A 288,358-nucleotide genomic window follows, 5' to 3' on the forward strand; every position below is an offset into this window, starting at 1 on the left:
GTTGAGGGCAATATGCTGACTAAACCACCTAGAGAGGGGTATAAAGTACTGTGAAGCAGTATATAAGTCTAAGTGCTATTGCTATTGCTAATGAGCTTTACATAGCATGGCGAATTATTATGGAAAAACAGCAAACTAGCATAGCACTGTGCTCTTTATTTTTCAGAAGAATAACTTAAGATAGGTTTGTTATTTCCATTGTTTCAGGCAAATACTGATTTTTTCATTAGACAGTTGACTCTTTCCACAAGCTATTTAAGATCAACATTCCTTAGCTCAGGTGCTTTTTAAGGAGCTGCTATGTTAAGAGGATTTTTGCTGCTTCTTTTCTGCTGTGCCTCAACCAAGGACTCTGGGTGAGGAACAAAAGAGAACCACCTGGATGAAAATGAAAACATCTGTTGGAGGAGCCTTTATTTCCAGGAGATAAACATTTCTACTGAGCCCAACACAGACCCAGCATAACAACTGAGACAGCTGGGGCTATGAAGAAGTCACTACACTCGTTTAAAATATACTGGAATCATGTCCTAAATGCTATTACACCAAAATTAGTGAAAGGAGATGATAGCACTTGTTCCCTGCAAGAGAGCCCATTTCCAATTTCTGAAAAAAAAATTGGATGAAGTTTTGGGTTCATGAATGGAATACTCCTGCAGCTCCTGCTACAGCAGGCCACCAATAATAATTATTGATGTAAGTTTGAGTACTCTGTATAATATGGGGGGGGGGAATGAGACCTTTCTGTGGATACAATAGAAGGATCAATTTATGTACAGTAAAATATATCAACCTCTTCTAAAGGCTTTAGTGATGCTATTAAGAGTCTGAAATAGAAATTAACAAGCACATTCCTAATCATATTTATAATTAAGTCTTAATGCAATTAAGGTTTGAAAGACATAAAATGGTTAAGGTTCAATGAACAGAGCAGAACATATTGTCACATGGAGACAGAGTTTCCATTTTCAACCAAGAAACCACAGAAAAATACACAGGCATATCAAATCAGTCTATCAGATCTCCAGTACATAGATGGCTTATATCAGATGAAATCCTTTATGTTAGAAATTCTCTGTCTCTGCCTGATCATAGTCATGCAAGCTCCTAATTAGGCTATCAGAGAAACAAACAAATCCATCACTGAACACATTTCAGCATGTAACCTAGCATTTTTCTTCCTTTTTCTCCTTTGGTTTTTAACACGGCCACTACAATGTAATGTTGATGTGCTGGATTAGGAGCTGGGACTTTAAAACCTAAGACTGCCATAGGGAAGAAGGCGGGGCTTAGCAGTGAGAAGATGGAGTTTCAGGCTACTCCTGAAATTCCTCTATACCGAAGGATTTTTGGACAGGTTCTTTGAACTCTAGCTGTCCCGTAGATGACAGTGAAGGTGAGGAGAGACCCAGGACCTCAGAGACACCCGCAAGTCTCTGGGGGGGGGTATTAACTCCTCGTGCCAATTCCTTTTTGGATTAGCTGCGTGCTAACTGAAACTGCAGGTTGCCCCTAAGAATGGTAGAAGTGATGTCATCTGGTAAGCTGATTTTATTATCCAAGAGAGACTGTTCGCGTTAAAAACTTAAGATAACTGAAACCAAAGAACAGGAAAACTTAGCGGCGAATTGGCTTTTTTAATGGACTTATGGCTGGTGGTTACTTTACTTCTTAAATGCTTCAAGAAACTCCTCGACATCCACCCCCCTCTGAATCTCCCTAAGTGGATCGTAAAATTTATTTTCTACTAACTAGCCCGTCACGATTCGACACTTTTATTACTTTATTACTCGGCTTTGTTTATGACCTGATAAGATTGCACAGCCTGTAAGAGACTAAGAAGTCTGTGGAAAAAAAAAAAAAGAGCTTGCAATTTTTAACTGCGACACATCATGGCGTCCCAAAATACCTCTAAGATTTCATTTCAGATTCTTTTTTCCACATGCAGAGGACTCTTTGATTCTTATCAAAGGCTGGAAAGAAAATTGGATCATCTGATTTTAAAATATGAAGTAAAAACTGAGATCGTTGAATGTTTAAATGCTCCTGAAATACAAACGGAAAATGTGAGAAATGGTGTCTGGTCTATCTCAGAGGAAGAAAGGAGGGGGGGAGCTATAAAGAAGACTCATTTAAAAAGACAGAGTGCAGGAGGAATGGAAAATCCACCCTTGAGAATTAAAGTTAATTTGGAAAATTTTACAAGCCTAGGACAACATTATTATTTCATCACTGACATTCAGGGCCCAAAGGTGCCAAAATATCTTTGTCTGGATTTGCTTATGAAAACATTTGGTAAATTTATCCAACGCGTGGCAATTGGCTGGAGAAGATCTTGCTATTGGAGAGACACTGGCTGATAGATGGAAGAACGTAATTTAAAATCTAGCTAAATCTGATTACCTTAATGTGTAATAGATATAGCTGAATAATGACTGATATGGATAGTAATATATATAATTTGGAACTGGCTGATAGATTGAAGAATACAATTGAAATCTAGTTAAACCTAATTGCTTTTTCTTGTAACAGATATAGTTGAATAATAATTGATATTGATAGTAATGTATATAATGTGGAGTTGATATGACAACTAACAATTGGAAGATTATACATAAAGAGTATTAACTACAATAATTATCATTATCACTATTAAAAAACTAAATAAAATACATACAATCAAATGTTAATCAACACTGGGAAAATGTTATGATATATGATATAATTAAATATTATGGATGTCCAGCTAAAATAGGATATGAGGACTTGATGATAATAGAGGATTTTACAAATAAGTAAATGAATTGTCAGCATGTGTTATGGATTAATTATGTAATGCATAGCTAAGGATGAAGGATGTTTAAATAACCATAGGTAATTAAAACTGGAGGTATAATGATGTTGATATGGTAAATATTCGAGTTAAGATATTTGAATTAATATGAGTTAATGGAAGAGAAGCACCAAAGCATGTTGTAACCAGTTGATATACTTCTTTTTTTTCTCATGATAGACACCTGTGTTTTGTTTTGTTTTCCTGCCTTGTCTCTTGTCGTTTTTGTCTTTTTTTGTATTATTTTTATTTTTTATTTTAATTTTTATTTTTTATCTGTCCTTCCTTTTTTTTTTTTTTTTTTGATTTTTTCCTCTCCCACCGGTGTGGGCAGGGATTGTTCAAGATTATTACTTTCATCAATATTTCTAAATAATAATTACAGTTAAATGAAAATGGATATATAATAATGCTTTAGTTAATATGAGTTATATTGGTTGACTGTGGAGGAGATGTACCAAAACTTATCTGTAATTGATTGATACATTTTCTACAGATGTAAAGAAAGATGTGTACCTGTTTTAAACTAAAATTAAAAAACATTTATTAAAAAAAAAAACAACCTAAGACTGCCATAGCAATTTCACTGAGGAGCTCTGAGACACACTGATCACTCAATCTAACTAGGGAAAGTAGAAAAGGACATGGCTTTGTGGTCTTGATGGTAAAGTGAGTTAAAAGAACACAGACAATCCCAGCCTGAACCAAACAAGAAAAAACATTGAAGTTATTGTTCTACGTTGGCTCTGAAACTAGGGCTTAGTTCCTAAAAATTAAGTTTGTCTAGGATCTCAATTTCCTGTTACCCTTTGTCCTTCAGTGAGTGCCTATACACTGGTGCGATGAAAGGAGGTATGGTATGCTTGACTCTTTGGTCTATATTCAAGTCTGTCCCTCCAAATTTAGTCTCTCAGATTTTCCAAATCTTGATTTGCTTCATACAGTTCCCCACAGCCTAGTTCTAAGTAGCTCTATGAAAAGAACAGTCTGGGTCTCCCCAGTCTAACACCCTATCATTACAATATACTGTCTCTTCTAACAAAAGTTGGCATCTTAATACAGTTCAAATATTTTGAAAAATTATCCTTTATCATTAGTCAGACCATTGTTGGGGCTCATGGGACTTGCAGTCTTGAATATCTGAAGGGCTTCAGACCAAACAGCTGCCATCTTTATTATAAATAAATATCTAAAAACAATAAATGTTAAGGGAAAGGAAAGTGGGCAATGAAACTCAGACATGGGCAAGTTAGGGTCTAAACATGGGGAAAATATAAGATATGAATTCAGCAGTAACTGCTATAAACCCCCTTTTCATCTCTCAGTTTACATTTATCAAGTCCACATTCTGGCCAAGAAGACCACTGGTTTGAAAGAGGACTCAAAGAGGCCATCTACATAAGATTGAACAGCCCTCTCTCAACAGAGGTGGAGGAAAATGACACTACCTATCTCCTGTCTACAACTTCTGTCCCTTCAGCAGTTCCAAGAAGGTTCCATACCCATTTGCACTATTCAGGTGACCTGAGGGCACAGATACAAATGGCCTCAACAACTCTCAAGAGTGTTAATGACCAGATAACTTCAAGGAATATAAATCCTTCATCCTCCACCATTCAGTCAAAACGGAAGAAGTTTCTTGGATAAAAAGTGAAACATCTTCAACAAAAAACAAAGTCCAGTGGCCTTTTGAAAAAGCACCTTTGGGTCATCAATATCTGATTATTTTTCCCAATGTACTATTCATTTAACTGTAGTTTCATATATATCTTTTTCCTTACATTAAAAAATGCTTATCCTTTCAAACTACACCCCTGCCATTTTTTTTTCTGGGTGTTCACTGCATACTTGCAGATTGATGTGGAGCGCTTTCATGTTTTTCCTTCTGTATCACACCATTCCCTTTCTTCAAGCTGACTGAAATATCAAATCACCTAAGCTGAAAAGATGAAATGCCTCATTGCATGAATATTTAATGAAACAACATAAATTAATGTATCAGTTCTAAATAACTAAATGCTACACAAATACATTCTATCTACTGATTTGTTGGTTAACCCAAAAATCCAGTTTGGCAGTTTTACTGCCTGTTAATAGAAAATATAATAGAACCAAAATGCAGGGATTGCTATCATCTGCTCTTAACAGATGTTTCAGCATATTTTAACAATTTGAGTTTATATTTCTTCTTGGGTTTCTTTGGGTAATAAAAAAACACAGGGAAATTATCACTACCAAGAATCTTTATACTATAGTGTTTCCTGCTGCTCCACCTGCAAGAACTCTGTGAAATCTACCAGTGGTTTGGCTCTTACAAAAAACTCTGAATGGTTTTAAGTGTAAGTCCATTTCAGTTATAATGTTAAAGGACTTAGGGAATTTGTATCAGTTAATCAGTTCTAAGCCATGGTTTCTTCTATGTTCTCTTAAAATGAGAACAATATTGGAAAGGTATGACAATAACTAAAAAATGTTCCTGCTTCAATTGCTAGAGAAATGCAGATGTTTCAAAGCAGGATATGATGAATAGCTGATATTTTGTTCTCCCTCTATTTATTATTGCATTTATTCATCAAAATTGCCCAGTGACAGGAGGAAAGCTTCTATATTAGACAGCAATAATACAATATAGGACAGTGTTGGTGAACCTTTTCGCACTGTGCTGAAATGGGAGCATGCATGCATGTGTGGGGGAGCATTGGAAACCAGAAGAGCAGTTCCCGGTCATCCATGTGCGCTGAGGAACTACTCTTCCCTTTTCCAGTGCTCCTGCACATGCACACAAGGAAGCTGCTCTTCTGATTTTCGGTGCTCCCCCGCACCTGCACGGTGCCAAAAAGTTTTGCCAACACTGTCCTATACTGTATTATTGCTGTCCAATATAAAAGCCTTCCTCCTGTCACTGGTCATGCACACCGGTCACCTTTGTGCTCTTCTTGTTTCTGGCACGCATGTCTGCATGAAGACCAGGTGGCCAGCATGCATGCATGCACCAGAAACTGGCAGCTCAGCTTCCTGGTGCACACATGCGCACCAGTGAGCTGCTTTTCTGGTTTGCAGCACTCCTGGAAAAACCAGCTGGCTAGTGTGCATGTGCGTTTCAGAACCCAGAAGAGCAACGAGTGACGGTTGGTGTGCCCAGAGAGATGGCTCGGTGTGCCACTTCCACCACGCATGCCATAGGTTCACCATCATAGGTATAGGAAGATTCCTGAGACAGATGATGGCTTTACTGAAAATGATACAGCATGTGGTGGTGGTGGGGAGCAGTGGTAAACTTCTCCTATATTTTACCAAGAAAGCTACATGAGTGTCGCTTTGGGGATCATTATGGTTAGTAAAATTTGCCAGTGACTTTAACGCACATAATTATCACCACAGGATCACTGAAAACAATAGCATCTAATGAACTAGTTCATGATATCCAGCCATGCATGGTTAAGATCTGTTTCAGACAGTTTAGATTATGCTGTTGAATGGAAAGCAGGATTATTTGGTATGTTTCAAGTCAGAGGAGAGGAGCAGTAATGAGCAGCCAACTCTAGAGCCATCTCCAGCCAACAGATGATGAGCAGCCTGCTCTAGCACTAACAGACTGCTATCTGAAGGAGGCGGGTCAGGCCGTCAATCAACAGACATAGCTGCCATTGCTTTTGAAAGATGAGGGCACAAAATTACCTCCCCCTCCCAATTCAATGGGTTCAACAGACTGCAAAGACGGTAAAGCAAAGGAGTTCCTCAAGGCTGCTTGTGCAGCAGGAATCTCGCCCTACTTAGGTACACTAAATGAGCGAAACCAGGGCTGCATCTATTAAAATGGAGCAAAAAACACAAGGTCTCTGGTGATGACAGCTTCCCATTAACTCCCATTTTGTGTGCCTTGAATTTGTGAACACTATAAGACTGACTTTGAACCTGGATCAGCTGATGGATCTGCTACAAGTTTTGACCCTCAGACTCTACCTGATTGCTCACCTGTGTGTCACTTTAATTTTGAATTCTTGTAGGTCAGGAGTGTCAAACTGGCAGTTCATGGGCCAGATGCACCCCGGGTCCATCCATTCTTGCAAAGGTAGAAAATGTCACAATATGTCACAATACATCACGCGACTCAACCAAGTTTGACATCCATGTTGTAGGTCAAATTGGTGAACTTTAAGGAGAATTCATGTGTCAACTGCAACCACATGTGTTTACAAGCCAAACAAGAGTAAATTCTGTTTACTCTAGTAAAAAGAACTAGAGTAAATGAACTATGTATTAAACTGCATATCTTTCTAATGTCAGGTTCCTCTGAGGAAAGTTTCTAACTCTTCATTGCTATTTAAGTGGCTTGTTTTCATAGCACATGTTATGCCTTCATTAGCAAACCCTGCTTCCTTTCAGATCAGAGGTTGTATTCTGCTGGTTTGCACCAGTTTGGGTGAACCGGTAGTGGCGGCGGCACAAGGCTCCACCCACCCACCCAGATAGCATTCTGTGCATGCCCAGATGTGCTGCCTGGCAAACCGGTAGTGAAGATAAGAGGATACCATTACTGTTTCAGATATTAATATCCTAGCTAACCACCATCACTTTATAAGACAAGAAGCTAACCTGTTTGTGCTATCATTTTTAGTGTGACTGCCATGAAAGATATTGGTGAATGAAAGTCTTGTCAATGGAATTCTCTGAAAGAATGCTTTGTGGGTGGATTTTTCAAGTTATAAAAGAACATGAAAATTAGGATAAATGCCATACTAATTAAACTCTCCTTTAAATAAGCACCTTGAATAACAAAGAGTGAGTTGAATCAGATTTCCTGAAGTTTATATTAACCTTGATAGCACTAAAATAATAACAGGAACAATGATAGCATTTCGTCTCTAAAATTATAGTTCCAACTATGCACAAATACTAATTTAGATTCATCTGTTCTTGTCATTTGCCATTTTCCATAAGCCCAGAGGACCTTTTCTTAAAGAAAAAAATACAATATAACCTATTGTATAAATACAATATAGCTTACTGTATAAGTTAGACTGAAGGCTGTTCCTTGAGTATTTAAGATCTTCTGCAAACTAAATATATTTCACCTTCATTATTACAGATTATTTCAAAATAATCTATAATCACATAAATGGAAATAAACTTTATTTAACTTGAAAATTTGTTTGGTAATTGGCAAGTTATAATGCACTGTAAATCAAGAGAGGGTTAAATAGATTTATTAGTAAATAAATTATATGCTGTACATCTCAAAAGATAAGGGATTTTATGCCTAATTCATTGGGGTTTGGGATTTTTAAAAAAGAATAAAAGTTTAGTATAAACCTCTGCAGTGTTTAAGGCACGGCTGTCAAACTCAATCAGGTCATATGACATATTGTCACATATTGCAACATGTTTTGCCTTTGCAGAGCCAGGATGGGCGTGGCCTGTGCATGTTGCACCCAGCCCTCAGGCCACCAGTTGGGCAACCCTGGTTTAAAGCATTCATTTGTCTTTTGAAATCCTTCAAGAAGGCTCCAAACCAGACCAAAACTGGTGGCCTCATCCACTCCAGGATATTCTAGAGATTGCCCTCAAGTTGTTCATCCCTCCTTGAAAACTATATTATCACTGGAGTTACACCTAGAGGTAGCCTTCAACTTATGATCATAATGGAGCCTGCCCATTACTACTGTAAGTTGTGATGGTTGTAAAGCAAGTCACTGACATGACTGATCTGTTTTTACAACCTTTTCTGTAGCAGTCATTAACCAACATCTGTGATTGTTAAGTAAACCCATTGTACACTATGGGCCATTTTTGTAAGCACTGGGTTTTGGTAGAACAGAGTCATGTAACCATAGGACACTGCAAACACCTGTAGATGCAGGATGATTACTGACTGCCCAAAATGCAGTCACAAAATTGTAGGAAGGGGGATGGCCATCAGAACTTTGGAACTGGGTCATAAGTACCTTTTGGGTAATCCATCATAATTTCAAATGGTCTCTAAGCAACCAGTCATAAATCAAGGATTACTTGTACATCGCATACAGTCTACAGCACACATGTACATCACATTTATCAGTATGAAAAAATGATGTCTCATACTGTTATAACTTGTGTTTTGTTTGTTTTAAACTAGAAAGGGATATATCAGAACTGCTTTAATCAATGTCTACTGATTATACAATGTTTTATTTCATAGATTTTCTCTCTGACATCCTTTTAATACTGCACTCTAGAACATCATCAGAAAACAGAAGGTTTCAAATAATAGATTCAGTAAATAAAAGACGCACAATCCAGTCTGTCTATCATGCTACAAAGCTGCAAGTTGTTTTATTTGTCATTCTCTCCTCTCTACTACATTGTTCTGACTGAAAGAAGATACCTTTCCATCAAGCTAGAATAGAAATAGAAATAGAATACTTTGTTGGCTAAGTGTGATTAGACAGACAGCGAATTTGTATCCAGTGCATAAGGTATTTGCTGTTGTCTTCTAAAAATCAGAAATCAAATTATCTTACTAGTTTAATATTTTGCCAAGTATAACTGAAAAAAAATCTTCCCATTGTATTTAGGTAAAACATGATAACAACAGAGCATTTTTAAATATAAAAATATTTTCTTATTTTTCTTCCTTTTCCAGAAAATAACTCCTCCTGTAATAAGCTATATTGGGAAGAATTAATACAATTAATATTCCAAGCATGAAGAAGGAACAAGGCCAACTCACTGGCCATCATCTACAGTACAACATTTTCGATAGAAACACTGTCCATATAATTACAAAATGTAACCTCAAAGAGATGTGTGCCATTTTAAAAATGAATATATGTATAATTGGATAGGCTTTTACGGACAGTAGAACATCTCCATTAACAGAAATTGTGTAAATGTGTGCAGGTTTAAGTGTTACAACGATAATGTTCTAGTTGCGGGGTATTAGAGAATTGGTTGGATGTCTCAAATGTGATTTATTTATTTAATAAAATTTATATGCTACCCTTCTCACTCTGAAAAGTGAATCTGGACAGTTTACAATGGTGATTAAAGGTCTTCCAGATTATATTTCATGCCTTCCAAAGTTTGGTTCTGTAGTCCTGGTCATACTGTAGTTTTTTCCCATTATATGGGAATATGCAATATGATGGAAGGAACAAAATGTGCACTAAAATAACTATAACAAAATTAAGGAAAAATGCTATCCCTTGTCCTAGCCTTAGACAACTGGTATGGTTTATGAAATAGCTCTTCATGTATACAGGTAATTCTCAATTTACAACAATTCATTCAGTGACTATTTGAAATTACAATGGCAATAAAAAGTTATTTCATTTCTTTCATTCTTACAACCGTTGCAGCATCCTCATAGTCACATGATTAAAATCCATACGGTTGACAACTGACTCATATTTATTAAGATTGCAGTGTCCCAGGGTCATGTGATCACCTTTTGTGACCTTCTGTCAAGCAAAGCCAATGGGGACAACCATGTTTAGTTAATAACAACCATGTTATTAACTGAAAGCTACAGTGATTCACTTGGCTGTGGCAAGAAAGTTTGTAAAATGGGGCAAAATTCAGTTAAATGTCTCACTTAACAACAGAAATGTTGACATATATATTTGTTGTCATATATAAATGTTGATATATTTGTGGACATAAGTCCAGAACTATCTGTACACGGTATAAAATGCAGGTATTATACGTATCATCTATTGTAATCTATTCAGGTTGTTCCAGTTCAGAACCACTTAAGAGACATTTGCCTACAGATTTGAAATGGCCTTTCTTTCTTTTATACAATCGGTAAATTTTTGCACAACTGTGTACAATTTAGTGGTTTTGTTTTTACAAAAACAAATGCTACTGGATGCACTAGACAACTCCTCTGTCAAGCAACATAGCTTCCAAAATATCCATCAGTGTTTTTTATAACTAAGCATATCACTAAAATGTAGGAAGGCATAGTATTTTTAGAAGAATGCACTATAAAAGGCCGTATTAACTTCAGAAAAATAATATCAACCTTGTTCCTTTTAACTCTTTCCAGAGAGCTTGAATTGTCTTCTTGGGCACACTTCTTATTGTCTCTGCAGATCTTTCTACTGTACATCACTTACTTTCCACTAAATCAAAAACTTGTTCCTAATAGGTAAGCCTTATAGACCATGAGCTATTTCCATTGAATCACTTTAAGTGCTTGTTCATTTATCACAGCAAAGATAGCAGCTGAGCAATTCATGTTGAGCTCTTCCTATTTTGTAGCTTTTTGTGGATCTAGTTCACTTTGATAGAAAACTAATGCTCTGGTCAGAAAGGAAAAAGAGGGGGACTTTAGTAAGTCAATTTCATCAGGGAAGAAGAAAAGATAGCTATGGGAACTATGTTATTGATTCTACCAATCATTTCTGCCTTTTTACCACTCGTGTTGAATTTCATAAGCTCTTATTTTTTACCCTTTTAAAAGGAGAAATGTGCTGTGGATAATATAGTTTATAGTGCATAAACCTGCACAACTTATCTAAGCTGCCTGAAGGGTGTTTGAGTATTTTACTTTTTATTGTGAAATATTCTAACCAATGTTTGCTAGTTTTACTGGTTTCCTATTCCGTAGACCAGGGGTGTCAAACTTGCATTATCATGGCACCATGACATGACGTATCACAACTTTTCCTCCCTTCACAAGCTGGTGTGGGTGTGGCCAGCATGTGAAGCATCCAGCCCACAGACCAGGAGTTTGACAGCCCTGCCAAAGCCCTTTGTCAGATCAACGATACTGGGAGATCACAGCCAAAAATAAAGTTTGTGAACAAATGAACTGAAGAAGAATTCAAAGCTATTTTATAAAATAAACATAACAGAAGCAAAAATTACAAAATTCTAAGAAAACATTGAAAACACTATCCCAAAGGTGCTTTTGCAAGAAGCAACTGGACTTTCTGGTTTTTCTTTGAAGTTGTTTCACTTTTCATCCAAGAAGCTTCTTCAGCTCTGACTGAATGGTAAGAATGGAAGGATTCATACTCCTTGCAGACAGCTGGTCATTTGCATTCTTTTAGCAGGTCATTAAGGTCACCTGGAAGTTTATCTGTGTCATCAGGGTCACTTGAGTGTTGCAAATTGGTGTGGAGCCTTCTTGGAACTGTGGAAAGGATTGGAGATAGATGATGTTGTATCCTTCTGCGCCCCGCCCCCCCATTGAGAGAGGGCTGTTTAATTTTGACACAGATGGCCTCTTTAACCCCTCTTTTAAGACCAAGTATATATTTACTTAAAAACAGAAACGCAGCTAATGAAGCTGCTGAAGTTGGGACAGCTCTGAATGGGAAGAAAGCGGAAAGAGAAAGTGTGATGAATTGGTGAGGAAATTTTATTATTAGAGGAAGAGACTACCCAAGAAAAAAATTTAAGTTAAGTTAAGATTGAAGACAGAAAACTGTAGGCGGCGAGATTGATCTGCATTGAACTTAGTGTGTTATCCAGTTTCTTATTTTTTTTCCACAGATGGAACTTTTGCAGGGGCTCCCTATTTTTTAAACTGAATGGATTAATTCTTTCTTCTTTTTTTCCACTTTTGCTTATACCTATGGATTAAAATTCTCCTTTTTTATAATGCTTGATTGGATTGATTTGATTGTTTTTTTATCTCCATTTAAGGGGTTTTTTCTTTAAGTTTGGAATATAAAGAAGATAATAAGAAAGATTATAAAAAGGGTTGTAACAATAGGAGGAAAAGCAATTACACCGCCACTTAGAGGCTGGAGGCTGGATACATTGTTTTTTTCTTCTTTCTCTTTGATCACTTGAGATTCAAGGTTCTTTCAACTGACAGTGATAGTAGGAAGAGCACAAGTTGTTTATACAGGTGCCTTTTGGAAGTTCTGATTAATCATCTTCATTGTCTAAATTGAGATCATCATGTGCAGACTAAGGTGGGTTAACTTATCTCTCCAAGCTCTCTTTTCTCCCTCTTCCATGTTGTTACAGCAGAGATTCTACTTTCTCTTTTCAATTCCATGATGATTATTTCTTATTCAAGCAGTGTGTGGCTGAACTACAGTTTCTGAAATGAGACTGGAAAAAGTTATAGTTATTTTTGTGTATAAAAAGCTTATTTTTTATAATCTGTTTTTCTACTTACATAAGCACTCAAGTTTGTTAAGACAATCAAAATGAAAATATAGAAGATAAGTTTATTGGTGACTGTTAGTTATAATGGCCATTGATTTCTTCCAATATGATGTACCAGAATAAAAATGGGCACAGCTTATTAGGAAACACAACCCAGAAGCTGTTATACCTTCATATGCTGCTTCGGACATTCCCAGTAATATCTAGTCCCCTGTGATAGTAGGAAAAAATGGTTCCCTTTCTTGTTCAATTTGCTTAACATGTTCTCCAAATATTGATAAAATTATAGTCACTGAATACCTCCCTACTGATTATTCTGCCTAGGATTCTTGAGATAGCAACAGAAGACAAGAGGGCGAGAAGACACAGGAAGGAATGATATGTGAATTAAAGAAGTTTTGTAGCATTACATTGAATAACTTTATTTTTCTTCTCTCACTGAAGTAAAAATTCACACTACTGAGATAATATAGGATTGGCCATACTATTGCTGCATGTACCTTTCTTTTATAGAGGGATAAGTTAAATGATTAACCACTTGCCACTTTTCATAATACTCTTTATTTGAGGGCTTGGAAAATTATTAGTGTTGGATCTGCTAGTACTTGGATGAGAAATCATTAGGTATATCAGAAATGAAGAATAAAATAGTAAGGTGAAAAGCAGAAAGAGGCAAGGAATAATCACTTCCATATTGTTGTCAAGAACACTGTTATGTCCACGAAGTCATCAATGAATGGGTGACTTTAGCCCTTCTAACTGACCATTGATACAGATATTGGCTGCTCTGTAATATTAAGCAGTATTGGTTAATATTACACAGTGTACTTGTTAATATTACAAAGGATACTTATAGTATATAGGATCTACAAGAAATCCGATAATATAGATTATAATTGGATATTAAACAACAAACACACAACACATATATGAAAGGGGGAGGGAGGAGAGAGAGAAGATATATATGAAAATGGTAGATTTACAGTTTCTTGTCTTTTGCCTTTTGCTTTAAAACTCTTAAGATATACTGTGGAGTATCGTGACCCAACAAATGCACGCAAAACAAAAGCGCGCCGACAAAACCACAGTGCAAAAACCACGATGTCATCAATGCGCCGACAACAGCACGCCAACAACAGCGCGCCGACAGAAGTGTGATTTAAGTTAAGGTAAGGGTTAGGGTCAGGGTTAGGGTTAGCAATAGCAATAGCAGTAGACTTATATACCGCTTCATAGGCCTTTCAGGCCTCTCTAAGCGGTTTACAGAGAGTCAGCATATTGCCCCCAACAATCTGGGTCCTCATTTTACCCACCTCGGAAGGATGGAAGGCTGAGTCAACCCTGAGCCGGTGAGATTTGAACCGCTGACCTGCTGATCTAGCAGTAGCCTGCAGTGCTGCATTTAACCACTGCGCCACCTTGGCTCTGGTTAGGTTTAGGGTTAGGGTTAGGGTTAGGGTTAGGGTTAGAGCACGCTTCTGTCTGCGCGCTGTTGTCAGCGCACTTCACCGCTCATTCGTCAGCGCGGTTTAGAACTCACGGTTTTGTCATCGCGTTTCGTCGGGCACGCTTTTGTCAGGCGCCCTTTTGTCAGTGAACCGTGGAGTATAAGAGTTTATTTTTATGATGTGATGTAATTCAGACAGGATCACTTATTTCTCAACTCCTGACTGATTTGTGCATTTACAGAGCAACAACAAATTAAAGCTAGTTTGTTTTAAACTCTCTAATCCTTTATCTCTGTCTCATGAGGAAAGTATTTGAGCAATCTTCTTAGTTTATCTAGACAAGATAAATCTAAATTTTATCTTATGAGATAAAATCATACAAACACACACAAACACCCACATGTTCCCTTTTCAACTTGATGGATGGCATGTGTCTTCATCAATTCTCTACTGGAGACCTGTGAGTTTGAGGATTCAGCACAGGATCTTAGCTATTCCAGCACTGCACTCTTTTGAATAGAGAGCTCTGATGTTGTTCCTAGGATCTGTTGGAGTCACTCGTCCAGTTTAGGAGTCACAGTCCCAAGTGCTCCTACCTAGCAGGAGAGGTGAACCAGCAAGTCCAACGTAGACTTGCTAAAGACCACTGCTGTTAGTTTCTATAGCAAGAACGTGTTGAACATTAGACATGTTCACGGCCAGGTGTTGTTAAGCTGTTTGTGTTCTTGAGCCATTGCTGGGTTTCTGCAACTAGGATGGGAGCTGTTTGCTGTTCTGAGAGATTGCTGTGGTCCTGCAGAGCTTTGCACTGGTGTTATGTGCCTTTCTCTAATACATTCTTTGGTACTGTTCAGTTTTTGCTGGTCGTGTTCATGTGTTATTGCACTGCAGTTGAGAATACACCTTGGATGGTTCTTTGGAGAACAAGTCATCTTCTTGGCTTCTGCTTCTCTAGTGTATCTCCTTAGCATGGTACTGTAGTTAGTGATATGAGCCTTTGTTTAGTAATCTGGAGAGCTTCAGATGGAATCAGGACCTTGCTTTTTTTTTTCATTAGCCTAGTATTATCCCTAATTGTTACAGTTTCTGCAATTCCACCAGTTGACTAACCAAGAACCATAATTTTACAGTGCCAAAATTCTGCTGAGTCATCACAAATATGTAGTGTTCTTACCATTTTAATAGTCACATAGACTTCATACTGCTTGTTTGGTTCCTGAGATATTATGACAGCTTAGACATGTTGCCTGATGAAAAAATAATGAGACAACATTAAAACATTTAACTGGGTAGGCGTCCCCTGTGGATGCTACATCTTTTAGAGGGAAATGTGTATTTGTATGTTTCTTCAAAGAGAATACACTAATAATGCATCTTTCTTAGATACCTATCATTGACATAATAACATGTTTTTTTTTAATGAAAGAGCAGCTGCACTTCATGTAGCTGTGTAAATGTGGTAACTAAATACTTTTCATTTACATGGTCTTGTCACATTGAATTAAACCTGCAAATTAATGAATACCAATCAAATACAATATTCAGAATTATTAGGTACCAGTATCACTTTCAAGCAAGCACAAATCCAGGCGCACGTCGGCACACTTCACAGTATGATGTGCACAAAGAAAGTAACCATTGCCTTTGAATAAAATGAATTCAGGACTGAAAGTCATTTAGTTTAGGGCAGTAGCATCCATCAGCCCCACACTTCTGTGATTTCAATGTAACATTTTCACGGCAGCCTCCTTGCAATTTATGTTTCAATATAAGAGTTGGAGAAATACAGCTCTGCTTTTCCAATGTTTTGGGGTTTTTTGTAAATAGTAAATAGGAATCTTTTGCTTTAGGGAACAAAATGTTTTTGGACAGACTTATCTGGACTGATAGCTGAGGGCTAAAGTCTAACTCTTATGGGGGGAGAACAAATCTTCTTAAAATGTAGAGATTTGGACCAGAATGTGGTTCAATGCAGTCCATGAATCCTCATCTTGTGAAAGTAGCTATCTTTCTTCAACAGTTGCTGAAATTCAGCAACATATTTTTCCTCTTTCCCTACTGAAAACCAAAAGAAAAAAGTTTTTTAGTTTAGTTTTTTTAGTTTTATTTGTCATTTATAAGCACATAAACAAATATAGTTCTGCATGGCATGGCCTCATCTACATTGAATGTTGATCTTATACACTATCTCTTTAAAAAAAGTTATTTGGGGGCTTTGCTATTAAATGTTCCTTTAAGATAAAACATGGACTGTGTTTCTAAAATCTACATCCTTCAATGGAGAAATCTAAGTGTAATAATTATGTATTTATTAAACAAATTTATATGGCTGCCCAACTCAAACACTGTACTCTGGGTGTCTTACAATAATAAAGGCCATACTACATATTACTGAATTTTCAACTATTTTTTTTAAAGACCACTAAAAAGTAAATTGAAAAAGTGTGTCATTTAAGTCTAATTCACTTTCTTGAAAAAAATTAAATAAAACAGGAAGTCTGTGCTATAACTGAATCAGTGAAATAAGCAATAAGTAGTCTGTTGGATTACAATAGGACAGTTGGAGATTAATACTAACAGCATTGTATCTGAAGAGTCTAAGTGTCTGGATTAAGAGAAAGATTATTCAAAAATGAAAAAATAATCTTACGTTTACTGCTGATGTAATCTTGCAAATATTACTCCACTGCCACTGACTTCCCAGAATACAAAATGGAATACTGCCTGGTTCATTGAAACAGATCCAAATTATGTGCAAAAGACTTTTATTTTTTCTTTTATGTTTACCTAAAAAGAAGGTATTTGCAGCCAATTATGCTTGAAAATTTTGGATTAACTTAATTAAATCATTGGCTTTTTAAATATTCTTTGTGAAGCTTTCTAAATGAATGTCAGATAATCTTAAGAATGCTAGACTTAATCCTTCTTCTTGATTGCATTATAGTAGCCTAATTAGATACAGCTGTTGATGCCTTTCCTACAGCTGGCAAAGCTCTTTTTTTTGAGTCACCTGTATCTCTGGGATTTAAGATGAGTTCCTATGTAAAGAAAGGGTTAGTTTGTTTTTTAATCTCTCAATGCAAAAATTGTGGGTTTAAAATCTTTAAATGAAGCTTTGTAGAAAAATTAATCAAATGATTGTCACTTTAAAAAATCATTTTTACAAAAAAGACAAATACATTGAAAATCAAATGAATATTTACACTGAAATATCTACCTTTTGGAATAACTTTTAAAAAATTAATTGTGAAAAACCTACACAGTTATTAATTAAAAACTGGAGCAACCTTCATACAAATTGCATTTCTTAAAAGAAAATGCAGAGAGTTCTCCAATATCAATGAAGGATTATATGTTTAAGTCTCTGTAACATATTTTATTAACTCTGTAGCTATAGATTGCAATTTGAGAAATGCAAAAATCCTCCGCTATTCCATTTATAAAGCTAACAGTATGTAAGCAGGCAACAGAAGAAATGTCTAGAAAGAATTTCTACCAGTGACATTCAGCAAGTCTGCCAGAAAGGGGAGGGGGGGGGACCTCATGTTTTTAAAGTACTCTGTAGCAGCCAATACTACAGAATAAATTAGGAAGAATTGCACATTTTGGAATTAGGGCAGATAAATGGGGCAGATAACTGTGAACTCCTAGGAAGCATCCCAGATGAGACAATTAGAGATGGAGGGCATTAAATCTGGTCTCTTCTGCATGCAAAGCATGAACTCTACCAAAAAGAGGCAGGTAGTTTCTACTTTTATTAGACTGACTCCAAATCAGCGCATGCAACAAACTACTGAATGCAGATTTCTATATTTTCTCTTACCGGGTTCCCTTTTTCTTTTCTTCTGAAAAGCTTCCCCTGAAGATTAAAACGCCTGATGAATGTTACAATGTATAACATTAAGAAGAGAAAGAGGAGAGAGAAACATTTCAAACTATAAGAACTATGAGGGGGAGGTTTTGCTTACAAAAGGATCTTTTTTCAAAGTCATTCATAGTGTTAAGAAGAATAACCCAACTCCAGAAAAGTGGATGGGGAAACCAACAATTTCAAGCCATATTAGGAATATGTTGACCAGGATCCAAGTTGTTAGCTTTCACACACATAAACCAAATCTACACCATTACAGTAAAAACGTTTATAAGCTCTTCAAACAGAAGCTTGACTGATTTCCTTCCAAGACATATAATTTCAGAATATGATTCCTATGTGTATAAATTTGAAATCCACCATTTATGTTTTACTAGCTGATAACCCAGTGTAGCCCAGGTATGTATTTATCCCAATCCTGTATTAGAGCCCTCTTGTGGAGTACTGCAAAGCTGTTACCATGGCAACTGCACTCTGCTGTACAGTAGAAGCCATTTTAAGGCACAAAGGCTGTATCTTAACAAAACTTGAATCCAAAATGCACACTATCACTGTCAAAACTACTGTGATCTGACACCATAGATATAATTCAGTCCTTTTCATTTCAGCGGCGCACTTGTTCTGGAGTTATGCTGGAACAAACACACATATGGACGCATGCACGGACACATACACCAGAGTGTCTTAGGGGTGTCTTACCTCCAGTATTTGTTTCCAGAGAGTAAGTCATTGATGTACCAAGTTTGGATGAAATTGCTTGAGGCATTCCAGAGTTATGCTGGAACATACACACACGCACAGCCATTTTTATAGAGAGAGAGATTCCACTTTATCTGTAGTACAAATTAAAACAATATGATGTATTCACTATATTAACAAATGTGTGTATTGCTGTTTAACTATCTGTATATTTAAATTAAATTCTCAATTTCCAAGAAACTGTATTAAACTGTTGAGAAAGTTGCCTCTTAGGTCCAGTGGGGCAAGAGTTATGTGACTAGTTTTAATGCAGAGTCCCTCCTTAACAACTGTGCTACTGAGAGAAGAATGAGCTCTTTCCTCCTTTTCCTGTATAATCCAGAGCATTTCACAAGTGCAGGCATGAACAGGAGAAGGGTTGATAGGTAGAGGTTCCTTTGCAATATTTGTTAAAAAGAGCTCTATTAGTGTGTTGCTAGAAACAAAAAAAGTTGAAGAATGTGCTGATCTATATCAAATATAGCCTGAAAAACGAGCCCTTGGAGGACACAAATAGCCTTCTTTTCTGACCTGTGCCAAGGAATCTGTCAGAATGACTTGGGACTTAATGATAATCCTTTCTTAGTTCACCATTCACATGCCAAGAGCTTGTGTCTTTCTGCCAACAATAATATGGAAGTTTGTATTTGAAAGGCTCTGGAGAATATCTGTACGATTTTCTCCATGTCAAAAAAAAAAGTGTACAAAGACTATTCAAGTTATGAGCAGCTGATTTCGATTGTTCCTTGTCTCTTTAAGGACATCTCCATCCACTGGTTTACTAGAAACACAACTGCTGTCAAAAGGTCATTGTGAGGGTTTCTGTTTTATTCTTTTAAAGGAACTTTCTGTTCTCCTGGTAAAGTTGTTTGCCACACCTCCTTGATTTCATATATTCACATGTCATTCCTATCTCTGACATTATTTACAATGACTAAAATCAGGAAGCCTAACTTCAAAGTTTAGCCATGCCAAATTATTTCATATGATTATAACCAATTCATCTACTGCAAATAAATCTTTTTATTTAGGCAATCAGGCCAGGAATTTATGCTAACATCAACTGAAATGAATAAACTTGACAACTGACCTATAAATTAAAGATTATACTTTCTAGGTGAAATAGATCCTACTCCAGGTTAGGCAGTCTTTTGTGTTTGGCAAACACAATTGGAAATATGAAAGTATATAGTACAGTACACTCAAAATATAGTATGGGAACACACCCAAGATGGGCATAGCAAATCACAAAATATTTTCAGAAAGAGATGTAGTTGTGCCACTGCTTCTAATCTTCTAAATTTTCTATCTATGTAATGTTATAGGACAGTTTGAACATGAATCAAATAAAGCAATGGTGGTGCAAACTTTTACAATTTTCATTGTTGAAGACCCTCTTCTGGTAAAAAAAAATTTATTAAAGACTGGCACTTGCTTTTTAGCATGATTATTCAAGCTATGATGAAATTAATTTAAACATTATTCCTGGACAGTAGTTTATTCATTTTTTTATTCTGGGTATCAAACACCTACTATACATTTTAGAGAGCACTTGAGAGAATGTTTCACAAAACTAGTTGTTTAGAGAAAACAGTCCCTTATTTTAACTGAAGTCCCTCAATAGTGAAGCATCCCAAATTTGAAAAATGCAAGTATGAAAGATAAATCATAATGGATATAGCATGTGAACATAGTTTATAACTTGCAATTATTTTTATTCTACTCTTGTACAGTTAGTTGATTCAAAAATTGTAAATCAGGTTCTTTCTTGTCATCTGTGGTAAATCAGCTTGAAAAGATACTTGTCTGATCCTTTTAAGAAATGGTATTGGTTAAAACAGACAATCTGGGGCCAATGATCAGTTTAAGACTGTGACAAACAGTCAGATTCATAGGAGTTGATACAAGCCAGGATATCTCTAGCACTGGACGTATAACCAACAGGAACTGCTGAATTATTTTATATGTATTTGTTTTGCTTGGCCTATCTGTATTATGGGGGGGGGGAATCAAAGAATTTTCTACTACTTGGTAAATAGTAAAGGAGTTAGAAACATGGTGCATGTATGAGTGCACAGACAGCGAAAACATGGAAATATGAATAGTGATCCCTATACAGTAAGTTTATGGTGGCTCAGTGGCTAAGATGCTGAGCTTGTCGATCAAAAAGGTCAGCAGTTTGAATCCCTAGCGCCATAAAACGGAGTGAGCTCCAGTTAGTTGTCCCAGCTTCTGCCAACCTAGCAATTTGAAAGCATGTATAAAATGCAAGTAGAAAAATGGGGACCACTTTGGTGGGAAGGTAACAGCATTCCATGCACCTTCGACATTTAGTCATGCTGGCCACATGACTACGGAGACATCTTTCGATAGCGTTGGCTCTTCATCTTTGAAATGGAAATGAGCACTGCCCTCTAGAGTTGGGAATGACTAGCACATACGTGCGAGGGGAACCTTTACTTTACCTTTATATAGTAAGTTTTAAAAGAAACAAATGCCTGGTCTTTAGAAATGAACTCTTTATTGTATATTTCTCTGTAGCAGACTTCCTATTACTCATTTCACTGATTTTTTATGGCTGTATTTGAGGGAAGGGAAAGGTTTTACATGAATAATAATTACTCTGAATTTCATTTAATCCCCCTACTTATATAGGCTTTCATTCTTGTTTTGAATTGTCTACCATTACAAATGCAGCCACTTACTTCTATCTGAGAGGAACAGTTGGACTTTATTACAATTATCACACATCCATTTATTGTAGTGAAATTTGAATTGCAGCTACTATAGAGGCAATTATATTTAGAACCAGCTAAGAAGGAAATTTGAATGCAAGATAGGCTGCTGTTTTCAAGGAAGGACAGCGGTGCAATTGGTATATGGTTTATGATATTTGAGGTATTGCATAACAGCAAAAGCCAGACAGTTCTCAAACATAATTGACAATGATTCTTTCCTGAAGCATCTGGAAGGAGAGATAGAATAGGGATCTTTTATTTGCGTGGCTTTAAAGCATTCTCACATGACATTCACTGTCCTTGATATATCCCATCCCTTCTATTAGTGATGAATTGCACAACGCATAGCTGCCTCTTCTTGACTGGTTTCAGTAAATATTTTATTCAAAAGACATTTTCTCATTACCCATACCCTCCCCCTCCTATCAATATCCTTTCATTAAACCTAGGATGGTGAGCCTATATTCAGATAGGTCATTTTTCCTTTTTGAATATTGAAATTGAAAGTAAGTGTCCTGATGGACTTTTGATGAATTGTCAGAAAAGGAATTTATTGTTGAGACTTAGTTCTTTTTTTAAAATTTTGAACAAGGAGACTTGGACCAGAAAAAAAGGGCAAGTGTGTATGTGTATGTGTGTGTCCGTCCTCCTATTCGTGTAAGTTGGAATTGGTCTCTTTATCATTCTTTGAAATTCCGGATCCTACACTTTTCTATTTTTCCATTTGATCTTTGACTTGGCTTGGAAAGAGAGATAAGATTTAGGAAAGCCTGATTAATTATCTCATGCAACCATCCATCATGAAGTAGATCTGGCACAGCTGACCTATGAAGAGATGATGATTACATCATTGGCGAGGTAATTGTGCTCAGAAAGGGACCTCTTTTGTGAGTGCACTTCTTTGTAAGGATAGAAACCACCATTTCATTAAACAACCAGTACTTCAAGATTTTTTTAATCACTATACCTAAATTATTTAAATAAATAAATGTAGCCAGAAAAGAGAAGCCCTCTAGATTCTTGTTTCTCTTTCACAATTGCCATGACTTATTTACAGTTAAGGGTTTTGAAAATTTCAGCATTTTAGTGAACTCTAATAGAATAAATGCTGGAAATTGAATTTAACTGTACCTGTTCTGCTTCAGCGATGTCAGTTTGCCCGAGGCAGGCAGCTAAACTCCATGCTTAGGACGTTCCTTTGGTCAAGTTTATTATCAGGCATTCTTAATAGCAAAACTTACAGTTCAATGTTAAGATACTTCTGACTTTCCATGATCTGTCCCATCACGTAGTGTAAAAAGTCTGTGGTCTTTCTATTCCTTTGATGAGTGGAGATGAGCGGAGATGAAGAAGGGAGACATGTTTTTTTCCCCATCCCAGGGCAATTCAAAGAGTGACCGGTAATAAATCACTTTTCCCAGGCAGAATACCCACTGCCCAATCAGGGAACACAGATGTGGTCACATGTTATGGAACTACATTTCCCACAAATGTAGGCAGTTCTGCCTACATTTCCCATGAGGTGGCTATATTTCCCATGAGGTAGTTACTTAAAGGAGACAGTTCTTAATTCCTACATTAGCTATATACTGTTGGGACAGCACACTCCCCGCCTGGAATTATAAATTCCACTACTTACTAATTTTTAACTAAAGGCAAACAAAAACATGGCATAAAACAATGCAAACTTGACTATCTAATTAACTGAATTAGACAAAGGCATAGCATGGCTATCTAATTAACCAAGATAAAGGCATAACATCAAACATGTAACTAACTGACTAATTAACTGACCATGCAAACCTAACTAACTGATTCAAATTCAAATTCAAATTTAATGAATTTATATGCCGCCCAATCCCGAAGGACTCTGGGCGTCTTGCAGAATACAATTCTAAAAAGGATAAAAATTAAAAATAGGGAAGAGAAACAGATTAAAAAAGAAACACGTCATGCACTCAATCTAAGTGGGGCTGGACCTTATTCATGAGGTCAACAGCCCCAGGCCTGCAGGAATAGCCAGGTTTTTGTAGCCTTTTGGAAGGCCGAGAGAGTGGGAAGGGTCCGGATCTCTGGGGGTAGGTCATTCCACAGGGTTGGAGCGGCTACAGAGAAGGCCCTCCCCTGAGTAGTCGCCAGCCGGCATTGTCCGGTCGATGGCACCCGGAGAAGGCCCATCCTGTGAGATCTTATCGGACGTTGGGAGGTATGTGGCAGAAGATGGTCTCGCAGATATCCGGGTCCTAGGCCATGTATGGCTTTAAAGGTGATAACCAGCACCTTGAAGGGCGTTCGGAGACTGATAGGGAGCCAGTGCAGCTTCCGGAGGATAGGTGTAACATGGGTGTACCTCGGTACACCCAATATCGCTTTTGCGGCTGCATTCTGGACCAGTTGTAGTCTCCGAACACTTTTCAGGGGCAGCCTCATGTAGAGCGCATTACAGTAGTCAAGTCTTGAGGTGATGAGGGTGTGAGTGACCATTTGAAGTGCCTCCCGGTCCAAGTAGGGCTGCCACTGGTGCACCAGGCGAATCTGGGCAAAAGCCCCCTGGTCACAGCTGACAGATGATATTCTAGTGTCAGCTGCAGGTCCAGGAGGACACCCAAGTTGCGGACCCTCTCTGAGGGTTGTAAAATTTCACCCTCCAGGCTTAGAGATGGAATATCTGGACTGTCCTTGGGGGGCAACATCCATAGCCACTCGGTCTTGTCAGGATTGAGTGCAAGCTTGTTCACTCCTATCCAGGCCCTGACAGCTTCCAGGCACTGGCACATCACTTCCACCACTACACTGAGTTGGCATGGGGCGGAGAGATACAGCTGGGTATTGTCCGCATATTGATGGTATTTAATCCCGTGCCGGCGAATGATATCACCCAGTGGCTTCATGTAGATATTAAATAGGAGGGGGAACAAGACCAAGCCCTGTGGCACCCCATATTTAAGGGGCCTAGGGGTCAACCTCTGTCCTCCAACCAACACCGACTGCGACCTGCCCGAGAGGTAGGAGGAGAACCACCATAAAACGGTGTCTCCCACTCCCACCTCCTCCAGCCATCGCAGAAGGATACCATGGTCGATGGTATTGAAGGCCGTTGAGAGGTCAAGGAGCACCAGGACAGAGGAATGTCCTCTATCCCTGGCCCACCAGAGATCATCGGTCAGCACGACCAAAGCGGTTTTGGTGCAATAACTAGGCCTAAAACCCGACTGAAAGGGATCTAGATAATCTGCTTCATCCAAGGTCCGTCGGAGTTGAAAGGCCACCACCTTTTCAACAACCTTCCCTAAGAATGGGAGGTTGGAGACTGGACAATAGTTTTTAAGGATAGCTGGGTCCAGAGAAGGCTTCTTAAGGAGGGGTCTTACCACCGCTTCCCTCAAAGGTTGCGGGAAAGATTAACTGGGTTACACAAGGCATAACATCAAACACTGCAAACAATCATGTAAACACAAAGCATACAAAGCTTGAGGTTGAATCTTATCATTCAGTCTTCCGTAACAGCAGCTCTGGGTCGCTGATTGGTCTGGTGTAGAGCTTCTTGGTGGAAGTCTGCTTTGCAACCTGAACTTCCATCTGGTGAACTAGTTCATCATTACTGGTTAGGGCTTGGGGCACAAGTCCCATAGGCCATGAGTTCCAGTGGACACAAGTCCCTTAGGCCATAAGTTCCAATACATGTCTTTGGGAATGAAGTTCCTTGCTGGTGCTGGCCAGTCACCTGCCTTCTGGGTCAGTAAGATGGCTGGGGTGAGGACAGTTGGTTTTTCAGGATCCAAAAACTCTGGAACCAAGGCTTGTAGATTGTAGATTGTAGATTGTAGAAGTTTATTTATATGCCGCCCTTTTCCCTGGGGGGACTCAGGGCGGCTCACAACCCAAGGGGGAGGGGGAGACAAACTTTTAACATATAAGACAATACATAATTAAAAACACAACATTCATACCATTCGGGCGGGTTACAGTCTTAGCCCCAGGCCTGACGGGATAGCCAGATTCTGAGGGCTGTGCGGAAGGTCTGGAGGGTGGTGAGGGTACGAATCTCCATGGGGAGATCGTTCCATAGGGTCGGAGCTGCCACCGAGAAGGCTCTCCTCCGCGTAGTTGCCAGTCGGCATTGACCGGCAGATGGAACTCGGAGGAGGCCTAATCGATGAGAGCTAATAGGTCGTGTGGAGGTAATTGGCAGTAGGCGGTCTCTCAAGTACCCAGATCCACTACCATGTAGGGCTTTATGGGTGACAAGTAGCACCTTGAAGCGCACCCGGAGATCGACAGGTAGCCAGTGCAGCTCGCGGAGGATAGGTGTTATGTGGGTGAAGCGAGGTGCACCCACAATCGCTCGCGCGGCCGCATTCTGGACTAGCTGAAGTCGCTGAATACTCTTCAAGGGCAGCCCCATGTAGAGCACATTGCAGTACTCCAGCCTAGAGGTCACAAGGGCACGAGTGACTGTTGTGAGAGCCTCCCGGTTCAGGTAGGGGCGCAACTGGTGCACCAGGTGAACCTGGGCAAATGCCCCCTGGTCACAGCTGACAAATGGTGTTTGAAAGTCAGCTGTGGGTTCAGGAGGACTCCCAAGTTGCGGACCCTGTCTGAGGGGTATAATGTTTGACCCCCCAGCCTGAGAGCGGCTTGGGAGTTGCAGACGGCTGCCCCCTCTACCACGAGGGTAGTGAAAACGATCACTGCTAAGCCCAACACATCTGGAGAGGTGTTTGAATTGAGTTGGTTCTTGGGACTGGTTGACAGGTAGTTGTGGTGCTAGTTTCACCATTCCCATGATGAGACCAATGTGAATGTTGTTCTCTCCACTGTAGACAATGTGAACGTTGTTCTCCCTGCCATAGACCCTGATGTATCCTACAGCTGCTATTGCCTTTGTTGTGGTGTTAGGCAAGATGGGAACATACTTGTGCTGGACGGGATCCCTTTGGTGACAACTCAGGGAGGCATGCCACATTTGCCATTCTTGCTTCCATTGGTTGTGTTGTTTGTCACTGGACCACATGAAACTGTTGTATATTGTGTGTGTTGTGAGGGAAAGAGACGCAGGAGCCATGGAATCAGAGAGTAAGATGTTTATTAGTAGGTGACAAGCGATTCAGAATGTGTTACAACTGTCACAGTATCTATACTCTCAGGTACCAACTGTCATCCAACTGTCACCACAACCACCAACCACAGGCCGTGCCTCGCCCGACCAACCAGAACGCAGCACAGGCTGTTGCTGGGCCATAACACTCTTTCCCCCCAGTTATTTGCATACGTGTATTTTATTTGCATTTTCCGTATTGTCAATTTGCGTGTTATTTATTTGCATTTTTGTGTTCATGTTCAACATTTACAAGTATTTGCATTTTTTGTTTTTGTTTCATGTTCAACATTTACAAACTCTTTTACAAACTCTCCTTCCCCCCAGTTATTTGGCACATTTTCATATTCACATTTGCATATTCACATTTGCATATTTACATTTGCATATTCATATTTGCATATTTAAATTTGCATATTCAAGCTCTGCGCATGCTCACAAATCATGGAGGCTGGAGAGCTTACATGGAGGGAAACTCAAAGAAGTCCTGTTGGTAACTTTTCTGTTGGGCTTTGTTCGATCGGCATGCAGGCAGGGTTCCGCTGTTGCTGGAAGGTTTAGCTGACAGGATTTCTGCTGACTTTTGCTGCAGAGAATGGTAGGCTTCTGAAACGGCTGTGGAGGCTTCTGCTAGAGAGTGGAGACCGGCCCTGGAGGCGGCTGAGTTGTTCCTGGCTCGTTAGGAAGGCAGCAGGCAGGCTTTTTGAGTGGCCAGAGTTGCTCCTTGGGAGGCAGGCAGCTTTGTAATGCATGTAGCAGGCTTCTGACAGGCTGGTAGTAGGCTGCTGGCTTTGGAGGAAGAGCAGGCTTGTCGGAAGCTGCTTCTTTGGAAAGCTGTATGAAGAGTCAGAGGCTTCTTAGGCAACAGTATCCGTGTATTGCAACACTAATGTTTGTAACAGTAGCAAACAGTAGACCAGATAGACTCTAGAGTTGTGTCTGGTAGATCTTCGCAGCAGAGAGGCAGGCAGACAGGCAGCTTCAGCCACAGTTGAGCCAACGCGATTCGTAGCTCGTCCCTGAGCAGAGGCGACGGCTCCAGCCAAGGTTAAGCATAGGTTGCCCGTCCCTTTGACTGAAGGAGTCCGTGCCTGTGGATCTACTCAGGTTGGCTTGATCGGAGGCGAAACCTGAGGCAGTGGCAACTGCTGCTGCAGCTCTGGCAGGTCTTCAAAGTATTTTCTGTTTGCGTTTGCTTGGTTGCGTTGCGACTGGCTTATTGTTTAGTTTATTCTTATTCCAGGCTCTGCGGAATCGCGATCCCATCCTCGTCGCCAGTGTTGTATATTGTGTGTGTTGTGAGGGAAAGAGACGCAGGAGCCATGGAATCAGAGAGTAAGATGTTTATTAGTAGGTGACAAGCGATTCAGAATGTGTTACAACTGTCACAGTATCTATACTCTCAGGTACCAACTGTCATCCAACTGTCACCACAACCACGCCCGACCAACCAGAACGCAGCACAGGCTGTTGCTGGGCCATAACAGAAACATAGGTAGCTTTGATGGTTTTATCTGACGAGGAATAAGTAGAACATCTGCTGGATGTTTTTCAGGATGGCTATGGCTTCCTTTCTGAAGTGATTGAGCATGCTGAACAAACTGTTGGTGAGATCAGGCCCTGTGAGAAGCACTTTGTTCAGAGAGAGGCCTTGGGATTGCACGCTGGTATCGAAAACTGCTCGAATCTGGCCTGGCTCTTGTGGCTGGCACTTTCTAAAGGATGGCAGGTGTCAGCATTCCTCGTCAATTCTTGGAGGTGGAGCAAGTTCTGCATGTCCGTTCTGGACCATCTTGTCTGGGAACTCCACTAAATGAGCTTTCATGTTTATGATTTGTCTCAGATTGAAGAGACGAGAGAGAGTTTGCTCATAGTTATTTGGAAACCATTGTCTTGGTATGTGAAAGGGTATTGGAGCCATCCAATTCTTTTTTTAAAAAATAGAATTTATTTTTAATTTTCAAAACAAACACAACACATAAAATCTTCCTTCTTTACATACTGTAGAAAGTGTATCAGTTGGTTACAAAAGGTTTTCATGCATCTCTTCCACAGCCATCAAGCAGAATTCATATTCTCAAGTATTTTAACTCAAATATTTATACATGCTACCCTTATACCTCATTATCAATTATTTATTTAATTATATCTATTATCACTAAATTTCAGTAAGTTTAACTAGTTTCAACCTGTATCTTTCCAATAACAAAACAATCTTATATCTTCTGCCATAGTATTTTAACTCAGATATTTATACATGTTACCCTTATACTTCCATTTTTATTTGACTATAATTGTTTAAACATCCTTCATCATATTATTATAGGAATATTTAAGGCATATAACAAAATCAAATACTAGCAGCATTCAGGCCATTAACACTTGTTAATAGAATGTTATTAACAAGCATTATCAACAATGCTTTAAAACTCAAACCCCCAAATTTAATCCTTGACATGTTTTTACAAAACAAAACAAAATCAAAACAGATATTAAGCAGCAAGATTTAAAAATAAAATGCATCTCCAGCAAATTCCACCAGAGAAAAAAAAACATGTGAGCCATGATTATTCTTAGCTGTGTTTGCAGGATGTATTTGCCAAAAATTACACAAGATACTAAAAATACTTCAGAAAGATAGGTAAAAATTCAGACATTGCTTAATGAATATTTATGGTTCACATAAAAACACATATTTGCATTGTTTAGCAAAAAGTTATATATTGCAATGGTAATTGAAGAAAATATTCAAGAAATACTATGTAAAAGTATATTCAAAACTCAAAGATAAGAAATATATATATATATATATATATATATATATATATATATATATATATATATATACACACACACACACACACACACACACACACATACACACACACACCTGAATATTTGTTTTTCTTAATGTTTTGCTGGAAAATTAGAAGACAACAATATTGAATGCAGACAGCACTGATATAGGTCAATATTAAACTAATCTGAACATTCCTATGAAAGCTTGGACTGAATTCAGACACTTTTGAAAACAAGGTAAGGCATAATGAAGAGTAACAACCAGAAGAATTTCACAGCATCTCTACAGACTTGTATACTCATCTTATGGTAAAGATATTAATCAAATTTGACTGCTGATATCTCCCTGCAAGTTTTCTTGGCCCCAATGATTAAGTGTTTTTGTTTTTGGTTTGAATTTTTTTTAACTCTAGCTCATCCTATCAACCTGGAATTCCCGAATCATCTTCCCTTCAAATACTAATCAGCACTGATTATGCTTATCTTCTGAGCCCAGACCAGTTTGACCAGATGTTGCCCTTAGCAATGGAATACCCATACAATGCCAAATAAATGATTGCGCTGTCACTTTTAGTTTGCACACCCAGCATTGCTGACCCATACTTGGATTGCCAGATGCAAACTGCCAGACTGATTGATGTCTCATCTTTGTGCTCCAGTGTAAAAGCAGACTTGCTTAATTCCTAAACAACCATGTTGTAAATTCTTTATTTCCAGTTCAGCTGACTACAACATTGTTAATGTTGTGTGTAGTGCATTGGGAAAGATACCTCCTTTTTTACTTTATGGAAAGTGATTTTCACAAAATCCAAACAAGCCAAAGCTTGGCTCAGGTTATAGTATAAAAAAGCTTGGATGACAATTATGATGATGAGCTATGAAGGCAATGGTAAAGAATGGAATATGTGGTGACATCTTTATACTGAATATATAATAATAAATAAATATTCCCTTCTCATCCCATATAGGTGTATGTGTCTTGTTCAATCTCATGTGCTTTACCAGAGGCTTAGGAGATTGAAGGTTCTGTACAATATGTTCCTAACACAGCCTTCTTCTGGACAGAGAGCTCTGGTATTGCTCCTAGGATCTTCACAGCCACGTTCCCAGCTTAGGAGTCCCAGACCCAAATGTTCCCACCACTTTGGCCTTTACCTTCCTTATCATCTTCTTTAGACTCTGGTGCTTCTCCAGTTTCTCATGTTCCTTCCTGATGCAATTTCATTTGGCACTGCTCCATCTATCACAACTGTCTTCTGTTCCTTGTCTTCTACCACAGTGTCTTGTTGATAGCCCAGTATTTGCCTGTCTATTTGGATCCCAATGTCCTAATTGTAGATCCATGTCAGGTGGATCAGTGAGTCAATGTCTTGGTCACTCTTAACCAGTGGTGGTATTCAAAAAATTTACTACTGGTTCTGTGGGCTTGGCTTGGTGGGCATGGCAGGGAAAGGATACTGTAAAATCTCCATTCCCTCCCCACTCCAGGGGAAGGTTACTGCAAAATCCCAATTCCCTCCCAATCAGCTGGGAGTTGGGGGCAGAGAATAGATGGGGGCGGGGCCAGTCAAGGGTGGTATTTACTGGTTCTCTGAACTACTCAAAATGTCTGCTACCAGTCCTCCAGAACTGGTCAGAACCTGCTGAATACCACCTCTGCTCTTAACATACATGTTGATATCATCCATGTAGAGGAGATGGCTGGTGGTAGTTCCACTCTTGACCTTGTATCTGTATGCAGTCCTTGTGTTATCTGGCTGAGGGGTACAAGCCCATGCAAAACAGCAGTAGGGAATGTGCATTATCTTGCATTTGACACTTGGTAGCCTCTTGTCCCAAAAGTGCTTTCTCAAGAGACAATTGGATTTTCTTGTTTTTCTTTGAAGATGTTTTGCTTCTCATCCAAGAAGCTTCTTTAGCTTTGCTGCTTCTTCAGCATTGCCAGAGCTGATGAAGCTTCTTGGATGAGAAGTAAAACATTGTCAAAGAAAACACAGAAAGTCCAGTTGCCTCTTGAAAAAGCACCTTTGGGACAACCATTTGGTAGCCTCTTGTGTGACTAGCTGAGTTGACTTCCAGTGTTATCTTCCAAAATTCCATTGAGTTCTTTAAGAGGGTCCTTAATGTCCTTTTTTAATTAAAAGTTTTCTTTTATTTTTAATTTTCAAAACAAACACAATACATAAAATCTTCCTTTTTTACATACTGTAGAAAGTGTATCAGTTGGTTACAAAAGACTTTCGTGCATCTCTTCCACAGTCATTAAGCATAATTCATATTAACTCAAATATTTTAACTCAGATATTTATACATGTTACTATCATCATACCTCCATTTTCATTTGACTAGTTGTTTAAACGTCCTTCATCATAAAATATAGCAAGATTTAATATATAACCACATATTGGCATTTCATTTACTATTTTTAAAACCCTCTAATGACATTAAATCCTTATGTCCTATTCTAGCTAAACATCCATAATACTTAATAACAAAGTTTTCTATCCTTCTTTCCAAATCACTGTTTACAATTTACATCTCATTTGCTTATGTTGTACCCATATATATATCAGCACAAATAAAAAAACACATATATATTTGTGTGTGTGTTTTATTTGTGCTGATAAATAAATAAAGGGAGACTAGTATAGATCTATTTCAAGCTATTTAGCTCTCATCAGCTAGCCATACCCTTACTGGGATTCGAACCTGTGCTGTATGGCATCTTAGGCAAACGTCTTAGCCATTAAGCCACAGGTCTCCTCCTTATCAGCTATATATATAATCCCTCCTTTATTTGAATATATCCTGCATCATATCATTTTCCTCCTAATAATCAAGACTTGACTGAATCTAACTTAATTCTTTTTTTATTATTATTATTAACCTTTATATATAATCCAAAAGAGTTTCTAATCTTCCTTTCATGGGTACCATTCAGTATTCATATCCAGTTATTACTTATCATAATACTACACATTGTATACATTATTATCATTATCAATTATTTATTTAACTATATCTATTATTACTAAATTTTGCTAAGTTTAGCTAGTTTTAAATTATACTCTTCCATCTATCAACCTGTATCTTTCTAGTAACAAAACAGTGTCGTATCTTCTGCCATTTGTGGCGTCAGTCCTCTAATCATCTCCTTAATCAACTTTGTATGGACTCCTCTTAGCAACTCTTTGCTTATAAAATCTCTCATGTAATTTCGATGCCATTCTTCTGTTTCCTTAATCAGCTTATCTTTGATTGTCGGTGGTGTTATCAAAACTATTGCTAATAAGATTTCTCTCTTTAAATCCATAAATTCTTTTATTTTTTTCTCTTCTGTATCTTCCCATCTGGGGTGGATTTCCCCTCCATTTAATTCATCTTTCAGTATTCCACTCTTTCCGTTTTCAGAAACAAACCAATCACCATAAATATCAGCAATTTTAATTTCTTTATATTCATTTTCCTCTTTGATTTTTTGGATTTTAACCACCACTTTTTCCATTTGATGAACATCTTCAACTTCTCCGTCATATTTTACTGTTAGATGCACTAAGTAATCCAACTTCTTCTCTTGTATTTGATAATTTCTGAGAATATATTCTTCAGATTTAAAACTTATTTCTGGTGTTGAAATTGCATCATGATTTCCAGCTGACAAACACTGCTGCTCTCTTAGAAGGTTTTAACAGAATTAAGCATCACAATAACATTTCACCTTTCTCTGGTTAAAAATCTACTTCAAAGGAACATCTGTATGCTTTTCTTCTTCTTCTTATCACTCTCTATAAACAAGCTGTGAGTCCTTGAAGTGCCAAGCCAGGATAATCAGTGAAAAAAGTATTTCATTTCCAATACACAAACATCTAGCCTCCAAGTAACAGTGTTACAATGTTACAATGTTACCATTTCTTTGCTTCTTTTTGTATTTCAAGTTTAAAAAAAAAGGTCTGATTCTTAAATGAGTTAGAAAAACACCCACAGTAATGAAAGAGGAGACTTTTAGTCCATAGATTACAGAGAATAGTCAAAGAAAAAAAATAGAAGAAGGAAAGTTAATGTTTGTTTTAAAAGGCTTACATAAATACCATCCGTAAAAATAGCATTTAAGAAATAAGATAATCCACTGTTCAAAACCAGTCCAAATTTAAATCCACCGCTTACTGTATATACTCGAGTATAAGCCTAGTTTTTCAGCCCACTTTTTGGGCTGAAAAAAGCCGCCTCGGCTTATACTCGAGTCAGTGAAAAATTTGCCCGAAATGGAGGAGAAAAAGGGGCGGGGCCATGCCGCTGGGTGACACTCGTGAATGGCCCAGCGCCCCTGTGAGTTTCCCCTCCCTCTGTGTCAGTTTGCCACGCAGCGCGCACCGCACCATCCCCCCTCCTCACGTTCTAATGTAATGCAGGGCTGTCTTATGATTCCCCTTCCTCCCCCTCCTGCCGCTCTGCAACGATGTCCCACCTCCTCCTTGTTATGGCAAGCAGCCACATAGCGATGTCCCACCTCCTCTGGTACAGTGATCCAATGATAGGAATCACTGTGCCGTGTGTCATAGGAGGCGGGACATCGCTCCCGCGGCTGCACGGGACATCATCATCACAGCGGGACATCAGCATCATGAGGTGAGTGAAGTATTTCATTGAATACACCGCTAGTTTACTGTTTTTCTTTGAAATAAATATTCAAAAACTTATTGGTATCTATTTTTATTTTTGAAATTTACCGGTAGCTGCTGCATTTCCCACCCTAGGCTTATACTCGAGTCAATAACTTTTCCAGTTTTTTGTGGTAAAATTAGGTGCCTCGGCTTATATTCGGGTCGGCCTATACTCGAGTATATACGGTATTTCTTCTGTTCTCCAATTTAAATTAATTTTAAGGCTTTTTTTATAGGCAGTCACTTTTAAAACAGTAAAAATTCCTCACCAGCTGAAAACACTTTCTCTTTCTATATCCTTCCGTTTTGGAGCCGCCCTGACTTCATCAGCCATTTGGTTGGATTTTTTGTCACTGGCCTGAAGAGCTTCGCTTGGATCAATCAGAGGCTTTACTTTTCTTGAATAGTTCTTTAGAGAACAGGACATTTTTCTTCTTGGTCTCTATTTAGCTAGTGTATGTCCTTATCTAATAGCTAGGCTTGTACCCTTTTGTTTAGCAGTTTCTAAAGCTTCAGATGGAATCAGGCCCTTGCTTTTTTTTTTCCAGTAATCAAATCTTATACTTAATTTCCACTCTCTTCTTTAGTTCCATCATCTGACTATGCTAAATTCCCTTGATCTAGTGTCCAACCTCATTTTCCATGGAGGGAGGTGGTATATACTGCTGTTCTTCTTCATTGTGTAGCCAAGCATCTCCAAGATTACAGTAGTTATAATGTAGACTAATCCTTTGACTTGAGTTATGATAGGGGTTAATATAAGGGATTTACTGGCATCTTCTAGCATATTATCAAATGGTACTTCTTAGTGGTAACCGGTCTCAGGGATTGACGGTAGCTAGTTTCTCCATAAAATGCCTCATATCAGCTGCCATGCTCCATAATCCAGGGATAGGCAGTGACATCCCAACTTCAGGTATTAGCTTGTTCTTTCATTCTTTGAGTCCAGCTATAATGTATAGTTAGTCTATCTCCAGTTGTGAGACCAGCTTTCACTATATTGAAGTGTTGAGAATAAGTATCCATCATTTTTATCCTAAAACTGTAAACCTTAGCTGTTTCTATATTGTAGCCGTCAGCAGCTTGTCTCCTGTGCAAAAACCAACTGGAAATGAAAGTGGCTTTAAAAGGTTCCTTTTTTATTTCAGCCTTTCCTTCTTTTTGGCCATGGACTCTGATAAGTGGATTTATCTGCTTCTTTATTCCTTCTAGGTCTAAAGCAAAAAAAAAAGTATCCTTTTTTCAGTTAATGTGGATTTAGATCTTCTGTTGATCCATAGTTCCCTTGCATATTTCATATATTTCTCTCATTAGGTCTACTGTTGTAGCAGCCTTCTATTAATTACAGAGTCTCTTGTCTTGTCCATGAATGGCTTGTTCCCATTGCTCACTTATCATCAGATTCTCCTGGTTCCCCAACACCTGGTGCAGAACTTGTTAATCCAGCAACATCCAAGATGACATAACTCTCTTAATTCATGTGATTCATATCTGAGATAGGCAAGTGAGGCATTATGAATTATTTGCCCAAGGACCTCTACTGGTAAGCTAGGTACCAGCCTGGCAATGGTATATACACATGTACACACACACACACACACACACACACACACAGAGAGAGAGAGAGAGAGAGAGAGAGAGAGAGAGACCTAACAGTTCTTAAAAAACATTGAATTTACCTTTAAGATATAGGAAATGAATCTTTTAAAGCCACCGTCATTTCTAGCTGGTTTTTGCACAGGGGACAAACTGCTAATGCTACAACAAAGAAAAAAGCTAAAGTTTTCAGTTTTAGAATAAAAATAACATGTGCTTTCTTATGGGTCAGGAATAGCAATTTAATTACTCTTACCTAGCATGGGAGAATGTGAGGAATATAATACAGATTTCCCCCTCCCTATTTTTCCAGCTCTTTATTAAATACTGTCATCTAGTCTTCAGAGAAAAGGTTAATTTAAGATAGAAAACAGGACTGTTTTCTCCCCTAAAATCTAATAATTTACTATCAAGAAATCTCAGATAAGATGCTATTCAGAGGCAACAAACTTCATAGAAAATTATTGTGAGAAAGAATGAGGTGAAAAATCATAAAGCCATTTCACTTGAATGTTTTTAAAGGTAATACATGATGCCGAAGTTTTCAACTCTGCATTTAATACAAGTTCTCTTTGTGGCACAAAGGTAGGATATAAAGGTTACATTCTGTTTGGATGAAAGGATATTAGAGATGCATGGTGTTTTAGAAATATTTGTTCACATACAGTACATATTCAAAATGGATTCATTGCAAGGAAAGTAGATTTTGACAACAGACTGCAAGGCGCTCATCCTGTACTAGATTGCTAGCGAAGCATCAGTGTGCCCCTTAAGGCTAAAATACTTCACTTCCTGCTAGCCTCTCTGAATCAATTGTACAATTTTATCCTACAGGTAGGTAGCTAGTAAGTTTCTCTCTTACGATCCCTGTTGAACAAATTCTTCCAAAGTTCAAAAACAAAGTAAAATAATAATGAACCATAAACATTCATTTGCTTAAATGTTCAATATTCTGTGATGGAAAAAAACGAAACGTAGACTTCGGTTTTGCCAATTAGATACATTTGTTGTTATAGAAATGGCTGGTATATGTTAATGTTTAAAAGTAAAATGTGGAGGCTGTAATGTTGTTATCTTCTACTGTGCTAAAAAGAGTCAGAAGTTGCTTTTTTGCTTTTTTCCCATTGTACCCATATTTTCTTTCTCCCTCTCTTTTTCCTTCCTTAATTTTCTATTTCTATTTTGCTTTATATTTTATTCTTGGACAAATCAATAAAAGTTAAATGTCTCTCTCTCTGTGTGTGTGTGTGTATGTGTGTGTGTATTCTGCTTTATTAGGCTTCTAAACGGCTGTGAAGAGTTGGCTATTAGGATTGTATCTTGTGATCTGAAGGTGTAGCATGTACCTAAGGAAGTTGCTTGTTCAACTTTTAAAATTTTTTGATCCTGGTTAATGGTGTTCTGTTAAAGTTTATGGAAAGTTAACACTAAATAATTGTTAATAAATAGGTAAAACTAATATTTTTTTCCTTTCCTAGTGTTTTTCCCACAAGTGCAGGTTCCACTTTGTTCAGCTTGAGTGTTGATCTATTAGTTGCAAGAGGAATTGACCAATCAGCTTGTTGCTTGAGCCTGACATTGTGGGCTGAGAGAGCATGACTGCCCCCAAATTGCTCAAATGATTTTGATGCATAAAGTAGGAGTAAAATTCAGAGTTTTCTGTTTTCTGTCCGCTGCCTTAACTAGTAGACCAAACTTGCTCTCATTCATAGTAATCATGTCTCCACAGTATAACAAAACATTTCAAAGAACTATTTCAAGCTGCACCAATTGTTCAAAACACTTTAGTTTTTTTGCTGAATCTCATATATTTAAATAACCAAAACATTTCAAAAAGTAAGCTTACACGCTAAAAGATCCCAAAATATAGATGTTTCATGGCACTTAGCTACTTGGGGTCAGGAGGACCTTGCTACCTAGAAAAAGTATCAGTCATTGCTTTTATGCTGAACAGATGTTTATGCTGATCAGAAAGGATCATTTCACATAAAGCAGAAGACTGGGGTTTATTCAAAGCCATCAAATTTCAGCCTTCATGCAAGAAAAGAATATTGAGTAGTTCTCATTGAAACATTCTCTTTTGTATATTCTTGCAGTGAATAAGTCTAGTAAATAAAAATAAATTAGATCTCAGATTTCTTTCATAAAGCTGAGGTTCACATGCAGGACAGAAAAAATATTGCTTGAATAAATCCCTCTACATTCTCTTCAAATTTAGATGTGTTTGGAAATAGGAGTTATTTCTTCATTTTCATTGTAGAATGGCACACAAACAATGACTTAGAAGTCCTTATCCAATTTTGAGAAAGGCTGATATTAAAGATTACTTTATTAAGTTTTTTAGAGGCAAGGAAAAATACTTCAAGTATACTTCAAAAATACTTCAAGTTTCTTAAGAAGGGTGATAATTTCTTAATAGATGCCATCAATTTCCTTTTCATATATTTTTAATATTGCTAAAACATGCAGCAGTAGCAGCAACAATTTTTGAAACATCTCAGTCATCATTTTGCATCCAAAAAGTGCCCTGGATCAATCAAGATGATGCTACAACCATGTATTTGAAGCTGAGCCTTTTTACTCATTAAAGTGCTTGTAAAAAGGAGGGAGGTTCAGGACTTCAATTGCATGGTTGTCTTAAACCAGGAATGTCCAATCTTGGCAACTTTAAGACTTGTGGACTCCCAGAATTCCTCAGCCAGCCATGCTGCCCCTAAGACATCCCTGTCTTGAACTTTTATAACCTTTGACTCCATGGCTGGATCTAATCATGTTTTGGGACAGGGACAATTCATATCCCTAAGAAGAAGCTGGAGCTCCAAACTGATGCATTTGTCAAATACAAATTTTTCACTCAAGTTTATTCAAATATCACTTGCATCTTTATTCTCTCTCTTTTCATTTAACAAATGACACAAATATCTAAAAGTCAAAGAGGACATCTTTTAAACAAAAAAAATATTTGTTTTTTGTTTTAGAAAAACAAAGCAAAAGAGAAAAGATGCTGGTGGAAACCAGGAATCTAAAATACTTTAATAAGCTTTACAACTAGTAGGAGGTGATGGGGTGATAATGGACAGGTGAGAGATGTGCTCTTCTGTAGGAGTAGCAACACTGTGGAAATGAGGCTAGCTTCATCTTTGTTGGTCTTGTTTAAACACCAAGCTATTTCATAGATCCTTTCCCAGATCTGATGCCATCTATATAGTTTATGGTTTGTATTATTGTATGGTTATTTATTGCTCCCCATATTTTTCTTTTTTACTATTTTTCAATGTAATATGCCAAGAGTCTTTTTGATGACAGTGGCATGGAAATGAATCAAATAAATGAATAAATATTTAAAATACTGACCCATGGTATCTTTCTTCAAAATAAATAATGCTTAAAAAGCCAGAAGCACCAAAACATTTCATATTTATTACAGCATACAGCTAAACATAATTCAATATTCACTGTCAACATATTGTCTTATAATTGGACTGATAACTTGACAAGTCTCACAATTGTGATTTATGTCCCTGAAGGCTTTATTTGTTTTTTTGTTTTTTTTGTATTTATTGCACATTTATAGGCCGCCCTTTTCCCTGAGGGGACTCAGGGCGGCTTACAATAAGGGGGAAAGGGAGTGTAGGACAAATACAAAAAGAGATGTGAACAAAAGTAAATTAAACAGTAAAAACATAACATTCACTCGACATTTGGGAGGGGCGAAAGTGAACTTATCCCCAGGCCTGACGGGCTAGCCAGAACTTGAGGGCTGTGCGGAAGGCCTGAACGGTGGTGAGGGTACGAATCTCCACGGGGAGTTTGTTCCATAGCGTCGGAGCTGCAACAGAGAAGGCTCTCCTCCGAGTAGTCGCCAGTCGGCACTGACTGGCGGATGGAATACGGAGGAGGCCAACTCTATGCGATCTGATGGGACGCAGGGAGGTAATTGGCAAAAGGCGGTCTCTCAAATAGCCAGATCCACTACCATGGAGCGCTTTATAGGTGGTAAGTAGAACCTTGAAGTGCACCCGGAGATCGACAGGTAGCCAGTGCAGCTCACGGAGGATCGGTGTTATGTGGGCGAACCGTGGTGCGCCCACGATCACTCGCGCGGCCGCATTCTGGACTAGCTGAAGTCTCCGGATGCTCTTCAAGGGCAGCCCCATGTAGAGCACATTGCAGTATTCCAGCCTGGAGATCACAAGGGCTCGAGTGACTGTTGTGAGGGCCTCCCGATTCAGGTAGGGCCGCAACTGGCGCACCAGGCGAACCTGAGCAAATGCCCCCCTGGTCACAGCTGAAAGATGGTGGTCAAAAGTCAGCTGTGGGTCCAGGAGGACTCCCAAGTTGCGGGCCCTTTCTGAGGGGTGTAGATTTTGTCCCCCCAGCCTGAGTGATGGTACGTTGGTCAAATTTTTGGGAGGAAAACACAACAGCCACTCGGTCTTGTCTGGGTTGAGTATCAGCTTGTTTGCTCTCATCCAGTCTTTAACGGCCTCAAGACCCCGGTTCATCATGTCCACCGCTTCATTGAGTTGGCACGGGGCAGACAGATACAGCTGTGTATTGTCCGCATATTGGTGGTATTTTATCCCGTGCCTCCGAATGATCTCGCCCAGCGGTTTCATGTAAATGTTAAATAGTAGGGGGGATAGGACCGACCCCTGCGGCACCCCATAAGTTAGGGGCCTCAGGGACGATCTCTGCCCCCCCACCAACACCGACTGCGACCTATCCGAGAGATAGGAGGAGAACCACTGCAAAACAGTGCCGCCCACCCCTATCTCCCGCAGTCGTCGCAGAAGGATACCATGGTCGATGGTATCGAAAGCCTCTGAGAGGTCAAGGAGAACTAGGATGGAAGCATGGCCTCCATCTCTAGCTCTCCAGAGATCATCGGTCAATGCAACCAAAGGAGCATTTATAGGAGAAGCGTGACTACTTTCACTTGTAAGAGGTTGAAATTATATTTTATTCCCAGCTACAATTTCTCTTCTTTATAATTTTATTTTAAATTTTAATAACAATAGTAAGATGCTGCAATCTAACCTCAGAAAGAAAAAGAATAAAGAGAATAAAAAGGTGTAAAGGAAGAAAAGAAGAAAAAGGAAGAAATCAAAGAGAAAAAAAAATACTTAAAGAAGTGGCTTCTGATCTTCATCATGACAAATAGAAATTTGGTAAATTTTCACCCACTAATGTTGCATGCAAGTATCATTCCCTCTTCCTCTTCCTCCCATATCCATCCCCTTATTCATGTATAAATCCATAAATCAACAAAAAATATCATAAACATCCACAGAACTTGTTTTGGCTTTGGTCAAAAAACCAACTTTGTATTCCTCTGTTATTGTAAAAGAAGGAAAGAGGAAAGGTACTATAACATGTATCCTCCTCAGAAGCTGAAATACGTATACATATATACATACATACACACACACACACAAACACACAAATATGCACACATTTGCCAGTAAGCAAAGCAAACAACAGAATACAATTGGATTGAGAAAGCCTTCTTCCCTTCCCTAACAATAATGAAAGGATTAATATGAGGCAGTAATCATTTATTTATGTTTTTGAAAGCTTAGAAGTGAATAGCATAGAGTTTATGTTCAATATATTTTGGGTCATGAACTGATTCCCAATCTATATTTACAATACATCATTTTGATGGATGGCAACCAACAAGCCCCTCCTTTTCCCCATTTATCCCCCAAAGTTTGCAATTTAATGTACACATACAATAAAGTTTTACAAATTATATTTGATTTTAGAAGCCCTTTTTCTGGATTGTGGGATAGTTTTGGGAACAGATGTTTTTCTGATTGCTGATCTTTGTCCAATTTTAATAATTATGGTTTTTAATCAGTTTTTTAAATCATTATTTATTAGACTGTCAAAATTAGTTTGAGTAAGAGCTTATGCTGAAAATGACTCAACAACATGCTTTTTGCAGATGTATTTGCTGAAATAAATGTAATATCCTTGTCAGATTGAATACCTTCTTATTGGAATTTAGAATATTTTCAGAGAATAATACTAAAATAATTATGATTGTTATTCAAGAAACAAATTAATGATTACTGGACATTTTAATATAACTTTTCCTTCACTTTCAGAAGAGAAATATCTCCCATTAAATGGGATCTCCATCTCAATCATACATGGGAAAATATTTTTAGGTTATATAATGTTACATTGTAAAAATGATACATTAGACATAAATCAATGTGAAACGCTAAACTGACTTAGACACAGATGCATTGAAATCATATTTTATCTTGATTCTTTTCTTGAGTGCATTTAGCAAAATCTGGAAGCCTCCCCAAGAGTTTTTCCATGTGTGCTTTACCACATCACAAAATGCCTAACTTGCTCAAAATGTATTGGTTTGGCAATTGCTGCCATTAACATTAGATCTCAGTAGTTGGTGGAATAGAATGTTTAATAAACACTTAATAAAAGAAAGAATATTTTTTTTAATTTTGATCTATTTCTACTCCCCAATCCCTCTTTTTCCAGTTTTTTTTCCAGAAAAGTATCCTATTTAAGTTTTATTTAATCTACTGAATAGCAGTACAATCTTTGGGGAAAGTTCTTTCCTGATTCTCAAACTTTTTTCATTGGCCTACAAATTGTCAGCATTGTTTGCTATCCTCCATGGATTTAATTCTCCCTCTTCCCTGGGTATTTTTTTATATTGCTTATTTGGATTCTAAATACAGGCTTTCTCAGAAGGAGGACAAGGAAATGAAGTAAGCAAATGTATGTCATGACATTATAACACAAGCTATGCCCTTTGATACTTGCTATATATGTATGGTTGTCAGTTTCAGATGTCTATATTGCTGTGTGGAAAACAGAAGGAGATCGTATACACTTGGACAAATAAAAATGGGGTATTAATCTAAATTAATTTAATTTCTAATCAATATCTTTTTTCCTTTTTTTAAAACCACCCAACTTGTTCTGATGGGTGCTAGTCACAGGGCTTTTGGTTGTTGTTGTTGTTGTTGTTGTTGTTGTTGTTTTGCATTTATAGCAGGTAAATATATCCTAAGGTGAGTGTCCAGGACCTAAACCTAATAAGAGGAAATGGAGGAAGTAATTACATATAGACAGCAGAGAAAATCATTAATTAGTCAGGTCAGAGAGCAGCAAGGGCAGGAATTTATAGGATAGTATAATCAATAAACATCTCAGCATTTTCTGCTGACAGAATCTAAATAAGTTTAGTACTATGGTACAAATTCATCTAAATTTAGTTCCAGCATAAGCATCGCAGCCTGAATTCAGATATGCTTTGTATTATGATATCTAGTTGTGCATGATGGCAGGTGCTGTCTCTTTGGAAAGATGCAACATGCAACTGAGTTAGAATACCTGTAGGTGTTGAAGGTGGAAAATACTATTTTATGTTGGCTCTTCTCTCAAAGATCTGGTAAGGACTAAAGCAAACACGCTCAGTAAACCAAGAAACTCAGCATACCAAATTGTAATTGTCAAAAGAAGGCTGGAGACTCGGTATACGATGTGTGGGGAACAAAGTCCCTTGCATAGTCAGTGCTGGGAGTTCTCGCCTCCCAGTGCACTTTATAGACCAGGGAACACGTCCTCCAGACACACCTGCTGGTCAACCAACATTCGACATCCAGTGGTTTTGGCCTCCTTGCACATCCAGCAGCAGTTCACTCGCTCCTGAGTGGAGGCCCATTCAGAAGAGCAATCAGCTGGTGAGCAGCTGTTCGTCGCAGCAACCAGAAGCCCCCGCACCATAGCTGCAGTGTCGCTCTGGTTGCTCTCCCTTGTTTGCACTGCTCTGTTGTCTGCCCACCTCCCCCCGCAGGTATGGCAAACCCCAGATCGTGACTTGACATCTTCACTTTCTTGTATAACTTGAAGTTGCCAGAAGAGAAATCTGTCAAACTGAGAATAGTATCATAAACTGCTGATGGTACCCAGCTACATATCCATAACTCAGGCCATTATGTAGGCACTGTGGATGTAAAGATGAGATGAGATAAAAAATAAAATATAAAAGAATCACAGACTGGATCATATCTACAAGAAATTGTTGTCATTCAGAAATTGTTTTCCTTCTTGTCTGCTCAGTTTTCATTCTGTATGTGCCAATTGCTCCCTCCAAAATGCATTGGGTTCCTGTTTCACAGAAAGTTAGAAGAGTTGCTGGGAAGAACTGTGGGGATTTTAGCCCCTCTTTTAGGGAATAGTTGCTATACAGAGTTTATACAGGATCCGTAGTTCTTGCTTTTAGAAAGGCAGTAAAGATAATACTAGTTCAACAACTACTTCTTGGCACCCTAACTATGGAAATTGATGTAATTTTTATTCTTTTCACCTGTTTTAATGTATTTGCTCATTTAGTGATATTGTAAACTGCCTTGAGTCATTTTTTTCAAGGGTCCAAAAATAAATAAATGTTTTGTTGTATTATTGTATTGATATATAGTTTCATATAATATACTGCCTAGTCAATGACCATAACAAAACAAGTATGTCTTTAACTTTTTATCAGGTAAGATACAGGTGAAACTCAAAACATTAGAATATTGTGCAAAAGTTCATTTATTTCAGTAATGCAACTTAAAAGGTGAAACTAATATATGAGATAGACTCATTAGATGCAAAGCAAGATAGTTCAAACCGTGATTTGTCATAATTGTGATGATTATGGCTTACAGCTCATGAAAACCCCAAATCCACAATCTCAGAAAATTAGAATATTGTGAAAAGGTGCAATATTCTAGGCTCAAAGTATCCCATTCTAATCAGCTAATTAAGCCATAACACCTGCAAAGGGTTCCCGAGCCTTTAAATGGTCTCTCAGTCTGGTTCAGTAGGAATCACAATCATGGGAAAGGCTGCTGACCTGACAATTGTGCAGAAAACCATCATTGACACCCTCCATAAGGAGGGAAAGCCTCAAAAGATAATTGCAAAAGAAATTGGATGTTCCCAAAGTGCTGTATCAAAACACATTAATAAAAAGTTATGTGGAAGGGGAAAGTGTGGAAGAAAAAGGTGCACAAGCAGCAGGGATGACCGCAGCCTGGAGAGGCTTGTCAGGAAAAGGCCATTCAAAAATGTTGGGGACTTTCACAAGGAGTGGACTGAGGCTGGAGTCAGTGCATCAACAGCCACCACACAGAGACGGATCCTGGACATGAGCTTCAAATGTCATATTCCTCTTGTCAAGCCGCTCCTGAACAACAATGTCAGAAGCGTCGTACCTGGGCTAAAGAAAAACAGACCTGGTGTGTTGCTCAGTGGTCCAAAGTCCTCTTTTTTGATGAGAGCAACTTTTGCATCTAATTTGGAAATCAAGGACCCAGAGTATGGAGGAAGAATGGAGAGGCACATACTGCAAGATGCTTGAAGTCCAGTGTGAAGTTTCCACAGTCTGTGTTGATTTGGGGAGCCATATCATCTGTTGGTGTTGGTCCACTGTGCTTCATTAAGTCCAGGGTCAACGCAGCCATCTACCAGGAGATTTTGGAGCACTTCATGCTTCCTTCCGCAGACAAGCTTTATGGGGATGCTGACTTCATTTTCCAGCCCAAACTGCCAAAAGCATCAAAACCTGGTTCAATGACCGTGGGATTACTGTGCTTGATTGGCTAGCAAACTCGCCTGACCTGAACCCCATAGAGAATCTATGGGGCATTGCCAAGAGAAAGATGAGAGACATGAGACCGAACAATGCAGAAGAGCTGAAGGCCGCTATTCAAGCATCCTGGTCTTCCATAGAACCTCAGCAGTGCCACAGGCTGATAGCTTCCATGCCACACTGCATTGAGGCAGTAATTGCTGCAAAAGGGGCCCAAACCAAGTACTGAGTATTTATGCATGCTTATACTTTTCAGAGGTCCGATATTGTTCTATGTTTTATTGATTGCATGTAACATTCTAATTTTCTGAGATTGTGGTTTGGGGTTTTCATGTGCTGTAAGCCATAATCATCACAATTATGACAAATCACGGCATGAACTATCTTGCTTTGCATTGAATGAGTCTATTTCATATATTAGTTTCACCTTTTAAGTTGCATTACAGAAATAAATTAACTTTTGCACAATATTCTAATTTTTCTAGTTTCACTTGTAAATGGCAAAGTAATAAACTGCAGAAACATGCATCCAAAATCTGCATAACAATCCCAATGTATTTTCATTGATAAACTGGAGGATGGCACCAACTCAGAGGAAATCTCTACCCATTTGCATTCCCTCGATGAAATGGAAACAGGATTAAAAGGGGAAACCTCAACTGGCAGATGATTGCAGGGGGATCCAACCAAGCCCTGTGATGACGAACCTATGGTACGCGTGCCAGAGGTGGCATGCAGAGCCCTCTCTGTGGGCACATGCACCATCGCCAGTTGTTCTGGTTTTCGGTGCATGCATGCGCACTGGCCAGCTTATCTTCATGTGTGCCAGAACGCCAGAAACCCAAAGACCAGCTGGCCGGTGTGCATGTGCATGTCGGCCACCTGATCTTTGGGTTTCCAGTGCTCCAGCATATGTGCACAAGCATTCTAGTTTGGGTTCACCATCACTGCCCTAGCCCATATCCATCCTGAAAATAAAGCACATTCTAATCTATATAGTATTTCATTTAATATTGGGCACCAGCTTTTTCATATGTTTTTTTAAAAGGAAATCATCATGGTAGGCCATTTTTCTGATTTACAAAAACTGCAAAATTAGAATTGTGTTGTGTACAGCACAATGCCATGATCTAGCTGATGGACAGAGCATATGCTGCTACTGAACATGTGCATAGTTCAGCAGTTGGTTGAACAACTTTAACGAAAGTGGTTGAAATATAAATCAAATATTAAGATCTTTAATCTATAGTCTACTGTTTAATAGGACAGTTTTGGAATATTGTACAGATGAAGTTGATTTTTCTGTAATCAGTTGTTTATTTTAAATCTGTCTAATGAGTATAACACAATATGTTGCATCTTCCACTTGTTACAGTTTAATTAATCTTTTTATGATGAAGTAATTTTGTTCTGTTTCTGCTTGTATTTCTAGTAGAAATGTATTTGTATTTTTCTCATTATAAATAAATAATTTTTTTTGGATAAAATATTTGCTTCAAATGAAGTTCATCTCTTGGTGGACATCACTGATAGATCCACAGAGCTTTCTGGTTTACCCTATAGAAGAAGTTTGCCAAGTCCTTCTTCTGAAATAATTTGCAATTTCACTATCTAACCTATAAACCTGAAATTTCCTGGTCATCTCCCATATACTGACTACAACCAACCCCACTTAGCTTCTTGACTCTAATTATTTCTTGTTTCATTGAGAAACACCAAGCAAATCAAGTATCAAGGCCATTTTAAAATATATCAAAAAGGAGTAATGATTTCAGGCAAGTCAATCAACAGAATAATTTGATGACAGCACCAAAAAATGTGAGCTTCCAAATAGATGAAAAATATTTGAGACAGCCAACTTTGCCCCCTTGACCCATTAGAAGCATCAAGTTTGAATTAAAGAGACATTGGCAATAATTAAGTGTTCATAGTCATCAAACTTGAAATAAAACACTCTTATGAAGCTCTAAATTATTGGCAATTGTAGATTACTAAAATTGCATCTGGAATCTGTATGATGTTAATGAATTTTCAGGGTTAAAGAGGCAATCGTCTTTCAAAACTAATGATTACTATTCATGCTAACATTAAATGATGTGATGTTAGAAATAAGACTAAAGGTTAAAATAGGTTAATTGTAGAGGAATCCACTGACTTCAGTAGTATAGCATAATAATGAAAGTAACATTGATGTCTGACTAAAGTCATATTGATTGAATATGCTAAGCATAATCTGAATGTGATAATGTGATACTGCTTGATCATTTTTATATTAATTATATATTTCTTGTATACAAGATGTTTTAGTTGAATTTTAGTCACTTCCACTAATAACTAATTTTTATTTTTTATTTTTCATAGATTCATAGTAGAACTTGATCCTAAAACAATCTGAGCCTAGAAATTCTGCAGTTGCTACATGTAGAATAGCAAATAGTTTACCATTTATTATTATGTCAAGGGCGATAGTATGCAAGTTGGCAACATTAATTCTTGCTACCTTTGGTGACACCTATAATCAGTGGCTTGAGGCAACTGTATTAGTGGTACAGCTGTTAATTTAGTAAAACATGAATTTCATTTTTTCTTTGTACCTGCAATGCAAACTATTGCATAGCCCTTCAGTAGTCCAGCAGGATAGTCTAAATATTAAAATCTTTGTTTTATTGTCTTTTCTAAGTGACTCATTTTCAACCCTGGAACCTTCCCCCCCTTCAAGTTCAGACTTAGCTATTGTTATCTTATTTATGTATATCACCCTAGAACAAATCCAAAATGGTCATTTCTTGGCACCAGTCCAATTCACAAGGAATTATCTCATCTCCAATTCAGAATGAGGCAGAATTGTTCTTCCATTTAGCTAATTCATCGGACTTCTGAGTGCTTACTATTTATTTATTTATTTATTTATTTATTTATTTATTTATTTATTGAATTATAAGAATGCCCAGCTCAGACACTCTGATTCTGAGAGGCCTACAGCATTAATATACAATAAATCTAAAAGGAAAAAAATAAGAAAATTAATAACAAATATGCAATATAACGAAATATTGTCCAAGCACATAACAAAATAGTCAAAGAGGGAACACCCACTCAACCGATCCCCACTGCCTGTGGGAAATACCAGATCTTAAGGGCTTTCTTAAAGGCAAGGAAAGTTGGGAGCTATTTTATATCACAGAGGAGGGTCAGATTGTTCCAGAAAGCAAGGGCAACTACAGAAAAAACACACTTCCTAGATCCCATAAAATGCCATGTAAAAGAAGGAACCTTCACCATCCTTATGGAAGCATGTGCTCTATATAACATTATCTATCTATCCAACTTTTTGTCCATCTATCTGATGATCTATATAACATCATTACTAGTCTATTTCTATGCTAAAAGAATAAGCATTGAATTATGGGCAGAGATAAATTAAATAATGAATTAAATAACAGGAAAATTGAAATGTTGAACTTATTTCCTTCTCGCTCCAGATATTTGCAAGCTTTGTTGCGAATCCCTAGATTGTAGTCTTTTTGGCATCATAAGTTCCCTCTCACTTAATACAGAACATACAGTAACAGCACTAAAAGGAAACTTGAATTCCTTCATCTGTAAACGTTGAAAAAAAATGCATTGCTATTTGCTTGAGTGATGTCTTCACAAAGAGGACAAAAACCAGAAGAATGAAATAATGGTTTTCCATTAAAGAAAGAGACAATAGGTTGCCTTGCATTAATTTTCTTGTATACTTCTGGAAATTTCATACTTCAACTAGAACCAAACCAAAGTAATAAAATGCACTATATTTTAAAATTGTCATCAACATCAAAGTTTGGAAAAATAACTTATTTAGCCCCAAGACTATTATACACAATGCTACAATTCCACATTAATTGAGTTGCCCTTGAAACAAAATGTTTCTCTCCTGGGAAACTATGCAAAATAATTTTGAATACATTTGAATGTCTGCATATGAAAGCAATAGCTATTCCCATAAAATATATAGTGACAAGAATAACCCACTGAGTTTAGGAGAGGTAGAACCATATTACAAATGGGTAGGACAATCTGTGGAGTTGGAACACAAACTAAATCTTGCTAGGCTGATTAGATAGGAGGAGCACATGTCTGCATTTTTTTCCTTTTCTACTTATTTTTCATTAGATTTCTTCCCTCTGAATAGTTGCAAGTTGTAATTTTCCAAGAAACTGAAGCTTTGACTCAATAGTTCCAAAACAATTTGTTTTGTCCTCGCTTTTCCTATTTTTGATATTAATGTGGTTGGAGCAGAAAAAAATGAAGCTTCATTGTAAGTATACTAACAGTCAGGATGCTCTCCTCTTTCATCTTCTGAGATTGTCCATGAGCAGAAAAAAAAATTGGCTCTATGTATCTTATAATTTCCAAATTGTCTTTTAAAATAGAACAAGACTCTATTCTAAATTCTTAAAGAGGAAGATTCAACAAAGACAAAATACATAAAATATTTGTATTAACTGATGATCAGAAAGAGACAGAGAGATAGGATAGATCCGTGATGGCGAACCTATGGCACGTGTGCCATAGGTGGCATGCAGAGCCCTTTCTACGGGCACACCAGCCATTGCCCCAGCCTAGCTCCACTGCGCATGCACGCATGCCTCCCACCAGCCAGCTGGTCTCTGATATGCATGCATGGGGGAGGGGCATGCACGGGTGCTCACATTGCATTTTGGGGGTTTGCACTCATGCACGCAAACCCCATGCCCCATTTTGGGCCTGGAAATCCTCCTGCAGCAATCTGGAAGCCAAAAATGGGCAAGGGGGGTGCAGGGGCAGCTCGCACTGCATTTTGGGTTTAGGGTTAGTGCACTTTGGGAACTCAGCACCAAAAATGTGTGTGTGTGTGTGTGTGTGTGTGTGTGTGTGTGAGAGAGAGAGAGAGAGAGAGAGAGAGAGAGAGAAAGAGAAAGAGAGAGAAAGAATCATAACTATTAGGGAATAGATCAAGAATACCTGGACCATTATTATCCTAAGGCAAGAATCACTTCTGATAGAAAGGAGTAGTAATCACTCAGCCAGTGGATTTGGTATGACATACTACAGTATATACTGTATCCTTAAATATTTTTGTTCTGTTGCAACAAACATGGAAAGATTTTTATTTACATACAAATGACCCTTAATGATTTTCGGATGTATAGGTATACATTTAAGCATGGTTCACATGTTGTGACTTTTTTGTGGAGCTTATAAACTGAACTGGAAATTTATTATCTGCATAAAATTTATTCTGAATTTGGTTTATCTTTATTAAAAAAATTATTTGCATTCTCTGTGGACTGTCTTGGACGTTCCTATTATGGCAAAATATAGTATTATATTTCTGAAATGTCCTGATAGAATATTTGACCTAGTACTGTATTGCTTCCTGCAAAGTTGAATATAGTTTCTTTTTAGACAACCATGACAATATCCTGGCTGGCTGGCTAATGATGAGATGCTTGATCGATTATGACAGTTGCCTGGGAAAAGAAAAGATTCCCATTTACAACATCACCCAAAAAAATCTGATTGCTATGCCTGCCATGTAGTACCCAGTCATGAGATGAATATTTTGAAGGGCAGACTTGATTGATTATCATCTCAAGAATGCTGATGAGTGTTTTTCATTTTTTTCCCTTCAAAATAATTGGCTTTATTGGTCTGGCATGAATGATTCCGATTCATTAATGGCTCAGTTTTACTAGCAATTTAATATGATCAAATGTTATTAGGGTCAGGCATGATCTTCCCAAAGAAACAAGCTAGAATTAGCACTTCTATCAAGAATAGCCTTCCTTTGCGTAATGGAGCTTTACCAAGACTTATTGCTGCAAAATATTTATGATTTTAGCTTTGTATTAGAATAAAATACAGTCCCAAAGATAGTACAATGGAGGGAGATAATCAATTCATTTTGTACATGATACTAAAATGAGAAACCTTGTCTATGCTATCAGATGGGTGACTAACAGTGGATAATATGCTGTAACAGCAAAACTGACAGCATATATCCACAACAGACATTTAACAATTCAAGAAGAAATGGCTCCCTTGTATACAATATGTCACAGAGTAAGGCAGGTTTAGACATCTGAAATTTGATTTTTAAGACTCATAAGGAAGCGAACAATTACTGATGCTTGATGCAATGTAGTGTTGGAAATATAAACGGAAGGAAAGTGGGGGCATATTACTAAAAACATGTTTTTCTTTTTTCTGTTTAATTCAAATGTAAAAGCCTCACTTTTTTCTATCATCCTACTTTTTTCCCTTCTTTCTTTATATTTTGATATTTTAACAATAAACATAAAAATTAAGAATAAGGGATAGTATGAAGCAAATAAAAAAAGAAATTCTATTTCACACTACAAAAAACAAAACTATTTTTGTTATCAGATTTAGCTATCCTGGCATGTAATTATACTAAGCGACTCATTCTCTCACCACTTTGAATTGGTATCTATTTAGTAAAACTATTTAATTTTATTTTTGTTTGTGTTGTATATTTATTTCAGATATGTTGTCATAATGACATTCTAACAGGTACGTTGCAAATCCCTTTAAATACTATTGCACTTATTTTTAATCAATTATATTCCGAAAGATCAAAAACAAAAAACACATTAATCCAGAGACAAGTTTGTCATTTCACATCCACATGGAAAAACAAAACAAAACAAATACAAAACTTTGGAAATCTCATAGACCAAAAGTTAACACTGAATCTGACCATCATATGCTTTAGGTCCAGTCATTACGTTAACATATATTGGTAGCCTTCATTTTTCTTTCTTTTAACATTCTAAATGAAAGATAGGGGCTAAATCGGGGGTGGGGTGGGGGTTCCCATTGCACCCCAAACTACAGTAAATAAGGATCTCTGTGTCAGAATTAGAGCTATATCAAGATGACTGCACCTCATCAGTGATGCTATCCAGGATCTTCTTCTCGATTAAAAAATAAATTAAATCCACTGGATTTCCTTATCATAATTAATGGAAAACATATTTCTTTTACAATTTTGACATTGAATTAAATCATAATTAAAGCTATTTTCTGAAAATAATTAAGAAGCATGTCCAGAATCTTGTGAACAAGTACAACCCAATTATTCACAGGTTTTTTTTCCCCATGAAGTGTAAAAAGGGACAAATCTTCAATCTTTTTCAGGGAACAGCGAGGAACAAATAAGAGACAGCACTAGAGAGTATTGTCTAGAATATGCAGAGAAATATTGTCTAGCACAATTGCTAGTGTGTAACAGAGTTTATAAATCATGTTTTGTTTGAACCATGATTTATCATATGCCTTAGTTCACCCATATTTTCAAATTACAGAAAATAGTTTATGAGGGTTCAGACATCATTATAAACTAAAATCAAAGAAACTATATTATGGTTTAATAGAGTACATTCAATTCAGCCATTTTCAATAAAAATAAACATGCTATTACTTTTTTATTATGATAGTTAATATACAGTATATTCAATAAAATTAATATTCAATAAAAGATGACATTGAATTCGGTGTATTTGTTATCAATCATTTATTACTGAAAACAAAGTGGATTTTCTTATCTGGCACATAAACAATTATTTCTACAAAAAGGAAACCCTACAAATCTTGATAATTTATACAAATATGCTTTCTCAAAAAATAAAAATTTAATTTAGTAAATTTGTGCTTTTATTTTTAAGCACTGTCTGCAATATCCACCACAAATCCCTGAGCAGAGACAACAATTTTAAACTTATTTGAAAATTGAGAGATATAAAGCCTAACCCTATACTGAAAATGCATGGAAAAACATGATTTTATTTTAACAGTTTGTCATTGTTCAATTTGAGACAAGCAAAACTCCTGTACAACTTCATGGAAATCTAGTGTATAAGAAATGTCATTAAGAATAAAGAACATAAAAAGGGAGATGGTATAATGAAAAGTGAAATGTTACAACTAGGAAGTTGACCTTGCATCTGATGCTGAAGTTTAACATTTCAGAATGTCATGCTAATACAGTTAAATTGCTATCCTATACACAATTCCATGGGGTTCAACCCTCTGAATTTAATTGGATTTATTCTTGAGTATACATGCATAGGATGATGCTAAAAATTCAATCTTCATCATTAATACAGCATTTGGTTTTACAGTTTTGAGAAAATGATGCAACAGTACATTGTTCAGTTAAATAGACAGTAGCTAACATTGCATTTTATCCATATCTGAATGCATAACAGTAAAAATATTGAATTTCACTGGTTAATATTTTAGTTTTTCTATCCCATAAAACAGTTTCTGGAACTGCAACTGGAAAGAAAAAATTGAAAGGTCACTCATCTGCACAAAGCTCTAAAATAAAATAGGCCAATGTAAGAAAACAGAAATTAGAAGGTGGTGCCTAATAATGAAATGTTTCTAACAATGGTACTCCTAATGGAAAATCAAGAAAGCTCAGAGTATCATAAATTATGCTGAGAAAATAGCCCATTGTTCCCTAATAAGTTGACATAGAAAACTGGGGTGACTAAAATGCACAGAATAAATGTGTTCCTGTTTCTTTCTAAACACCAATACATTCTTTACACATTTAAAAGCACACCATGAAAAGCAACCAGAAGACTAGCAACAGTTGTGGAATCCTAGCTAATAACTATTTGCTACAGTTGGCAAATAAAAACCTTCAATAATGCATCAATTCCAAAGTAGCAACACTGGAATGATATTCAATACAAACACTTTTTTTTTAACATAGGGAGGATTCTTAAGAGACATCTAACCTTCAATCTATGGATGTTGCAGGATATAGTGCCAGGATGCAAAGGATCACATAACTAGCTCTCTTATTTCTGAAACCACCACCCATGATTCCCATTTTAATTCAAAGTGGCTTTAAGTATGAATTTAGAATTGGCTATGTGTTTCCTAGATGAAAAATTAAGCCAGCCATAGCAAGCCCTTGGATATGTCTACAGTAGCTCTTTGGTGCCAGTCAAACTGATATAAAAATGACTGATGGGTATATATGCCATTTTGAAATTATAGTGTAATTTGCCTAGTTAATAATAAAGGGAATTGGTAAATGGTCTAATTTTTAAATGATGCTTTTATGCAAATCATAACATTAGGCTAAATACGTTGAAATGTTAAACCAAAGAAAATAATGCAGAATTGGGTTAGAATCTGACCACATTTTTCTCTTCATCTATAAATAGTTAAATAAATGCAAAAATAATTGGCAGCTATTGTCAGTCACATAATTCCTTTTAGTCTAACACCTTGTGGATTCACTAAATATTTATTTAAAATATTAAACTCTTTTAGTTTCTTGCAGATAGCACAATATTTTTCAAAACAGCTGGTAAATCCTGCTGCTAACATTTCAAAAATGCATTCACCAAATGCATGCCTACAAATTTGTTGTTAATCCAATGACAACATACTTTGAAAGTATATTTACACAAACTGGCAACCTGGGTATCAGTTTAATGGAGATAGTAGTTTGCTTTGTGTGTGCTTGATGCACAATGCATCATGTAGTCAAGCCACAGGTGCAATCTACAGCATGTACAGATGCAATCATGCTACAAGTGTTTGCATATTTTCAAAAACAATGTTAGTAACATGTTCACCTACACTGTTCTATCCTTTGCTTTCAACATACTAAAAGGCAGGAAAAATTCATGTTTCTTCTTCATATGTCTATCCAGTTCATATTTAAAATGCCTGCGAACCAATGGATTTTTTTAAAAATAAAATACATATTGTTGATAAGAATAAACCTAAATCCATACTTTACATTTCATTATTATGGACATGGCTCTCCAGTTTAACACTGATCTGATATTGGAAGTAAGGCAAGCTGGTTAAAGTAACAAAGCATAATAAAGTTGAAATCGTGAGCAAGATTCAGTTTTCCTACCCAGTGCATAGCTTCTGTTTTAAAGTACAGATCACTCCCGTTTTCAACCAGGGCAAAGCATTTACTGTACAGTGTAGGTTCAGCAACCTGCTGTACTTTTAAAAGGAATTGACTATTCAGGCTCTGGAGCCTAGTACATTACAAGATGACAGAGAGCTTGCCTTAATTTACTTCATTCAGTACTATTGTATATGGTTAATTCTACATTCCAAGTCACCTTCATTTTTCCTTGTTTCTATACTTTCAGAGAATCAGCCAGCCAGCCAACCAAACAAGTTACCAATATGCTTTTGCCAGTGAAGATTAGACATGAAACCACATCTTTCATTCCCCCCCCAAATGGTTGAGCTAGTATGTAAATTAGCTCAATAGGCAGGTCTGTGGAGTTATACAATATCAAGACAAATAGCAAACACATTTAGTTTTAGTATACATTTAATGAATTACAGCCTAAGAAAATAAATGTAAGCCAGTCTTTATCCTCTTCTAAATTCTTAGTTTGAGTGGAAGGATGCTCAGTAGGCCAACATGATTTTTCTATCAGAAACCACATAAAAATGACCAAAGTGAGAATGACTAATATGCCCTAGTGAATATGCTAAAGTGGATCCCTTTCCGGTGCTCCAGTTTCAGTTTTTTTTTTAATTTTCTGGATTTTGGCAATAATTATTAAGTCCTTCATGAAACTTATCAAAAAGATTTTACCCCCTTACTAATTTTCAATTTGAAACATCAAAATGCAGCCCTGTAGGTTATCCTAGCAGCAATTACAACCTTTGACAATTACAGCTTAGTTAGCAAGAGTACTCAACAGAAGAGTGCTCCAAAAATTATTTTGGATTTTTATTTTTTTTCTAAACTCTTTGCAAACAAACAAAAAAAAACATCACTAACACTTTTTAAAAACCCTGCATTATGTTTTGGTTGTTCTTAAGCCTTGTTTTTCCATAATATTCCAGAGTTTGCGAAGATTTGATTGTGTGATGACATCATCCGGTTTAATCTGAAGGGCATGAAGATAGTTTGATTCAGCCTCCAAAAGTTTGCCATTGAGATGAAGAATAGCTCCCAAATTCATTAAGGCAGCTGGGTACTGGATAAAAAGAAAAAGAATGTAGAAAACATGAGTTTATCTTTCTTTGTCCATGAGTTTTCATCTAAGTAGCAAAATTATTTCCGTATGTTTTTGTAGGCTACTTTTATGGAAACAATTAAGAAACTGGAAGAAGCATGAGTGTTAAATAAGGAATGGGTTGATCAGATGCACAGCACACTTTGCAGTGAAGTGTTCAGATGGAGAACATTAACTTCTTTAATGTGCAAACCACAGGTAACAGGACTTCTTATCACTAAAAGCTGTGCTCCCCACCCACAGTGTCTTTTTTATTTTCTTCTTAGTAGATAAGGAAAATTGGAAGATAAGACTAAATAAGGAAAATTGGAAGATGAAGAAAATCAATTTTATTAGACATTCATTAAAACTTCCTATTTTAGATTTTGGTTCTATAGCAAGCCCAATCATGAGAAGGAATTAGAATACAGTTTGATGAAATAAACAACTGTGTAACTGTTCATGTAACATTCTGATGCCATATACAATATTTTGATTATCATTACTCCAAATATTAATGTTATTAAGAAATCATACTATGTACAATTCAAGAAAACAGGTTAAATATAAATTTGAATGTAAATAATATGTTGCCTGATTGCACCACTGCAGATACTTTGGCAATGTGTCAAATGATTATGTTGAAGTTAGAATGCTTTCAAAATGGTCACATGTTTTATGCCCAGCAGTCTGTAATAGCTTTGAGAGTTTGTAAAAATAATTCTTCAGTTTCAATTATGGTACTCATTAGTAATGCTGAATATTGCTGCTACTGCTGCATCATCAAAACTTTCAGAAATACTTATTAGAGGATCCTACAAAGTCTCCAGTACCTTCCTCTCAATATGGAAATAAGCTTTCTGCTTCTCATCATTTCAGCATTTGGTAACTTTATATTGCTTCAGTCTCTTAGGTGAATGATGCTAGAGCATACTATGTGCTGGAGAAGTTTTGGAGAACATTATCTATTATATGAAGACAGATTTAATTGAGACAATGAAAGAGGGACAATTTCAAATGAATATGAGCTGAAGTAATGTTCTAGGAAAATGATAGAAATTAGTCAGGAAGTTATACAATACAAGGAGAGAAACAGTCAATGACAAATTCATTTTTGGGGATATAACCATGATGGTGAACCTATGGCACGCGTGCCAGAGGAGGTACGCAGCACCCTCTCTGTAGGCACGTGAGCTATCACCTGCCTCCCGCTGGCTGGTCTTCGGGACCCTGCCGTGCATGCACGGTGGTGGGGCAGGTAAGGGGGCCACATGCACATGCGTGAAGGACACATGGGGAGGAACATGTGCATGCACGGGATGGGACACATGTGTAGGGAGTCACATGTGCATTGCATTTGGGGGGTTCGGGCACATGCACATGTATTTGTGCAGGCGCAGGCACATTTTGGGCATTCAGTCTGGAAAGGTTAGCCATCGCTGGAATATAACATTTCAATACTTCCTAACAAAAGGACATGGAGTTGTTAAATATGGAAATGATAACTACTATGTCATTTAGCCTAGATCATTATTACTGTAAATTAAAAATAACTAATATTTCCTGATAATTTTAAATATTTTTCCCATCTTTCTTGTGGGCTTCAGCCACAATGATATCATAGGCACCACTGCTGGCTATTAAATACATCAAGAGGGCACCAAGAGGCTGCCTGCTTCTGCTGTAAAGTAATTACTGCCTATCATCTTTCAAATTTTCTTTTTTGTGTTTTACAGAGTGTTGTAAGACTTACACTTGTTTGGTTTTATAAAATCAATCCAAGTGCCTCCTGAAGAGATTTATTCTGCAGGGCACAAAATGCTTTTTGCTGTTCCATACTTCAGCAATTCTTGATATTCAGCATCACCAAAGAAAGCCTTTATTGAACGAGAAGAATCCTCAACCTACTAAGAAACGCTGGACATGGGGTATCAGATGAAAGGGAATATTATGATATCCTTCATAAAGTACACAGTTTTGAAATCACTGATACTCATTGCTTATCTTTCTGTTCAATGCTTAAATGCTTCCATCAGTAATGCAATTGTCCAGATCTACCTTTATTACAAACAAAGGAGTGTTAGAAAAAGAGATCTCTTTCAACTTGTCCAACTCAACAGAATGAACACTATCTGCCTATTTATTCCAAATATTATTTATAAAAATTTATAAAAATTTAACATCACACCTGCAATGAAAATGCTGCCCTTCCCACATGCCATACCCAGATGAAGCATGAAACTGGCACCTTGTCTAGAGGGTGCTCCTCAGCCAATTGTGCTAGACGCTATTCATGGCAAGCCAATCATTGTTTGAGGTCTGCAAAGAATAAAGGACTGCTAAAAAAAACCCTGCCTCTTATCCTAGTAGCAATTACATGCTGCCACCTGAAAATGAATTCAGCTATTTTCTTTATACATATTTTTTTTATAAAAGACAGATGAAGATGATTTTTAGTATATTAGCTATTGGCCCGGTAATGTGGGATTTCTCCAGCCACAGAACAAATGACACCCTGGCCACATGAAACAAAAAAAACATCTTCTTCATTCATTTCCTTTTGGAGGCAGTGTCTTTACATCAAAAGGAGCCAGCTGGCAGTTCTATTAAGCTTTTAATAAAACTCTTTTATGGTTTTTGGAGAAATTATACAGTTATTAGGTAGGTACCTGAGCACTCATTTGCCCAGCCTGTAGAGATTTATGATCTTTCTCCAAATGATAGCAAAGAAGAGTGTAGTGATAGCAGGTTCATCATGATGACCCAGTGACTGATATTTTTGCTACACTTTCAATTAAATTAGACTTGGGTCAAAATTAGTTCTGTATGTCACTATGGAAACCTACTTACATGATTGGGTGCCTAATTCATATAACACTATTATCAAGTAAGAATAGTACAGAGAGAATTTACACACACACACACAGACAGACAGACAGACAGACAGAGACAGAGGGAGAGACAGAGAGACAGAAACAGAGAGACAGAGACAAAGACAGAGACAGAGAAAAGAAAGGTAATTAGAAGACTAGAAACAGCAAAAGTACCTTTTCTCTGAATTCAGCTTTGCAAGTAATAGTAGAAGGGACTATTTTAGGAATGTTTGAAGTCAGAATTATTTAGTTCTCTTCCTGTTATTTTCTGTTATGCCTCACATTTTTTGTCATTTCCCCTTTTCCTTTCTTATTGATATTTTTATATAGTTCTATATAGTTGCATTAAAAACATATAACTAACAGAATGCATTTTCTATCTAACCTTTATTTCATGGTGGGCAACCTATGGACTGGCTAGATATACTTTTTAATTTCCCTCCAAGTTTCTTGCTCAATCTGATTTAGTTTCAGATGAGAATGATTTTAAATGAGAACTGGGCATGCTGGTGGCAACTTACACTTTCTTTTGTTTTCCCAAGTTCCTCAACGCTCTATTGGCATCCTTAACAATAAAATTTCATGACCACAAGACCCATTTTGTTTAAATGAATGTCCATCTACCCTTGAACTGTGCCCTGGGGTACTGGCACAGTTCAAAGATTAATGTCATCTGTTAAACCAACTCTCCTTTTGTGAAGACATAGTCCTACTTATGGGAATCATTTTATGTAAACTCTTACTAGAAAAGTACCCTATCCTCCTCTGGAACTCCCTATTTCTTATTTCTGCCTTGATTATGCTTTCCCTCTCTTTCATTGCTTAAAAATACTCCTCAACCTCTACTAATTTTCATATGGTATTGTTTTTTCTTTAAACAAAATTTACCAATAAGCAAAATAATAATGCTAAAGAAATCCTAACAAAATAAAAAAAATACCTACCTCCTCTATGTGCCATTATTAAAACAGAGTTTGGAAGTGTATAGAATATACTTCTAGTCTGAAGGGTCAACTTGAAATTTTAAATAGCTATATTTCATGTATTTCCTGTTGTCAAATTTTGTGTGTATCCATTTGCATGGATACTGATATGTACACTTTGACAAATAGATTATAAATGAAGGGCTGTATATCTTATTGAAAGTTTGGCCTTGCTTATGTCAATAAATTTAGTAAATGAATACACCTATTGTCAGGGTTACAAATAGCATCCAAAAGTAAATCAGAGTCCAAGGCAAATATTGCTCAAAGTTCCAATTTACTAAGAGAGCTATCTTGGCACATCTGGAAAAACCCGAATCTGAAAGCTTCCCGGTTTTCCTCACCCAGTTGAAAGTTCAAGGTCTTGCCCCCATATCCATAGGTCCATCACATAGTCCAATCTCCCACTGCCATGCTGGCAGTTTCACCCACCCAATTCTGGTCAGGTGCAGAGGTACAAAGACAAAGGATGACCTTGGCTTTCTAGAAAGAATGTTGTTGTGACTACATAGTATGTGATTCCTTATAATAACCCCCCCCCCCATTTTCCCATAATAGAAAATGCATAGAAGAATAATAGAAAGTATGGCAGGCCAAAGACCCAAAAGAAAAGATGGCTGCAGGCCTGACACCTATTTTGTTAAAAATAGAATAAATGGAGAATCACTTTATTGATATACTTCAGAAACTGGGACTATATTTGAATATAATAATAACATACTGGATGATTTTTCAACTCTTCAAGTTTTATTGTTGTTTCCTTAATTTTTCAGACTATCCCGTGTCTCACAGTTTTAATAATATTGATTCAAAAATAGTATCCACTGTTCTGCTATATTAAATCTATGCACCTCATAAGGATGTAACATTGTTGAGCAATTTTTCCAATTTCTTCAAAAACATTTTGTCCAAAATGATTAATTTACATTGCCAATAGCGATGTAATATGTAACAATCTCTCTAATTTCAATTAATATAATACAATTTAAGTTCAATGTAGCACTCTATGTGACTTATTTTTATCTTGAATTGCTGGCAACATCCAAAGACAAATATAAAGGCATTTTATGTTATAAATGTTATACTTCATTTGCCTGCCATTTTTATCTGCCAGTTCATACTATCTTTGGGGTTTTTAGAAATTCTGCTGGCAAGAAATCATAACAACCATTCCACAAAAGAAAAAGAAAAAACGTTAGCATATTATTGTTCTATGGTTCTTTGGTGAACAAATTTAAAACTGTTCTTTAGTAACTTCTTTGCATTGGGATAGCAGCTAACAAGGAATCATGAAGCCTAAGGACAATTGTCCCATTGTTGTTTTATCACAGGGAAACCAGAGTAAAAGACTAAGGACTGAAATAGAGTTGGCTGATATTGCTATGTCAAGTTAAACTTTGGTGATTACAATGTGAGTAAAAAGAGTATCTTCATAACTTCTACAAATGGTCTATCTAGTACAATGGCCAGAAAGATGTCTTTCAGGGTATTCAGTATTCATTGCTGCTGAAGATAGACAGAAGAACTGGAATTGAGCCCAAAATATAGTATATTTGATGCAAATACAGTATATCATGGAAACAATCTAAATATAGGAACTATGGATACAACGTATTATTTTACTTGATAATCATTTTTGAATCTTCTTAAAAGAAATTTAAGAATTAATTTGGAGTAATTTTTTCTACCACAAAAAATGTTAAGCCACAGCAGCCATTCTATATTTGAAAAGGAATAATGACTTCATGAAAATGTGTAGATTTTGAATACCAATCAAAATTTCAAATTATGTGCATCTGTATATTCATAGTGACTTTGGATAGATTGGAGGGACCATGAATGCTTAACCTTATAGTCCTTTGTTAGCGATAATAATTAAAACATATGACTTTCTGAATGACTTTCCAGGCCCTATCTCTTTTATTTACCATGGAAGCAGATTTTTCTCCAATACACAAAAACCTATCCAACTACTGATTTTTAAATAGCTTCATTATTTTGTTGGCCGATACAATATGGCAATGTTAATTTAAATACATATTTACAGAGGTAATTTCAATTAGTTTAAATTTTTGATTCTGCTGTTTGTTGTTTTCTGCATTCAGTGTGCCTATTTTTTTTAAAGAACAGCCATGAGGCTTTTGTTGCTGAAAAAGATTTAATGCTCTGAAAAACATGGCATCCAGATATTTCAGCTTAATATTAGGGTAGCTCTCCCTCCTTAAGGCAACTGTACTCTGAAGGCTTGAGTTTGCTAATTGAAAACACATACAGTAGCTTAATAAAGAGGAATGAAATAATAAAAGAGAAAATGAAAAAGATTTATCTCTTGGGTGCATCACCAGTCTCAGGGTGGTTCTGCTTCATCTTGCCAATGACCATGCTGTTATGTGCTGTCAGGCCTTTTCATCCTCATGTGGTGATAGTAAGCATTTTACTTGAACTTTTATTTCTGCTGTTACTGCCAGGCTGCAGTGTTTGATTTTCGAAAGCAATCAAAATGTCAACACAGTATTTTTTTTATTGTTAAAAAGAACCATGTACTGCCGAATCACTTTGGAATTGGCATTTTCTTTTTGACAGACCTCAATGTGCTACTTTCACAACAGATATGGAGATGTAGCTGTCCTTCAGGTTCTTGGTGATGCTGCTTAAGCAACTGGAATATATTAATTTTACATTCTGGTTGGGAGAATTTCCCTGAGGATGGGCTCCAGCACGAGTCTGAAGCTCAGAAGATTAAACTTCTGGTTCCGGTGACCAACTCAGATTGGATCCTGCAAAATTATTCTGGGACACTTATATTCATATGAATTTCATATGAAGGTTGGAGAAAGCTCCAACTTTAAATAATAGAAAGTCATGCGAAAGAAATGACCTCTTTCTTTTCTTTCAAGTGATTATTATAAAAATGTACTTGCATGATTAAAAATGTGTAATGTTTTGAACACTACTATACCTTGTATATCTTATTCAGTTACAATAAAGTTAGAAATTATTACAAGGGGCTTCTGGACAAGGTATGGGGACTTGAAGATGGCTCTACAAAAGCAGAGCCAATGATTGCAGCAAAGACCTAGGAACAAGTAAATAGACCAATTCTTTAAAACCTCTCTGCATAAGGAGAGAATGGGGTAGCCCACATGTGCTCTGGATGCCTCTCCTGGCAAGAAGATGACAGGATGATAACTACAATATCAGTACTTTCAGTAATCATATGTGCTTATTTATGATGAAATGACAGAGGTGGAACACATTTTATCTGACAAGACAGAGTACGTACAGAGTGCGGACCTATAAATGACAGACCAAGAGAATGATTTTGAAAAGGACACTTTACTTGATACATTGAAAGAAACTGACTGAAGTTTTAAAAATCAAAAGGGAAATACATATGATAAACCAACAAACTGCCTTGGAAAATAATTTCCAATTAAATCTACAAAAGTGGTTTGTTTAAGTCTTGAAAAAATCTGTCGGATGGGATACAGAACAATTGAAGAAAAATCAAAGCCTATGACAATATTTGATTGAATTAAAAGTAGCACTCTAAGAAGTAAAAGGAATATAAAGGTGGTCCCTTTGTTCTAGGTTAGACGTTTTTATTTTTGTTATTTTTTGAAATGCACTGGCAAATATTTATGGAGTTTTTGCTGGATTTAAATATTGATGTTTTATGTATTTATTTTTAGATAATATCTGGAATATGGGATGAAGACATATCAATTTAATCTTAAAGGGGCTGAAGAGTTATTAAATTTGTTTACATTTAAATTTGTTGTGATGAAGGTTCGAAGTAACTTCTTTATATAGTTCTTTTTATTATATTCTCCCCCCCCCGCATTTTTTCTTTCCATTCTTTTTCTCTAAGTTTATTGTAGTAGTTTTTAGTATTATAATTAACATTCTTAATGAAATTATATGAAAAAAGAAATTGTTTATGCCAACCACAATTATCAAACAAGTTTTACCTGAATCAAAAGGGACAATCAATGGCTTTTTGAAAACAACATTCTACATACTCCATGCAGTCTACAAAGAATAGGGCCACAAAATTTACATTGGTAGAAAATATGCTGTCTAGGCTGCTCCTATGTGCAGATAATTGCAACCATATCATTCTAACACTGAAAGATCTACAGTGATTGTCAGTTTGGCTCAATTTAAACTGTTAGTTTTACCCTCTAATGATTTAAACAGCTAAGACTATACAGGTAGTTAGCTGAAGGATTATCTGCCTTGTTATGTACCTGTCTATTAAGTATCTAATTAACAATTGCAGGATAAGCTGCTGTAGAACACCACAGCTTGCAGATAAGGAAGATGGTTAGAAAAGCCAGTTCTTCTTTATTCATATTTATTCATATTAAGTCATTTTTTCTTCTTTTGTAAAATACTGCAAAGGAAAAAAATTCACACATAAACACATAAGACCTTGTCTTATCACCACTTGTTTAATGTCTGTTTAAAGTTATGATGGTGCTGAAAAAAGTGATTTATCATTGGTCCTCACAGTTATGACTATTGCAGTGCCCCTGCAGTTATGTGATCCAAATGTGGCACTTGGCAACTAGCATATATGTATGATGGTTCCAAAGTATAGGGTCATATGATCACTACTTGGGACCTTGCAGCTGGTTTCCAAAAAGCAAAGTCAGTGGGAAGCTGGATTTGCTTAACAAAACAGCAAAAACTAGCACAACCCACTTAATGATTGTATTACTTAGCAATCGAATTCCAATCCCAATTGAAGTCATATATTGAAGACAATCTGTATACCAGATTTGATTCAAGAATTATCCATCCAACAATATTAAGTACAGGAAAGAGAGCAGCTAGCTCAACCTGAAAACAAATTGGGATCTGCCTTTACAGTATAAACTTCTTTTCAAATATCACTTTCTGAACTTGCTTTATCTGATGTTTACATTTCAATATAATTTTATTTGTTGTTTAAAATACAGCTGAAATATAAATTCCCAACTTTGGGCAATTAAATATTGATATGTGGTAACATGCAGTCTCCCAAAGAACTAAGGATGAGTTTAGATTTTTTTTTCAACAGCTATATATCAAGAGCTTGATACACAGTGGGGAAAACCCCTAAATAATTATTACTTCATTCTGTAAGGAAACATTTAAAATATTATTTAATTAGCTTTATCTCACTTCCTAAAGATTTATAATCCTTTAAATGATATAGTTATGTAGTTTTGGAAAAAACAAAGCACATATGTGTTCCAGACATCACAAATTGCTTACAATTAAACTTCCCTTTGGGTTCTTTAGCCCAAATATTTTCAGAATTATTCTGCATATAATTATATGCCATATGGAAAATATAAGCACGCTTAAATCATTTAATTTTTATTTATGGGAGTCAAGCTGTATCTTTTTATGCCCAAGACACAGTTTAATCATTGGAACATATAAGACCTTTGTCTATATGTTGGGGAGATAGTAAATCTCTCTTTACATATGGTTATACTTTGTATTGTATCAGAATTATAATCAACATCAAAGGCAGTTTTGTATTTTTTGTACATTTTATATTTGATGCTAGGAGCCACTGATAAAGTATATATATGTGATAGATTACATATAATTATGGTCAATATGGACTGATCTTTCTAAGAGTCGTGATGGCACAGTGGTTAGAATGCAGTACTACAGACTACTTCTGCTGACTGCTGGCTGCCAGCAGTTCGGCAGTTCGATTCTGAGAAGCTCAAGGTTGACTCAGCCTTCCATCCTTCCAAGGTTGGTAAAATGAGGACCCAGATTGCTGGGGGTAATATGCTGACTCTGTAAAAACCACTTAGAAAGGGCTGTAAAGCACTGTGGAGCAGTATATAAGTCTAAGTACTTTACTTTCACTATTGCTACTACGCAATCATTTTTGCAGGATCTGCATTATGACCTATTTTTAAAAAAAGGTTAATATGTTTCTGATATGTTTCAATATTAACATTGTATCAGAAGTTTGATACATACAATAAAATATAACCTCCTAGTAATAGGCTCAGTTACACTACATAAGTGAGTCCAAGTTAGTCTTGTCAATAATACCTGTTCCTTATCAGTTGCTGTGTGAGCTAGTTCCATCATTAGCTTCTCCTGTTCATTTATTGTTAAATTCATGAGGAAACTGCACTGCCTATAATGAAAACTGTCTGAGAAATGGGCTAGACAGGGGACTGCCAGGACATACCTCTGTCTAAATTCCACTGATAGGTATCTGGAGTAATTCTCTTCTCATTCATTTTTTTCCAATCTGCAGCATTTTCTAAATCTGACACTGACTCTATCGCTTTGACAAAGACTGGGTTTGCCCAAAGACTTTTTTATCCTACCCAGGCAATATAGCATGATAACAAATCTGCTTATACAAAAGCTTACTAGAATAAGCTTTCTTCATTACTAATTACTATACAATAGAGCCAAGGTGGTGCAGTGGTTAGAGTGCAGTACTGCAGGCCACTTCAGCTGACTGCTAACTGCAGTTCGGCGGTTCAAATCTCACCGGCTCAAGGTTGACTCAGCCTTCCATCCTTCCGAGGTGGGTGAAATGAGGACCCTGACTGTGGGGGCAATATGCTAACTCTGTAAACCGTTTAGAGAGGGCTGAAAGCCCTATGAAGTGGTATATAAGTCTAACTGCTATTGCTATTGCTAATATCTTATACCTAAAAGAAACTGATGGGTTTAGACAACAGCTGACCAAGGAAAATGGCTAGGGAGAGATGTTTATAAATTCCTGGCCTCAGAGACCTAACGATCAACTTTAATGAATATATCTACATATATCTGTCTGAATTTGGGGCTCTATTTATAGATAATATGTTCTCCAGATAATTTTGATATGGTATCTTTTTATTTGATTTGATATGCTTTTCGTATGATATACCATACCGTATGTCAGGCGCCAACGAAATCAGGCGATCCAGGCAGTTCAAGTGGATATAAAGATTTATTGCATAATTACGTTTTCTTCAAGAATCTGAATTACTAAGGGTTAAGGGAACTTGGCGATAGATAAGGAATTCAAGATGGATTGGACTTAGATCACTTGTGGGTGTGTAGGGTCTCATGTGTGATTATGCATTTGACCATTCCCTCGGGCTCAGCCTGGTCATCTCCTACACCATACAAGCATATACAAAAAAGAAGAAGAATGTCAAAGAATGGAAGGGAGAGAGCGGGGAGGGGGAGGGGGAGAGAGGGAGAGAGATGGGGGAAAGAGACTGAAACTTTCATTTTTCCTGGGGTAACTTAGTTCCTTCTTTATGCAAGATCATCTCTTTTTCCCTCTTAAAGATGATGAAGGTAATTGCTGGAGTAGCAGTTAAGTTGTTTGCTAAGCATGGTTGATATTTTTTTCTTTATTTACTTTATATTATGTTATTTTTTCAAATAACTCAAGGCAGCAAGCATATCCAATACACCTTTTTCTTACTATTTTTCCCCCACAACAACCCTGAGATGTGAATTGGGCTGAGACACAGTGACTGGTCCAAGATCACCCAGCTAGTTTTCCTGCTAAGGTGGGACTAGAACTCATGGCCTCTTGCTTTCTAGCCTGGTGTTCTTAGACTACCACTAGACCAAACTGGCTCGATTGAATCCTTTGAGGCCAGTCATTCTCTCTCTCACTTCAACCTGTCTGAAAAGGCTGTTTTATGAATAAATATTGGAAAAGGGCATGGCATGATTGTCATCTTGAACTCCTATAGGAAAGGCGAGATATAAATCTAAAAAATTGAACTATCAAGTAATAATCTCTGTGGTTTGGCTGTTGTCAACTTCTGTTCCTTGTGGACTATTTTAATTTAGATTTATAAATATATGAAAACTTGTTTTACCCCTTCTGGTTGTCAGTCCACATAGCAGAAAATTAAAGTACATAGGTCTGTTGATCAATGTCCACATGTTCTTGTAGTGAAGGCTCACTTCCAAAGCATGTTCTGCTTGTGCTTGGAAATCAACCTTGACATACATTTACTTCAAATGTCATTCCAATCTTTAACTAGTAGTTAATCTTGGCCATTTAGCTCTATTTGGATTTTATCAAATAAACCTGCTAGATTATATTCTATTTTACCACGGGTAATTTTTATTCCAGTGACTCAGAGTCAGCATATTGTGTTCATCAGAAACAGAAATCCATACCCTGTGTATTTTCAAGATTAATCATATTCATGATTATTTTTAAATTGATCATGAGCATTGTCATATCATATTCAGAATGATAAGGACTACAAATCAGATATGTCTGATCAGCATATGTTCCGTGGCACTGCTGAGGAAAGTATTTTGGAAAGGTTATTGTTTAACAGTCAGTCACGATATATCCCTTAATCAGTTAGCGAGTGAGACTTCATTAGGATTAATCATGCTGAGTTTGACAATCCTAATTCGAAGAATCATCCCAATACACAATATTGTATGCCTTTTATCTGCAACTATCTGTCATAAGAGAATATAAGCATTGTTGGGTATAGAACAAAAGATCTTAGCATTATTTTCATGTACATACTGTTAGTGTGAACTGTACTATTTACATGTGTGTATGATGCTAATATCTGTCTGTCTGTCATCTACCTACCTACCTACATGCTGCCTGCCTGCCTGTCTACCCATCTATTATCAATATTCAGCAAGCATCTATCTCCTAGAGTTTTTGGCCTGGACTAAAGTTGATGGGCAACTAGTAGACTAAAGCGCTTCAATTAATTCTTGCAGAGAATTTAAGAGGAATGTTGTGTGACAGCTGCTGATCCTGCTGCCTAAGGCAACAACTTCATTCTACCCAATGGTAGGGTCACTCCTTGACAAAACTTGTTAATGAAAGTTGACAGAATGTCAGATATACCAGTTATCTAGTGGGAAAATATATGCAAAAAAATGCAGCATGGTGGTAAAGGAAGAAGTCCAGAAGGAGTCAATAAATACCATGTTTTGTCTTGTACTTTGTTGCATTCAATCCAATACTGTCTGTTTCCTTAGCTGTACCAAATATCTTATATGGATGATATCGATTATCCATATAAATATTCGGTGCAGTTAAAAAAATATTAGATTTAATGCAACAAAGGAAAACACACAACATGTCACATGTAAAGAATATTTAACATTCATGTGAGTCCTACATTTATAACAGCCAAAAGTTCCTCAAAGTTCTTTTAATTCATTTTCTCACTTTCTCTGACATGTATGGTCTTAAGAGGTTGCAGCCTCATGCTGACCTGATCTAGCTCTGAAATAAACCTTGGCTGGGCTTAGGTGGGAGGCTTTAGGGAACACCATGTGTGTGTGTGTGTGTGTGTGTGTGTGTCTGTGTGTGTGTGGGGGGGTTTGTGTGTGTGTGTAGACTTGATTGGGAATCAAAATGCTTCCTGGAAGAATGTTTTTCTAAGCGTCTGTAGGTTTGCATTCTGCAAGAAAGATGTACAAATCTAAATCATGAAATAGAAAAGGAAAGGGCATATGGATTTTAAAATATAAATAAACACAAGTCAGAAAGTGACATGCCAATTATAAAGAACATGAAATTTATGTACTGTGTAAAAAAGGAGTTTTTACTTTGTGATGAAAACAAAATGGTTTAAAGCAACAGCTGCTTTTCTTTCCTTGCCTAAAAAGAGGAAATGTTCAATTGTGCTGCCAAAACCCATTCTTTGAACCAAAGTGAATGAATCTCTGTTTTTCTTCCCCTTCACTAATTTCTAATCCATAGTTTTACATGAGATGCAGTAATTTCCCATGTTTCGTTACTAAATTAGAAATGGCAGAACCAATCCTAAGGACTTAGGGGAGAAGGATGAAGGTGTGCTCATTATTTCTCAGTGCCAAGACATGCTTGTTATTGTGAAAGAACTTTCCCAATGAGAGAGAGAGAACACTCAGCTGTGCCCCAAGATCTGAGATCTTAGAATACCGATATAATATTTCTGCACATATACTTTAAATTCTCTGGTTTGCATTCCTTTGTCAAGGTTGCACTAGACATTGTGACATCAAATTATATACATATGTCGAAAGTTAAGCAATATTGCTTTGAAAATTTAAATAGAGCAGTGAAAAATTATATTATCAGCTAGCAAAGACACAATACACATACACACACAAACTTAAAGCTAGATTTGGTTTCTTGGCACAGGCACCATTTAATTAACTATCGTAAGGAGAATACTGTGCCAATTTTAAATAGCCCTTAAGAGATATACTACATGTGCTTGCCAAGAACCAGGCTTGCGAACAGAAAGGCGAGAAAGACTGGAAAGCTACTGAATAGGACACTTTCCAAACATAACATTGGAACATTTCAATGCTATTTAAGCAATGTATATTTTGTATGCAGTTACAGTACACATAGGTGCAGTTGAGCTCCTGGTCATCACTTTTTGAACTACCAAGTAATTTCTTTTCCATATATATATATATATGGAGAGAGAGACTTGTAATATACCTGCACGTGGCTTTCCAATTATATTTTCGATAATGGCCAGTTTTTCATGTGCTCTTGTTCTGTTTAATATGGATTTCATTTCAAATTTGGCCTGTTGCCTAATGCCAAAGTACAGGGACCCATTTTGAAAAATTGCAACATGCAGCCAAACATACAAACAAATAAAAACTTAACTGTTTCAGGAGTAAAGTCGAATCGGGGGGGAACAAGCTTTTTTATTATTGTAAAGTAATAATATTGTAAAGAAAAAATAATATTGGGGAGAATCCAACATGGACAATAAATCACATGATAGGAAAGCACTTACATTTCTCGCGATCAAATTGTGATGAAAAGGCATAAGAAAAATAAGGATGAGTAAAAATAAGAACTCCTCAAAATATGCAATGAAAAGTGACTTTAAAAAAATCAAGTGTAGGAAAATAACAAAATATACATAGCTGATCCTCCCTAATTTGTGGAACTAGATTGTAAGTGGGTAACAACCCAAGACTAGGGTGGGGGGCAGTATATATGACTGAATGCTTATCCATTTCTGTTCTGAAACGGCAGCCTAGAAAACACTTACTTCTAGAACTTGCAAAACAGGATTTAAAAAGAAGTAGATTAAATTAGAACATTAGTTGCTTTTACTCTGCATCAGCCAGCAACAATAGCTTAACATTAATGTATATGCTTTCAAATGATTAATGCACTCAATTAATCCAAAACAAATTAATTAATCCAAAACAAATTGCATCAATAATTTTATTAAGACAGAGATGCAGGCATATTGCTGAACTCTGATAACAGGATTCTATGCTAGCTAGGGCTGTCAGTAATTGTATAACCACAAGTTCTTTATTCTGCTGTTAGCTACAGAAAGTAGTATTTCTTCCCATATTCTAGATAAAGTGAGAAAACAGTGATTTATATAAAGTATGGGAACAACACCTGAGACTCTGTGTGTGTGTGTGTGTGTGTGTGTGTGTGCGCGCGCGTGCGTGTGTGTATCTTAATTAGATGCCTTCTGAAAAATTATGTTTTTATATAAGAGAAGATTAATAAATACAAAACAAGTGATAAACCCCTTTTCTTTTTCTTCCTATTTTAATTCAAATTTTATTTTGAAGTTCAGTTGAAAACCAAGGCAATCAACTCCCCAGTTTCTACACTCATACTGTGGTGCAGCTAATATATATGTAAGGATATTTCTGCTTTTCCTTTTTTTTTCTACTTTTATTTTATTAAAAAATATATTAAAGTGAAAAATACAAATTCTTTAAAAAAAACCAAAAAGCCACAAAACATGTTTAAAAAGTGCATCGAAAAACCCCAACCCATACAAACATATTAGCCCCCTAGTTGAATACCGATTACTATATTACAACAATATTATTTTCCAATCCCTTGTGAAACAAGCCCACAAAATTTTTAAACTATTAAAACTAATTGTAATTTAGATCTATATAATATATTAATAAGCAAACAGTTAACAGGAAGAACAATAATAAGAAAGGCAAGATTAAAGTTTCAAAACCTCTGTTCAGACTGAGACATCTCACCCAGCCAACTTGCCATGGCCAACTCACCACAGGACAACTTGCTGCGGGACAATTCAACAAATACAAAATTTAAATTAATTTCAACAGAACTCTAGCCAATAATAATAAAGTCAGTCCAGAAATATAAGTGTTTCAATAATTTCAATGAAAATGTGGTCACCAATAATAAAAGTGCCTGGTTCCGGGTGGTGACGTCACTGTGTCTAGAGCGGGGTAAGGGAGCTCCTCTAACCCCTAACTCTAATTTCTTCGTATGGGCTCACTTTTGAGCACTGTTGATCCCGAAGAGACCAGCAGATCAAAGGGGATATTCTGCAGACGCCGGGGTGGTAAGGCAAATCCCCCGGCAGATAGGAGAACCCCCCCCCTAAATGGACGAAGAAATATCCTACCATCTGGTTAAGACTGAGCAATGGCGGCCGCATAGAAGGAAGAAACAGAAATAGAAGCAGACGAATTCGGGTGCTTGTTATTATTGCCGACAATCCAGAGAGGAAAGCAACGCGAAACTGGCAAAATGGGTGAGCTGAGAGAAGAAGGAGCCAGGAGAGATGCTTTTTTTTACAGTTTAATTTTGCCGAAAAGAAGCAGTGCAAAGAGGCTGAGTTGGAATGGACAGGAAGGGGCAGCCGCAGGAACCTTAAGATCAGCCATAGTAAGAACAAAATCTCGACATGGACTTCAGGGGATAAAATTTGCTGGAAGGATTTGGAAGGTTTAAAGAAGTGACTGAATAATAGTCAGGTTGGCAAACGGAGTTCCCCTTTTTTTTTTCCTGCTTACCAGTCCTTCTGCCGCTGGGTTGAATTTTTTAAGTAGTTGATATTGAGCTGACTAGGAGCTTGGAGCAGTGCCAGAGACAAGAAATAGAGGTCTGTCTTTTGCTTCGTGGACATCAACACTGACACCAAGGAGAGAATGACTTAGAGAGACTAATTATTAGAACTGAATATTGAACAACTGACAAAACTAAGAGACATTTATTGATATAAGAATAGGGTGTGATATATAAATTTATGATATTTATTAATCAAATTAATCAAATAGAATATTACTAGTATTATTACATAGGACTGTTTAAGTATTGAAAGGTGATACCAAGGAAGGATAATTGTAGAATTGTTGTTGAATATTGGTTTATACAATTATAATAATTATAATATATTATTGATATTACTGACAAGGTATAAATAAGGTAAAAGTTATAACCAATCGTGGGCAAGGTCAAAAAAGGGGGTTAAAAATGGCAACCTCATCAAAATTAGGGAAAAAGACCATACCCAATGTGAGTTCAGCAACGCCCCTCTCCTCAAATAAAAAAACAATGGAGAGTGCGTGGGGGTTGGAGAAAGGGGAAAAGATGGCAGAATCAGCGGGACCAGCACCTACGATGCAAAACATGCAATCGATGCTCCAGATGATACAGGAGACCTTGGCTATAAGCCAAGTAGAGACAAGGAAAAATCATGAAGAATTAAAAAAGGAAATGGGAGAATTGAAAGGAACAATCAAAAATGTAGATGATAAAGTTGAAAAGATGCAGAATGCCTTAACAATCAACGAACAGAAAATCCAATGTATGGAAGAAAAAATACAACACTCAGATCAGAAGAAGGGAAAAATGGAAATAGAATATAGGCAACTTAATAAAGAATTGGAATTTTCAATAATCCGACTCGAAAACGAAAAAGCGGCATTCTACCTAAGATTTCAAAACATACCGGAAGAGAAGGAGAAAGATCTGAAAGGAAAAATGATTAATATCCTTACTAAATTTCTCCAAAAAACAGAACAAGAACTGAGAGGAACTATTGATGAGGCTTACAGGGTGAATACTAATTATGCAAGGAGACATAGGCTCCCGAGAGAAGTACATGTAAGATTCACTAAGAAAACTGCCAGAGATGAAGTGTGCAAAAAAACCAGAGAAGAGATGATTATACTACAGGGAAAAGAGCTGACCATGCTTAAACAGATCCCACGGAGAATCCGGGAACAACGCAGGCAATACCAATTTTTAACAAACGAGTTGAATAAAAACAGAATAATGTACAGATGGCTGGTATGAGAAGGGGTTCTGGTATCTTGGCAAGGAAAAAGATATAAGATAGAGAATTTAGAAGAAGCACACAAATTCTATGAAGAACACTGTAATAGGGAAGGAAAACAAGGAAGCAAAGAGGAACTAGAATACAGAGGTCAAGTGGAAGAAACATCAGAAGACAGCAAAAGAAGCAGGAGAGAAGAACAGAGGCAAGAAAGAGAGAGAGCAGAGAAGGAAGACAGCGGAAGAAGCAGGAGAGAAGAACAGAGGCAAGAAAGAGAGAGCAGAGAAGGAAGGCACGAGAGGGAAAAGTCAGATACAAACTAGAAGTAAAAGAAACAATCTCAACTAAAGATGGATCAAGAAATAACAATTATGTCGATAAACTTGAATGGACTGAACGCACTAAAAAAAAAAAGGGAGCCCAGATGTTTAATATTCCTAAGAAATTGAAAGTAGACCAGATATGGGTTAATTGGTATAGATGGATGGAACAAAGAAATAAAAAGCATTGAAAGAATAGAACAACTCTCAAAAACAATAATTATGAGTAAAACAAGGGGGTCATGATTGGTGAAATCAAATCAGGATGATAGCTGGCATATAGACTGTAGAATGATAGAGAAAAAAAGGAAATGATATGAAAAAAAAGACTTGTGGAAATAACACCCTCAAGAAAACATAAACTGGATTTGAAAGAGACACCTATAACAATAGAAAAAGAAAGGAAGGGAAGAAGGAAGGAAAGGAGGGGAGGAAAGGAGTAGAGAATGGAGGGACGAAGGAAGGGAAAGAAGTGGAGGGTGGGAGAGAGAGAGAGAGAGAAGGAGAGACAGTAGGAGAGGAAGAAGAAATGTGGAGGAGAGGTAGTGGAAGAAGAAAGAGGTATGGAGAGGTGGGTGGAAGGGAGAGAAAGAGAAGGAGAGGAGGGAGGAAGAGAGAAAAAGAGAAGGAGAGAGGGTAGGAAGGAGAAGAAAGAGGGTAGAAGTAGGGGAGAAGTAAGGGAAGGAAGAAGGGGAAGGAGAGGAGGAAGGAAGGAAGTACAGAAGGAAGGGAGGGAGAAAAGAAAAGAAAGAGAAAATAAGGTGAGATGTGGAGGAGAGGTAGGGGAAGAAGAAAGAGGTAAGGAGAGGTGGGTGGGAGGGAGAGAAAGAGAAGGAGAGGAGGGAGGAAGAGAGAAAAAGAAAAGGAGAGAGGGTAGGAAGGAGAAGACAGAGGGTAGGAGTAGGGGAGAAGTAAGGGAAGGAAGAAGGGGAAGGAGAGGAGGAAGGAAGGAAGTAGAGAAGGGAGGGAGGGAGAAAAGAAAAGAAAGAGAAAATAAGGTGGTGTCATAACAGGTGTGAAGGATGGTAAATAATACATTCCAAATTATACCTTATACCCTTTTAAATGGAATAATAATAATATAAGAATGGCAAAGAAAAAGAATAACTATGTGAATGTATACCTATAACTGCATGTAAGAGAATAGATGACAGTAAAAATATAAAGCACAATATAGGTAAATAATACTTGATCATAAGTAGCTAAGTATAAATAAATAAAGAAATGTATATAAAAATGGATAATGAGTAACGAGATTACAAACGCAAGATAGAAATGTATAGAAAGGAAAACACTAACTGCAAAGAAACCGATTCGGAACTGCTGTATGATATATGATGGAACTTATTGTTCCTATGTTGTTTTTAAGTCATGTGGTTATTTTTGTTAATGTGTTTATGTGTTCTGTTGATGTGCTTATGTGTATAAAATAAAATAATATAAAAAATAATAAAAGTGCCTGAATGAAATGCTTAATACAGCATTGAATTGTCCTGCGGCAAGTTGTCCTATGGCAAATTAGCCATGGCAAGTTCACCACGGTGAGTAGTCCTGGACGACCCCCCCACCCATAACAAACTGTTATGGTAATTAACTCATTGAAAATTTACTATGGCATCCTAACTATCCCAGATCGTCCCAAAGTATAATTGATTCATCCTGGATCAAGTATCAAATATAATTCTGCTTTTCCAATCAGTAGTAGCTGAAATAGTCCAACATTATCCATACAAAATTATAGCAATTATCACACGAGAGTTTTTGTTTTGTAATACATTGTCAAAATATTTTGAGACCAATGCAATTTGAACATGATGGTGTCCTTGGACACTATGAATTTTACAATTCATCTGAACTGCAACATGCTAATCCTTATAGGTGGTTCCCAAAGTTTAAATATACTCCATATGCAGAAAGAATGTACTTACAGTTATTCTCAAAATATTATATACATAAGTAGAAAGATTAAGCACTGCAAATATAAAAAAAATTATGGATGATATCTTAAGAGCCACTTGCTGAAAATTAAGTGAGAATGGAGTTTTTAATTTTTTCAATATACATTGTGCTTATAATTCTATTTCAATCCCTGTTAGCTGCCCAGAGTCATATTGGTTAGATGGGAAGCCATATGTCAATATAAATTAATAAAATTTATCCTCTATTCTAACTAACTAATACAATATATTTGCTGAATAAGTGCCAGATATTTTACAAGAATAAAAATCTTGTTATTTTTTTAAAAAAAATTGAGTTCAACCACAAAGTTTAAATTTCAGATGTTACTACATTGCTATGTATCCAACATTTCATGGACTTTATTTTTGATCGATATCAAATAAGTACAGTTAAAAGTCACATATGATATTTTTGGAGCTAAAAAGACATAGACAGTTTAGGACCCACTGTGTTGTTTCTAAGGGACTACTAAGATTCACTATTATGAAATAGGAAGCTGAATTCCAATTAAGGATGTGACTCTTATTCAACTGTTCTTGCAGAGTTACTGTGTTTAAAAACAACTGTCTTTTCTAATCCTCTTTTTTGGTGAGGGCTCCTAATAGCATATGATTACACATTTTCAAGTACTCGTATAAAGTAATCCTTCATTATAAGGTGCAGCCACATGTTTCCAGGCAATACACAGAAGATAATAGAATAATTGTCTTCAATTTTGGTATCCAACAACACCTATTAAGTGGTACATTGCTGGTTCCTTATACCTATCATAAACAATGGTTATTAGCAATTAAGTTTCCTTAATAATTTAGACGCACTTGGGAGTTTTATTAGAACTGAATTGGCATGATCTCACCAATCAAACTAAACTATGAACTGGAGCACAATTAATTCCAAAGCAATTTCTGCTATTTATGATACATCTTTTGATTTTTCTCTGTATTGTATATATTTTGTAGATGGTGAGATGCAAACAATGTGTAAGGTACTTTATTTGTTCAATTTATTTGCCACCCATCTCAGGACTCTGGACAGCTTACAGTATTAGAAACATTAAAATCATAAAATATAAATTTAAAACAATAAAAATGGAAAATACAATAAAAATAAAATTATAGTTAAAAGATAGGGAGGGAGGGAGGGATGGAGGGAGGGAAAAGATGCACAGTGGAGAAGGTGGGACTGATTCTGAATTGATCAATTACCTCCAGTGTGATGCTCCCCCATTGAGGCTCCAAACCATCTGGCAGAGCCAGGTCTTCAGGCCCTTACAGAAGGTTAGAATGGTAGAAGCCAATTTCACCTCGGGGAGTAAGATGTTCCAAAGGGCAGGAGCCACAACAGAGAAAACTCTTTTTTTGTTCCCTGCCAGCCAAAATTCAATAATGTCTGGAAAGCCCAGGGGCTGAGATCAATGCAGTCCCAGACCTGTCCAACATTTGCAGAAACAATAACCACCATGGAGCTGTCTGCCCTAATAAAAGCAGGGGAGAATCAGCTGATGATGATCAGTGGTGGTGAAAGACAACAGATCCCCTGCATCAAGAAATAGCTGCCTGATTCATTGGCATGCAGAGCAGAGCAGAGCAGAGCAGAGCAGAGGGAAGTATAGAGGAGGTCTGTGATGCTGTTCATGAGGAAGCACTCCTGCCCCTCCTCACAAGGAATAGAAGGTGATTTAGATAGATGCAGGGGATGTCAGAAACAACTGTTGGGTTTGGCATGCACTTCCCTGGCCCTCATAAATCCTATTTCATGGACTTAACATTCGCGCTTCAGGCATGTAGACTTTGAATCTTGCTTTGTGGATTTTGAACCTTGTTTATGGATTATGAACCTTGCTTTGCAAACACTGATCTTGTTTGTGGACATCACACTTCCTCTTTGCCTTGAGGACTGATTCTAGTGACTATTGGACCTATTTTGTGGGATTGGGTTGCATGAACTGTGGGTTGTTGCTTTGGAGAAAGTAGAGGTGGAGCTTTGCTGACACCGCTGGAGGACTGTCTGCTGTGGTATAGCTTGGCAATAAACAGACTTTATTGGTACCTGCACCTGCCAGCATGACTCAGGTCAGAACACTTGGCATATGGAAGAATAGATTTGGAATGCAAGTGAAATAAATGGTAGGCCTCGAGTTAATAAGCAGAAGTATTAGAACCAAAATAAATATGTTGACTATTTACAAATAAGGGAAGGGGGGATGCAATTGATTGGAATGAAAATAGTCTGACCTTGTGGACTTAAATACATCTGGAAAAGTGAAAGAGTAAGTTTGACAATGAATGAACAGGCAAAAAAATGAATTTGCATCATCTAGATTTTTGTTTGCGCATGTCAATGTAGAAAACTATATATTGGTGATAGCTGCATGTTGTGCTCCAGTGGACATGAATATAAATGATTCAGAGACCTTAGGGAAATTATGAAACATACTGAATGATTATAATCAGCTAACAAGAGGAAAAGATATTCTGTTGGGTTCATGAATGGTGGGAAGGAAAGAGAAAAATAACTGGGTGTCAGCTTTCCCAGGTAAACCGGGCAAAAACAGGACTAAGTGATCTAATTCTACTTTATTGTACTGCTATATTAAGAGAATCTTGCAAATCTGAAGGCACTAACTTCCCACTACAATTTTTAACTGCTTGAGCCATTAGACCAGCTCTTTCCTTAGTTTCTTTCTCTGACCATTAAGCCACTGGGGGTTCCTGTGTCTCTTGTCTGACTGTTTCCTAGGCAGCATCTCTTCCCTTCATTCCCCAAGGCCATCCACACATTCCATTCCATCAAGCCATTCTGAGAGTAAAGAATTAATGAAAATAATACATTGCTAAGTATTTAAGGTGACAGTTTCAAATAGAAATCAACTCATATGTATACATGGCAAGTACATGAACCTATAAGTCTGCCTTATTTAATTATGAAAGACTCAGATAATTAGTGAAAGATACAAGATAATGAAAGATTTTAATATATTTGTGAGGGTGCAAAAATGGATGAGAAGAAAAATGGATATAGAAAAAAAAAGAAGGGTAAGAAACAAGAGTAAAAATAGAATTACTTCATAAAGAGAAGGTTCAGTTCTTGAAACACGGATTACTCTCACAATAGAATGAATGTAAAGTTAACATATAGAACAGAATGAATGTAAAGAGAACATATAGAACGATTATGAAAGCAATGATGAAAGGAAATATTGCATGCTATGAGAATGTTGTAAAACACTGAGAGACAATTTGAATGTGGCAAAATATTGAGATCCATTTTAGGGAAATAGTTAAGGTGCTGGACTAGAAACCACGCATTCTAGTCACACTTCAGGAATCAGTGTTGTTGTGGGAAAATAGAGTAAGGGATATTAGGCATGTTCACCACCTTTAAAAAAAAGAATGCAGGCAGAATAAAAAGAATTTCTAAAATAACCCAGGGCTGCCAGTGTAAATGGAGAAATATTAAATATTAGATATAGTTTATAGTTTAGGGGATGTGATACAACTTAATGTGTGTATGAAGGTTGCACCTAGGCTTAATATTTGGAAGCATACCATTAATACTTCCTTATAAAAATATGACATAATGCAAAAATTATAGGGGAATTAGTTTTTTCAATGTGCCTGGAAAAATCTTTGGATGAATTCTTATTAGAATAGCACAGGAATAGATTATGATCAAAATAAAATAAAGAATATGCCAATAAGGTCATGTTGTTGACTGAGGCTCTGAATGATTTGAATAAAGTGTAAATAAAGTCTATGAGGCAACAAGGAATATGGACCTATAAATTAATATATCAAAGACCAAGAATATGATGTGACAGGGAAAATGGAGTGAAAAATACTTAGGCAGCAAAACATTAAAACAAGTAGATTAATTTTTACTGTGTCTTAAATGTGGGAAATGAATAGAGAAACGTACCATGCTCAAATGCTAATCTGTTACATGGAAATGAGAGATGCATATGCCAGAAAAACATTAAAGCTGAATGTGTTGGTTATTCATTATTTAAGAAGTGGGTGTGGTACAACAAGAATGAATGGTGTTTAATGCAAAAATTAATAACTAATAACTCAGCCATTAATAAAAGAATGATTGTGAATAACAAAAAGGGAATATGAAGAAATAATAACCTGAAGGGAAAGACACACCACAGTACTGTAGTTGGATGGAGCTAATGAAAACCTCCAAACAAAGCAAATTTTACAAAGAATCTTAGATTTAAATTCTTCCTTTTCTTTAGGAAGAAATAGGTTGGACAGAAAGAGACTGATTGGCTTGAAGTTACTAATAAACTTTCACAGCTACCAGTGCATTTGAACCTGAGTTTCTCCAAGCACTAATCAAGAGTTAATGCAGACATGAGAGAAAGTTATTTATTAATAATCATATATAAGACTGAGATTCAGAGCTCATTGTAACAGCATTGCCAAAAAGTCATTAAGAGTTGTCAACCTAATCTTGCAATGCTTCTTCTCCTGTACTGCAAACTGGGGCATAAAAAAAAACCTTTGCTAGACCAATTCTCAAATACAGTTTGTCTGCCTGGAATCCACACTGTATATCGGATATTAATACAATTGAGAGAGTTCAGAGGTATTTCACGAGAAGACTACTCCACTCCTCTATTCACAACAGAATACCCTATGCCACCAGCTTGAAATTTTGGGCTTAGAGAATCTAGAACTATGCCGCCTACGCTTTGACCTAAGCATAGTGCACAAAATTATCTGCTACAACATCCTATCTGTCAATGAGATTCAACCACAATAATACACAAGCAAACAATAGATACAAACTCAAGGTAAACTGCTCCAAACTCAATTGCAGAAAATACAACTTCAGCAACAGAATGGTCAGTGCCTGGAATGCACTACCTGACTGTTGTTACATCCCCAAACCCCCATAATTTTAACCTAAGACTGTCTAATGTTGACCTCACCCCATTCCTAAGAGGTCTGTAAGGGGTGTGCATAAGAGCCTACTGCCCCGCCCTACTGTCTCCATTTATTCGTACCCATTTACTCTGTTCATATTTATGTTTGTACTTATACCTGTAATTTTTTTACATGTTTGACAAACTAACTAAATAAATAAATAGCTTGTTTTTTTCTTCAAACATGATGATTGATTCATGGCTATACATCAGGGGCGTCAAACTCATGTCGTCACAGCATCATCATGTGACGTATTGCGACTTTTTCCCCTTTGCTACACAGGTGGTGGGCGTGATGGTGATGACGTTGCGGCTTTAGCGACGCGGTTTAATCACCACTCTTTTGACTAGCGCGGTTTTGTCGTGCCAAGGGGCGTGACATGATCCTACTGATGGGGGTTGGAATTGAACCTTGATTCACCTGATCTTAATCTGATAATTTAATCTTGGTGCAAATGGAATCCAAATTGTTCAAACCAGTTCTGAATGGTTACATTGTTTCATTGCATCATCATATAACACAGAAAAGAATAAAGTATTCTTACTTAGAAAGAAGCATAACAGGCTTTTAATTACTTAAGTTGGTAACAAACTACATGATGCTATAATTCATGAAACCAACACATGATTATTATTAGAAAGACCAGAATGTGTTTCTAATTTACTAGTTATTAAAATAATATTGTTTCTTGGTAATATGTTCCAGAAAGTTGGGGCACAAGGAAAGTTTCCTTGTTGAGCTAAATGCCATGTATGGCAGAGAAGTTTTGTTTTTACCAGCAGTTTGCTTTATTTGGTAGACTTCTGAACAAAATATTTTGGATTAAAGAGATAGAAGTCATTTACATATGCAGAACCCACAATCTATAAATACTTCCCATTGCTCATAAAATTATGCCATGGAACTGCACTTATTTTGCTTAAAGGCATATCCAGATTTTTTATTATGAGTGTTTGCATGCATGCATGTGTTATTATGCTAATATACATGTAATAGTTAATCAAATCTTTTTGAATGAGTAGAGCAGAAACAGCTGCATTTGACAAGTTGATGAAGATATAGGGCTTAAAACTGTCACAGGTTTGACAGACCTCATATGAGACTAGTCAGATTGTGTGATGTAGGTCATGGCACTCACAGTGGTTGGGACTGAAAAATCTATGATCTGCTCAGCTTTTATTTGACACTTCAGAGTTATACTTTGAAGTGTTTATACTTTTTAAGAACATATGTGTGATTAATTTCAGCAGCCTTCTTTCGAGATAATAGTTTTAGAAAAAAATTCAGATATCAAACACAATTCCTGAATGTTCTATCTTTATAGAAATATTGTTCCTTCTAACACCGGATTTCATTTGAAAGCATAGTCTCTGATTTTTGCAAAATGAAACTATTTGAATCCTTAGAGTAAAAATGTATTCTCATTTGCATGTTTGTGATATCTTGGTTGATCATATAGCACCATGTTAATATATTGGATATATTGGATATTAATATATTCCTATATATGGATATTAATATATTCCTATATACTATCCATTCTGATGACTAAGCTGTTTTAACAAGAAGTCTATAGTCAGGAATGAAGTATAATCTCTAAGGAGAGTGGTTTTGTTCACAAGTAGAAATTTTTAAAAAATATCTGGGTATCTTTAGCCTAAAGAAGCAAAAGCTTAGGAGAAACATGGCAGTAATTTTTAAATACTTGAAGAGCTGTCCAAATAAACAGTTGTGTATTCATTCCCAGTAATACTTAAGGTAAGGCAAACTTCAATGGCTGGACTGAAAGAAAAGTGATTAAGATTGAAGTAAGAAGAAAATTTCTGACTATGAGTGCTATTAAGCAATGGAATAGCCTGCCTCTGGAAATCATAGCTGCTTGATCAGCCATTTGTCTAGGCTAATGTGAGAATTCTACACAGGCATGGAATTATATTAGAAGTCTTTCAAAGTCCTTTCTAGGTCCATGGTGAATCTACAAACCTTGTCTATTATCAAAAAGTTTTGAGGACAGCCAAAAATGTACCTGCCATACCTTTTAATTTTGTGATCAAACAAAAAAAATATATGGAATCCTCTTTCCTCATCTCATTCCAGAAAGGAACAACTCATAATGAAACAGGTTCCCCCTTCACTTTTTGGAATCAGTAAAGTTAGCCTGGCTGTCACTTCACAATATGATCAAGAACCCAAATTTAAAATGCACAAATGAAAGGGAAAAACATGCATATATAATCACTTTATCAACATAATTATTTACAATAATTACTTGACAAATGTTAAGGTTGATTAGAGTGCTGCTGGGAGTTGCTTTTAAAAGATGCTTACAGTCCAAAACATTATTATTAATAATTCTTCAGAATCTATTGGTTTTCACTCTCTGCTAGCTCAACATCTCTGTAATGTATTTTCTTTAAGAAAGTACTTACATTAGGTCTTAGCTCAGCTGCCATTTTGTAATATTTTTCAGCTGCTTCATTGAGACTAGCTTGTCTATTAAGAGAAGAAAAAAGGGCAAGTTCAGTGAAATTCAATCTGGTAATGGAAAAAGAAAAAAATAATTTAATCATTGACATTAATAGTTAAAATACATTTTCAGCTACTGATTATGATGTGAATGATTCATTAACTTAAAATACAGTTTTTAAATAATGAAATTGATATAATTACAAAGTCCACATTAGTATAAACAAAACATTTGAGTCTATATATAGCATTAAAAATTAGCTTGTAAACAATTTTAATTCATGTCTTAGCTTTTAAAATTGGAAGTTAAACCCCAGTAGGCTAATCATTAAAGTTACATGAAAATGTAGTTCCCAATTACAGATATAGCAAACTACAGTATTTTAATATATCTAAACCAGTAGCATGAAGCAAAGTGATAGAAATGGTTCCAGCAGTTGTGCTTGCTTTAGGAACATTATCAATTATTTGTAAATTTGCCATTGAATTGGATGACATCAAAATTCTATATAGCTGAATAGATTAGCCTATGTGTATATGGCAACTGTGGGCAAACAAGTCAATGCAGAAAGCACTGCATTCACTTTAAAAAGAAAAGCACACACACACAAACACACAATGAGCCTGAGGAAAGAATGCTTGTTGAAACTCTTGAATAGACACAAAAACTATCTATTTTGGGTTACCTTCTAGCTTACACACATTAAAAAATGATCTCAAGAGATAGAGCTGAATAAGTAATTCAGAGATGATATGATCACCCATACAAAAAAAAAAATGGTCGCCTGTTCTTACTGATGATTAACATTCATTCTGCTTGGTTGCGGCATCTACTTGTTTTGCCCTGAATTCACTTAATTCAACACAGTGAAGCAATCAATGCATGATATGATGAGGAGCTGGTTGCAGAGCCTGACGCTGATACAACATAAGGGAATAACAAAATCTCCCAACTGGCTTCTGTGCATAAAACTTAGCTCAGTACTGGAACTATTGCACCACCCAAGTTGTGAATAGCAATTGTTTGTTCTAAAATTGAGGGTTGAAATTGAAACTTGTTTTCTTCATTTGCTATATTCATTTATCAGGAATGGAATGTAGTAGTAATCACTTTTTGGGTTATTTAAGCATTAGACTCTTCACAGCCCCAATAAAAGTGGCAAAAGAAATAATGGCAAAATTGGCACAGGATTTCAGTGTGAGTTGTCTTCATTAAAGTAATCAGATTTAGCCATAATTTTAAAAAGCAGGATGTATACAATGTATACAAGCATGAAGTTGAGAAATGCCATGTGATCTTCTGTTTTCATTCTAGAAAAACTGTATGCATATTAAACTTGTTAATTTTATGCAGTAAAATATTGATGGTGAAGACAATGAAATAAAAAGACCTAAGCATATGAGCCGCATTGAACACAACATCAAACTCTGTATTATCCAACTCAGCTGCTTTCTTGGCCATCTCTGCTGCTTCCATCAATCGAGAGTCTTCTAACAGAAACTGGCCTGAAAAATAGATATTAACAATTACAGCACACCTCACACTTTAACACTGACATCACTCTATGAAAGACCCTTTTTTGCTGATTCTCCTTCCCCTTTTCCAATTGTCAAATATGTTCCAAAAAGGAACAGTTTTGCATACTGTAAAAAGCAAAAGTAAATTTGGAGTAAAAAAGACAACCTTATTCTGAATTCTATTCAAGGAAGCCTCTGCTGAAGCAAAGAACCTTCTATTAACCGAAGGGAAAAATGCAGCACAATTCTTTAATTTTCAAGTAACTTAAATGTAAGTTTTAGAACAACTGAAGAAAACATTATGCTTGTTGACAAGTTAGAGGGCAGCAATTAATTACTGATTAATTTTAATTTGGTTGTAGTGTTTCTTTTCAAAGCATTACAAAATATGCCAAAATACTCTCAGCACTCTAAGATCAATTTGATCCAGTTAAACTTACAATAAGAGAACAATTTGCATTGTGAATTATTAACTGCATGCTATGTTAACCAAAATGAATTAAGAAGAAAATTAAAAACATTAACAAAGAAAAACTCTGCAGGTTCAGCTAGAGAACGCTACATGATCAGTTGTAAATTATATCAAGTGAGTGCATAATTACAGTCATTTAATGCAAATAATCAATTTTATTATAACACAGAAATATTACATGCTTTGCAATTATTAGGAAAATGTATTATTCAAAGGAAATTAACTCGAAGTCTCAGTGGTTGTTATTATAAAGAGTGTTATTTGGCAGAACTTTTTTGCCATTGTTTCCTGTCTCTTGCAGTATACTAAAAAGAATCAAATCTACTGGTAGTTCTCAATTTATGACCACAAAATTTATGCTACGCAAGGCAATTGTTAAGTGGGTTGCACTTGATTTTTTGCCAACTGAACTTATTAGGTGAACCACGCAGTCATTAAGTGAACCTGGGTTCCTCAATGACTAGGCTTACAGGAAGCCAGCTGGGAAGATCATAAATGGTGATCACATAAGCCCAGGATGCTGCAACCATTGTAAATATGAGGGTTGCCTAGCAGGTGAACGTTGATCGCGTGTTTGTGAGAATGCTATGACAGTCATGAGTGCAAGGCCCAGTCACGCCACTTTTCTCAGTAGTCTTGCAACTTTAAACAGTAACTAAACAAATGGCTGTAAATCAACGACTATCTGTATAAGCCTCTATGAACATACTGAATCATGCTAAGCAATTGTGAACAGTAGCATTACTGCTATATGTTTTCAAGCTACGGAATCAGATAAAATCAGCAGAAACATGGAAACTAGTGCTCCTTTATCAAAGTAACAACTACTTTGTAAGAGCTCTGTAAGAATGTTACTCAGATAAGCACGTTTAAACACATTGCAACTTGGAATCCTAGAAAAAGGATACAGGCCACTTATACAATATCTTCCAATAAAACGGACACACATACAGCTTTAGCAAAAAGTGCCTGAGCTCTCAACCAACCAACACAAGTTATAAAAAGGATAACTCTGCCATACATCAAAAACGTATCAGAAATAACAAACAGACTGTTACACCCATACAGCATTACTGTAGCACACAAACCAACTAAAGCCTTTCAAAACATCCTAAATAAACAAAAAGACCCAGAAACCCAAGAAGAAAAAACAGAAGCAATTTACAATATACAAGTATAAGGATTTTAACAGCTACTAGGTAGGACAGACAGATAGAAGACTATATCCATGAACACCAAGTAACAATCAGGAGATACTATGAAAATTTACAACACATGAACAGACTCAACCATAGTTTCAACTGGGAAACTGAAAGCATCCTCAACCAAGCTAAATCCCAAACCACAAGGGAATTCCTGGAAGCTTGATATTCAGACAAATCAATCACCAACAGACCAAGACATAAATCACATTTACATACCATTCAAAAGAGACAATAACAACAAAAAAATTAAAAAGGAAATAAAAAAACCCAGAATAAATCCTTTCTAGTAGCTTATAGCTAACGTAGCTTATAGCTAGCGTACCTTCGGGACCGCCTACTGCCACATACCTCCCAGTGGCCAGTAAGATCCCACAGATTGGGCCTCCTTCAGATGCCGTCAGCCAGACAGTGTCGGCTAGCGGGCCCTCGGAGGAGAGCCTTCTCTGTGGCTGCTCCGACTCTCTGGAATCAGCTACCCCCAGAGATCCGGACCATACCCACTCTCATGGCCTTCAGGAAAGCTGTAAAAGCCTGGCTGTTCCGGCAGGCCTGGGGCTGTTGACCTCATTGTTGAGGTCCAGCCCCGGTTAGAATGAATGCATGCGGTTTTGTGTTTTTAAACTGTCTTTTTTCTTATTTTTTCTTTCTCTTTTTCTTCTTTTGTAAGCCGCCCGGAGTCCTTCGGGATTGGGCGGCATATAAATTTTAATAATAAATAAATAAATAAATATTCAGATAAGCAGTGATCGACACCAGAATTAACACCAGACAACCAACTGAGCAGTAAATAAATAACAGCTTAATCAAGATACTACTAAAGAGAAAACTATACACACACACACAAAACTGGTAGGGCAAGCTACTGTATACAGACAGGGACTAAAGCTCACATTCACTCATACCGATGATATTACCTGGGTAATGTAACATCTGCATGATCCAATGCAGTTTATCCGGTCCCTCTTGCATACACACATATAAATGCACACAAACACAACAGAGTAGAAACACGCTCAGGACCAACAGATATGTACATTCCATAATTAGAGTTTCAAAGATACACATGCTCAGACTGAGTAATATACATGCTGGTTCTAATTGTCTAATTCTATGCATCCTTCCATAATAGTTATGCCAGGGTAAGCCTCCACATATACATCCATTTGTTCTTCCAAGGTAATTAATTTTAAAGAACTTTCAATCATAAATGAAGCCTGATAGTTATGTCTAAAACATTTTTAATCTGAAATGTTTTGAACTTAAAATACCTTATTTTGAGCTTGAAATAAACTGAAGATTTTATTTTAACTTAACTGAAGAGTTGTGATACTTTTATATTCTTACTCTAAATATTCTTAGTTTAAAGTGATTCCATTTTGAGATTAAGACTCTTTCAGCAGCATCAGAATAGTATAAAGTGTATGTTGAGTAAAGTTGAAACTACCAATAAATTATACGTTTTAGCTTGAAATTATGTTTAAAGCTCAAAACATGTCTCAAAATGTTCTACGTGGCCCTACAGCTATTCACCATTCTTAAAGATTTCTGTTTGGGTTTTATCCTGTAGCATACTGGAAAAGTATAAGAGTTCTACAAAACATTTTTCTATACATAATAAAAATTAATTAGTAAATGTAACCCACTTAAATATCATGTACTTCATAAAGAAAGGATCTTGTAATTTACAATTAATATTGCTCACAAATCCATTTTTTGAGACATCAAAGTCTCATTTACCAGTGCTCATCATTTATGTGGTTATATGGGTTACTGATGAAGGATGGCAACTTGTATCACCTTGGGAACTGATGGCCATTCTACTGGCCATATAGGCCCCAGTGGATTATTCAAATAATACTCTGCCAGGACTTTAAAATAAAATTAAAAAAACATAATCATTCATAAAGAATTTTGTACAATAAAATAGAATCTAAAGGAAAGCACTTATTGGCAAACTTACCATAATGCATATAACAGTTTCCCTTCATAGGATCCAATTGAATTGCCTTTAAGAAATATTTTTCTGCATCTCTTTTGCGACCCTTAAGAAAGAAAAAAGCAAAAACAGATTTTTGACACCAGTTTACAACTACTTATGATAAGCAAAGACCTACAATTGAAAATTGAAAAATTGAAAAACGGAAATATTAATTAATGAATTAGCATAGTCCTGCTACAACATAAATCTCACTCTGTTTTCTTCTGTTTAAATAATATATTTTCTATTATTACAAATGATGCTGATTATTTTTATTCCAGTTAATAGGGAGAAACAAAAATGGGCAACTTAGTATGTTTAAGGATCAAGAACACTTCCTATATGATATATACAATTTGTAACTAGAGCAAGGCCAAACAGAACTAGATAAAGAACTGTATTTCATATCACATCAATGTACAACTGATGTGGATTTCGCCCCCATGAGCGTTAAATTAATCCTGAGATTAAAGAAAAAATATGAGAAATCTATATCTTCTTTCTCATGAGGAACTATTTGATTCTTCCACATTTAATGTGTGAGCATTTCCTGGTGATGTGTAGGGCAAAACAACATTTCCATATAACTTTAGCTTATCTCAAATCATTTTTATGTACTGTTGGATCAGAAGACTGAAGTTCTAGTAAAATATGCCCCTCACTGTGCTCACTATTGTGTATATGCGCAAACAGAATTTCTAATATGAAGTACATTATCACATCTATATAATTTTCTATTGATAGGATTTCTCAGCAACAAATGTACATGGTGAAAACTAGAAGTTAACTATGGCTATTGTATAAGTGTGCATGGAGATCGTAGTAACCATCTATCAATGCACAAGCTTAAAACAAGATCCTATTCATATCGGCAGAAGAGAAAACTTGAATTAAGTAATAACTTGATTCACACAGAGGATCAGTCACCCCCAAAGCAGTCTATAAGCAAACTTCTGCATGGCATAGTTGTCTGCCAATTGATGCCGTCTCACAGATGACATGTCTAGTTTTAATATTTTATTGAGCACAACCAATATTTATATATTTTCATTGGAAGTAAAATATAACATACATGCTTAAAGGAATGAAGACAACAATGAACAAGATGGGGGGGAAACTAGGTTTCTTGGCAAAACTACAAGAATAATTTGGATTATAGGATAAACAGGGCACATTAAAAATCAGAGCAGAGCATTCAAGTTATCATCCTCTTCTGGCAAGTTTCATGTCACAAAACATTCATGTGCAAGTCATCAAAACTGCTGTCTGAGACTGGAACACATTGCTAATCCTGACTGAATTAACATTTACATCTATTATGTCATGGTCTGAAACAGAAGAACACTATTAGTCTTAGACAGTTAATTATCATGTCTCATTGCACATTCCGTTTTCTTTCCTATTTCAAGAGAGGGGAGAATTCACTGGACTTCTTCCTTGGCCATTATGCTTCAGCCTTCAGAATTATTTCCATGAAACGAATAGCAAACCCAAATATTTTTCCATTCAGCTAGAAAGTTATAATTGGCTTCTCAAAATACTTTTTTCAATTTCTTATAAGATTTTAATCCCAGTGAAAAGAAGTTTCCGTTTTTGTGCCTCTTATCATAGTGTTTAAGATTATATTTTTAATTTCATTTTGGATTATTACTGTGTTAGAACTGAAGACACAATGAGTGTTTCCCCCCTGACATGCATCATTCTATGCTTTGAAAGTAGGTAAGGAAAAATATATGTTATTTATTTGAAAATTTTTGATCTGTATCATTAGCCCAAATAGCTCTGTGTAACATTTATTACCCAAGTAAAATGACAGTCCCTGATCTTAAAATGACATTTTAAGGAACACAGTATTCAAAGAAAAAAAAAGGAATGAATAGGATACTAATTGTTACATTTAAGAGCTTTAATTTTACATTTTGACAAGAAAGTCAAAAATAGTCTCTTCTATTTTCTATCTGTAAAAGAATAAAGAAGGAATGGCTTTGAAGACCAGGAGGAAGGGCTGCCAGCAGTGGAATGATCAGATAAGCGAGGCTCTAGACAAGAGCAAGAAACTAATTTGAGAAACATGTAAGACAAGGGCTTCCGTTTTTTACACTTGTGAAGCAAAGAAAAGGCACGACTCTATTTTTAATTTTATTTATTTATTTGTATCCCATCTTTATTATTTTTACAAATAACTCAAGGCAGCAAACATCTTCCCACAACAGTAACCCTTGTTGTTCTGGGAAGATGCTCACTGCCTTGGGTTATTTCTAACACAAATAATGTGGTGAGGTGGTTTGGGATGAGGGAGAGTGACCCAACTGGCTTTCATGGCTCAGGCGGGACTTCACTATAGCTATAATAATGGAAGTGGTCCTGACATATATGGCATTGGTTTCTTAATCTGGACCACTTTGTAGTGTTGATGCTACTTGTAATGTTATGTGGAAGTGATGTTAGGAGATCAGGCAAACAGCTACCGCCGCCTAGGACATGGTCAGATAAGAGGGATAGTGAGTGGAGGAAATGGTCAGATAAGAGGGATAGTGAAGGAGGGCCCCTTCCTAAGTTATTGGGCTTTAAAGGTGGGAGTGGGAGAATTGTTCTTTCAGACTTTCAGGTTTCTGTTTATGTAGTTTTACAATAAAATAGAATTAGATTATCTGGCTGTATTTCCTGTCTGATCTAACTGGTAAGGAAGATCCTATCTGACTTTCAAGATAGTTGAAAATAATTTGGCAGTGTTTCTAAACTTGTTTTAATGCTGCCCCTGAAGACTGTTTAGTAGCTACAGCTGATCCAGAAGACAGTGGCTTATGAAGTGTCTGGTATGTTGAAATATGCTAAAATGATACTGTAACTCCATGAGTTTGTCCTGGCTGCTAGTGAGCTTCTGGATACAATTCAGGTGGCTGGTTATCCCTTATAAAGCCCGTCATAGCATAGGACCTTGTTATTTGTGAGAGTGCCATTTTTTTATTGTTTTTGCCTGTCTGGTAAGATTGGTCAGAATAGGTATGGTCTAAATTCCCTTGATTAAACAATGTCATCTATAGAGACTTAGGAAGCATAAATTCTCTGTCATGGTACCAGCCTTCTGCAATAGTATCCCTTCAGGAATCTATATGGCTTACATTGATTGAAGCTCTGAAAATTCCTGAAAATCTGGGTATTCTCCCAGGTCTTAATATAGGGGTATCCTGAGCCTCTTTAGATTTTTCTTTTATTGTTGGGTACAGCACACATTTTCTTCTGAATGTGCACAATCAGTTTCTCTGGTTCTCTTGTATGATTACTATATGGTTTAAAAGTAATAAAGCAACAATGTAAGCCTGTTCCAGGCATGTTTTGCAATATCATTTGTGTACTACAGGAAATATAGATTTCATAGAATCAGAGTTAAATCTTGTTCCCTTTTAAACAAGTTTCAAACAGACTTAAATATAGTTACATTATTAATATCACTGCACATTTTTGATGATTGTTTGAATTACCACTGTTATTTTTATGCTTTTCAAGTTCTAAATGTTATTTCTGAATACTAAGAGATAGAAAATATTTTTCACTAGTTTATTACAGATTAACAGAAATAGATTTTAACACTTACATGATAGTCAGAAGTATCTATGCATAGGGTTACACAGTGTGTAATTTTATGGCTTCATAAATATGCATACTTAATTATCACATATTTACTCAGCATTAGTACAAGAGTCCCCCTTTTATTCTAAATTAATATATCTAGTTCAGGTATCTGTCTTACTAATTATCTTTCATTTATGAGAAAGCTAACAACAGTGACATCTGTTCACAAAATGCTTTTAATGTAACATGAGAAGGTTCCTGTGATTAAATACAAATTAGTTTACACATTTATTTTCCTCTTGCATATGGCTTGCAATTCTATCTTAATAATAGTAATAAAGGTACCATCCATCGTTTTACCTTCTTACTGATACTACCCACCTTTTTAGTCACTCAAGTTCAGATTCAGCTACCTTTTGTAGATATCTGACTACAGGTGAGGAAATAGACATTTCTCTTTGTTTACTTCCAAGCAAGCATTGGGAAGCATTAATATGATTCTAGTAGAAAAGGATGACAGATTCTAGTAGAAAAGAAATCAAAAGTTTTATCCCCTGTTTTGGCCTTGATTAAAACCATAGGTTCCTTGTCTGAATGTTGCATTTATGGGTGGGAGAAATTGATATTTCAAGTAAAAGCAATTGGGAATGCAGGATCAGAATATATTTGTACTGTTTCCTGATTGGATTCCTACAAGTGTGTATGTGTGTATATATTGATCTAAAGTATTAATGGGGAGGAGAGAGAGAAGGAGAGAAAATTCTTAATCTCAAGATGACACCAATATTATTTTGTTCATGGTCTCCTCCTAAGATCCTATATGAAAATTGTTAGTATCAAGATATATGTATTTCTGCTTAAATGGCTGCTTATGTTTATGTGTGTGTCTACGACATTTAAATAAATGAAGTACTACTCATATTTAACAGGAAACCAACATGACATTGGTATCTTATACTTGGGTAACTTTGGTTCTTTGAAGTATGTCTGGACTATACTCTTTTTCAAATATTCATTAAAAAATGATGGGAATATTTATTCTGATCCCATGTCAAAATTTCTCCTTTGGCAGAAATAGTTTATAATGAGGATGTAATTAGCTGGATCTAATCCTGTGGAAAATTGTAATTAGGTTCAGATAACAAAGAGGAGTGGAAAGGGAGAAGAGTGAGAGGGAAGATGCTGCCATTTTATAGAGAAATGTATTTAAAAAAGAAGGCTTAGTTTCAGCTATTGAACTAATGATTTCAAAGGAAATGTTTTTAAATAAACAAAAAGCAACATGGATATAATTATTGCAATAGTTTATTTATGACCAAAATATAGCTTTTTAAGTAATGGAAAAGTCACAAGAGCCCAGAAGGCATTTAAATGTCCTTCTCATAATTGTGACTAAAATCTTTTGTTAAAAATTGGTGCTAGCACTAGTTACAGGCATCCAAAACCAGCTTCCAAAAATAGATTTTTTCCCCCCAAGACCCAAGCAGGGAAGAAAATAGTTTTTCCTTCTAGTCATGCTCTAATCCCATAATTATAACTTCCCTGGAAGCTTCAATTTGGTTTTATTTAAAAGATAATGAGGTCACATGCAAAGAAGCATTAAGTGTCAGGCATAGTTATCCCCAAACATACAATCTGAGCACAGGTATTTGTAACAGTCATCTTCAATTACACACTGACAGTATATGAGGTCATGACTTAAACGGTATAAAAAGAAGAAGGAAAAATCACCATCATAGGAAACTTGTCACTCCTCTGGAATCTAATAGGGTAGATGTAAAATAGGCAATAGGCAATAATGTGTCAGTCTCTTCAGAAAACCAAGTCTTGCGGCATCTTCTAGATGCATTTATTATTTACATTTGTGAATTGTACAAATCATTCTGCAGTTTCTTTCAATCCGCAACAGATATGCCATAACAAATTTGTCAGTCATGAAAGTGGTCCATTTCACTCCCCACTCCCTAATTTTTAGCTGTAGGCAATTCATTCATATTAGATTCATATTAGGAATTTAGGACTGATAATTATTTTGGCATGTACACTGAGATCACTGGATACAGTTCTATAAATGAACAGCTCAGGATTGTCTACTGCAGTATTTCTCAACCTTTACTTCATCAAGGACCCTCTTTAAATACCTTTTGTGGCCACAGACCATAGCCATGGATCCCTAAGACTCAAGGTTTAAATCATAACATTTTTAAGGCTTCACAGACCTCCCGTGGTGACATTGTGGACCCCCAGGAGTCCATGGACCACAGGTTAAAAACCACTGATCTACAATATTTTCTAATTATTCACCTGGTTAAGCCATTTATTCACAAACAATACCTTTTAAGCTTTCAAATCAATATTCCTTCCTGGTAAACTACATGGACAATTTTTCAGAAATTTCTTGGAAACATTTTTACTATTTTTCTGCAACTGAGAGAGAAACCTGACCCAAAGCCATCCAATCTCGCCCAGCCGCCCTGTTTAGGATAACCTGTTCCCTCCTGAAAGGGGGGAAACGGGGGATGCCTTACAGGGACGAGCTGAGGAGTTTGCTCAGTTTCTGTCGGACAAAATCGCTCAGATTCGGACAGACCTGGACTCCATTTGGACAGAACCAGTGGAAATGCCGAGGGTGGGTCTTGTTCAGACTTTCTGGAATGAGTTCCAGCTTGTCACTCCTGATGAAGTGGACAAGGCCATGGGAGCGATGAGTGCCTCCACCTGTTTACTGGATCCGTGTCCCTCCTGGCTGGTTTCGACCAGCAGGGAGGTAACACAAGGCTGGTTCCAGAGAATTACGAACGCCTCCTTGCGGGAGGAATCTTTTCCACAACCTCTGAAGGAGGCGGTGGTGAGACCCCTCCTCAAGAAGCCTTCTCTGGACCCAGCTATTCTTAAAAACTATCATCCAGTCTCCAACCTCCCTTTTTTAGGGAAGGTTGTTGAGAAGGTGGTGGCCCTCCAACTCCGACAGACCTTGGATGAAGCAGATTATCTAGACCCTTTTCAGTCTGGTTTCAGGCCTGGTTACTGCACCGAAACCGCTTTGGTCGCACTGACCGAGCGGGCCAGGGATAGAGGGCATTCCTCTATCCTTGTGCTCCTTGATCTCTCAGCGGCCTTCGATACCATCAACCATGTTATCCTTCTGCGACAGCTGGAAGAGGTGGGAGTGGGAGGCACCGTTTTATGGTGGTTCTCCTCTTACCTCTCCGACAAGTGGCAGTCGGTGTTGGTTGGAGGGCAGAGGTCGACTCCTAGGCCCCTCAATTATGGGGTGCCGCAGGGGCCGGTCTTGTCCCCCCTCCTATTTAAATTCTACATGAAGCCACTGGGTGAGATCATTCGCCGGCACGGGATTAAATACCACCAGTATGCAGACAACACACAGTTGTATCTGTCCGCCCTGTGCCAACTCAGCGTAGCGGTGGAAGTGATGTGCCAGTGCCTGGAAGCTGTTAGGGTCTGGATGGGAATGAACAAACTCACACTCAATCCTGACAAGACCGAATGGCTGTGGATGTTGCCTCCTAAGGACAGCCCAGCTAGTCTGTCCTTAAGCCTGGGGGGAGAAAATTTGCTCCCCTCAGAGAGGGTCCACAACTTGGGGGTCCTCCTGGATCCGCAGCTGACTTTGGAACATCACCTGTTGGCTGTGACCAGGGAGGCCTTTGCCCAGGTTTGCCTGGTGCACCAGTTGCGGCCCTACTTGGACCGGGAGGCACTTCAAACAGTCACTCACGCCCTCATCACCTCAAGACTGGATTACTGTAATGTGCTCTACTTGGGGCTGCCCCTGAAAAGTGTTTGGAGACTACAATTAGTCCAGAATGCAGCCGCGCGAGCGATACTGGTACCAAGGTACACCCACACACCTATCCTCCGCGAGTTGCACTGGCTTCCCATTGGTCTCCGAGCACGATTCAAGGTGCTGGTTATCACCTTTAAAGCCCTACATGGCCTAGGACCCAGATATCTATGAGACCGTCTTCTGCCGCATACCTCCCTAAGACCGATAAGATCGCACAGGATGGGCCTTCTCCAGGTGCCATCAGCTGGACAAAGCCAGCTGGTGACGCCTTGGAGTAGGGCCTTCTCTGTTGCCGCTCTGGCCCTATGTAACGAGCTACCCCCAGAGATCCGGAACCTACCCACTCTCATGGCCTTCCGTAACGCTATCAAAACCTGGCTTTTTCGGCAGGCCTGGGGCTGTTGACCTCTTGATTGAGGTCCAGCCCCGCTTAGACTGGGTGCATGTTGCGTTTCTTTTTAATTTGTTATGTCTTATTTGTTTTAATCTTTTTTAATATTTCTTATTTCTGTAAGCTGCCCGGAGTCCTCCGGGATTGGGCAGCCTATAAATTCAATAAATGTAAATGGAATGGAGCTGGTTTCTGCCTAAGAAAGATTAGAATTCATGATTTCCCATTTTCTAATCCTTATTTTCAACCACTATACTGTAGCAGAACTACTACTGTCTCTCATTTGTACACCTTAACCACTAATTTTTCATTCTCTTACCTTTGCAGCAAAAATATATATTTTACATATACATTTATAATACCTGGCTTTCAAAGTATTTTTTTGCAGCTGACTCCATGCAGCGTAAATTATAGTCTCACCTACAGTTCTGCTACAGTATAGATTTGATCAGATTTACTATTTTAAAACACATTATTCTCTCTTCATCTTCTACATATTGGCCTAAGATACACAGATTTTAATCAAACTTAAGTCTGTATAAATCTAAGGAAATGGCAGATGCAATATAGAACCAAATAAAATGTATATTCTAAAAGAAAGAAAATAAGCAACACTAATAAAATGACCCTACTATGTAAGGCAAGCTTATGGTTCTACACATGCAGATAGGGACTTATCCCTTAAGCTTCAGATAAATGATGCAAAATAGCATTATTTGCAATTGTTGTAAGAAACAGTGAACACAAATATAATGCATAATATTTTGAAGTGCAACAAATGGATAAACAACATTTTTTAAAAAAGAAGTAAGCACATTTTTAAGTAGCAACATAATATATATTATACTCAAAATACAATACAGGTCTTTTACATTTAAATGAATTAAGAGGAGTGGAACATTTTGTTCAGAGTATATAGTATTAGGCTAAAAAAACCACCCCTATTGAAATTACCATTTAGCTATCAAAGAATAGAATAGGCTAATTCAGATATAAAGAAGAACTAGAAATTGCCACAGCCTTCTTGTCTTTCAGTTGGGCAAAGTATATGTTACCAATGAGAAGTAGGATATTACTGCAAAACATAATTTCCATAACCATTCTTCATAATAGATATTGATATTCCTGGAGGCAATGAATAGTACAATAAGGTAATTATTGGGGAAAGGGAGTGTTGCCTGTTAATCAAAGGACAACTGGACTGAAATACTATTTATTCAGCTGACCAGCAAATTACCCAGACAATACCCAGATAACCTCAATATACATTTTGTCCACTGCTCCAGTTGGAAAACGCATTTCTAATTTAGTGTATTATAGATGTATCATCAATATCCTCTTCTTCCTCCTCCTCCTCCTCCTCCTCATCATCATCATCATAATCCTGAATTAATTCACTGAAGGATGAAAGTCTTTTTACTGACTATATACAGTTCAGTGCAACTTGGTAGATTTTGGGAGCTTCCTTGTCTAAAGCTGAGAAAAACTGACTGTCCTAAATCACCCAGTTGGCTCTCATGGCTGGGAGGGGTGGGGGTGGGGAGTACAATCTGAGTATGCTTGCACTTACTGCAGCACCTTAACCACAATACTACACTGACTCTCACTCTAGAGCAGTGGTAGTCAACCTGGCCCCTACCGCCCACTTGTGGGCGTTCCAGCTTTCATGATGGGCGGTAGGGGTTTTGTCCGATACTGAAGCACTTTCCTTTTTTTAATTTAATTGACTTCCCTACTTTATAAATCACCATTACTGTGGAACCGGTGGGCGGTTAGAAAATTTTACTACTAACAGAGATACAAAAGTGGGCGGTAGATATAAAAAGGTTAACTACACCTGCTCTAGAGAGATAAGGAATGATAATTCCCTAATATGGCCTAAATCTTCTGATAGTTTAATACATATGGAAAGACAGAAATCTGAAGAAAGATATAGGAGAATGCTGACATAGCATGCATTCTAAGTCTGTCAATATCCTTGATATATCTCCTTAGTAGATAGATTGTGAACAACAATAGAATGATTTGCAAAGGTGATCTCAAGATAGAGACCCTAGCTTGAATAGAATAGGAAAAAATAGCCTTACTGATGTTAGTATAATATTTTATACAAAGAAATAATGAAATTGGTATGTATGTGACAAATATGATTGTTTTTCTCTTGCTAAAGAAACTGCTATTTTCCAGGTAGTTTGCTTACCGTTAAAGCAAGAAGTTTCCCATATGTGAGATGAGCTGGAATGTGATCAGTTTTAGAATGCAGTGATTCCATATACCAATGTTCTGCTTCGGAGAATCTGCTAAGTCTCATGTAGGCTTCTCCTACAAAGCAGAATAGGAAACCATAAAAATATATTAATGGAACATACAAGCTGATAAAAGCAATTGATGTATATTATATATTAATATTTAAATACATGTATTTGTGTATTTATAAAATAAAATTAATACAAATCAATTTATATTTATAATTTATATTATATATTATATATGTAATATTACATAGTAGCAGTGGTAGGATTCAGCCAGTCCGCACCTATTCGGGAGAACCGGTTGTTAACTTTCTAAGCAGTTCGGAGAACCGATTGTTGGAAGAAATCCCATTTTGTTTTTTCTCACTTTACAGGGCTAATCCTGTAAGGAAGGCAGGAAGGAAACATTCTGGTGTTGTTTCTAGCCTAATCTTTATTGCCCTGCTTACAGAAACTGCCTCTCCGGTTAACCCTTATTACATTGTAATAGCTAAGGCAAAGCACCCATCGGCGTGAGTGACGTTGAGTTGACCACGCCACCCAGTCACTTGAACACTGAGCCCCGCCTACCCACTTGGTCATTAGGACAGAAAACTGGTTGTTAAATTATTTGAATCCCACCACTGCATAGTTGAATGTAGTAGAATGCTACCAACAGAATATATATGATATTACTATTAATATATAAATATCTCATATGAATATCTCTTAAAAACCTTGAGTCAACTTGCAGAAATTTTAAGACTAAGATTTTATTACTGGTTTCTTTAAATATGAATTTTATGTTTAAAGAAAATTTCCAATAGATGTTTGTGAATGGTTATCTTTCAAACCTAAGACTGGATAACAATAGGATTATAATGATGTCCAGTATTCACAATACTTTTCCAAAAAGCTTAATATGGATGGAAACATATTGGTAAAATGAGTCAAGAGATTCTTATAATTTCTGGGAGAATGAAACAACCTGGCTTGCTCTAGCTGTCAGAAGCAAAACTACCACAAAACAACTTAGATGAACATTCACATGTTTAAAATGTCACACTTCATCCTGTAAAAATGCCTACAATATCCAGAAGGATCAATATGCAAGAATTCCCACTTTTTCCAAATATGATTAATAGCTGAAATGTCTCCAATTAGTAATGGATAAAACTACATTAAAATATTTCTTTATTTTATTTATTGTACTTTAATGCAGATATACTGTGATTATTATATTACTTTGGGCTTAATTACTTTTCCCATAAGACATAAACCTAAACCAGATGATCTCTATGTGAAAAACATTTCTTGTATAAGCTTCCTCAAATATAGTTTTACAGGAAAACCAAAACTTGGGTAAGTTATCAGGAATCAAGAAAAAAAAATAGATGGTAACTTCCTAATCAACAATTGCTGTGCTCACAACAACAACAACAAAAAAGAAACCCAACAACAATCCACCAACCAAACACAAAACCCAGTCAGTTTATACAATTCTTTCTGGTCTTTCAGTCCACCCAGTTATATTGTGCTTTGACTCAAGGAAAACTCACAAAGTTTAATTTTTATTAGCAATATAATATAGAGGAATATTATGCTGATAACCAATTTTGGCATTTTTCTATAAGAAAGAAGTTTAGGGTTTTCTAAAAAAAAAACAGAAGCAAGATGACTAGTAGTCAGAATTTCTTTTTCTCCTTTGTACCATCTGTTCAATAGTTTCAACTTCTTTTAGTGAAAAATTATTTCAATTATTGGATATATTAATGAAAAAGAATGACAGCATACCAAATTATTTTTGAGCAGTTGTGGTTGAGAAGATGTTGGAAATCTGAACTGTTACAAAGAAGAATTCTATATTTTAAAAGTAACCAAGGATGCCCTGAAATAGATTTTATTCAATGTTACCCAACTTCTAAATTGTTAAGATTAATAATTAAATTTAATCCAGAAAATTATGGTAGCTAGTATGTCTAGGTTATAATATGATGCCTACTTTATCAACTTTACATCAGATCATACTTACATCAGACCAATATAGGTTTAGAGATAGGATTTTTTGTACCGTACTTCCCTGAAAATAAGACAGGGTCTTATTTTCTTTTGACCCCCCCAAAATAAGTGCTTGGCCTTATTTTCTGGGTAGTCTTATTATTTTTGAGGTGCAGGAGGCGGAGAGTATAGTCATCTCATGGCTGCTGCTGGGTTGCAATATTTTTGGGGAGGGCTTATTTTTGGGGAGGGCTTATTTTAGCACATGTGCTTAAAAGCCCAATTGGGCTTATTATTTGGGGAAGTCTTATTTTCAGGGAAACAAAAAATTTATTAATAAAGAGTTATGGTACACAACTCTTTTAATCACTAAATTTACAGAACTCAGACTTCAGAAACGTACTGTTATGCATAGGTTTTAGGGAAGTTGCCCATCAGATGATAGTGAAGAAAATATGATAATGGTCATTCAGTTGATGAGAACTGATATGGAACTCTAGATCTATACCCATCAAACCTTACATCTTTGAAAAAATTAGCATCAGGGCAATCATTTTTAATTTAAATTCATGGAACAACTTCACCAGGCATTGGACAAGAAATAATGCCTTTAAGTTGCAGGTAGGTTAATTCAATTTAAATGTTTTAAAAAAACCATTAACAATAAGAGCAGTATATGAAACCAGTTGCTCAGAGGCATGGTCTGTTCTTTATTGGATATAGTTAAGGAGAAACTAAAGAATCCAGGAAACTTTAATAGGATTTTGGGGATCTTGTTCTTTTTTTGTCCTTTGCTAGTGTAAAAACCTATCCCGGAGCTCTTTGCCTACCACAGACATAATTGATTGATGTGATGTGAATTCCAGTGTGGGTACATACATTCTCTACCAGAGTAAGCCACTGATTGATAACCCTAACTATTTTATGGAGAACAAAGTGTGAGGCAGCCAAAATATGTGGACATAATCAATTGGTACATGAAACTTACTGATGAGCAAAAAGTTTCTAGCTAGCAAAAAAAAGGAATATATATTTTTTTGCATTAAACAGGAAGTTGGGCTTGGTGCCTAAATGGCTGTCCAATAAAATTGGCTTATATGTTTATATATCACCAAATCTTATGATTCTTGTCATTCTTATAGCAATTATGATAATTCAAGGAGAAAGCAATGTTTTTTAAAAAACTATGAATCCATTTAAAATTTAAATGAAGATTTTCAACGTGCTGGTTTATTTCTATAGTTATTTAGATAAAGTGAACTGGGAGGGAGGGGGAAAGAGAGACAGAGAAACAGAGAGAGCAAGAGAGAAGATTCCATATTTAAGCCTGGGTTACTGCGATTCTCTTAGGCCATATGAGTTTGGAATTGTAGTCATAGGACCAAGTCGTAGAAGACATATTTTAGCCTATGTGAACTAGTAAGTCTTTAATCAGCTATAAATTAGTTCCTAAAAGCAATTCCTAGTATCCATATTGTGACTATGAAACAATTTCTTGGTGGAAAACCTTATCTGTTTTTAGAATCTGGATGATTATATTTGGATAATCATGTATTATTTTAAATTTGTTTTGCCTTGTTCATAGCACTTTATGAATCCAAAGCTACACAGAATTTTTATTCACTAATTGTTCTCATTTATACATTTGAATCCTGTCTATGGTCACCATGAAGGAGCCCTTCATGCCCACCAAGCCTGCACATGACGTGCCATCTCGGTCGCGCCAGGGTAACCTTCCACCCACCGGCCAGCCCGCCCACTGAGTGGTGGCTGGGTGGGCGCCGGGTGAGCCCCTCTGCCCTGGTCACGTGGTGCCCACTGCTCACCTTGAAGGCAACCTCATGGAACTCGCCGCTGCTGCTGAGTGAGGACTGGCTGGGCAGCGCCCCCTATTAACAACTCTCTCCTGGGCCATGCCCGCGCCCCTACCCGGCCCGCCTGCTGAGTAGAAGGAGGCGGCGGGGATGCATTGCTGGGCGGCCGGCAGGGCGGAGATGGGTGCAGCGCTGCCGCACTTACCCTTGGGGCTTTTCTTATGGATATGTTGGCTGGTGCTGTTTCGGGGCGCCTCAGGTGCCGGCTCCTCTGAGCGCAGCCCATTCCCCCTCCCAAGAAGACCGTTTTCTTTTTAAAAACACCTCTGCAGACGATCTTGAAAACCTGCAAGGTTGCTTTGGGAGAGGGAAGACAGGCAGCATTCCCCCCACCCCATTCCTGGTTGCCTGCAGCCTCGGAGCCTGCAGCAACTTGCACAGTAAAGGCAATTAAGAACTTCTCTCGCTCGTGAGAAGATTTTTTTTACTGTGCAAAGGCTTGCTTTAAGGCTGCAGGCTCCGAAGCTGCAGGCAACCAGGTATGGGGTGGGGGGAATGCTGCCCATCTGTTCCCTTCCAAAGCAACCTTGCAGTTTTTCAAGATCACCCAGAGAGGCGTTTTTTAAAAAGAAAATCCTGAAAAGCCACAAGATTTGGAGAGATGGGCAGCCAGTCTTTTTTTGGAGGGTGGGGGAATCCCCAGAACCAGGAGCGCAACCCACACGACTTGTTCAAAGAGCAAAAGAAAGGGACAGGAGAGGAGTTTGACTGTTTGAAAAGCCCCACTTGGAACTCCTCTCCTGTTCCTTCTTTTGCTGTCTGTACATGCAGTGCGGGTCGCGCTCCCTTTTCTTTCATAGCCAGCTTGTTTCCAATTGGGGGAGGGGGGAAGAAATGGATTTTTTCTGTCCCTCTCCATGGATCCCTACCCCAATTGGAAACGAGCTGGTTATGAAAGACAAGGGAGCACAACCCGCATGGCTTGTTCAAACAGAAAAAGAAAGGACAGGAGAGGAGTTTGGCTGTTTGAAAAGCCCCGCTTGGAATTCCTCTCCTGTTCCTTCTTTTGCTGTTTCTACATGCCGAGCGAGTCACACTGCCTTGTTGGCAAGGGTGCTTGGCAGCGACAGGGGCCAGGAGCGGTACCGGCGTCCCCGGAAGTTAATTACTTCCGGGTTAACCACCATCCGGTCCGTGTGAACTGGGGCGATCCGGGAGGAACCCACCCCTGCTATGGTGATATGGGGTAAGCTACAAATGTAAAGCTTGAAGATTTGATCAGAGCCAATAACATATCTAAATAAAATACTTTGGTTAATGCCCAATATTGGCAGAAATACAAAAATATATGCACTGGAAGAAAATGAATACAAATATTGTTAGATGTTTGCTTAGACTCACCCATCATATTATATAAACTCTGCGGTGCAAACTGTCTTGGCATTTTCTGTATCGCCTCTTTGTAAACTATAAGGGCATCCTATGACAAAGTGTTGAGAAACATATCATTACAACAACATCAAATTCAGAAGCATAAGTGTAATATAAAATAAAGTAAAATTGAAGATGCCTTTGTTAATTGTTAACAGGAAATAGGCATTTAATAAAATGTATAATGATGAATTTCATGACATCTTCAAATTGGTTTCTGTATAAGCATATGTAAAAAAAACTGTAAGTGTCCAAGGTGGTACCAAACTCTGTAGTTTTTGTTGCAGGAGATTAACAAGGATTAATTTCAATCTATATAAAAATATGCAGTTGAGATGAATCTTCTCAAGGTAAAACTGAACAATTTTCAACGTTCAGACTTGTCCATTTAAGGATGGGAAAAGAAAATATCTTAGAATTTCCTAAAACACATTCTGATGTTACTAAACTATAATAATCACAATGATACTTTTCCACCTGCCAATAATAACAGTGTTGCTGCTTTTCATAATGTAATACTGGTGTATTCTAGGTTTAAAGTTTAAAAGCCTTCTAGGTTTAAAAAAAACACATGTGTCATGTCAAACTGTTGTAGTTTTTGATCATTACCTAATCTTAAAATGAAGCTATATATTACTTGAAGCTGTCAAATTGTACACTTTGTCCATATCCCAGAAATACTGTATATAAATTTACACTTATTTCAATTGTATGTTTCTATTGTAAGAATGATGGACTGAGCAATTTGCTTTATACAACTGCCCAGCTCACATAGATGATTCTGGTGAGCTACATGATGTCGGTATATTATACCCTAATTGCAGAGGAACTTTTTTTTGTTTCTCTGGGGGCGGAAAAGTACATTAAACCATATCAGGAAGTGCTATCATTTTCATGCTCATACAGTATATCATTTGCAAAAGGATCATTTGTTAATGAATGAATTACTATTGCACCATATACTGTAATATCTATGTTTTTCCAGTAAACTAATTCATAAAATATAGCTGCTACCATCTCACTAGTCTTCCATTCTATCAGTCATCATTCTGAGTAATAACCTAGAAAAAGACATAAATTGTTAGATTGTAAATGTATTAGCAAAAGCTTGTCAGAACTCATGCTTCCTTTATGGTCTAAAATATAAGATGTAGAGACTGCATTTGACACTGTCATGCAATCTGTAATACTACCAATAACTCTAGGTACCTTGGTTGCAATCCCAAAATATCTGGAGCGCTACTTGAACAGCATTGACATTGACAAACTCATCATGAATCAATTGCAAAAGGCAGCTTTAATTGGAGCAGCTTACATCCTGAGATGATACCCTATCTATTGCAGGTCCTTGGGAAGGAATTGATAAGAGGATTTTTAATTCAGTCAAATTAAAATTCAGTCTAAATATGTGGCTGACTGTGCAAGGAACCATACTAATTTATCCAATTTATTTGCTACTCAACTCCCAAACAGCTAATAGCTAATTCTAGTATTTTAGTGGTTTATTTTAAAAAACAAAAACAAAAAACCTCATAATTATACTAAGATTATAGATGGCTGCTATGTTGCTGTAAAATTTTACCTCATACTGTCCTTGTTCATGGTAAAGTTTCCCCAGGTTATAAAGGCAGCTGGTAACAGAACTCTTATGAGCATGAGGATCTTTTAAGTTTTCATCAGGAATCTCTGAACACTTCAAAAATGTCTTCTTGGCTTCCTCAGCCTTGCCTTGATTCATTAAGATGATACCAGTATTTAAATAAGCAGCTGAAAAAAGGAAAGGGAAATGTAGCTGTTTCACATTGATACATATTATATTTGAAGTTATTTAAAACCAGAAAAATTAAATAGCTAGGGTGACAGTTTCTTCAAATCTAGATTGGCCCTTCATTTCTTTAAACTTGTTACGATTGAATTATCTTTCATTAAAGTCATAGATTATCCATACTAATTCTACAGCAATACAAGACTTCCTTTATAAGATATTGATGTCTTTAATAACTGCCATAGGAAAGACGATTGCTAATTAAAGAAAAAATGAGCTCCATCACAACAAAACATTAAAACTGGAATTTCATTAGAATTAATTGAAATGTCAAGCAAGGTGATTTCCCCTCTTAATGTTTCTTTAGAACAGTTTTGTCATAATGATAAAAAGAGGTAAAATACCCCAATTCACTACATTTGAGAGTCAGTAGATTCAGTAGAAACAATAAGTGCTGTCCAAGTGAACAAGGTAGTCTTATAGAAATTAAAGCCTTTTGGATCTGGGAAGATGGCAGACTACCTTAAATTGCTTTATTGCTGAAAGTAACATCTTCAGCTTTCTCTTTCTAGAGAAGGAAGTGTTAGACTCTTTCATTGATTTACATTTAAACTTGAACAAGTACCAATTAAAGTTGATTAAGTACTATATTGATGTTTCAGAAGTCACAGGCTTTAATTTTTCAAAGAGAATTTTGAGAGACTCCTCATTCACTCACAGAACTTTCACAAATTAGAAGATTCCATATGCAAGCATATATACAAGTGATTGGCATGATATGTACTGTAGCATGAACATTCTATTTCTCTACACCTATAATCTAATATACACCTATAACCTCGGGACGCGGTGGTTCAGTAGCTAAGATGCTGAGCTTGTTGATCAGAAAGGTCGGCAGTTCGGGGGTTTGAATCTCCAACCCCGCATAATGGAATGAGCTCCCATTACTTGTCTCAGCTTCTGCCAACCTAGCAGTTCAAAAACATGTAAAAATGTAAGTAGAAAAATAGGATCCACCTTTGGTAGGAAGGGAACAGCGTTCCATGTGTCTTTAGCATTTAGTGGCCACATGACCACAGAAAAATGTTCGGACAGCGCTGGCTCTTCAGCTTTGAAATGGAGATGAGCACTGCCCCCTAGAGTCAGGAATGACTAGCACACATGTGCAAGGGGAACCTTTACCTTTATAATCTAATATCCTGATTTAGTGACAAAAGGTTGGTAATCAGATGAAGTAAATAACAGAAGTCTTTTACCAAATTTGTTGAAGCAGCCCAGCAACCCTGAATTGCCTATTAAACATGTGACCTCTCTATGAAACAGCTCACTTTCCTTCCTGCCATAAATTTGAGCATATTTCAGCTTCTTTCATCTCAAATCAAAATTAAACATGTTACTCTGGCAACACGTTTGCCTAACAATAAAGTAAATAGTATGGATTATATTCAAGATCAACTATCTTACTATACAGCATCTTTACAATACAGTAATGATGGTCCAGTTGTTATCAAATATATTGGAACCATGCAAAAACATCTGCTCACATTTAACAGAATTAAAACTTACAGGTTTTCTTTTTAATAGTTTTATTTATAACACAACACAAATGAGAATGAACAGTGTATTTAAAAAACAAGCATGCAACTTTACTTACAGGCTAAAGTAGGTCTGCTTCCAATAGCCAATTTATAATAATGCAGTGCTTCTGAAAACCTGTTGTTCTCCTGCAATAATAATCCCCTGCGTTTAGCAGAGAAAAGGAGAAGACAAGAAGATAATTGTTGAAAATAAAATTATGAAAAATGAAATATCAAGAAACATATTTACAATGTACTTGAGAAAGAAAGATTGCTATAGATTTTGCCATATGATTTTTTTAAAATAAAAGATCATTTTGAAAGAAAGAAAAATGAGCAAGAATTATTTTTGTTCTCCAAAAGTAGTCAAATTATGCTATTGTAGAATTCTACTTCCTTGAAAAGGATCGAGAAAGGGTTCTTCTTTTGTCAAGTGAAAAAAAGAATTATACAAAGTTCACTATATTTTACTAAAACGGCTGCCTTGTCATTTAGAGAAGAGAAACTGCCACAATATGTATATGATATAGAATGGAATAGTTAAGAATTGTTGTCACCCTTTATGAGCTTGGTGAAAAGGGCAAACATTCTTATAAACACCTAATTTTTCAAAATTATTATTCCAGCTAGAGCTTTGAAATCTATTTAAAAGGTTATAATTCTTGGTATAAAATCTGAAGCTACCAATTTTCAAAATCAAAGTTAATATTAGGAATTAGTAGTAAATATCTACCTTTAAAGTACTATACCAGTGATGGCTAACCTTTTTTTGTTGCCAAAAATGTGAGGGTATGTGCCGGTGGTGGGTTTCAAATCCCATTCCAACCGGTACGGTTGGAACAGGGCTGGCAGCGTCCTCATGGACGTGTGCAGCATGCGCATGCATTTAGCACCTCCGTGACGCTCCACGATGCTCCAGCTACTCTGTGGAGCGTCGCAAAGGCGCTATAAGCACCATGCGCCTAAGCGGACGTGCACAAGCTTTTAAACACCGGTAAGGTGGGTGGGTCCTCCAGAGCACCGTACCGGAACGGTATCTAGTGTTCCGGGCTGGCTCCCGTACGCCTGTACCGGGGCTACCGCCTGCAACCCACCACTGGTATGTGCATGCCAAAACCCATAATGCAAAGTGTGCCCCCACATGCGCATTCATGCACAATCCTCCCACTACCCCCCCCACGCACTGCACTACTTGCCTCCAAGCTGTTTTTCACCCCTCCCAGACTCCGAAGGCTTTCCTGAAGCCTGGGGAGGGTGAAAACAGCTTCCCCCCCCCGGGGAGGCTCTCCAGAAGCTGGAAATGGATAGTTTCTGAACTTCCAATTGGCCCATTGGGCCCATTTTTCATTCCTCCCAGGTTTCTAAGGCTTTCCTGAAGCCTAGCACGCACATGCAAGCTAGAGCTAATGGCTCGCGTGCCTGCAGATATGGCTCCATGTGCCACCTGTGACACGTGTGCCATAGATTTGCCATCATGGTACTATACTAAAGAAAGAGCCAGAATGGTATGAAAAGAAAAGAAAAGAAAGGAAAAGGAGAAAAAGATGTACCCAAAGTATTTCTTTAACAAGGAAAATGTTTACTGATAGAAAGTAAAAATGGTTGACATACTGTTTCTTTGAGCAGTAATTAAAATACATCAAATAGAGGAGGAGCCAATGCTGCGATGATATGGATGTGCGGTCTCGATGCTCCGAGACCCCAGCCAATACGTCCCGCAGAGATGGTGAATAGGAAGAATACATCTTGCTGACCTCAGGGACATCGCAAACTCCCTGATAGAAGCAAGAGAAGTTCTTCAAGCCGGTGCCAAAAAATCCAGCCAAGGCTGACGAAGTTGGGGCGGTTCCAAAATGGAAGAATATGGAAAAAGAAAGTGTTTCCAGCTGGTGAAGAACTTTTACTGTTTTAAAGAGAGACTATAAAAAACTTAAAATTAATTCAAATTGGAGAACAGAAGAATTAAGCGCCGGAATTAAATTTGGAATGGTTTTGGACAGTGGTTATCTTACTTTTTAAATGCTATCTTCATGAATGGAATTTATGCAATTTATTTTGAAACGGCTGGATTAAGCTTTCTTCTTCTATTTTTTCTTTTATTGTTCTCTGTAACCTATGGACTAAAGTTTTCTTCTTTCATTGCTGTGGGTGTTTTTCTAACTCATTTAAAGATTGGACTCTTTTTAACTTGAAATACAAAAAAAATCAAAAGAAAAAATATTTTCAATGGTAACGCTGATGCTCAGAGGCTGGAAGGTTTGTTTATTGGACTTTGTGTATTGGAATTGGAACATTTTTTTTCTTTGCTGATTGTTTTGGCTTTGCACTGTAAGGTCTTACTGCTTGGTTATAGAGAGTGATAAGAAGGGAAGCACACAGATGTCCCTTTGAAGTATATCTCTAACCAGAGAAAAGTGAAAACAAATGTTTTTGTGAATCTATGTTTAATTTTTTTAACCTTCCAAGCTAGAGCAGCTGTGTTTGTTAGCTGGAGAGAATGGCACAATTTGAAAAGCAAACACAAACCTTGAACTTTCAAAAGATATTTTCAGAAATACAGAAATTATCAAATACATATGAGAAGATAGACAAGAAGTTGGAAGACTTAGAGCACATAACAGCAAAATATGATGAAGAAGTTGAAGATGTTTTTCAAATGCAAAATGTGGTGATTAAAACTCAAAAAATCGTAGTGGAAAATGAATATAAAGAGATTAAATTTGCTGATATTTATGGTGATTGGCCGGTCTCCGAAAATGGAAAGAGTGGAATACTGAAAGAGGAATCAAAGGGAGGGGGAAATTTATCCCACAGGGCAAGACACAGAAGAAGAAAAAAACAAGGATCTATGGATTTAAAGAGAGAAATCTCATTAGCAATAGCATGGATAACACTACTGACAATCAAAGATAAGCTGATTAAGGAAACAGAAGAAGGGCATCAAGATTAATGAGAATCTTATAAGCAAGGGATTGCGAAGAGGAGTCCATACAAAGTTGATCAAGGAGATGATTAGAGGAATGGCACCACAAATGGCAAAAGATACGAGACTCTTTTGCTATTGGAAAGATATAGGTTGATAGATGGAAGAATATAATTTAAAACTAATTAAACTTAGTGAAATTTATTGACAATAGATATAGTTTAAATAAATAATTGATAACGCTACTAATGTATACAATGTGTAGTGCTATGATGAGTATAATTGGATATGAATATGGAATGGTACCTGTTGTGGCCCGGCAGGAGCCGTTAGAGCTGCCGCCAGACTCTGACAGCGAGGGATCTTATGAGTTGGCCTTGGAGGAGATGGAGGACCCTGGACAGGGTGTCGACTTCGAGCAGGGCGAGGAGAGACTGGTTGGCCACCAGGTGGCGGCAGAGCATTGGATCAAGGGGAATGTTCCTGAAAGTATTTGGGAGTTGTATCAGGAGGGAAGCAGGCTTAGGTCTACTCAGCGTAAAGGACAAAGGAGATGATTGCGAGCAGTTGTTGCTCATTGGGATCCTCGCCTGTGTATAAAGAGACTGATGGTGCCACACCCTGGTTGCAGAAGTCAACGTTCCCCGTTTTACGTGCAAGCATCGAGAAAAGACCACTTGGACAAGTGACTTGATTTATATAATCCTGTTTTGCAGTAGTTTACGAATTATAGGACTTTTGCCAGAGCAATTATCTGTGTTTATTTTGGGCTCGCAGCCAGCAAGAGCCAGGACTGATAAAAAACATTCCTTTCAACGTTCTGTTTGGCTTTCGTTTCTGAACGGACAAGGTGGGGGTCAGAACAGGTATCCATGTAAGGAAGATTAGAAATCCCTTTGGATTATACATAAAGGTTAATAAAATAAAATAAAATAAAATAAAAAGGGAACCAACTTAGATGCAGCTAAAGTTTCAATTATTGGGGGGGAAATGTTATGATACAGGATATAGTCAAATAAAGGAGGGATAAGAATAACAACGTATATATAGAAATGGGTATAATATAAAAACTGGATGTAAATTTTAAACAGTGATTTGGAAAGAAGGATTAGAAAACATGGTTATTAAATATTATGGATGTTTAGCTAGAATAGGACATAAGGATTTAGTGTTAGTGGAGGATCTTAAAAATAGTAATTGAAAGGCCAGTATGTGGTTATGTATTAAACGTTGGTATATTTTATGATGAAGGACGCTTAAACAATTATAGTCAAATGAAAATGGAGATATGGTGATGGTGACATGTTTAAATATTTGAGTTAAAATTCTTGAGTTATTATGAAGTATGTTTGTTGACTGTGGAAGAGATGCACGAAAGTCTTTTTGTAATCAACTGATACACTTTCTACAGCATGTAAAGAAGGATTGTGTTTGTTTTAAATTAAAAATATTTTTTTTAAAAAATACATCAAATGAGCAGATACAATGCACCTTTATTTAAAAAAAAGAAAAGTGTAAGGTCATGTTGAAGCAATCACTAATAGGAAGAGAGCATCAAACGGCTTCGATAAGTCATAGCTACAGTATTGCTATAATCTTGCAATGTTCTTGGAAAGAACTTCAAAGAAGACTGATCATCCCATAGTCAGAGAAGGAACTAGGTTTTCTAACAGTAAGTAGTATCAAATCTGTTCATCATTGTGTATAAAGTACATACAATGTATAAACTAGAGGTAGTTCTCCAATTATAAGCATTCATTTAGTGCTCATTCAAAGTTACATTGGTGCTAAAAAAAAAGTTGCTTATGACCAGTTCTTGAAATACGACATCTGCAGCATCTCTTCAGTCACATGTTCAAAATTCAGGAGCTTGGCAACTGACATGCATTTGCATCAATTACAGTATCCCTGGGTCACAGGATTGCCATTTGCAATTTTCCCAGCCAGTTTCTCACAAGCAAAATCAAGAACAGAAGTTGGATTCACTAAATGATGCAATTCACTTAATAATTGTAATGATTGTGATTAAAAAGGTAATAAAAGGAGGTATGACTCATTTAGCAACCACTTAACTTAGCAATGGACGTTCTAGTCTCAACTGTAGTTGTGAATTGAGGACTGCCTGTAATGCATTTTATTATTCAGATGCGATTTTCATAAGGGAGGATAATATATGCTGTTGTCAACTGAATGGGTAAGATATCAACTCCAGCCAGGTTGAAAAATATACTGTGTGGGGCATGTGAAACGTTAAATAAACAAGTCACTAGGAATAATCTCAAAAGGCAGGGAGATTGCACTGACTGGTTCTATCAGACTGGAAGTCATGGTCCCAAATATTCTGCTTTATTTTGGCTATCCCTCTTCTCCTATACGCTGAAGATGTGTCTATTATGTACCATATTTTGGGAGTATAAGAAGCACCGGAGTATAAGACGCACCCAGGTTTTGAAGAGGCTTTTTTTTTAAAAGTAGGTAAGTAGATAGAGGGATAGAGAGGTAGAGAAAGAGAGAGAAACACAGTAGGTAGGTAGGGAGAGAGAGAGAGTAGTTAGGTAGGTAGGTAGGTAGATAAAGGGATAGGAGAGAGAGAGAAAAATAGAGAGAGAAATACAGTAGATAGGTATGGGGGGAGAGAGATAGTAGGTAGATAAGTATATATGGAGATAGAGGGGGGGGGAGAGAAATACAGTAGATAGGTAGGGAGGTAGGGAGAGGGAAAGAGAGTAGGTAGGTAGGTAGGTGGGTAGATGTTTCCAGGAGTATTTATCCATGTGCTGGAGAAGGAAATAGCTGACAACCTGTAGCACCTAAAACTTTGTTTCTGCTGGGATAGCACTTGATCAATGTAATTCTCATAAACCACTCTAACTAAACGGCTTTCTGAAAAGGGGGAAAAAGTTTTTGCACTCTGCAAACCTCCCCAAAACGCCTGTTTTTCACAAAAACGGGCCTGCTTTTTTTAAAAGGCATGAATAGCCTTGGGGGGGGGCTTGCAGAGTGGTCCTGGGAAGGTGAGGGAGGGGAAAAACGAGCAAAAAACGGGCCGTTTCTCTGTCAAAAAAATTGCATGCATAGTGCTCCTGGGGGTTAGAGGGGGCAAAAAAACAGTCCATTTTTTGCTCATTTTGGCCCTCCCAGCCCCCAGGAGATGTCTGAAAGCCTCCATAAGGCTATGCACAGCCATTTTGGTGAAGGGGTGGGGCTTCAGGAAGCAAAAAATGCTGTATTCGGTGTATAAGACTCACCCAGATTTTCAGCCTCTTTTTAGAGGGAAAAAAGTGCATCTTATACTCTGAAAAATATGGTAACTCATATGGGTATGTAACCATATCATTCTATTGCTCCAGGGAACTCCTTGAAAATAATTATTCTAAAACAATGTTTTAGTACTTTCAAGAAAGTGCTTTAAATTTGCAGTAATCTGAAAGATCAATGGACAACTTATTAAGCAACTTAAACTTTCAAATATCTATGTGTTTATTTTCAATCTTCCAATTACAGGACCAATCAAATGAGTGAACTTAATGTAAGAGCGCAAAGAGTATCCCTTGCAATTATCAAATATGCAAGTCAACATGGCAACAACTACATCTCAGCAGAAATTAAGTTATTTAAAGCCAGAGTTCTGGGTCTGATACCATATAGTGCCCAGCTGGGTGTCTACAAGGACACCTCTTGAACCAATCAAATCAATCCAATCAAAATTTCTAAAATCTAGAATGTTTGCCCTCCATTTGAGTTTTAATGTTCTCCTAGGTATGGAATTAGGGTGCATCTCCTTTGGGGCTTATCTGAGATTTTGTTTCCTTTGTGAAATATCCTTGGTTCATCTTATCTTGTTAGATAATTCATTTTTATGAAGACAAATAAATTATAACTTATCATATTGTGACCTTTTGCTCCAGACATATTGTAAACAGGTTGTTACAACACCATTAATTTACTAGACAAAGTTTAGTCTTTGTATTTTCTGTTTTGTGTAGTATTCTTTCATATGAAGTTATGCAAAATCACATTGACCCAACTGATCAAGTTATCAATCATAAATCCATGTACTTTTCAAGATATTATTTTCTTCTGCAGCCCAAATCCTAATCTCCTTAATTGTATAACATCCCCCAAATGCTAAAACAAACTAATATTTAGGTCAAACGTAACTCATAAAGATGTAACTGATGTCATTTATAAATTTCTTGAAGGAAACCCCCCAAATTAAATATGCACTAATAGCGTTGAGATTAAAAAACGATTTAATTAAGATGATGAAACCATAGGCTTTATTTCTTGTAACCATTTACTTTGAGGGTCAACTGGCAGCTCATTAAAAATATGACCCACAATTATATATCATACAATGGTGCTTAATATTTCTGCACAAATATGACCTAAAATGTGATCTGTTTACTACACAAGTCCTAAAGCTGGAAAAACAGAACCCAGTGAAACAAATGTATCCAAAACTTTATATTGGGTCACTTATTTATCAAGGAAAATGATCCAAAGCAGTGATTGGTTTCTACTGATTCGGACCGGTTCGGCCGAACCAATAGTGGTTTGGTGGCCTGGGTCGCTGGAACAGGCCATCTTGTTTTTCGCTTCTGTGCGCAGAACAATTTTTATTGCACTGTACATGCATGTGTGCAGTGCACACATGAGTAAACCAGCAATAGTGCCTGCCAGAACCCACCCCTGATCCAAAGCTACATATTTCTGCATGTAAATCTCAGGGATTATCATTCATTTGGTGAGGAAATTAGAGTCAGGTCTTTCAATCAATGGGATGATGATAAGTTTTAGGATTTATGTGGAGAACAGATCATGTTTTAGGTCATATTTATGCAAAAAAATTAAAGTTCAAAAGGCTTCATAAACTATTCAGCACCAGCATATATCTCAGTCTTTAAGACTAGCTTATAGCAGCAACAGGGAATGGACAAATTTCTACCATTTTTCTCATTTGCTGATGCATACTGCAGAAATGAGCTATAGGCATAGCCTCAGGCCCTAGCCATAGGCATAATTTGTCTTATGAGAGCCTATATTCTGTCTTTGCACTGTATGCTGGTACTTCCCAGTTCTGTATATTAGAATTATTGGCAGTCAATCTGTTAATCATAGTAATCTAAATAATAATAGAGGAAATTAGAACTGCCACCTTCTCTAATGATAAGTTAATAGAATGATTCAAGGTTAAGACTCAGTGAAAGCCAAAGTCAGTAATAAAGGCAGAAAACTTTGGCTGGATAAAGGATAGAAAATGAAATATTAATGACAACAAATTAACCATTGTAATTTTTTTTTTGGGGGGGGGGGAGAAGGGTGATAAAGATCTGCAACACTTGCTCTTCACAAAAAGAATTAAAAGGTTCACATTTTTGCAGCCAAAATATCAGATTGATAAACTGAAGACTGAACTCTGATCATTGCAGAGGTGGGTTGCTGCCGGTTCGGCCCAGATCGGGTAAACCGGTAGTATTGGCAGCAGAAGGCTCCACCCACCCACCCAGATGCTTCTCTGCATGCGCAGAATCATCGTGCACGCAAGCGCGTGCACGTTCATGAGTGAACCGGTAGTAAAAATAATAGAAACCCATCACTGGATAATTGTGCATATATGCAATAATTTTTATACCCATTCAGAGAGAAAACAGTACCTATATACAGAGATAGAAATATATTACATAAACTTTCTTAAATACTTCGATCTACTCAAGATGTAGCCTTAAATTCTAATCTCATTCTAAAATGCACAAATTCCAGCATGCAAAATCCCTATAGATCAAATTCTGCTCTATAAATATTACAAATATTCAGGTATGAGCCAGACCCATTTTGTTCCTGGGGGTGGATACATGATCCACCAGCAGTCATGATGCATTTTGCTTTGCTTTCTCCTCCAGAGTAATCTACCCAAAACTGTGATACTTCCACTAAACCCAAGTCCAAATCTCATTAATTTCATAAAACTAAGTTGGCTGTACCTTGGGTAAAGTTGTACAAAGGGCTTTCGTCATATGTGATTCAGACTTCTACTGCACGTGATAAGCTGCTGCTTATGTCAGCTACTGTCCTAATTGAATGTTGTGCAGCCCAGCAAGTCTTTGCTGATTGTTCTTGTACTTTTACACTGATGATAATCTGAGCTATCAATCAGGTTTCCCAGCTCAACTGACAATGTGCTACTGCCAAAAGCTATAAGAAGTGTATGGCAGAGGTACTCCAATTTTTAGCACTACAATTAAGCTCTGAGGCATCTAGAGAGCCAGCTGATTTTTGGCAGGAGCTTGAGGTTTTCAACAACAGGTTATGTGGACTTTCTACTAATATGATTGATGTGGGGCAGATAGATTCTGGCAATAGTGCAGGGTGTTCCACTGAAATGTTCAATTTTCTAGCTGTGACAGGTAGCTTATATGATTCATAATAGGACCAAGCCCATTGATGGAATTCTGCAAAAATTCCGAATTCTATTGTGCAAAGGCTGTTACACTATTACTGGAAGAGAGTGGCATGTTTTAGGGTGCTAAAATGCTACTATTTGTTAATTCTGGCAGACAATGCAATTAATATGCTATTAAGGGATAAAAAAGTAAACTTTTTATCCATAATCATTGCACAGGGCTAATATAAAGTTAGTGGTAGCTTATTTCAGATTCAAAATCATATCAGAATTAGGATACTGAAGTAAGCACAAATTATTTTTCATTTGTTCCATAATATGTATTTAAAATTATTCTTTGATAACATATTATCTTTAAAAATTTGCTTCCCTTTGAAAGGCTGTATTGTTAAGAATATTAGATAAATTGCTTTCCCATATTGAAAACGTTAAGTTTTGAAATATTCAATATAATGCATTGCATTATATCATGTTTATTCTACAAGTTTTTAATGTTCTATTCTCTTTATTAGCAGACCTCAGAATGAACATTTTGCTTTTATTAGCAATTTTAATATTGGCAGTCAGTGTAGCAATTCAATTTTATTTTTCTCTTTTTTTCCAGAATGCAAGTATTTTTAAGGCTCTTTCACCGGCTATTTAAAATCTGTATAGATGCAAAATGCAAAGCAGATGCAAGAATGTATATTGAATTCTAGTAAATAATTAAATATTTATTTAATATTGTTTAGTAAACTTTATTAGAACAATGTGATGTCCATAACCTACATGTTTTCAATCAGAAAAATAGAGAGGGGATGGAAGAGTAATATCTTCAGAAAGTAAAATATTTATCTTTCATATCCTATTTTTTTTCTGATGCATCCAAAGTAAAAATAGTGGAAAACTTCTGGGTGTGACTGTCCGTCCTTCCTTCCTTCCTTCCTTCCTTCCTTCCTTCCTTCCTTCCTTCCTTCCTTCCTTCCTTCCTTCCTTCCTTCCCTCCTTCCTTCCTTCCTTCCATCCATCCATCCATCCATCCATCCCATGGGTACACATACATATGGGTACACATATTCCATGAGTATGCATACATGTTTATATCCTTGAGAACACATGCATATACATATGTATGTATTCTCAAGGATATAAACATGTATTTATATGCTCAATCTAAGCATTTCTGTATGCACAGCAGATACTCATTGTAGCTAACTTTGATGCTGCTGCTAATTAGTTTGCAAGAAGATATTGTCAATCTCTTTAATTATCTTCTCTCATGTACATGAATGCAACCATAGTGCCCAAAACTGCTGTTGGGATAGCTGCAAATATAATCTCTCCTACAGAAGTCATGCTTCGATGATTGTATCTTGTCTTATTAGCACAACCCTTTTGTATCTGCAGAAAGACATTTTTATGACCTACAATGCAGACAATTTAATTAAATATAGTTTCTGATTTCATTCAAACCCTAAACTGATGTTTGCTATATGACTATCATAAAACACTGAATTACAGCTTGCTTGTTGTGAATCTGTCACAGTTTTCAGGTTGTGTGAAATTTAAAGCAAAGATTATTTAGGTATGAATACAACAGTCTCTGTGTGTAGACATAAAGTTCATACAATAGTTTAAAATCTCTGGACATAATAAATAATAGATAAAATACTCTTCTTTCGATGTGTGTGCATGTAGAGTTTTACACAAACATTTTAATAAAGCGATGACCATGTCTGATAATAATTATCTCTACAAAGTCTACATCAATAAGCACCTTGTTCAGAGATTTCAAGCAACATCAGGTCTTCAGTCCATTAAGTAATTGGAATTGTAAATTTATCTTTTGGGTGTGGAATAATAAGCCTCTTTGCAGTAAGAATGAAACAGAGAAATTCTGCTCTCCAGCTGTGGAATCCCAAGTAGTTAGTATGTAAATCAAAAGAAGTTGGCTAGAAAAATATTAAAATCTATCCCAATTAATATATGTATGACTTCCTAGACCATCAGAATTATATGACATTGTAAAAATATGCAATTCTCACTATCTGAATCTCCAACAGCACTATGAATTATTCATTTCTTTTCTAAACAAATGTGATGGATTATAACTATAATTTTTATTGAACAAGCTATAGTATAAGATCTATTTAAATTTTTGATGCAGACATAAAAGCAATCTCCTGTTCTTTTTTTTTAAAAAAATGGAAATCTCCAGTTCTGTATTCCATTCAATATTCACAATTTACATATTGACTTAAGGTGCTTGGTTTTTTTTGGCAACAAGCATTATAAAAACTAATTGCATTATTTTAATCTCCTAAAATTTGGTAATCATTTTAATACTTTAGGTGTACTGAAGATGAAATTATTGCTGCTCCAAATTGAAATATCATTAGATGTTGCTATTATTGCTAGAGGGTGGCAAATATATATATATATATATATATATATATATATATATATATATATATATATATATATATATATATATATATATGTCTCTAGTTGTTCGGGTTTTCTCCCACGTAGAATTGGAGATGTCTTGCCGACGTTTCGACGAAGTCACATTCGTCATCTTCAGGCTGCTGCTGACTACTTCAGGTTTGGTGTTTCCAGGAGTAGTCATGTAGTCACTACTCCTGGAAACACCAAACCTGAAGTAGTCAGCAGCAGCCTGAAGATGACGAATGTGACTTCGTCGAAACGTCGGCAAGACATCTCCAATTCTACGTGGGAGAAAACCCGAACAACTAGAGACCTACATACTAACACCCGCGAAAACCTCAGAAAACATATACATACATACATACATACATACATACATACATACATACATATTATATTATATTATATTATATTATATTATATTATATTATATAGTTGAATCCTATGATATCTTACAAGGAATAACACAGGGTCAACTCCTCTTCTATCACTATCATCAACTAAACCTACTCACTCGGGAAGGACTAAACCAATTATAGATCAGTAGATCCATGCTTATTTCTTGCAGACAGTCCAAAAGGAAATCCTTTTCAGGAACAGCTGCTTTGTCTTAAAGATAGAAGGTTGCACCTCTTCTCCCAGATATATTTTCTCCTAGATATATTTTTCTCATATTTCTAGCAATCTAAAGCAACCAACAGGCCCTAATTCCACCCCACAGATAGCATTATGCTCCAGAACATCCTAACTACTTCCCCAGAGCCTCAGCACTTCTCAAATTCAAGAGAAAAAAAATCCAAAATAACAACGAAAGTGTTTGTAAGGTTACCTCCTTACATCTTTCCCCATCTTTGGAGTTTCAATTGAAACACTGATGACTCTTTCAGAAAAAATGAAACAATTGTTCAAAGCATGGCATTGAATATTTCATCTCTTTCTCTCTACAATAGCTTTTTCTGGGTGGACAAAATGAGGTGGACAAGTAATCATTCTGGCTGCTTCTAATCAATTGCCAAGTATGTTACAAAGAGTAACCAAGAATAGATATTACAGTGGGAGAAGAAATATTTCTCAAGCCATGTTTTAAGTTGTGCTTGCAATCATTTTCATGTGAGCCAAAAACACTTTCTGCATTTTGTATACAGAAAATCAACATTAACTGTAACTTTCAAGCAAGCTTCTAAGTACACCACAATGCAGCTGTCTAAATAGACCGCCACAGTGTGGAAATTAGTTTCCAAATCGTTGTTACAAAGAAAAGCTGCCATTGATTTACCAATTGAAGTTGATAAAATAGCAATCTCAACTGCTGCAGTGCCTTGGGGTCTGCTGGTAAATTCTAGTCAGCTGGATCTGTGGCAAGGTGCTGGGATGAATCTAAAGGGCTATTCATAAATACAGCACCCCACTAGATCTTCTGGGAAATTAGCTGCTTTTTCACTGCAAAGTAGAGTCAAAATATCTGATGATCTGATAAATGTGAAAAACAGAAGGAAATCTGTCTATGTTGGAGTTTGAAATAAGATTAATGTAAGCTAACCAAAGGCAGGAGAGATGAAAGACAGAGGAAAAGAAATAACTAAATATAATCTGGATTTCCTGAATCTTAATAAATGATTTTATTCACAGACAAACACATAAAAAGAAAGCCATATATACTTACAAATTATAAAGCATATCAGCCATGTTGCTGCGGTAATACAAGGCATTTCTATAGGCGCTTTCAGCTTCAGAAATCTTACTCTGGCTCTTCAAAACATTTCCAAGGTTACCCCATGCTGCCAAGAGAAGAAAATAATATTGAGAAGGAGTTGCAGTCCAATTAAATACAATTTAGTGTCTGAATAAGGAGTTCTTGTGACAAGAAAACCTACACAACCTTTACTCTGATTCCGTTTTAAGATCTCAGCCCACCCCATTTTCATTAGACTATGCCAGTGATAGCTAGCCTTTTTGTCGAGGCCTGCCCAAAGCAGAGGGAGCATGCATGTGCCCATACCCATGATGCAATGCCCTGCCCCTATGCATAGGCACACAACACACACCCCACGCGCATGCCCGCAGGCCTCACTGAAGCCTCTGGAGTTCCAGTTTGAAGCCTCCAGGAGGAGAAAAATGGTCCAACGGGCAACCCAGAAGTTTGTTCCCGAATTTCCAGTGGGCCGCATTGGGCCATTTTTCATGCTACCCAGGCTTCAGGGAAGCCTTCAGAAGCCTGGAAAGGGTAAAAAATAGCCCAACACACAAACCGGAAGTTTGGGAACAGACTTCCAGGTTGCCTGTTGGGCAGTTTTTCTCCCTCTGGAGGCTTTGGGCAAAAAACAGCCCAGCGCGCAAACCAGAAGTCTGTTCCTGAACTTCTGTTTGTGCGTTGGGCATTTTTTTGCCCTCCGGAGACTGAAGTGAAGCCTTTGGAGGGCGAAAAATGACCAAAAATTAAGGCTGAAAATCAGCTGGCCAGCACACGCATGCGGGCTGGAGCTCACAGGGCAATGCCTCGCGTGCCTTCAGAAATGGCTCCACATGCCACCTGTGGCACGTGTGCCATAGAATTGCCATCATGGGACTATGCTATTTATATACTAGCAATAACAATATACACATTGAACAACAGCCAGTTTTAATTCCAAACCCATATACTCTATATTTTCAGCACCCCAAATTTGTTGCAATTTCTACACTGAAATATAGGAGCAACCTTTTCATATATGAAATATTAGACACTGAAAGTCTGTAAAGATTCTCAGTCATCCAGGTCATGGTTGTCCCAAAAGTGCTTTTCAGGAGGCAACTGGACTTTCTTATTTTGAAGACATTTTGCTTCTCATCCAAGAAACTTCTTCAGCTCTGACAGGACAATGGGGAATGGAAGGATTTATATTCCTTTCAGACAGCTGGACATTTGCATCCTTCTAGAGAAGCGGTTCTCAACATGTGGGTAGTGACCCCTTCTTGGGTCAAACGACCTTTTCACAGGGGTCACCGAGGAGCCTCCTGCAGAGAGGCTGGCGAGAAGGGAAGGGAGCAGTTCGGGTTCCCTGCGCTGAGGAAGGAGATGTGCCAGAAGACTGACAGGTCTGCTGCTCCTCTCGCTGAGGAGTCTCCTGCGCAGTGCAGCCAGCTACTCACTTCTCAGTGGTCGCAGCAGAAGGAGTCGCTGTCCCCGCTGCCGTGATCCCATCCCAGGAGGGTATTTTGCTTGCACGTGCAAGAAAGTGATGAAAGAGAAAAGGGGAGAAAGAGAGAGAGAGAAATGAAAGAGAACTGAAAGGAGAGAATGGGAGAGAGGGAAAATAGAGGGAAACAGATCAGGGGGAAAGAAAGGAAGAGAAAAGAAAGAAAGAAAGAAAGAAAGAAAGAAAGAAAGAAAGAAAGAAAGAAAGAAAAAAAGAAAGAAAGAAAAAAAGAAAGAAAGAAAAAGAAAGTAAGGAAGAAAGAAAGAAACTTTCTCAGACCTATGACGAAAGCAATGGCAAGCTAGATCTCTTGCCAAGAAAACTGCAGTTTGCCAGAAGGCACAAATTGGAAGCAAGTCTGATTTTTTTTTTTAAGAAAATAACAGAGATGGCAAAAAAATGCATCTGAAAATAAGATTATTTATCATTTCGGATAACATATTATATTGTCAAACTCAAAAGAAATTATATATATTTAAAGTCACAACCCCTGGTAAGCCCCAATTATAGGAGGAAGCTAACTGCTTCCATTCTCTGTCCATCGGCTCGTCACAAGAGACCATCCAGACAGAAAGCCCAATATTTTACTGTTGCCTTTGTTACATTTGTGTATTATTTGTGCTGATAAATAATCTATACTATATCTATACTAGTCTCCCTTTATTTATTTATCAGCACAAATACTACATACATACATATATACATACATACATACATACATACATACATACATACATACATACATATTGATATATATATATATCAACTTAGAGTTCACTATGAAAAGATTACAGAGAAGCAATTTCCTACAATTAATAACTTTATTTTGGATTTGCGATCATATTCAATGAGAAAGAAAGAAAAAGAAAGAGGGAAAGGGAAGGAAAGAAAGGAAGGAAGGAAGGAAGAAGAGAAAGGGAAAGGAAAAATAGAGAAAAACAGAAATGAGAGGGAGGGGGAGAGAAGAGAGAGAGACCCTATTCCCACAGAAAACACTGAGCCATGAAACCTGGGTAGGCATGTCTGGGGGGGATGTCATGTGACTGGGTGGGAGTGATGTTGAGTTGGCCACACCCATACAGGTTTTGTGGTTTTGTGTTTTCTGTGGGAAACGGATCCAAATGGCTCTTTGAGTGTTTAAGATTGCCGACCCCTGTGCTACACCATGCTTCAAGACAAAATTTCATTTATTTGTAATTATAAATATTTCACAATATATAATTACATATTGTTTTTGTGATTAATCACTATGCTTTAACTATGTTCAATTTATAACAATAAAAATACATCCTGCATATCAGATATTTACATTATGATTCAAACAGTAGCAACATTACAGTTACATAGTAATAATTTTATGGTTTTATGGTTGGGGCCTGAGGAACTTTATTAAAGGGTTGCGGCATTAGGAAGGTTGAGAACCACTGTTCTGGAGGGTCATTGAAGACTTGGTTTGTCTGTGTCTTCAGGGTCACCTGAGTGGTGCTCCTGGTTCCTGTAGTCTGCAATTTTTTCTCTGGAAATCCATTCCTATTCTCACACCATTCAAAGGGTGTTCATCCCAAATTGTATAGCTAGAAGTCTGTAGAGATTCTCAGTCATGGATGTCACAGTTGTCCCAAAGGTGCTTTTTCAGTAGGCAACTGGACTTCCTTGTTTTTTCTTTTGAAGACATTTATAAGGAATTTAATATAAAGGGATAATATAAAGAGCTGAAGAAGCTTCTTGGATGAGAAGTAAAACGTCTTCAAAAGAAAAAACAAGAAAGTCCAGTTGCCTCCTGAAAAAGCACCTTTGGGATATTGAGTATGCAAGAACAACAACATATTATTAGGGCCAGTTTCATGGCTTAGAAACATTGCTTTTTATTTGAATAGGTAATGGTTATTACAGGTGCACTTGAATTGATTATTACACATGAATGGTTACATGTTATAGTTAGTCCTGAGGTAACAACCACAACAGAGCTTGAAATTTCCATTGCTAAACAATACAGTTTTAAGTGAATTATGGCTCATTTTGTGAATCTGGCTTCCTCATTGACTATGCTTGTCAGAAGCCAGCTGGGAAGGTTGCACATTGTGATCATATGACCTTGGGCAGTACAATTGTCATAAATACATGCCAGTTGTCAAGCCCCTGAATTGTGATCACATGACCATGGGGATGCTATAACAATCTAAGTGTGAAAAATAATCCTAAATCATTTTTTTTCAGTGTGCCTTCGAATAGTTACTAAACGAATGTTGAAAGTCAAGGCCTAACTGTACTTCACAGTCTCTTCCAGTGGAGGAAGCTAATTTCTACAGGCAAAGTTAAATTGCAAATAAAATATGCAATTAACTATGTAAACCCTATCCATAGTCTCTTGCTTGGTTGCTATTTTATGGATTGGAGGAAATGCCTTGCGTGAGTCTACCACACTTGCAGATTTTGCAAATGATACCACTGATTTTAGCAATAAAACCAAAAATATTTTTGTTTTATACTCTATGGAGCTTTTTTCTGGACATGCATCTGTTATTTTATTGTTCTATTTTTATGTACTAATATAAAGTACACAGAGTTATTGGGAATTGGCTCGTCCTAAAATCCATGTAAATAAAGATCCTAATCATAATGGGAGGGAAAAACAGAAACAATAGAAAAACCTTAACATGATCAAAATAAGAAATCCCCTCCCCATTTTCCCCCCATATATTTTAGTTGAAACAAGACAGGGGTATATGAAGTTATATGCAAGGTACACACAATCAGTTCCTAAAAACTATTGTTAATGCATAATTTCTTCAATGAAATAAAACTTTCATATGAATAAAAAAACATGCCAGGTTTCCTTCCAACAAGCTGGACGGAACTAATCAAGGAGACACACAAGAATCCAGGAATTTTTAATAAATACTGCAAAAAAATTAATAAGATATTACAAAATAATTCTACTGACTTGTCTATCAAATGCAAGTCTTATTTACAGTGAAATAAATCACATTTCATGTCTCTTTTGGCAATGACCTTATTTTCCATCTATCTTTTGATAAATCTAATATTAAATCTAATTAAATCCCTCTGATTCAATTTCACATCCTAAGACAGAGTTGTCAAACTCGATTTCATTGAGGGCTGCATCAGGGTTGTGTTTGACCGCAGGGGGCCGGAATGTGTGTGACCAGGGTGGGCGTGGACAGCTTGGCATCATTCATGTTGGGGAGCCCTGTGGCGGACCAAGCGCTCTGCCAGAGAAAATGAATTTCCGAACCTGCGGCCCTCGCGAGCTCTGTTTTCGCTGGCAGAGGCACCATAGGCTGGTCTTTCACTGTTTCCAGGGCGGACCCGCAGGCCAGATCTAAGCACTCTGTGGGCTGGGTCTGCCCCCCGGGCCTTGAGTATGACACCCCTGCCCTAAGAAAAATATTAACAATATCTATGACAAAAAAGTTATTGAAGTAGATGAATAGCAAGTATTCATAGGGAAAATTACTGAAGAGTTTTCCTGTTCTGTACATATTAAGTGAATGATCTTCCAAGACTCCTGCACTGAAGGCTATATAATGCTAAAATTAAGTTTCACTAGCAGCATTACTTAATTTGAATAGCATTCAAATATCTTACAACTAGTTACCCATGGCCAAAAGATACATTTGATCCATTGCGGTGCTGAGAAGTTCTCAAATTCTATAGCAAAGATAGAAGAATTTCAAAAGCTGTTCTTGATACAGCTTTGCTATTCAAGAGGAGGAGAAAGAGGAGGAGCCACCTCTGGACATGAGGAAGGCTTCGGGCTTGTCTGACCAGTCATATTGGATCCATGCAATGGGTGGATTTGCATCTGTATTTACAAGGTTAGTGTACACAGTTTAGTCAGTCAAGCACTTGCTATCAGTTTTATGACCCCAATAAAGTTCATAACATTGTCCTGCAGCTCTAACTATTTTGTATCTGCAAGAAATTTATCTTTTATCCACACAGGGAGAGCCAAAGACCAAAGTCTCTTTCTGCATCCAGAAAGAGTGGTGCTCACAAAAATATGACAAAATATATACCCATGAAGGCCACTGAAAAAGACCAAAGTTCATAATATCTTCATTAATGAGTAGGCCACCATCTTTACCTATTTTCTGTGAAGCACTTTAGAGCAGCCATCTTTATTAGAATATAGTATTACGATTTATAGTCACACGACTACAGCGAATGAAATCAAGATTTTTAAAAATGAGAATTATTGAAGAGCACAGTATAATGTGAATAAAATTAATCACAATTTGCATTTAATCAGTCTTGCAACCACTTGCTTATTGTTTATAGAACAGAAATACAATTCTTAGGAGAGAATGTGGAATATTAAACCGATAAAATTGTAACCAGTTAGAAAATAAATAAAATGGATGCAACTTCTAATTAAGTTAGAAATTTTAAATAATTATTAATTTTATTTGAATTAACTAGTTGATTTAATTTAGTCTACTAAAGTGTCTTTTAAATTGAGAACTTAATATTCAGAAATCAGCAATTCTGAGGAGAAAATAGGTAAACTACATGGACATAAACATTAATTGCTTTCTAACTCTGTCTCTCTCCACAGTCACACAGCATGTTATTAAATGCCAGCAAACTGGGCTAAATTCCGGCAGTCACTATTGATGGTTTGCTCGTGCGCGCACACTTGATGTGTGCAGTGCGTGCATGTGCAGTGCAATAAAAGTGCTCTGTGCACGTGCAGAAGCAAAAAACAAGATGGCGGCACCTACGGTGCTGCCTGGATAACTAGTTTGGGAGCATGGCAGGCCTGGGTCACTGTCAGTTCCAGTGACCCAGGCCAGCAAACCACTCCCGGTTTGGCCGAACCGGTCTGAACCGGTAGGAACCCACCACTGCAGCAAACCCCACTTTGAGCATATTAGTCACATATTAGGCACTCCCACCTTCAACCTATTTAATGTCCTCCAAGTAACGTAGAGGAGATCAGATCTCTCAGCCATGTCCTCTTCTGAGATTATAGTTTATACCATAAATTATCTCCTTCATCTTCTAATTTGGCTTTGCTCTTACATGCCTTCAAGAATATTTATCCTTGGTGTGGGTTTGAGACATCTTGTTACTATGCACATTGCATACTGCTCCACTAACAGCAATGTCAACTGGTTTTGCATATGATAATTCTATCAAATTAAATGCTATCTGCATTTCTTTCCCTGCTATTTTGCTGATATTATTTGATAAACACTATTACACTGTTTCAAAGACTGGTTGTTCTATGCATATATTTCTATGCTTTTTAAATTTTTTAAATATTCTTTTTAGTTTCTCAAAATATATTCTTTAAAATGGGATCATTAAAATAAAATAGATAAGAAATACATTTAAGCTTCATTATTATTAGTCATTGCCCACACTTTGCTACTCAATTTCCTGATACTGACTGCTAATAAATTGTGATATCACATTGTTTTTCTGCTTCACACCCTATTAATGGAGAAGGTTACTTTATCCATTGTTACAACCCAACCATAAAATATTAAATATTGTTTATGTTTAGCTCAAAGCAACAATATACTATAACTGAATTATATAAATTTGTTTATATAAATTTATGATATTAACATAGCTTATCAGACGTATGGGATGGAGAATGAAAATCTTAGTTGTACATATCTCATTTTCAGATATTTATTCAATAGAGCCTACTATGTATAGACGATAAATATAAAAATAGTTTAAAATATTTTAATATACAGTTAATTTTTATCTCTATCTGGAATTTTATGTACTATTAAATATTTGTCATAAGTATGTAGATTTATTTTGCTATTACAAAATTAACTTGTCAAAACAAATTCTCTAAAAATTAATAAATGGTTTCCACGTGTTCAACTCCTAAATTTAATAACACATATGGATACATATATAAATGCATATCAGCAAATATCACAAATGTTCATATTCACTCAATTCTGACAACCAATAAATCTTTCAATGTCCATGAATGATAGCATACTTATGGTGTGATCAACCTGTTAGTGGTCAGTCTATTCAAAAAATTATGACCAATTGGAATTTCTATATACAAGTCAATTGCCTCATAAGTCTGAAAACCATTTTAGTAATATGACTGTCATTTTACTAGGCTTTCAGCAAGCTGTCAATAAATACTTGACAGTATCAGTCTTTCAGAGACACTGAACTTCCTTAAGTAGCCATATTTACTATTTTCCCAAATTCAATAGGTAACTAACGCCACCCAAACCTTACAGAGTTGCCTTGCAGGAAAACAGACAGCAAATAAATTTAATAAAGTAAATAAAAATAAAGAGTGACATAATAATATATGTCACTCTTTTGAAAGCAAAACAATATATCAAATGAGAAAAAGAATAGGCATGACAACTGATATAGAGATAGGCATCTGAATCCTTAAGTCATTTGTTGTCAACTAGTGATCAGAGCCTTTGTACATAACCCTTTAAGACAGTAGTTGTTTTAGTATATTCTTCTCTGTATATCTGTGGTCATTTTCAGTGACAATAAGCAAACTTGCGAGTCATGCTTTTGAATAGTTCATTAGTATCTGATCACTAGACTCATGAATAAACATCTTACTATTAAATTAGGTGCTGCACTAGAGGTTAAAAGAGGCTTATCACTATTTTACATGCTACTATTATTAATTTTTTTCAGCTATTGGTATACACAAGCACAGCTAATCTTTTTGATTAAAGTTCTTCACATTATTTTATTTTTTTAATCTATTAATGGAGAGTTCTTCTGGGTGAACAATATGTGTTGGTGAAATTGGCAGAGCAACTTGTGAAAAGGTGTGTATTTATTTTTCGGGGTGGATAACAGTTAATACTTTTTTATAGTGAACAGGTATTGGGTCAATTTCATTGATAGATTTGTAAATGTGAGGCATATGTTAAAAGAATGTGATGTGAATTAGTAATTCAGCAAGTATAGACGAAAAATGTATAGCCATTTGTAGACCAACAATACAAGGGAGGGAACCTATTAGATTTGTGTGAAATACAGGTATCAGCATTTCAGCATTCAACTAGGGTGGAGGTCATATGTTTATTGTTAATTTTATATTTGTTATATATACCTTCCCACCCACCCCTTTTCCCTGTTCTGTATCTTGTATGCAACACTTGTTTTGTTATTCTGTATTTCCATTTTAGTTTTGGAAAAATAAAAATTTATGGAAATATTGGGGTGGGGGGTGTGGGGAGAAGTTAGACATATGCAAACTAGGTGAAGATTATCTAGTGTCTTCCAGATATTTTGGCTAACATTTTCCATTATCCTCTGCTTCTGGCTTCACTGAACAGAAAGCAAAAGTTCAAATATTTGGCTACCATTCGACTAGCAATATTTTAGGGAAAAAAGAATGCAGGTATCAAAACATAAATCACAGAACAGAGTAATTAAAATACAAATAGAATAGTAACAATAGATATTAGGATTCAAAACATTAAATGGAAAGCAGACGATGCTATTCAACTCTGTCTTCATTCCTGAGCCTTGGAAGCATTCATTCATTCATTCATTCAAGAAAATCTTCTGCAATTCAAGGATAGAACTTATTTCCTAGGCCTTTCCTCCTGAGATTCCAAACTCCCACGGTTGTAAAAACAGATTGGATTGAATAGAATGAGCTGTGCCATAGCATATTATAGGAAAATTGGATAAAGATGATTCATGTAAATTTTGCATCTATGTACAGTTCAAGAAATCCTAGAAACCTTAACAAATGTAATCAATCATTTTGCTGTAGCACTGTAGCAAAAAATGTTTAGTCTCATAAATGTTTTTTAAACGGATAGTACATTAATAGACTGTATCCAATTTATAGCATAAGATCTTTTGGTGGAGGAAGAGGGATTTTATGCATTTTCTTACTGTAGATTATTTTGAATAGAAACAGTAACTTGAACACTCATTTTTCTATTTAAGTTTTTATTTGTTGAAATTCATTAATGAATTTAATAAAGCAATGTGCCAATTAAATTTATCAGAATTTACTCTTGGTTTTCCAGTCACAGAGGCTCTTGCCTCATACCAATTAAACAAAGACAAATGTGTAATCATATTTTCATAAATTTAAAAATGCAACCAGTAAATAATTCAAACTACCTACTTTTTTTTCCAAATGTTTCTGTAAGAACTATTCTTACATGAGATATTGTAATACAAAGATTCAGAAACATAAAACATATTAGCAAAAAAATTCTGTAGTTTGCACCTTGTTTTCACCCTACATTCAGTGAATCCTCTGAATAAGCAATTAATATGAAATTATATTTCAGTATAGAACATTATTTCTGTACTTTAATTATTTATGATTGTATATATAGGATCTACGCATTTTCCAAAAACAGGTATAGCTAGATTAAAAAAATACATAATAAACTGACCCATTTGTTGCAAACAACCCCAATGGAAAATGTTACCTTTAGCTGGATTTACTTTAATCCCTGATTTATACAGCATCTCTTCATTCTGCCAGTCTCCATTTCTGACAAATGTCTTCAGTCCGTAAAGAAAAATTAACGCAGCAGTAGCCAAAAAAATCAAGTTCTTCAGAAAGCGCTTTTGGACTTTGACATAAAGGGCTCTTGTGCCCACAGTGATCAAGAGGCAGAAGCCCATACTAGGTATATACAACACACGCTCTGCTATAACAAAGCCTACATAAAAAAATAAGTTTGTGGCAGGAATAAAAGGAACAATTAATAAAGACAGTGACAGAACCACAATATTCTCTGTTGAGGGGATGTGTGGTTTGTGTGGTAAGCCTTTGTTAATGCCATTTTCTTCTTTAGATGCAAAACTGGACCTCAGCTCTTTATATTCCAGTTCAGATAGGTAGTTGTGACCGTTGCCGTTAAGTCTGCCATTTGTTATACTTTTCCCATTGCCTTCTCTTTCTATGCTGGAATTTCTCAAACTGGTATAAGTAAGGAGGAGGAGTCCAGCATAAAAGGCCACTGTGTGTAGGTTCCTCCAGTCATTGATTGTTTTGAGAAGAGGCACAGCATCCATGGACCAATCAAAGCTAAGAGTGTCTGGGCACAATAGCAGCCAAAGGTTTTTGGTTGGCAAATAAAAAAAGGTCAGAGCTCTTGTTAAAAAATTATCTGAGTCAGCTGCTGGATTGTCAGAGTTGGAAAAGCTGGGAGGTTTGTTCCCCATCCAGTAGAAGCGAAGACCCAGCAATAAAGCTCCCCAGAAGATCAATAAACCAATGCTCAAAAGAAGAGGCCAATTCTTCCTCTGCAAAAGAAAAAAAGAGAAAAAAGAATTATACTTCCTAATTCTTTGCTAAAACTGTGGAAATCATATATTCTTAGTTCAGATCTCTGAGCTAATATTTTATATTTAAATTTCATTTCTACATGCTTTTATTCTATTTATAGGATTTTTTTTTGCTGCTAAAATTTCATTGTAAAACCAGATAACATTTTAATGTCTCTCAAACTTCCTCATTTACTGATTTATTGCAACAGGTCACTATCTCATTATGAATTAAATTATTTTGGAAATAAGTGCAACTTATTATAAAATAGCTCTCATTTGTTCCAGCCTGCTTCTCAATGTTGGGACACACTTTATCTGGAGGACATGAACTTTGAAATATTGGCTCTGGGCTTACTATTTAATATTTTTTATGCAAAACCAATTTAAATTGGCATTTCCAGTAATACAATATGTATTCCAGTAAATACATATTGATCATTATTTTCTTTTGCATACAGTTTGAAGATGGACACTACTTTCTCTTAGTTAGTGCTTTTTTTAACTTTTAAGTCAAATCTGGAGCATTATTAAAATATCAAGTTCAGCTACACTAAACTATTGCATAGAATGCAAAATTCAAGAACAAGATCACATTAGTGATTAAAAGAACACTTTAACGCATACTTTTAATTTATTTTTTGCAGTTTATGAGCAATTAGTTTGAATTACTCTACAACATTCATGGTAGATACAGTTAGTGTGTATTATTATTGTTGTTGTTGAAATGTGACTCAGAGCACATACTGGATTTTTAAATTGAAACATTTCATGATACCCACCAAGGTACTGGCCATAATACAAGATAGTGTGTGAGCCAGAAAAAATATCCAACAGTGCTTCACAATATAAAAACATTTTAATTGGAGATTCCTATTATCTTAATTAACAAACTTTGGCAAATTAAATTATTTTAATAAATGGCTGCAGGAAACATATGGTACAATATATACTAAAGTAGAAATCTATTTTACTACTATATTTCTCTAATATCACACTGCTAGAGCACTCAGGACAATTTACAACAAAAAACAGCAATAAACTTTTCAGAAAACAAAATAACAGAATTTTAATTAAAATGGTTAGTCTCATTGATATTATATTTATTATTAAATAATCTGCATTCTAAATACCAAAACTTCTCCTGGCTTCTCTATTTTCATATTTTTTTCTAAAAATGATATAAATGCCATGTACATTTGACACATTTTATGCCACAATGTAAAAATTCTGTTTTCTAACTTTCTCCCAAATATTGTTTTGTGTGTGTGTGTGTGTGTGTGTGTGTGTGTGTGTGTGTGTGTGTGTGTGTGTTTCTAGATGACAGGATGTAAGGATCAGGTACAGCAAAGCTAATAGAATCTACCCTATAAAAGTTGGAATGTTGCACAATTTGTGTATCTCTGAATAGACACCAAAATCTTCTAACCAATTGTATTTTTTAATGTGCCAGAATTAGAATAATTCATTGAATACTTATTAATTTAATATGATTATAATTTAGATTTTAATTGTTTACAGTCTTCTATCCAATTTACCTTTTGCACTCCAACACACCTATCACAGACCAAATATGAGATTTTATCCAAAGCAACACATATTTTAGGGAATCAACTTTTTAAATAAAATGATCAAACTAAGATTAACCAAGATACAAATCCCATTTATGCAATGGTATTTTATGATCAAACTTAAAAAAATCACAGAATTACAGCAAAGCTAATAGAACCTACTCCCAAAAAAGGGAATCAGTGTAAGTATGCAAGTGGTAATGGATCTTGATTTTAGCAACTGTGCTTGGACTTTCAACTCATGCCTGGACTTGAACTTTGTATGTGGATTTGTGGACTTGTGCCTTGCCCTTGGATTTTGTGTTGCTTATGACTTCATGCCTTGGCTGTGCAGACTTGGACTCAGTGGGACTTTGTGTTGAGTGAGACCTGGGGAATAAGTGTCTCAATAAAGTATTGAAACTCCTTGATGTGAGCTGCGTGAACTGGGATAGGACACCTTCCTGGGAACTGGGATAGGACACCTTCTAACCACCTAACATATTTTAGATTTTGGACTACTCTGTATTTCTTCCCCACTCTCCTATCAACTAATCTGGGCTTCTCTCTGGGAAGCACTGTATCGCTCGAACTCTTCTCCAGATTGACAATATTTTTTCATATATCTGAAGATAGTAAGAAAGAAGGAAGGGATCAGAAGCCCACCATAAGATTCTAGTACCATGATGGCACCTGGAGCCATATCTTCCAGCACACAAGCCATCAGCTCTAGCGCACATGCGCGTGCTGGCCAGCTGATTTTCGGCCTTCCGAAAGGCTGGGGGAAGTTGTTTTCACCCTCCCCAGGCTTCAGGAAAGCCTTTGGAGCCTGGGGATAGTGAAAAACGGGCCCAATGGGCCAACTGGAAGTTCAGAAACTATCCATTTCCAGCTTCAGGACTGTTAACTCTTCATACCAACAGCACTTTATTCTTGCAGTTTTTTTCTGGATAAAACACAACCGGAGGTGGAGCTTTTTATAATGCTTGGCAACAATGATTAGATTACTGTACTGTTAAGAGTCCTAATCTATCCCATCTGCCATAAGCTTTTATATCCTTATTAAAACCTCTAACCCTTTAATCAGTTATGGTTTTCCTCCAAGAGAAACTTTTTTAAAACAAAAAGGATAACTGAAGTGCCATTAATGTTTGCTATGGCTTCCATCAATAAAATGTTCTACAGGTGTTCCTTACTGCAAAATCTGCAGAACATTATCATCAACTCTGCTGAATTAAGTAGATTACACTATTATTTAACACTTTGTTAATGCAAAGTTCTTTTTATCCAGTAGCACATGATGTTTCCAGAAGGCAAGCATGATTTCTTCTGTTCTCTCCCATTCCTCAGGTAAGAAAAGAAAAACGTTGCAAAAGCAGAACAAAACAGATAAAGCTTAGAAACTCAATAAACTATACATTTAATTGTGCTTAGTCCAGCTTTAAAATTTATATATATTTACTCCTCCTTCCCCTACTTTAATAAAATGTAAAAAAGGTAAATGTGATTATTTGCACATATGATTAATTCATTTTGAACTTCTTTTGGATATTTTAGCTTGCATGGAATACAGTATGCAAATGGTTACCAAAAGTGTGAACCATTGACAGTACATTGGGATTGCCTACAGTAAACATGCTGCTTCCTATGCATACTTCAGCTTCTTAGTTGTTTATCTGCTGATTGAAGTAGGCTATAACCCTGTCATTAACTGCTCTGAGCTGCATGTATATTCAATATCAGTAATTCAGTTTTAAAATGCACAGGCATAAAATAAAGATAAAAACAAGCAACATATTTTAACATAAACAACATTGCTTAATTTTCCCCACAGAAAATAGAATACCAGAAGAAGCGACATTTCAACATCTCAATGCACAAACCCTACGGAAATTATTAACTTTATGATCAAATAAGCAGAGAAAAAAATACAGGTTTTTTTTTTTAAAGCAAAAACAAAAATACAACCAGTTTTCTATTTAAGGAGATAAAAAATATAAAATACATTTATATGTATTTTATGAAAACACATTTTCAGATCCTGCTTTTAAAATCATATTCAATCATTTTTAGTATTTGACCTTTTGAAAATTTAAAACTGTGAAAAAACTGATGGCAACCTTTTTAAACAATGAAATAAAACAATAGTACAATCTGGGAATATATGGAGGAATCAGTTAACTTGGTCAGTCAAGTTAACTTGAAGAAATATGCCTTTAGCAAATTTAGCAAATTTAACTAGGAAAAGACATAGAGCAACTTCCAACCTTGAAAGGCTGAAACTGTTGAAGTTGTGAGTAGCTGGAAGACATAGGGTAACTTAAAATGAATAAAAACATAAGTTAATTAAAGGTCTATACTGGGTTATGGGGTTGGAAGTAAAAGGTGGTAGTTTTAACTTTGTTTAGGTTCTTACAAAGCATTGAGCCCTGAATCCAATCTTGGGATTCTGGAATGACATCTTATTCTGGAATCTCATTCATCTGCCATGCAGTCACTATGGGGCAGCACAGGACTTCACAGTTTCCGATGGAAACAAAAGGTCAATGCTTCAAAATATACTATGCTTTAGTTTTTTGCAGCATTGAAGTTTTTTTCTCAAAATAAACTTAGATCTGTCCCTCATGGCTGGTTACCAGCAGCAGTGAGGTGACACGAGGCTGGATCCAGGCGGTCGTGACCGCCTCTCTTCGGGAGGGGAACTTCCCCGCCGCACTGAAAGCGGCGGTGGTGAGACCCCTCCTAAAGAAGCCATCGTTGGATCCAGCTGTCCTTAATAACTATCGTCCAGTCTCCAACCTTCCCTTCCTTGGGAAGGTTGTTGAGAAGGTGGTGGCCTTTCAGCTCCAGCGGTCCTTGGAGGAAGCAAACTATCTCGACCCCTTCCAGTCAGGCTTCAGACCCGGTTACAGCACAGAAACCGCTTTGGTCGCATTGACTGATGATCTCTGGAGAGCCAGAGATGGAGGATTTCCCTCCATCCTGGTTCTCCTTGACCTCTCAGCGGCTTTCGATACCATCGACCATGGTATCCTTCTGCGACGACTGCGAGAGGTGGGAGTGGGAGGCACCGTGCTGCGGTGGTTCTCTTCCTACCTCTCAGACAGGTCGCAGTCGGTGTTAGTGGGGGGGCAGAGATCGTCCCCTAGGCCCCTAACATATGGGGTGCCTCAGGGTTCGGTCTTATCCCCCCTACTATTCAACATCTACATGAAACCGCTGGGAGAGATCATCCGCAGGCACGGGATCAGATACCATCAATATGCGGACGATACTCAACTGTATCTGTCCGCCCCGTGCCAACTCAATGAAGCGGCAGACGTGATGAACCGGGGCCTGGAGGCGGTTATGGACTGGATGAGGGCTAACAAGCTTGTGCTCAACCCAGAAAAGACCGAGTGGCTGTTGTGTTTCCCTCCCAAGGATTCCACCAATATTCCATCTCTCAGGCTGGGGGGTCAAATTCTATACCCCTCAGAGAGGGTCTGCAACTTGGGAGTCCTCCTAGATCCACAGCTATCGTTCGACCACCATTTGACGGCTGTGGCTAGGGGGGCATTCGCCCAGGTTCGCCTGGTGCGCCAGTTGCGACCCTACCTGAATCGGGAGGCACTCACAACAGTCACTCGGGCCCTCGTGACCTCTAGGCTGGAATACTGCAATGTGCTCTACATGGGGCTGCCCTTGAAGAGCATCCGGCGTCTTCAGCTGGTACAGAACGCAGCCGCGCGAGCGATTGTGGGTGCACCGCGGTTCACCCACATTACACCTATCCTCCGCGAGCTGCGCTGGCTACCTGTCGATTTCCGGATGCGCTTCAAGGTGCTGTTAATCACCCATAAAGCCCTACATGGTAGTGGATCTGGATACTTGAGAGACCGCCTTCTGCCAATCACCTCCCTGCGACCAATAAGATCACACAGATTGGGCCTCCTCCGTATTCCATCGGCCAGCCAGTGTCGGCTGGCAACTACAAGGAGGAGGGCCTTCTCAGTAGTCGCCCCGACCCTTTGGAACGAACTCCCCGTGGAGATTCGTACCCTCACCACTGTCCAGGCCTTCCGCACAGCCTTGAAGAACTGGCTAGCCCGTCAGGCCTGGGGATGAAGATAGTTGCCCCTCCCGAATGATGAATGCATGTTGGTTACTGTTTTTATTATATGTGTCTTTGTTATTGTCTGCATTTCCCCTTCCCTGATTTTATGTGAGCCGCCCTGAGTCCCCTCAGGGAAAAGAGCGGCCTACAAATGTCAATAAAATCAAATCAATCAAAATCTATTTTCGTCTGTACAATTTTCCAGCCAGAGAAGATGCTGAAATTAGCAACCAGGAAAAAGGATATATGTAGGATTTTTTTCTAATGCATATTTCATTTGAATGCTAAAACAGAGTTTGATATAAAAAAAGGATCTAATGATACCCTCACAGTACTTTGAGGGATTTACCAAAGTTATGCCTTTATTCTTAGTGTAACTGTAATTCCTGTTGTGTAACAGATTGAGATAGCTACTAATAGTTCTACAAACTGCATTCTAAAACTTTCACTAATGACTTATCAAATTATGTTATTATTCTTAAAAAATAAACAATTTAACTACTGGAATCAGTACATTAAATTCTGCAAAAGTAACTAATTGGGTCTTATTGTTTTTTATGGCATCATATTATGGGAAAGTAGCCAACTGGAGATAAATTAAGAAGTCAGGAATAAATAATGTGTAAATCCACAAAATTATATTCTTTCAAAAAGCTTTTGAAGTTAATGATTCTACAATTAGCCTTTCAAAATTTTTGACATTATTTCCAACACAAAGTATTAGTCACAATAATAGCAATAGCAATAGCATTTAGACTTATATACTGCTTCACAGAGCTTTACATCTCCCTCTAAGCAGTTTACAGAATCAATATATTGCAAGGGGCGGAGCTGACGTTGCGATGATACGACATGTGATCTTGGAGCTCCAAGATCACCGTTGATATCTCTGCCACTGGATGGTCCTTTTGGACCTAAACTGTCCCATAGAGACGGTGATAGGGAAGGGCACATCCTGCTGATCTCAGGGACATAGCAAAGTCCCTGATTGATCCAGGAGAAGTTCTTTTTTTCCAGCGACAGAGAAGCAGCCATTGAAGCTGCTGAAGTTGGGACAGCTCCAGAACGGAAGGAAAGCGGGAGAGAAAGTGTGTCAAATTGGTGAGATAAATTTTATTATTAGAGATCACCCCAAAAAAACCAAAAGTTAAATTAAAATTGAAGACAGGAGATAGTAAGCGGCGAGATTAAGCAAGAATTAAACTTAGAGTGTTATCTTTTTTTAATTTTTTCTTTTTACAGATATAATTTTTACATATGTTTCCTACTTTTTAAATTGAATTGGCTAATTTTTCTTCTTCTATTTTTCATTCTTTTTTCATACTTCTGGATTAAGATTTTTTTTTTACAACACTTGATTGGATTGTTTTCTTTTTAGAACTTTTTTCCTTAAGTTTGGAATACAAAGAGGGATGTAAAAGCAGAGGAAAAAGAAGCAACACTGCCACTTAGAGGCTGGGGGTTTGGAAACATTGTTTTTCTCTTTTCTCTTTGAACATTTGACTTATATCTCAAGGCTTCTGAGTTTGTTTATTGAAAGTGATAGTGGGAAGAGCACGGGTTATTTATATAGGTGCGTTTCTGGAGTACTATCAGTAGCTGGTCTGGAGTGAAGAGAAAGCCTTGACTTGAAAGATTATAATGAACTTACTTGAAATTTAACAAAAAAATCTTGGATGTTATAGTGGCAGTGTTTATAAGTTGGAAGAATGGTGTAACATGAAAAAGAAACATTAATATTGCAAATAATTATACTAGAAATTCAAAAAATACTAGTAAGAACCAATGTTCCCTCTAATTTTTTTTCAGTGTGTGCAGAAAAGTATAGTGTTTGAGTGGCACATTTTAGCAATAGCAATAGCAGTTAGACTTATATACCGCTTCATAGGGCTTTCAGCCCTCTCTAAGCGGTTTACAGAGTCAGCATATCGCCCCCACAGTCTGGGTCCTCATTTCACCCACCTCGGAAGGAGGGAAGGCTGAGTCAGCCTTGAGCTGGTGAGATTAGAACCGCTGAACTGCAGATAACAGTCAGCTGAAGTGGCCTGCAATACTGCACCCTAACCACTGCGCCACCTTGGCTCTATTTCTCATTTTCATGCCTGAGAACCTGAATTTTTTAAAGTCATAATTGCCATCAGAGCAGATGTTGGGGAAGGGGAGCAAGGAGGAAAAGGGTCTCCTCCCTCTTCCTCAGACCCCCAGGAAGAAAGGAAGGGAAAGGAGGGGGAGGTAAAGGAAAGGAAATGGGAAAGGAAAAAAAGGAAAGGATGAAGAAGAGAGGGAAAGGGGAGGGAAGGGAAAAGAAAAAAGGGAAAAGGAAATAAGGAAAGGAAAATAAAAGGAAAAAGAAAGGAAAAGAGAAAGAAAAGGAGAAAGGGAAGGAAAAGGAAAAGGAAGATAGAAGAAGGATAGAAAGGGAAAGGAATGAGTGGAATGGATTGGTACTGCTCAAAAATCAAGTCTCAAGGTCCCGTGGACTCCTTTGGCTCAGGCAATCCAACTCCACGCTGCTTCCCTCTCTTCGCAAAGCGAAGGGATTGCAGAAAGGCTGCTGAGCCCAGAACGGGCCATCAGACGACGCAATGCCTGAGAAATGCGGGATATGCAGAGAAATGCAGGCTACAACCAGCGAATCACTTTTTCCCAGGAACCGACGAAGCCCCAGAGGACCAATGGGAATTCTCCCTTCTGCAGCGTCATTCGTCTCCGGGCAGAGTCTTCCTTGACTTCACCCGCTGGAGGAGAGAGTTCAGTGCAGAGAGAGGAGGGAGGGAGGGGGAATATTTTAAGTGATATTTTAAGACATTAAAAAACACTGTGCGGCAGTTGGAAACTGCTGTGCGGCATTTTCTTGTTACGTGTGCGGCCGTGCAGCTTAGAGGAAACATTGGTAACAACAGAGAATATTGAGAAGAGAATGGAGAATATAGAACACAGAACAGGGAAAATAGATGGAAAAATTGAGGATACTTATCAAATGATGATGAAAGTTGAGGACAGAATTCTAAAAAGTGAAGAAAAAGATGAACAAAGATATAAGAAAATTGTTGATACTGACAGTAAACTGAGCATGGTTGAAAATGGCAAGAGTGGAATATGGGAAGGGGAGATCGATGGATTGGAACTCTATCTCAGACCTCAAAATATAGAAAAAGAAAAGGGAAAGGGAGAAAATTTGACAGAAGTAATGAGAAATTTTGGAAGAATCATCGGTGGTAACCAAAGACAAGCTGATGGAAGGAACAGATGGAGGGTTTAGAGTTTTTACAAGATATGTAATGAGCAACAAGTTGGTAAGAGAAGTCCATATAAGAAGTCCAAGAAAACAATCAGAATACTACAAATGGCAAGAGATATAAGATTGCACTACTACTGGAAGGATACAGGATGATGTAATGAAAGGTCATAATAAAAATTTAGTTAAATTTAGAGTATTATGTATAAAATGGAGTGATAATAGTTATAGTCAAATAAATGAGTAACAATGATAATAATGCATATATATACACCAGATTGATAATATGAAACTTTATACAAATTGTAAGTGAGGACTATGGAGAGGATGTTTAAAAGCCTTGTTATTAAATATAAACAATTTTTATATAGAATATGGCATAAAGATGTAATATTATTGGATGATTTTAGGAGGATGTAATTAAATGCCATAATATAGATTTACTACAAATTTAGAATATCTTATATAAAAGGATGTAATAACAGTTATAGTCAAATGAATGTTTAATAATCATAATAATTGTTTATATATGTATATTGGATTGATGATATGAGAATTTGTGTAAATTGCAAGTGGGGACTATTGTGAGGAAGCACAAAGCTTTGTAACCAATCGACATACTGCATGTAACTGGAGGATGGTTTTTATGTATTGTGTGTGTCTATGTCTGTCTGTTTTATGTTTGTTTAAAAATAAAAAAAATAAAAAAATAAAAAAGAATCAGCATATTGCCCCCAATCTGGGTCTTCATTTTACTGACCTCGGGAGGATAGAAAGTTGAGTCAACCTTGAGATTCAAACTGCCAAATTGCAGGTTAACAGCAGTAATAAGAACTAAAAGACTCAAATAGAACAGGGAGAAATAAAAGAAAAAGATGTAAGTACACTAAGAAAAAAAATAGAAAAAGTAGAAAGATATAAAAGAAAGATATAAAAAAGTGATTTCTGTTATATTCTTCACAGCAGTTTTAAGTACAATTATATTTTAACCTCTCTCTGAAGTTACATCAAAATTCTCTTCTTTCTATAATCTATCTTGTCTAATCATCAAAACCATAAATCACAAGTTCATTTTTTTTTTGTTCTTAAGGAAAAGGTCCATAAGGGGACTTTGCCTCTGGGCAAAAGCATTTATTAATAATGCTCTGTTTTTCCTTGCTTTTAATTTTGTCCTGAGTGGAAAATGGAATGGAATTTCTCATAAGAAAAATAACAGCTTTAAAGTTGCTGCAGAAAATAGGATGATAGAGCATCAAAGATATTTGACTCAAGAAAGTTTCAAGCATTCCCTTTTAAAGCATTAGATCTACTCCAATGCAGTTTAGAAATTCAAAGAACTTTTTCCATGTGACTGAAATGGATAGCTTAAACAACTTAACCATGCTCATATACAATTTAATTTGTACAATACAAATTAAATCTTTGAGATAGTCCACATCAAGGTGCAACTCCCAAAGCATCATAGTGGAGTTGCAGAATTTATTTATATATATTCATTTTGCATTATAAGTAATAAATGTTGGGATATATACTAATAAGATTGATAGCAATTAAGTACTAAAGGGTCAATAGTTAATCTGATTAAATATGAAACCATTTGGTTAGAACAGGGGTGTCAAACTCAAGGTCCGGGGACCGGATATGGGGTGCTTAGATCAGGCCTGCGGAGCCACCCTGGAAACAGCAAAGGGCCAGTCCGCAGTGCCTCTGCCATCGAAAATGGAGCTCAGGAAGGCTGTGGGCAGCGCTTCCGAGGTCCATTTTTGCTGGCAGAAGGTTTCAGGTGACCGTCACAGCCAAAAACAGCTCCAGAGTCTGTTTTCGCTGACAGAGCACTCGGGTCCTCTGACATGAGTGACATCAAGCTGGCCACACCCACCCTGGCCATACCTATCCCAGCCTGGCCATACCTATCCCAGCCCACTGAGGACAAACACAACCCTGGTGTGGCCCTCAATGAAATCGAGTTTGACCCCCCCCCCTTTGATCACAAGAATGGAGGAAACAAAGATCAGGCTGTAGCACCTTGTTCAAAAGTTGGTTTGGAAAGAAGTAAAGGTTAATATTTGCATGGGAAATGTCCATTTATTAGCTCTGATTTTAATAGTAGCACACATGCTTCTGAAATGCCCTATCTACCTGTATCAACTCTGTGAAGCAGAATTAACTTATCCTCTAATTATAAACTATTATAATATAAACCCTATTCAGACTGATATTGCATAATAATCATCAAGTTCTATTAAACCTACTAAATCATCAAGATCAGGAAATCTCTATAATTGTAACTAAATTTTGCACTATATCTGTGTCAATTAGAAGTTTCTGGACCTATTTATTTAAGTGTTTCATGTGCATACATGAAAAGGTTAATGAATAAGTTTGTTTTTAACTGGATGCAGATAGGTTTGTTTTTAATTGGTTGCAGTATAATGTATTTTTAATAAAGTAAATCAAGAGACACAAACTATTTTCTAATGCAAAGGGTTCCTAGTTCACATTTTAATACTTAAATCATGAATATAATAAGTAATATAATTCAGACCAGTCATAGAATGGATCCCACTTGATAAACAGTGTCCATGAAAGAGACCTAAAACAAGATGCCTCGATGACATCAGAAAGTATTGTGGGTCAAATTGGCAAAAAAAAAGCTCAGGACCATATAGGTTGGAAACATGCAGAAGACAGACGCATGCAGTAGATAGACGATGGCTAAAATCATGAAGAAGGAGGAGGAGGAGGAGGAGGAGGAGGAGGAGGGAGGAAGGAGGAAGGAGGAAGGAGGAAGGAGGAAGGAGGAGGAGGAAGAAGAAGAAGAAGAAGAAGAAGAAGAAGAAGAAGAAGAAGAAGAAGAAGAAGAAGAAGAAGAATTCCAAGGTTCTTCTAAAATTCTTCATATAACTATTAGACCATGGCTCCCATTTTATCAGATCAGGGGCAAACCACCTTATAAACCATAGCTTAAAAACTCAGTACAACTGGAAAAGCAATCTCAATCTCATTATATTTTAAAGCACTGGATTTAATGTAATGCAGGGGTCCTCAAACTTTTTAAACCGGGGGGGGGGATTCACAATCCCTCAGACTATTGGGGGGACGGACCAACTGGGTGGGCATATGACTGGGTGAGCGTGACCAATTTAGCAGTCTATTTTGCCTTTGTCCTTTGCCTTTGTCCTTGCCCCTCGCCTACTCACCCACCAGCCCTGGATCATGTGGCTGCACTGGCGAGATCACCCCTCAGTCAGCTGGTCCTCCCCAGTACCCTTCAGCCTTACCTTCGGCAGCAGCAGTGTGATCAGAAGTACAGCTCAACTGGTGAAATAACTAACCAGAAGTGCAGCTGGAGTGGATGCTCACTGGAAGATAAGGTCGATGGTGATGGGTGGGGTGGGGGCGGAACTGAATCCCACCACTCCACGGGTCAGATACTTTGCATTGGCGGGCCATATCCAGCCCACGGGCCATAGTTTGACGATTGGTGATGTAATGGATTTTTTGGGGGGTGGGCTGAAGCAAAAAAACCAATTATCAGTTTCTAACATTCTAACATGGCATTTCTCAACAAGTTTAAAATGGGTGAACTTCAGCTCCCGGAATCGCCCAGTCCATTCATACATACACTTAAAAGTTGCTGAGGCTAAGGAACACTGTTTTAACCAGAAGATATTTTAAATCAATTTTTTTTTAGATCATGAACAACCTAAAGTATTGTATTGCAGGATCTGCACTAGAAAACAGATGAGACGCCAAATCTATTATGCTCTTAAGCAAAAAACTACTTGTATGCTAATCTTGGAATAATCTACTTTTAACTTATTAAGTAATAAAGAGATTTAACATTTCTTTCAAGGGAATAAATAATAGCTAATTCAGTTTACCTGTGAAAAACTACAGTAAAAGTCTTTTTTTAAGGGAGGGGGTAGGAGTAATATGCTTCACTGAACTAAAGCTCATTTTTTAAAAATTAAAAATGTAATTTTTATATAATTTCTCAAAAGAAAACAAGCTTTTAAAGGAAAGAAAATGGATGAAACAGAGGAACAAAAGTAATTGAATTCAGGGGAAAGTTGGAATCAATCTTTATTGCATTCTCTTTAGCAGGCTTGGTCAAGTGTAAATTTGTAAATGTGTTTCCAGCACCAATGAATTAAATTGCAACATTCTTTTTATTTGGTGTAGTTCTGGTGTAACAGACCAGCTATTATAAAATGCATTCCTGTCTCATTAATGAGCTAAGCTTGGGAACCCAGCATTTTAGAAACATAAAGAGACAATTTATAATGAGACTTGAACTCAATGGCGAAAGCTGAGGATTGCAGACTACTTGCAAAGTTATCACAATAGAAAACTCTTGAATGAGTGAAATACCTTCAAGAGTTCCCAAAGCAGCCTTCTTATGAGAAGACTATTTTATGTAATTCTATGCCAACTTTGTTGAGGATTGGCCTCCTGCAGATTTTTATAAACCAAAAGGATTGCAGAATTCCAGAATACGATAATAGCTCAAAACTGACAATGATGCAATACTTCCAATTGCAAAAAAAACACAAACCTCTATTCTTCAAGATCATATAATGAACACCATGATTTTTATATCTTGTAAGGGTTTATACTTCATTAAAAATAGTCAAGGCATTTTATTTTAAATGCTCAGGTAGCAATAAACAGCTTTTGGAATTTACAACCAATATGGCTACTGGACTTTATAGTTAAGTGTAGTTAAGGTACCAGGTTGGAAAAAACTAATATACAGTCATGGGTATATCATAAAACTGATATTTTGTGATAACCACATCTAAAATATAAGATTTTTCAATTCTCCAAACAGCTAATTTGGGAGGTTTGCGACCATGATTAAACAGAATTAATAGCTGAAATATCTGAAAAATATCTGATTAGGGAAATCTGATTAATATCTACTGCTGCCTGTCAATCTATCTGATTTATATGGTCGCCCACTCAATCTCAGTGATTCTGGGCAGCTTACAAAAAATAAAATAAAATATAAAAGAATAAAAAACAATAACGCACATTAATTATTTGCTTACAACTTTTATATTCAAAATTATAAACCCTTCAGTGAAATTCAACTACATAATCTAATATTAAGTGTAATGAACATAGATCTTCTGATTTCAAAAATTATAATGGCTATTGTGATTAACATTGTCCCATTTCATTTATATATTCTCAAAATGCTACAGATGAAAAATTCATTCCGAGGATTCCAGGAGCTTTTGAAAATTCCGTAAAATATAATGCAAAATCTCTTAACAGTCAAATACAATATTTGCTTATAAAGTATTCCAAGCTGAATATTTCAAATACACAATAAGATCTGGAATGAAAAGATGGTCTGCAAATTATGACAATAACTTGTACTTTAATGCAAAGACATGGTTTTAAATGAGATCTTAGATTATTTGAAAAAAACATAATGGACAAATAAAGATCTTTTGCCTAATCTTCCCTTTTGGAATAAGGTAGAACATCTTAAACTCAGCAGCATACTCCTTTTTAGTAAGAGCCATCACGGTCAAGTTCTTAAGCATCAGATTAGAAACTGGGAGACTGTGAGTTCTAGTTACACCTTAGTGATGAAAACCAGGTGGCTGATCTTGTGCCAGTCACTCACTCTCTGTTCAACCTCAAGACAGCCTTCAACACTGACCAAAAAATAGTCAACATCTTAAGAAACCCCAAAGACAAAATCCAGCTAGAAAACCAAGGAGTCTACGAAATACCATGCAAAATCTGCCCTGCAACATACATAGGACAAAGGAACAGGAGAATAAATGCATGCATTGCAGAACACAAGAACTCAGTAAGAAAAAAAGAAAAAACTTCCTCCCTTTTCCAGCACTTTAAAGCTACAGGACATGAAATTAATTTTGAAGGAACCAGGTTAATCTCCAAAACAGAACACTTCAACAAGAGAATAATTATAGAAGCTATCGAAATAGAGAAACACCCCCACAACATGAATAAACATGACGATACCTCCCACCTACCAGACATCTGGAAACCAGCCCTAATCAACAAATGAGCCCCACCCACCACCCAGGCCATTAAAACACGAAACAACAATAGACACACAGCCAGCACTAATCAGAACCAATGTACCAATCATGATACAACCACACAACCAATCATTCCCTTACTGAAACAAAGCCAGCACTCCACACACACTCACCAAGATTTATAGAAAGACGACAGCTCCGATCACATTTTAAGCCCAAAACCAAGCCTGAAGATGGCGAGTGACAATCTCAATCTTACACAGGAAAAGACCCAAATACAACAAGACCCGCATATATATATATGCTATCAGAAAACAAATATATATGTATGTATGTATGTATGTATGTATGTATGTATGTATGCATGAATGCATGTATGTATGCATGCATGCATACATACACACACACATGCACATACACAGACACACACACACATACACACACTCATGTCCAAAAGCAATACAGAAAACCATCGGAAATATAAAAGTGAATAGTTTGTATATTATTGTTTTTTCTTTCTTTCAGTGAATCCATGAATCACTGCTATTTGGTAATGAAATACTGTCATTGTAACACTATAAAAATATATTTTAGCTCACTGCAAAAGTTTTTGTTGACCTATATTTTCAACTAATTACATATATGCCTTTGAAGAAGGCTTAATTCCTCTGACTGTCAAGCAGATGAAGGACCACAGGAAGTCAATAAATGGTAACAGTTTAAGCAGAAGAGAGGCAGAAGGTCTCTTGGGCAGGGAGAAAAGGGTTTTAAAAGATAAATACTTTTTTTTCATGCCTGGTTTGACCCATGAGTATAATTTTGATTTTTAAGGGCAAGTTTTTGATCAGTTTTAGAAAACTTTAAAAAAAGGGATTTTATTCTCAAAACTAATCTTGAAAGGAAAAGATTGGAGGGAATGCTTGAATAACTCAGAAATAAAGGGGTTGATTATACTAATGTAATCTAAGTCAGACATTTGTTAAGAGAGTGTTGTCCCATTTTACGACATTTCTTGCCACAGTTGTTAAATGAATCACTGCAGTTGTTAAGTTAGTAACATGGTTGTTAAGTAAATCTGGCTTCCCCATTGCTTTTGCTTGTCAGAAGATCTCAAAAGAGCACATAACCTTGCAACCATCATAAATACAAGTCAGTTCCCAATCATCTGAATCTTGTATCATGTAACCATGGGGATATTGCAACGGTCATAAGTGTGAAAAAAGTTCATCAATCACTTTTTCAGTGCTGTTGTAACTAAATGAACTGTTGTAAGTCAAGGGCTACTTGTATATCTGTATCATAAGCAAGATGGTTTGTAGCTTTCCAATTTCCAAATCAAGGAAACATTCTAATTTGGGGAGTTTAAGGTTACAGTGCATTAAAAGAAAATTGATTTGCAAAGGAACAAACATTGGAAAATTTGCCATGAACTGACTGAATGTAAATACGTTTCTCAAGTCACCAAAAGTAGCAGCAGCCTCCATACTTGCATTTAGCAAGAGTTTTCAGAAAACAAAACTACATTTGTTAAATGCTATATATTTATGCTATATATTTATTTTGACAATTACTCATTTGCAACTAGATGCAGAGTTATTTAAAATACATAGACACATCTGGAACAAAAACTAGGGAAATCTTCTGTATGCATTTAATAAAAGGAGTAAGTAAAACAGAACTAATTACATTTTCAAAGGAAAAAACCATTATGCTAAATGCCTACTAATTATATTAGTGGCTTAAGTATTTGAAAAATTCAGAATCAGAGAGACAACCAACATTTTGTTACATTGTCTTGTCCTTTCAAGGGGATTTAAACAGAATTTAAGGCACATCAAGAGTAACATCATCAGTAAAAAGAAAACAAGCTGAGAATTTGTGTGCTGGCTTTCATTACAAAAAAAAGAATCTTGCATGACTGAATACAGAAAAGTTTGCAAAAGTTAGAACAGGCTAAAAAGAAAAATAGTTTCCCTATTACTTATGTTAAAATTTAGCAGGCAAATTGGCAAGAAAATACAGTGCTACCTTGGTACTCAACTACTTCAAAATTCATTGAACAAGGAACAGACAGCAAGTCCTTCAGGCTGAAGTAAAGACTCATGTGGTAAGTTACATGGTTTGTTTGGTACGCCTCATTTTTAGTACTCATAGCGCCTTCTGGAACAAGTTAACAACAAATACCAAGGTACCACTGTAATGACATTTGACATAAAAGCACTCCTTTCTTTTCCCTTTCCTTATCCTATCCTATATTTATCTGAGGTCATATTAAATGGATATCTGCTCTGCCCACTGAACCTCCCAAAAGCTATTACTTGGCTTACTTCTCTCATTCTGTTTGTTTGTTTGTTTGTCATATTTCTAAACCACTTCTCTCATACGTTCAGACCATTCCTTTTTCCTGAAGCATAAGTCATTACTTAATGATTTTTAGTCATTACTTAATGATTTTTAGTCATTAAGTGATTTGCTTTATTGTCCAGCTATTGTAATGTGTGAATAAACCATGTCTTAGTTTCAGACTGAAAGTCAAGTTTCAGCCACTATTTGTTGCAAAATATGTGGCTGATATATTGCTTGTTTATCATTTCCTGACTTATTCCTAGTTTATTTTTAATAGAAATCTTGGCTTATGATGAACTATCATATGTACTGTGTTTTACCATTTTCCTTGAATGAGGAAGCTATAAAATCAAGCAATAATTTATTACTTTTTGAGAGTAGAAAAGAATTGATTAAGGAACTGTTTTCAAATAAGTTCAACAGACTTCTTTTACTGGGAAACAGTGCAAGTCAAATGGACAGTAACTAGCTATTTTTAACATTTCTGGCATATCCAAATATAGTTCATATTGCCCCCAAGAGGCTGTTTACTAGTATAGAACTGAAAGTTATCCACATATCCAGATGAAACAGGGGGAAATAAAATATATAGAATGCTTAAAGTTATGAACATATTGTAATCAATATTTCTGAATGAAAAATAAAGGGAGAGAAAGCACATATTGATATAGAATATGTTATCTGGGCTCCAAGATACCCAAACTTTCTGCAATTTATAGTGTTTTCTCTTGGTTTTGATACATTTGCTATATATGCCTGTTGCTTCATTCTGTTACTATAACTTATATACATTTCCTCCCTCCAAGGCCAAACTGTAATAGGAAACAGTTTGTTTTGATTGAATAACCTGGTTTAATAAATCTTGAAACTCACTGGAAAGAGCATTATTTGGCTTTAAAGCCTGAAGATATATCATTGAAGGAAAAAAATAAACTTAATAAAGGATAAGAGAACATTTAAAAAAATATATTTGTAAAAAAAATATTAGCACATATTTATATAGTATGAACTGTAGTATGTATCTATTAAAAAATAGAAGATTAGAAGAATGATACTAATAATATACTGCTTTCATGTGGTATAACTATAGATTGATGTAACTCCATGTACATGTAAAGGAAGAAATAAGGTAAGATATCTCATCCAAAAGAAAAGCACTTTTCTTCCACAAGGCTCTAGGTTAGGAAAAATATGTAAGTGCACAGGATTGTGCAATGGAATCCTTTCTTATTGTCAAAATAAATCTGGAAATTTGGCTACACATCATATTATTATTTCCATTGATACAGATCGAATTAAAAGACACCTAGTCATGATAGAAAAGACCATTTGTAGCTCAGAGTTAAATCATGGGGTCTTTGGTGCTCTCTGAGCTTAGTTGTTTTTTTCAGATGTTTAAATTCCAAACTAATACTGATGATGCTACCTAGTCTGCTAATGAAAAATCCACAAGAAAACAACTTAGCTCAGACAACACCAAGGATCCCAGAGACTCAAATCCATATAGCCTCAAAGCAAATGAAACAAGAAAGCAATACCTGTATGTGTTTCCAACAGAATTGTAATTATCCTCATGGGAAGACTATATTATCAGTATAAGTCAGTATTCATAACTTGATTCCTTCACAGGGTGAGAAGTAGATATCTTAATCCTCAAGATATTCATACCCTGGTTTTTCGATTGTTCTTGCTGCTATCACCTGACCTCCAGAAAACACCTCATCTTTCCCATAACCTTGGTATGTGAGAGAAATAACAGTCTTATAACATTTGTGCTGTTTTCTGCTATTTAAAAGACAAATATGCAAAAAAAACCAATTGTCCTGGGTTTGTGGCATTGAGGCATGTAACTAGAACCCTTCCTTTCCTTTTATGGAAGATAATCAAATCCACATGAGATAAAAAAAAATCAAAAGATGAAACATAAATATCACTTTTGAACTTCAAATATTAAAATGTATACATTCAGGATTAAGAAATAAGTATAGAACTGTTCAAATTATAGGAGAACAGGAGGCTGATTTTTAAAAAGAAAAAAAATACAATAATATGCAAATATTCCATTGGTACATTATATACTACTGGTGATACAGAGGGCAGACAGAATTGTAGAAACAGAAAATAAGGGCGGGGGTGTCTCTGCTTTTATATCAGTAACTGACAGTATAAAAATGTAACTACATTAAAAAAAATTCTGGGATATAGACTTAGAGACATTAATTATCAATTGCAAACCATTTTATGCTCTGCAAGAGTTTTCCACATGTATCCTATTTGCAACATACATTCCTCCACAACCTTGCATAATGCATTACAAACTTTAGCTGACCAGATTATGTGGGCTGAAGAGAAATACCCAGATTCACTCCTCATTGTGTTAGGAGATTTCAACAGTGCTAACTTATACAAAGACCTACCAAGATACTTTCAGCATGTCAACTGTTACTAGAAGAAATAATACTACTACACAGCATTAAAAGATGCATATCAGTTTTTACCATGAGCAGTTGTGGGACACTCTGATCGTATGATTCACTTTGTACCTGTTTATAGACAGACTTAAAATCATAAAACCAACAATTAAATCAGTGAAGACTTGGATTGAGGAGGCAAAGTTAAAGCTACAAGCTTGGCTTGATTGCACAGATTGGAACATTTACAAAGATATCTCTGCAGACTAGAGATGTGTTCCTTCTTGCTTCAAATGGTCTGCTATCATCCCAGTGCTGAAGAAACCTTCCCTCGAGGAGCTGAATCTCCACAGGCTTCCTCCAAATTCCATCCGCCGGCCAGTGTCGACTGGTGACTACCCGGAGGAGAGCCTTCTCTGTGGCTGCTCCGACCCTCTGGAACAAACTCCCCGTGGAGATTCGAACCCTCACCACCCTCCATGCCTTCCGCAAAGCCCTTAAAACCTGGCTGTTCCGACAGGCCTGGGGCTAAGGAACCGTTGCCCCCGTCTCGAATGGTATGACTGTTGTGTGTTTTAAATCATGCATTGTTTTGTGTCGTTTTTAATTTTGTCTGTATCCCCCCTTCCCTGGTTTGAGTTGTGAGCCGCCCTGAGTCCCCTTCGGGGGGAAAGGGGGCATATAAATAAAATAAACATAAACATAAACACACAACACAGGCTGGTTGCTCTGACACCCATAGTTCTGAAAACCTTTGACAGGTTAGTGCTGACCCACCTGAAAACCATCACAGATCAGCTGTTAGACCCCTTGCAATTTGCCTACCAAGCAAATAAATCAGCAGATGATGCTGTTAACATGGCTCTGCACTACATCCTACAATATCTTCAATCTCCAAAGACTTATGCAAGGGTCCTTTTTGTAGATTTCAGCTCGGCATTCAATACCATCATTCCAGGTACTCTTCTAACTTAACTAATTCAGCTAGCCATGCCTGATCACACTTGTAAGTGGATCATAGCTTTCTAACAGACAGGAAGATGCAGGTGAAGCTAGGCAAAATCATATCGGATACCTGTACAATTAGCACAGGAGTCCCCAGGGCTGTGGACTCAACTTCTCTTCTCTCTATATACCAACGACAGCATCTCAAAGAAACCTCTGTTAAAGTACTGAAATTTGCAGATAATACAACAGTGATTGGTCTCATTCAAGATAATGATGAATCTGCATACAGATGGGAAGTTGTAGCCTTGTGGTGTGGGTGAAACAATCTTGAACTAAATACTCTCTAAACTGTAGAAAAGATATTAGATTTTAGGAGAAGCCCTTTTATTCTATCACCTCTTACAATACTAGACAACATAGTATCAACAGGAGAGACCTTCAAGTTTCTAGGTTCTATAATATCTCAAGACTTAAAATGGACACCTATAATCAAAAATGTCATTAAAAAGGCACAACAAAGAATGTTTATTGTTTCCTGTGCCAACTCAGAAAGCTCAGACTGCACAAACAGGTGCTTATACAATTCTACAAACAAATTATTGAGTCTGTCATTTGTACTTCTATGACTGTCTGGTTTGGCACTGCAATCAAACAAGACAGACATAGACTTCAATGGATAGTAAGAACTGCAGAAAAAAACCAATTGCTACCAGACTGCCTTCCATTGAGGATCTGTACACTGCATGAGCCAGAAAGAGAGCTGTGATAGTATCTACAGACCCCCGCCCCCACATCCTGGACATAAACTGTTTCAATTTCTTCCCTCAAGACAATGCTATAGGGCAGAGCTGTCAAACTCACACATGTGGGCTGAATGCATCACACATTGGCTATGTCCACCCCCGGTTTAGTGAAGGAGGAAAAAAACGTGTGATATGTCATGTGACGATGCTGTGATGGCACGGGTTTGACACCCGTTATAGGATATTACATGCCAAAATAGCTACCCATAAGGAGTTCCCCCCCCCATGCCATTACTCTGCTAAACAACTAATTCCCAAAATACTGTCAAATTACCTACTAGGGCTGTATTAATTATCCTTTTCATCTTTCCAATTACCTATTTTCTTATCTTCTTATGATTATAACTTTGTTGTTTGCATCTTACAATTTTTATTAATTGTTTTATTTAGTATCCCATGTTAAATGCTTATTTAGTATTCTATGACTGTGTTGTATCTTATGATTTATGATGAATGTATTTTATGATTATTATGATCATGAGAGCTTATGCACCACAGACAAATTACTTGTGGGTCCAGTCACATCTGGCCAATAAAGAGTTCTAATTTCTAATCTTCTATCAAAAGATGGGATAGGGAATTCCAACTTAATATTCAAATTCCAAAAAGATTTTAAATGAAAAATTAGATCTTTATGTATAGCTTACAATATGAAGAATGTCAGACTACTATTTATATTGAATGTAACAGGACAGCAAAAGATAATAGAACTGAAACAGTATCTAACAAAATAAACCAATATTCTAATACAGTTTTCTGGCTAGATATGTTTACCTATTCCGTGGGAATAAATGGATTACTGATACAAAAGTCCTTATAGTTTCCTGGACTTTTCTTGCACATTTCCAGCTTTAATAAGAAATTAAAGCTTAGTTCTTTCCTTTTTCAACCCAGCTTCTTTGGATGTTCTTAAAGGATCAATCTTGTGCTGAAAGGAAATTAGGGAAAATCCAGCTCAGAATACATATTTTTGCTTTGTGAAGATATATGTTTAATATTCCTTCAGATATGTAAACATGTATTATGTGCTTGGAATGAACACACAGGGAACTCATAATGTATTAGACACTACTCAAGTGTGTGTGTGTGTGTGTGTGTGTGTGTGTGTGTGTGTGTGTGTATCAGGGGTGGGTTTCTCGCCCCGTTCCAACCGGTTCGGTTGGAACGAGGCCGGCGGCGTCCTCGCGCACGCGCGCAGCGCACGCATGCATACTAGCATCTGTGCGATGCTCCAGCTGCTCCTGGAGGATCGCGCAGGCACTGTATGAGTCCTGCGCATGCGTGGAAGCGCAGAATTCATCAAAACCGGGTCAGGAGCGGGTGCGGGCGCGTGGTTGGGCCCTTCGCCGTTCCCGGAAGTTACTTACTTCCGGGTACGGCGACCAACCGGTTCACAGGGACCGCCGCGAACCGGCTGAAACCCACCCCTGGTGTGTATGTATATTGAAGAAGGACTGCAACAAATGAGGAGATTGTGGGGGGAAATCTCTCAGAGAGTTTACATTATTATATATGGACTGCAGGAATAATCAAATTATGTCAACAAAACTGCTCTTATGCAGAAAAACTACTCTGCTTCTTGTGATAAGAAGGTACCATATTTTTCAGAGTATAAGACGCACCCTTTTCCCTCAAGAGGCTGAAAATCTGGGTGCATCTTATACACTGAATATAGCATTTTTTGCCTCCCGAAACCCTGCCCCCTTCACCAAAATGGCTGGCATAGCCTTTAGGAAGCTTTTAGAAAGCTCCTGGAGGCTTGGGAGGAAAGAAATTATAACCCCACCCCACCCCCAGGAGCACTCTATAAGCTTCCTAAAGGCTATCCATAGCCTTTTTTATGAAGGCAAAAAATGGGCCATTTTTTGCTCATTTCTCCCCCCCCCCCCGGAGCACTCTGCAAGCTCCCTAAAGGCTATTCATGCCTTTTTGGGGGGGAGGGAAATGGGCTCATTTTTGTGAAAAACGGGCTGTTTTGGGGAGGTTTGCAGAGTGCAAAAACTTTTTAAAAATTTTTTCCTCTTCAAAATCTTGCTGCATCTTATACTCCGGTGCGTCTTATACTCCAAAAATATGGTATCTGCTAGGAATGCTTTGAAAAGAGTCATCTACATTCAGCTGCATTGCCCCCCTTTTTAACATCAAAACTGAATCCTACTGAATCCTTTAGGAAAGACTTCAAGGAGGTGCAGCCGCAGAAAAATTAGGCAGACAAATATTCTCACAGTGCACACAAATATTCTTTGTACTCAATTTGTATCCAAAACGTATGTTCTGTTTCTTTCATATACAGTTTAGATAACCTAGCTCTTCCTTCCTCTCATCTATCGCTCTTGAAGTTAACAAATAGTTCATGTCAGATCTGCCATTATCTCATCATTTTTCAACACAGGACAGCTAGATACAAAGATGCTTTTTTGAAGCTATAAAATGTTCCAATAAGCATGGAATTCCAAAAAAGGAAACAGAGATAGAAAAATTCCGCTGAGAACAGGAGAAAAACATTACAAAATACAAAATGTAAATGCCAATTAGTAGCCTCTTTATAGGCTTGATTCTCCAAATAGAAGTTATGTAGGCTGCAGCATAATTAGATTTCAGTCTGCACAGGTGGCTACATGTTCTACTCAAATAAACATACTTTTCTTAACATATAATTGATTAGTAGAAATGCAGTTGCACAAAAATTAATACTTGTTATTCATATCTGAACTGGATAGAAGAGAGATAACAGCATAATGTTGCAGTTCTGACTTGATACTATGTAGATTTTTGTTACTGAAGATGCTAAAATCTAACTTTCAGCTGAATGATGAGGAAAAATAGTTAAGGTAATTGAACAGTTCCTGAAACACTCTTTGGAAACAATAAAATGCAACTCATGGACCTTGTTATTATTTTATCAATTTGAACTACTAATTCAAAACAAGTTAGATAATTTAAAGTCTGCTTTTTTTGGAAGGGAGGGGAACAAATCACTCCTTTATTGTAGCTCATCTTGTTATGGATATGGAAGAGGGCTTAAGATTGTTTTATTCTGGTAATTCACCAGTTAAATATTTTAATTATTTCAGAAATACTAAATCTGCCTCCACTTCAGCTTTTGGCAATAATTGCATGCTGTACATGGTTAAGGGACAGCTAGTATAACAGCAACTCGCTTTAATGATCTAAAGCTGTCATCTGACCCTACATGGTCTTTTACAATTACTGAAGCTCAACAGTATGTGCTAAATTATACTGACAATGCTGCCACTCTTACAACATCTTACATGCATCCCTCTTTGCTAATAACTAAACTCATGGGATTAGACAACTTACACAGTAGACTTCAGTAATGGTATTAGCTCCTAAAGGTATGCATCTAATGAGAATTCTGTCTCATTTAACCGTTGTGCCCCAGCTGAAGTATTTTCATCAAGATGTCAATTGTTGCCTGAAACGCTTTTCAACTTTTATGAGCCTTCAGAAAATATATGGGTGGTGCTTTATCAAATGCTTCAATTTCTACAGGTCAGTCTTGGGAGATCAGTGAATCAAGAAAAGCTAAACTGTTGCTAGATATATATTTATATTTACCTATGTGACATCTAGTTACATATTGTTGTAAAATATCTTTGTATATTTTACAAATTTATTAGGTTTCATTCTGGTGTTCAGCAGAATTCCCAAGTAGAACATATATCTAAGATAATGGAAAAAGACATTGTTTTTAGACTCAAGTGAGCACATAGCTGGAAGATAGTTCACAACACTCAATTACATTCTTGCTGCTTATTACTAAGAAACCAATATGCCACAAGTTTAGGGGAATTTTTGGATATTATTATCTATAGCAAGAAAGATAAAATAGTGGCCCTAATTATGTTAATAGATCTAACATAATTAAATGTATAGTTAAAATTGGTATTGATATTACTATGTTTTATTTATGAACCATATCTCCAAAGCTTGAAATTAAGATATAAACCAAGCAATAAAGAAAATGAACCCTAAAAGGCACTGAGGCACTGAAAATACAGGAAAATTGTTAAGAAATGTTATACAATTCACAGTTTATTTAATCAGTTTAAATACTTTCAAAAATTACTATGCCATGATTCTATGAAGATAGTTAAACATTAATTTATACTGCCTACCTCTTTTGAACCGTTAAGAAACGAATGTTAACTATAAGCTATAATAAATTAACTAGATGTTAAGATACATGATTCTTTATAATTTAAAAAGCATTTCTGAAAAGGGAAGGTAACATTTCTCTCTAGATGTCTTAATCCTTAATAAAAATCATGTTTGGATCTATAAACCTATGTATCTGATATACAACTCAACAGGATATTAATGTGTTCACTGGAGAAAAGGCTGGGAATGGCAAAGAAAAATAATGTAGCAGTTTGATAGAAGTAAATAGGCTAAATCAGGAACAGGAGTAGGGATTAGGAACTCATCATGGAAGCACAAATAAACCCAACAGAACGCAGAGGAACCATCTGGCATGCTGCCCTGCTGTGAATCTTCTTTTTCTGCACTGCTATAAATTGCTGATACAAAATGTTCTGACAAACCAAATGGACATCAACAATAAGTAAACATGACACGTTACTTCCGAATCATTAAAGAATTTAGAAGAAACAGGTCAATTTCATCCAAGTTTTCAAACAGAAAGTCATATTTGAATATGTCAAAGTCAAATAGGAAGGACTGGTATTTCTTAGTTTGTGTGCCTGTTATTGCTGGATTTGATCATTAAACTATGCAAATTCATGTACAATTTTTTATTTATTTATATAACTGATATAACCACCTCTCTTAGTGGCTATATTGTGAAAAATAGTGACTGTAGGCAGCTTACAGAAAATTAAAACCAAAAAAAATGTGATGTAAACAATACACAAAGAAATCATAATATGGCTGGAATAAAAAAAAATGAGAACATCTGAATTTTTAATGCTTTATGAAAAGCCAACAGGATTGGGGCCCACCAGATCTCTTGGAGAAGGCTTTTTCCACATGCAGGCACAACTATAAAGAAGGTTCAACACCTTGGACCCATAGACTAACCCTCCCTATTAGATGGGAACTGAAATTAATCATATTGAAATATTAATGCCCAATAATTTCATGTTGTTTTTAAGTAAGACCAGAAGGCTTTAATTTTGTTTCTGCATCATGCATAGTATTGGAATAGATATTGCCTAAATGGCCCCCTGAAACTCTATGATGTCTTGATTGTAAAAGACATAAAAGTAAATGCAAAGACTAACTTTTTAATGCTTTTTCCATTTGTCATTTTCAAATGCATATAGGTGGATTGAACCATAGAATTTTGCAAAGGCTGAAATTGAAAGAAACAGTAAAGTTCATTTTAACACTAATTATTTGAATTCTTATTCTTTAGGGCAGGGCTGTCAAACTCCCAGCCCGCAGGCTGGATGAGTCACACGTTGGCCACACCCACGCCCGGTTTAGCGAAGGGGGAAAAAGTCCTAATATATAACGTGACAACGTGAGTTTGATACCCCTGCTTTAGGGGGGGAAATCATTAAAATTATATAAGACTGCTACTCAAAATAATGACCTTGTGGATGGACCAACAGAAAGCAAAACCAAGTAGAAAAAAATGCAATATAGGTTTAGGTTTAGGTTTTATTCAACTTGTATGCCGCCCTATTCCCGAAGGGACTCAGGGCGGCTAACAAAACCGGAAGGGAAGGGAACAATACAAAAGGAAGAACAAAGACAGACAACAATACAGAACCAGTTTAAAAGGTCTCAACAAACACACCAATTCGAGTGGGGATGGGACTCAGCAGCCCCAGGCCTGCCAGAACAGCCAGGTCTTAATGGCTTTACGGAAAGCCTGAAGGGTAGGGCGGGTCCGAATCTCCACGGGGAGATCGTTCCAGAGGGCCGGAGCAGCCACAGAGAAGGCCCTCCTCCGGGTGGTCGACAATCGGCATTGGCCGGCAGATGGAATTCGGAGGAGGCCTAGTCTGTGGGATCTAATAGGTCTTTGGGAGGTAATTGGCAGGAGGCGGTCTCTCAAATACCCAGGTCCAATACCATGTAGGGCTTTATAAGTGACAACTAGCACCTTGAAGCGTATCCGGAGACCAATAGGCAGCCAGTGCAGCTCGCGGAGGATAGGTGTAACGTGGGTGTACCGAGGTGCACCCACAATCGCTCGTGCAGCTGCATTCTGGACAAGCTGAAGTCTCCGAACACTCTTCAAGGACTGCCCCATGTAGAGTGCATTGCAGTAGTCCAGTCTTGAGGTCACAAGGGCGTGAGTGACTGTTGTGAGAGCCTCCCGGTTCAGGTAGGGATGCAATTGGTGCACGAGGCGGACCTGGGCAAATGCCCACCTGGTCACAGCCGACAAATGATGATCTAAAGTCAGCTGTGGATCCAGGAGGACCCCCAAATTGCGGACCCTGTCTGAGGGGTGTATAATTTCACCCCCCAGCCTGAGAGATGGAATACATGGCCAATTATTGGGAGGGAAAAACACAAGCCACTCAGTCTTGTCAGGATTGAGAGCAAGTTTGTTTACCCCCATCCAGACCCTAACAGCCTCCAGGCATTGACACATCACGTCAACCGCTTCACTGAGTTGGCATGGGGTGGACAGATACAACTGTGTATCATCCGCGTACTGGTGATATTTTATCCCGTGCCACCAAATGATCTCACCCAGCAGCTTCATGTAGATGTTAAACAGGAGGGGGGACAGGACCGAACCCTGTGGCACCCCATACTTAAGGGGCCTAGGGGTCGACCTCTGCCCTCCAACCAACACCGACTGCGACCTGTCCGAGAGGTAGGAGAACCACCAAAGAACGGTGCCTCCCACCCCCACCTCTCACAACCGTCGCAGAAGGATACCATGGTTGATGGTATCGAAGGCCGCTGAGAGGTCAAGGAGCACCAGGACGGAGGCCTGGCCCCCGTCTCTGGCTCTCCAGAGATCATTGGTCAATGCGACCAAAGCAGTTTCCGTGCTGTAGCCAGGCCTGAATCCAGACTGAAAGGAGTCTAGATAATCGGTTTCATCCAAGGACCGCCGGAGCTGAGAGGCCACCACTTTCTCAACAACCTTCCCAACAAAGGGGAGGTTGGAGACTGGACGATAGTTATTTAAGATGGCTGGATCCAAAGACGGCCTCTTCAGGAGGGGTCTCACCACCACCGCCTTTAGGGGGGGAAAGAACCCCTCCCGGAGGGAGGCAGTAACTATCGCCTGGATCCAGCCCCATGTCACCTCCCTGCTGTTCGCGACCAGCCAGGAGGGGCACACGTCTCTTTTGGCGCTTCATCTCCCGGAGTTCCTCAGTAAACCAAGGAGCCCTCCTGGATCCACTGCCTCGGATAGGCCGTAAAGGCGCAATCCGGTTAAGAGCCTCTGCCGCTGCCAAGTTCCAAGCAGCGACCAAGGTCTCAGCCGGACTGTGGACGAGAGTATCAGGTATAACACCAAGCGCCATCTGAAAGCCCGAAGGGTCCATAAGGCGCCTGGGTTGGAACCACCTAAGCGGTTCCTCCTCCCTACAGTGGGGGATTGGCCTCCGAAAGTCAAGCCTCAGTAGGCAGTGGTCCGACCATGACAGGGGCAAGATCTCGATACCCCTCAAACCAAGATCACAACTCCACTGCTCCGAGAGAAATACGAGGTCGAGCGTGTGACCCGCTGAGTGAGTCGGACCCCGAATTACTTCGGTCAAGCCCATGGCTGTCATGGAAGCCATGAACTCCTGCGTTCCATCAGAGTGCTCGCCGAGCAAAGGCAGGTTGAAATCCCCCAGCACCATAAGCCTGGGAAACTCAACCGCCAGCTCGGCTACTGACTCGAGGAGCGAGGGGAGAGCTGTTGTAATGCTGTTGGGAGGCAGGTACATTGTAACATTGTAACACATTCAAAGGTTATAGTCAGGGAAAACTATTCTTGTCATTTACAAGTATGAGCCTCAGCTTTCCTTTCCTCCACCTCCACATACTACTGTCTCCTGTGGAACCTTGAAGAGAATAAAAATTTTCATTTCCACTTTCAACTTACTGTACTGCTCTTTGATATTTTGTCTAAACCTAGATAAAAGGTTTGTACTATGATTAATTTAAATAAACAGATTTCAGAATATAGCTTATGGCTTGTTTTAAGTATAACTAGCAGCACAGATTTTACTCTTAAGTCATAATAATATACAGACTTAATAAAACTGGAAATGCTACTTTCTACTTTTGGGCTCTCAGTTAAGGCAGAGGAGGAAATGTTAGGAGACTCAAAGATGAAAACACTCACCTTTTTTTTAAAAAACAATTCATGGTAGTTTACTTTATACCAGCATGGAGTCACTAAGTGTTGGTGACTTTTATTGCGAAAAAGAATAAAAATGAAAGGAAATTATGATAATTTTTAGATCTATTCATAGTGACACTTTATACAATAAGGGCTTTTAAAGCTAATTTTAACTATTTTCAGTACGTTAAAAGTATTTTTTCCAGCACTTTTTAATGCTGCATTTGTTGTGTGGGTAGCGAATTGGTTTACTCTGTAATATAATAAAATAAAAAGCAATAATCAAAATATTTCACTGAAGAAATTGTTTGAATACTTAGCAGCATAGATAATATATAATGACTTTTCATATATTGTGAGCATAAAATGGTCCAAGCACAAATTTAATCAAATAACAATGCAGTGCATTTAAATTTATATTGATTACTACTGATTACCATTCTCATACCCACATAATGCTCACTGATTCAATCAAAAGCAATTTATATGCAACTATCTGAGAAATATATTGATATCTCCAGCATCCCTTTTGTCACGTGCTCTGGAACCCTGCACCTCCTGACTTCTTCAGGAAACAGAGGGCGGCATTATTGACTGCCTCTTAATAATAAATGAAGATGTCTCCAGGTTTGAAAGATGATATAATCTGTCCCTTCCTAAAGAGGCACTTCCTAGAATTGGCCTATAGTCCAATCTCCAGTATTTCCTTTAAAGGAAATCTGTTGAGATTGTGGTGAGAATTCAATTGCTAAGAGCTATATGAGAAATGGATGATTTGGATTCCTTTCAGTCAAAATTAAGTCATGGGCATGGAATAGGATTGATCTTGCTGGTAGGTAATAAAGAAAGGAGTAGTTTCTGAAACCATATTACATCTTTCTGAATTGTCTGCAAAAATTTGGACACACTGTCTTCCCTATTTAGTGGATGATTCCAAACCCAGCTTAATAAACAACATTACTGAGGGTTGGGGTCTCTGGTTCCAGGAGTCAGGCAGGAACACTTCCCTCGGGGAACAGCCTGCATCTTAAGAATTTCCACAGCTCTTTCCAAATGAAATGTGGGGTTTTTAAATACCTTCTGCTGGTGCATACCTCATGTTATCAATTTCATTGTTGTAATGCAGCAATATGGAAATGCTTTTGCACCTGAAAAATGCAATGGTCCATTTATGGGTGGGCAGTGGTGGGATTCAATTTTTTTTACTACTGGTTCTGTGGGTGTTGCTTGGTGGGCATGGCAGGGGAAAGATACTGTAAAATCTCCCTTTCCTCCCAATCAGCTGGGACTCGGGAGGCAGAGAATAGATGGGGAGGGGCCAGTCAGAGGTGATATTTACCAGTTCTCCAAACTGCTCAAATTTTCCACTACTGGTTCTCCAGAACTGGTCAGAACCTGCTGAATATCACCTCTGAGGTGGGTGTGACCTTCATGAGTATATTAATATTTCAGGCACTACATTGGCTACTACTAGATATAGGATGAATTTCAAAGTAGTACTTTTGATCCATAAAGTTTACACAGGTTTTCACCAAAGTACCTATAGGAGTATCTTTTCATATATGAATCAGCCCATTTGGTAGCAATAGAAATTAGTCTAATATATAGCTTCACAGTGCTTTACAACCTTCTCTTTCTCTAAGCAGTTTACAAAATCAGCATATTGCCCACCAACAATCCTCATGTCCTTATTTTATCAGCCTCGGAAAGATGGAAAGCTGAATCAACCTTGAGCCGGTCAGAATCGAATTCCTGGCAGTGAGCAGTGTGCTAACTTGCAATACTGCATTCTAACCACTGTGTTCACCACGGCTCATGATAATTCTCCACATGAAATTTTTTGGGAGGGAATGTACACTAGGAGGTACTGCTTCTCATTAGCTGTTTTGGTCTTGTAACATACAATACTTTCTCACAGTAAAAACATTCATGCTGTCTTGTGGATGTCTAGAATTTTTGCAGAAGAATGATGTAAATACACTCATCATGCTTCCATCTTAATAAAAGTAGTTAGTGAATAAACAGTACATGGTAAGACAGACCATTATATAAATAAAATATTTCTACATGCATATTCTATAATCAGCTTTTTCCCATTTACCAGTCTTTTCCAGTACGTTGTTGCAATTTTACATTCTTCATATAGTATTGATTTCCTAGCATACCAAAACAAAAAAGGACATTTTCATATTTAGCATTGGATAAAGTAACAATTTTTTTCTGAAACTAGGAATCATAGTTTTAATATAGCATTGTAATAATCAATACTGCTGTATTGAAGCACAAACAAATGTCTATGGCCCAAATAAATATTTTAAATTATATCTTTAAATCAGGGATGGGTTCTGGCAGGCACTACTGCAGGTTTGCTCATGGCCACACTATGTGTGCATGCGCAGTGCAATAAAAATTGTTCTGCGCATGTGCAGAAGTGAAAAACAAGACAGCGGTGCCTATAGCGCCCCCCGGTGAACCAGTTCAGGAGCATGGCAGGCCTGGGTCGCTGCTGGTTCCAGCAACCCAGGCCGCCAAGCCACTACAGTTCGGCTGAACCGGTCCGAACTGGTAGGAAACCATCACTGCTTTAAATGTCTCAATATTAAAATTTATTTTTTGTACTCCTGAAGTATCCTAACATAACATTTTTTCCTAAAACATTTTATTTCAGTATCTAACATGTTAAGAAAAAGTTTTCTGAGAAAAGGAATACATCTAACAATCCCCTTAAATCTAAATGTCCCTGAGTAAGATATCCTATTCTTGAATTCAGCAATAGGCAAGAACCATCTGTACAAATTCCTGAGAAAAACCTATAATCTCATCTTCAGCTTCAAAGAGAAATGAAAATAATAAAAAATCTGGAAGACTTTCAATGTGTTCACATTTTTTCCTGTTACTTAAGTTTTGGGTCTTTTACAGCAGTAAACCCTGTGCTGTACTGATTATTTTAAAGCTGGAACTTTTTAAATAATTTCCATTTAATAATTTCCATTTAACTCTAATTTCATTAGAGTTACATCAGATTCTGATTCCTCATTACTGTATAGGAGAGTATATTCTAAAATGTTTTTAAAATAATGAGGCACAGATTTATAAGTCATAAGAAATTTTGTTCATTTTAGTTTTTTAAACCCTTTATTCTTTCTTCATTGTACTACTCTTTTCAACAAGAGATGACTTGTTTACATATAATTGCAATAAAATATAGATCAAAATATGATCATTAAAAGCAAAGACAAAAAGATGATCCAAAAATAAAGCAGTGACTTTAAAAAAAGGTCACAAATACTGGATAACAAGAATATCAATTCACTTAAAGTTTACACTTATGACATTTCCTTTTATTTTTATGTATGTATGTATGTGTGTATTCCAAAGGAAAGGAAAAGCACAACTTCAAAATCTGCTTCAGAGGTTCACTATATCCCCAGATAAGATTATAAGGGTGTGTGGAAGATCTTTAAGTCTGCTAGACTTTTTAAATAATGCAGTAATAGAAGACAAAGCAGACAGAGGAAGCAAATGATTTTGGAGTTCTTTATTTATTCATTGAAAATCGTTAAACTATCACAAAATCATTGCCTGAAATTTTATTATTCTCCTTTGCTTCTTTTGTTGCTATTTTTTTATAAGTTTTGGCTTAATGATGCTATTCAAATTATAGTGCAGTAAGGCATTTAAAAGATGAGAAATCTCAAAATTATCTTCTCTAGCTATTGGGCTTGTTTACTAGGAACTGCAGTTAGCATGTTTTTGTTGTTGTTTTAATAGCACCTGTTGTTTTCTAGGACACAGGAAACTGCAGGACAGAAACAAACACAAATATTTGTTCAGACTTTCACACGTTTATAATGAGATATAAATGCTAGAGAAATTAAATCTCGGTTGAACAATCTTGAATACATCTATTCTACAAGCGAATAATCAGTTGTGCTTCTAACCTTTTATTCTGCTCTTCAAAGTATAAAAATCCACAGCATACACAAAGGCCATGTTTAACAGTTTAGTGCACTTTTAAAGGCACATTTGTCTTAGAACACTTATGTGGAAATAAAAGAACTGGCAAGGCGTCAGGCAACATTCTAAATCTAACAATTATTTACTACATACCAGGTTGTTAGGATTTTTCTCCCCCTTTTTTTGCTTGGGACCAATTGTTTTCAAATTATAAATAGACAATATTGTCGTAACAGCTGTAAAAGGATCCTTACAAGCTCACAAGTGTATTGTAACACTTGTGAGTCCACATAAAGTCCAAATATTCCTGGCACTATTGTTTAAAAAGATAATTTACTGAAACGTACTATCCTATTCAGTGAAGGGCTTTTATATACAAGGATGTCTTCATTCTTATTATAATGCTCCTGTTTTGAAAAATAGTTTACACAGATAACCTTAGAGAGGACATAAAAGATTGAAGGTTTTTTTTCAATAAGGTACTGCAATTAATGTGGATTTGAAATTCTCAATTTAGCATTATTTTCTAAAAATAAAATAACTGCCAGTGGAACAAATCATAGACCTGAATTTTAAGATTTAAAATGATAATAATTAAGATATACCAGATTTCTTAATAACTGAAGTTTATGTCATTACTTAAGGGTGACTCAATTGGCTTAACTCTCAGATCTTGAAAGAATGCACATTTTTGATCAAGCAGCAAAAAAGAGAACTCCATGCAGTGCAAATATTATTTTGGTTCATATGACTTTCTTGAAGCATTAGCTCTCTTACAGTTTCCATAAAATAAAATTAACTTTCCTTAATTTTTAATAAAAATATCTATACTATAAAACCCTAAATGATATATAAGTCTGTCCATTACCATATTGCAATACATTGAATGCTACAGATAATTAGATATTTGGCAATGATTAAATATACAATCAAGTCTGTAACTGAATTATCTGCCATGCTACTGTTTGTCCTCTTTTTCTGTTTCTTACAATTTCTCCAAGCATAGAGCTCTCCCAACAGAACTAGGTATTCCCATGAGGTGTCCAAAAAAGCCTTACTGTTTGTGCCTTGAGGAAGAATTCTGGTTTGACTTGTTCTATGATCCAGTTGTTTGTTACCTCAGCTCTCCATGGTATTCCTAGGAATCCTCTTCAAACCTAATTTAAAAGCACCAATACTCAGTTCTCCTGAGTGTCAGAGATGAAACCATTACCTGATGAATTCCACAGGAATACATTTCCAAAGTCTTCTTTGGTACCCTACTGTGCTAGTCTGTTGCACATTTGATTGCTGGTACCTTCTTATGGTTGATCAAAATGAAGCTATCTACCATTTAAATATATTCCTTCCTTACAACTCTATCAGTTCTAAGGTTGGCTGATGGACCTATTATGATGACTGTGGTCTACTTTGCATTTAATCTTATGTTTCCTATTTTCATTCTACTTGACTTTTATTTTTAGAGATCCAAATCATTTATATTTTCATCTGTAATAGTAATATATTCAATTATTATAGGTAATAATAGGTAGTCTCCAACTTACAACTAATTTGTTAAAGAGTGGTTTAGGTGACACTATAGCAAAATGTATCAGACAACTAAGTACAAAGAGTCGGAATTAATTCTCTAATATAGAATTAGAAAACTGTAATTTAGTGGGGGTTTCAGAAGGTTTGGGTTTTAGCTTCGGCTCTGGGGCCAATATTTTTCAACAATTTTTTTAATGACTTGGATGATGGTAGGGATGAGCAACTTATCAAATTTAAGTTTAACAGAAAGTTGAGAGATGCAGTATGACAGCAGATTTTAGACTGATCTGGAGAAATTGGTTGACTGGGCTGAAAAGAACAGGATGTCTTTTACTAGCGAGATATATAAAGTATTACATTTAAGAAGGAAAGAAATATAGGACACGTGTACACAATGGGGAAATCATGATTTGGAAACACAGAGAAGGATTTGGATGTGGTCATTGATAGCAATCTGAACATGAAAGACCAACACCATACTGAACTGCATTAGAAAGTGTATGAAAGAAGCATGAAGTTATCCGTCTTCACTACCTGGCATTGGTGAGACACGCTTTTGAATACTGCATATGATTCTAGGCATCTCATTTACAGAAAGATATTGACAGCTTGAAGAATGTTCAGAAAATAACAATAAACATGATTCAGAGACTTCAGGCTATTCCCTATAAGATAATAGATTAAATAATAGATTAAAAGAGTTTACAATGTTTAGTTTGGAACAGCCATGCTCAGATATATAAAGGGAAACCACAGGGAACATGATCAAAAAATACTTTTCAGAGAAGCTGGAAGCAGAAATAGATAATATAAGTTATTCCCTAAATTTCAGTTAAATATAATTCTTTTTTAAAATCTTCTTGATAGATCTATACAACTGTGGAAGAGACTATTTGTGGTTCTCCACCTCTGGAACAGATAAGACAGCCCTTATGAAAAATTGGTTTTCATACTTTAGAGGGTTCAATTAGATGATCTTGTGGCCCCTTCCATCCCATTATATGATTCTTCAGAAAAAGCTTATATACTTTAAATAAAACTTTCATTATTTTTTAAAAACGACCATTCTTTAAAGCAGCAATTCTCAATCTTTTCTTTACTAGAGACCCCCTTTAAATACATTTTATGACCATGGACCATGGTCACGAACCCCAGGACTCAAGATTTAAATCATAACATTTCTTCAAGCCTTCGTGAACCTCCTGTGACATTGCACACCCCCCCAGGGATCCAGGAATCACAGATTGAAAACTACTGCTTTAAAACATTGGAAGGTATTTAGCAGTCATTTTGTCTATATATTGTACATTGGAATGACCTGATTCCTAAAACAGTGGCTGGTACTCAGAAAATGTAAAAGCTAAGCATTTAACAGTGCTGTTAATAATACAGCCAATGAAGAAGTAATTTTGATGCATTTTAAATCAAAATATTGTCATACCCTTTGCCTCATATGCAAAAGCCAGGGCAATATGGAGGCAAACATAATGCAGGGAGACATAAATAAGCTCTGTAGTACTAATTGGACACAATACTGTAATCTGCAAAGTTGATTAACACCCCCATTCTCAGGCTGGGAAATGCAGTGGCAGAATTAGGCATATGAATATGCATGGCTTCTATAATTACAACTCTCTTTAAAATCTATTCACTTGATGAAATTGTGTTTCACATTATTGGGATAGCTCTGCGTGCCTTGGAAAATAGTTATATAAAATGACTATACAAAGAAAGCATTCTACGAATCAATCTATGTATACACAACAATAAGTTCACATTTTTTTAAAAAGTAGCAATCTGGACAAACTATTAGGTTTATTTTGCAATTTGATTTAATGTCTTGGGGAAAGGAGCTTGATTTACTTTGGATTAAACTAGTAGCTCATCAACCCACAACCTCAAATAACCCTTCAGGGGGGATGGTGATAAAAAAAGCAAATTAAAATGAAAGTCCAGAGCCATAAATTGCATAAAGATCAGGGTTTGCTAGGGCTGTGGAAGACGATCGAAAGAGGTGCCTCACAAACTGTAGAAATGTATACAAAGTATTTTTTTTTACTCATTACAACAGTCACTTTTTTTGTAAAGCTCATTTGGCTACACATGAAAATACAGTCAGGGACAGCTATCAAATCAGTCACAAAAGTCTTGCAAACTGTCTTATTTGCTTTAAGAATTCAAAGACAGCTATTTCCAAATCAAAGTCCCATGCTCGGTTGGCAAAGCACTGGTTTCAAATACTTTGTACAATCACGTTATTTACTAAAGTCATACCTATCTGTATTACCAAATACAAACTTTCTTGTGTTATATATTATTCTAAGCTGCCATAAGTCAATTATGATTTTGCTGAATATAAACCTGAAGGATGGATGGATGGATGGATGGATGGATGGATGGATGGATAGAGAGAGAGAGATAAAGAATATCCCCCCACCTTTCCAAAATTCTTAGTAGAAGCAACAATAACATTTGCCCAAGGCAATTACAAATAAAACAACATGGTTATTAATGAGACCATGGTCTTTGTTTATAGTGAAAATAACTGAATCCTTTCAGAGTAAAAAGTACAGTGCCTGCTGTTGTTGAGGGGAAAAACCAAGGAGATTGAATCATTACATAATTCATTTCTGTTTTTGATAAAATCTGTGTATTTGTGTGCTGTTATAATCTATAACTGCAAAACACAATCCCACTCACCTTATATACAGCAGGAACAATTTGGTGCATTTTTAGCCTATGAAATACAAATACATCATAAACCGCTGACACTGCCAGCACGGTAATTCCTTGCTCCTTCCATAACATGCTGCAAGTGGCACACAGACCGGCACCCAAGATCCAGCCCCAGGTTCCTTCCGAGTAGTTTCTTGTACAGCAGTGCTTAATGTAACAGACTAGGGAGAGCAGAAAGAAAAGGCAAGCTCCAATATCAGCTCTTCCCACAATCCCTGCCACTGCTTCAGTGTGAATGGGATGAGAAGCAAACAGCAAACCAGCTAATAAGGTCCAGTGTCCATCACCAAACAGCACTCGAGAAAAATTCGTGAAAAGACCCGTGACTGCTGCATGTAGAAGGACATTTACAAGATGGTAACTCCAAGGATCCATTCCACCAATAGCATAGTTAATGCGAAAAGAGAGTGTGCAGAGAGGTCTGTAGGATTTATGACTCCCGCTGTGGGTCAGAAGAGTACCCCAAAAGTCATTATAGAATAACTGCGTCCAAGGTGTTTCAGGAAGAAGATCTTGGTTTGTCTTGATTGCTCGGCTAAAAAAACAAAACAAATACAAAAATAATCAAAACTACATGACAACAATAAACAGGATTGCTAAATAATATAACTGAAATCAACAAATTTATTTCCAGTTTGACATGAAATTAGCATCAAAAGGTACACTATCAAGCGTAGTACTACTTCCTCCTCTTTAAACTCCACCCAAGTAGTGATAGAAGTGCTGCTTCTACTAACTTTTCAATTCAATAAATGTCCTCATCAATTGGCTTTTCAGACCTTGGAAATATAGAATACATTAACTTAAAACAATTCATTCATTTGAGCCTAATCCAGAAGCAATCATTGATAAATTATAGTTATGATGTAAAAGAAATATAATTAACTGGAAAAAATGTGACTGAAATTTACAGATAAATGTCTGTAAAAAAAGAGACAGCTATTTAATATGAGTAGGAAAGGTAGCTAAAAGTTAATAGATTTGAAGGTCTATACTTTGGTTCCACATGAAGTACATACATAATTTGCCTTTGGTATCCACATATTTTAGTCAACAGATTACCTCCTATTCTTCTCTTTGAAACTTTCTATACAATGAAAACAGTTGCTCCAGAGGGTAAAAAATCTTCAAGTTGCTGATGGAATGATTTCCATAACTGGAAACATTCCACTGGACTTTTCTCTCAATTCATAGAAAAGCATACTAAATCATTTCAAGTTAAATTGAACAATAAGTACTACTTATTTTTAAGTTTTGATCATCTAATTGAGGATGAAAGAAACATGTTCTTACTGTAAATTGATAAATATTTCGCACATACACACTATACTTTTTAAAGCAGGATTAGGAATCCTGTGAACTTCAAATTTATTTATTTATAAGCATATTTACATTTCTTCATTTTCTCTGAGCCTTAGGAGGTACATGCTTTAGTCAAAATGTGATAAAATACTATACACAAATACTGAATGATGATACAGTAATGCATCATAATACAATATTCATATTTCATAATACAATATTCATGGCATGGATAGTTCACTCAATAAAAGAAATCATTAAAAGCCTTCTGTACAGATAGGTCTTGATGTATTCCAAAAAGTCATGACAGCCATAATAGGAAGGATTGTTCTCAACAAATAGTGCCTATTTCTAAGCCCCTCTGACAAAATGTCCAGGTGGGGGAGGGGATTTGCAGCAGCACTTTTGATTTATATTTGTTGGGCATGTTGATTTTACTTGGGATATGTACTCTCACACTTTCCCAGATCCCAACCCCATTAGAATTTTTTAAGTAAAAACCAATACCGTGAATTACATGTAACACATTATAATATAACATTTGGCCTGTAAGCACACATACATTGGCATCAGTTGAAGTGTTCAAGTGATCGAGTTGATGTACCATCCTGTTTTAGGAAAAGTCCTAGTCTGTTTCTTTTAGAGTTCTTAAAGAGGAGGTGAATCAGATTTCCTCTGAGATTATCTACAGCAAGAATCTATCTTTTCATCTCCTTTCTTTTTTTTATAAAAAGTTTTTTATTTTTTCATTTTCATAACAAATAACCACATGTGTACTGTTACCTAATCAATATTATTTTATATTATTAAATATTAACATCAATTTGTCTTACCATCAACTCCCAAGAACGATTATTGGCTCTTCTGCTCTCCATACACCATATTTGCACCCTTAGCCATCGCTTTCTTCTCCCTCTCTCCTCCTCCTCCCTACCGCCTTTCTTCCCTCTATCTCCTTCTCTTCTCTACTTCCCCTTCTTCTCTCCTTCTCCTCTCTCCCCTTTCCACTCCTTCTTTCTCTCCCCCTCTTCCCCCCGCCCTCTCTCCTAACCCTCTCTTCTTCACTTACCTCTTCCCTCTCTTCTACACTCTTCATCTCATTTACTTGGTATATTTCAGCCTCTGAACAAGTTCCATTTTATGTTGATGATATTTATAATTTCATTATAATTATAATAAACATTTCAATAAACATATTTAATTTTAACATATATCCTCCTCCTTTTTTTGAAAGAAAAAAAAGTATACATACATAGCAATTATATTTTTAAACCACCACCATCCCCAACTTATTTTTGGCTGGAATGTGGACCTGTTTACAATTCCCAACTATTCTCATCATAACATTGTACAGTTATCCATCATTACATGCCCCAAACTTTTTAGTTCTGTCTTTATAATCTTAATAATTTTCCATTATAAGTATGTTTCATGTTCCCCTTCCATTTTTCCATATCTTAACTTAGCTTACATTTAATGCTCTTTAAATCACAATCCTTGCTGTTCCATGTTCATTACAATTCCATTCGTCTGCTATATAAAATAACAAGCAATACACACGTCACTTTCTTCATCTTCTTAAGAATTCTAGAGTATCCATATTTTATGTATTTTAACCTATATTTAATTATCTTTCTATTATCATATTCAATCAATTGGCAACTCAGTTTAATTATCATGTAAAATAATAATTCACATACCTCTACTTTATATTCTCCACATAACAATTTCTAAATATATTTCTTCCTAATAAGTCTTTTATATCAAATACTAAACTGTTTTTTACATAACAATTCTTGCTGTTCAATGTTCATTACAATTCCATTGGTCTGCTATGTAAAGTAACAAGCACTACACACTTCACTTTTGTTCATCTTCTTAAGATTTCTATATGTATCCATATTTTATATATTTTAACCTTTATTTAATTATCTTTCCATTATCATATTCAACCAGTTAGCAATTCAATTTAGCTGTCATGTAAAAAGTGAATCACGTACCTCAACTTTATATTCTCTACATAATAGTTTCTAAATATCTGATTTTTTTCTAGTAAGTCTTTTGTCCCAATTTTCTATTTCTGTCCTTTTCTTTGTTGGGACATTTCCCCCTTTTCAATTTTCCCTATACCACTGTCAAACCCAGTGAAATATTTTGTCTACTTTTTATTTTCTACTGTTTCTACCATTTCATCACCCTCCCCCTCTTCTTCCCTCATTTCCTGCCTCTCCTCAGATTCTAACTTCAAAATTCTATTTAAACTTAGTTTTAATGATTTACGCATATTTTTTCTAATTTCACATAATTCTTCAAATTCCCACCTTTTCATAATGTCCAGTTCCAAGATTACAGTTAGTTATACAGTTAATTATAATTTAAGTTCCAAGTTTTCCAAAGTTTCTTCTTATTTTGCAATTCTGATCTAAACTTATATTCTGACTCAACTAAAATAGAGAGGAAGAGAAAGGGGAGCCATCTTAATCACTTCGCTTTCTTGGTCTTTGTTCTTCCCTCAGGCAAATGGCTCTGTGTTCTTTCAACTCAATGATTCCCAGCAATATAGCTTGATATTTTTAAACAAAGTTTTAAATCCAGACAAAATAGGATTATGAGTGGAGAAAATAGTGCTTTTTCTTTATTTATTTTCCTTGTTACTTTCTACCTCTCATTGATTAGAGTTGCTTAAGGTATGTAAATTAGAACAAACACGAACAAAGCAAGTCTCCTTGGTATGTTTTTAAGTTTCATTTCTCCCCTCCTTGTTCTTTCCCTTTGTAGAATTCCCAATTGTCAATTAACCTCTTTTAAAAACAAAATCTTTTCAAATCCAAATTCAAAGTTTGTATTCCAATGGGTTAGTCAATTCTCTATTTCCTCATTTCTGTCTCCAAGTTGTTTAAAACAAGCAGTTCCCTTTGGGCTTAATGATTCAAACCACAATTTTTCCCCCTTCTTTCTTTTTTTACATCAAAAATCCCAATCTATCCATCAATATTATTTATTTCTACTCACAAGGTTCTTTGCCTTCTCCAGATTCTGATTTATGTCAGTTGGTTAATTAGATCTTCTTACCAGGTTTCACATTCCATTCCTACACCGCTCCTGCTCAGAATGCTTAGTCCAGAAGCCGACAACTTGATAGCAGCCATGCTGCCTCCCCCCAATGCCGATTCAGAGAGCTAATCTCCGACTTATGAGGAACCTGTTCTATTCCTCTGGGTCTAATGAGACGCAGTTCCTTCTTCACTTTCCCTGTAGGAAAGTTCTGATCCGAAGATCAATCAGCATCAGTTTGTCAGACAGAATTTATGTGAGGCTCTTCAGAGCCCATGGTTTTTTCTGTCTGTCTCACTGAGGTACTTCCGGTCTTGTCTCTTTTCATCTCCTATCTTGCAGATGACCAGATGCAGCAGGTGTCAAATGGTGGTATCACAAAATGTCAGCTCTATCAAATGACTGCACTATGGCTATTTCCAATCTCTCTTCCTCTACCATCACATACTTTCCCATTTCCATATGCCTCCATGGGAGAGAGTGTCACTGGTCCAAAGTCACCATGCTGGTTTCATGCCTACAGTGGAACTAAAAGGCATGATCTACTGGTTTTCCAGTCTGGTACTATATAACTACTGCATCAAATTGACCCTCACAGTAAGTTACTGAAATAAAAGCAAGTGTGGGTTTGGTTGCTTATAATCAGCAGTTTCTTATTGGAATGTGTTAGTAGTACAGTCTTCAATTTACAACCACAATTGAGCCAAAAAATTGTTGCTAAATGAGACATTTGTTAAGTTAATTTTGCCCCAATTTACGACCTCTCTTGCCATGATTTTAGGTGAATCATTGCACTTGTTAAGTTGGTAATAAGGTTGTGACTGGCTTTCCCATTCACTTTGCATGTCAGAAGGTCACAAAAGGTGATCATATGGCCCTGGGACACTGCAACCCTCATAAATACATGCCAGTTGCTAAATGTCCAAATTGTGATTATGTGATCACAGGGATCTGCAATGGATATAAATGGGTAAAATTGTCATAAGTCACTTTTTTCAATGCAATTGTAACTTCAAATGGTCACTAAACAAACTGTGGTAAGTTGAGGACTACCTGTATTAAGCTGAATCTACAAAGGGAGTCACTGATGTATTAATTTTGTTCCTTGTAAATCTTATTTTCTTCAGCATATATGGTAAATGAAAGCTGAAGAAATCTTTTTTATTAAATGCTTATTTGAGACTTTAAAAAATAAAGCATAAAAGAGAAAATAAGAAAGTTGCAATTCTAAACATATTCCAACTTCATATCTAAAATATTGACTTGTTTATCTTTTAGAGTTTCTGAAGGTCAGACAATCTGTTTTTCAGAGCAATTATCACTGAAAAAGATAAAATCAAACTTCAACACTGCTATCTCAGTGATAGTATTACTAGGTTCATTTGCACATTATTATTTTAATATTTAAATGTATAATTAATATTCTCACTTTTCTGAAATAAAAACGTATTAACAAACTAAACAATGTCATTTTTTAGCACTTAACAGTCCTTTTTTTTGTCCAGATAGAAAACAATGTTAAAAGTAATTTTATTAACATCTTGACAAGGGCTAGATGCATTTCTGCATAATATTTCAGGTAGTTAATGTTTTCTCAAAAACATTTTTTGACAGAAGGGACAAACCAGCACCAGGTTCGTGTTATCAGTAGGTTCTCTAACAAAAAAATTATCTTTCATAGCCATTCTGGTTATTAATCCAGCGTCACTAATGGATATAATAAAAGAAATTATCCATGGGCTGTTTAATAAAAGATTCTAATCTCTGCTCTCTCTCTCTGAAAGACAAAGTGTCATAAAGAAAGTCATTTGTCAAAGTTCCAAGCAAGACTTGCATTTTTTATTTTTTTTGTTAGGCAAAGACAGCATTTGCTCGTTCTGAAGGAAAGTCTACCTTTCAACTTTTAATCACTCTTCATTTTACATATTCCAGGAGGAAAGTGTGCCTTGATCATAAACTCATACTCATATCGCTAATGGATTATATAGGATTGTGGGAAGTCAGTTATCCCTTTTTTATATTTAACTAAACTGTTCTGGTTGGGTTTTCTATTATATTGACTGATCATTGAATGAATGGTTTTCTTTTTGCCGAGGAGACAATAAGGAAGTCATCTGCTATCATTTTAAAAGAAAAGAAAATGATAGCAAATGACTTCCTTATTGTCTCCTCTGCAAAAAGAAAACCATTTATTCGATGATCAGTCAATATAATAGAAAAGTACAAGATGTTAAACAATAGGAGAAATAAAATACATAAAAATATTCAGTTACAAATGAGATCCTTAGCTGATTCAAGCTTGGAACTGTTGTTTGTGAATGTCTCTCCTTTTGATAATCTTATGTATCCTGCAAGAGTATTCCAAATTTATTGGAAAGCCTAGAAATTCAGAAATATATTGAGTTCTTTTCCCATAATTTTTCCTACTAGAAAACAGACAACTCTTTAGGGAAAAATTGTTCCATCCACATGAGGCTCCTCTTGCACAGGTTACCTCAACTCACTTTAATAGTGGGAAGATAAAATCCACCAAGGCTTCAACAATACCGTGGGTATTACAAAAGAGGATCACATCAAAGGGAACTATACCATTTATTCAGATTGACACTTGTCCTCTGCCTAGGTTTCATAGCCATCATTTCTAAGACTACTGCCAGGAAAAAAATAGAAATGATTTCACAAAGTGTACCTACCTATAGAGCTGGCTGTCTAGAGATAATAGATGACAATAATCACTTCAATTAGATATCAAAATATATTGTTAAAAAGTATTTTTAAAAAGTTCAGTTCATTATCAATTGGTTACTGGAAGCCTCTAATGGAGTTTTGGGGGAAAATTGAGAAAAAATGAACTCGTGATTTATGATTTTGATGATTAGACAGTATAGATTATAGAAAGAAAGGATCATAGTGTAACTTTAGACTGAGAATTAAAATATAACTGCATTTGTATTTATAATTCCTATGAAGAATATTGGAAGCCACATCTTTACATCCTTGTCTTTGTTTTCCATTTTTCTTCACCTTTTTTCTTTTCTTGAACTCTTAGCTTAGATTTCTTTTTTCTTACTTATTAGTTGTGTTCATTTATTTCCTTATTTAATAGATTTAATAAAAATATATAAAATTATGTATACGTTCATATGGAATACTGCACTAGTATCTATGTGTTCTACGTACTCTTGGTGTTTACCTTCATGAAAATAAATATATATATACACACATACACATGTGTTTACACAATACTATATACAATATAATTTAGCTTTCTCTCTGTTCTGAACCCCCCGTGGGGGAGGGGACCAGAACACAGGCTTGGCTGTTTGCCACTATTCAATTACTGAGATAACAAATCCTTTGGCTGAGGGCTGAGCCAACTCACATTCAATAGAGTAGCTCTGTAGCAACCCAGATAGTTCAAACGAAGCAACGCAGATAGTCCAAATGAACAGACACGACTAGAATACACAGATAGATTTTCTTAACTACTAATTTGAACAGTTATTTCCTGCAAATGTCCCCTCCCAACGCCTCACCTATAATCTCTCTTGGGAGGGGCTAATCAACAACCGCCTGTGCTTAATCATCTTCTGTGAGTCTGCTTACAGAGTTGCTGCTTCCGTTTCTCAGCCCTTCTCAAACTGGGACAAACTGCCTTTGATCCTCCTCCACACTGCTCCATGCCTCAGGCACCTCCTAGTGCCAACCAGCCTCTTTGGTCCCTGCTCTGAGTCTGAACCCTGCCCAGGGTCCTCCACATTGTCCAGGGCAGACTCATATGGTTACTCCCTATCCTAGTCCATCAGCAGCTCAACCAGATCCTGCTGGGCCACAACACTCTCTATATATGACTTCATTCTTTTACTGAAGATAGATCATAAAATAATCATGTATATAATGATAAAATGAAACAGCATTCCTATTCTCAGAAGACTGTCCAAGTTGCTTTAGCTATAATTCAGCATTCAAACTTTATTATGAAAAAAAATGGTAGCACTTTTAATGTTCCATGAATCAATGGAACAACTTGACTTAAGACATTGTGGGTGCTCCAACACTGGAGGTTTTAAGAAGATATTGGACAACAATTTGTCTAAAATGGTATAGGGTTTCCTGCTTGAGCAAGGGGCTGGACGAGAACAGGGGTCCCCAACCACCGGTCTGCAGCCTGGTGCAGGCAACCAGTGGCAGGAAAACGCATGAAGTTATATTTGTGCAAGCAGCATATATATGTGCAAAACTATCCAACCCCTCCCCATCCCGCCGTCATCACTGCTGGCCTACAGAGCTGGAAAAGTGGGGAACTGCTGGACTAGAAGACCTTCAAGGTCCCTTCCAATTCTGTTATTCTGTTTTCCTGTCCACTCTGCTAATATTTTGTCATAATGAAGTGACCCAGTATAAAAAACATCAGGCCTAAGGCATTAAACTCTCTCTGTTCTTATTAGTTCAGTTAACTCTTAATTCATATGGATGTATATGGGATGCTGTCAAGATAACAAACAGGTTTGTAATATATGTCAAAAAGAAATATGCAAATAGAGCCCTGTAGTTATTGATCAACAGACACGGTTAGTAATAATAATTTCTTAAATTTGCATGCTGCTTGACTCCCAATGACTTGGGCAGCTCACAACCATCAAAAAAGTAATAAGTAATTGCAACAAAATCAATAAAAGATGGCAACTGTCACAGACCAGAAAGAACAAAGTGAGGGATCTCAATCTTCCTCGCCAAAGAACTAGGTGAAGAACCAGATCTTCATGGCTCTTCTGACGAACCAGAGTGGAGGCATCTGAATCTTGCACAAAATCTTATTCCAGAGGGTAGATGCTGATCTATAGAAGGTACACTTCTGAGGTCATGATAGATGACAATGTTTAATCTAGGAAACCTGGAGTGTGCCAACCCTGTATGATCAAATTGGTTGGGCTATTATCATGGGACACAGGCAGCCCCTCAAATAACCAGATACTATGCCATCCTATGTTATATCATTTTTCAAATCTGCGATCCTGTATATTGTGTTACATTTTTACTGATAAAGAAATGAAGGAAGACTAGTATTTCAAGCTATTCAGCTCTCATCAGCTAAAAAGAAAAGCCATTTAATCACTCCCCTGGCTCAGCTGATAAAGGGAGGAGAACTTGTGGCTTAGAGGTTAATGCAACTGTAAGCAGCCCAAGTTCGAATCCCAACAAAGGTATGGCTAGCTGATGAGTGCTAAATAGCTTGAAATAGATCTATTCTAGTCTCCCTTCATTTCTTTATCAGCAAAAATGTAAACATAAAATGGTTTATCATGTAAGCGACTGCCTGGATAGCTCCTGAAGTGGGGCTTACAAGGAGAAGGGGAAACAATAAGCTCCCTCCCATATTTGGGCAGACCAGGTGCTTTGACAGAAGAAAAAAAACCTTAATCCTATATATTTATATACTATAAAATATAGAAAAGAAAAAGCCTCCTACACATGAAAAAATAATTATACAGTTTTAATTTTAAGTTCCAAGAAGAATTCCTAGAAATACAATAAGATAATCCTCCATTTATGACTATTCATTCCACCACAGATTGAATTAAAAATAGCTTCGGAAAGGGTGCTTTACAGCCTATAAAGCACATCTGACCATTGGAAAATGTTGAATTACCCCTATAAATGTTGAACTAACCAGTCTGCAATTACAACTGGTTGCCAAGCATCCTACAATAATGTGATTGCCATTTGCAAACCTTTTCTGCCAACTTCTCTAGAAAATCAGTAAGGAAGCTGGCAGGGAAGTTTACAAGATATTGCTGCCACCTGCCAGGAGGATTGTGAGAGCAGAAATCCCTTGGCAGGTAGCTGTTTCACTCTGAAACAACTGCCTGCTGAAGGATTTGAAACTCAAGGAGGCAGAAGCTAAAATCCTTTAGGAGGAAGCTTTTTCAGCCACACCCCAGAGATGAGAGGAAGCAGAAATCCAAACAGGATTTTCAGCTTTTGAGTGGAGATGCAATGCAGTAGTTCAGCAAACTTAGTCTTTTTAGAAGAAAAATGTTAATACTGATATTAGAACTTGCACTATCCTTGTCCAAATTAAATGTGGTACTTAACAGCCTGTTATGTTTTTTTATATATATATTATTTGATATCCATGGAGTCAAATAATATACAGGTTAATGATGACTATTTCAGCAATCATTCAAACATATGAAGGCACTGACCAAGTGGTACTTATGATTGATCCTCAAAATTCCAGCCATCACAACATCCCAGAGTCATGTGATCGGCTTTGGGACTTTCTTTGATGGCTTCTTACAAGCAAAGTCAACGGAGAAACTGGCAGGAGATTGCAAATGGTGATATGACAAACCTTAATGATTCATTTAACAAAAGCAATCAGAAATGCCAGAATTTCTATTGAAAAGCCATTAAATCATATAACATTGCACTTCATAACTGCATTGCTTAGTAGTAGGAATTTCAGTTCTCAACTGCCATCTTTAACTGATAATGTCATCATTAACATTACCTGTGTAGCAAGCCTAAGGATTGAAACAATAAGACAAACAGCCCAGAACACATCATTAGTGAAAATACATTACAAAAGGAAAGATATACATAGGAAATGGTGAAGTATGGATTCATGTACATGTCTGTGAACAACAAACATAACAAATGAACAATGATACAAGTGAAGTTATTAAAATAAATTGATCAACATGAAAGTATACTTTGAAAGACTAGAAAGGATAGCTAAGTCATCTGGACAGAGAACAAGAATGATAATAGCAATAGCAATAGCAGTTAGACTTATATACCGCTTCATAGGGCTTTCAGCCCTCTCTAAGCGGTTTACAGAGTCAGCATATTGCCCCCAACAACAATCCGGGTCCTCATTTTACCCACCTCGGAAGGATGGAAGGCTGAGTCAACCCTGAGCTGGTGAGATTTGAACAGCCGAACTGCAGAACTGCAGTCAGCTGAAGTAGCCTGCAGTGCTGCATTTAACCACTGCGCCACTTCGGCTGTGATAAAATGTTCATAGGTACAGGTAGCTCTCAATTGGGGCTGGAATTTCCATCATAAATCAGCACAATCATAAAACAAGCTATCATATGAGCAGACCTGATTTTACAACCATTTTTATCAGGGTTCTTAAGTAAATTGGTTTCCTCAATTGACTTTTGCATATCAGAAGCTGACTGGGAAGGTCACAAATAACAATCACAAGACTGCAAGATGTGAGGTGGGTGCCAAGCACCGGAATTGCGATCACATGATCATGGGGATAGTGCAGTGGTCATAACTTTGAAAATGTGTCATACTGTCAAGTCATTTTTCCCAATGCTAGTGGAACATCAAACCATCATTCAACAAACGGTTGTAAGTTGAGGTATGTAGCAAAAATCACAAAGATTTTCCATCACACAGTTCCAAAACTAGGTTAGTAAAATATGTTGAATTAATGACAATAATTCTTACACTATATGTTTCATTAAATAGCAAAGACTACATTAATAGTAATCCTAATTAAAGAAACTCACCAAATAAATATAAAATAGCTTTAGTTTTCTACCTTCATATGTATTATCAACTGCAATTCTGTTTAAACAACTGAGAAATGTGGTCTCTGTCTCATCAATCTTTAAGATGATTTGTCTGGAACTCACTCAGACTAATTGGAATCTAAATTAGTAGTCATGAAAAATATAGTTCAAACCTACCCAGTCTGCTACTGTAAAGTGAATAGAACATTTTTAAATTGTTCAGAATGAAATCAACTGCAAAAACATGTATAGTCCTCTGATCTAAATATCACAAATCTAGAGATTTATGGGAAGCCTTTTTTGTTTGTCTCTAAATATATGTGAGTTTAGAGAGAAATAAAAAGAATAAATATTAAAGTATGGTAAGAGCACAAATTATTTTCAGTATTAGCAATGCTTTATATTCCCATCTGTAAAATGAGAAAAACTATCATGTTCTCTGGGAGCATAATAAAAGGTGCATCCAACTGCACCTTTTTCCCATTTATGTCTAGAATATGACAAAGTAGTTTCAAAATCAATGTTGTAGTTTTCCCATGAATATTATAACTGAAGAAGTAATATCTGTTACACTTCAAGACTAGTCTAATTAGCATAAAATGTGCCTTTAAGGAATTGTTCAAAAATCTATTTTTCTTCAGAAGCTGCAGTATTTTCTAAGATTCAGGTATGCAACATCTGCTTTCCCCTACTCTGTTCCTGCATATAAATTGGGATTACAACTACTATAGCTAGATTGAAACAGCATTCTCAATGTACTTTGGAGAGGTGGAAATTTGCTAGATTGCTAGAATGACCAAAGGATGCTCTAAGCATATACAGTACGGTTGATTAACTGCTTATAACCCAGAAAAAGTTGCACAATGACCATAGAAGGTTATATTTACAGCTGTGCCTTATTAAATCTACATTCAAATATCTTAAATCTTTTTATATTTTTTAAGCCTCAACTGTTCAGTAAAATTAGCCTTTCCAATTTATGAAAATCATTGTCTTAATGTAACACAGCAAGAAAAAAAATAATATAATAAAGATAATAGTTTTAAGGGTAAAATGAATGTATTTAAATCTTATGTAATCTATAGATGACCATTATTTTTGTTGAATCAGATTCTATTGCAAAACTGCATAAAAAAAGAAAATCAAAATATTTGTTACATTTTTATTATAATTTTAACATTAATAACAGAATATAGGTTCCTAAAACTGTTATGCTCCAATTTCTACATTTCACAAGTTTCATCTAAAAACATATCCCTATGTATCATACAACTTTAGCAAAGCACTTTTTAAATTAAACTAAGACAGGTCATGTTAAAGGGTTCTTTCTTGACTTAATATTGAAAGGCTTCCCCATTGATTTTTCTTGTCAAAAGCCAGATATGAAGGTCACAATGACAATCACGTGAGATGGGATGCTACAACCATCATAATTGCATACTGATTGCCAAACAACCAAATTGCAATCATGTGATCATAGAGATGCTGCAATGGCCACAAGGACTGGGCACATTCAGCACTGTTGTAACTTCACTGATAGTCGCTGAATGATTGGTCACTATAAGAAGACAATCTGTAATAAGATTTTGTAATAAACAAACACTATTTTGGATTGAAACATTTTATCACCAAGTATAGCATTACACAACAGATTTATCACCTCTTCTTTTTTATTATGTACTACCACAAGGTGCAATAGTACAGAAGGCCCAACACAGTGTATGTGTTCTGGTTCTACACACACACACACATACACCCCTTGCCTCTTCAATCTGGAAGTAACTGTCAGCCATTTTGATAAATTCTTAGCTAGTATATCCATTTTGAGTTTATTTATTCTGCATTCATTAGCTTTTAATTTATTAATAGCTATTAATATAAATATATTTAAAATAAATACCTGTGCATTCCAGGAAATATGATACAAGCTTTATGCTCTTATTTCCCATGTAAACCGGAAGACAGAAAGAATACCGAAAACATACACAAAGAAAGCGAATCTTAAATCCCAAAGACATATAATTGAGTGTAAATTAGGTAGCAAAAGTTTCAATCTTATATTTAACAGGAAAAACCTCCTTCGGTTGGAGTCAAATCCTCATTCCTGCATGAACGTGTCTAGATAGAAATAACTGTGTTCATCTCAGAGTGGCTTGCTTCCAAGTAAAATGGAGAACAATAAACTACCTAAGGAGAAGGTATATTGAAACAGCTCACCTAACTAGCAGCTTTTACTATGTTGCCCGTGGACCATTTTCAAACAACAATAATGTAACTATGGAAAATTTGTTTTCATTTGAGAGAGTTTCAGTGCCAATTGTTGTTCTTTCCCAACATTAATAACAGTATTAATATCTTTCTCAAACCATCTCATTAAATCAGTAATTTTAAAATAATAAAATTCTACTTTCAAGATTTTACCTACTGAAAAGTCCTATCAGCATAATGGTAGTCAGAGTTATAAGTTACCACCTTCTCTTTGGTATTAACTTGGAAGCTAAGTAGGAATGAAAAACTATTTTCCAACAGGTTTAGCTTTTCTAAGGATCATGTGGATGAAATGTGAATCCCTATTACAATTCTAGTAAAACTCAAAGCTACTGGTAAACTACTTACCTCTATTCCCTAGTGCAATATTAAAAGCCCATATATTCCACGCACAGTAGCAGTTACTGTCTTTGTTTCAAGTTGTAAAACCATCCAAATATCATAAAAAAGCACGGAAGATTAAGGTACTGACTGTTTCTCTCAACGCTTAGTTATAGATTTTCATCTTAAAATTGCAAAGAGAGATGACAAGAAGCAAAAACTTATAAAATTAATAGGGCTGATTTAGACAAGAGAAAGGAAAGAAAGGACATCTTCCTGGAAGCTTCTGCTTGACATATGCATTCCAGTGTTGACTCTATATTGCTACTGAAACTGGAGGAACAAGTACACATATCAAATATTAAAGTAGCTTTAAGCTTACATTTTTCCCAACAAAGATAATATTGACTTAAATGTGAGTACTTAAATTAAAAAACAGGCAAACCAATTATCTTTTTGAATGGATTGCTGTTTCAGATTTCTTCTCTACACAATGAGCTCCAACAACAGTGAATTCATTTCTTACAGATTCTATTGTAGCATTCAAATTTGACCAATTTGCTGATCTACACTTTCATTCTCGCAACAAAAAACAATTATACTGAATTTAATCATGCTATATTAATTCAAATGTAAGATTTCACAGTAAAATCTATATGTATAAGTGATTAATTCACATCATGAATTTCCATGGTAGCTGTAGCAATAAATTAGATAAGCAAAACCTATTTGCTCTCCAATTTCAGTTGAGAAACTACATGTATGTAACATGAATTATCACACATAAGGTCTTTAATTCCTTTCCATATGATGTAACAGTATATTTTTCATAAATGAAAGAAGAAGGAATAATCCAGTGTCAACTAGTGACTACTAAAGTATTTTAATATATTCATGCAATTATAAAGTACCTAAATATAAAATTCAGATGTTTTAGAGATTTATATAAAATAGAAATGGTATATAAGTACTATAAACATTGTTTGGCCAGGTTATTTATTACTGTGCACACTAAACTATATATTGGAAATGGAAACGTTCCTTTTATTTGAGTGATGTACATGAGTGGTACTCATATACATTAAAAATGATTACATGGAAGGCCATATGATGCCCAATATGCTTTTCATCAACCACTGAACCAAGAAAAAATATAATTCATCCTATCCAAGACTTCATAACCTAACATTTACCCTATTCTTCATATTTACAAACTATAACTGAAAGAGCAAGCTCTAATCACCAGCTTTTGTATCAAGCAGCAACATTGAATGTTTAACAAGAACATTTGAATAAACATTTGAATAAAGAGAGAAAAACAGAAATATTCACTGAAGCAGTAAAGTGTGGATAGTTTCTGTGACAGAAGTCATAAAAAAATCTTCAGAAAAAAGAGGGGCAGGGCAGTTCCATTTAGCCTATAATTATGGAATAGTATGGTTTCCATACATGACATTAAAAGAGGCAACTGAAGTATGGTTTCCATATGACATTAAAAGAGCAACTAAAAATAGAACAGCATGGGATTATAGAATCTTTGAAGCAATTCTCAGCACTCAGTTCCTGGCACTGAAAAGAAAAGAACTATATCCAAAGCTAAAATTATCTGAATTACTTCTATCTGGACAGAATCATAAAGGGGGCTTTTTATTGCACTAGTAAGGTAATTTTAATAAACAGAATGTCCTATCAAATACATTTGAAAAAAGAGATACCAGTTGCATATGATGTGCAGAGGTCCTCCCTTTTAAAAGAGATTCATTTGTCATATTTACTTTTCATTCTAAGTCTGATCTGTATGAATTGCAGTGAGATTAAATTCTTATCCTTTAATGTTTCTCTCTTGCCTGGAAAGGATGACAATTTAATACTTTTCATCTTATATATAGCTTGCTCTTTGTCTCAATAAGGCAAATAGTTAATATGGTCAAATTTAAAAAGATTGGGGATTTCAAATTGGCCTTTATACATATTAACATTTGGTTAAATATAAATCAAAAGTAAAAATTATTCATTTTACTTCTCAATATGGAAATTGCAGGTTTGCTCCTATTCATGTTAAAGAACTACTTACTGTATATACTCGAGTATAAGCCTAGTTTTTCAGCCCACTTTTTGGGCTGAAAAAAGCCGCCTCGGCTTATACTCGAGTCAGTGAAAAATTTGCCCGAAATGGAGGAGAAAAAGGGGCGGGGCCATGCCGCTGGGTGACACTCGTGAATGGCCCAGTGCCCCTGTGAGTTTCCCCTCCCTCTGTGTCAGTTTGCCGCGCAGCGCGCACCGCACCATACCCCCTCCTCACGTTCTAATGTAATGCAGGGCTGTCTTACGATTCCCCTTCCTCCCCCTCCTGCCGCTCTGCAACGATGTCCCACCTCCTCGTTATGGCAAGCAGCCACATAGTGATGTCCCACCTCCTCTGGTACAGTGATCCAATGATAGGAATCACTGTGCCGTGTGTCATAGGAGGCGGGACATCGCACCCGCGGCTGCACGGGACATCATCATCACAGCGGGACATCAGCATCATGAGGTGAGTGAAGTATTTCATTGAATACACCGCTAGTTTACTGTTTTTCTTTGAAATAAATATTCAAAAACATTATTGGTATCTATTTTTATTTTTGAAATTTACCGGTAGCTGCTGCATTTCCCACCCTAGGCTTATACTCGAGTCAATAACTTTTCCAGGTTTTTTTGTGGTAAAATTAGGTGCCTCGGCTTATATTCGGGTCGGCCTATACTCGTATATACGGTACTGCAGGGGATATAAATCCCATATTTTGAGGGACAATCTGTTATAGGTTGCATATAAAATGATGGGTGAAATTGTCCATCACCAAAAAAAGGTATGACCGTCTCTAAATCCACCACAATATCCATCCATCTGTTCATACATATAGTTCTCTGTTTGTACAGTCACATGTGACAAATTTGCTAGGCTTCTCAGATCATATAGCTTCAACTTATTATTTATTTAAATAATTATTTAATCAAATTTACATAGCTGTTCATCTCATCTGTTCATCTGTTCGACTCTAGGTGGCCTACAACAAAACCAAACATTAAAACTGAGTGTAAAAATCAATTTAATCAATATAAATAAAACAAAAACTGTGAGAGGGTTCCTTATGATCTTATACATGGTGCAACCAATGCATAGGCTTTGGTTTCAGAGAGCCCCAGGCCTGATTTTGAGGGCTTTCTGAAAGGCCATAAAAGTTGGGGCTAATTTGACCTTACTGATGATGTTCTAGAATCTAGAAGGTAAGCACCAGACCAGAAAAGACTTGTCTCCTGGTTCCTGTCAGGTGGAACTCCTTAGTGGATGGGATCCACAATATGTGTCTCCTGCTTGACCTGATAGGATGGGCTGAAGTAATCAGAGAGGTGATCCCTCATATTACTTGCTGCCATACCATGTAGGGCTTTAAACGTTAGACACAGTACCCCATTGCATACAGAAGCAAATTGGGAACCAATGAAGCTCATAGAGTAGAGGTTTAACAGGTATCCTTCTACGGACACCAATAAATGCCCATGCTAGTTACTTTATTGTTCATATTAACAAGCTGTCCAGAAATATTTTCAAATCACTTCCCCTCTATTCCAAAATCATCACTATCTCACAACATGTAAATGTTGATTGATCCAGGAGCATTCCCTCTTTAAAAATCCCTTGTCAGTACTTTTAGTTCCCTTTATTATCTATTGAGAGCCCAAGTGGAACAGTGGTTAGAGTCGGTACTAGGATTTAGCTTCAAGTCCACTTTCACCATGGAAACCCACTAGGTAATTTTGAATTGTTGCCTCTTAGATGGGTATGTCATGAGTTTGTTGCTATGAGGGAAACTGCATTTCAAGCTCTTGGAGAAATGGAAACATGAATATCATTTATTTGAAGAAACTGAAGAAAACAACCTTGGAGAAACAATACGTTGAGAATAAACTGAACAGGCTTGACACATAAGACTCTTATCAGTCTGGTTCAATCAGAGGATGGTTACTTCCCTTATCAGTGTAAACTGATTTGCTATTAAATCTATGAAATATGCATGCACATAGAGTAAGGGGATGAGGCAGAGGGGAAAAAGGAAAATAAAATCTAAATTATTAAGATGTACTGGGCAACAGCAAGCATGGACCCAGTGTAAGCACACATAGGAATAAGACTGGCCTGAAAAGGTTGATTCTATTCCAAACCTGCTTGTTAAGGCTGGACAGTATTGGATAATGGGGTTGAGACCCTTCTCCAGATGCTATGCACTAAAATCTAGTAATTCTGAGAGTCTTGGTCTGAACTAGTAGAAACAAGGGTAGAGGAAAAATTCTGGTGAAGTGCTAGGAAATCCCCATCTCTGACTTAATCTTACAACATTAACTAGGGGAAAAAACATTTTATGGGCAACAACCTTTACAAATTGGGATTATTTTTTGTTTTTGCATGCAAGATGATAAATTCTATATTTATCAGTCTCAGAGGTTTAAATTTTAGGCCTTGTCCTCCTTTAGAGCTAATTGACTTTTAGTCATTTCTTCCCAGTACTATACATAGGATTGGAAAAATCTGTTTCTACCTTTACACAATATTTTGGTCTGACCTGAGATTATTTGGTTCCCATCTCACCAAGATTTGAATCTGAAAGGAGAATCTTGAAATTAATTATTCACAATTTTGAAGCCACTACTTGGTCTCATATGACTATTTCATGGCTGGAACCAGTGTTAATCTATATTTGCCCAAACCACAATTATGCCATGGACCCATACAAATTAATAAAGCATTACAATCTCAGAAAAACAAGGTTCCTAATAAGATCCAATTGCTATAGTTTCTTTCAAGTTTATATTTAGCAGTGATGCTTAATAAATCACATCTTGACAAGGTGGCACATAGCAATAGACCAGTACAATGTGTCATTTCATGGGAGGGTGTCATTTAATGGGGTGAAAATTAACTTTTTCCCATTTTTTTCTGAAAGAGGTTTTAAAGATCTATTTTTACACCAAGAATTCAAATCAGCTGTTATTAACCAAAATATCTTTACAATCCCTCAAGGCATGTGCATGTACCCCTGTTATATGCCTCAGATTTACCCATGAGCTCAGGATCAAACACTAGAACAATTAACCTCTATCACAGAGGCATTTGCCTTCTTCTTTGTCTTCTTCTTTGAAGGAAACTAACATCTCTTGCGTATTTTTCTCCCCAAACTATATTTTAGGTTATTACCTGACAACTAATAGTTCACAATAGCATTTTTCAAGCTCAGCTATCTTAGGATTGTCTAATGGATCCTGAAGAAAATGTATCACCTACCTTAATGAAAATTTATGTAAATTGCCTATAGGAGCCTGAGCAAGATACAGTTACCATTAATTATGATTAACTTTCCTAATTGTCCCTGTTTAAATATGATGTTTCCCTTTCTGTTTTAAAGTTATACAATCCTTAAGCCCCTTTCATTCTACAATAAGATACTTATTATGAAACCTACTCTTGCAGATAATGTAATACAGTAGTCAGAATAATATGAAATATGTTTTGTTACCAGTATGTACAATGTTGTATTTTTAGCTGAAAAATATTCTTGCCCTCCCAATGCAGCTTCTGTTGATTTAAGAGCACCCTTTGATTCAGTTCTCCATGAGAGGGAATTAGCCACAATATCCATTGATCATTGCCTTCTGAAGTTGATAATTCTGTTACAGCAAAATATAACAATGCAGATTAGAGGCAACTAGCATCCTTCTGTTCTATGAAATTTCTTGAATCATTCATTTAAAAATCAAGTTTCTAATGTTCTCTAAAATTAGGGAAAGCACTTTCCCTAAAGTGCTTTAGGTCCCCTGTTACATAGAAAACTAACTTAAGACCAATTGATTAGGTTAAGGACTTCAAGTATCAAGGCACACACTTCTAATCCTTCCACCTGCTGGAATAGCTAATTGAGTAAGCTCTCTCTTAGAGCTCAAAATGTTCTTAAATGCAATCTTAAAATATGCTATTAAGGCAATTATTGCATACTTGTAGCAATATAACTGTATAAAAAAAGTTCTGGGCTTGCTGTGATATGGTGCATAACTTTGTGTTATAAGATTGCCCCTACTTTAGAAGTTGTTCAATCTAAGTTTTTGAAAGCGTTACTTTGGCAATATGATTAATTTCAAATGTCCTTTTGGGCTAGAGCAAGGCTGTCAAATTCACAGCTCATGAATCACATGCTGCTCACACCCAGTTTAACAAAGTGGGGGAGTCCTCATACATCACGTGATGATGCCGTGACGATGCAAGTTTGACACCCCTGGGATAGAGCTTTGCTGTATTTCTTTCAGGGCCCACCTGAGACTGATTCACCATCTCAGATTTGGCTGAAACAAATCCTTTGGGATGAATCTCTGGTTGACCTCACCTGCTACATATGTTTTCCTTAACTCTGAGGTGGCAAATTGATTCCAATCTGACATATTCTGGAGTCTTACTTAGTCTAGATAGACTTCATTAATCTTAAACCAAGTACTTAGGATTCAGAGCCCGAAAGAAACAACAGGGCCAACATAATTTACTCTATTATACCATAATTGCAGGTTCTCCAGGGTTGATTCACAGCTCTTAGATAGAGAGATTGAGTCAGTAATCCACGTATTGTTATTCTAGTTGTTCTATTCCTGGCTTTCATAAACTCTATCATCAGAAATTTTGTTTTCTCTCTGATCAAGAAATTACAATTTTATATATACAATACATAAGTTTGTAGCAACAATTATGATGCAAAGCCTAGTGATATCCCGCTGTCATTATTTTTGTATTAGATATACATTAGATATTAGTATTAGACATTTGTTTATTTTACATTTTGCATTTTTAATTGGTCTGGGACAATAAATATTTTGTATTTTAAAAGTTGTTTTTAAGGGAGAAAACAACCTGAACCATATGTACTAGTCATTCTCGGCCCTAGGGGGTGGTGCTCATCTCTGTTTCAAAGCTGAAGAGCCAGCGCTGTCTGAAGACATCTCTGTGGTCATGTGGTTGTCATGACTAAGTGCCAAAGGTGTACGGAACGCTGTTACTTTCCCACCAAAGGTGGTTCCTATTTTTCTACTTGCATTTTTACATGCTTTCAAACTGCTAGGTTGGCAGAAGCTGGGACAAGTAACAGGAGCTCACTCAGTTACACAATGCTAGGGATTCAAACGCTGAATTGCCAACCTTTTGATTGACAAGCTCAGCATCTTAGCCACTGAGCCGCTGCATCCTTGAACTTACAATATTACCTTCAAAATTGGAGAGCTATTTGGACTGTGTTACCTGGCAAGTCACTCAAAAGTCAAATGGAATATTCTGTTTGAAAAAGTTACACATCTCTGATATAAAACAGAAGATATCTTTTTAAAAAAAATCAGTAAAAGCAAGAAACAAATCAGTTTGCTGTACTAAGGTGAAAACAAAGTAGAAAACTGCTCAGTGTTTCTTCTATTCAATTATTACCTTTTAAGTATACTTGTAGCTCAGGAGCCACATCCCTAAGTATTTGTTTTGAAAGGCAAAGTTACATGTTCCACTTTAACTTTGCATTAAGATTCTTTGCCATTTACCCTCTGCAGAGCAGGAAGTGAGGTTATAAATTGTATTGCCTCTTCCCACTGGCTCCTATCTTCAGAATCTTGATGTGGTCAGGGATCCTAACTCTAATCAAAGCTAAGCTAAGCAAAGGCAGATCTAGTTCACATTTGAGTTAGAGCTCACCAAGAAATTTTTAATATAACTATAAACTAGAAAGTTTTTTTTAAGCTTTGTAAAAACAGTGAAAATTACTGTTGTGCTGCAAAAAGAAAAAAAACTACCAATATTAGCTGGGAAGTTACCAGGAGGTGTGATCAGCTCAGGGATTACTGTATTTTTCGGAATATAAGATGCATCTATATTGCTGAAAATATAGGCTGAAAATCTGGGTGAGTCTTATACACTGAATACAGTATTTTTTGCCTCCCGAACACCCCCCCCTTCACCAAAATGGCTGTGCATAGCTTGTAGGAGGCTTTCAGAGAGCTCCTAGGGACTGGGGAGGGCAGAAATGCTCAATTCCCCCACCCACCCACACACAGGAGTACTCTACAAGCCTCCCAAAGGCTATTCATGCCCTTTTGGGGGGGGAACGGGTCCGTTTTTGCGAAAAACAGGCCATTTTGGGGAGGTTTGCAAAGTGCAAAAACTTTTTTTTTTAATTTGCCTTTTCAAAACCTTGGTGCGTCTTATACTCTGATGCGTCTTATACTCCAAAAAATATGGTATACCTTATTTCACCTGATTTGTTATATGTCAAAAGCAAATGTTTATGGAGATTCTCAATCATCCAGATGAAAAAAAAAACCACATTTGGGATATGGCAAAATGAGATCCCTTCCCCTTTCAAGCATTCCAAAGAAAGAGAATGAGGCTTCTATAATAATATCCTTTCTCTTTAGTATTTCATGTGAGTATAGAGTATTTGCCTAAGTTACAGTGGCTGAGGTTTTGTCAAAAGTTTCCCTTTTATTGCTTCAAAAATTGATCTCTTAAGCACACAGGCAAAGATTACAGACCAATATTAATTACTATTATGGTCGCATTTTCACTATAATTCAGGTCTGTTTTCTTTTAACTTGTCCTATTTACCAATATTGTTTATAGGCTAGCCATAAGCATTAAAAAGAAAAATAATGATAAATTATCTACTCTTTTCTATTAATTTGCATGAACATTGAGAAATCCTGCATGTGCTTTACAGTATTTAAATGTTTGAGCAGCATACTATAAAAGAAAAGAAGTGTCTCTAGATGCAGATTATGGGAAACATCGTCGCAATTTTTTTTTTCCTCCAGAAAATATATAAATTCTAAGAAAAACAAAAATGTTTTCATGTTAGTACTCTTAACAATATAGAAAAGCAGGATTAAAAAAAGTACATGGATTTTGGAGAAATTACAGAAAACCTTTAAAATATATTCTTGAAGTAGATTGCTTAATGTGATTTATGTCCTATCAACTGACTATCAGGATCCTTTGATTGCACTTAGCTAAAATGAACAATTACATCCTTAGCAGGATTCTAATATTAAATAATATTTTTATTATTATAAACACTTTTTGTACACAACAATCAGTATAATAATAGCATGTTCTGGCTTTCAATACTATAATTCATCAAATTATAGTTTCTTACACTTAAAAGTACACATGGCTGCAGTTAAAGTAACTCTTTTATTTAGATGTATCCACTTTCATACTGAAAATACCAGCTTTTACAAAGATTTTCCTCCTTACTTTTCTATTTTAAACTTAAAATTCTATAGTAATTATGTCAGTGTTTTATTATTTAACAACTGTTCTTGGAATTCACAAACAACATATTGACCATTGGCTTATCTGAAGGGTCCTTTTCTGTGCATTGCGGAAGAGTCCAAGCAATGGTTTAAATTAGTCTGGTTGCCCTGGAACTGAGGAATCTTTTTCCTTTGCCATGCCTCCTGGTGTTGCTCAGCGCCAGATTTTTGACAGGTTCTGGGACCAGTGAAGGCTGGAAGTGTGATGATGCTTTAGAAGAAGTCCAAGTTGACATGATGGCCCGAATCCCTGGACCCAAAGAACCAGGGTGGATTGGACTCTCCCGCAGTGCATAGAAAAGGACCCTTCAGGTAAGCCAATGGTCATTTTCCTGTGCACTGCTTGGAGAATCCAAGCAATGGGACATACCCAAGTTACATGTCGCTAGGGAGGGAAGAAGTTCTGTCCTGGGATTCGGTCATGGAAACAACCCCCTGGAGAACCCGCCTGCTGAACGAGGCTTCAGCCGATGCATACATGTCCAATTTATAGTTTCTGACAAAGGGCGATGGGGAAGACTACGTAGCCGCTCTGCAGATGTCATCTATGGTGGCCTGGGTCACCCAGGCCGCGGTGGTGGTGGTGCTCCTTGTAGAGTGAGCAGTGATATGTCGAGGTACTGCCCTGGACTGATGTTCATATGCAGCAGCAATGCATGCTCTCAGCCACCTGCCGACAGTAGAAGATGTCACTTTCTTCCCCTTGGAACCTGGTTGGAACGACACAAAGAGGGTCTCTGATCTGTGGAAGTCTGCAGTCCGCTTGATGTATGTCTGCAGGGCCTGCCTGACATCCAGCATGTGCCATACACGTTCCCTTGGGTGGTTGGGGCATGGGCAAAAGTTTGGTAAAATTATCTCTTGCGCCCTATGGAACCAGGTGTTGATCTGGTTGGGATGAAGGCAGGGTCCAGGCGTAGTACAACTCTGTCTGGATGTATGATACAAAGATCCTCTCGGACCAATAAAGCTGCCAGTTCTGAAATGTGCCTTGCAGAAGTTATTGCAACAAGAAAAAACTGTCTTTAGGGTAAGTTGTCGAAGTGAAGTTGTACATAGAGGCTCAAAAGGAGCTGAAGTGAGAGCCTGCAGAACCACTGATAACTGCCAGGTGGGATAGCAGTGGACCACTGGAGGGCATAGCTTAGAGGTACCCTTGAGGAAGCAGCGAAAACTTGGTATTCTGCTGAGGGGTTGGGCCAGAGTTCCTGACCAAACAGTGGATAATGCCGCTACCTGGCAATGGAGGGTGTTGGGGGCAAGCCCCTTGTTGAGGCCCTCCTGTAGAAAGTCCAATACGCAGGAAACAGGTGCTGTGACCGAATCAAGCTGGAAGTTTTCGCACTACTTGGCAAAGGTGGACCAGGTGAAATCATAAATCCTGGTCACTGAAGGTCGCCTGGATGTACGTATCACCTCTTTCAGCAGGCCGTCCCTCCTCAGGGGGTCCCCCTCAAGTGCCAGATGGCCAACTGGAGCCACTGGGGGTCCGGGTGGACTATGGACCCCTGGCTGAGAGAGACCTGACCCTGAGGGATTTTCCACAGGCTGGACACCGACAAGCTGACAAGATCGGCATACCAGGACCTCCGAGGCCAGTGAGGTGAGACCAACAGTATCTCCGCCGTCTCCACGATGATTTTGTGGATCACCTGTGGTAAGAGAGGAAGTGGCGGAAAAGCATATAGCAGTTTCTAGGGCCACTTGCAGCGGAGAGCATCCGTGCCCTTCGCCCCCGGCGTGTGGAAGCGGGAGAAGAACCGTTGTAGCTGCGTGTTCTCTCGGGTGGCAAATAGGTCGACCACAGGGTTGCCGAATCTGTGGGACAACTGGCAGAAGAGGATCAGGTGCAATCACCACTCTGCATTGTCTATGGTAGTCCTGCTCAACCAGTGTGTATGGGTGTTGTCCACCCTGGAGATGTGGTTGAAGTGGAAGGATACAACGTGATGCTCCACCCACTTGCCCAGGACCTCTGCCTCTGCCATGAGTTTTCTGGATCTCATGCAGCCCTGGCGATTTATGTGTGCCTTAGTGGCCACATTGTCCGTAATCAGGAGCACGTGCTGATGTAGAATGTCCTGTTGAAAATAGCAATAGCAATAGCAGTTAGACTTATATACCGCTTCATAGGGCTTTCAGCCCTCTCTAAGCGGTTTACAGAGTCAGCATATTGCCCCCAACAACAATCCAGGTCCTCATTTCACCCACCTCGGAAGGATGGAAGGCTGAGTCAACCTTGAGCCTGGTGAGATTTGAACCGCTGAACTGCAGAACTGCAGTCAGCTGAAGTAGCCTGCAGTGCTGCATTTAACCACTGCGCCACCTCGGCTCTATGACGTAGGGTGAGTCTCGTAGCCTGCTGCTCTAGGAAGTTGATGTTGCAAGTCACTTAGGCTGGAGACCACTTGCCCTGTGTTACACAATGTACCATGTGTGCCCCCCAGCTGGCAAGGCTGGCATCCATCGTGATGACCACTGTCGCAGGTTCATTGAACAGATGTCCATTCAGTAGGGCTGATGATTGCCACCACCTGAGGTATCTCTTCACAGCCAGAGGAAGACGCACCTTCATTGGAGAATTGCTTCTGTTGGTCCTCTGATGTGGCAGGAGCAGCCACTGCAACTTACCTCCCAAAGACCCGTCAGATCTCACAGGGTCGGCCTCCTCCGGGTTCCGTCCACCAGCCAATGCCATCTGGCTACTACCCGGGGGAGGGCCTTCTCTGTAGCAGCTCCGGCCCTTTGGAATGAACTCCTCACGGAGATCCTGACCCTCACCTGTCTCCAGGCCTTCCGGAAAGCCGTCAAAACCTGGCTGTGCCGGCAGGCCTGGGGTTGATGAGTTCCCCTCCCCTCTCGACTGGTATGGCTGTGTGATTTTCGTGTATTTTAATTATGTGTACTGTTGTTTATGTTCCCTTTCCCCCCTGAGTTGTTCGTCACCCTGAGTCCCTCCTGGAGAAGGGCGGCATACAAATAAACCAAATACAATACAAAACAACTCGCAGGAATGGAGCCGTGCCTAGGGAACGATGGAGATGCACGAGATCATCTTCCCGAGTGTTGCGAGAGGACCTGCCTCAATCCCTGAACCTTGTGGGCTAGGGAGACTAGGCTGTCTATCCTGTCCTGGGAAAGGTACACCCTGCAGTTGGAGGTATCTATCTATCTATCTCCCCAGGTGGAGAAGCTTGGTGGTTGGAGTAAGGTGGCTTTTTTTCCAGGTTCAAGGAGAACCCATGGTTCCAAAGGGACCTCATGGTGATTTGAAGATCCCGCAAGGCCTGTTTCCTGGACGACTGGTTGATGATGTCATCCAGGTAATATTGGAGCCTTACGGGTCTGCACCTGAGGTGTGCTGCGACTACGGAAAGTATTTTTGTGAAGGTCCTGGGTGCCGACGACAGGCCAAATGGAAGGGCTCTGTATTGATAGTGTCGGCTGGCATAGAAGAATCACAGGAACCTTTGGTGTTGTGGCCAAATTAGGATGTGTAGGTACACCTCCTTTAAATCTATGAACGTTAGGAGGTCCCCTTGGCAAATCCCTACCAGAATGGTTTGAAGGGATTGCATCTTGAACCTCCTGTATGTGATGTGACGGTTGAGGTTTTTGAGGTCCAAGATTGCCCTCCATCCTCCTGAACTCTTGGGCACCAGGAAAAGGATGGAGTAGAACCCCTTCCAATTCTGGTTGGATGGAACCTGCTCTATGGCGTTGATTTCCAGGAGATGGTGTATCTCCTGGGTCATGAGCTCCCTCGAGAGGGCAAGAGGGAGTTGGGCAGCGAATGAAATTCAGGGTGGGGCATGAGAGGAATTCCAGAGTGTCCTAGTCTGATGGTCTGAAAGACCCAGGTGTCCTCCGTGGTCTGTTCCTATTGGGGGCAAAGAGTTGAAGCCGTCCCCAGATGGGAGGAGATACCTGATGGTCACTTAGATTTGCGAAAGGGCCTGTTGAAAGCCCCACCACATTTGGACCTGCGGAAGTTGAACTGCTGCCTTCCCCGTCCCAAAAGGATTGCCTGTCCTGGGACCTGTCAGCCGACTGATTAGGCGGTCTGCTATTGGAGAATTGCAGTGTCATTTGAATGAAAGGACTGCCTCCTGAAATAGGGGGTGGACTTATGGTCCTGCTTCTTGATCAAGGTAGGCAATATTTTGTGCTTATCCTTGGATTCTATCAAGAAAGGGTCTAGGACCTCCCCAAACAGCTTTGTCCTCTTGAAAGGGGCGGAAGCCAACTTCCACTTGGCCTTCTGGTCCGCCTGCCAGTGGCAAAGCCAAAGGAGACGGCGGGATGTCACATTGGAAACTAATGCCCTAGAGGCAAACTTTGCTGCATTAAGGGAGACATCAGCCAAGTACTGTGCCGCCACAATAATTTTAGTTATATCCTGGTGCAGGGACCCTGTTGGGCACAGGATGAAACTGCAAGTTCCCCAGGAATGGGCCCCACATGAGTATGCCCTAACTCAGATATTGAAGAAGGAGCGGGGGAACCCAGGTACATCAGGGACCCATCTGGTGACAAGTCCTGGGACTCCACCTCCTCATCAATAAGGGATAGGGGATCCCCCCTTGAAGGTGGCATGAGGGTCAGCTCAACCTGAGTGGTAGGTTGCGGGACGTCCTTTGCCCCCTGGCGCTGGGCCTTCTCGAATTGTCTCTCAAGAGCCCGTTGCTGTCTTTCAGTGTCCCTAACCACAGCCACAGATGGTGCCAGGTAGAAATAACTATCCTGACTGGCCACCCTGCCCTTCCTTACCCTCTTATCCTTGCCTGAGGATGTTTCCTGGCTAGGGGCTTGGGAGGGTCCCGGTCTACCGTCAGTGGTGAGATGGTCCTGGCTGCTCCATGGCTTTGGTAGCACGATCTTTAGCCAAGTGGACCAAGGCAGGTGGAGATCAGGAGAGATGGAGACTCAGGTGGCTGGCTCTAGGGCAGATAGTGCCGAGGTATCTGGAAACAATCAACAAAAACTGCCAATCACAGAAAAACTGTAGCTCTGAAGAATAACCAATGAAGAAAACAACAGCCACTGAAGAGGAGGTGTAAAGGAGGAAATGCAGCTGCGGCTGCAAGACCTGGCAGATAAGGCAGAGAGGGTTGCTGGAATAGATGTGCAGCCTCCTCTGTGCCAGTGTATGACCACAAGGTGTCCAAGACACTAGCGCCGCTTGGGGATCATTGTGGGTGGCAGTGACCCTGCTGGAGAAATGAAAAGGGCCAACTGACACCCTACAGCTATCTGCAGAAGTGTGGCAAAGCAGAAGAAAGCCGATGGAAAAAGTCATGAAATGAAGCCCTTCCAAAATGGCTGCCGCACTGGTGTGAGGGTAAAGGAGGAAGAAAATATGGCGGCCGCGTGTTTAAAAACACCTCTCTGTGGCTGGCTGTGCCTTACCAAAGCCAAGGAAATTAAAAGCGCTAATTGCCAGAAGCCGCCGGGAGCCTTGCCGCCCTGCCACGCTCTAAAGCCAATTCAGCAGCTCTTTGCTGCCGTCCAGGAATGGTTTGGCGAGCCGAGCACCCCCCACATCCACGCCTATCTCCGAGTCTCTGTTGGAAGCTCCAACGAAGAGTCCAAGGAAAGGGAAATGCAAGGAGAACAAAAGAAACACAAATAACTCAAATGTCTGCATTAAACAGGGTCTAAATTACAAAGGAAAAGTAAAAATAGCAACAAGGAAAAAGACAAAGGAATAAAAGGATGGAGAGTCCAAGCCTAGGTTAAATTAAGCTGGAGCTCACAAAAACAGTCCCTGAACAAGCAGACTGAGGAAAAAATCTGGCGCTAAGCAACACCAGGAGGCATGGTCAAGGAAAAAGATTCCTCAGTTCCAGGGCAACCAGACTAATTTAAACCATTGCTTGGACTCTCCAAGCAGTGCACAGGAAAAAAAGTTAATCTACAAGAGCATTTGAGCTTCTAAAAGGAAAAGACAGAGACAAAGAGAGAGAGAGAGAGAGAGAGACCATAATCCAATGTATATTTATTTGAAAGTAAATAAAATTTATAAATAAATTTTGGAGGTATATTCATTATTTTGGCTTAAAAGACAATCTATGTATTACATAACTTTGAATAAGGAAATATAATAATGCAAAAGAAATCACTGTTCAGAAATTTTCACTATCACATATTCCTTTTTTTTTTTTTTGAGGGGAGAATCCCAAATAAACATTTACTGCCATTTGTTTGCAACATTAGAAGTGTTATTGCAGATCAGAACAAAATTGTTTCTTCTTCAATATCCTATGGGAAACCCATCAACTGCTCCTGTGGCAGGTTTTTGAAAACGAGAATTGTCGTCTTACTCAAATTGCTATTGGCATCTTTCAAATGATTCTAATGAGGGCTCCTTCGTGCTCTCTGTGCTTGATTGTTTTCTTGCAGATGTTTCATTACACAAAGTAGGTAATATCATCAGTGCTCTTGTGATATTACCTAGCTTGGATAATGAAATGTCTACAAGAAAACAACCAAGCTCAGAGAGCTTAATATTCTCTGTAATACACTTATAATGACTCTAGATCCGTCATGACAAACCTATCGCAATGCGCCATTGTCAGCTGCCCTTCTGGTTTCCAGTGCATGCTTGCGGTTTGGGCATGCAGTGCCAAAAAGTTTTGCCATTGCCGCTCTAGATAGTTTCAGATATAATAATGAAGACAAGAATTTAATTTGGGACCATCTGCCTATCCTTTATCAATTCTTCCATTACATTTTATTGTTATTGTTTACAGCATGGGTGTCATGATTGCATCACGTGACATATAGCAACATTTTTTTGCAGAGCTGGGGTGGGTATGGCCTGTGTGTGACGCATCCAGCCTGCGAATCACCAGTTTGACAGGCTTGGTCTACAGTATTCTAACTGAAAAATGTATTTTACATACATTTTAAAAGGTATAGTAGAATAAATCAATTAAATGAAAGTAGCAACAGTACAGTTCAACTGACTCCTCAATTCAGTCCAATGCAGATTATCATCTATGACAGATTTCTGGAAGAGCTTTGTTTAAATATATCCACTGAAGGACTGGCCATCATTTCCAATTTTTGAATAGCTCTTATCACTATGCAGGTCCATGACTATAATAACTACTTGATCTTGGCTCTCATTATTACTTTCTCTTAACTTTCAAGTACACTCTGTTTTAGTAATTACAGGAACTGCTTCTAGTCCTGCTCTTTGAATCTCTTCATTGTGGATAAAAACTTACTAAAACAATAAATATGCATTATTGTGTCATTCTATTAAATGCAGAAAGTTCTTATTAAAATTACTCAGCAACACAATTTCACTCAACACATAATTGTTGGATGTCCACTGATCTCGGGCAGCCAATAAATTTAAGTAAATAATAACAACAATATGAGCACTACTTGACACTTTTTTTAAAAAAATTAAAAATTGATTTTTTTAATTTAAATCAGATTTTTTTTAATAAAATGCTTTTGGAGTAAAAATCTAGCTAAAGATAGTTTTCTATTTAAGATACATTAATAATTTAGTTTATTCGCATGAAATGGAGCTTTGTTATGCAGCATGAGGCTGTATATTCTGCAATATTTACATTTTTGGTAAACTAAATCAATGAATCCAAGAATCCAATTCGAGCTAAATAGGAAACCTTCACTTTGTTTACAAATAATAATATTAAAGATTCTAACTACCAGCAAGAGCAGCTGTCATTTCAGATCCATCGTGGCAGCACCTTTTAGCGGGCACCCACTCACCTGTTGCCTGCCACATCCCTCATCTTGTTGTGCCACTGCCACATCACCAGCAGTCCCATTAAAGTCAATGGAACTGTCGGTGAGTCAATAGCTGGTCAGGTAAGATGAGTTGCGCTTTAAAATTATCATTTAAAGTTGAGTTGATTTAAATCAAGCCTTTTTACTAGTGATTTAAATCATGATTTAAATTGGGATTTAAATCGACTTGATTTAAATCAAATCCACCCTGGTACTTGAAGACCATTGGCATTGACAACTTTACCACAGTCAACTGCAAAAGGCAGATTTACTTGGGACAACTCATATTCAGCAATTTTCTCTGTAACACCATTAAACAGCCACATCTGCCTATCCAGATCTTTGCAAGGATTTGACAGGCAGACAAAAATGTTAAATTCAGTCTGAACATCTGGCTGGCTGTACGACAAACCATAATAGTACCAATAATAAATAGGTGCCTTGGATGCAATTTCAAAATATATAGATCACCACTGGAGCACCATTGGCTTTGACAAAAATCACCACCAGTCAACTGCAAAAAGCAGGTTTACTTGGAACATTTTACATCCTTTTAACACCATCAAACACCTGCCTATCCCTAATAAGGACTCGAAAGGTAGATTTTGCAAAAATGTAAAATCCAGTCTAAATATCTGACAAATAATCGTTACATACATACATACATACATACATACATACATACATACATACATACATACATACAGTACTAAAAAGCATTGTTATTTAGTGGGAAATACTAGCTTCAAAAATGCTAATGACTAAAAATTTGATTGAAATCACAGAAAAACTTTTTTGTATTTTAGAATTTAGAATTTAGAATTTATTTGTTATTTATAGGCCGCCCTTTTCCCTGAGGGGACTCAGGGCGGCTTACAGTTCATGGGAAGGGGGTGCAAGATAAAACATAAGACAGTGCGTAAATAAAAAATAAAACAATAAAACACAACTTTCATTCAGCATTCGGGTGGGGCGGATTAGAATCTTATCCCCAGGCCTGACGGGATAGCCAGTTCTTAAGGGCTGTGCGGAAGGTCTGGATGGTGGTGAGGGTGCGAATCTCCAGGGGGAGATCGTTCCAAAGGTTCGGAGCTGCTACTGAGAAGGCTCTCCTCCGCGTAGTCGCCAGTCGGCACTGACTGGCGGATAGAACTCGGAGGAGGCCTAATCTGTGCGATCTAATCGGTCGAAGGGAGGTAATCGGCAGGAGGCGGTCTCTCTCTGTATAGGTATGTATTTTCTTTATTTCCCCCAAAACTTCTCAACAAAGCTTAGCAGAATAATGGAACCACTGGTTGATGCCAAATTAATTTTCTATATGCTGAAAGGCACTGTTTTCCTTAAATTTATTGAGACCTTATTAATTATTTTAATGTGCTTAATTCTCAAAACTTTTTCTTTACCGGTCATAATTAGATTCTGATTTCCTACTCAAATAATTAGTGAGTAATATGTGACATTCAGTAGAAATTAAAAGAAAATCAATTACAATAGCAAAGATGAATAGATTGAGTACGTGCTAGCAGATCATTGTTGACCCTTAACTATCACATAGATAGATCAGCTACATGATGATGAAGAAAGGTGAATAGCCAAAGGTAAAAACAAATGACAAAAGATTATCAAAACAGATGTATATCTTCCAGATGGAAAACTGAACTATACAGTACACCTGTTGTCAGCCCGGTAACTGTAAATATTAAAAAGGATGATAATGTTTTCTCTTTCTCATTCCATCAATTGATATACAATTCTACACACAGAATAATGACTCAAAATGCTCCATGCCAACTTTGCGTACTTTTAAACAATGTAAATACTTACTATTTAAAAAAAATATGAATGACAGTGTTTAATCAATCTCAGAGTTGAGCTGAAACATTTTGCAACTAAGGAGGTCTTCTCACTACTCATCAGTTTTTTCAGCATAGATTGTACTCTTATAATAAAGCCCCAAGCTCCCAATTAGAAGAAAAGCAAGAGAATCTTGGAGTACTCCTAGTTTGCTGTTCTGTGCACGCTCAAACTTTATCTGTAAAAGCACCTGGGCTTCATTGGGAATGCCATGATATCCAAAGTCATGCATGATTTACTTCCTTAGATAAAGCATTTTCAGTCCAACAAATAATTGGCATATAAAATTGACATGGGTATAAGTAATTTGAAACCCTGTTCATGAATACAAATTTGCAAACTACAATTGTTTTTGTTCTATTCTTTCCTTCTGCAGAAAAAGGAAAATGTAATTCCCATAGAAACGTTCTTCTCCCTTGCTCAAAATAAAATTCAACTGTTTCTTTTTAGATATGAAATGAAAGGATACAGAGAAAAACCAACTTTAAGACTGCAATAACAATGAAATCCATTGTGAACTTCACTTGATGACACATAAAGAGAAAATGGCCAGTGCTCAGATTACTAGATTACTATGCATTTCCTATACCGAATTGTATAGGCAATGTATTATTCCAAGTAGTCCTCAAGTTACAACAGTAATTGGGGATGGAATTTTCATCACTAAGCAAAGCAAAATATCATATGATATGCGTTGCTTAATGAAGGTAATCCCAGCACTACCCATTACTGCCATTAATCAAATTCCACTGGTTGTAAGCCAAGGACCCAAGCCAAGCCTTTCTGAGTTTCAAAGCAAAGGACTCCCTCCCCTTCAACAGCTACCTATTCCCTCCCCACCTCTACCCTTTTGGCCGCCATATAATCTCTCTTGTAGGACAAGAAGCCCCAGAGCTGCTAGTTACTCTAAAGCTCTGGAGCTGCAAGAAGCTCCTAAACCACAGCGCAGTATATAGCCAAATCTGCCCTTGGAAGACTCAGTGGTACCAGCCCAGCCATTTCCTAAAATATAAAATTATTCAGACAAAATAACAATTATGCTGGCCCAATGTGTAAGGACTAAATAATTAAAAAATAAACTAAGTTTTAAATATTCATATCAATCCCAAATTTGAAGAAAGTAAAATAGATTATTTTTTCTTCATTACAAAGAATCTGACATCTACAACTTACTTGTCTTGTCTTTAAGCCATCAATTAATACTTGATATAGGGTAAAGTTACTATACTGGCATGTTTTTAGCCATTTTAACCACCAGGATTCAATTTCAAGGGCAGCTGGCTTGGATCAGTGTTTACTTGAAGTTTAAATATGTTGGACTGTACTCAGACTCCATAAAATAAAGTGTTCCACACCACAAAACCACAAAACAATTCTGGAAATACTACCAGCATATAAAGGACTCACACGTTTAAGTCAAATGAACAATAAATGCTCAAGCCACAAAGTAGAATGGATTTAAGCATCTATAGTGCTTTTTTTTGGAGGGGGGGGACTCACTTCTTTAAAAAAATCACTAATTTTAGGAATTAACTCTATTCTGCTTTTCACAAGATTCTGATCCTGAAACTTCTTTAAAAACATTTCTGTGAACTTGTATAAAGAGCATAATCAAATCCCCCAAACATTTAATGTACTATATCATTTAACTAGGATTTTAAAATACCATTTACAACAATAGTAGTTGTACTGTAAGAGCCAAGGTGGCGCAGTGGTTAAATGCAGCACTGCAGGCTACTGCTAGATCAGCAGTTCAGCGGTTCAAATCTCACCGGCTCAGGGTTGACTCAGCCTTCCATCCTTCCGAGGTGGGTAAAATGAGGACCCAGATTGTTGGGGGCAATATGCTGACTCTCTGTAAACCGCTTAGAGAGGGCTGAAAGCCCTATGAAGCGGTATATAAGTCTACTGCTATTGCTACTGCTATTGCTATTGTTACTGATATTGTCATACATCACACATACAAACCCAAAATTATGTTACCATGCCTGCTTTGTTGGTAGTATAGTACACTCTGTATAATTTGCAGTGAATGTTTATTGCTTCCTATGAGAAGAAAGTTAAAGTCACACCTGGAATTTTGGTAGTGTATTTTATTAGCAACAAAGAATAAATTAAGATTGCTTGAAGAGAAAAATATAAACAAGTAAGAAAACTACAATTGCTTTAATTAAAAAAGAAAAAAATGGCACCTGAATTTGAGGAATGTAAGAAGTAAAACTATATAGCCCAATAGGAGGGTTGTACAAAATTTAGAGAGAGCCATTCAATTCAAAGAATGAATTCAATGAATCAGCTGTCCAAATTTTCAATCAGTTTCAGTTTCCTTTTTCATTTCCCTTATTTTTAAAAAAAAATCTATGTTCCTGTTGTCTCATATTCTCTATTTTTATTCTATGGGTCTTTTCATTGGCTGACTGTGCCTGAAGTTACACAGCTTCATATAATATCATTTTGACGTTATAATAAATTAGCATCCAAATTTAATTTTTACATGTGAAGCTAACTTTGCTAATAATCTATTCCAACTAATTTGTCAAGGAGAAAAAAGATCAAACTAAAATGAATGTTACAATATTGCAACCTTTTAAACAGTTTAGTTTTTTAAACATTTTTTTAAAAAGGATTTAATTTTTTTAAATTGCAGGAAATTAGCTGACTTAGTTAAACAGATTTCTCTAAAAATTGCTTGAATATCTTGAAGCTATTATGCTTTCCTTTTTTATTTCCACTAAATTTGTTTTAAAATAGTTGAGCACAAATGTTTTTAAATATTATCAAGGTGAACTCTTCTACCTTAAATTCAATTTATATCCCTTAAAGCCAACTTTCTCAAAGTCCGGAGTCATGATTCCAAGACCATCTGCAAGAAGCATAGAAGGAAAGATTGTAGATGAGTCAAAAATGTTAATTGGGCGTACACAGGCACAGTTGGTAAGAGTGAATTTGACAGATAACTAAAAAGGTGGATCTAATCAACTAATCATGAGGCAAAAACAGGAATATTTATTTATATGTCATATTCAAGAATTGCGTATCTCCCTCACAAAGGGACTCTGGATTGTATACAAATATTAAAAGCATAAGAAAGAGTATACAACATTTAAAATATTTTATTTTATTTTAATTGAATTTTTAAATTTAAGAGTTTAATTTATTGTTTTAATGCTTACATTACATTTTATTCAATATCTGAAAAGCCATTTAGAGTCGCCTTTGGCAAGATGGACAGCATACAAATTTGATAACTAAATAAAATTTAAAAGAGGCCAGGAATGTTAAGAAACAATTAAAAGGTCAGAGGGGGAGTTTATATGTGCACCTCAAGCAAGGGTGCAGAATTATGTTTTTACATTTTTACACAAGGTCAGGAGAATGGGGTCCTGCCTCACCTCCAGAGGGGAGCATGTTCCACAGGATGGGTGTAATAGCAGAGAAAGGGGAAGGAATTGTTAAAATATGCACCTTCATTTTGGCATTGATATCAACCTATCACACTTCCAAGTGAACTAATCATGAAAATTCAAAATCTGTGACAGCTGTTACTTTATAATTGCTTACTAATCAGAAAAATGAACTAACAAAATATTTTTTCCCTTAGATTACTTTAAATAAATTTTATTTTCTCTCACCTTGCTGATCGATAACCTTTGCTTTATAGGGTAAAGCTTGATATGGTACCAAATGAGGACCCAGATTGTTGGGGGCAATATGCTGACTCTCTGTAAACCGCTTAGAGAGGCCTGAAAGGCCTATGAAGCGGTATATAAGTCTAAGTCTACTGCTATTACTTGATGCCAGTTGCTTTTCCTTCACAGCAAATCAGGGTAAATAAGCAAGTTTGGCAAACTGTTCAATGGCAGCTTTTTATTATCCTTGGCCCAGTAGGTTTCCCAGATGTTAATGAAAGCACTATGTAGTCACTCACAAATATGAATAAGTACATTCTAGGCATAATCTATCATTTATAACATTCAAAAGACATACCTAGAATTCTCACGTTTCTGCCTGCTTTTCCCACAAGAAGTCTCATCTAGCAAAGGAATGCAGAAAATTGGGAAAATGATAATTGCTTGGGTTCACTCTTAAGTAAAATAATCTATATTGTTTTTTAAAAAGAAAAAAAAACTATTGTCCTTATTAGTTTAGAGTCTTTTGTTTCAAAAATCTTTAAAAATGCATTTCATTATTGTTTGTAAAATTCTCTCCTTGAAGTCTAAATGCTATTGCTATTAGAGATGCCAAAGTTATAAACTAAAGCTCTTCTAAATAATGTATACATAAAAAGGATTAAAATATCCCAACAACGAGACCAGCATTAAACTACAGATATAACCATCAAATATATATTTTTGCTATGCATGAAACCAAGACCATATGTCATCACGCCATGAAACATCCTAAGAAGACAGTTTTATTTATCAGGCATTAGCAAATGAAGTAAAATTAACGTCAACACATTTCCTTTTAAAACTTATTAACATAAGAAGCGGAAAATATTTTGATGGTTGGAGCTGCGTTTATGTTTTGCAAGGAAGTTAAGAGCTCGTCAACTGAATCAGTGTTTTTCATGGTATCTTTTTTGAAGGAGAAATTTCTCTGATTTTAAAAAATAAACTCATCTTATTTTAGAGCTCATCATACAGTGTGAAACAACTATGAAAAATGGAGGCATGTGATGAATGTATATTAATATAGGGTAATTATTCTATAACTTAGGAAACAGCAGTTAAAGAACTTGCTTTTTGCTTTGCTTTATTTCGCCTACTTGGCAAGAATGGCCATTAGAATTGCACATTGCTGAATTGTTAACAGTAGTGATGCTAGGACACTTGCAGAAAATACCAAGAAAAGAGGTGTACTCTTGCAAATTTGACTCCTGATTTTCTCTTTCTTTCTGTTTTTAAGATGACAATATGACTACTCTTATGGTTGGCCTAAAAGACTCTAAGTTTGCGCTGAAAAACTTTATGTATCTTATCTATTAAGAAATCAATTAACAAAGAGTAACTTTGTTAAGTATGATGTTCATTTCTACATTTTGTTCTGCAATTTCTAATATGTGAAAGTTAATGATTGTTCAGTGCTCAATGAGGTCTTTGGATTGTCATGGTTCATAACCATTTACATTTAATTTCTTATTATTATGATATTTTGCAATCCTTTTTTTAAAGGAATGAATACGTAGTCTTCTGGCGTGCTGGTCCTGTGACCATAACCAAGTGTATCTTACCTAGAAAATAAAACATTTATAATATCATTTTCCCTTTACTCAATGCTGACTAAAGGGTATGCAGCACTCTAATAATACTCAGGAAAAATTAAAACAATTCGTGTTATCCTGAAGTCATAAATTTAACAAACAAATCCTGAGTAGTTATTTTTTTCCATAAAAACTTACATTAACTTAACAATCTGTTTAAAATGGAACTAATGTAAGCATTTCTGTCAAAATCTGTACCAATTTTGATACAAAATTCATTTCAGTACACCAATTCCTCTCCAAAATCTTACTGTGTTCATCCATCTCTTAATATTCTTTTTTTATCTAGGTAATACAAATTGAAACGTTATTATCCTTTAGGCTATAAAATCTGTTGGCCTAATAACTTGTCCATAAATCCACTTTGAATCCAGAGTGTACAATAAAGTCATCCTCAAGTAAATGATTCCTTTTATTGATAGGAAGCGAACCAAGCACATTAAGGGCAGCTGTTTAAAAATCATCTGCTGAGTAACTCCTCTCCTTAAAACTATAATATCCATATGTTGGATATTTGCCTAGGGACAATAATTTATTAAATAGATATTTAATAGACTTAGTAGATTCTGGAAATTAAAGAAATCCTTAAATTTACCTATCCCCTTCAAAATCATAACATTTATTCCAATTTATTTTATACTTCGCTTATTTGTCATGTAGCTGTACAATTTCTACAATTTGGGTAGAAATCTTTGGTAATCAGTGTATAAACCCCAAATGTTGTCTGCAAAATCAATTATGGTATATGCATTCCCCGGATAACATCAATTTGCTTTGTTTAGCAATTTTCTCCTGTAGTTTAATTACTAATGAAATAATTCCATTAGTGATCCTGGAACAGAGGACTAGAATAATATATTATTATCCAAGTAATAACTCCAGAGAAAACCTAAACTTCTTAATCACTTGAACAAAATTTAAATGTTGCAGGCATTTTTGCATCTTGAAATGCTAAATACACTGGTTCGTATTTATCAATCATATTAATTCATATTTATCATACAATGCAATTATGCAAACAAACAGTTCAACATCATCTGAGGATTAACGGCTTTCATAAAATTAGATTTTGCTGTATGACATATTTTGGGTAATGTCTTCTGTGGTCTTAAGATACCTGTTAGAATTTTAGTGTCCACATTTAATAAATATACCAGTTCATTGGGCCATTATCAGCTTTGAAAATTATAGTTATGTAAACTTTATAACATGAAACTGGCAGGGACTCTTTTTCATAAATTTTTTCTTTATCTCCAACATTAAAATTATATTCCTTCTTTGAATTTTTTAACATCATTTTCCAGATTTCCTTACACAAATAATATTATAAGTTTGGATGCAGCTAAATTCAGTGGTCATTATACATTTTTTCATATAGCTGGAGACAAGCATGCACTCTTAGAACAAAAGTTTCATTCAAAGACAACATAGTATAGCTTTAACTGTTTATTTACATATTGCAAGAATTATAAATTAATGCAGAGGATCCAGTTCATATTTTTAAGAATTATCTTCTTAGTGCCAAATCCAGTACTTTATGTACGTTACTTCTGAGATGCAGGTGTGGGACAATCTCCAACTGGGGGCTAAACTTTCCCCTTGGGTTCAGCTCCTTTGATGCTCCAATATAATCTTTAATTAACACTATGTCCAGAATACGTGATATCAATTGGAATTTATAAGCTTTTATAGAAGTTGCTGACAAATATGTTAATTGGAAGATAGTAGCTAACTGCTTTGCTACTCGTTTAAATAAACTTTACTGTAGAGAGTTTGCTAATTTTATTGTGGTAAATAAGGAAAAATATATTTCTTATATTTCATCATTCTCTCAGCTTTTTGGAAAAAAAGATTGCAATATATTCTATAACAGGGCCATTATCAGTCTAGATGCTTCCACTGAGAATCTGCAGTTGATGTGCTGTTGCATTGCTCTTAGGATAACAATCTTCATTTCAAGATTTCAATGAATCCTTTATAGGTAAAGAAGATTTTTTAAAATTATGTTTATTTTCTTTTTTGCAAATGATGCCCACAGAAGACAGAAAACCATCTCATTACCATGGGTTCTCCAAGCCTACTTAAAAAAAACAACAACACAGGTTTAAAGACGTTCCAGAAAGATAATAAGGTCAGGGCTAATTTCATCTTGGGAAAAATGTTATATCAAAGAAAAATATGAACATATACTGGGATTGATTTTCTAATCTGCTACAATAAGCAAAATTATTTATTTAATGAAAACATTACAATAGGAAAATTAGAATTAAAAGTGTAGAACAAAGAAAAAAGAAAAAGTATAACAATAAAAAGGGGGAAAATATAAAGAAATGACTTCTAACCTTCAGCACAACCAGTATAAACAAATGTAATAACTCTTCACTCCATATAATATTAAACAGATATTTCTTCATCTCATATTCCATCTCTTATCTGTAAGCAAATCCATAAAACATCAACTTTTCAATCTTGGTATCAGTAAAAAGCCATAATAAGTTGCTATTGCAAAAAAAAAAAAATATTCTTTTTAAAATCTATAACCTAAGTTTATATTCAAATCTTTTACTTCTAAGAATCTTAATTTTTAATTCAATCAAAAATTGTTCATAGGATTTAATTTCTCTTCAATTCTTCTCTATACCCTCCTATAGATTTCTTCAAGACTTTAACAAGCTTCTTTCATAGATCCAACAAAAAAAAAACATTTTACAGGTCATTCTCTTGGTTTATCATTTGTATTTCCCTTTTAATTCTTCAAACTTCAGCCAGTTTCTTTTGCCTATTCAGTAATGTTTTTTCCCAACTCATTCTCTTGGTCCGTCATTTGAAGTTACACATTCTGTTGTTTATTAAATAAAAATTGTTCCACATCTGTCATTCTTTCATTAACACCTTTTACACATGGCCTACCCTTCATTTATGACAGTGTTGGTATTGTACTTACTAATTTCTGGCCCCATTCTTCAAATATCTCTTTTAATATTTGCAATGTTGTAACATTTTTATCATTATGTAAGTCCCAATATTAATTGACATCATGCTTGTATTTTTTTTCCTGCTTAAAAATCTTTAGTCTCCTCCAGTGTCCAATTTCTAAAATCATCCCTTATCTTTTGTTATGATTTGCAGGTGCAAGGATAACCAAAATAAGTCTATTTCCCATTGGAAATTGTTTATTTTTCTAGTTAATTCCAAAATCTTACAGTAAATGTAAATATTCAAAATGTATTAGAACCCTTAATTCATTTATAACTTTCTTAGATCAAAATCTTATTTAGTTTTTTTTTATTTTTAGCCCAATTGCCTTAAGTTCTTAAGCTTGTAATCATTTTTTTCTTTTGTTTAGAATTGAAAATAAATTAAACCAATGAAGATTTTCAAACCCCTTGTTGTGACAGTCTCTATAGATTTAGAATAAACAATTTCTGAAAGTGCTTAGAAAGTAAATCTGGTGTCTTTTAAAAATCTCTGCAAAGAAGATGATCTTGTTGCTCCCAGTGATCAAACTCATGGACCACAACTGTTCTGCAATCTCCTCATCAGAAGCAGCCATCTGGAGTACATATAGCAGATCTCCCATCCTCTCTATATTTTTATTCTTTTTTCTATTCTTTCTTAGTTTAATTTGTATTAGTTTTTTTTAATTGTAATTAACATTTTAATAAAAATTATATTTTAAAAATAAATAGAAAAATTAAAGATGTGCAAGTATATCTCCATTATAGAGATAGGTGTATTTGGGCTAGTATAAAAGCTGAACGAGGAAAATGAAGAGAGGTAGGTTAGAGGGTCTATTTTGTTCAGAGCTTACTTTAAGAACCCTGTTTCAACAATATATTTAATAAAAATGATCTTAACAACATTCACTAGGAAGGTAGAAATTCTTCCAAAACATATCCTGTTTTCAATAAGACAAAGAACAGAACTAAAATAATCTTCAGGTCAATGTTTCAGAATGTCACAAAAACAAATTCATCAGTCAGTCTTCACTTTTCCTCTGGGAAACACTGAACACACTTAACTTTTTAAGCTGAAACTTTGCTATCTTTGCCTCTGGAAATGTTGACAATGAAGGTAATTTTTTTGTTGAAAAAGTCCATTTTAGTTTTAGCCTTTTTGGCACATCTCCCCCATCAGCCCCTTGGAAGTCTTCTCAGAGCAGCATCTGCAACTTCTGAGATCTTAATGGACAAAGAGAAGTTCATAGATGTTTGTTTTCACTACTCAACTCCTCTTTTTAAAAAAATTATTTTAATAGGATACCAAAATATTTTCTCTTGTAAGACATTTAAGCACTGGAAAAAATCAAAAATCCTAGCATGGAGAAAAATATCTGTCCAGGAGACAAAAAATACATAATTGTCGATGCAACAGTCAAACAAATGCAGTATTTTAACCATCAAACAAATGCAATATGGAAGATGTAAAACAACAATAATTTTGTCTCCTTTCTGTAAGTACTATACATTATACAAACTTAATATCTGATACCATTTAATACAATGGAAAAGTAAAGCAAGCTGGCAATTTAATTGGCCAGAATAGATAAATATAGTCATTGCCATAATTCATAGAAAGTAATTAAACATTTAGTTTCAGTTTCAGTTTTGGTTTATTTGTATGCCGCCCTTCTCCAGGAGGGACTCAGGGCGGTGAACAACTCAAAGGGGAAAGGGAACATAAACAACAGTACACATAATTAAAATACACGAAAATCACACAGCCATACCAGTCGAGAGGGGAGGGGAACTCATCAACCCCAGGCCTGCCGGCACAGCCAGGTTTTGATGGCTTTCCGGAAGGCCTGAAGAGAGGTGAGGGTCCAGATCTCCGCGGGGAGTTCATTCCAAAGGGCCGGAGCTGCTACAGAGAAGGCCCTCCCCCGGATAGTAGCCAGATGGCATTGGCTGGTGGATGGAACCCGGAGGAGGCCGACCCTGTGTGATCTGACGGGTCTTTGGGAGGTAATTGGCAGCAGGCGGTCTCTCAAGTACCCAGGTCCAATACCATGAAGGGCTTTATAAGTTACGACTAGCACTTTGAAGCGTATCCAGAGACCGATCGGTAGCCAGTGCAGCTCGCGGAGGATAGGTGTAACGTGGGTGTACCGAGGTGCACCCACAATCGCTCGCGCGGCTGCATTCTGGACGAGTTGAAGTCTCCAAACACTTTTCAAAGGCTGCCCCATGTAGAGCGCATTGCAGTAGTCCAGTCTTGAGGTCACGAGGGCGTGAGTGACTGTTGCGAGTGCCTCCCAGTTCAGGTAGGGGCACAACTGGTGCACCAGGCAAACCTGGGCAAATGTCCCCCTGGTCACAGCCAACAGGTGATGTTCTAAAGTCAGCTGTGGATCCAGGAGGACTCCCAAGTTGCGCGCCCTGTCTGAGGGCCGTAAATTTTCACCCCCCAGCCTGAGTGATGGAATAATAGCCAAATTCTTGGGAGGAAAACACAACAGCCACTCGGTCTTGTCTGGATTGAGTACAAGCTTGTTAACCCCCATCCAGACCCTGACAGCCTCCAGGCACTGGCACATCATGTCAACCGCCTCACTGAGTTGGCACGGGGCGGACAGATACAACTGAGTATCGTCCGCATATTGATGGTATTTGATCCCGTGCCGTCGAATGATCTCACCCAGTGGCTTCATGTAGATATTAAACAGAAGGGGGGGGATAGGACCGAACCCTGAGGAACCCCATATTTCAGGGGCCTAGGGGTCGACCTCTCTCCCCCAACTAACACCGACTGCGACCTGTCCGAGAGGTAGGAGGAGAACCACCGGAAAACGCTGCCGCCCTCTCCCACCTCTCGTAACCGTCGCAGAAGGATACCATGGTCGATGGTATCAAAGGCTGCTGAGAGGTCAAGGAGCACCAGGATGGAGGAATGACCTCCATCCCTGGCTCTCCAGAGATCATCGGTCAGTGCGACCAAAGCGGTTTCCGTGCTGCAGCCAGGCCTGAATCCAGACTGAAAGGCGTCCAGATAATCGGCTTCATCCAAGGACCGTCGGAGTTGAGAGGCTACCACTTTCTCAACAACCTTCCCAATGAAGGGAAGGTTGGAGACTGGACGGTAGTTGTTCAAACTAGCTGGGTCCAACGATGGCTTCTTCAGGAGGGGTCTCACCACCGCTATCTTCAATGCTGGTGGGAAGAAGCCCTCCCGAAGAGAAGCATCCACCATCGCCTGGACCCAGCTCCGTGTCACCTCCTTGCTGTTCGCGACCAGCCAGGAGGGGCACGGGTCCAGTACACATGTGGCAGCACTCACCGCTCCCATGGCCTTGTCCACTTCATCAGGAGCAACAGGTTGAAAGTCAGTCCAGAGGTGGTGTTCAAGACCTTCCCCCGGTACCCCGGCTGGCTCTGCGCAATTGGAGTCCAGGTCCATCCGAAGCCGAGCAACTTTGTCTGCGAGGAACTGGACATATTCCTCTGCTCTACCTTGTAAAGGGTTATCCGCAACCCTCGTATTTAGGAGGGAGCGGGTCACCCTAAACAAGGCGGCAGGGCGAGACTCAGCGGACGCTATCAGAGCGGCAATGTGATTGTTCTTAGCTGTCCGTATTGCCGATAGATATGCTCTGATGCAGGTTTTCAGGAGTGCTCGGTCTGACTCGGATTTACTGGCCCTCCAGCGGCGCTCTAGGCGTCTCTTTTGGCGCTTCATCTCCCGGAGGTCCTCGGTAAACCAAGGAGCCCTCCTGGATCCACTGCTGCGGATCGGCCGTAAAGGCGCAATTCTGTGGAGAGCCTCAGACGCTACCGAGTTCCAAGTAGCAACTAAGGTCTCCACCGAACTGTGGGTGAGAGTATCAGGCATAACGCCAAGCGCCGTCTGGAAACCCTGAGGATCCATAAGATGCCTGGGGTGGAACCACCTAATCGGTTCCTCCTCCCTACAGCGGGGGATTGGTCTCCGAAAGTCAAGCCTCAGTAGGAAGTGGTCTGACCATGACAGGGGCAAGGTCTCACTACCCCTCAAACCAAGATTACCTCCCTGCGACCAATTAGATCTCATAGACTAGGCCTCCTCCGAGTTCCATCTGCCAGTCAGTGCCGGCTGGCAACTACAAGGAGGAGAGCCTTCTCAGTAGTAGCTCTGACCCTTTGGAACGATCTCCCCATGGAGATTCGTACCCTCACCACCATCCAGGCCTTCCGCAAAGCCCTTAAGACCTGGCTAGCCCGTCAGGCCTGGGGACAAAGATAATTGCCCCCACCCGAATGATGAATGAATGTTGCTCATTATTTTATTCTATGTTTTGTATGTGTTATTGTTTGTATACCCCTCCCTTGATTTTATGTAAGCCGCCCTGAGTCCCCTCAGGGAAAAGGGCGGCCTATAAGTGTTAATAAAACCCTCTAAGAAAACCCTCTAAGATCACAACTCCACTGCTCTGAGAGAAATACGAGATCGAGTGTGTGACCCGCTGAGTGGGTCGGGCCCTGGATTACTTGGGTCAAACCCATGGCTGTCATGGAAGCCATGAACTCCTGTGCTCCAACAGAGTGTTCGCCGAGCGAAGGCAAGTTAAAGTCCCCCAGTATCATAAGTCTGGGGAACTCAACCGCCAGCTCGGCTACTGACTCGAGGAGCAAGGGGAGGGCTGTTGTCACGCTGTTGGGAGGCAGGTATGTCAACAACAAGCCCACTTGACCCGCAAGGTCCAACTTCACCAGCAAGGACTCATACCCGACAAGCTCCGGAGCAGGGATCCTACGAGGAACTAAAGACTGTCGGATAACAATGGCCACTCCTCCGCCCCTTCCCTGGGGTCACGGTTGATGAAGCACCTGAAAACCCTCTGGGCACATTTCTGTGAGGGGGACTCCTCCCTCCGGGCCCAGCCAGGTTTCAGTAATACATGCCAGATCTGCCCCCTCATCTGTAATTAGATCCTGGACGAGGGGAGCCTTATGAACCACAGATCTGGCATTTAGCAACAGCAACCTGAGACCAGGGTCCTGATTACTCACACCATCTGGCCTTGGAGTGGAACTCACAGGGCCAGAAGGGGGGATCCCTCGAATATAGGGAACCTTCCTTCCCCGGTAATGGCTTGCCCTGAAGTTCCAGCCATATCTGCCCCTCCCCATTATGACCCCAATGTTCCGGCCCACTCCCGCATCTGTGGTCCCTTCACCCTCTCCCCCAGCTACCGGGTTCATCGGCATGCCCTTCGACACACACAACCAACGGCCGGGACCAGGCCCGGGGCCCACTAGCACTTCTGCCAAAGCACTCAGTGCAGGAGGTCCCAGCTAAACTCCTGGCCCACCAAACATACCCATGCATACAACCGGTCAATCCCCACAATTTACTCTTCAATATACAATAGTTTGCAGTTGTCATGGGAGAAAAGGTATACATACATTCAGATATACACATAATAAACCAAATGATATTTACATACACGGACAATTTGAAAGTGTGTGCCTCTTTGTGTGTTACCACATAAAATGACAATTTTGATGGAAATTCCCCCACTAGCATGGTTTAGTTTATAATTATTGTTATACTTTAAGCATAAGAAAGGAAGACTATATTTTTCCTGAAAATATAAAACCTTGATGCTAAAAATAAATATTTTCCAACTAGTGATTTGCAGACAGTCTATAACAAGGCCAATGTTAAGGTGCTAGGCAAAAATATAAAAAATATTTAACAGAAGAGGAAAAAATAGAATTAGGAAAACAAAATGACCTTACGCTATTCCTATATCTAACTTTTCATAGCCTTAGGAAAGGCAATAAAAATTCCAGCTCATCATCTCCAGGGAACAAAGTATGTTTGACAAGCAAATCAATAATTTCCTTTTTGAATCTGTCAAAAAAAAAAAAAATTTAAACATGATGTTTTGCTTAATATAGTATACTCTCAAAGTATCTGGTTTGCAGTTTTCCTGTAGCCCAGATTTAGCTTAGGTTCCCAATCATCATTTGCTGTACTTTTCTTTGTTGCTGCCAACAGCAATGAAATTCTAGTATGTTCTTGTTCCGTAAACATTCATAAACTTTAATTCCAAACTCCTCTATGTCAAACACATTTCCAGACTTTTCCTTCATTAAAGGAGGATATCCTTTGCTATATCTGTCCCAAAATAACTTTGTCAAAGGTTTCCTTCTAAAGTATACCTTATGGGATCATCTTTTATGTGGCCAAAGACTTTTAAGTATTTGAAGGTATGTGTTCGTGTTCGTGTGTGTGTGTGTGTGTGTGTGTGTGTGTGTGTGTAAGTATTTATCTGTGGGCATTTATACATGCCAAAAGAGATATTACTCAAAAAAAGCAGGGCCACAACCACAACAAATAAAATCTCAATTGAATTAATTGCAACTAATTGAAACTAATTTACTAATTAAAAGGCTATCCCATTTCTAGATAGTGATATCCGCATACTCCATATTTACAGGACTATACAAGTGTATAAATACACGCCCATACTTTTTCTTGCTTTCTAAAATAATGGGAGAAAAAAAGAAAACAAGAAATAAAATGGTGAAGAAGTGAAAATGGAACAGGAAATGAAACAAAAGGGTGGAACAAAAGTGAAAGGAGATGAGGTAAAAGGAAGTAGTAATGAGGGAAGAAAGAAAGAGAAAGGAACCTAGCTTCAATATTAGAAAAAAAAGAGATAAATTCATCAGGTAAAGAGCTTTCCACAAGCAGTAGACCAACGGTGGGTTCTGACCGTCACGGCCTGGTACGTGCATACTGGTAGTGGAAATTGGGAGTCCGTTTGTGTACTGGGGGAGCCGGAGGCCTGGACACACACCCCCGTACCAGTAGAGTCTGGGCACATCCGAGGCTTGAACGGGCTTCAGCACTGCTGTGGCCTGGGCTCGTTTGAAGAAGCCTTCCCCCACCACTTCCTTCTCTTTGACAAGCAGCTTGTGAAACGGGCACTTTTCAAACCGCTTCTCAAAGAGAAGGAACGGGGGTGACTTCTTCAGATGAGCCCAGGCTGGATCGGGCTTCAATGCTGCTCTGGCCTGTGAAGTGAAGATGGTACAGCACCAGGGGAGGAGGGGTGGTTTCATCGCCCAGAGATGAGGATGCCTTGGGCTGGGGGAGCGGGAAGTAGAAGTGGGCAGGAGGGGAGAGCGATCATCCCGCCCATTGGGGAGGGGAGGCAATTGTCCAGCCACCTGCCTGGGCTCCCTCGGGTTGTTGAGGGAGAACTCGGGTAAAATTAGCTGTTAAGTCACCTTATCTAACCTGAGAATATGGAAACAATAATGGAAGGGGTAACAAAACCCTTCCTATGGGAGGTGAGTTACGTTTTTCTAATGAAAGTAGCACACATCTGGAGTCTTAATTTGCTTGTTTGTTGGCTGTAATTCCCCCTGTAATCCTGAACTCCAGAAGAACTCGATGGTGATTTAGCTTCAGTTGGAGAATCTTCATAATGGCTTACCTGTGTTGCTGATCATAAGATAACACTCTGGTTGAATCAGACTCCTTTTATTTGTCTAGATGTCTGTATTTTCCAATCTATTGTATTGGATCTCTATATAGCACAGGGTAGCATAATCCTGTGCATAATTGACTTGAGTGTAGGTTTATGAATTTTATGAAATTTATTGACAGAACAATTAGAGAAATTGGATGCCTTCAGAAATTGTGGTTATACCATCACTGGAGGTTTTTAAGAAGAAGTTTGTCCATAATAGTATAGGTTCTCATCTCATGCTTCAGCAGGGGTTAGATTACAAAACCTCCAAGGTCCCTTCCAACTCTATTATTCTTTATAAATCTCTCCACTCAGTCTTACCAAGAGATTGGTGATAAACAATATTTGGAAATGTACTTTAGGCGGTCTTCTGACAGCAAAATCTCATCTTATTGGCTAGTATCAAGGGGAAGATGACTTTAAAAATACTTCCTCTCCCACCATAACATGCAAGACAAGGTGAGAACTGGCTGGGAGGGGAGGGCAAGGAGAAGCCAGGCAAGGTGCCCCTCCATGTGAGTGACATAGTGTTGGCCATGCCCACCGAATCACATGACCACACCCACGTAGTCATGCCTACCCAGTCACATGATTGCCAAGCCACACCCACAAAATAGGTAGTAAATTTTTTTGAAACCCACCACTGCAGCAGGTTAATCCTCAAGCATATTAAATCTTTACAGCAGTGAATTTTGGCACTATTTATAGAGCCACTTGTCTGCCATCATCTCTGCAAGATCTAACAGGGAGGACACGTTTGGGTCCATACCATTATAAAGCAGCAGCATCTTGTTGGACCCAGGAGATGTGGCTTCTCTGTAGCAATCCTTAGCCTGTGGAATTCCTTCTGGATGGCCCTGGCCTTGCTAGCTTTTCACAAGGCACCAAGGACCTGGCTGATTCTCCAGGTGATTGAATCAGAAGGTTGTGTGATATGTGCTCACTAGGTTTGTTCTGTTATAAGTTGGAACTGTTATTTGAAATCTTAGGTGTTAAATATGGATTGCTTAACTTTTTTTTTTACTTTGTACAGATTTACCCTAATATGGCTGGTCATATAAATACTGTAAACTCATTAAATAAATAGCATCTTATACAAATCACTTTGTTTTAAAGTTTCTTCCATTCTTACCTGCAAATGTAAGATACTCTACCCCATTCAGAGGTAACTAACACATTACTTCTTCTTCTTCTTAGCTCAGCACAATAAAAGTGTATTGTACTTTGGTGTCATAAATTTTAAACAAATACAATACAGCAAGTAAAAAGCTGTATGTACTTCCACAGAAGAAAATTCCAAACAAGTCAGATAATTTTTAGCGCCAATTTAATTTGAACTGGTGAGTAAAAAAATCATCAAAGGAAGTGTCAGACTATTTCAAAGCCTAGGAAGATTTTATAACTATGCAGACAGTCCAGTAAATAATGTGATCTCAAACCATTCAGGATTTTAAAAACTCAAAACAAGCATTTTATTTTGCATAGCTAAATGTCTATGGAGATTCTCAGTCATCTAAGTCATGGTTGTCCAAAGGTGCTTTTTCAAGAGGCAACTAGACTTTCTGGTTTTTCTTTAAAGACATTTCTCTTCTCATCCAAGAAGCTTCTGAGAATCTCCACAGACATTTAGCTATGCACTTTGGCAGAGCCAAAGAAGCTTCTTGGATGAGAAGTGAAATATCTTTAAAGAAAAACCAGAAAGTCCAGTTGCCTGTTGAAAAAGCACTCTTGGGACAAGCATTTTTAATGTCTTCATCCCAATATTTGAAATAAAGATTCTTCACAAGGAGAGAGAAAAAAAATACTGAGGATTGCCTTCTTATACTTTACAAAGTCTGACAATTGATTTGCTACCAGTTTTAGCTCCCAAATGCCTGGAAGGAAAAATCTACCTTTTTTCCCAATGGAAGAAACAAATATGAAGGCTATATTGCTCATCCTGTGATGCCAAATTGGAAGTTTAACATTCCCTCCAATAAATTTTCCAGGTTATCTTGATGTGACTTATAACCAGGGACGTGCAGTCAGGGGAGGCAGGGCCTCACCACTGTCATCATGAAAAGAAAAATTAAAAGGAAAAAGGCTGAAGTAGTTGCTGCCAGAGTCACAGTGGATGACTCTGCTTAGTGCTTAACTGTTTAAAAAAGCCTCTTAAAAAAGTGCCCTCTGCAGGAGACGGCGAGAGAACCACGTGCCTCATTTAGTCTACCTTTATGATCACTTGAGCAGAGTTAAGCAAGGGTTAAAAGCCGAAAAATTCCTTATGTAGGTGAGGCATGTGGTTCTCTCGCCTTCTCCTGTAGAGGGCACTTTTTTTAGAGGCTTTTTTTAAGCAGTTAAGCAGAGTCATCCATTAGAGGCTCTGGCAGCAGCTAACCCAGCCTGACCTCAGCAGCTCTTGCCTTTTTTTCTTTACATTTTTTACATTTTCATCATGGCAGACAAGAGCAGAGTTGAAATCCTCTGTGATTGTGAAACAGCTGGAAAAGGTATGTGGGTCGGAGGGAGGGGGAGGAGTTCAAAATTAATGTAATTTGTAAGTAATTTTTATTGTAAGTAATTTGTGTGTGTGTCTGTGTGCGTGTGCGTGTATTTGTTTCTTCACTTCACTCAAACAAACTTTCTCTCAATTTAAGAGAGAGTTTGAGAAGAGAGGGGCAGCCTTGTTTGAGAAGAGAGGAGCAGCCCTCCAGCAGAAGCGGGTCTTTTACCCGCCTCTGCTGGCGGGCTGGCGCTTTCTTTCTTTTGCCCACTGTGCCCCCTTCTCTTTCTCCTCTCCCCCCACCGGGAGCCCCGTTCTGCTCCCCTCCCACTTTCCTCCTCCTCCTCCTCATCTCCCTTTTCTTCGCCGGCTGCAACTGAGTGAGGAGGCACCGCGGGGCAAGGCCCTTCGCACCCGCATCTAGCCTGCTGGAGCTCGCTGTGCCGGGGGAGGAATGAGACCCCGTTGTCCCTTGGAGCCCGCTGCCGCTTGAGCAGGGAGGACGAGGAGGAGAAGAGTGGTGAGGCCTTGTGTCGACCGACCGGCCAGGTTGGGAGTAGGTCGGGCAGGGGGGTGGGCTAGCTGGCTGGGGAGGGGGCATCATGGCCACTCAGGTGGCCCCCGCCAGCAGCAGCTTGGGTGTCCCAGCTCTGTCCGAGCTGAAAAAAGTGGAGGATTGTTCGGCGGAGGAGGCAGTGGTGAGGCGGCGGTGGCGAGAAGCAGTTGGAAAGTGAAGGTCTGAATGCCGGGGCTTCGGCGGGGCTTTCAGAAATCCCCACCGAAGCCCCGCCGTGTCCACCATAGAGCGGGACATGTCCCGCCTGTATGGCAGACACAGCAGCGGGGCTTTGGCGCGGCTTTTGGAAAGCCCCGCTGAAGCCCCGCTGTGGCTTTTCGAAAGCCCCGCCGAAGCCCCGCCAGTGTCTGCCATACAGGCGGGACGCATCCCACTCTATGACGGACACAGCAGCAGGGCTTTAAAGCCCCCTCGCCTGAAGCCCCGCCGCTGGCAGGCATAGGGCAATAGACATAGGGTGGCTTTTGCCATAAACTTCACCGCACATCACTGCTTATAACAAGAAACACCACAATGTCTTCTTGCCTCATCCTGGCATCTGATTTCACTTTATCTACCAATCTTCCAAAAACCTGAATAGTTCTGATCAGTTTTTACACTGCATCAACAATGCAATAGAAACTGAAAAATCAGAGTTTGTTGAAATACTTCAAAGGAATATACACTAAAAGCCTGGCAGCAATCTATAAAACTGGAAAATGATAAAAAGTTACTATGAAACATTTTTTAGAAATCTCACAAAGAGAGTTCTTCAAAATTTTTGCAAAGTGCACATATTGATAATCAATAGAAGAAACTAGAAACTGTAAGGCCTCAAACATAGATGAAATAAAATACAGAAAACGTGAAAAAATGTTATTGGCATTGAAACTCTGCTTTAACTATATTCTCAGAGTTCTACAACTTTGACTGTAGAGGCATTATATTGCAGACCTCTGAAATTTTCCTATTCTAATTAGTACATATTTTGTTTTATTGCTTTCATCACAGTGACAACAACACTGCAGGAAAATCCTTGTCTTGACAATTTTTAAGATAAGCAAACCCCATTCCTTATTTTAGCACTGCATTCATGGTACTATGAACTTAGAACTAGCAGACTGCAGACACAATTTTCTACTATCTAAGACCATGATGGTGAACCTATGGCACACGTGCCAGAAGTAGCCTGCAGAACCATCTCTCCGGCCATCTCTCTTTGATGCAAACAGATTCACAAGCAAGCAGCTTCTATGACTTCAACACCAGCCTCCCATTACTTCACAATAAACAACCCATAGTTTTTTTAGGAATCACACATCAGATAAATTCTGGTTAGAAGCAGTTTACAGTTACCTTGTTGCCAATTTCAAAGACAGCATTACAGATTAATGCCAGCAGTTCAGATCCTATGTGAAAATCCACACAACGTTATATGTTCATGGATAATGGCTATAACCAATAATTAGGGTCATTGCATTCTGGACCAAGTGTTAAGTACTCTTCAGAGGCAGCCCTTTATATAGAAAACTGCAATAATGATGAGGTCATGAGTGACCTCATAAAGTATTCCCTCCCAGGTAGGACCACAACGATTAATAACACTGTACCTTTCAGAGCCCCTCAAATGAACAGCCACTATTTCATCCTTGGAAGTAACTTTAGCATGTTCCATCCCATTCAAGAGATATGCCTGTTTGTTGAAGACATCCCCATTTCTCTATACAGGTATCTTCTACATAGTAGATGATGAACATCTGTTCTGCATTTGAAAAACTTGCATAATATCTACGAATCATGTGAGGACTCTAGTTGGCACATACTTTTATCCTCAATTTATATTTGGATATGCTATTTCTGTCTTCCTTTCACTTATTATGCATTAAGCCACAACTGTGTTAGTATTTGCATCAAAGTTATGCATTAAATATGTTTCCATGCATCATTCCCCAAGAGTTTTTAGCTTAAATATGGACGAGAATATAAGAAAAAAATCCATTTTAGCCAAATTATATTTCTCAAAGCAAAGAGACTTTATGCCAGGCCTCCACTGTTCATCTTTAGATGCATTAAATATTTTATCAAACCAGATGAATTCTTCTGAACCTTGGAAATCTCAATATTTTTCCCCAATAGAAAGCTAATGTTATGAAGTATCTGTTGCCTCCAGAAACTATTAATGAGCAACATCACCAAATGTAGTGCAATAATAAGTTTTGAGAACATAAAATGAATTATCCTTATTACAAAATTCTTATTTTTTTTAAAGAAATGGCATGAAATACAGTTGGCAAAATACAACTCAGAACATAAATTACAATACCAGTTTTCTACTGTAATCATGTACACGTATGCTCTAATTTAGTATATTTAATTGTATTACACTATTGTCCCAAATCGTTTTTTTTCTTTCTGTAACAGGATTTTATGTTGTACATTTATAAACCGATATTTCTTCCCCTCCAGAATCATGACCCCTGCCTGAATTGTCAAATCAAACATACAGGTACCAGTTTTCCTACAACCAAAAACCATTCTGTGATTTTAAGCACAGTTAAAGTGCACGTCAACTATCTGAGGATTGGAGCATGAACTTTTTATTGTATAATTGTAAACAGTTGGCAAATAACTATTTTGCAGAGGATTTTTCTATATAAAATAAGGATATATTAAACTTTCCTAGTATTGACTGATTATATTACTTCATTTAAATCATAGATCATAAAATGTTTTCAATTGTTACAAAAGTAGAAAAAATTAGTTTGGAAGAAACTACTTAAGTTAGTCAGAAAAGCTAAAAGAATTAAAATACAAATAACCCAGACAAAATTAATATATTTTTCTCAAACTAGGATGACTGATAAAATTCTTTGATATAAAAAATTACAATTCACAGATTGCATTTGCAAGGAAATAGTCTATGAGATTTTTGAAAGAGATGTGCTACAGATGCAGGCTATAAAAATCACGATAACATCAAAATGGCAGCTGTCTTCTATCATTCTGCTGCGATAAAATGATTATTCAAACTTTTAGAGCTCAGATATGGTAGCTGTATTCTAATCCAATATATATGCCATAGAAGCATATTTTAACACAATATCCTTGTTATCAGAATATCATAGTATGTGTGCTCACTAAAAAAAAGTTAATCTAAGGACTGTAGGTTCCATATTTTAGAACTCTTATCATGAAAATAATTCAGAAAAGTACATGGCACATGATTCTAGAAAAGTTAATTTTGTGGACCTATGTTAAGTTAAGTTAAGTTTATTTTATTTATATGCTGCCTTTTTCCCCCGAAGGGGACTCAGGGCGGCTCACAACTCAACTAAGGGAGGGGGATACAGACAAAAAATTTAAAACAACACGCAACAATACATAATTTAAAACACACAACAGTCATACCATTCGAGAAGGGGGTAGAAGCTTTTTAGCCCCAGGCCTGTCGGAATAGCCAGGTTTTAAGGGCTGTGCGGAAGGTCTGGAGGGTGGTGAGGGTTCGAATCTCCACGGGGAGTTCGTTCCAGAGGGTCGGAGCGGCCACAGAGACCCACACATGTAACAAGAAGTAGCATCAGTGTGTGGTTCACAACAGCTGCAAACCATTTCTTTAGATTGAGGCCTTTCCTTAGCCCTCCCTACAATATAACTAATCTTTAAATAGTCTAAAAGGAAGCTGGGTTCATTGCATTTTAGGCCACTTTCACTGTTTCATCTAAATTATAACCACATGCAATATTTTACTTGATAATTTTAAAAGTTACTTTGCTCTCAGTGACAGTGGCTTACATCCAAGAACTATCAATTTCAAAGACTTAAGACAGTTAGCAGGAGAACTAACATGGATGCTTTTAAAATAGAAATCCAACCTATTGTGTTCAAAAGAGCTAATACTACCATCAATTTTGACTGAAATGAATGCATATGGGATCTCTGGAAATTCATAATGGGAGGGAGGGAAAAAGGCATTACCATGCCAAACCACTCAAGATAATATAACACCACAAGAGCCAAGAGAGGAGCAGGAAGAGAAAATAACCAAAGCTAAGTAACTCTTTGTCTATCCCATTAGCTGTATCTCAGCTACTGATCATGATTCAAATTGTTTTTATTTTTAAAAAAGAGTAGATAAGCAAGAAAAGGCGAAAAAGGGTTCCTACAACACAAAGAACAAAGAAAGGTTGTAGTGAGTTCCTTCAACACATGACATGAAATCATATTAATAAAAATATTAGTTCTGCCTTCTCAATTGCCTGCTTCTGCACCTGTTTCCCTCATCCCCTTCTACTTAGACCTATGTCTCCTGGGGGTCTCCTTAGACCCTCTCAGGGCTCTGTGAAATCAAAATTATTTGTCAGCCTATATTGAAAAATAATACAATATTAAAATCCCATCAAACATTTGTGAGAAGCAGCAGTGGCAGCAAATACACCAATTTTAATTTTTAAAATAGTAAATATCTATGAATATAACTCATACAAACAAAAGCTCTTTTGGAATTCTCCATAATTTTTAAAAATGGGAAGAGGTGCTAAGAGAGAAAAGTCAAAGAAACACTGTTTCAAACAATTGGAGCAGAAAGACAAAGACTTTGGCAACTGCTTTGCCAACTGACTAAGTTCTTGAATTTTCTTAGTGGCTGCTGTTAAGAGTAGGAAGAAGCAGGCATGAATAGTCACTGTGCTGTTTTTTTTTAAGCATACTTTTATTTCTTAATTTTAATGCAAATTGCTTTGAGAAATGTATGCAGTAGAAACAAGGGTTTTAAAAATATAAAACTGGTGTGGTCTACTTGATGTGTTGGACTGGAACCAAGAAGACTTCCACTCGCAGTTAAATAAAGATGTTTACTTTTTCACTTTTTGAGTTTGTTATCATCCAATGAAATTAAGCACAAAGATATTTATGAATGATAAAATAAAGTACTGGTACCAAGATACAATATCCATCAGTCACTTAATGGCTATTTGAAGTATATGAAAGACACCCCTCCCCCAAAAAAGCTGTAGACATCCCTTGTTTCAAAGTTATGGCCACTGCAATCCCCCCATGGTCATTTGCCCTTATGAGTGATTGCATGGATGCTGCAGTGCCCCTGACCTATCTCCAGTTCTACTGCCCAGCAGGACCCCAGATCACTTGAGCTTGTTCCTCACATTCCCATCATCCATCCCACACTTACCTTTTGAAGATCTCCAGTCCTCATGTTGCAGAAGAATGGAAAGACTATGGGTGGGGGTAGGCCTAAATAGCAGTCACAGGAAAAATCATTCAATTTTGCTGTCTTAATATAGTCTGCAGAACAAAGCAGAAGCTTTCTAAAGCACCCTGCAGACCTCATTACGACAGCAAAATGAAGCGGTTCATCTTTGGCCATACAACTGCAATCTGGAAGCAGCAGTCATTTTGCCCACCCACAATGCAGTCAATATCTTTGAAATGTTTTAAGCTATTAAACCTGGGTCACAAATAACATATAGTTAATATCTGTTCATGTGAAAAAATGGCTAAAAAGAATAATTGTCCCTACTATAAACTTTCTAGATGCAGATATTTTTTGCTGGTTCTTACTGACATATATTCTCACATTTTTATTGGCACCAGTTTCACCCTTACCTTTTCTAACAATCTAAAGATAATAATTATTTCATCAATTATTTTCATTCCTGCAAAGCTGTCCTATAATAGGCAGAATATTATCAACACCCAATACTAATGGGACTAATTCTTCACGTTAACAGCGCACAAAAAATTGAATTCAAATTGTTTCAAGTTTCAAACATTCTCAGCAATCTCTCTCTCTTCCCTCCACTTCAGCCATCCAGCTTTGTGTCCTCTGCACATTTATAAATAAAATTTATAAATAAGATTGTCTATACAAGGGAAGGAATGAGCAAGATTGAAATGAAAACCCACCTACACTTTTAGCAAGATATTAGAATAATCCAGGGTCAAGCTATATTAATCTGTATCTAATGTTAGAAAACTAGGAAAGAGGAAGGAGGGGAAGTCTTGCATCTCAGTAATTTCTAAAAAAATATGAAGGAAAATGACATTTTTAACTTTTGTATTATGTGTTTCTTTTAATGTTGTACGCCACCATGAGTCCTTGGGAGAAGGACGGAATATTTTTAGAGATTTTTAGAGATTTTATTAATATTTGTAGGCCGCCCTTTTCCCTGAGGGGACTCAGGGCGGCTCACATAAAATCAGGGAGGGGGAATACAAAACAATGACGAAGACACATATAATAAAAGTAATAAGCAACATACATTCATCATTCGGGAGGGGCGGCTATCCTTGTCCCCAGGCCTGACGGGCTAGCCAGTTCTTAAGGGCTGTGCGGAAGGCCTGGACGGTGGCGAGGGTACGAATCTCCACGGGGAGTTCGTTCCAAAGGAATATAAATCTAATAAACCAAACCTAAACCAAACATTGCTTGGACACTGATGATACTCAGAAAGCTAAAATAATTTTAAAGATACTTGAAGTTTAGATGCCTGTTATCCAGAAATACTGTTGAACTTAGCAGAAATACAGCTAACTGCTACATTTCAGAGATAAAAATTATACCGTGTTTCCCTGAAAATAAGATATACCCTGCTAATAAGCCCAATCGGGCTTTTCAAAGCATGCACCATAATAAGCCCTCCCCAAAAATAAGCCCACCCCCAACTATTTAAGTGCATGTGCAACCGGTGCCTGCTATTACCACTGTACCACCTACCAGAACAGCTTGCGAGGCAAAAAGAGGGCTCGCTGCAAAAACAGCGGCAGGTGAAGCAAAGTGCTTCCACCCCCCACCCTTCCCTCCCGCGCAAAAAGACCCCACCACAAAAACAGCAGCAGGCCAGCAATGTGATCACTCCCTCCTGCCTGTTCCTTCTCATGCAAAAAAACACTGCTCACCCCAAAGGTAAAGGCAGCCTGCCTGGTTCCCTTCCCCACCGTCCCTTTAGCGAGGGGTGGCAGGTAGGGGGAGAGACGAGACGCAGCTCTTACCTTTCTAGGTCCGTTGCATTCCTCGCCCTTTTGTCCAGTGAATCCCCTTGTAAAAAAAACCTCGTGAGTTTAACTGGCAACGGACCTGGAAAGGTAAGAGGCACGGCTCACGGCCCAATACTGCCCACCTCGCCCAATGGTAAAGGCAATCTGCCTGGTTCCCTTCCCCACCATCCCTTTAGCAAGGGGTGGCAGGTTGGGGGCAGAGAAGTGAGATGCGCATCCTAACGCTACCAGAGACTAACAGCTCCGCTGCGTTCCTCGCCCTTTAGCCCATTGAATCCCCTTGTAAAAAAAACCTTGCAAGTTGAACTCATGAGGTGTTTTTTACAAGGGGATTCACTTGACGAAAGGGCGAAGAACGCAACGGACCTGGAAAGGTAAGAGGTGCGCCTTGCTTTCCTCCCCCCCACCTGCCACCCCTTGCTAAAGGGACAGTGGGGAAGGGAACCAGGTAGGCTGCCTTTACCATTGGGGCAAGGTGGGCGGTGTTGGGCCACGAGGCATGCCTCTTATCTTTCCAGGTCCATCGTGTTCCTCGCCATTGTGTCCAGGAAAGCACCTGGTAAGAAAAACCCTTCTCGCAACTTCAAGAAGTTTGACTGAATTTGCAAGAAGGTTTTTTTTTACCAGCAGCTTCCCTGAACACAATGGCGAGGGATGTGACGGAGCTGGAAAGGTAAAAGGTGCACCTCGCTTCTCACTTGCCCCAGAAAATAATAAGCCCTCCCCTATAATAAGCCCAAGAGCATATTTTGTGGGGCAAAAGAAAATAAGAACCTGTCTTATTTTCAGGGAAACGCGGTATTCTATTCTATTTCTACTCAAACCGCTTCATAAAAATACCTTCACATGGGGAATAAATGTAGGAGTGTATGCTGTTAAATTTATAGTATGTGTTGTTTAAAGAACAACTACGCATGAAAAATATAGAATTCTCAATCACCATTTGAATAATGTTTATGCATTCTTTATGAGTTTATTCTGCAAACCCTTTTCTAACATGGCACTGTGAGCATATGACAGCTGAATGTGTAGGGTGGGATGCAGAAAATCCTAAGCCTCTGTTCCTCTTTGTGGCTTTCTACCCATCTTCCTGCATTTTGGAGCAGTGGTTGGTAGTTCTTGCCACCTACTGTTACCAGTGACGTGCGGTGAGGGTTATGCCTGGTGAGGCTCAGCTGGGCATCCTTTTGCGAAGCAGGGCAGCGTTCAGCCTCGGCGGTGGGGGGGGAAATTTGCATTGCGGGAGCCGCCAAGCACCCGGGTCTGCAGCAAAGGCGCTTGGCGGCTCCCACGATACAAAGTGCCCCGCTGCCCACCCGCTGACCCGGCCTGCGGCTGCTGCTTCTCCAATCTCCGCCACTGGAAGTCTCGGATCGCCTCTGGGGGAAAGCTGAGTGAGAAGCGGAGCGAAGCTTCTCCGTGGCCTCCTGGCGCCGGGAGGCCGCGGAGAAGCTTCGCTCTGCTTCTCACCCAGCCTTCCCCCAGAGGCGATCCAAGACTTCCAGCGGCGGAGCCTGGAGAAGCAGGCCGGGGCAGCGGGCGGCAACATCGGGGATGGTGGGGCACTTACTTTGCATCGCGGGAGCCGCCAAGCGCCCAGGTCTGCAGCAAAGAGGCAGCCTCCTCCTTCTCGCCCATTCCTCTCTCCTCTGAAGCACGCCCCACCCAACGTAAGCGTGCTCAAGAAGACACGATTGGCTGCTTCCAAATCAGGAGGCGGGAGAATTAGTGCCTCTTTTCCATCTGAACTTCTTTGCCTTTTAACTCTTTATTAACTTTTAGAAGGCGAAAAATTCCTTATGGAAAAGAGGCCCCGAGTTCTCTCGCCTCCTGCTTTGGTTAACACTAAGCAGACACCAAGCCACTGTGACCTGTAATCTGGTAGCAACTATCTTGGCTTTAATTATTTGAAAAAAATATTTAAATTTCTTTTCTTTTCCTGAGGAGAGTGGTGAGGCTCCGCCTCCCTTGCCTCTAGTGACTGCACGTCCCTGACCGTTACCTATCTTTTGGGCAGCCCCTCACCTGCCATCTTTCCCCAATCCCAGTAAGAGTGCCACAACTTGTACCGACTTACTGATGTTTCAAAAGATTAAGAATACTTTGTATAATGCAGTTTTGTTGTTCCATAGTATGCTGATTTGTGACTAGAGTAGTGTTTTCCACCTTGCCAATTTTGAGACATGTGGACTAGCTGGTGAATTCTAGGAGTTAAAGTTGACAAGGTTTAAAGATACTGAACTACAGGTTGTAGTTCTTTATTGTGTTCTTATTAAGACTCTACAGGAAAAAAAATTATATTGATTCTGTCTAAAATGTGGATAAACAGAGGTTGACGTTAAGCATCCAACATCCTATAGTTGTTCAGAAAAATACAGATATTTACTAATGCATAAAAAACAAGAAAATTCTAGCACACTTTTTATTAAACAGATTACCCAACTTGCCAAAGTAGGATACCATCCATTACTTCCATTTACCTGCAAATTCTTTTTCCCTGGAAATTTTAAGCAGAGGCAAGTGGAGACTGTTCCTAGCTCCCTCTGAGCCCTGGTAAACAATTTCTTCCTCCATGCTGTTTTGCATCCTGCTTTTATTTTAAAAGCATTTAAGGTTTCTGTTTTCTAATTTTAAGGCTAAAGAGGAGAAGATGTCAAACTCTTAGCTTGGGCCACCCACCTATGAATAATGGCTGAGAGTCAGGGAAAGTATAGTAACTGCTGGTTCAGACAACAGGGAGCCAGATCATGACTGAGAAAATGCAAAGCTTTAAAATAGGCTACAAGTAAAGAGGGTTGAATGAAAGAGACCTGTTTGTTTCAGGATGAGGTGTTAGCTCCACTATCAGGCAAACTAAACAACTCCAGGTATAGAGAGTAAGACCATCTTCCAGGCCTTCTCTTGTTAAAAGTCTTCTGTTCCCTATAACCTCACTTTCCAAACTCATGCAGTTTCTTGTTCTGTAAAAAGAACTGATTTGACTTGGATTGTATCATGGATTTATCTGGTGATGGGCCCTCAGGTTGTTTCTTAGATGAGCCAGCGATTTTGTCTCCAGTTGCCCACATTCATTGTTATACACTATATGCAAGAATTCTATTTCTGTGTTACTGGAGTTGTATCTCTATTTAATCTTGAAGTTTCAGTTTGGACTTATTTGTCTATGGAGATTCTTAGTCATCCAGGTTACGGTTGTCCCAAAGGTATTTTTTTCCCACGAGGCAACTGGAATTTCTTTTTTTTCTTTGAAGATGTTTCACTTCTTATCCAAGAAACTGAAGAAGCTTCTTGTATGAGAAGCAAACAAAGAAAAAACAGAAAGTCGAGTTGCCTCTTGAAAAAAAAAATGTTTGGGACAGTTTTGAGTTATTTTTCTCTGCTTCTGCCATTTAGAAGCAGGCTTGCAATCAGTCTGCTTTTCTTTCTTTACATAAAAGGTTGAAGATATCTCTCCACATCTATATGACCGAGAAAGAATTTCTTAATTCTATGCTTGGCAAGCAACCAGTGAATGCCTGAGTCTGCCTGGGATGCTGACCAATGTTCACAGCACAAAACTCCTATATTCTACTTGGGAATTCTATAATGGTGTAGGGTTATCTTGGCCTTTAACTACCTGTTGAAACATCATTCTGTAAGCAGCTGTTCTTGCATAGTAATTTCTAGAATTCCAATCCAACATACCATTCTTTCCTTGCAAAAAATAGCACTTAGTACAAGTAAGCAATGGCATGTAAGGCATATGAAACGTATAAGCAATGTTATTTGAATTGGGATGTCACCTCCAGCAAGTAAAAACCTAAAAAAAAAAAAGAAAATCAAGGAATAGGTGCTATGCTAATAGCAGCAATCAATCCTAGTGGTCCTAGTTATAATTATTTAGTTGCCAAAGTTGAACATCAGTTCAAAACACTTCTACCTACGGTATTTTTGGAAATGAAGTTTCAAGAGTACCAAACTATAATTAAAAGAATGAATATCATAAACCCATGTATATAAAAACATCCTACACTTAAATATTATAAAATATTATTAGCTGGTTGATGTTTAATATTTTTAATATTAGCTGATTTTTACTATCACTATTAGCCAATTGTGATATATCAAAAATCTAACAAATAAATGCAATTCACCAATCTTAGTTATAATACAGCTATTGCATTATAGATAAATGAATAAATAATATAATAATAAAATAAATAAACGAACAGCAGAAATGTATACAAGAATTTTGTAAAAGAAAAGAGAATCCAAAATAGATGTATGTCAATATATACCCTCGATCACTTTGCCACTGTTATCTCCATGTCATTTGACACCGAGAGGTGCTTTTCTTATTCTGACAAGAAAATAGTGTTAAGTTCTACAGATAGTAACAAAACCAGCAGTAATTTGATCGTAACTGAATTCTATTTTTTCAAATTCTACATATATATTACACTAGAAATTAATCAGGATTCTGCAAGGAAACATTTAAATTTAACTGATTTCCACTCTTCCCAGATAATTAAGGACATGAAAACCTTGTACTTAATTATACATGCATGCATAACCTTGATAACAAATTCAATTTAAAATAGAATAAATATGAAACATTTTAATGAACTATACTTTATGAAATATAGTCACTAATACAAGAGGAGCCAGAGAAATGAGGGCATTCCCATCTCTTCTAATATTTGCAGAGCTAGTTTAATAAAGGTTCCAGAATATCCAGTTTAGTTGTCAAATCACTGATTTAAACAACTGTCACATTTTCTAAGTTTAGATGACATTTCATTTCTATTTTATAAGACAAAGACTTTTTTTTAAAAAAAAGGAAAAAAAGAACCCAAGCTATTTATATTAAGAATGAAGACATATCCATGTTTCTTCCAAAATTTAATGATAGTTTAGAAGGCCTTCCATCATATCTTGTACTGTACTGTAACAAATGCCCTTTAAAATTTCCAAACTTCTCTTATTAAACAAACTTTATAATAAGATCAAGTAAACAGAATATTCTTCTGTTTATTCTATATTAATAATGTAGCCTATTAAACTGAAAAAGCCATTAGCTAATGCATCAAAAGTCACCCTGCTCCAAAAATTCTGAGACTTGTCATTTTCTTTTATCCAAAAATTTTTTTTGCATTAATGAAAACAGAATTTACAACTCACAGTATTATAAATCTAGTGTTCTGCTTCAAGATTGTTTAATTCTTTTTGAATTTTAAATGTATGAGTAAATGAGGCTTAAACTAACAAGTATAATTTAGTGTTAGTAGAAAACTACAATTTGACAAATTAATTAATAGGAATTGATATACAAAAACTAATCAAGTAGGAGTTTTAAGGGACTTTTGTGAACATTTAAAAACACAGAAATTAGCACATCGGCTACTGAAAATGTAGATATTAAAAATAAAACTTAATTATAAAATAAATGGGAGCCTTTGCATGGGATTTGAGGTTTCTTTTTTAGGGCAACAGTCCATTGGATGATCAGCTTCTTCTTTTGGCATTTTTTTTTCTTTTCTTAATGGTATATAAGGGATGGTGTAAAAAAAAATACCATGAGAACAATTGTGATGTCATAACTTCAATATCAGTGCAGCAGCTTGACTCCAGGTTTAATAATAGCATATTTTGAAAATGTTGAGACAGAAGTATAATTTTATATGATAACATAGAATTTTGGTAAGTTTAATTTTATACAATATTCACATGCAAACATATAATCAGGAACAATATTATTTTTCTTTGTGTGGGAAGCCTTGAAATCAAAGTTATTAATACCTTGGGTGAGCTGCTTCCTAAACACCATTTTAAAACATCTGGAAGCTAGATGGCCCCAAATTGTGAAATTGGCAGAATATTTAATTATAATAACTTTCACAATTTGGTCCAGATTCAATATATTTAAATTCCCCAAACTGTCAATACTGGAATATCTCCGGAGTTGTTATAAAGCTACGTTCTTTTTAAATAAACAAATAATGATTACCACTGAGCAGATTATATTTATTTTCAATAATTTTACAATCAGTAGTTAGACTAACTTAATAAATCAATATTTAAACTGTTTAGTTTTCAGTGGCAGACTCTTTGACACAGACAAACTCCACAGAAAGGGAGGCATTTGTCAGGCATTCTCAAAACAATAACTCAAAGTCACTGAAAAGATTCTTCTCAGGTGCACATAATCTGTTCCCATTCACACAGGTGAAATGGCAGTTGGTCTTACCTAAACTGTTATTTTGGGAGGTTTGCAGGATTAGCCAGGATTGGGTATTATGATGTCCAATTGGCCTCGAGACAGAGTTAAAACTGAAGCCACGCCCCTATGCTCCTTGCTTCTGGTTCCCAGTATCAATGAGTCATGTCCATTGAAAAATACCTGAAAACAAGTCATAAGGGGACACCCTCTATCCCCTGAGCTCCCCAACCCCATGGACCAATGCTAGGGTGGGAACCTGGCTAATCCTACAAACCTCCCAAAATAACAGTTAAGGTAAGACCAACTGTCATTTTCTGGAGCAATTTTCAGGATTAGCCAGGATTGGGACATACCCAAGTTGACGTCCCTAATTGGGGGCACTATTGGTCCTGGGTTCCTCATGTGCTACCACTTGTTGTAACACACTACACCCAAACACCGCACCAGCCGATGCATAAGTGTCTAACCTGTAGTGCCTGATAAAGGGAGATGGGGACACCCAAGTAGCGGCCCTACAAATCTCCGGAATAGGCGCCTGTGTAGCCCAGGCCGCCAAGGTAGCCACGCTCCTGGTGGAGTGCACCATGATGCCCTGGGGAATCGGTAGATGCTGAACCTCATAGGCCAGTGCGATGGCCAATTTGATCCACCGCTCTATAGGAGAGGAAGACACCCTCTTCCCCAAGGAAGATGGGTAAAAGGAAACTAAAAGCATGACGGGTCCGGGAAAAAATCTGGCAAGACCACCTCCTGTGATCTGTGAAAAGGGGAATTTACCTTGGGGAGAAAGGTCCAACCTGCAGGACAATGCCCCCAGTTTGGAGATGCAATGGGCCAAGGTGACCGCCACAAGAAACACTACCTTAAGGGTCAACCGTCCTCAGTGGTTTGAATGGTGCCCCTGTCATAGCTTGGAGAACCATAGTGAGGCTGCAAGTTGGAAATCTGTGGACTACCAGGGGGCGGAGGTTGCCCGCGCTCCTCAGGAACCTCTTAACTAATGGAATCTGGGAAAGTGGAAGGAGCCCTTCTCCCTGAATGATATTGATAGGGCTGCTACCTGCCTCCTAAGGGTACCATGTGAGAGCCCCTTATCCAACCCCTCTTGGAGGACCTCCAAGACGCACGGTACCGAAGCCTCATGGGGATCTGCTCCTGAGGCCTGGTATCACTCTGCAAAGACCTGCCAGGTGGAATCATAGATCCTGGTGGTGGAACCCCGGCATGAGGCATCAATGGTGGAGATTTCTCTCTGGAAAAGCTGGGCATCCCTCAGGCATTCCCGCTCAATCTCCACACAGCTAGTTGCAGCCACTGTGGCTCAGGATGCACCAGGTTCCCCTGCCTGTGGTCTACATCCCTCTGCGGGATCCTCCACAGATGTGACACTGACAGGCACATGAGGTCCACAAACCACACCCGGCACAGCCAGTAAGGTGCCACGAAGATGAGCTCTGCCCTCTCTGAGATCACCTTCCGAACTACCCCAGGGAGAAGGGGAAGGGGAGGGAAAGCGTAGAGCAGGCCCTCCGACCATGGAGTCCGAAGAGCGTCGACCCCTTCTGTCCCCTGAGTCGGAAACCGAGAGAAGAGTTCCACTTGAGTATTCTGTGGTTTGGCCAAACAGGTCTACCTCTGGATGGCCGAATCTGGAGCAGATGGTCTGGAACAGCTCCGGAAGAAAACTTCACTCTCTGTGGTCAACCGTGGACTAACTGAGCCAGTCGGCTTGATGATTGTTCACTCCCGTGATGTGCTCTGCCCTGAGTGATCGAAAATGCCTCTTGCCCCAGGCGCCAAGTGCCATCGCCTCTGTACGAAGAGCCCTGGAGTGTGTGTTGCCTTACCGGATGACATGGACCTTTGCCATCACATTGTCATGGTGGCGAAGACGTCTCAGTCTCGAACATGGTCCTTGAAATGCCGCAATGCAAGGGGACTCCAAGAGAGCTCCCCACCCATACAAGCTGGTGTTCGTTGTCAGGATGAGGCACTCCAACTCCCTGAACTTGCAGCCCTTGTGTAGCACCTGGGAGAGCCACCACCTCAACGACAGCTACATGTGCAGCATCACTGAAACCCTTCCCTCTGAGCTGCTGGAGTTGGACCTCTGATGCAGCAAGATTTAGTTTAGTTTAGTTTTGGTTTATTTGTATGCCGCCCTGCTCCAGGAGGGACTCAGGGCGGCGAACAACTCAAAGGGGAAAGGGAACATAAACAACAGTACACATAATTAAAATACACGAAAATCACACAGCCATACCAGTCGAGAGGGGAGGGGAACTCATCAACCCCAAGCCTGCCGGCACAGCCAGGTTTTGACGGCTTTCCGGAAGGCCTGGAGAGAGATGAGGGTCCGGATCTCCGCGGGGAGTTCATTCCAAAGGGCCGGAGCTGCTACAGAGAAGGCCCTCCCCCGGGTAGTAGCCAGATGGCATTGGCTGGTGGACGGAACCCGGAGGAGGCCGACCCTGTGTGATCTGACGGGTCTTTGGGAGATAATTGGCAGCAGGCGGTCTCTCAAGTACCCAGGTCCAATACCATGAAGGGCTTTATAAGTTACGACTAGCACTTTGAAGCGTATCCGGAGACCAATCGGTAGCCAGTGCAGCTCGCGGAGGATAGGTATAACGTGGGTGTACCGAGGTGCACCCACAATCGCTCGCGCGGCTGCATTCTGGACGAGTTGAAGTCTCCGAATACTCTTCAAAGGCTGCCCCATGTAGAGCACATTGCAGTAGTCCAGTATTGAGGTCACGAGGGCGTGAGTGACTGTTGCGAGTGCCTCCCGGTTCAGGTAGGGGTGCAACTAGTGCACCAGGCGAACCTGGGTAAATGTCCCCCTGGTCACAGCCGACAGGTGATGTTCTAAAGTCAGCTGTGGATCCAGAAGGACTCCCAAGTTGCGCGCCCTGTCTGAGGGCCGTAAATTTTCACCCCCCAGCCTGAGTGATGGAATAATAGCCAAATTCTTGGGAGGAAAACACAACAGCCACTCGGTCTTGTCTGGATTGAGTACAAGCTTGTTAATCCCCATCCAGACCCTGACAGCCTCCAGGCACTGGCACATCATGTCAACCGCCTCACTGAGTTGGCACGGGGCGGACAGATACAGCTGAGTATCGTCCGCATATTGATGGTATTTGATCCCGTGCCGTCGAATGATCTCACCCAGTGGCTTCATGTAGATATTAAACAGAAGGGGGGATAGGACCGAACCCTGAGGAACCCCATATTTCAGGGGCCTAGGGGTCGACCTCTCTCCCCCAACTAACACCGACTGCGACCTGTCCGAGAGGTAGGAGGAGAACCACCGAAAAACGGTGCCGCCCACTCCCACCTCTCGTAACCGTCGCAGAAGGATACCATGGTCGATGGTATCGAAGGCCGCTGAGAGATCAAGGAGCACCAGGATGGAGGAATGACCTCCATCCCTGGCTCTCCAGAGATCATCGGTCAGTGCAACCAAAGCGGTTTTCGTGCTGTAGCCAGGCCTGAATCCAGACTGAAAGGCGTCCAGATAATCGGCTTCATCCAAGGACCGTCGGAGTTGAGAGGCTACCACTTTCTCAACAACCTTCCCAATGAAGGGAAGGTTGGAGACTGGACGGTAGTTGTTCAAACTAGCTGGGTCCAACAATGGCTTCTTCAGGAGGGGTCTCACCACCGCTATCTTCAATGCCGGTGGGAAGAAGCCCTCCCAAAGAGAAGCATCCACCATCGCCTGGACCCAGCTCCGCGTCACCTCCCTGCTGTTCGCGACCAGCCAGGAGGGGCACGGGTCCAGTACACACGTGGCAGCACTCACCGCTCCCATGGCCTTGTCCACTTCATCAGGAGCAACAGGTTGAAAGTCAGTCCAGAGGTGGTGTTCAAGACCTTCCCCCGGTACCCCGGCTGGCTCTGCGCAATTGGAGTCCAGGTCCATCCGAAGCCGAGCAACTTTGTCCGCGAGGAACTGGACATATTCCTCTGCTCTACCTTGTAAAGAGATGCCATTGAAGTGGTCTTGCATGCAGACGAGCCCAAGGCACCACATGTATGCAAGAAATGAATTTCCCCAGCAAACAGGAGAGCACAACTACAGGAACAAAACACTGACGTCTAACTAAAGCTAACAAACTAACCTTGCAGTTGTGGGACAGGAACACCTTCCCCAACCTGGAATCTATGAGAGTCCTCAGGTGAAGAATCCTGGTGCTGGGGACCAGGGAACTCTTATCCAAGTTCACTGAAAAACCTAACTGTTGGGAGCGTAGACACTACAAACAAAATGTTCTCCCTCACGCATTCAAATGATGCTGCCTGGACCAAAATTTCATCAAGATAACATTGGATCCTGACAGAGCGCTCTCAGAGAGAAGCCGCCACCACAACCAGGACCTTAGTGAGGCGCGGATGCCAGTCCAAATGGTAAGGCCCTATACTGATAATGCCTACCTAAATAGGAGAACCTGAGGTATTTACGATGGCCAGAGAATATGGAGATATGGAGATAAGCCTCTGTCAGTTCAATGGAGGCCATGAAATCATTACGTTTCATGATCATTACGCTTCTACTCTTGATGACTGAAAATGTCCGAAAGTGGTTCGGAGGAATGGAGAAGAACTCCAGGCACAAGCCAAATCTAATGGTGTTCAGAACCCAGGCATCTGTGATAAGGTCAGCCCAGGCTTCAGCAAACAGAATCAGTCTGCTGCCTAGGGGTGGGGTCACCATTGACCTATCTGCCCTGGCGGTAGGGATGGTGACATCCCCCCCCGAAAGGGCCTCTTCCTCTGGGGTTGGAACCTAGGCCTATCCCTCAGGTAATGTCTATCCGACTGCCTATCTGATCTTGAAAAATACCTGCTTTGTTGAACTTCCTGATCTGACTGATGATAGGGCTGCTTCCGAAAATAAGGTGCAGACTTCTGCTCCAACTTCTTTGCAGGCATGAGCATGACCTTCTTCTTATTCTTGTCCTCAACGAGGATTGGGTCCAACAGGGCACCGAAAAGGGAGCCCCCAGCATAAGGTGATGAGGCCAGGTGCCACTTCGCCTTGTTCTCAGCTTGCCACCCCCACAGCCACAGGAGGCATCTGGAGGTCACCAAGGAGGCCATTGCCTGGGAGGCATACTTCATGGCATGCAGAGTGGTGTCAGCAGAAAATTGAGCAATAGCAACCAGCTTGTTGAGATCCTGATGAGTACGCACCTCCTCTGGCGGAATCTGCTCCTGCATCTGTTGGAGCCAAAGGATAGCCATGCAGCTGAAGAACGATGCTGAGGCAGCTGCCTTGATGGCCCATGCAGAAGACAGGAATGTTTTGCGAAGAGTCAGCTCCGTCTTCTTGTCATTAGTGTCATTGGTGGCCGGACACCACCGTAGATGTGAAGCAAGGCCACCACTGGAGGGTCAACTGTGGGCACCTGCAAAGCCTCAGAAAAACTAGGCTCTATGTTAAAGAATCTCCTGGCTTTCCCCACTGATTCTTAACTACTTCCAAGAATAGCTTAGGAGCAGGGATTTCCTCCTTCGCTGGAGGAGGCTCTGAGTAAACCCAGCCCTCCGGTTTCTTTTCCAGACCACCTTCCTTGGCGCTCTCCATCTCACCCAGCTGCGATGTGGGCTTACACAGCAGAGATTTGAACAAATCTGGGGGAAACAAGCCTGAGAATGCTGGTGCTTCAGGCTTTGAGGGATCCACATCATCAGACATATCTACTTCTCACTGAACCTGATCCCCAGCCATGGAACCTTTGCTAGCCAGAGAAGGCAAAATTGGTCGGTGCACTCCTGAGGGGGAGGATCTAGGCCTGGCCTGAGCAGTGTTCCCCCCCAGTGATCTTTGCCACAGTTGCAGGGCTTGCAGTTCCCCTTTTGCAATCCAGTAGCAATTCCATGTGAAATTGCAGAGGAAATAAACCTCTGAATACTTGCAGGAAGCTGCTCCATGTCTCTAATGAAGGAATCCTCCTTCCCAGCCTGTTCACAGTCATTGGTCTGTGGAGCCAAGGCCGATCTAATGGGGCTATCCCCCCTGGCCCTCCTGCATTGAAAAGGATCCCTCAGATAGGGGCCCTGTTCTGCCATGGAGATGGGAGAGGGGAAATATCCCCTGCATATTCCCTAACATATAATGGGGAATCCCCCCTGGGAGGAGTCCTAGACCTTGATCTAATAGGCAATCTGGACCTCAGGGGAGAACTAGGCCTACCCCTCTGTTCAGCCCTGGACACCTGCTTTTCCAGGGCCCTGTGCCTCCTCTCTTCATCCCTCTGTAAAGCCTTGGAAGGTTTCCCAGCAGCCATAGTCTTGTGCAGCCTTGCAGAGGCTGTGGGTCTTTCTCGGGCCCCAGGAAGCAGATGGAGGCAAAAGGGGGAAGGCAGGTAAGCAACCCGTCCTTCTTCGGCCAGACAGAGTTGAAACTGGGAACCAGAAGCAAGGAGCACAGAGGTGTAGCTTCAGTTTTAACTCTTTCTCAAGGCCAATTGGGTGTCATAATACCCAATCCTGGCTAATCCTGCAAATAAACGAGGTAGTTTGTCCCCATGTTGAGGGAGCAAGCAGCTTCCAATAGGGATGGAATTCAAAAAGCCCCGCTAGTTTACACGTAGCAAGTTTGCCCCGTAGCCAATTAGAAGTCTGACTCAGTAGCCAATCAGAAACACGTGACATAAACTACATTTCCCAGAAAGCAATCCCTTAAGGGGATGGCTCTTAATTCCTAAACTATTTACTCTAACCAACATATAAGCAGTTCAAAGAATGCAACTGTATATTCCTTATAATCTTAAAATAAGACTAATTTGATGATGGAAAGTATAAAATCCCCATATCATCTAATGATTATAGGTGACTCAAAACAATCAGTGGAGACAAGGAAAAAACAAAAAAACACCTTGCCTAGTAGGTGCCAAACCAATCAGACTAATAACCTCCTGAATCAACCCCCATCCTAGGCCAATGCTTGGGGGAAGAGCAAAGTCTTATTAGCCTTCCAAAAGATGAAATTGTGAGGGACTCCTAGAATCTCAGGTAGACTGTTATTAATCACACTGTAAAGTTTATTATCAGGAAGATGTATACTGGACAATATAATGCCCTTAAAATTCTTACAATATATAAAAGTCTAAACTTTTATTATATTCAAAAAGAAGATAATTCCAGAAACAGCAACTTAAAAGAAATAAAAATAAAACAAAGCATGGTCTATTCTTTTAAAACACATCCATTTTTACATAGCTAGCAAATAATATGCCTACATGGAACTGCAACTGGCAGTGGATTGGCAAATTATATTTAGGAGAAAAAAACATTGTTGGAAGTGGAGAAACCCAGCATTTTATTAAAAAAAAAATTAAACCTAAAAGACACAGAGAAACCGTGGACAGATTTATCACTTGAAATAACAGAACTGAAATAGAGATGATATGATATCTGATCTGGATATCTCCTAGCATACCTTTATACATTTTTCTATACTATACAAACTAGCCAAACAGCATAGCAAAACAAATGTTTAACTTAATTCCTAGCACACAAATCCCTGGATGGCTACTTTCTATATTCACAGTGGAGTTTCCAAAAAAGGCAGGATTCAGAAATTAAGTATTTTCCAATATCCAATATCCAATATCCAAATATGATCCAAGTCAAACTTTAAGTCAGCCAAAACAGGCATTAAAATTATTATTTTTTTCAAAAATATGCACACAGAAAGCAAATTCTGTCCTACCTGGTCTGTAATATCGCAAAAGTGCCTCTGTTAAATAGAGCATCCACAGAATAGGAAAAATATGTTGTTGTTGTTGTTGTGTTGTTTTAATTTGTTGGCTTTTTTAAGAGGAGAAGGCAGGCTGTATGCCTCATCTTACCCAGCTTATCAATACTAAGCAGCATAAGCTTACTTTTCAGCCAATGAAAAAATAAAAAATAAATCCATTAAGCTGAAAGATTTTTGCAACATTTCCATGCATGTTCAACAAGCTGAAAATAAAGATGATCAGTTACAGAAAAAAAATCTGATTCAATTACTTAGCTTGGTAAGGCTCTAAACTTGGGTAGACTGCTTTTATAAAATAACAACAAAGTTATCTGCAAACATTAGTACTGCAGTAGAGGAAGCAAATAAGCAACACAGTCAAAATAAGTCAGCTAATCATATTGTTTTATTGGTTGGGATTTAATAGTTGTAATATTTCACTTTATTGGAAAGAGTGAAATGTCCAATCCCAACAGATAACCATTACTATGAAACGAACTCCACTGTTTAAGAAGCCATGTCACCTGTTTGGTACACATACAATTCAAATGTCTTTGCTAAGTTTCCAGGTCTTCTCTCTCACACATAATATTCTAACAGATGTAAAAAAGAAACTTTGTTTTTTCAACAAATTTCCAATTCAATTAATTTAAACCATGCTTAGGAAAATAAAGTGTGCACTGGAGCTACCTATCCATATAATCTTACACTTTTCAAATTTTAAGAAGCAATTAAAAAAACATGAGAGTAAATATGTATAAAATATATATTTAAATGTTAATATCTTTAAAATGCCAAAACAGGATGTAACATATGAACATATAAAGTGATATACCAGAAATAAATGATTTTGTCTATGTAATCCCGTAAACTGAATTCACTGCCTTATTCTTTCTATATTGTTTTATTGTCTATAGTTAATGAAGTTTTCATGATGCCTTCCCAAAAGCACTTAAGTTGTTTGTGCATCACAATAATCCAATTTGATCCTGAAATTTTAGCTTTTCTGGCCAAGGTATATTCCACTTGAGGTGTCACATCCAAAGTCCCAGTGAAAGTGGTGGTATCAGCTAGCTTAAAAGCCCCTTTTTTCCTATTTGCTTCAGGAGAGAGAGAAGAAAGAGTATAAAGACTACTCATGGCAAGGCAAATAGGAACAGAGAATTAATTTTCTGACATTCATAAAATTGAAATTCTTGATTAGAGTCACAATGCACAAGATCAGTTGAGAGGACATGCAGGATACCATCATTTATCCAGTTGTCTAGGTTTCTACATATGGCAAATTATTATTCTAGAACCAAACACAGACATGGAATTCTTATACCAAAAGTAAAGATCTGTTCCCAGTTAGGTTTAACACATCTGATTTTAACTATACTATATATTCTTACTTTGTCACAAAAAGCCATAGTCTCACTGGTAACTTAATGAATGTAGCATCTTTTTACAATAGAGAATATTGAATATTGTTTGCCAAAACCGATAGGCATTCTACAATGACTTCATGCAATTATACTAATGCATAAAGTGTTTCATCAAATACAAGAGAACAAGACTTGCAAAGACATAGAAAAAGGAAAAAAAGGAGAAAAATGAGGTGCAGACTAAATGAAAGAATAAATGTTGCTAAGTGAGAAATTTGTTAAGTGAGTTTTGCTCCATTTTACAACTTTTCATGCCAAATTTGTTTAGTGAATCACTGCAGTTGTTAAATTAATCTGTTTTCCCCATTGCATTTGCTTGTCAGAAGATTGAAAAAGGTGATTACAGGGTTCAGGGACACTGCAGCATAAATGTGAGGCAGTTGTCAAGCATCAAAATGTAAATCATGACCATGAGGATGCTGCAATGATAAGTGTGAAAAACAATCGTAAGTCACTTTTTCAGTGTTGTTGTAACTTTGAATGGTCACTCAGTAAACTGTTGTAAGTCGAGGACTATCCTTATACATTTAGTTCAGTCAAATCTACAGCAGTAATATAAAAAAACCAAAGTTAGAGCAGAAGCATTTAGACAAAAAATGAGTTTTATAAGGGATTTGAAGGAACGTATACACTGTAACATTGACATTTTTTTGGATGTGGAATGTAGCTCTGAAAAATGCTAGATGAAGGTAAAAAAATTATATTGATTATATTAACCTTTTGCAGAATCAAGGCATTAATTAGTAATAGTCAATTAAAGGACATGCATTTCTGAACTTGCCTTCCATGTTATCAATACGTTCCGCATTCAGAAAACTAAAAGGAAAAAAATAGGTCCAGCAGTTTCATTATCATATTCCTCAGATGCTTGCTATCCCTACAAATTATAATTGCAAGATTACAGTATTTAGTACAATTGTTACTACTAGGTTTTAAAAGTAATTCTAAAAATCCAATAGTTTTATATCCTTTATTTCCAGCATTAATGTCTATAGCACTAGCTATGCTAGTAGGTTTCTGAAATAACAAAGACATGCCATGTGTACAACTTAGGCAATGTCTTTCAGATGCAGCAGCCAAGAAAGAACATCACTTTGTTGTTTTATTTCCCCAGAAGTGTCCTTAACAGTATAAGAAACAGAAATTTGGCCAGCCACCTCACTCTAAAGTAGTTTGTCTATCTATCCATCTACCTACTTACCTACCTACACACACATGCATGCACTGGATTGCTCTTCCAATGGAATAGTTTTGCATAATAATTTATATTTCTTGAATAATATCATTATGCAAATGGTAATATTTATCAATGATGTCATTTGTGTGATGCTGCCACATAAATTATATCATCTCGGTGTCAAATTATGTCATCAAACAAAAACATATATTACCATGATTCCATAGTTGTATTTAAAGGACATTTATGAACACAGATATCGTCTTTGCTACTGAGTCCATTAAAACAAAGTTTTGTTGTACTGTAATCTTCATTAATATTTTATTGACTTATATGAAGGACAGTTTAAAATGTTTTCAAAAGCACCAGTTAAATAAAGAAAATTACACTTCTGAATTTTACCAGTAATATATGACATAGCACGTAACACTGCATAATGAAGCACGTTTTTAAATGTTTCATGAAAAAACTACTAAACATTATGGTGTTAAGTTTTTCACAAATTACCATTTTATGTTCCTAAATAATAAGTTATTATAAGCTAAAAAAAATAATTTCTCCAAAATTTCTAGATGAAAAAGCTTGGCTATTTCCCCCCTGGCTTCTGCATTTCTGTATTTCTAAATATGTAAAATAGTAATACACAACAAATGGCTAATTGTCTCAGGACTGCAGTAAAATTTTCTCCTTATACTATTTAAAAACTTAAGTGAAAGGAATGTCTCAATGTTTTATTAATTTGCTTAAATTGCTTAAATTAAGCAACACTTTTAGTTACTCCTAGAATATTATGTATACAGTATATGAAGCTACAGAGAAACTTACCGGTGATTATTGTAAAATTCTATACACACACATACACACACACAGAGAGACATAGGAATTACATAGTAGGAATCAATAGAGACAATATTTTCTATATGTTAAGTCTGCCCATTAATCTCTATACATCAAATATTTAGGTGAACAAGTGTGAAGGGGAATTAAACTTGCCCTGTATTTTTCCAAGTCAACTATGATCCTCATTAGTTAACCATTAACCGGCATGACGTCTTCCTTGTAGGATGTTCTGGTACCTGTGGAATCTGGGTAAGTTGACCAGACGTCCCGATTTCAGCAGGACAGTCATGATTTCTAACAATTTGTCCTGGTGCATTTTTAAAAAGTCACGATTTTCTGGCTTCATGTTGAAATCCCAATGGATTTGCTTAAGAAATCCAAACCGGGGCAAGACAAAAGACACTCTGCCTAACCTCTCTCTCTGTCTCAGTACTTTCATTGAAGATATTAAAACGTTAAAACAACAAAATGGACCCCCCCACACCCTTTTACCTCATTTTATAAGAAAAGATGACCCAGTACCATAGAGCTCCAGGAAATACTTGGCTAGAGAAGTTGCAAGTGTTCCTTCCTAGATTTTCTGGAGAGGAGGGGCACGGAGGTTGGAGGTCGGCTCGTGTGGAAAAAATGGTGGCAAAGTTTCTTTGAAAAATATTTCCCTGGGACTAATAATTTCACCATTTTAATTTGCTCAGTTCTTTGTATTAACATATACATCATTCTGCATTGACTTGGAGTGTCTGCCTGCTGGTAAATAAGCCAGGTTTTTTTCTTTTATTTTTTTAATGTATTTTAAAATAATATTTTATTTATTGTGCATAGGATTTTTTTAAACAGTTTTATTCTGTGTGGATTCTTTCTTTAAATTGTCTTAGACTATTTAAAAAAAGATTCTATCCAAAATAAATTGAAGTGGAACCATTTTTAAAAATTCTATGCACAATACTATTGTATATATTGTGCATAGAATTTTTAAAAATAGTTTTACTTCAATTTATTCTGTGTGGAATAATTTGAAATGTTTTACTTCAATTTATTCTGTGTGGAATAGTTTGAAATGTTTTACTTCAATTTATTCTGTGTGGATTCTTTTTTTAAATTGTCTTAGACTATTTAAAAAAAGATTCTATCCAAAATACAAAATACCAGCTGCAGTTATTGACTTAAGAACTGTGGCAAGAAAGGTGGTATAGTGACCAAAGTTACAATGGCATTGAAGAAAGTGACTGATTACCATTTTTCACACTTAGTGACCATTTTCACACTTAGCGACCGTTGCAGGATCCTCATGGTCACGCGATCAAAATTTTGATGTTTGGCAACAGATTCGTATTTATGATGGTTTCAGTGTCCTGGGGTCATGTAATTGCTTTTTGTGACCTTTTGACAAAGTCAAATGGGAAAACCAGATTCACTTATGTTACTAACTTACCAGCTGCAGTTATTGACTTAAGAACTGTAGCAAGAAAGGTGGTATAGTGACCAAAGTTACAATGGCATTGAAAAAAGTGACTGATGACCATTTTTCACACTTAGCGACCATTTTCACACTTAGCGACCGTTGCAGCATCCTCATGGTCACGTGATCAAAATTTTGATGTTTGGCAACAGTTACAATTTATATTTGTAAATTGTAGTTACGTTGAAATAAAAAAATATTACAATACTATTTTTGCGTTATATGAAAATTTTTGGTGCTCAGTATAAAATTTTTAATCAAGGCCCTCCCCCCCCCCCCCGGTCAAAGGTGTCCCTCTTTACCAATCTGAAAATCTGGTCACCTTAAATCTGGGTGATATTAGAATCACACACTTACCCTAGAAATTCTGCTTGGCAATGGAGTAGGATATCTAGGGATTTTTATTACCCCTGTGTTAATACTGGCAGCCATCCCAGGATGTAGGAAGGCTTTCTTGTATCAACATAGGGCGGCCTTCTTGTACTGGCTTAAAAGCTTCCTGTGCTGGCTCTGGGAAGTCATATAAATTACTCAGCATTTATTATGCACTGTCAAAAAATTAGACTAGGACAAAACATGCCTAACCATAACTGCTGTCTGAATGTTACTCTTTAAAAAGGAAGGCACTTGTTTGCATCCAAAGCCTTTTTAGCACATTTCTTTTAGGCAGGGATGAGTGCCAATTTTCAGTCTAGTAAAATAAACCCTAGCAACTGATATTTTAAGAATCACCAAGAAGGAAATGGGCCAAAATTTAAAAAGAAATTTGAAAAAACAACAAAATCCACCTGACATTTTATTTTCTTCCAAACCATTATTCCATGTAATGATTTGCCATGTCATCCAAATATTGTAAAACAGCAAACCTCTACAAATAAGGTCTTTATAGTTCATATCCGTTATGGTAATTTATGTTTACCTTAATCTCCAGGGACTGAACCAGCTGTAATGATAACTTGTCTCTAGCCAATTTATATGAAGCCAAACTATTAAATGACTTTTGTACCTTTACATCTCAGCAGGCTGCAATATCTGGCTGACATGTTTGTTTTCCATTATGTATTTATTCATATACTACATAGAATTTCTATGCCAATTTAATCACAAAGATTTTCACAGCGCAAACTAAGAAATAAGAATAAAAAATGTAAATAACCATTCCAAATCAAATAAAACAGCAGGCAACATAAAACTGATGGTCACCCATAGTTATTCTAACCGGCAAAAGCATGCCTGCCCACCACAGCAACCCTGGATAGTTAACAATAAAAACGATCAATAACAACAAAAGAAATACAATCCAATCATCAAAACACCTCCCCAGATTGGCAATCATTTAATATCCCAGGCCAAATCCTCAAATGACCAAAACCAGGTTTTAATAGCTTACAGGGGGAAAGAAGGACTGGAGCCAATCAAAGCTGGGTGTGTGTAGGGGGAAATTATTCCACAGGGCTGGGACCTAGAATATGCCCAATTTATAACAGCATATGGGACAGGATGATATAACCAAATATAGACACCAATCCAGTGGTCCTGTGCCATATAGAATTTCATGGGTGAATGGCACCCATAAACCCATTGGGATCCAGTACAGTTTACAAAGTAATATCTTACATGAGTGTTCTGACCCGCTCCTCCGTCCAGTAATGAATGCCAAGACAAGCTTAACTGGAATGTATTTTAATAGCAAGACACCAAAACCTCAGTGGCTGAAAGCCAAGCAGAACAAACAGATAAGGACCTTGGCAGCAACTCAGACAAACTCAGGCAGCAATAAACACAGATAAGGCTTGGCAGCAATCCAGCCTGCCAAGCTCCCAGTACTGTCCTTCGACATTCAATCCTGCGTTGACTTCTGCAAAGAGGGCCGTGTGCACAAGTAGCCTTTTATAGTCTGGAGAGGAGCCTAATGACCACCAGCTGAGTACAATCACCTCCTGTAATTGCGTAATTGTTCCTGATGCCTAGTAGCTCTTCGATGGTGTGCATCCAGGAACAACTCACTACTGGCCTCCGGCTCATTCTCCCTTGTCTCCTCCCCACTGGTCCAAGGCTCAGGTGCCTCCTGGTGGCCAACCAGCCTCTCTGCGCCCTGCTCGGAGTCGAAACCCTGTCCAGGGTCCTCCACCTCCTCCAGAGCCGACTCAGAGGGCCCCTCACTGTCGGAGTCTGATGGCAGCTCCAACGGCACCTGCTGGGCCACAACACATGAGCTACCATGATGCCTCCATAACTAATAATACTGCTGCATTCTGGAGTGGTTACAGCTTCCAGATGGTACGGTGCATTCCTATAATCTGACTGGGAGGTAAATATACATGTTCTCTATTTACACACACACACACACACACACACACAAGCTATAATAGAATCAAGAAGTTTATACATTTAGTAGCATATATTAAAATGAACAAATTCTTATTATTTTTCATGCCTAAACCAGGGGTGGGTTCCTGTACCAGTTGGTACCATTTGGCTGCGTGAGCGCTTTAGATCACTTATATCGAATACATCCACTTCCTTTTTGTTACTTGTATGGATGAGTTCTGCTGTTTAAAAGCATGCTGCCAATATAATTTAGAAACACGTAAATGAGATCAGGATTTTGTAAACATATCTAATTTTTTTTTTTACTGTAAGGTCTGAATGATATGACGGACAAAGCACATCAGAGAGAGAAAAACCTAGATTCTTAACCATCCACCAGTAGTGCAACTGAAACAATTTTAGTCTCTTGGGCTCTGTGCCACATCTACTACCTATGAAGCCATACAGACTGTTTTTATTTTTAGCCTGAGAAAAAAAAAGAGGTCATTTTCCTTCTGATTACATTATACATCCTTATTTTATTATTTAACACCAAAGGATTTGTTAAATTTACAAACATTAATATGACCTGGCACTATGTAATTCGAAGCATTGAAATCCAAAATAAGTTTATTTTTGTTGGTAAGTATGCTATAGTTTTATGGCTAACAAATTTATTATTGCATATATTTTCATGGATTACATTCTACTTCCTCAGAATATCAAATAATATAGTCTTATAACAGGATGATTGCTTTAGGTCCTCTTTTTTATCACTAAAAAGAATCCCCAAAGAAAATACTAAAAGCAGCCACCAAGACAAGATTGTTCTTGGGTGGAGAGAGTACAAAAATGGAAGGAAAGGACATAAAGGTGAGAGAATAGTACAGAAGGATCAAGCAGCAATTAGATATGGCACATACTTTGTTACAGTTTCACTACAGCAGGGATCCCCAACCCCAATCTGTGGCCTAATGCCCAGCTGCAGCCCATTCAGAATGTAGCCCACAGAAGTGATGAGCACATGCATGCGCCTGTGCACAAAAAACTGCATTTGTGAAAGTGGCGCACAGGCATGAAACAATCCCCTCTCCCTCTCTGCTGTTGCCACCTCCTCCATGCCAGAAAGGTTGGGAACCGCTGCACTATAGGTATATTATGCCATGCTTTTCCAGAAGGAATCCTAGATTCTCTTCCAGTTTGTCTGATATACCTTTCAGAACAATTCTTTTATTTATTATTCTTAGCAATTTTATGCATATATGTACAGACATAGGAGGATGATATCTCTCCCTCAATAGCGGCCCGGACCCTAAGGGTGGGACAGGATGCTGTCTCCACTTCTTTAGAAAGTGAGCGTATCAGGTAAGCCAATGCTACATTTTCCTGTCTCAGTGGAGACAGCATCCTTGTGTGGGACCTACCAAGTTTATCCAATGTTATGGGTAGGAAACAGTCTGGGACCTATTCCTCTGACTAACCCTGACCTGCTGTAAAACACGCCTCCCAAAGGCCGCATCAGCAGATGCGTACTTGTCAATCTGGTAGTCAAATAAACGTAGATGGAGATGACTATGTGCCCACCCTGCACACCTCATGCAAAGGCGCCCTAGTGCCCCAGGCGGCTGTGGTAGCCGCGCTACGCATAGAATGTGCAGTGATGTTATCAGGAGGCGGCCAATCCTGAGAGGAATATGCCTTTGCATGCCCTGATCCACCTCCCTAATGAGGAAGAGGATGCCTTGAGACCCATAGAGTCCAATTGAAAAGAAACAAACAGCGCTTCAGTGCGGCGGAAAGTCGCCATCCTGCGTAAATAGATCTTCAGATCCATTCAAACATCAAGGGTGTGCACGTGCGTTCTAGCCGATGAACCAGGTCCGGGCAGAAGTTGGGAAGCACCAAGTCCTGAGAGCGATGAAAGATGGAGTTCACCTTAGGTACGAATGCTGGATCCACCCTGAGAACCACTCTGTCTGCATGGAAGGTGCACAGATCCTGTCGCATAGAAAGAGCCGCCAACTCTGAGATCCGGTGGACCAAAGTGATTGCCACAAAAACTAAAACTTTCTGAGACGTGAAGAGTAGGGAAGTGTCTCGCAGTGGCTCCAACAGGGCCTGGGTAAGTGCCTGAAGAATGAGAGGCAGGTCCCAAGAAGGGTAGTGATGCATGGTGGGTGGATGCAGATTAGCAGCACCTTTCAGGAACTGTCGAATGAGTGATTCGGAGGTCAGAGATCTGTCAAGGCCTGAACACAGGACGGAGGGCAGGGCCGCGACCTGGCAACAGAAGGTGTTGGGCGCCAACCCAGCCTCCAGCCCGTCCTGAGGAAATTGGAGAATGTGGCATGTCTGAGTTTGGAGGGGAGCTACCTTCTTGGACCCGCACCTAACACAGAAGGCCTTCCAAGTGTAGTCATAGATACGAATGGTAGCCGGTCTCCTGGCTGCCTGGATCGTCTGAATGACATGTGGTGACAAGCCCTCAGTCGTCATTGAGCGTCGCTCAACCTCCATGCGGTCAACTTGATCTACTGTGGGTCCGGATGTGACATGGCCCCTTGGAAGAGAGACGTGTTGGAGAGGGGTATCCTCTACAGGGGAGCAACCGACAGAGACAGGAGATCTGTGAACCACGGATGACGCGGCCAGTGAGGTGCTAGGAGGATTAACTCCACCCTCTCCTCCAACAGTTTTCTTTTTTTTTAATAATTTTTTTTATTTTTTATTTTCAAAACAAACATCCGTCTTTACATGTTGTAGAAAGTGTATCAATTGGTTACAAAAATACTTTCGTGCATCTCTTCCACAGTCAACAAATATAATTCATATTAACGCAAATATTTTACCTCACATATTTATGCATATTACCATCATCATATCTCCATTTTCATTTGACTATAATTATTTAAACGTCCTTCATCATAAAATATACCAAGATTTAATACATAACCACATACTGGCCTTTCATTTACTATTTCTAAAATCCTCCATTGACACTGAACCCTTATGTCCTATTCTAGCTAAACATCCATATTATTTAATAACAAAATTTTCTAATCCTCCTTTCCAAATCACTATTTACAATTTACATTCAGTTTCCTTATGTTATACCCATATCTATATGTACGTTGTTATCCCTATCCCTCCTTTATTTAACTATATCCTGTATCATAATATTTCCCCCCTAATAATCAAAACTTTAACTGTATTTAACTTAGTTCTTTTTTTATTAACCTTTATATATAATCCAAAGGGATTTCTAATCTTCCTTTCATGGGTACCATTCAATATTCATATCCAATTATTACTCATCATGACACTACACATTGTACACAATAGTAACATTATCAATTGTTTATTTGACTATATCTATTGTCACTAAATTCACTAAGTTTATCTAATTTTAAATTATACTCTTCCAACTATCAACTTGTATCTTTTCAGTAGCAAAACAGTCTCATATCTTCTGCCATTTGTGGTGTCAATCCTCTAATCATCTCCTTAATCAACTTTGTATGGACTTCTCTTAGCAACTCCTTGCTTATAAAATCTCTCATGTAATCTCGATGCCCTTCTTCTGTTTCCTTAATCAGCTTATTTTTGATTGTCAGTGGTGTTATCAATGATATTGCTAATAAAATTTCTCTCTTTAAGTCCATAAATTCTTTTGGTTTTTCTTCTTCTGTATCTTGCCATCTGGGATAAATTTCCCCTCCATTTAGTTCCTCTTTCAGTATTCCACTCTTTCCATTTTCAGAGACAAACCAATCACCATAAATATCAGAAAATTTAATTTCTTTATATTCATTTTCCACTTCAATTTTTTGGGTTTTAACCACCACATTTTTCACTTGATAAACATCCTCAACTTCTTCATCATATTTTGCTGTTAGATGCTCTAAGTCTTCCAGCTTCTTCTCTATCCTCTCATATGTATTTGATAGTTTCTGTATTTCTGAGAATAACTTTTGCAGACTTAAGGTAACTTTCTGCTGTTGAAATTGTGCCATTATCTCCAACTAACAAACACAGCTGCTCTGGCTTGAAAGGTTAATAAAATTAAGCATAGATTCACAATAACGTTTTGTTTTCACTTTTTTCTGGTTAAAGATATACTTCAAAGGGACATCTGTATGCTTTCCTTCTTATCACTCTCTATAACCAAGCAGTGAGACCTTGTAGTGCCAAGCCAAAATAATCAGTGAGAGAAAAAAGAATGTTTTGTTTCCAATACACAAACCTTTCAGCCTCCGAGTAGCAATATTATGTTGCAATTTTCTTTATTTCTTTTTGTATCTTTTTGTATTTGAAGTTTAAAAAAATGTCCGATTCTTAAACGAGTTAGGAGAACACCCACAGTAATGAAAGAGGAAAATTTTAGTCCATAGGTAACAGAGAATAATAAAAGAAAAAAAATAGAAGAAAACTTAATCCATTCATTTTAAATTGCTTGCATAAATTCCATCCATGAAGATAGCTTTTAAAAAGTAAGATAACCCCCTGTCCAAAACCATTCCAAATTTAATTCTGCCGCTTATTTCTTCTGTTTTTCAATTTAAATTAATTTTAAGTTTTTTAATAGGCCGTCTCTTTTTAAAACGATAAAAGTTCCTCACCAGCTGGAAACACTTTCTCTTTCCGTATCCTTCCGTTTTGGAGCTGCCCCGACTTTGTCAACTTTGGCTGGATTTTTTGTCCCCGGCTTGAAGAACTTCTCTTGCATCGATCAGGGACTTTGCAATGTCTCTGAGGTCAGCAAAACATATTCTTCCTGTTCACCGTCTCTTTGGGATGGTTTAGTTCCGATTGGACCACCCAGCAGCAAAAGTTTAGGCTGCAGCCTCAGAGCATCAAGACCGCACATCCATATCGTCGTGACGTTGGCTCCTCCCCCTCCTCCAACAGTTTTCTGATGATCAGGGGAAATGGAGGGAAGGCATAAAGAAGGCCTTGCAGCCAGCGACATCTCAGGGCATCCCTCCCTTCCACACCTGGAGTTGCATACCTCACGTAAAACTGAGGGACCTTCTATTTGCGGCTGCTGGTGAAGAGGTCAACCACGGGGACTCCGAACCATCTGGTCAGCTCTCTGAAGTGGGTTGCATGGAGTTCCCACTCGGCCTGATCTATCTGTGATCACTCAGCCAATCCATCGTGATGTTATCTGTGTCTGCGATGTGCTCTGCTTGCATGGAGAGAAGGTGAGTCTCTGCCCAGGACAGCTGTTGGGCCTCCTTCATAACCCGCTTGGACCGGGTTCCACCCTGCCTGTTGACGTGGGCCTTCGCCATCATGTTGTCCATCAGGATTAACACATGCAGTCCCTCTACCGACTGCTGGAAACGCAGGAGCCCCAAGCAAATTGCTTTCAGCTCCAGAAAATTGATCATTTGTTGTTTTTCCATGTGTGTCCAATGACCCTGTGCCACCTCTGTGTCGGAATGGGCCACCCATCCCAGCAGGCTGGCGTCAGTGGTGATGGTCACCCGGCAGGGTTCTCGGAACAAGCAACCCTTCATTATGGCCTGAGACGACCATCAGTTCAGGGAATTGCAGACCTCAGTGGATAGTGGGATCCGAATCAACGAGCAGCTTCTGTTGTCCTGGAACGGCAGGAGCAGCCATTGGAGAGGCCTGCTGTGAAGCCAGGACCAGGGCACTATTGCGAAGCATGAGACCATCTTGCCTAGCTGTAGGGACAGTTCTAGAAGTGGAACCCTGTGCTGTCTCTGCACTGCCAAGGCTAATTCCCAGAGGCTCCACTGGCGGTCCCCTGACAGGAAGACCCGACCTAGACGGGTGTCTATGAGGGCACCCAGGTGAACTAAGCATTTGGTTGAGACTAGGTGACTCTTGGATAAGTTGATTGAGAAGCCATGATTTTCCAGAACCTCTACGGTTTCCCGCAGATCCCTGTGGCCTGGTTCTAGGAGTGGGACAACAAGAGAATGACATCCAGGTAGCACATAATTCATATGGGGTGGGTCCATAGGTGGGCCGCCAAGGCTGCCAGCAGCTTGGTGAACATCCTGGGCGCAGATGAGAGTCCAAACGGAAGAGCCTGATATTGGTAGTGGTGCCCCTGATAGAAAAACGTAGGAACCGCTGGTGTTCTAGACGGATCAGGATATGGAGATAGGCCTCCTATCTATCGAGGTCAGGAAGTCTTCCCTGCAGATGCCCTCCAAGATGTCATCAATGAATGCATCTTGAACTGCTGGTAGACAATATGGCGGTTCAAGGCCTTGAGGTTGAGGATCACCCTCAGCCCCCCCGAAGCCTTTGGGACGATGAACAAAAGGGAGTAATACCGCTGTCTCTGTTGTTCCTCCGGCACCGGCTGAATGGCCTGGATGTCTAAGAGATGCTGAATCGCCTCATCTACCAGGCTTCTCTTTTCCCACTTACAGGATATGGACAGAGAAGGAAACACTTTGGGGGGGGGGTAGGAGAGAAATTCTAGGGAGAGGCCTGTTTTCACCGTCTCCCTGACCCAGGCATCTGTCGTGACTTTCTCCCATCAGTCGGCAAAGACCAATGGACCGCTGATGGGAAGATTTCTGTCTCAGTAACTTTCGTCTGCAGAAGGGACGGGTTGTTCCCAAACCTCTGAAGGGTTTCCTGGAAGGGGGGAATCACTGGTATCCTCTACATGTCCTGTCCTGCTGCTGTTGGGGACCCTGATGTCCTGAGTACTGTCTGGCTGGACAGGAGAAACCATATCCCACGTCCAGGATCTGAAAGGACGACCTGAGGTGATAAGGAGCGGCCCGATTTTCAGTCCTGCGGAAGACGGAGGAGAGAATTTTTCACTTATCTTTAGATTCGACAAGCCTGGGCTCAAGGTGTGCCCCAAACAATTTATCCCCCGTGAAAGGTTCAGAGGCGAAGCACCACTTATTCTTGGTATCGGCCTGCCAAGGCCAGAGCCACAGAAGACGCCTGGCCACTACGGAAGACCTGACTGCTTTAACCACAAACCTGGCCGTGTATTGTATGCTTTTTGGAGGCAGAGGACTTTTGTTGATGGCGGCCTGCCGCAATGCCCTGTCTAATAGCCTCAGTAATGATGGCAGCCATGTCGAGGGGGCATCATTACTGCACAGGTCAGCGGCTACCCATATTGTTGGGGAGACAGCAGAACCTGTGGCCCCTGGAATATCTGCTCCTGGCAGGGCAGGGGTAAGAAGGGCCACCTCAGCTTCTCTGTCCCCCATCTCAGAACTCTCACTGTCTGAAGATAGCTCTTCCTGAGAACAAGGAGCTTCCGCTGGTGCAGGGGTCTCAGAAGAGGCTGGAACAGGCACCGCCTGGGCATTGGTCTCAGACTGCCTCTGTGCCTCTTTTTGGGCCTTGTCAAATTGTTTATCTAGGGCCTTATGTCTCCTTATTTCTGCTCTCTGCGTGGCTTTAGATTTGCCCTTGGATTTGCCTCCCCTCTTGGGGGAAGGGGACTTCTACCTGCTAGGCAGGTGAAGGATCGATGGGTCTTCCAGAGGGTCATCCAACAGAAGGGATGAGGCCTCTCCTGCACCTCTGTCTATTGCAGCTGACACTGTCTGACTATATAACTAAGGTTAAAATAATGGAGGTGCCAATCCCCACAAAGGGCAGACCACAGCCCGGGTACTGGGTCAATGAGAGCAGACAATGGTCCCTGTGGACACACCAAGGCCTGTCCTTAGCCCACAACAAGAGACCCACTGGTCCCTGTGCCAAAGATCTCAAGCTGTTAAGCGAGGTAGGACCGGTAGCTCCTGTTCCAAGGGAGCTGCACAAGTGCCTCCGCTTCCTGTCTGATCCTCTGAGTTGTCTGGGAGGGGCAGTCCTCACAGTTATGACTTCATCCCAGTTAGTATCCTGGTGGGATTCAAATCCAAAGCCTGTTCCCTGGGCCTGCAGTCTCAATACCAACCTAGAGGGCACCCAATAGTGGTCTAGAGGGCTTGGTCAATAGGCTGGGACCCAAAGTGGCAGCTGCCCCTAAGCAAGGCTTCCAATATGGTGGCCCCTGTTTTTTCACGCCAAAGGGCGCTCAAAATGGCAGCCGCGACAGAACAAGTGCTGAAGCTCTCTGGCTGACGTGGAGAAGCCGATCCCGGTTATACTCACCCCCACGTGGAGATAAACGGCGTGTGGAAGCCTCTCTCAGCTCCCTGCACTCTGCTACCATTTTAAACTGTGCAGAGAAGCTTGTCCAAGCTCTCTGCACTTCCATGTGGCCAAGAACAGCGCGGAGAAGCCTCTCTTGGCTCTCCGCGCTCCTTTAATTGCAAATGGTGCCAAGAAGCCAATCTTGGTTTCCTGCGTCCCCACGCGGCACCAAAGGCTCTGCTCCTCACTACAAGCCTCCCCACAACCCACATGGTCACTCAACAACTTACTGGAGTCATCTGCGGCCGCAGATGCCCTCCTGCAATCGGCAGCCACCAGCGCTGCCTTCCGATGCCTCGAGGCACTGATTCCCTCAAGGGAGTCAAGCAGCCTGTAAGAAAACAACAGAGGGGGGGGGGGCTAAAATCTAGAAACACTAAAAGGATAAGAAAGTTAAACGAAAGAGGAAAGAAGAAAGCTCAGTATTCAGGGAGAGATCGATAGCACGTCTTGTTCAACAGATTGATGAGTCTGAAACGGTGGGAATCTCAGCAGGAAGGGGAGGGATTTAAATTTTGCAGGCTCAGTTCTATTGAGCCAAGGTGGCGCAGTGGTTAAATGCAGCACTGCAGGCTACTTCAGCTGACTGCAGTTCAGCAGTTCGGCTGTTCAAATCTCACCGGCTCAGGGTTGACTCAGCCTTCCATCCTTCCGAGGTGGGTAAAATGAGGACCCAGATTGTTGTTGGGGGCAATATGCTGACTCTGTAAACCGCTTAGAGAGGGCTGAAAGCTCTATGAAGCGGTATATAAGTCTAACTGCTATTGCTATTGCTATTGGATGGTGCAAGAATAACCCACACAAGGATGCTGTTTCCACTGAGTCAGGAAAATTATGAGCATCCTTCCATTGTTTCCTCTCCCCTTTCCTCTTCTCCTTTTTATACTCTGGTTAGAGTATAAAAAAGAAGTTCAGTGTTTAGTTTTTTCTAGTTTTTTTTCTAGTTTTATTAAACATTTATAGGCCGCCCTTTTCCCTGAGGGGACTCAGGGCGGCTTACAATAATAGGGGAGGGGAGTGCAGGACAAAACACAAAAAGAAAATGTGAGTAAAAATAATTAGCGGTAAAAACACAACATTCATTCAACATTCGGGAGGGGCGAGAGTAAAGTCTTATCCCCAGGCCTGACGGGATAGCCAGATCTTCAGAGCTGTGCGGAAGGCCTGGACGGTGGTGAGGGTGCGGATCTCCATGGGGAGATTGTTCCATAGCGTCGGAGCTGCAACTGAGAAGGCTCTCCTCCGCGTAGTCGCCAGTCGGCACTGACTGGCGGATGGAATTCGGAGGAGGCCTACTCTATGCGATCTGATGGGACGGAGGGAGGTAATTGGCAGAAGGCGGTCTCTCAAATAGCCAGATCCACTACCATGGAGCGCTTTGTGAGTGGTAAGTAGGACCTTGAAGTGCACCCGGAGATCAACAGGTAGCCAGCGCAGCTCACGGAGGATCGGTGTTATGTGGGCGAACCGTGGTGCGCCCACAATCACTCGCGCGGCCGCGTTCTGGACTAGCTGAAGTCACCGGATGCTCTTCAAGGGCAGCCCCATGTAGAGCACATTGCAGTATTCCAGCCTAGAGATCACAAGGGCTCGAGTGACTGTTGTGAGGGCCTCCCGGTTCAGGTAGGGCCGCAACTGGCGCACCAGGCGAACCTGGGCAAATGCCCCCCTGGTCACAGCTGACAAGTGATGGTCGAAACTCAGCTGTGGGTCCAGGAGGACTCCCAAGTTGCGGACCCTGTCTGAGGGGTATAAATTTTGACCCCCCAGCCTGAGCGATGGAACGTCGGCCAAATTGTTGGGAGGAAAACACAACAGCCACTCGGTCTTGTCCGGGTTGAGTACCAGTTTGTTAGCTCTCATCCAGTCTTTAACAGCCTCAAGGCCCCGGTTCATCACGTCCACCGCTTCATTGAGTTGGCACGGGGCGGACAGATACAACTGTGTATCGTCCGCGTATTGGTGGTATTTTATCCCGTGCCTCCGAATGATCTCGCCCAGCGGTTTCATGTATATGTTAAATAGTAGGGGGGATAAGACCGAACCCTGCGGCACCCCATAAGTTAGGGGCCTCGGGGACGATCTCTGCCCCCCTACCAACACCGACTGCGACCTGTCCGAGAGGTAGGAGAACCACTGCAGAACAGTGCCGCCCACCCCCACCTCCCGCAGTCGTCGCAGAAGGATACCATGGTCGATGGTATCGAAAGCCGCTGAGAGGTCAAGGAGAACCAGGATGGACGCATGGCCTCCATCTCTGGCTCTCCAGAGATCATCGGTCAATGCGACCAAAGCAGTTTCTGTGCTGTAACCGGGCCTGAAGCCGGACTGGAAGGGGTCAAGGTAGTTAGCTTCCTCCAAGGTACGCTGAAGCTGGAAGGCCACCACCTTCTCAACAACCTTCCCCACGAAGGGGAGGTTGGAGACTGGACGGTAGTTATTAAGAGCGGCTGGATCCAAGGATGGTTTCTTCAGGAGGGGTCTCACCACCGCCGCCTTGAGCACGGCGGGGAAGTGCCCCTCCCGAAGAGAGGCGGTAACAACCGCCTGGATCCAGCCTCGTGTCACCTCGCTGCTGTTGGCAACCAGCCAGGAGGGACACGGGTCCAGTATACAGGTGGAGGCACTCACAGCTCGCATAGCCTTGTCCACATCCCCGGAGGCAACATCCTGAAACTCAACCCAGTGTATGAATTGCAGTAAAAATAATAATGTATTTTGTTGCTTTTATTTTTGATTAATGTTAAGTATTATAATTAATTACAGGTGGTCTAATGAGAAAGAGAAAGACTGGAGACAATCATGCTGATAACCTTTTTACTGTCCGGCATATATCTCAAGCTTCCTGTATTTCAGAGAATGAAAATTATGCAAAACAACACACCTTACCATTAGAATTTATGTAAATCATGAAATTATATGTAATCAAATATGCACATATACTTAATAGCAATGGTAAAGGCAAAATCTTCCTTGGTACTTCATTAACACATTCATTTATTCTCACCAAATATATGGAAGTGGTTTGTCATTGCCTTCCAGGATTTTCTAACTACCAGTCCACTCCTCTATCCCAAGTATTCCCTGATGTTCCCCCATCCAATATTTAGTCAGATCTCATCCTGCTTATTATGCTGCGATCAGCTAAAACTTACTATCTGTTGTGAACATGAATAAATATATCAATTGTTACATGAGCCAAGGGTCATCTATTGAACTGATATAAATATGCTATAACTTCCATACTGGCTTGGTTCATACATAGCAAAGCCATAATATGCTCTGTCTGTTACTGACTAAACCATCATGGCTTAGTGTTTTTTATTGAGCTTGCTTAAATGACAAAAACTTGCAGTTGATCCCCAATTCAACATCACTTTAATTGCCTTGTAGTCATATTTTTTGCAAATTTATTTCTATATCTCAGATTAAAGAAGTGTATTCTTATTTAGCAAATTGCCTTCTTGAGACATTACATGCAAAAATCCAGCTCAATACTTGTTTCCATTTTCTCAATGGTGTCACATGTGCATTTTGTTCATGGAAAAAATATCCAAGATAGTACTAAACATGAAAGTAGCAAATGTAATAGCTTGTTTTGTACAACATATTAATCTTAGACATAGATACAAATGCAGAATAAAAGTTAAAAAGGTGGTTAAGTAAAAGTGCATTAGCTACAATTTGAATCCGTAGGTGGGTTTTTTTCAGTTTATTTACCTTAACCTTTATATTATGTGCCTTTCAAAATAGATGGGTTGGTCAGCCAGTGATTAATACCTTTCTGGTTTCCATACACAATATGGGGAGGCAAGACACATTGCAAAATTAGATATTCCAGCCACCAGATTTGTGCTTTTCTTAGCACTGATATTCTTATAGTTGAAATATGAAATGGAAATGTTCCAAGAGGCAAAAGGAGGCTCAGTTTCCCTCACTGATTAAACCACTTAAAAAAAGGAAAATAAAACACATTACCATATTATATAGTCTAGTTACATATATGGATAAATTTCTTCCCTGTATGCAGAGGGCCCCAACCTTTTGGGCACCAGGGACCGGTTCCATGGAGAGAGGTTTTTCCATAAACCAGAGGAGGCATGGTTTTGCATGCTGCCTGCATTCCGAAGATAGGACTTAGCTTCTTTGCGTGGCCCAGTTACTGGCATACCACGGACCAGTGCTGGTCCATGGACCAGAGGTTGGGGACCCCTGCTATAGTGTATATTTAGCTATGCTTAGTATTGTGTGAACCAAATAGCACTCTGCCATATTAAAAAGTAGCAGCTCAGTCATGGCCTCCAAAAAGATTCCCCTTCAATATATAAAGTGTTGCTAGTTATTCTTTTAAAATAAATAAGTACCATTTCTACAAATATGGCTACTTTGATAATGATAATATTGAGTACAAATTACTTGGTAAAAAATCTGCTTCCACTAAATTTACAGAGAGAAAAAAACCATATATTTAAATGTTATTCCGTAGTGACATGCTACATTATCTGCATTTTTTATTTTAGATCCAGTATAATTAGTTATATCTTACATCCATTTTAGAGAAAAATGTTACTTTATGTCAAAAGTTTACACTGATGCTTTGGAAAAACAATATAGATGCGGTGGGAAATCCTGATTCAATTATCTGTAAGTATTCATTTCCAGGACCAGAAGAATTACTGATACTACTGTTATTGCTCCTGGGAGGGGAAAAGATTTCATGTAATTCAACAATTTCTTTACAGTAGACTTAAGCACTTCTATTGGGAGCATTTAACAGCTGATTCCTTCTGTTATCTCTTAGAAAAAAAAACTTAAACTCTGACCTTCCAAATGTATACCTTTCTCAGGCACCCAAGCCTATTTTTTTTTATTGCTTCACCTTCAACATGGCTGTCAAACCTGCAGAGTCACATTGCCGTCACATGACTTTTCAAGATGTTTTTGCCCCTTCACAGAGCTGGGGTGGGCATGGCCTATGTGTAATGCATCCAGCCCGTGGGCCGCCAGTTTGACACCTCTGACCTACATCAAATATTTTTACCTATAAAGTCTTCCTATCAATGTGAAAACCTGAATAAATTGAAGTGATTTGAGAAGCAAAATACAAATATTTTTTTATCTTTGCCTTTATCACATCTCTCCCACCTATACGAATCTATTTATAGACATAAAATATTTAATCAGGCACTACAACTAAACATTATGATCGCAATATTTTGGCCAATGCCATTCCTATATGCTTTGCTAATTAAAGTCAAAGAAATTTGTTTTGATCACAACCAGCAAGATATTTTTTGGGACTGAATGATAACTGACTCTTTTTAAGTCTAAAATATGAATCTAGCTTATCAAAGAGTCAAAGTTCAATTTTCCTCAATTTAGCAAGAGCTAAAGAGAAAATAATCCTGTAAATACCCCAATTGTCTACTAGCTATGCTTTGTACACTCATGTGGAAAATCCTGATTCAATTATCTGTAAGTATTCATTTCCAGGACCAGAAGAATTACTGATACTACTGTTATTGCTCCTGGGAGGGGAAAAGATTTCATGTAATTCAACAATTTCTTTACAGTAGACTTAAGCACTTCTATTGGGAGCATTTAACAGCTGATTCCTTCTGTTATCTCTTAGGAAAAAAACTTAAACTCTGACCTTCCAAATATATGGTAAGTAATTCATTAAAATCATTTTAAGTAATCTAAAATATAATGCTGATTGTCAAGTCATGAAATCCTGTCATTATTTTGATGAACATTTTACAAGGGGAATACATTGACACAAAGCTTTGCCAAAATGAATTATCCCCTGCTTCAAATTAACACATTTTAGTGAGCACTACTGCTGGGTTTAAAAAACAAAACTGTGCCACATTTTCCAAAGACTACAATCCAAAATCAATTGTCTCATTGTTTGAAATTCCATAACAAAAATCCAAAGAAAATATTTCCAGTACTTTATCTGGAGAACTATCACATTAAACCTAAAAATAAAAGTATCCATCAACCTGTCAGAGTGATACTCTTAAAGAATGACATTCATATTTAGTGTCATTCTGACCAACCTCTGATAATCAAAGCAAAATCCTATGCAAAATATCAACAGAGTACAAAAGTTCATTTTAACCAATCTTCTGACAATGAATCAAATAGCAAATATCCATATGATTTTTTCTGTATGTGTGTTTTGTCAATATCTGTAACCTTTATTTATAATCAATTCAGCTATTTAGAAAACAGATAAAAAGAATCCACATGACCAACATGGAAAGAAAGTCAAATTTGCTAAACTTCAAAGAGAAAAAAAAAAAAAAAACCACCAGAATTTAACCTCAAGAATCATTCAAAATTAGCCTAAAGGTCCAGAAAATTAAAACCTAAAATTTAAAATCTAATAGATAGAGCAATCATGTACAATGTCTGTCTGTCTCTCATTTATTTTATCACATTTATATAACCGCTGATGTTAAATATGTAATTGTGTAGAGAACATTGCATGCAAAAACAGTATTAAAAATAACGTTAAAAATCTACAACCAATTAAAATGATATAACAAATAATGATAATAAGTAAGCCAGTTCATAACCGTTCCATAAAATACAAACATATTTTGGGCTCTACTAACATCCAGGTCCTCACACTTAAAGAAAAACCTAGGTACTTTTAATAGTCCTCAGAAAGCAAAAGCAGTTGGAGCCATCCAAATCACAGTATAACTATCCAAATCTATCCTTTAAAACTTTAAAGTTAAAAATGTTCAGCAAGTACTGGATTACAAGAAGAAAGAGGCTCTGACGCAGACAGGTCCTATGCAACAATATCATGTGCTACAAATTCTAGAAATATAATTATACTATGTAAACCCTCCAAACAAATGAGAAACTTGGAACCAGCCATAATTATTGCTTCAGTAAAAATTATAAATAACTACTCACAAATGCCTATAAGAACCAATAATAAATCTCAACAACCTGTGATTGCAGGGATTAGAAATGGGGGAGAGAGTGATGTTTGTTTTTTATCTTCTTATAGAAGTACTCAACTTCATGAAAAGACAAGCTACCTCAACATGTTATCTTTGAAAATTCAAACAGTTGAATAATTAAGACATTATTATTATATAAATTCTCTACTTAATCATTCAGCAAATGATTTTATAAAATGCATTTCTTCTTATTGCAGAGATTATTCCAAAATCTTAGTGATAGATCTTAAGAAACAGAACATTCCCAAGACAGAATATACAGTAGTTCCATCAGCAGAAGAATACATCCATCTGGGGCTATACAATTACAATAGCAATAGCAATAGCAATAGCAATAACAGTTAGACTTACATACCGCTTCATAGGGCTTTCAGCCCTCTCAAAGCGGTTTACAGAGTCAGCATATTGCCCCCAACAACAATCCGGGTCCTCATTTTACCCACCTCGGAAGGATGGAAGGCTGAGTCAACCCTGAGCCGGTGAGATTTGAACAGCCGAACTGCAGAACTGCAGTCAGCTGAAGTAGCCTGCAGTGCTGCATTTAACCACTGCGCCACCTCGGCTGCTATACAAATATTCATAGTATACAATTACCACTGCTATTGTCCAAATAATGGAAATTTTTCTAAAACACAAGAAAAAGCCACCAATTACACTGGTTTAAGTAAACCAAGAAGGTCCTTCTAATGATGTAATGTTTACCATAAAACTTCGACATCCACCATTTAAGAATGCTTTAGCCCTGTGTCAACTAAAATACTAAGCCTCACTCTATACTAACATATTTCTGAACACATGTAGGAGTGTGCTGAAAATATTCTTAAACTAAGACTTCTATGAATCACATCTCAGCCGCTCACATAAGAAGCTATGAATAGACTTAAAACTAAATGGAAAGCTAAACTAAAATTTAACTCAAAAGAAAAAACAATGTTAAGTTTCCTATTCCAGTCATCGTATATTAACTGCAATCACAAACTACCCCAGGTCAAAATTGATGGTTCTTTTGACTTTTAGTGTGCTGTATTAGTTCAGTATTATGGTTCACCACTATCAGCTACTAAAAAAGTGAAAGCAATATATTCCTAGCCTAAGTTTCTCATATCCATCTGGTTGGCTTCACATGAGCTACTGGACTTTAGCAACAGCTATTCCACCCAGCACATTTGAATGAACCCATTTTAAGTGCTAACTAATCCCACTGACTTTGACTTTCAGAGATGGTTTGGAACACTAAAATTAAATGTATTTGCATTACCATCAAATTATGCACATTATACAAATATAAATTAAATTTTAATAAAACATCATTGTATTGCTAAAAAGTATATCTTATACAATTATGTTTTCTTCTAATGCTGCCTCCTGATTAAAACTGAACCCCTACCTATTAAAAACTCAGCTGATTTCTAGATTTAATGTATTAACTAATTTAGTTAGCAAAACTGTTAGTTACTAAGTTTGGCCTTAGGCTATAAACTGGGAGACCCTGAGTTTTAGTTCCATCAAGGGAAACAAAGCCAACTGGATGACCTTGGGCCAGTCACACTCTCTCAGCCTTAGAAAGGAAGCAATGGCAAATTCTGCCCAATAAAACTGCAGGGAAATATCCAGGCAATCTCCAAGATACAATTGAATGGAGGAAAAAATTAAAGACTGTGCCACAAAATGTATGTGAAGGAAAAAAATATCCTCATAGTGATGAAGCAGCCTGTCCTCCTGAGACTTTAAAAACACCCTTAGGTTATCAATATGTGCATTGAGGATTACTAGAAAAACAAGAACAAATGTTCAGTGATGATCTGGGAAGCTCTTAAAGCTTTCCAGGACATGCAGTTCTTTTAATGCTTCAAGGAGTGTTATTCAAAAGTTTCACTTCGAATACTGTAAACAGACCAACTGATCAACGTAATTCATTAATCCAATCCAGAAATAATCTATTTTAAAATTTATTTATGGACTAACCCATAATTAAGAAATAACCTGGCTCACTTGAGCAGGCCTAATGCTGGGAACGATTGAGGGCAAGAGAAGAATGGGATGGCAGAGAATGAGGTAGTTGGGTGGAGTCACTGAAGCAGTCAGCGTGAGCTTAAATGGACTTTGGGGCATCGTAGAGGACAGACAGGCCTGTAGGAATGTTGTCCATGAAGTTGCGATGGGTAAGACACAACTTCACAATTAACAACAACAAGAAATAGCTCAAAGACCTTCACAATAGACATCCCAACAAACAGATTACCTCTTCACAAATTACACCATCATAGATTGATCTTGTTATCGTTTAATGTATTGAATACTTGTGGAGTATTCAATAATTATGGGGAATCCACATATTCATGTTGTTCAATTCAAATATTAAAGCTACCTCTTTTAGAATTATGAAAGCAATCATAAGACTGTAAATTAAATTACAAAATGAAAAGTTAAATGTAAAATGGCTCTGTTTATATTCAATCTTTGTTCCTTCAAAATGATCAACTTCAGTAGAAATAAGTTATCAGTCAATATTATAGAGCAACATAATAATACTAGCCATAAAATGTACTGGTTGGTTTTGCTTTGGGGTTTGTAACAAAATAATGAGTACATGTGGGTAGCTTTCACTGTAGCTGTAAATGATCTTACACATTCTAGTAATAACTAACAGACACTTGAATATGCCAGACAGACAGACCAAACAGCCCAATTTCAAGTGAAAAACTGTTCTTTACAGAAGTCCAATTATAGCAGTAGGCGTCTATATATATATAACATACATTCACATCCATTTAAAAAGAACAAGACTTGGATCTGCGGAATAGAGACAAAGAAGCTAATCTTGCAAAACAGTTTTCTATTCTGAAGCAAGTTAGCAAGATAAAATTTCAATATAGTGGTCCTGTTAACTGCATCAAAAGAAAGGGAGTAGCATATCATGTGAATGGGAAAACTGGATCAGGTTGAGCCCTAGAGTTTTGAAGGCCCCTGGTCCCTACAGAATAAGGACACCAAAAAGAAAAAAAAATATAACTCTTAATGCAATGGCAGCACGGATAAATACATCATAACATATTGATTTTAGAAACTAGGACTAAAAATAGTAGATTTATATTAACTAAATTGTATCATTTGAATACAAGTCATGGACAGAAATAAATATGCTGATACCTCCACACATGAGAGTCTTAAACAGATGCTTAGAAAACATATTTTTATAAACAATATTATAGAATATCACGGTAGGCCATATGGAGAATTTGTGACAGCCAGTTCATTAATAAATACTGATTAATCATAAAAGTCAGTGGGATGCCTTCTAAATCTCACATAATACTCTTAAAGCAGCACATTATTAGCTAATGTTGCAATTTGTTTTTACCCAAGAGGAATAGTTTGCATGTTTACTGGCCATTGGAGAGTATTTTGTATACCAGGAGATTAGATAGATAGATAGATAGATAGATAGATAGATAGATAGATAGATAGATAGATGATAGATAGATAGATAGATAGATAGATAGATAGATAGATAGTACTATTACTGTTATAAATTGTACAGTAAACCAACCATGAAAATACATCATAATGGGTTGTAAAAAGGGAGTTATATAAGTAGCATGGCATCTACAATTAAAAAGTATTATAGAATAAAACAATAACAGAGTTGGAAGGGACCTTGGCAATGACGTGTGGTGAGGTTTATACCTGGTGAGGCTCAGCTGGGCATCCTTTTGCGAAGCAGGGCAGCGGTCGGCCTCGGCGGGGGGGGGGAATTTGCATTGCGGGAGCAGCCAAGCGCCCGGGTCTGCAGCAAAGGCGCTTGGCGGCTCCCGCGATGCAAAGTGCCCCGCCGCCCCCGATGCTGCCGCCAGTCCGCTGCCCTGGCCTGCTTCTCCAGGCTCCGCCGCTGGAAGTCCCGGATCGCCTCTGGGGGAAGGCTGGGTGAGAAGCAGAGCAAAGCTTCTCCGCGGCCTCCCAGCGCTACGCAGAGGCTCTCGCAGGAGCGTGTGCCAGCGGCCGGCGGCCCGGAGCGGCCCCGGCTGCGAGACAAGGCAGCGCTTAAAGCAGCTGCCGCCACCGCCCCTCCTTTGCCCGCAGGAGGGGCGGTGGCGGCGGCAGCGGCTGCTTTAAGCGCTGCCTTGTCTCACAGCCAGGGCCGCTCCGGGCCGCCGGCCGCTGGCACACGCTCCTGCGAGAGCCTCTGCGCAGCGCCGGGAGGCCGCAGAGAAGCTTCGCTCCGCTTCTCACCCAGCCTTCCCCCAGAGGCGATTCGGGACTTCCAGCGGCGGAGCCTGGAGAAGCAGACCGGGGCAGCAGGCGGGCGGCGGGGCACTTTGCATCGTGGGAGCCGCCAAGCGCCCAGGTCTGCAGCAAAGAGCAAGCCTCCTCCTTCTCCCCCACTCCTCTCTCCTCTGAAGCACGCCCTCCAAAATAACCCGCCCAACGTAGGCGTGCTCAAGAAGACATGATTCTCTGCTTCCAGATCAGGAGGCGGGAGAATTACTGCCTCTTTTGCATCTGAACTTTTTTGCCTTTTAACTCTTTCTTAACTTTTAGAAGGCGAAAAATTCCTTATGGAAAAGAGGCCCCGAGTTCTCTCGCCTCCTGCTTTGGTTAACACTAAGCAGACACCAAGCCACTGTGACTTGGAATCTGGTAGCAACTATCTTGGCTTTAATTATTTTAAAAAAAATATTTAAATTTCTTTCTTTTTCCTGAGGAGACTGGTGAGGCTCCGCCTCCCTTGCCTCTAGTGACTGCACGTCCCTGGACCTTGGAGATCTTCTAGTCCAACCCCCTGCCTAGGCAGGAAACCCTACACTACTACTTCAGGCAAATAGTTATCCAACATCTTCTTAAAAATTTCCAGTTTTGGAGCATTCACAACTTCTGGAGGCAAGTTGTTCCACTGATTAATTTTCTAACTATCAGGAAATTTATCCTCAGTTCTAAGTTGCTTCTCTCTTTGATTAGTTTCCACCCATTGCTTCTTGTTCTACACTCAGATGCTTGGAGAATAGTTTGACTCCCTCTTCTTTGTGGTATTATGATTTGGAATACAATTGTGATTCTTAGTGACATATATTCTTCTAGGATTTGACTTGCTCTGAGAGGTTTTGTTTGTTTAATTTATCAGAATAAAATATAGTCAAAGTTCACCCTAAGCAGCAAATTTGCAGAATTTTCAGCATTTGCACTTCTTAGCAGCTAGAAAAGGAAAAAGTCGCTATCATCAACATAAATGAAGAAATTGCTCAAGATCATGTTATTGCAGTTTTGATATTTCAACATGAAAAGCAATATGCAACAATCATCTGTGTATATAAATATAGGCTTTAGTGCCCCCTTTCTATCAGAATGACAGAGACTAACAGCAAAGAGGAAAAAAATGGGAAAATATATATTTGTGTGGTCTTGTAACTAAGCTTTGGTTGAAACAAGATACACCATAAAGGATATCATATGGGGATTTAAGAACAAAAGAACATTTCCTCTTTATCAGGCCTAGGCTTGTTTAGTCATAAATCCTGTTTTGCATAGTGACATACCAGATGCCTCTTTGAAAATCCCAAACATGAAGGTGTATCCTCTTTTTGTTGTTGCTTCCCTGTTTTTTTAGAGGAATCACCCCTTTGACAGTGAAGATAACTACAGCTATCCAAAGTGATTGCGACTGATCACCTATGTTCCATGAAATTAAACTACCAAAACTAGTGGCTACCGTATTGAATTGTACAAAATAAATATAGGATATAAATCAAACCAAACAATAATGGGATAGTGGAATACAAAGAGGTCTCAGAATGATCCATCTGAACTGTTTTCACATTATATTTAAGAGCATTTGGGATTAATTTGATCTGCCCACTGACACCAGAAGAATTTATGTTCTGTCTGAATTCCTATCTACTACTTTTTTACTTATCAAGAGAACTTTATAAACTCTAAAGAAACAGGTTATTTATTCTATAACAATCAATGAGAGTTTATTCATTGTTATAATTTATTTAACAAATACATCTGCAATATATTTTCAAAGCTACTTATAGTACATGTATATAAACCTAGGTGCATGTACATGTAATGAGTGAGTGAAATCGCTTCAAAACACAATTGGGATCAGAATTTCTATAATGAGTTGTTGCAGTCATGAATCAAGTCATTATGTGACTGCACCCAATTTTATGACTATTTTTATTGCAGTTGTAATTGAGGATACCAGAGTTGTAATTTGACTCACATGGTTCTAAATCCAAATCTAGTTTTCCCAAAGTTGTTTGCCGTTTTTTGTCACAAATCATGATCACATGACCGTGGGATGCTGCAACTTGTTAAAACTGCAAGCTGGATGCTAAGCATCAGAATTATTACCATGTAAATGTATGACAGTTGTAAGTTCACATTTAGGTCATAAGTTACTTTTTCAAAGGCTATTGTTAATTTAAATCACTGTTAAGTGAAAAGTCACAAGTCAATTACCTGTATTAACATTTAATTATAATTAAAATGAATTTTGACATCACAATAGAATGAGGAACTATAGGTAACCTCATTCTAAGTCATACCTGCATGTTAATTTCATTTTTTATCATTAAGAAAATGATCTTATTGTATAAAAATTAGGGTATCATCTAATCTTACAAAGCTCCTAAAATACTGGCTGGGGTAGGATTCTACCAGTTTGGACTAGTTCGAGCAAACCGGTAGCTCCAACAATCAGCTGGGAGCGAACCAGTTCGCTCCAATGATCAAGTGGGCCCACCCGCCTACCCTTGTGCTTTACTGACCTTTATCTTCTCAGTTGAGTCGCATGGCAGAGCAGATTGCCGCACCTCAGCTGTTTTCTCCCCCAACAGTAATATGGAAGTCTTCTCAAAATTGTGCATGTGCACACAGCACGCATCAGACGTGTGCACGAGCAAAGTAAGCGAAGCGTGCGATCACCGAACCAGTTGTTAAAATGGTAAGGTCCCACCAATGTTTACTGACATATGTCTATGAAGGTTCTCAATCATCCAAGTCGTGGTTGTCTCAAAGGTACTTTTTCAAAAGACAACTGGAGTTTATTTTTCTTGAAGATGTTTCACTCCTCATCCAAGAAGCTGAAGAACTGAAGAAGAGAACTGAAGAAACTTCTTGATGAGAAGCAAAACATCTTCAAGGAAAAAACAGTTGCCTTTTGAAAAAACACCTTTGGGACACTTTACAGGCACCTATTTTCATTAAAATTATCTATATTCATTCTTGTAGGAGGTTTGCTTTGTTCTGCTTTGTCTTAAACATATATATTTTTGTAGAGGGAGCTTGATAAACTTAACTCTGTGACCAGTGCAACATTTCAGCTTAAGGACTTAACTCTCAAAATAATTGTGGAAGAGTAGTATAGAGAAAGCCTTCAAACTCTTGCAATTTCTGTTTTCTCCCCAGAATAATATAAAATTATTTGACCTAGCGCACAAAATAATCAATAATCTTAGTTCACACATGGCAGTATATTTCAGGATTCAGTGAGTATTTAAGACTCTAGTTTTTAGAGAAATTTAACATGCCTACAGCTTAAAATACAGTGTAATTGATGAGAGCTTAATACCCCCTTATTATATGAATGAAAAAAATATAAATAGGCTAAAATTTAAGTGCTGCTAACTTTGTCTAATGACATTAAGGTACAATTATGGCTAGAACAACAACGATCTTTAGACAAAGGATCAACAAATGACAAAAAATAAATGACAACAAACAAACTTTTCGTTCATGTTCTTGAATAATGTTCTGAATTACGATCTAGCTTCAACCAACAAACTGGGGGTACAAGTATGTTTCGTCAATCTGTCTTTCAGACAACTGCAGCCTTTCTTAGAAAACTAAGTATAACTGTCATATCTGTAAGCATGTCAAGAGTCAGGTGCGTACTGTAGACTAACAGAGAAGGCACCCCATCTCTTGTCTCCAAACCTGTGTTTTTTAGCTTCTTTTAATTTTGTAATTTTAATCCATTTTTATATTTATAATTGCTGAATGCTTGTTTTATCTTGATGTAAGCTGAACCACGGGATGGGCAGCATATTAATTTGATAAATCAATTTACTGGTAAATAAACAAAGTTTATCAGCCATGGTTATAATGCATTCCACAGTTTAATATCCTGACACTAGCAACTTAGTATTAACAGGGTTCACCCAGATTGTGTGGATTTTGCATTATTTTGTTTTCTACCTTTAAAAACCACTACCGAACTACAATACACTTTAAAGATTTTATTAAATATCTTAAAGAATTCATAAGTTCTTTATTTCTAATATAACTAAAAAGATACAGAAATTGGCATTCAACATTGTAAAACCAAAAAGAACATATGAGTTAACTTTAACATTAATTCCCCAATAACAACAGGTGCAACACATCTGAAACAAAAGAAACTTCTCAAATGCACTATTCACTGATTAAACATGGGCAGATTGTGTTGCAGGGCAAATGATTTGTAGAGCAAGGATGCCTCTTTTCCTTTCTGTGTATTTCCCTCTAAAAAGGCTTCACAGATAGCTTTTCTACACTCGGCTTTCCCTCAGTTTGTCTTTATAAACAATCCTCTCCAAACACTCTCCCTGAAGCCACTGAATACTGTTTAGTGTTTAGTGATAATTATGAAACTAATGGAGATATAAAAGCAGAACTTCAAATTTTCCATCTATGAGTTTTACAAACAGCTTAGTTTGGGTATTTTAGATACTATGGTATCAAATTACAGTCATGTAAGAAAATTCCTATCAATGCAAACACTTTATTGAAGGGCAGGTTCACTCACACCCAAGGGATCTATTCACTTCCCATACAGAAAGGGGCTGATGAAATGCTGTCAGAGTAAACTTCTGCTCACTTTTTGGATGATTTAACGTCAATGGACCATACAAACCCCCCAGAATGGCTTATAAGCTCAGCCAAGCATGCTCTTCTCCCCAATATATTTTAATTATGCATCTGCTCTAATTGCAATCAGATTACATCACTGAAAAAGGAACAAATTGGAAGTTTCTCTAATTACTAAGAGCTTTTCATCAATTTCCTAAAACAGGGTTTTAAGAAAAGGTAGAAACACAAGCACAACTGTGACATTTCTAGACATCAGTGTCATTTTATTCAGCAATTCTATACAGCTTTCATTAGCAGTCCAAACTCAAAAGAGGCAAATTTAAGTCCCAGGTCCTTTATTTTACTCCATTAGCAATGTTTTATACACAGACGAAGGCCCAACATAAATGCTTTTTTAAAAAAAACCTGCCAGGCAAATCTTTAAAGACAATGTATGGACAGGCACCCACTTGCAGTCACTTAAAAACAGCTACTCTTTGATTTCTCAAGCAAGCACTGCCCCTATGAGTAAAGTTAAAGCAAAGTTTCTATTTCAGAACTTAATCTCTCACCAAGTTCGGTGTACTTGGAAAAATAAGTTTTTCAGTATCATCTCTCCTTCTAGGAACTTCTAAACAAGAGCATGTGGCATTTAAAAGGTAAAAGTTTAAAGTTAGAAAGTCCAGATTCAGATCACTACTTTTGAAATGTTAAGGTTATTTCCATTTTCTTTATTTACTATGTGTATGAGAATCTAAGAGGATGTCAGAAGTAAGTTACGCTCTGGAAACAAGAATGTCAAGAGAAACAAATTGAAACAATTCAAAGTGTGGTGTCTTTTTTCCCCCTCCTTCCTTTTTTTTTGTCCAGATGTAACATCGTTTAAACGGCCTATTAAGGTGTTGCTTTGAAGGGAGGGAAAACATAACACTTCTCCGGCACAAAATACCATAGCATGCACACATGGTCATGTAATTAAGCCTCAAGCAAAGCAGATTGTTCCTTCCATGAAGCGCAGGTACATTTGCAAAGGAACAGAAAAAGGCGATCCGGGAAGAAAAGGGATTAGAGGTTTATTATAATTAGACCGGTTGGCGCTACCAGTCGCCCGGCTCTTTTGTTTATTCCCGGTAGGGCTAGTTCGACCAAAGTAACTTGACAGTCGAGGAAATCTGAGTTTTTTCTCGACAGCAGAGTACTTGCAACAGCAACTCCATTTACCAGGTGGCGGGGAAATGGGCGAAAAACTACCCAGTAGAGGAAAAAGAGGAATGATCGGAGTAATCCCGCTTCAACAGGTGAAGGAGAACCTCGGGGACTGAAAGGTTTAGAATTGCAGCCACCGGACGACTTAAGAGGAGTCGCCGCATCCACCCGAGCACCTCGCACAGAGAGCGCTCTCGCGTCCCGCAACCTCCATTCCTCCCTACGAACACACAACCGCAAAGCCCCATCCCCAACACGCAACACACACAAGCGGGCATCCCCCGGGGGAAGGGCACGGCCTCTCGCAGCAGCCGCTCAGCCGGAGTAGCCGCCAACTCTCCAGCTCCAACTCCTCCGTTTATTACCTGTCGTCGTAGCAGAAATCCGCGCCCAGGGTATTGAGGTACAGGACGAGCCCCAGGGCGCTGCTCACCAACTCCGCGATCATTGCTCCGCTCCTGCCGACCTCCGCCTCTCCCTTTGCTGCCGTCGCTGCTCCAAACCCCGTAACGCATCCACCGCGCGCTTTCTCAACCGCCTTGCTTCACTTCGGCTTCCTCCTCCTGCTAGGGGGTGGGTCGGTCAATGCCTGCCGGCCCCCGGCATCTTCGCTCCTTTCCCCACACTCGGCCAGGCGCTGTCAGCGGCGGGAGGAGCCCGGTAGCACCAGCCGCTTTATTGTTTCGGTGCCCGTTTCGCTCGCTCCCTTTTTTACCCCATGGCCGGGCGGGCGGGCAGGGCGAGAGCGGCTGCCGCTCCGCCTTTCAAACCAAACCCTTGTCCGGAATTTGCCCGCCTTGCTCCGCTCTCCCAATAGCGGGCGGCTCACTCCGCCTGCCGACTCCCTACCGCCCCGAGGCCCCTTCGCAGCTGAACTGAAAGAACCACCGCCGAGGCTCCGCGAGCGCCCGCGTGGGGCTCTCCGAGCTTCCTTCGCGCTTGCGTGCCATCCCCCCTCTGGTCCGCCCCTTTCTCTCGCTACAGTCCGCCTTCCGCCCCTCGGTTTCGGCTTGCTTGCTTTGCTTGCTGCCTCTTCCTGCCGCTGCCTTTATTTATTTTATTTTTCCGCCTTCGCCGAGGAACAAATCCCGTAGCTCACTACTTGTAAAGGCGGTTCTGGAGGAGAGGAGAAGGGGAGGCGAGGGAGAAGCTAAAAAGGAGGGAAGAAAGAGACCGGCCGGCTCTGCGACTGGCACAGGCTTTCCATCCTTGCCCGCTATTCAAAAGCAAGTCATCTGGCAACTCCCCCTCCCCGCGGGGAAACAATATTGTTGAGCCAAGTGGGGGTTGAAATCTGGCACTCTAGGACAAAGAGGTGGGTGGGTGGGTGGGTGGCTGAGGGAGTGTATCTAGCAACCTATTTAGGAGAGACCCGGCCTGTTTAATATACAAGTTTCCCTAAAATACCTCCCAGGTTGTAGGAAAGGAGAAATGGAAGAAAGCAAAGCCCTCGCCCTCTGTGTGTGGTTTCAGGACACACACCTGGGAGATTTCCATCTGCAGGAATAGAACAAACAGGCACAGCCAATGGCTGTAGCCCTGCTATGTGGTCAAGGCAAGCAACACCACTATTTTTATCCAATCACCAATTGCAAGCCTCAATTAATGGGCAGTGTGCCTCGCTTTCTGCCCACCACCTGCAACCTTTTTTTTAAGCTACTTTAGTTTACTTTATTGCCATTGCACCTCATGCAAGGAAATTAAATGCCATCTTCAGTGTACATATAACTATAAAAATAAAACACAAACACACATCCTTCACATTGTATACAATTGAATTGAAAACCTGATATTGCATTAATATTATAATATACAGTAGAAGTGACTGTATAGTCGCTTCTTGAAGTGACACAGCACAAGACACACCAGCCTGAGAGAGCACTCAGGCACGTGGGTGAAATCCTAATGCTTAAAAAAAAAAACCTCTTCCCATTTCTCATTATACAACACCACTTTCTGAAGACTTCCTAAGACTACTAGACCATGCCAGCCTTTCCCTGGCAATCCTTTATGTGCTCTTTTGAAGCCCATCTTAAAATGACACCAGTTCTCCCTGCTGTGTTCAGTTAGTTCCAAAGTGTCATCACCAATCAGGGTAATTTTAGAACTGTGATGCATTATGCGTGAAATATTAACATGCTGAGAGCCCTGTTCAAACTTCAGCAGATAGCACTATTTTTCAGGGGGCTGTTGAGTATATTGGGCCTTCTACCTGAAGGATTTTAATGTTGGCTCCACATAATCTATCGCTGGATTTTCCTCTTTGATAATCGCAGCTAAAGAGAAGAACAGATTCCTTCCTTCCTGCACTAATCAAGTGTGAATAATGTTTTTCCTTAATTGAAAAATTTAAAACATGTGCTAGTCGTCTTTTTTTTCAGCATGCTTGAGGCAGTGCCCAACACAAATAAGGTTTAGAAATAATTTGTGACAAATGATTAAATGATTCAAATGGAAGCCTTTTCTGTTTAATCCAAGTGTGGGCATCCTGTACCCCCGAGCTCTATTTATTTTTTCCTACTCCCCAGAAAACTTTCAGCTGAATTGCTGGATATTGCTATAGCTTTCAGCAAAAGACAATTTACAGTAGTCCCTGCCCACAAAATCTTTACCCAGCCTGGTAAAAAAAAATAATGTAGATATCTACTATTTAGTTCAAATTTGCACTAAGGTAGTTTTAAAATAGTATTTTTTCTTTCATGTCTGGCTCCAGCTCTTCTTACTACATATATATAGTTTCCTAAGCAGAGTTATAAAAATGGCTTGCCTTTGTCTTCTTGGAGGTTTCTACAACTTTCACCCTTATTCACAATGCTAAGAATCCCCAGATAGGACCCATCCAAATATTAACCTAAGATGACCCTTCTTAGCATTCAAAATCAAGGTCAGTTAAGTGCTGCCACCTGCTGAGGTGTAAGACAGATGCACTTTTCCTTTGTCTAATGATTATTTCAGCATTTCTCTTATAATTTTTTATTCACCTTGTTTTTTCTCTGTGTTTCTATATTTTATGTGTGTTATCTGATGATGTTTTCTCTTTTCCACCTATTATTCCAAAACCTCTGTTGGATTTGTTGAAACATTGGCATTGTTACCTTTGTAGAATTTGACATTCCACTAATGAGTTATATTTTTGATTTATATATTTATACTCCATTTGAAAAATATGTAATACCTCCTCAAACCAAACAACCAAAGAAAGCATCCTAGTAACTAAAGGTATAGATTAGATATTGACACCATATAGGAGAGGTTAAATCTTATTCCTATTCCTCCATATAAGGTAATCAACTAATAATAAATTAGATTTATAAATGGCATTTCACACAAATATCAGCACGAGAATGATAATAATTATTAAAAATTCTCATGAAATCATTGAGATAGGAGCAATAAAATGTAAATGAAGATAAAAAGTAGTATGCAACACTGAATATAAATTAGCACAAAAAGTACTTCATACCAATTTAAAACAAAAACAACCGAGCCAATTTACTTTCTTCAGGATGGCATTCCACCATGAAAGCACTACCTTTAAAAATACCCTAGTTACTTTTGCCGAGTTATTATTGTAAATTGTTATTAGGTTTCTATGGAGGACCGCAATCTTTAGATAGCATATAAACATATTGACATGTTTCACCTGTCCAGGCAGAATTTAGGGAATGGAATGGAATGAAATGAAATGAAATGGAATGACTATGTACATAATGGATGGTAACTATAAATTTCTGGAATCCTTGAATAATTGCTATTTCCAGAGAACAGCTGGAGAAAATTATTAAAAGTTTTGCATTGATTATCTTGGTAACAGGGAACAGCCAGTTGGTTTCCTCTATGAAAAGCATCTAGTTCAAAAGCACCATAATATTTTTAGCTTGCCCCTACATTAGAGTTTTCACTTCTTTCAAAAGAGAAGTGGGATGATTGTCCCATTTACCACTTCATTTACATATGAGGCTGACAATGAAAATGTAAGACTTTTAACAGGAGGGCAAAATGCAAATTTTTGCTGGCTTAATCTGGTGGAAAACATTTATCCGTCCCATCTTTTTCATACAAGCAGAAGTATTTGTCATTGCATCTACAATCCCATATCTGCCGATGTGGAGTAGAACTGCAGAACTATTCCATGTTCTATAATTTCTTAGTTAGTATAAATAGGATTCTAATTTCTGATAATAGCAAGTTATCAAATCATAGCGCAAGATTATACACACAGTTCCTATTTTAAGTTTTTGACTTCAGGTGAAATGGACCTCTTTCGTCTGGTTTCATTGAACTTTCTCTGACTAGCACAGGAGAAAGAAATAACCACATATATGAAAGAGAAAAGTCTTAGCATTTTTTTAATGCTTAAGTGTTGAAAATATATTATTCTCATGCTTGGAAGTAACATGAGACATGGTTTAGCACTTCATCAAAAATGTCATTATTCAGTGGATTGAGTGTTTGACGTGTGTGATAATTGCAAGGTATAAAGATACGTAATTTAAGAGTTCACACATATCACCAAATAGTCATTACCAAAACAACTTTCACTCTGTGAAATAAATGTTGTCACAGGCTATCAAAGGAAAGTAAGAGTAGGATGGTTGCACTAATAACAGTAATTGTGGAGATGAGATGAACAGCATAACCTAAAAACTATTCAAGAGTTTTGAAAAGGTGTCAGATTTGTTATTTTAGAGGCATATCAGCATGCAATGTTGTGGGAATCCTGTTCACATTGGACAGAAACAAGATACCCATTTTCCCAATAAACCCATGTTTGGAAGATGAAGTTGGAGAACCAAATTAGAAACAATATATATTTATTACAGTGTCAATTTTCTAAATTTACAAAGCACTTTGGAATCCTAAAAATGTATGACATTGCTTCATATATCAAATTGCTTCATATATCAAATTCTTATTTTATTGGCAGCTGAATTATTTCTAAATGTCTTCTGGGCTTAACTCAGTGGTGAAATTTATAAATAACTCGAGATGGTGAATATACCTAATACTACTTCCTCCACCTATTTTTCCCACAACAACCCTGTGAAGTGGGCTGAGCTGAGACCGAGTGACCAGGATCCTATTATCCACCAGTGCCAGCCCAATACTACTGAATGGTTAAAAACCCCGAGACTTATAGGCTGCAGTGGGGATTCACACCCTTACAGGTGTGGTGGGTGGTTTGAGTGCCATTGATTCCTGTGGTGTATCTCAAAGCATCCCAACTAAAAGAGCATTCCGATTTTTGCACTTGATACATTCATTGTTTCTGTAAGCAAGTGCCCATGAATAGAAAATGTGCATTCACATTTACTGAAAAAGATTATACAGAGAGTCCTCAACTTACAATGGTTCATTTGGTGACTGTTCAAAGTTACAACAGCACTGAAATAAGTAACTTGTGACAGTTTTGCACACTTACAGCCTTTGTAGCATCCCCATGATAATGTGATCAAAATTCAGATGCTTGGCAACTGACTCATACTTACGACCGTTGGCGGTGTCCCAAGGTCAAGTGATTCCCCCTTTCCAGCCTTTTGACAAGCAAAGTCAATGGGGATGCCAAATTCACTTAACAACTATTTCAAGAAAGGTCATAAAACGGGGCAAATTCACTTAACAAGTCTCTTATGTCAACAATAGAAATGTCAGGCTCAGTTGTAGTCAAGGAGTACCTGTATTGAGTAGGAAGTTGGTTAGCATAAGAAGCTCCTTCCAGTTCTATGATTCTGGCTTGTAATATATTTTCTGTTATGAAGTTCAAGTAAAAGAAAAGGAAAAAAGAGAAAATAATTTTAAAATAAAATGTTTGTTTGCCAATCAAAATGGCTTCCAAGCTAAGATAACCAAGATGGCCAAGTTTCAGCTGAATGTCAGTAAATTAGGAGCATTAGTGTTGAATCCCCGTCAGCCCAGAATTGTGGCCTTTCAACTATAGATTGATACCTTTGTTGTTATCAGTGTATTGAATGTTATTTATATCTGTTCTCAGCCTTGCATAACTTGCACCAATATTTTTGGCTGAAGTTTAGATATATTTTAACCTGGCTCCTCCCTTGCTCAGTGCTTCCATTACCTTTTGGGCGCCACCCTCCCCACCAGCCTTTCTTGCTGGACTATTGCAGATCTGTGTGCTTGTGGTTGTTTGAGTCATTGGCAGTGTTTTGAGCATGAGAAAAGCAGGTTTCAACTGGCAAAAATGCTTTGTGACTCATCCCAATGATTTCCTTCCAATAAATTTAGTACAATTTTTAATAATCTTTTGATTTGTGCAGTTTTTAATTATCTTTACTTGTTTTACAAGTTGTAAGCTGTCTGGAGTCATCTTGCAGGGGAGATGGGTAGCATAAAAATTTGATAAATAAAAATTATTTTATTTAATGATTAAATAAAAATAAGATCCAAAATTGCAAACCCTATATCCACATATAATAGATATCATTTATGAGTAACCTCTGACTGATTGACTGCATGTTTTATTAACACATAAACTTGCCATTTTCAGTATTTCTCAAGCTTAACTGAATTCTTGGACCACATTCAGAAAATGTAAATCCAATTGAGCAAATGCACCTTCCTATGTTTTTGTCTGTAACAGCATGGGAATTTATATATTTACAAGTAACATAATGATTATGGTTGCATTTGTGCTACCTTCCCGTCCAATTTAAAAGTATCTTGCAATTATTTTTTGTTTTTTGTTTAAAAAATTAAGCTAAAACTAAATATTACCCTAGTTTTTTTATGTACTCCAAGAAAACCTCTTAACTCAAACAAGCTTATCAAAAAAATCTCAAAACTAAAGAGGTAAGGACAAATGGATCCCCAACTCAGTGAAATCCCATTTTTAGAGATGTATCATCATCATCATCATCATCATCATCATCATCATCATCATCATCATATACTGCATATAAGGTTGTACTGACAGTTTCCTTAAATCTAATATTCATATTGTTACTTGTATTATAACTGGTATGTTTCAATCCTGAGCCATGGATTTCTTCTCATAAGTGTTAAGAATGCATGGAAACATGGACCAAGCTAAGAAACAGCCCCTTTGTAGCTGTCAATGCATGCTGAAAAATGGGGTTGAGGGAGGCACTGGATTCTTCCTAGCTAAGTGTTGCTAGACAAGGGAAGTAGAATTGAGCCAGCAAACAAGCTTTAGCCTATGTCCATGGGAAGGTTTTGGCAAATTCTCTCATGAACCTTAGCAGACTACTGGAGGTCCAGAGGCCACATTTTGAGAATCATTATAAGTTCTAATGAAAAATATTTATTGCTAGGTTCATTATTTCCTGATAAAATAAGTTGGTTTTGAAAATGTGTTTCTCTTGTGGACCATTCATTTATATGGCTCAAATTAAATCAAATATTTATGGGCTCTATTTGAATTTTAAAACAATAATTTATGCTTTCCCTGTTTGGAAATTTCATCAAACAATTTAAGAGGTGCCAGTGATTTGCTTCAGGGATTTTATGCATGCAAAATATGTGCTCCAATTTGCTGTAATAACTGTTCCAATGATGAGTTATAATCTATAAGCCATTCATTTTTGTCTAAAGAAAAATATCAGGTGAAGGGCAAAAATCCATGTTTCATTTGGTGTCTTCTTTAAATCTCACAGGGACCCATACAAGCAAAGACTGCTCAAAAGCAGTGATTTGTTGACATCTTCCAAGAACTAGGATCTGGCTTCCAGCCACTATGTCATATATGTAAATTTCTTCATGCTTATATGATATGATTTACTTTGAAACAGGAAACCATTGTCTCCAAGGCAAATTCATTTCAACATAATCTGGGCTGTGTTATTTGACTTCTTTGTTTCCAGGGCTCCAAAGGAAAAAAATGTGCAAGATGCTATTTTCAGAAGGAAAATTCTTACCCTGAAAAGCATTCAGAAAAATAAAAAGCTGCAAGGCAAGTCATGTAAAGGCTTTTGGATGTATCAGCTCCTTATTTTGATCTTCAGATGTATCAGTTCCTTATTTTGATCAGGCAGTGGAGCTAAAGTACAGCAGCAACACTGAAAATGTACTAGAGAGGGACAGAAGCCATGCTAAGTCAATATTTGTTACTTCCGTGTGATGTTGGAAGCCAAATTGCCTAAATCTTGCCTAATATGCACACACCATCATTTATAAAGCACATTCTCTGCACCTGGAAAATCTCAGTGATAAGAGATCATATGTTGCCCCAAACTTTTTTTTTTTTTGCTAAAGACTTTAAATAAGTGTCTAGTGTTCACATATTATACTCAATTATAAATTTAATTTCTGATTGACCCTTGTTAAATTCCCAGATTATATAAATTACAGCTAAATGTAGCACGTGGTGATTTTGTATAGTATATTAGCTCACAACAATTTTATTTGATTGTACTAAATACTAAAAATCAAACCATGAAGTAGGACATAACTTTAGATTACAGATGAAATCCCAGATGTTTTATAAAAAACCCATGCTAATTAATGCTTGTTGTATGTGGTTTACTTTCCTGCTCTTTCTCCTCCTTCTCCAGTCCTAAAAGAAGCATAAAGAAATATTTCACCTGGAAAACGTGTATTACTCTTTTGTGAAACTCACAGCCAACAATTATGTACAAAGTAGAGGCAACTCTAACTCCATACTGTATGTTGCATTTATACTACCGCATTTATTATAGTATAATTTTGACTTGTACATGTGTTAGTATAGATAGTTCAACAACTCATAACTATAAGGAAAGTTAAATATAAGCAAATATTTCTGGATGCCAAAAGGCACACATGTACAAGTCGAAAGGCTAAACACCATTCCATACTAGAAAATGGTTTTAGGAGTTAGCAACTCTCTTTTAAGTATTTATGCACTAAAGCAAAGCTAAACTCTTGCTAAAAGCATACTTGTTTCCTTTTCATTTAGTATTTTAATTGAGATCGTTCAAGTCTAGTGCTACATCACTTTTATTATATTTAATCTACAAAGCTGAAACTCACTGTTGATCATACAAAAGAAAAAATAATTAGAAATCCAAATACAACTAACAAAGGGGAGATTGAAATTTGGATCCTGTTTTAATATTCAGTTTCTGTTTTCACTGGATAAACTGATTATTACATAGTACTCTCCAAGAATTAAGGAAAAACTGTAGATTAAATAGCTGTTCCTGGGTGATTTTAAATTTCTAAAGTTTAGGTCGTGGTTGCTAAAGTTCACTTTACAGTTGGAGATGGGAGATGAATAATTAGTGTGTGTGGTATTTTTCTGCATTCCTCTATCCCAGCCTTTTCCCATCTGGTGCCTTGGACTGCATCTCCAAAACTCCCACATTGCATATCCAATAGATGGGGATTCTGGGAATTAAAATGCAACACATCTGGAAGATATCCAGAAAGGATATACATATACAGGAAAGGCTTTAGGGTATAGCAAATCAAATATTAAAATTGTATGGTGTCTATACATTATGTGCTTAACTCTCTCATATTTCAAATTATACTTAATGTTTGTGTAATCCCAAATTCAAAGATTTATTTCTGGCACAGGTACCTCTGGCATACACCTTTTCACTATATCTACTATGTTTACTGCTCTAATCTACTTATTATAGAATAATCAATCTTGAAAAATGTGTGGATCCCACATAGAAAAAAAATTGCAAATATTTCCCTGTTTGTGAATGAAATAAGGATAAGAAATTCCTTGTTAACAATTTCATTTCAGAGGAAATTTTCCCACAAAAAAGCAAAATAAGATATAAGTTGTTCCAAATGATCTAACTTGGAAAAATTATGAATGGTATGAAGTATCAACTATTCACATGACAAATATTGACCTCTGCATTTGCTTAATGGAATACATTTCTGAGGGCAAAAAACTCAAAGTTTAGTATTCAATTGTCCAAAAACTGGAAAGAACCCCCATTGTTATACATACATACATACATACATACATACATACATACATACATACATACATACATATATATATACCTGGCATAGTGATATATAGATATAGATATATATCACTATGCCAGGTAGAGCATACATTTGTCTCAATAAATGACAGGTACCTATATTATAGTATTTTTAAAATATATAGAAACAAACCACATGCTTCACTATAGGCAGAATGCTAATGGAGCTCATTTTCATGGCATTGATTTGCTGCCCTATCATAAGCATGGACTTTCAGTCATTAGAATATTGGCACTTTGTATGCCAATCATACAATGCCTGCTTAATAGTTTTCTAATTTACATTTAAACATGTTTGTTTTGCTGCACACCTAAAATGCTGCACACTGCCAGCATTATATGCTTGAATGCAAAGTAGATTTAGGAGACTATGATTCCCCCCACTTTTTTTTTTTTTACAATGTTAAACTGCACTCCTTGGTTACTTTTTCCTCCACCTGGAGAAAAAGAAATTGGCAAAGAGACATTTTGTAAAGCTCCATCTTCTAAATTTGTTCCAGGTTAGCAGAATATATATTAAGAGAAGCTAGTTGGGAAGAAGATGAGTGTGGTTTTAAAATTAGATGAAAAAAACATCAATAACCTGTTCTATGTTTGTGACATTACTCTGCTAGCCAAAAATGCATATGATCTGGAAGCCCGAATAGTTGAAGTCAAAGAACACAATATAAAAAATGGGACTAAAATTAAATATAAAGAAGACTAAATAAATGACTACAGGTAGAACAACTAGCCTTAGAACTGTCAGTGAAGATAACTGAAGTGATGACTAGCTTCTGCCTTTCGGGATCAATCATCAACAGTAAAGGAACAAGCAATCAAGAAACACACCACAGATTAGCACTTGGTAGAGTAGCCATGAAAGCTTTGGAAAAGATGTTCAAACATGTTGATATGTTTGTATCTACAAAGATCAGAATTATGCAACCCATAGTAATCCTGTAATACCCTATGAAAGTTAAAGTTAGACTTTAAAAGATGTAGCATAGGAAAGTATTGACATTTTTTAAAGCTTTGCTGTTGGAGAAGATTCCTGAGAATATTGTGGACAGACAAAAGACAATCCAATGGATCATTGAACAACCCAAGGTTCTCACTCAAGGCACAAATGATGAGGCTCAAATTATATTACTTTGGATATATTATGCAAAAACCCAGGTCTCTGGAGAAGCTTTACTGGAAAAAGTAGGAGGAAAGGAAAGAAGAAGATACTACTCAACAGCAAGATTGATCACTTCACAGTGGCAATTAATGCACTATTGGGAGGCTTGAAAGAATAAGTTAGGGATAGATTGTCTTGCAGAAAATTTCTTAAGAATCAAAACAACTTGATGGCACATAATCATTGCTTTAAAAAGAAATGTTTGCATGAAAAAGTTATACATTGCTATAGCATCAAAATCTAGTTTACTTATGCAAAACTTGATCAAAGATTTTTGGGCTCCAGTCTTGAAATTATATCAGAGATTGCAGGACTTTAATTTTTTCCCCATCCTTTGAGGATGGGAGCATATCTCTTTGGTACAAGGAACATAAATCATTTCTTTTGGTAGTAGTCAGGATGGAGATTCTGAAAAATTGGAAATGGAACACTGAATTCTCAAATCAGAATTGGATAGATACAGTACAGGCAACTGAGAACTTTAATATTTAATTGCAACTGATTGAAGGGATTGTAAAACATCACAATATCATCAATTAAAACTATAGAAGTCAACTTTCTGAATTATTAATAAACTCTAAGGTTTTTTTTTTTAATTTCCACATGTCAACTGAATTTCAACTGAAGTACAAAGGAAATTGCAGCCAACAGTCTGGATTTTGTGCAGGTGCAGAAAAAAGGAGGCTATGTCAGTGGTTTCTGTAGCATATCCTGTGTTCCATCATTTTTGGCAGAAGTATTGCCCAGTAAATGAAAAGGATTTAGCAAACCTGAAATCTGTTTCTTGTCATCACAATTCCCACTGAAAGCGGTGCAATATCATATTGTCCATCAATCATGTGTTTTCATTGGGCTTTGACTGGTAACATTTCCCCAGTGTTAAATGATGGCTTCATTCCATTTTGAAGTTATATCTGGATTTATGCATTTTACTCCTCCTGTCTCTTGAATGTTAGCCCAAAGGAGAGGATATTGTGGGGGTGGGATAAGGGATAGAGCTATGATAAAATAATTAGGTTTAATAGATACATTTGTCTCTTTCCTTATAACAATCTATATTCCAACTGGATTTCACTTAGTTTCCTCTCCTACTTGCCATGATTTTAAAAGTTTTTACAGGAATAAAACCTACAACTTTTTATTCTATATGGAAATGTGGCATTCCCTTATTAAACACAGCAGTAGTATTTCATACCCTTGTGTTGTTGACTTGATCATCAATAGTCAATGTTTAAATTAAAGTTTAAAATTAGCATAAAATAAAACTTTAATGTGAATAAACTCAAATTCACAAATTATTGTATTTTATTTGTTATCATGCAACTGACCTGCATGGGAAATAGCTATTAGTTTGGTTCTTTCAGTGATTCAGACTAATGTGTCACACAGTTCTTATAAGAAAAACTACATCTGTTACTATATATGTTAACAGCCGCAAGATTACTGTATGTGCAAAAATGGAAGGACATTTCAATTCCTACTGTAGAAGAATGGTTGCAAAAGTTGATGGAGTTGTCTGAAATGACAAAATTGACTACTCTGCTCAAAGGAAAGAACATACCGGTAAGTACTTTTGCTTCCACA

At 37.9% G+C, this 288,358-nt stretch overlaps 1 protein-coding gene across 1 annotated transcript; it reads right to left on the minus strand.

Annotated features, from left to right (window-relative positions):
- Positions 1–53,100: 53,100 nt before the first annotated feature.
- Positions 53,101–240,756, minus strand: TMTC2 (transmembrane O-mannosyltransferase targeting cadherins 2). Its single transcript, XM_032221173.1, has 12 exons — positions 240,356–240,756; positions 170,034–170,604; positions 131,292–132,114; positions 121,335–121,449; positions 107,996–108,081; positions 106,159–106,343; positions 104,547–104,625; positions 99,303–99,424; positions 89,313–89,394; positions 85,549–85,663; positions 84,121–84,184; positions 53,101–56,544 (listed from the first exon to the last, which is right to left on the minus strand). The coding sequence occupies exons 1-12, from the start codon at positions 240,754–240,756 to the stop codon at positions 56,365–56,367; spliced, it is 2,823 nt and encodes a 940-aa protein (XP_032077064.1). The 3' UTR covers positions 53,101–56,364.
- Between the last annotated feature and the right edge of the window lie 47,602 nt (positions 240,757–288,358).

The sequence above is a fragment of the Thamnophis elegans genome, chromosome 7 (genome assembly GCF_009769535.1).
Source record: "Thamnophis elegans isolate rThaEle1 chromosome 7, rThaEle1.pri, whole genome shotgun sequence".
NCBI lineage: Eukaryota > Metazoa > Chordata > Lepidosauria > Squamata > Colubridae > Thamnophis > Thamnophis elegans.

What these genes read in the sequence shown, in the direction of transcription:
- TMTC2 (XM_032221173.1), bottom strand. Translation starts at nt 240,756, where the DNA reads ATGGCTATCCTTTGGCTCCAACAGATGCAGGAGCAGATTCCGCCAGAG. An exon ending in GCTGATATGCTTTATAATTT is followed by an intron (nt 108,082 to 121,334) that starts GTAAGTATATAT and finishes TGCTAAACGCAG; the next exon opens with GGGATTATTATTGCAGGAGA. An exon ending in GAGTTTATATAATATGATGG is followed by an intron (nt 99,425 to 104,546) that starts GTGAGTCTAAGC and finishes TCTGCTTTGTAG; the next exon opens with GAGAAGCCTACATGAGACTT.